This window comes from Sabethes cyaneus, chromosome 1, assembly GCF_943734655.1.
Source record: "Sabethes cyaneus chromosome 1, idSabCyanKW18_F2, whole genome shotgun sequence".
NCBI classification, from domain to species: Eukaryota; Metazoa; Arthropoda; class Insecta; order Diptera; family Culicidae; genus Sabethes; species Sabethes cyaneus.
In genome coordinates this window covers 23,926,506-24,214,863 of record NC_071353.1, presented here as the reverse complement: position 1 = coordinate 24,214,863, position 288,358 = coordinate 23,926,506, and the positions used below count along the sequence as shown (strand labels likewise).

General features: G+C 41.3%; 5 protein-coding genes across 5 annotated transcripts; 4 read left to right on the top strand and 1 right to left on the bottom strand.

Annotated features, from left to right (window-relative positions):
- Positions 1 to 9,818: 9,818 nt before the first annotated feature.
- Positions 9,819 to 35,654, top strand: LOC128745482 (neprilysin-3). The gene is made up of 10 exons (XM_053842556.1): positions 9,819 to 9,986; positions 22,553 to 23,075; positions 23,174 to 23,466; positions 23,539 to 23,706; positions 23,766 to 23,849; positions 23,930 to 24,205; positions 25,156 to 25,308; positions 25,425 to 25,531; positions 35,045 to 35,485; positions 35,555 to 35,654. The coding sequence occupies exons 1-10, from the start codon at positions 9,819 to 9,821 to the stop codon at positions 35,652 to 35,654; spliced, it is 2,313 nt and encodes a 770-aa protein (XP_053698531.1).
- Positions 35,655 to 77,358: 41,704 nt separating this feature from the next.
- Positions 77,359 to 278,004, top strand: LOC128745481 (uncharacterized). Its single transcript, XM_053842555.1, has 8 exons — positions 77,359 to 77,965; positions 174,974 to 175,249; positions 185,669 to 185,843; positions 185,994 to 187,378; positions 265,114 to 268,095; positions 268,303 to 268,493; positions 268,556 to 268,855; positions 276,658 to 278,004. Exons 2-8 carry the CDS (start codon positions 174,995 to 174,997, stop codon positions 276,809 to 276,811), a joined length of 5,442 nt encoding a protein of 1,813 aa, XP_053698530.1. The 5' UTR covers positions 77,359 to 77,965; positions 174,974 to 174,994; the 3' UTR covers positions 276,812 to 278,004.
- LOC128735021 (uncharacterized) lies at positions 96,276 to 168,520 on the top strand. Its single transcript, XM_053829481.1, has 2 exons — positions 96,276 to 96,716; positions 165,239 to 168,520. The coding sequence occupies exon 2, from the start codon at positions 165,246 to 165,248 to the stop codon at positions 166,419 to 166,421; it is 1,176 nt and encodes a 391-aa protein (XP_053685456.1). The 5' UTR covers positions 96,276 to 96,716; positions 165,239 to 165,245; the 3' UTR covers positions 166,422 to 168,520.
- Positions 278,005 to 283,617: 5,613 nt separating the features above from the next.
- LOC128743258 (tubulin--tyrosine ligase-like protein 12) lies at positions 283,618 to 285,618 on the top strand. The gene has a single exon (XM_053839806.1). It carries the CDS (start codon positions 283,685 to 283,687, stop codon positions 285,533 to 285,535), a length of 1,851 nt encoding a protein of 616 aa, XP_053695781.1. The 5' UTR covers positions 283,618 to 283,684; the 3' UTR covers positions 285,536 to 285,618.
- Positions 285,619 to 285,743: 125 nt separating this feature from the next.
- LOC128745102 (transmembrane protein 179) lies at positions 285,744 to 287,032 on the bottom strand. The gene is made up of 4 exons (XM_053842089.1): positions 286,839 to 287,032; positions 286,613 to 286,756; positions 286,394 to 286,555; positions 285,744 to 286,331 (listed from the first exon to the last, which is right to left on the bottom strand). The coding sequence occupies exons 1-4, from the start codon at positions 286,946 to 286,948 to the stop codon at positions 286,031 to 286,033; spliced, it is 717 nt and encodes a 238-aa protein (XP_053698064.1). The 5' UTR covers positions 286,949 to 287,032; the 3' UTR covers positions 285,744 to 286,030.
- Between the last annotated feature and the right edge of the window lie 1,326 nt (positions 287,033 to 288,358).

The window sequence follows — 288,358 nt, the reverse complement described above, 5'->3', positions numbered from 1 at the left end:
CGGCTCTATCCTACTACAAGAAGAAGTTGTAGATAAACCGTTGAACCACACGACTTTAGTAGCTTACTAGAGTACAGAACAATTACGGAGCTACTGACTTTAGCATCACCGCCCAGTCGAGATTCGAACGTACGGCAACTGGCTCCTTAGACCAGTATCGTACCTCGAGGCAAACTGGGCGGGCCTAACTGGTTGTTCAACGAGTCGCTATGCTGCCCTTTCTTCCCGCACTCGACACTCGATAGTGACTAAATCAAGTCGAGTTGCTCGATGGGACTTACAGAATAGGACCCGTAATATACAAAGCGTTGGATACCGGGCACTTTCTTCCTTTCCCTTGATTTCAAGGAGTTAAATAGAATTAGGATTTTTTTCTGGTTCCTTTCCGTTCCTTAGAATTTTCACTGCGGTACAAGCTGTTTGTACAAGTTGACCTGTCCGTTGTTGGCAAGAAAAATGATTGATTCATGTAATCGTCATTTTCCAAGATGCTTTCCAGAATTGGGCGTGTTAGTATGAGATTAGATGAGATTAGAAGACAGTTTCAGGTGCATTTTCGTTAGCCATTCTGTCCACATGTCCAGCTTACTGGAGCTTTTTACGTTGTATTTCCTTCACTATCTCAGCATGTTTGTATACTTGTCCTACTTCATAGTTGATCCCGATAGTATCGATGTCATTTACAAAACCAAAAAGCATCTGTGATTTCCTAATAACAGTACCGCTTCTTTGCACGTTTGCTCTTCGTACTGCACCTTTAAGGGTTTAAATAGTATTTTCGAGAGCGTTGGGGTTCCACTCGCTATTCGTACGCACGATTTGGTTTTGAATCAGCTTAATCAGTGTCGTCGGAGAACCATGTTCAAGCAATAGAGTAAGGAGGGGTAAAAGTGCGATGCGGGTAAAAGTGCGATTCAATGATTTATCAGTGCAGATTCCGAGTAAATTGACTACATTGGCATGGATGGGTGAATACTTTGACAGCTTGAATCTAACGTAAACATTGGTTGCTTACTAAGCATAGTTGCTGAGTTATGTGCAAATGTGATTTTAGGGTGGTTTTGATGTGATTTTTCGTTATACGGTAAATACGATATCGACAGGAGGATATTACTTGTTGAAAATTTGTAGCAGCGTTTTACATCACTTACATATCTGTTCTGAAAATACGGTGAAAATAATTTACCAAATATATTTCGGTTTTCCGTAATTTAATCTAACCCCGTCAAGCGCCTAGCGGGGTAAAAGTGCGATTCACGGACGGGGCAAAAGTGCGATTCATGGACGAGGCAATTGTGTAGCTAATTATATACAGCTGAAAAAAACTGTGTGCTCTACAGACGTGGGCCTAAGGAAAATAATGTTTTTCCGCTAATGAAACAAAAAATAAACGTTTGGAAAAGTTTCGATCTAACGGAGGCTGCAATACACCAGCGCAAAATAAGAAAAGTGCAAATTGAGAATATACCTTACCGAAACATAACGCAGATTAATTAATTTTTTTCGTTTTATTCGTCAAGCATTTGTAGACTACATACAATAATGTTATTACAATGATTACTTATATACTATACATTAATTCTATGGCTAAGTCGTAGTTTCATTTGGATTCTGGACATAGTGATGTCAATTCTTTCGCAATTTTGATTATAAAGGCGCATCATGTTATTGACTGGTCCATTTTTCGCATAATTGGTCTTATATGATTTTTCCAAAAATATTTTTCTAGTTCTAAGGTTACGACTCGGCGCATAAAAGTTTAATTGAGCAAGCAAATCTGCGGACTGGATGCGTTGAGAAATAATGTCATTGATAAAGTAAAGCATTGCTTGTTCGCGACGTTCTTTAAGTGTTTGTATATGGATGAGCATGCAGCGCGCTTCATAAGATGGTAATGGAAATACTGTCCAGTTAAGTTTTCGAAGCGCGTATAGTAGAAATTGTTTCTGAACAGATTCAATGCGTCCTTCGTGTAACGCAGTCTGTGGGTGCCATACAATATTGCAATATTCCAGAATAGGTCTTACATATGTAATGTATAAAAGTTTTATTGTGTATGGGTCTTTGAAATTATGACTGAAGCGTTTGATAAAGCCCAGCATTCTATTTGCTTTGTTAATAATGGTATTGTAATGTTCTGTAAATGTTAGTTTTGAGTCTAAGATTACTCCTAGATCCCTTACAATTTTACATTTTGGTACAATATTGTTTCCTAAGTATATGTCAATAGAGGGAGTTTGAATTTTCCTGCTAAATGCTATTGAGTTACATTTTTTTACATTGAGGTTTAGTAAAGATTTGTTGCACCAAGTGTTGAATACATTGACTTCATTCTGAAATACTGCGACGTCATGGGCATTTTTTATTTCCATATATATTTTCATGTCGTCTGCATATACAAGTACTTTTGAGTGGTTAAGTATGTAGGAAATGTCATTTACGTGCAAAATGAAAAGAAGTGGCCCTAAGTGGGAACCTTGGGGAACCCCAGAGGTGACTTGAATAGGGTCCGAGAGGGCATTTTGAAAGCGAACAATTTGTTTACGTTCCGTTAAATATGATTGAAGCCATTTCAAGAGCTTCGGTTCTATTCCAATTTTGCCTAATTTGAAGATTAATAATGGTATGTCTATTCTGTCAAATGCCTTACTAAAGTCCGTGTAAATAGCTTCTACGTGGTTGCCACTGTCCATTGCATTAAGAGTAAAAGTTACAAATTCCAGAAGATTTGAGGCAGTAGAGCGGCCTTTAAAAAAGCCGTGTTGCTGACTTGTAATTTTGTGTTTTACTTGTTGAAAATTTTTTTCATTTATAATTGATTCAAATAGTTTAGGAATGCAAGAGATAATGGCAATTCCACGGTAGTTTCGGATGTCTGATTTTGTTCCTGATTTGAAGATAGGGACTAAATACGAAGATTTCCATATTTCCGGGAATTTTCCATTTTTCAGAGACATGTTAAATAGGCGTTGTAGTGGTGTAGCAAGTTCTTCGGCCAGGTTTTTGAGAAATATGGGTGCTATTCCGTCAGGCCCCGGTCCTTTTGACGCATTCAAGCCTTTGAGTGCTTCAAATACGTCAATTTCTGATAGTTGAGAGACAGATATGTCGTTAGAAAATTCGGGGATAAATGAGAAATATTCCTGGTCGTGGTCTTCTTCGGTGAATGTTGTATATACTTCTTGAAAGAAATTTGCGAAAAGGTTGCAGATTTCATGAGCATTATTTCCAATAAGCCCGTCAAGTTTCATTTGGGATGGGAAATTACTGCTTTTCAATTTAGTATTTACATAGTTAAAGAAATTTTTTGGGCATGATTTGACTTCATTTTCGACTTTACTATTATATTCTTCATACGCGATTTTAGTGGCCGAGTTGAGTTCTTCGCAAATATTGAGATAATTATTCACAAATTATATAGATAATATGGTTTTGTTAGCTACTGTTGTGCTAATTTCATGGATTCGAGATTCGCACTTTTGCCCCGCGGTATTCGCACTTTTGCCCCGCTAGTGGGGTAAAAGTATGAATCGGCACTTGATCAGAAGAAAGAAGAATTTATTTTGCAAAACACTATTACCGCAGATGATTTATAGTTGAATGTGAAGACATTGAGTTACTGCATCACTATGAAATATATTATGTTGTTGTCCTTCTTTATATCTCACGAAAATTGGTGACAACTTCAAACATCACACTTATGCCCCGCCCTACTCTACTGCCACTCATTCCGTCAGAATCGTACGCCGTCTTGAAATCCACAAGTGATTTGAATGAGCTATCTCGCTCATATTAATATTTTATTTCATTGTCACAATCTGGGCAATCAAATAATTCATCACACGAAAGAGATTTCTATAGTACATTATTTGGGTAGTTACTTAAATCTCATAAAGCTAACAATCGTCAGCAGCAATAATCGAACCATAAAAAGTACCATTTGCAGTATTTGGACACGCTTAAAACTGCACTATATTCCGTTCGTTATGCTTGAAAAACAGCATATTGTGCTTTTTTCCAAACTACCCCAAAGGTTTTATCTCTCTCCGCCTTGAAAGCACACCGTAGAAAACCATGAATGAAAGCTTATCCGTCCTTGCCATGAGCGTATGTCGCGAACCAGCGCAAAAAGAGGAAACAAGCATAAACAGAGAACCTTCGAAGAGGCACGCACGCACACAAGCGCCCCGCTCGGAACCGCTTCGAAGCGGTACCGATCCAAACAGAGAGCCGTCTCCCCAACCCCAAAGGGAGCAACCATGGCAACACGCCGGCGCACGGTATTCCCCTCCTGTTTGCGGAGAGCAGCTCTAGTCAAAATGATGGCTTATTTCCATCCAGACCGATCTGGTTTCATGCAGCGAAAAGGCCATCTGGTAAAGGGATCGCTCTTTGCCATGCTGTAGCCCGTTAGTAACGAGAGAGACCCCATCCTAGACGCAAGTGCCCAGCCACGGCAGCGGAGTGTTCGCGCGTGAATCCCGACCAATGGCAGCAAATTTCTTCCTTCCATGGTGGCTGCAGGAGCAGCATCAGCAGCAGATTATTAAGTGGCCATAAGTCGCCCCATTTTCAGTGCCTGGTTTGGTGCATGTGTATAAGAAGAAAATTTTTAAAGTGTTTTGCTTTAACTTAACAGCCAGGTTGAACGGTTTAAGAAATAAAGGCAATTTTACGAAATCGAGATCTGTGATAGTGCGTACCCCGTCTGTTTCCATCTATTTTAAGTGACATAAATCAAATACCACTGCAACTAAGTGAAACAGGAAGTTCGAAAGCCTCTTCAGAAAGCTATCGTAAGTTTCCCTTCCAAGAGGCATCGCAAGTGCAGGAATTAAGGGATACAAAGAAGAAAAAAAAAACAGGAAATACACCCTTGACCAGAACAGCAGCATTTCGCATGGTGACATAATTCTGTGCAGTGTGCAGTGAGAGACTTTGTAGTGTATACTTCGACGGCAGGACTTGTTCGGGGAGACGGTAGCCCTCGGGAGAATGACAGGCGGATTTGATTTGCTGATCGATATTTCTTACTGCTGCTGCTGAAGCGCTCGGAGCGCTATAGCAAAAACATTCCATCAAGAAGACTGGCATCTCTTCGTCGCGCCCATACAAAAGACGAGCAACAGAAGGAACAGCGCAACCCGCCCGACAAAAGTTGAAGCTGTGTGTACATGTATTGGTGGGAAAATATGTATGCGAGCATGGCAATGCATTGCATACGTGTTTGTGTACATCCATATTGTAATATACACACACTAGTATGTGAAAGTTCAACTTTAACTCGGCAGATAGCATTGCTGTTACTGTTGCTCGACTTTTAGCAGAGTTGCCAGTCTTCTTGATGGGATGTTTTTGGCTATAGGCAGGCGTAACGGTAGCGAGCGGCGAGACAACAATTGTGCTGAAGACTTTCATCATTAGAAAGGGGTAGTTGAAATAATGAGTTCGAGGAAACTTTCTACGTTTCTATGTCACTTCCGGTGTCGATGTGCGATACTGTGCTAGGAAGCCAGTCATTGTGTATCGTCAAATAGAAGGTTGAGTCTTTTTGAGAGACTTTTGAGTAAATCTTTGTGGTGTTCCGTGAGTTTAAGAACAGAATCAAGTAGTATTGGGTTTCAAGACTACACCATTGTCGCATGGAATACCGTCTTCGATTTCACTTTCACGTACGATGGGAGTCAGGCCGAGCGGTTTTTTCTCCTAGACCATTCACAATGTTAAGCCTAGTAATCTTGGGCTGTGAGATTACTGGGCTTAACATGGTGAATACGCCTCAACTCAATTAATCGCACTGATGTAATTAATCAGTAGGATATATTCACTCCACTCAAATTTTCGGCATATTTTTTAAGAAAATATACAATGCAAATGGAATTCATTGGAAAAAACTGCATTTATCTTGTAATATATTGTGCCTCGCATCAATTTTACGAGTCCTACGCAAATTCACATTTTAATAATAATTATCCTGTACTTACTAAATAGTAAATACATTGAAAATATGCTTGCCAAGCAAGGAGGGGTGCAGTGGGGAGGCAATGATGATAAACTGATGGTTCAAATTGCTAAAATTCAAACGTGTGTGGGACACGCAAAAAATATTCACGCTAATAGTTTTCGCGTGGGAGCCTAAAAAGGGGAAATCTCCGCAATATAGTCTTAGAAAAAAGAATTGATCAAATCTCCAAAGTTTCCAGTTCGAAGATATCAAATGAAAAATGTTCAGCTGTTTCCAGCTTAAGTTTGATAGCATCTTTTTTTTCCTTATGTGGACTTCCTCACTGTGATCGGTACTGTTGATCTATAGTGATATCACTCAGGTGTTTGCCGTAACCCGCACTGCGTTTGTTTTTACTATAGTCGCTATTGAGTGTATATCATTCACTGTTATCAATTTCATGCGTGCTTATATGACCCTTCCCTCAAAGCTCGGTCTACTTTACCCACCTCGTGGTCTCTCCAATTATAGCCATCCCTGACGAGGATCCACTGCGTTCCTCTAACCAGTACATTTAACTATAACAGTAACTTTTGCACTGTCAAGAGGCTTTATCAGGGTAATATAGAATTTAGCATAATGGTAGTGTAATGGGGGAATAACCTATGCTAGATTCACTTGACATTGTATGGCCTGATTCTACTAAGTTTCGAACCCACGACCGCTTGTCAAAGTGTCCTATCATTTCCTTGTGTATTGTGCCGTGTACCCTTATAAAAAATTATTCAAATTGAAATAAAGTAAAACGTTTTCACGATTGAATTTCACTATTAATTTTATTTAATCTTCTTCTGAGTGTCAGTTTTATTAAATTGACACTTTCGAAATAGCATTTTTGCTCACAGTGTTTAAATTATTCTAAAACTAAAATAATGTTGATAAAACACAGTTGTTTAACGGTATTTTTAATGTGGTTCCAAAAGTCTAATTTCAATCATATATATCATCACGTTGAGGCACCGAATTTAACAGTGCTTCTTCATTGGGACTGTTCTATTGATTTTTGGAGAAAATTGCCTTAACTTGTCGTTGCAGTTGAAGGGTTACAACGCATGCAGAAATATTATACAAAATGCGTTCACGCGTGGAACAGCGTTCGCTCTGGCGTTCATGGTCTGCAAGCTCTTGCAATCGGAGAGAGTGACTTGTATAGCAATTAGTAACAAATTATACAGCAAAAGAAAAATAGCAACGCGGCCTTCAAAATTAAAGTACTGGAAGATCCGAGCCTTTCGAGAAATATAACCGAGATAATGTTTAATCCAATTATACACACTTAAAAAAAAGCACCGAATTCGGCAAAATATTGTCGAGATTTGGATAGCCAAGCGTTCGGTAAAATGTTAACATAATTTCATAATCGTATTTTCCTGTAAAGGATGTTTCATAATTATCTTTTTCCAATTCTCGATTGAAAGGCAGTAAACATGAAAATATAATATAAAAATAATATAAATATATATAAGTCATTGCTTTTCCATTCCAGCAAATCACCGAAACTTAGTTTGTGTTTGATAGTTTGAAAATTTGAACACCTGGCAGGTGTTGTGGGTTCAAATCCGGTTATAATCTCTGATTATAGCTTGGTTCGACCCATGCACCTTCCTGCATTGGACAAAAGATAGGAGTCACAACGACAACTTGTTAAGCATAGCTACCTATTGTGCACGTTGCCCCCCCCCCCCTGTTCCTGGTGCCGTAGGCAACGGCGATTGTCGGCCACTGCGAGAGGCACCCCCCCTCCCCCACCAGCAAACAAATCTGTTTAGGTCTATTCGTTTTCCTAGGTCTTCTTACCACTAGTCAGTTTTCCCTAGTCCTCGCATCGATTTAACTTTTGTAAAATATAAAGCGGTGAAGCCGCTTTTTGCAACTTTCAAACTGAATAGGCGGCGGTCTTTTGTTTCAGTATTTATAGGTTAGGTCAGAGCGGGGCTAGTTTTCAAATAAAGTTTACATAACAATTAATAACAGCAGCGAACGAGAAGTCAACGATGCCTACTCACACGCGAGAGAATATGAGAAACATAGTATTCAACGGTTACATCGCTCGCAGTCGCAGTCGTAAAACAAACAGCCGCCGTTGCTGTGTGCAGACATTCTGCTACCCACACACTTGCGCACGAACACCCTCACATTGTCTTCCTGTGTAGCTTATTCGCGAGGCAAGACTGATGAGCGATCAGCTGCCCGTGAAGCTAATGGATAAATGGGATACAAATTTTGCATTACTTTTCCTTTTCTTCGTCATCTTCGCTCTCGATTTTTATTAATGGGCAACGCAACACCGCAACACTGATCCGAAAGCAAAGCCGGAGTGTTACACTCCGTTTCAAAATTTAACCTGTTTTTATACAAAAGACTTCGCAGCTAGCCGATTCTGCAACCTTGCGGTTACGGAGCTCCTAATGTTACTTTCGGGCTTGTGTTACATTCGTGCTGGTATTACATTCGGGCTCGTGCTGCATTCGGGCTTGTGTTACATCGGAACATCGGAAATCATCTCTTTTGAAAGTTTGGAAGAAAATATCTGCAAAAGAATTTGTGGCCATTGTGAGATACTTTCCAATATAAAATTTTGTGCACTTGTTTATTTTTAGTAAATTTTAGACCTGTACTTTTTTATTCGATGATTAGGATGTCTGCTTCTAAGTTAGGGTGGTCCCAAATATTGTAATTTTTGCCAAATTTTCTATCTTTAAAATGTCAAAACTTTCGAACAACGAATTTTATTGATTTGACTATCAAATGAAAGATATTTGATGTGCTTTTTAGAACAAATATGCGCGTTTATTTGTATGATCAAATTACATCATACATTGACACACTTGTTGCTAACAGAACCCTTTCCAAAATAAATCTTTTCAAGTTAATTTCAAATTAGGTGGGGATGATTAAGACCTGTTATTATTTTAGAAAAGTGGTTAATTTAGTTATTACCAAAATAGTAACATTGGCAACACTGTGGTTTAAAAGTGTAGGTATAAATGATCACGTTTGTTATTTAGAAAACTGACTAAGAAAGTACAAAAAAGGGGTTAAAGAACATATCCGATTGCAACCCATATTGTTGCATATAATGTGCATAATCATAATATTGGCACAAAGCAGGAGAAAATTTCATCATTCCTGTAACTCTTGCCCCCGTTGACCGGACGGCTTTATTAAGCATTTTTCGCATTGTTCAGCACGTTGTTGGGAAAATATGAAGTGGCAGCCGAACGTACATGTGCTTACGTACTAGATAAAAAAAATAAATCTCCCGAGTAGTGTGAGCTTGGGTTGTGTTCCGTTCTATAACATTTCATAATGTGTGCGTGGGAGTAATCCTCCAGGTTATGAATAAGAACTGAGCGAACTAATGAGAGACGCCGTTAGCGCTGTGTGCACATGTGCACAACGATCCCGAGCACGTGTTCGGTAGCTGTTTTTGTTTATCGACATGGTGAACCGCCGGATGCTTGCATTCGGAGAGAGGATGAGGACTCCAAACACAGAAGTACTGTTATCCATATGATTAGTAGACTTGCATCTCCCACTGGGATAGTAAATAAATACAAATTCAGTTAAAGCAAACACTGGTGGAGTGAGAAAGAAATCAAAATAGAGAAACGGTGAACTGACTATAACAAAAAAAAAATGCTGACAGCTACATTCGTGCACCGTAATTCTGTTTAGTGCTAAAATACTGTAGAAGAGGCCTTCAGCCGAGGGTGTTATCGCTCGGGTGTCTATCGCTGTCCGGTTGGTTTGTGTATCCGAGCACCACCCCGTGTGTGCGTGTTTGTGTATGTGCAGGTGTGACGCCTAATCGATGACGGGCGAAGCGATGACGTCACGCGTATCAGCTGTCGGGGGAAATCCGGTCGCGCCCCACCTTCAGCCACCCAACGCCAACCACCCTGTGCAGGCGCTACGAACTGACGACATTGAGGTACAGGTCATCGAACAGGCTACCGAGCTGCACTCGAACGAGCGAAAGGTGAGTGAAGATGAAAGTATCCATTGCTTTTATTTGTAGCATCAAGAACGTCATGGCACTGAACGGATTTTATGGGCAAATGAACAGAAAGGGAGAGGGTTCTAATTCAAGCCAAGCATTTTTATTATTGCACTAATCTATAATTATTCATCGGTAGACTTGGTGAGTGGATAACAATGCTATACTCTTTCATTCTCCTCACCAGTCACCATTAAGGCACACCTTTTTTGATTTTCAGTATCATAACTGAAGCCTAATTATAGTGGATCTTACTCCAAGATGCATTTGGTGATATCGCCTAACAATATAAAAGTAACTGGAAGCCGGTTTTGTAAACATTCCCTGACCTGTAACTTAAATAACCAGAATGATTGGTAGAAAACCCAATATGCCCGAGCAGACCCGGTCGGGATTTTTAGGCATACTACTACTATATTCCATGCCGGTTCAAGCGGTGCCAACTATAGCTGCCAGTAAGTGCCTATTAACGAAAAAAGTTACTTGTCAAAATGACAAAATGTTTCCTTGAAATCAGTTTATAAATCAAATAAAACAACGTACGATATTTATATCTTCTACTTACTTACTTACTTAGGTGGCTTGCCGTCCTAAGACAAAGCCTGTTGAACAAAATTTCTCCATGTAACTCGGTTGAGGGCTACCGCTCTCCAATTCCTCGGACACCGAGTACTCTCCGTCAGATCTCGCTTCACCTGGTCTAACCATCTTGCTCGCTGCGCTCCTGGTCGTCTTGATCCTACCGGATTTGAGGCGAACACCATCTTTGCAGGGTAGTTGTCCGGCATTCTTGCAACATGCCCTGCCCATCGTATCCGTCCAGCTTTAGCCACCTTCTGGATACTGGGTTCGCCATAGAGCTGTGCGAGTTCATGGTTCATCCTACGCCTCCATACTCCGTTCTCCTGTACGCCACCGAAGATCGTTCTTAGCACTCGTCGTTCGAAAACTCCGAGCACTCGCAGGTCCTCCTCGAGCATTGTCCATGTTTCATGCCCGTAGAGAACAACCGGTCTAATAAGCGTCTTGTACAGGGTGCACTTTGTACGGGGACTTAGTCTGCTCGACCGCAATTGCTTGTGGAGCCCATAGTAAGCACGACTTCCGCTGATAATACGCCTCCGAATCTCACGGCTGGTATCATTGTCCGCCGTTACCAGTGAGCCAAGGTAGACAAATTCATCGACTACCTCAAACTCATCGCCGTCGATCAATATACTACTGCCCAAGCGGTGTCGTTCGGCCTCGGTTCCGCTGGCCAGCATGTACTTTGTTTTAGACGTATTTACCTTTAACCCACTCTTTTCTGCTTCGCGCTTTAGTCTGGTGTACTGTTCAGCCACCGCCACAGATGTTCTGCCGATAATATCCATGTCATCGGCAAAGCAGACGAATTGACTAGATTTGTTGAATATCGTGCCCCGCGTGTTGATATCCGCTCGGTTCATAACACCTTGTAGCGCTATGTTGAACAGCAGGCATGAAAGACCATCACCTTGACGAAGCCCTCTGTGTGATTCGAATGAACTTGACAATCCACCCGAAATCCGAACACAGCACTGCGTACCATCCATCGTAGATTTAATCAGTTTGATGAGCTTCCTGGGGAAGCTGTTTTCGTCCATGATTTTCCATAGCTCTTTCCGGTCGATGGTATCATATGCGGCTTTGAAGTCAACGAATAAATGATGCGTGGGAACTCTGTATTCACGGCCCTTTTGGAGGATTTGCCGCAGTGTAAATATTTGATCCGTTGTAGACCGACCTTCGACGAAGCCGGCTTGATAAGTTCCCACAAATCTATTCGCAATTGGTGATAGACGGCGGAAAATGATTTGGGACAGCACTTTATAAGCGGCATTGAGAACGGTGATCGCTCGATAGTTCTCACAGTCCAACTTGTCGCCCTTTTTGTAGATCGGGCAGATAACCCCATCTTTCCACTCCTCCGGTAGCTGTTCCGTATCCCAAATTCTAACAATTAGTCGGTGTAGACAAACGGCCAGCTTTTCTGGTCCCATTTTAATAAGCTCCGCTCCGATGCCATCTTTTCCAGCTGACTTGTTGTTCTTTAGCTGCATGATGGCCTCCTTAACTTCGCCTATCGTTGGGGCTGGCACCTCTTCCCCGTTTGCTGCACCGTCGAAATCGCTTTCCCCGCCGCCATGGTTTTCCGCCTGGGCGCCATTCAGGTGTTCGTCGAAGTGCTGCTTCCACCTATCCGTCACCTCACGATCGTCCGTCAGAATACTGCCAGTCTTATCCCGACACATTTCGGCTCGCGGCACAAAGCCTTTGCGGGATCCGTTCAGTTTCTGGTAGAACTTCCGCGTTTCCTGAGAACGATGCAGCCGCTCCAACTCCGCATATTCCTGCTCTTCCAGGTTGCGCTTTTTTTCCCGAAAGATTTGGTTTCGCTGCATCTTCTTCTGTTTGTGTCTTTCCACGTTCTGACGTGTGGCACTGCGCATCTTGGCCGCCCGCGCAGCGTTCTCCTCATCCATCACCCTCCTACATTCATCGTCAAACCAATCGTTCCGCTGATTCCGGGCCACATGCCCGATGGAGCTCTCCGGTACACTGCTGATGGCTGTTTTGATAGTGTTCCAACAGTCCTCGAGAGGGGCTTCGTCCAGCTCGTCCTCTTCCGGCAGTGCAGCTTCGAGTGAATGCGCGTAGTTTGCGGCGACGTCTGGCTGCTTCAGCCGCGCGAGATCTAACCGTGGCTGGCGTCGGTACCGAATGTTGTTCACAACGGAGAGTCTTGGGCGCATCTTAACCATCACTAGGTAGTGGTCCGAGTCAACGTTAGCGCTTCGATAGGATCTGACGTCGATAATGTCTGAGAAGTGCCGACTGTCGATCAAAACGTGGTCGATCTGTGATTCTGTCTGATTTGGTGACCTCCAGGTGTACTTATGGTGGATTCTGTGCTGGAAAAAGGTACTACGTACGGCCATATTCTTGGAGGCGGCAAAGTCGATAAGTCTTAGGCCCATTTCATTGGTTCGCTGGTGTGCACTGAACCTTCCAATCACCGGTTTGTATTCCTCCTCCTGGCCGACCTGAGCATTGAAATCCCCGATGACGATCTTGATATCATGTTTTGGGCAGCGGTCGTATTCACTCTCCAACTGCGCGTAGAATTCATCCTTGTCGTCATCGGTACTTCTGAGGTGAGGGCTGTGCACGTTGATGATGCTTATGTTGAAGAATCGGCCCTTGATTCTCAACCTGCACATTCGAGGATTGATTGGCCACCACCCAATCACCCGTTTCCGCATCTCGCCCATCACTATGAAAGCTGTACCCAGCTCGTGTGTGTTGCCGCAGCTCTGGTAGATGGTATGTCCATCTCTGAACGTACGTACCGTTGAGCTCTTCCAGCACACCTCCTGCAGCGCTACGACGTCGAACTTGCGGCTCTTCAATACGTCGGAGAGCACTCGAGTGCTCCCTTGGAAGTTGAGAGATCGGCAGTTCCACGTCCCGAGTTTCCAATCCATAGTCCTTTTTCGTCGCGTGGGTCTATTCCGATTGTTCCAGTAAGAATATATTTGTTCTTCGTTCCATGCTTTAATATTTTTCGTGGTGACGGCTTGCAAAGCCTGCTACACCAACCCCCTGTTTCGCCGGAGGGCCAACGAAGCTCGAAAGAGCCCTCCTTTCCTGTCAGCATACGACCCTGGCTTCCACCGGGGTTGGTTACCCGATCTCCACCAAAGTTGCTCGTATCCCGGCTGGTACCATGAGGCGGTAGGAATAGGAGTTGCTGAATAAGAGGCTATGAACCACTGTAGGGTCTATTTTATGCCTACACGTGCACAAGGCACCGACGGTACGCATTATTCAGCCGTTTACCAGCCATATCTTCTAGAAAGTTATGCATTTCGATGATATCAAAAAGCTGGTAGAACATGTCAAAGATTTTGTGTGCAAGAAGGCTAATAAACTGATTTTAAGGAGCCACAACAGAAAGCCAATTATATCTCACAACTCATACGACGTAAATACCTAGTATATTCGGGAAAGTTTGAAAAAATTTATAGTTCTAAAATTTTGCTTAACACATGAACTGGCTATCTAGTTCTAATAAAAAGTTAATTTTTTCAAGTGTGATATCCCCTTAATATCGAATTGTAAGAAGAAGAAAAAAGATGTAAAAGAGTATTTTAAGTAACTTTTCCGAAGACACCTAAGCTCAAAAACTAAGGAAAGGCGAGAAACTACTTTTGACCGTCTTTTTCCAAAATGGAAAAATGGCGCGCCGCTGGATATCCTCACAACAGAAGGAAATCGCGGTCACTAGCGATCCTAAATACATGAACTCTAACATCTAACACTTCTTGTTCGTCGCTGTTAACGGTTACTGTCCGTGGTTGGCGTGTGTTTGTCTTCGTGGAGTCTCTTCCTTATATGTATTTGGTCTTTGACGCATTTATTTTTCGGCCAATTCTCCTAGATTGCCTCCGCCGTCACCAAGCTCCTGGACTTGGGGGCCGTGCAATAATTACGTAAGGGCTTTTTCCTCATTTTTGAACCCCCCCTCCCCCCTATATAAGATTTTGTAAGATTTTGGCCAATCCCCCCTCCTCCCATAAAAAAATCTTAGTAAGATTTTTTGAAACATCAAAACTCAAGTTTTATTTAAAAAGTTAGACATTGAAAGAATATTGAAACAGTTAACAAAGTTTAAACAAGTTTATAAAAACCAAAGTTCAAAAAAATTAATAAAAAAAACAATATCTATTATCTGTTGTAAATCCCTTTATGGCCCACTCACGAACAGAACGTATTTCAGCATTGAGGTTGTCAATAAATGTTGTTGCATGCTCAAAAACTCACTAGCGTTCACTTAATTCGCATTGATCCACTCTAAACCGTCTAAACGCGTGTCCTCGTCAAGTAGCGTACAAAGAACTTCTTTGCCTCTTCTAGATGACACGCGACATGGTCTTATGTTGGAATTGGCACTCCGTTGCGTCTAATGTACAGATCTGTAATGATCACCCGCGGTTTTCTTTGAAGCAAAATACTGATCCCACTCTGGTCACATGCGGCATTCAAGATCTTTAGGAACAGAAGAACAATACATCCCAAGAAACATTTTTGTTGTATAGTAGCTTAGCACTAGTTTCATTGGTACAGCTATACATTAGTTGAATAAGCTACTTTTAAACAAAAATGTTTCTCGTGATAGCATAAGGGATTTTGCGGCTGCCTTGCGGGATTGAGATAAGCAATTTCAACGAAATATGTTGGAATAATTCAGCTTTCCACGAGCGATAATGGCGGCTGATGGGTAGTGGCTTCCATAGTAACCGCAGTAACCGCTCCTGCATTGAATGTCATAACCTAACTATGCCCTTCAGAAAGTTGTATCCATCAGCCACCCTCATCGCTCGTGGAAAGCTGGATAGCATAAACCGATGACATCAGATGGCTCAAGAACAAGTAGCCCAACTGTTATTTCCCTGAGTGGGCAAGGCTAAAATACTCAGCAGGTTGCTATGCCTTTCCTTGCAGTATGAAGGATTTCGACACTTCAAAACTTATCTATTTGAAATTTTTAGTAACAAGTAATATGGGTTGCTATTGAAAATGTGAATTTTTCATAATTTTTTCGAGTGTGAAAATCTTACGTAAGAAATGATTAAACCCCCCTCCCTCCCAAATAAGATTTTGTAAGATTTCGCGGAACACCCCCTCCCCCCATTATGCCTTACGTAATTAGTGCACGGCCCCTTGGGAGTGTCTCCGAAATGCGCACGAAACACATCATTCGACGCAATGTAGCTTTGATCAGTCGCGTTAGTTTGTTCGGGCAACCGTATTCGTGCATTATCTGTCATAATTGGTCTCGATCGACTGTATCGTATGCTGCTTTGAAATCAATAAAGATTTGATACGCGGGCACGGTGTACTTCCGGCATTTTTGCAGTGGTAAAAATGTGGTTTGTAGTTGTGCAAGTACTCACCCCGCGTTATAATTTTCTTTAGAAACCCTGTCTTATCGGTGATATCCGGCATAATAAATAGGATCTCGGAGAATAGCTTGTAGGCGGCGTTTACCAGCATTGTGCAACGATAGTTGCAGCAAGGGCCCGGCATCGTCGAAACAAACAAATGAAGCTGATTTTCTCTTCCCTTCGCTTCATACATGAAGCGACTTGTATCACAGAACGTTTCAAGCAAGCTTCAGTTGAAGTTAGTGGCTGTTTCAATCGACGACGGCTACTTAAAAGTTGGGCACGATTTGTCGATATTACTTACTTTACTTTAGTGGCAACGGTCCGTTACCGATCCTGCGCCGAACGAATTATAGTCCTCCAGTACCGTCGGTCCTGGGCTGCCGTTCTCCAATCCCCACGAACACCAGCTGAACGTGCATCGTCTTCGACAGCACACACCCACCGGGTGCGGGGTCTGCCTCGGAGTCTACGGCCTCTTCCTGGTTCTCTGCTGAAAATAGTTTTGGCTACTCTTTCATCGGGCATTCTGGCCACGTGTCCAGCCCACCGCAGCCTGCCACATTGCACTACCTTCACTATATCAGCATATTTGTATACTTGGTACAGCTCGTGATTCATGCGTCTGCGCCACACTCCATTTTCCATTTTGCCACCAAGTATAGATCGCAGAATTTTACGCTCAAAAACCCCAAGCACTCGCCGATCAGCTTCCTTTAGCGTCCATGATTCGTGTCCGTAAAGGGCCACCGGGAGGATTAGTGTTCTGTAGAGCGCCAGTTTTGTGCGAATTTGCAAACTACGGGACTTCAGCTGGCTACGTAATCCGTAGAAAGCCCGATTCGCGGCTGCAACTCGTCGTTTCACTTCGCGGCTTACATCGTTGTCACATGTCACGAGTGTACCAAGGTATATAAATTCCTCCACTACTTCATATCGTTCCCCATCTAACTCCACCTCGGCACCAACACCACTTGAGCTCCCACGTTCCCTACCAGCAACCATGTACTTCGTTTTGGCGGTATTAATGGTAAGTCCCAATCTCGCTGCTTCCCTTTTAAAGGGCCTAAAGGCCTCTTCTACTGCTCTACGGTTGACTCCGATGATATCGACGTCATCCGCAAAACCAAGAAGCATGTGAGATTTCGTGATGATAGTTCCATTCCTTTCCACGTTTGCTCTTCGTAAAGCACCTTCCAAGGCAATGTTGAATAGCAGGTTAGAGAGTGCGTCCCCTTGCTTCAGTCCATCCAACGTCACGAAAGCAGCTGAGGTCTCACCCGCTATTCTAACGCATGATTTGGATCCATCCAGCGTCGCACGAATCAGCGTAACTAGTTTCGTCGGAAAACCATGTTCTAGCATTATCTGCCACAGCTCATTTCGTTTAACTGAATCGTACGCCGCTTTAAAATCCACAAACAGATGGTGTGTCTGCAAGTTGTACTCCCGGAACTTGTCTAGCAACTGGCGCAGGGTAAACATCTGATCCGTCGTGGAGCGACCCTCACGAAAACCCGCTTGGTACTCGCCGACGAAGGACTCCGCTAACGGTCTCAGTCTGCAGAACAGGATACGGGAAAGCACCTTGTAGGCAGAATTGAGCAATGTAATTCCTCGATAGTTTTTACACTCCATTCGATGTCCCTTTTTGAAAATTGGGCAAATGAGGCCATCCAACCACTCCTCCGGCATTTGTTCTTCCTCCCAGATCCTGACAATGATCCGGTGGATTGCTTCGTACAGCCGCTCGCTCCCCGCTTTTAGAAGTTCAGCCGGGATACCGTCCTTCCCAGCAGCCTTACCGTTTTTCAGCTCACTGATTGCCTTCTTAACCTCTTCCTGTGTTGGTGGCTCCACAGCTTGACCATCGCTTACAATTTCTATCCTGTCCCTGCTGATCTCCTCATTTACCTCTCCATTCAATAGTGTCTGGAAGTGCTCCTTCCACCTGGCTGCTACCGCCGTTTTGTCGGTAAGCAGGTTGCCAGCACTATCATTGCACATCACAGGCATGGCAAAATTCCTGCTTCTCACCGTTTTATAGAAACTCCGTGTGTCGTTGCTGGCGTATCGCTCCTCTGCGCCGGCAAGCACGTGCTCCTCGTACTCGCGTTTCTTTAGACGATGAATTCTTTTTTCCGCAGCTCTAGTCTCTCTGTATCTCTCTCTGTTTTGACGCGTTGCCGCAGTGAGCATGCGACTCCTGGCCTGGTTCTTTTCGTCTGTCACTCTCTGGCATTCGGCATCAAACCAGCTGTTACGCTGTCTTCCACGCGTCGTGCCTACCACCTCTCTCGCTGTTGTTTGGATGGCACCATGGATGTTCCTCCACAGCCCATTTATATCTTCTTCTTCTACCTGCTGTTCTGCGATTCGCTGGTCAAGCTTCCTGGCGTACTCCACTGCAACGCCGTCTGCCGTTAACCGCTGGATGTTGAAACGCAGCGTCCTTTCAGTGCGAGCTTTCGCCGTGTTCGACAGCCTTGCGCGAATCTTACTCACTACGAGATAGTGGTCAGAGTCGATATTTGGTCCACGAAAAGACCGTACATCGATAACATCCGAAAAGTGTCGACCGTCAATCAAGACATGATCGATCTGAGAGCTAGAGTCTCCATTTGGATGCCTCCAGGTTTGTTTCCGAATATTCAAACGTGGAAAGTAGGTGCTACAGATGGCCATCCCTCTGGCCGCGGCAAAATTTATGAGCCTCAGACCGTTATCATTGGTCGACAGATGCAGGCTATGTCTTCCAATAACTGGACGGAAGAATTCCTCCCTCCCGATCTGCGCGTTTGCATCTCCGATGATGATTTTCACGTCGTGTTTTGGGCACTCTCCATAGGTCCTCTCAAGCTTGTCGTAAAACTCGTCTTTAGCATCATCGGATTTATCATTTGTCGGTGCGTATAAGTTGATTAGGCTATAGTTGAAGAATTTGCCCTTAATCCTCAACACGCATATACGGTCATCTACGGGCCTCCACCGGATAACTCGTTGCTTTTGTTTTCCCAACACTACGAAACCGACTCCATGTTCAGCTTTCTTACCGCCACTGTAGTAGATGTGGTACTTAAAAGAAGTGCCTGCAATAGGGTCTACTGCACGGAACTCCCTTTCTCCGGAATTTGGCCACCGAACTTCCTGAATAGCAGCGATCTCCACTCCGAGTTGATGCAGCTCTCGAGCAAGCAAGCCAGCCCGTGCCGGTTCATGGAGAGTTCGGACATTCCAGGTACCAAGTTTCCAATCGTTATCCCTTAATCGTTTCCTTGTCCCTTGCCGTGTCCTATACCGATTGTTCCGTCCTGAATTTCTTTGTTCGTTGTTCGTGGTAATTGAGTTTTCGGTATACTACCTCACCGGGGTCGCGATACCTACATCCCGCTGATGGGTCTGCCATCTTAGGTATAGCTTGCGGGATACAGCATTTCATATTCAGCCGCCCGTTACGAGACAGACGCTGTGTGAGCCGCCCCTCACCTGGAGAACAGGCGCTCTAGTTCGCACCTCCTAGCTTAGCTGCTTCAGTAAGTACATGAAGCATTTCCGGGTAAGGCCATCGACCGTCATCATTTGACTTAGATCTGCGTGGAGGCGCCAGGTGGGAGCTTGAGAGAGCCAGAGCTATGTTTGACGCTCCTTTCAGGTAACTCTCTCCATTTCATACCCGCGATTTGTCGATATTGCCTAGGTTAATTGTAATAAGCGATGCATTGTTGGAATTGTTACTCAAATTCAAATAAGGCCGTTACAAATATTTTTTAAAGTTTTTGTCCCTCGGATGCTTAGCAACTGAAGGGGGGGGGGCGAGATTTTTTTAATCATGCAAAAAAATTAAGATTTTTAGAAATTTTTACTTGAAGTTTAATCGTGAAACCCGAATCTATTGTTGCTTTTCTTATATACGTAATTATTTTCGATGCAAAAACCTTCTAAAATAGATTCAAAATCGAAAAAAAAAATTTTTTTGCCGATTTTTAGAAATTACATTATTTGTACTTCCTGTACAAATCCTGATGTATTTGTTTAGTGCTAGAAGCGTAAACACTCCGTAAACTCTTTTTTCGAATTCTTTAGGCTGTAAAACCCACAAATAATAGATTTATACTAAAAAAGTTTACTCAAGCTTAACAAATTTTTTTCGCCCCCCGATTTTTAGACCCAATTTTGAAGGGCAGGGGGCCAGGGGGACAACAACTTTAAAAATAATTTTCTATGGCCAAATTTGCATCCAAAGTTGCTGGCCTTCTACTGAATATTTAATAGAAAAGTACAAATGAAAAGTTAAACCATTCCTTCTATCCATTTCTCCGGTAGCTTCTTATCCTCCCACATCTTGGAAATAAGCCATATCCAGTGTTGTTCCGTTGCCAGCGTTTCTCGGCCACGTTTTGGGCTCTTCTGCTTCTATAAATTCGCGATGCACATTTGATTTCGACGTGTCAACCTTTTTTCCTGTACTGAAACCTCCTTCTTTTGCTCAGAACCAATTGAACCAATTCGTTGAGTTTAATAAGATTAATTAGCAGTGTGTTATTTTGTATTAATAATCACAAAAATAGCCAATTATTAATTTGATTCTGTTTCATGGTGGTCAAATTTGTCTAATTTTAATTTGTTCTAAACATTTGTCATGACAAATTATTAATTTCAGTTTTCAGTGATGCTAAGATGTTTAGGTTCAGAGTATCTTTTTATTCGGCGTCCAGCAGTTTTGCAAATATATTCTAAGGGGCTACCATATATGGCATAACGCCATTTGGCATAAATCCATTTATTATCCATAAATGCATTATGCCAAATGCCTTTATAGCCTTTATGTAGCCCCTTATTTAAGTGTGTAGTGTATTAGAATATGGGTGGCGCCCATTTGGCATAAAGTCATTTGGCATAATGCTATTTGGCATAACGCCAATTGGCATAACCCATTTGGCATAATCATAAGGAGCTATTTGGCATAATGCCATTTGGCCCCTTATGATTATGCCAAATGGGCGCCCCCCCCCTTAAATAAAAGCACCGAGCTCGGCAAAATTTTGCCGAAATCTCAACAGCTGACCGTTCGGTAAATTTTTTTATGTTGCCAAACGTTACTAAAGATCCGTAAACGTCGATATACACCATCGACATTTTTATCGAACGTTCGGCTGTTGAGATTTCGGCAAAATTTTGTCGAACTCGGTGCTATTTTTTAAGTGTGTAGAATCTTTTTTACATGGATATTCCCCAGCGCTTAAAAAACTGTCCAAAAAATCCGGGCAATAATTTAGAAATCGCCGTAAATAACCGCGTTAATTCGGAGAATGTTATTAAAAAAAACGCATTATTTCAAAAATCGTAAAAATAAACCGTGTCAAGAAAACTTGGTTTTCACAATTGGAGGTACCCGACCTAGTTTTCTCTTTTCGACGAAAAGACACTTTTTTGATGTGTTAATCTATATTCACTATAACGGAGATAAACGGAATGTATGACCAAAACGCCTAAATATACTTTTAATACTATGTAACTCTATGAGATGCAACTACATTTCTGATGCTTGCCTTGAACCGAAGATCGCTGTAAGAAGAAGACTGGCAGCTCTGACAATATTCGGGAGACTCTGATGGTAGCTCACTCTACCGGCCAAGGGGGTCGCTGGATGCATCGGTGTGACTGAGTGCTAATATTTATACCGCCATGCCAACATAGTCGAACAAACACCAATGAAATTCTGGAGAGCTTACTAACACTCATGTAAAATTTACCACTTTCGCTATAAGTAGCACCGCTGATGGTGACGCATGCAGTTTTTATGGAAAAATAACAGAGATGCCAGTCTTGATAATAATGGGGTCTTCGATTGAATTCGCAATTTAGCATAACTTGTTTGAGTCTCTACTTACATTTATACATTCAAGCCTTTCTTATAGAATTTGTTGATCCTCGGTTTTTTATGATGATTTTTGGATTAACGCGGAATTTTTTACACGTTTTTTACGCGCCACTGATGAGCTCCCGTATAAAAAGACTTGAGTGTATACTAACTTGCCACTGCCAACTATGGCGCCGTTTTAACCAAGGTATAGTACATCGCCAAGTACATCGCTGAATCACACATATTGATATGTTTTTCCAACAAATCCCGATTAACAAACATTTCTCGATGAATGAATTATCGTACAAACTCTATTTTTCTATAAATAATAACATTTATTTTTGACTGGCAAAATTAGAAAATATGGTTTTATATAAAAATTGTGCCACGGTTTTGCTTGTAACATCACAATAAAGGCACATCACTTTGATGTTTAACAAACACAGCACATATTTTCGAACATATTTTTCCTTTGATTGGTGCCGCAAAATTGAATTTTCTCCAATTTTCTACTAACGCTATTCATTGTGGCACATGCATGTAGGTAGATTCGTCGATTTAAATTTAAACTGCTCTTTCCATGACCCAGATACTGAAAATTGACATGTAAAAAAGCCATGGAATTCAACTTCGAACCATTCAACATCCATCGTCGATTGTCACTATGTTTCCAATTAGTAACGCTGTCTTTCCATTGTTCGTTATTTCCGTTGCAGAGTTCTACCGCCGGGCCACCCGTAGCCAGTGGCAAACAAAGTGCCTCCAGGACCGCACTGCTTCCCCCGTTGTCCGTAGGAGCACCAGCAGCCACTACTACCGCCACGGCGGCAAACGGCGGTCGGCCATCGCTGAAGAACCCGGTCGGTTGGGTTTGCTGTGCACCGTGCATATGGCTTAGGGGTTCATCGGCAGTTCACAAAATGGCAATTACGGCAGCCACCCTACTAGTTACAACTCTGCTCGTTGCATCGCCCATACTGTTCCTAATCTCGGCCGCACCGTCACATCTGCCGAAAGATTGCTACGTAACGGACGATCACGATTGCCATCCGACACCGGCTCCCCCACCGGAGTGTTCGGACTCCATCTGTCGGGCGGCAGCCATCAGCATACAGGCTCGGATGAACTGGGAGGTGGAACCCTGTCGGGAGTTTAAAAATTACAGTTGCTCTCCGCTGGAAGGCAATAGCTTAAGAGCAGTTAAAAGCCCACAAGAAACAGCCGACATTCAAATGCAGCGTAAGTTAACTGTTGACCATGCGTCTCCATAAAAACATTTTCAAAGGAGACGCTCGTTCAAAAGCATTACTCACTATTAAATTTTTGCACATTTTTAGAGCTGCTGTCACTCAATACGACCGCCGGTCTATTTCGAAAACTAGGCCGCCTGTATGGCAGTTGCTTGCGGCAGACATTAAATGATTCCACAATTAAAATACGGCTGGACAAACTGGGTGGCTATTTGCAAATTGGCTCGGTGGGACCACAAAGCATTTCACCTCTGATATCGAAAATTCAAAACATTGGTCCAATGCCGATCATCGGCATTTACTATGATTTGAGTTATGGTCGCAAACCACAAACGTTACTAATAATTGATGGCCCAGCAACATCGTCTCACATTTTAGAGGTAAGTTTTATGCACGAAACCGTCCTCTTGCAGTAGAGAAATAATAGCCACAAACACATTTCGTAACGATAGAACCCCGTTCGATGGCAAGGACCGAAGGCGGCACCAAACGACGTGAAGGAAGATATACCAGAACTCTTGGAACCGTTAATCAATTTATTTCTACCGCCGGGACTCAGCAGTGACCAGAGGCAGTCGGAGAAAAATGTATTATTTAGCTTTGTTCGTGGTTTGAATCAGGTTTGTTGAATACGATTATTTGCTGCATGTTGCATAATAAGTGATTAATCTGTTTTCAGATTCGAAGGGATTACGTACAGAAAGACTTCACGCACAGCTACGTGCTGAACAATGTTACGGCGCTTATCAACACGCACCCATTCGTAAGTTTGTTCGACCACACGCTTGCTTGCTTTTAGTAAATTGTTGTTCTCGTTAATTTCGATATTCCAACAAACTGTAGTTACTATGGCAAGATTTATTGCCTGCCAATTGGTCCGGACCGATCGTTATTCGAAGCCCAGCCTATTTGGAGCACCTGCGGAAACTGTTTCTAAGCTACCAGAATCGGGTGATTCACAATGCACTGCTGCTGTTATTTGCGCTGAACACGCTACCGCCGGGACGACCATCGCCGCTCGTCTGTGCCAAAGCGACCAACTGGGCTCTGCCGGAAGTAACGTCGGCGCTGTTTATCGGACAGTATAGCGAGCAGGTCATTGCACACGCCATCCATCGGGTGAGTCTGTTATTAGATTTCTGGGGCAAAGTTTTTTTTTCTTCATCGGAAACCTCCCAAATGACCCAAACGACGGATAAACTTCTTCGAAGAATGATGTATGTTTTATTTAAACGAATTACACTAAGCAACTCGATTGCCGCCAATAGCCTATCTCACCGGATCGGCTCGGAATCAAAGGAAGAAATAAATTGTTTCACGTGCTAAAAATAGCAGCAAGCAAGATTAATTATGCGTCATTTTTCAGAATGATTGATCCGTGTTTTACGGTGTCGGCTGATTATTTGTTTGGTGCCGCATTTCCGAGAGCAAAACGTTTGACTCAGTGTTACCTATATTGCTATTTTATATAAACGTTTCGGTTGCAATACAATTGCGTTCACGATCAACGGATTGTAGAAGGGGTAAAAAACATACATTGTCTGTTCTGATATAAATCATTCGGGTTTTCCGATGTGCAGTGAGCCACAATTTACGTTTATAGTTTTTTAACAATCTGGCGGCACGAGAGTGTAAAATGCAAAACAATGTCACGATGTGATATTACATTTATTATTCATTGGCTTAGCTGACACGTTCCCACTCTGATAGTTTTTGATTTACATTTCGTTCCTTTTAGTTAATCCCTTCACGGGAGGTTTTGTAATATTCAATTTAATTCCAATCGAGTGGTTTAATTCAAAACAAATTTTCAATTTAAAATTTTTAGATTGTTCCTTAAAACTAACGTATGCCAACATTTTGCTGCATGGCATAGGAAACCAACGTGACATCTAAATCAATGCTAGTTTCATGCAGTATAGCAATATTCTTCATTAAACAGAAGCATACCGCAGCAGAGGCAAAGTTACTCAACCGTCCCATATATTCACTGAATAATAAATCAATACTAATCGGCGTCTTTTACCTTCTATTCTCGGCTTGCTGACGTTTGACCGGACAACTCCCAGACGGAGGAAATGTTCGAAAACATGAAGCAGCACCTGAAGCGGGCCCCGTCGCTTCGGGGCGCTGCACTAGTACGGCTTTCGCAGCTCAAGGTACAGGCCAAGGTTTGGCCGACACTGTTCAATCGGACGGAGATCGCTTCCATTCTGGATCAGGTATGTTCTTGTCACGTTGTGATGGAGTCTGCTTATTATCACGTTTTTTTTCGAATCTTGAGTTTACAATTTCAAACCTGCATTGTACCCTATTTTAAACAATTTTTTAATTTCAGATCGAAATCAGCTCAGACAACTGGTTTGAAAATGTGCTCAAAATTTATCAACTGAACAATAACCGATCGTCCGTTTGGAATGTTTCTGGGGAGTCAACTCATACTGCGTAAGTAAACGGAAGTACGAATCAATACCATCCTAGGTAAATGTCATTTGCCGGCACCTTTTCTTAATTTACGAAAGAAAAGAAACGTCGGTTTGCTAAACGGAACGGACTGACAACTCTTGATTCAAATGCTCTATTCTAAAGTTTTTTTTTTTTTAATCTTGGTGTCGACAAGTGTAATATAATTTTAAATATTGTGTTATTCAACAGAATTATCATTATTCCAATGTATTACGACATCCTTTGTATGAAACTGAAAGCTTTTCTTTCTTCTGATCAAGTAGGGCAATACGTTCGTTTTTGCAATAAAGTTACATTAATTTTGTAATTTTCTGCTCATTCAGTTTACGATTTTCAGTTTCAATTAGACAACTTTGCATAGAAGTGTGAGCATCGAACATACAGATTAAATTTGTCATTAGGCTGTCAAAGCACAGTACTTGATTTCGTTCGATTTTCTATAATTTGACACGAAAATAGATCGAATGGTAAAGATGAAGACAGATATTTTTTGGTTGGAATTTTTGACAATGTGTAACAAAGAGCTTTCTGATGCGTTGGTATAAAGAAATTTGACAAACTTTTTTTGTATTAATATTCAAGTATCTAGCTCAACGTAGTTATTATTATTTACCATAGATTTGACCGTAGAAGGATTATTTTTAGGCGCAGCTCTAGCGTGAATACAACAACTGCCCAAGGTGTGATCGCCATTGTAGGCCTCAACGCTCAGCTTGGCCAGGAGGAGGAATTTAGAAGACCGACTAGCAAATCGACCACGATGCAGACTCTTCTCCGATATCATCAACGTTAGAACCTATCGTGGCGCCAGTCATCGAACCTAACCACTACCATTTGATGGTTAAAATGCACCAAAGACCTTCCGTTGTTACAAACTTTCGGTACGGTCAACCGTCATAGTACAATCTGGAACAACACAAGTTACCTGCAGTCGCTGCTGATTATGAGTATCCGCAACGCCTTGCGCCAGCGCTGCCGGTTGAGGAAGAACTAAACGAAGCCGCTCTCGAGGACTGGGATAGCGTTAAAGCAGCCATCAACAGCGAGGCGAAAGGTGCATTGGGCTCGCCGAAAGGGGTCAACGTAGTTCGATGAGCAATGCCAGAGGCTGTTAGATGAAATGAATGCAGCGGCAATGAGGGACCCGTCAAAACGTGGAACGATATACACAGAACCTAAGACAGCAAACCCAGTTCTCCTGAAAGAAGAAGCGTCGCTTGGAACAAATGGAATACGAGGATATGGAACAGCTATATCGTTCTCAGGAAACGCGTAAATTCTACAAGAAACTGAATACATCTCGCAAAGGCTTTGTGCCGTGAGTCACAACATGTCGGGATAAAGACGGAGGGGTCTTCTCGGATGAGAGATCGAAAAGTGGAAGCAGCACTGCAATGAGCACTTGAATGGCGTGGAGACGGAATAGCAAGACAGCAGGGCGAATGACTATTGACTACACGGTGGATGTGGTGATGTGCCGACTTCCACAATAGATAAAGCGATCGAAGCCCCTAGAACAACAAGGCAGCTGGTAAAGATGGCTTATGATAGTCAGGATCTGGTAAACAGCACAGCTATTGGAGGAGTAGAAAGAGGGAGTAATATGATCAATAGGCAAAGGGCGACAAGTTGGAATGTGCGAACTTTCGAGCGATCACCATTCTCAACGCGGCCTAAAAAGTGCTTTGCCAGATCATCTTTCGCCGCTAGTAAGTAGATTCATCGGATATTATCAAGCTGGTTTAGTGGATCGACAATGGACCAAATCTTTATGTTGGAACAGATCTGCGAAAGTATCGAGAATATCAGGCCCATGCGCACCACCTTCTCATAGATTTCAAGGCCGCGTACGACATTGTCGATCATGAAGAGCTGTGGAAAATTATGGACGAAAACGGCTTTCCCGGGAAGCTGACAAGGCTGACTAAGGCCCCGATGGGTGTTGTGCAGTGCTTTGTGAGAATATTAGGCGTGTTATCAAGCCCGTTTGAAACACGCAGGGGACTTCAACAAGGCGATGGCATTTCCTATCTCCCCTTGAACATTGCGCTAGGTGTTATGAAACGTGCGGCGGGTTTTGACATCCGAGCACGATCTTCAATTAATCTAGCCAATTTATCTGTTTCGCCGACGACGTAGGCATTGTCGAAAGACGGTTGCTGAGTAGTATACCAAGCTGAAACGTGAAGCAGTAAACGTTGGATTAGTGGCGAATACGTCTAAAACCAAGTACCTGTTAGCAGCAGGAACCAAGCACGATCGAGCTCGCTTAGGCAATATTGTAGTAGTCGACGGGGGAGTTTGGGGAAATCGTTGATGACGTTGGATAACAACTGCCGCACTAAAATAGGCGGACTTAATCGAGTTTACTTCGGACTCAACAAGACCCTATGGTCTGGTAAGCTTCTCCACTGTACCACATGTATCATGTACAAAACGCTAAAGCTGGAAGTTGTTGTGAGAATGATGGACAACAATCGCAATAATAGTATTCGTCTCGAATCCGGTTGGTACCAGACCTAGATGTGCGCTGCGTGCTACTTGGTTAGATCAAGTGGAGCAAGATCTGAAAAGAGCAGGACATTCGAGAAATTGCAGACAGACAGACATGGACCGACTTTGTTGGCAGAACATTATTATGCAGGTGAAATCCTGAAGGACGCACCAAGAATAAGATTTGACGGATCGCGCAGTCAACTTTGAGGTACAATACTAGTCTAGCATGTCAGTAGTCATTTGTACGAATCTCGGCTGGGCGGTGCTGCTAGCTAGAGTCAGTAGGATCATTGCACTAGCCACGTAATTAATAACATCTGCCGTTGATTCTTCTTGGTGAAAAAAATATTCTCTTTTCTTTTTCTGCGTAACGCTTCAGGGTAGTACGCTTCGCCTATTGTCATTGTCAGACGCATTTTTCTTTAATTACAGTGGACCCCCGTTCGTTTAAACGATTCATCATGCAAACTAACGGGGTTAGTTTTTAATTTGAACAACTAGTAACCCTAAATATACTGAAGTTTGTGTGAACTGGCTGCCCTGCTCTTTGTTATTGTTTTTGGTGGTTTGATTCAGTTGGCAGTTGCATACAGCGAATATTTCATTTTCCGATCGGATTTCTACCATAACCGTTGGGAAAACGCGGGAAAACGCAATGTAAAACAGATTAAACACGCTAGATCAGTACAAACAAATCGTGTTTATGTGCATTGTCGGCATTAGCAAATAATGTCATATTGAGAATGACATTTGAACCATTTTTAGTTTGCACGTCGTGCAAACCAACGGGGTTCAAATTAAAAAGTGTTCAGATTAAAAACGGTCAAACGAACGGGGGTCCACGGTATTTTCTTCCCACTGTCGCTGAGATCCACTCGCACGTTAATGAATGATCATCGCCTGTTTGTCTTGCATGAAAGGAAAAGAGTGGAAAATTTGGTTGGGGAGGGTCATTGAAGCAACACATAGGTTCGTAACTTGTCCCTTTTTACCAAGTTTGTGGATTGAACCAAGCCATATTGGGAATCAATTATATTGGGATTCAGTTCATAGGTCCTGAGAAAAAACAGAGTGTGTACAAGACACGACCGCATAGGTGACGCAGGCCTACGTAAGACTCTTTGTAGCGATAGTAGCATGTATCTCTGCATGTAATAATACTATTCTTCATGTCATGCAGCATATATACATACATGCAATATGCGTTGTATCTTAGAATATTAAAGAAACTAGGTATGTCAGTCTTTGATTTCCTCATGCATGAGTAAAAAGTATGCCATCAGCACTATCTACTGGCGGCAGGTTTTACTAGGTTTTACATAGGTGTTAGTGACAGATGACAGTCAAGTGTGTGCCTATGGGAGCGCTTTACGAATACCATGGCAGGTTAGTAAACCTTCTTGTCGTCAGGAGCCACTTTACCGACGACTAAATCTGCGAAGAGTGGCGTATCTATGTTTTTAATTATCTAAGGCTGCATATAACATTTATCAAAGTAGTAACATTATATACGATTCAATCCCCAATAGAATACAGAGTTATTTCTATGTGCATTTGGAAACAATTTAACAAAATCAAGAACACAGCGCACACGGGGTAGCGCACTTTTCCAACACAGATATGCAATTGGCTAGGTAAATGGCTAGGTAATGCGTACCATCGGTGCCTTGTGCACTGGGCATAAAATAGACCCCACAGTGGTTCACAGCCTCTTACCTAGCAACTCCTACCCCAACCTCCTCGTGGTACCAGCCGGGATACGAGCAACCTCGGGTGGAGATCGGGTAACCAACCCCGGTGGAAACCAAGGTCGTATGCTGACAGGGGGGGAGGGCTCCTTCGAGCTACGTTGGCCCTCCGGCGATACTGTGGGGTTGGTTGCGGGCTTTGCAAGCCTGAACCACTAAAAAAACCAAAGCAATGGACTCCGTAAGTAATAATAATAACTATAATCGGAACAATCGGCAAAGACCCAGGCGACGAAAACGGACTAACGATTGGAAATTAGGAACATGGAACTGTCGGTCTCTAAATTTCCTCGGAAGTACCCACGTGCTTTCTAAAGAAGTGAAGAGCCGCAAGTTCGACATCGTAGCGCTGCAGGAGGTATGCTGGAAAGGAACGATGGTACGTATGTATAGAGATGGTCATACCATCTACCAGAGCTGCGGCAATACACACGAGCTGGGCACAGCTTTTATAGTGATGGGCGAGATGCAGAAGCGGGTGATCGGGTGGTGGCCGATCAACCCCCGAATGTGCAGATTAAGAATCAAGGGCCGATTCTTCAATATAAGCATAATTAACGTGCACAGCCCTCACCTCGGAAGTACCGATGATGACAAAGACGAATTCTACGCGCAGTTGGAGCGTGAATACGACCGCTGCCCAAGACATGATGTCAAAATTATCATCGGGGACTGTAATGCTCAGGTTGGTCAGGAGGAGGAATTCAAACCGGTGATTGGACGGTTCAGCGCTCACCCGCAAACGAACGAAAACGGCCTAAGACTTGTCGACTTCGCCGCCTCCAAGAACATGGCCATACGTAGTACCTTCTTCCAGCATAACCTCTACCATCGGTACACCTGGAGATCACCCAACCAGACAGAATCGCAAATCGACCACGTTCTGATAGATGGTCGGCACTTTTCAGACATTATCGACGTCAGAACCTATCCGGGCGCTAACATTGATTCGGATCACTACCTAGTGATGGTAAGGATACGTCAAAAACTATCTGTTGTGAACAACATACGATACCGCCGCCCGCCACGGTATAATCTAGCGCGACTGAAGCAACCAGAGGTCGCCGAAAACTACGCGTTATTTCTCGAAACCGCGCTGCCGGAAGAGGGAGAGCTGGATGAAGCCCCTCTTGAAGACTGTTGGAATGCCGTGAAAACAGCCATTAACAGCGTAGCGGAGAACGTCCTAGGCAGTGTGGCACCGAATCGACGTAACGAATGGTTTGACGAGGAATGCCAGCAGATATTGGATGAGAAGAACGCAGCGCGGGTACAAATGCTGCGTAGAGCCACCCGTCAGAATGTGGAGCGATACAAACAGAAGCGGAGGCAGCAAACCCGACTCTTCAAGGAAAAGAAGCGCCACCAAGAGGAGAAGGAGTACGAAGAACTCGAACAGCTGTACCGCTTTCACGACACACGGAAGTTCTATCAGAAACTCAACGGATCTCGCAAAGGCTTCGTGCCGCGGGCCGAAATGTGCAGAGATAAAGATGGAGGTATCTTGACTGATGACCGTGCGGTGATCGAAAGGTGGAAGCAGCACTACGATGAACACCTGAATGGCGTGCAGGCGGAAGACCATGATAGCGAAGGAAGTGACCACATTGGTGCAGCAAGCGACGAAGATGTGCCCCCTCCCCCTATCGATAAGGGAAGTTAAAGAAGCCATCCAGCGGCTGAAGAACAACAAAGCAGCGGGAAAGGATGGCATTGGAGCGGAACTTATTAAAATGGGCCCGGACAAGTTGGCCGGCTGTCTGCATCAATTGATTGTCAAGATTTGGGATACGGAACGACTACCGGAGGAGTGGAAAGACGGGGTTATCTGCCCTATCTACAAGAAAGGTGATAAGCTGGATTGTGAGAACTACCGAGCCATCACTATCCTGAATGCCGCCTACAAAGTGCTGTCCCAAGTCCTCTTTCATCGACTATCGCCAATAGCCAATAGATTTGTGGGAAGTTACCAGGCCGGCTTCATGGAGGGTCGGTCTACAACAGACCAAATCTTCACCCTGCGGCAGATCCTCCAGAAGTGCCGCGAATTCCGAGTCCCCACGCACCACCTGTTCATCGATTTCAAAGCCGCATATGATAGCGTAAACCGACAAGAGCTATGGAAAATTTTGGACGAAAACGGCTTTCCGGGTAAGCTTACTAGACTTATCATGGCTACGATGGATGGGATCCAGTGCTGTGTGAGAATCTCGGGTGGATTGTCGGACCCATTCGAATCTCGCAGGGGACTTCGACAAGGAGATGGTCTTTCCTGTCTGCTATTCAACATTGCGCTTGAAGGTGTTATAAGGCGAGCGGCGATCGAAATGCGGGGCACGATTTTCAATAAATCCAGTCAATTTATCTGCTTTGCTGACGACGTGGATGCTGTCGGCAGAACATTTGAGGCGGTGGAAGATCAGTACACCAGACTGAAACGCGAAGCAGAGAAGATTGGATTGCAGATAAATACGTCTAAAACGAAGTATATGCTGGCGGGCGGGACCGAGCGCGACAGGGCTCGCTTGGGCAGCACCGTGGTAATCGACGGGGATGAGTTCGAGGTAGTCGACGAGTTCGTATACCTTGGCTCGCTGGCAACAGAGGACAACAATACCAGCCGTGAGATTAAAAGACGTATTATCAGCGGAAGTCGGGCCTACTACGGACTCCACAAACACTTGCGGTCGAACAATCTGAGCCCCCGTACAAAGTGCACACTGTACAAAACGCTAATTAGACCGGTTGTCCTCTACGGGCACGAAACGTGGACATTGCTAGAAGAGGACCTACGAGCACTCGGAGTTTTCGAACGGCGGGTGCTAAGAACCATCTTTGGCGGAGTGCAAGAGAACGGTGTATGGAGGCGAAGAATGAACCACGAGCTCGCGCGTCTCTACGGCGAACCAAGTATTCTGAAAGTGGTTAAAGCTGGACGGATACGTTGGGCAGGACATGTTGCTAGAATGCCGGACAACTTTCGCATCAAATCCGGTAGGAACAAGACGAAGAGGGGCACAGCCAGCGAGGTGGCAAGACCAGGTGGAGCGAGATCTGGCGAGCACTGGGTGCCCGCGGAACTGGAGATCAGTTGCCATGGACCGAAACAGATGGAGAAATTATACTGCGCAGGCCTTGTCATAAGACGTTAGGCCAATTAAGAAGAAGAAGAAGATGCAATTCGCCTAGGTTTAATCGTCTCGTCGTAAGAATTGGGACAATGGGGTTTTGTAATTTTTTCTGGAACACTTCCCTAACATAGACATCAAATTGGACTAGGTTTAATCGCGTTCGTGAAAAATTTTGTTGGAGCGAGGGGGCATTGTCACTCTTTCTGGCGTCCTTCCTTGCAAAGACATCAAAATGGTCCAGATTTATTCGCGGTTTTAAGAAATCTTCTTGAGACGAGGAGATTTTGTCATTTGTTCGGGTTTACTTCCCAAGCATGGATATCAAACTGGTCTGGGTTCAATCGTCGCAAAGAATCTTCGGCTTGTTGGGACGAAAAGATTTTGTCACTTTTTTACTAAAATTACGTTAAAATTATGATGACGTCTTTTGCAACCAATCATGAAGCGATGATTCCCAGGTAGACAAAGCTTCATTATTTTCAAATGTTCATTATTTTCATATTCTCGCTTTCAAACTGCGGAGTCCCGTTTAGCGGAAAGTGCAGTATAAAATAACATGTAAAGTGTAGCGTAACGAGGAGAAAAGTTTAATAACACTTCCAGGTGTACAAAAAAGTGATTTTAGAAACGCTTGTTGTATAATAAAATCATCCTTTTTCAATCAATATAATTTTCTTTTTGTTCTGTTACTTGAGGGTGTATGTAGGATATTCATGTACCATGCGCCTCCATTGAGTCATTTTCCCATACAAATTTCAAGTTAAGTTTTCTCAAAAAAGTTCCATAGGCTACACCTATACGAGCAATGCAGTGATGTTCTAGATCGACAGGGCTACACTATGGTGTATATGATTAAACTCTAAGTCTGTGACCGATAGTGATGTTTCCTTGTTAGCCGGAATCCCGTCCTATCAACATCCTTGTTTTATTACTTTCTTTTGCAATTTCCTTCGTCTCTGGGAAAGACTATCGTCATAAAAAATCATAAAAGACCATTTTTTCCATTACAGTATCAACAAGCACTTCCCACGGGAGGATAGAACAGCGGCCTGAAGTCCCTTTCATTTTTAGTGAAGTGCAATGGCCCTGTCGAGGTCGCAGTATTTTGACTGAAATTGTTTTATTTGCATTTTGTCGTTTAGAACTACAATGCAATGCATTAAACTACAACTAGCAATATTTCTTACTAATGTGCACATGAATTACAGTTTTGCATGTCTTTTCGTATCGAAGTGAAGAGAATCCTCTTGCTATTGTCGAAACGCTGTTACATGTTGATCTGGCATTGTTTGGTAAATTTTATGAGCTGTTATTCAATTTAAAAAGTTCTCACCAGCCATTACGTAACAGTTAATGATCGACTTTTTTGTGCCACAATTGAGTGCCATAAGTGTGGAGTAGCTGTGGTTCCAACAAGACGACGTAATATGTCACACTGTGTATGCAATAACTGAAACGTTCAGCAAATAGCAAAGTTGTCCTGCAAAATTATTCAAGAATTTCACTCGTTTGCGTTTTGATGTGTTTTTAAGCCTCTAGTTTATGCCGTTAAGCCACATACGATTGACGCCATTGAGTACAACAATCGCCACGTCATCAAAAACATACCACGGCCTCGATTGTTGTAAATTGTGCTCGAACATTGGACTTCCCTCGAGTCATATGTCATATTTCCATATGGAAATCATATTCAAATCAATTTTATTTTCCTTATAAGACTAAGTTCTACGGTTTGGTGTTTTTTTGAACATTCTTTATTTTAACTAGGACACTACTCACCTCAGCCAAGCTAAATTTGAATAAGTTATGTATGGGGCACTTACATAGCTTATAATTATCTACAAAATTGTTGGACTAAGTTTTGCTCTTTCTTTTATATTTTCGACGCACTGCCAGTTTACACTGAATGCTATATAAAGAGTGCTCTTTGTGCACCAAATGGTGTGAGTTGGAAGTGCGCCGTAAATATATAAGATAGAAAAATACTTAGTTCAGCAATGTTGTAGTCCTGGTGTCCTGCTTTTTGTGCATTGGTGGCGTACTGTGAATTTGGATTTAACACATCTTGTAGTCACTTTCGTCCTCTAGCTTTCTAAATCCTCTTTCCTACTTTTCAGATACGCCTACCCTCAAATCGCTCGCATTTTCTACGACACGCTAAGCCACTCGATAGTGGTACCCCTGTCTGCGATTCTGGTACCGTACTTCAATCCCGTACTGCCACCGTACCTGCATTATGCCACACTCGGAACGTCACTGGCCAAGGAAATCCTTCGATCGATAACGAAAGCATTCGAGAGCAAGATTATGCAGTGCGTGCCCAACTCGGTCGATGTGTTCTCCAACGCGAGCCGTATGGATTTACTGATCTACTCGGGTGGAATGCAGATCGCCTATCATACGTTACTGTCGCTGTCAGGACCAATCAAGGGCATGAACCGGCTGCCCGGTTTAAGTCTAACACCACCGCAAATCTTCTATTTGATGTCCGCGCAGGAGTTGTGCGCTGAAGCCGAGTATAATGGGATCGATGTTCAGTCGAATGATTTCGATGAAATGTAAGTACCTATTTGCCAATTGTGTCCTTTCTTTCGTCTTTCGGTCATATTATCATTTTATCATTGCAGACTAACGTGGCTGATCTCGCAGGGTGGAAGTGCCTCGGACGTGTTCCAGTGCCACTCAAGCACAATGCTCAGTTTTCAGAAGAACTGCGACATCTGGTAGATAGCGGCCATGCATGCAGAATTATAATCGAATTGTTAATATTTGTAATGGTTCAACGGTGAACCGGCGTTTTGTAATCAGCCTCGAGAAACGCGTTCTCGTTTCTTCGAAGAAGATGGGATTTGAAATCAATAACTTAAACTGTTGAATTAGGAAAGTCAGGAAACCAAGTTGGTGGGAAGGTTATACTGAGATATCAGAGCCCTGTTTTTGAGGCTGTGGATCGGAAGCGTTATATGGACAGTTATCGTTAATTTTTTGGAACACTATAATAGTAGTAAACGGAAAAGGTGCTAGATTTCAATCAATTGTGGAAAAGGTTTGTAACGTGCCAGTTTTGCTGGCTTTCAAACACTACCCACCGTTTTATCTTTTAATCTGCAGTTGTGGAACGTTTCTTTCGGTTGGAAGGTATGTATGTAGTATTAGTAGTAGAAACTGATCCGAATATTGAGATTTTGTTCCGTTCGAAAATACCTGCTCCGTAATTAAACGCACTGGATAATGTACATAAGAACTTTGGTGAATTGATGAATAATATGGTGAGTTTATTTATTGTTATTAATTGTGACTTGTTCCTTTACAACATAATTACCAAAAAATAAAATTGTGATAACACAGCCGTCTAGAATTTGCTAAAACAATGCTCAGTTTAAAAATTCAAGCGGTGAAATGTGATTAGCACCGTAATTTGGTTCAGGAATCAGCACAATTCAGTTTATACGTTCTCATTTCTTGTTTGAAGCAATCACATTCTACGTAATACAACATATAATAACTCACCGATCCTGATATTGGTAACGTTAACAAGTACTATCTGAAAATTTCCTCGCCGTTAATAGAGAAGTTCTCAATGAATCTAGGTCAATTGAAGCAATAGCATTCTAGGAAAGCTTCAGCGTTAGAATTTTATTTTCCGTTCAAACGTAGTATTCTCCCAGGCTATTAGGTAGCCTATTTTAGTAATTTTAACTGTGACAATATAGCGTTTTAAGTGTTAAATGATAGTGTAAAGTAAACGTTAATAGTCTCGAGTTATATTTATTGGAAAAAATTAACTATTTGTACAATGATGTACAGTTACAGTATTACCAACCACCCCACTGATGGTTAGCAATGTTAGTAGCTTATACCACCGTTCGCCATACCGGAAAGCGGTTGGCTTCGGAACTGAAAAGTAAGATTTAGAAAGAAAAATTGTCCCCCTGTAGCGTAGGCCCCAGACTGCACAGAGAACGGTAGTTAAAACTAATATTTTCAGCAGCAATCAACCGGGGCGATGTGATTGATCATATAAAACTAACATAGAATAGCTTAGTGAGTTCCCATTCAGTTGAACTATTATTGCAACACCTACAATTGGCTAGAATGTAATTTTTAGAATTACAACGTAAACGTAATTCGAAAAAAGTGCCCTTTATGTGATGAAACACAGAAGCATTTTCAAGCGGCGTGTGAAGAAATGGTACTGAAACAAAACAAGAGAACCAATTAGTGAATCAAACATTTAAAGTGTAAATTCTAGGCACCTAGAGGTAGAATAATCAGAGTCCACAAAAAAAATTAACACGACTTAAAACGAAAGAAAAGGAATTTACAAACAGCAAACAAACAAAAGGAAAAATTTACCCCAAGAACTAGACCATAAGTTCTAGTGATTATTTCACTTGTTAATTTTGCTGGTAGTGCCAAAATAATACACGGCAAACTGTGTGACAAGCGTAGACCGTTCAGAAAGAGTAAAATCTGTAGCAGAATAGTTATACTTTAGGAAAAATTGAAGCAAATTACGGTTTACCGACGATCGGAAACAATGAAACGCATAGAAAGAATCAAAACAAGTTGCATTTCCACTTTGTACAGTTGGGTGAAAACATCACGTCCTTACTTATTTAAGTAAAATGTTCTGTTGATGATTAGCTTGAAAATTTTAAGCTTTACTTTCTGTCTACTATACTACTATACTTCTATTGGGTGTTGGTGACAACGACACAGTGGTTTTCCAACTTGAGCTACCTAACGACCCCACTATCAGCCTGGACATGCCTTCCTGTTTCCGGAACGCAATAATACCAATTGGTAGCTATGGAAGCTCTAAGTCCCTTCGCAATGGCGTAGCTAGGAAATTTCTCTGGAAGGGGCCTAGAGGGTGCCTTCTAAAAAAAATTTTACGTCGTCGTAGTTGTCGTCAGCAGCATACAGGAGTGGATTGTGCTGTTTCAAGCAGTCGTCTCCATGCAACTCGATCTTGCGCCACTCATCGCCGATTTTCCAGTCGTCTTAGAAGTTGCAAATCACTTTTGACCTGATCGAAGCATTTTGCGCATTGAGCCTCCATGTTCCTGGTGTCTTTGGGGTTGTTGAAGAGAACTATTTTCGTCGCATTATCGTCCGGCATCCTTACGACGTATCCGGCCAACCGTAGCCCACTGACTTTTGCCAGATAATGGGAACCTCTTCAAGCAGTGCCCGTAGCTCGGGATTCAAAGGCCGCGCTAACAGCACTTTCCACTCGAACACGGTACGGGCACGCCTGTCCTCCATGAGCAGCATAACGTCTTTAAATCCATAACGAATTACTGGTCTAATAAGGGTTTTGCACATTGTCAGCTTCGTACGGAGGCGTCTGCTCTTGGATCCTAGCCTAGAGCCGATTTCGAACTTGAATGCACCGCTGAATCTCTTCACTAGTGTTTTTGTCCGCTGTCACCAGCGAACCCAAATACACAACGTCAACTACCACTTCTAGTTCGTCGCCGTCAATGGTTACCGTTCGTGGAACGCACGCCTTTGTTTCCTTAGAGTTTTTTCCTTTCATGTATTTGGTCTTCAACGCATTTATTTTTAGCCCAAACCTCCTAAACTCCGCTTTCCTTCCTTCCAGGTTCCTGGCTATGACATTAAAGTCATCTGCATAGTCTAGGTGTTAGCTACCCTTGGTGAAAATCGTGCCTCTCGTTTTGGTTGTCGAATCACCCCCTCAAGAGCGATGTTGAAAAGCCTGCAGAATAAGCCGTCACCCCATTGTCTCAACCATCGCCGCGACTCGAAGGAACTCGAGAGTGTACCTGAGAGCTGAGATGCGCACGAAACACATCACTCGATCCAATGTAGCTCTGATCAATTGCATCAGTTTATCCAGGAAACCGTGTTCGTGCTTTATCTGCCATAGCTGGTCTTGATCGCTTGTATCGTATGCTGTAAAGCTGTGATGCGGGAGCGCGTTGCACTTCGGACATTTCTGCAAGATCTTTCGGATGGTAAAAATATGGTCCGTAATTGCGCGAGCCCTCATGAAACATTCCTGGAAATTCCCTACGAAGCCATGTACTGCCGTGAATCGCATAACAGTCCCATTTATGCAGGAAACTCCACAGAAAATGGGACTTTTATGCGATTCACGGCAGTGTACTATCGGTGATAGCCGGCGCATCATGTTCTGTTATATTGCGATAGTTGCACCAGTCGAATGGATTACCTTTTTTGTAGATGGAACAAACCACTCCTTCAGTCCTTCCAACCATTCCTCCGGTAGCTTCTCCTCCTCCCAAATCTTGGAAATAACCCAGTGTAGCGTTTCGTAGGCTATCTTTATCAGTGGCTTTCTTGGTCTTCAGCAACCCGATTCTGCCCGTCAACTAGTTTCTTACTCATCGCTGTTTGACCAAATTCTCTCTACAACTCTCGCAACTACAAAGCTGTTCATATTCTTTTGGTTTTTGCACGAGAAAAATAAGCAGGGAACTATTTTTGGGAACAGATATACTGATTTTTTTCTGGTTTATAAATTCCAATGGTGAAAATTTCTGGCAGAGGCCTGCAGAATTCTGGAGGGAGCCTGGACCCCTAGGCACCCCCTCTAGCTACCCCAATCGCGTACTTCACGCCTTCGCTCAACAGTCGTCCTAGCTTTGTGTGTGGGGGAGGCATCTTCCATCGCTTTACCCAAAGCAAGTACGATCCAATCTCGAGCCATTTTTCTTTCTTGACCCAGACCAAAGCGGAAACCACTCTGGTCAAATTCATGGCTTCGTCGTTTGAAACGTAAGAGTTTTTATACCATAGATAGCAAACCAACAGACTACGAACTCCTTTCGAGTTTAACTAAGCGAAATTACGAAATGGTGAGATGGTGCAAAATGGAATTGAACTTAGATTTAGATTTGGATTTAGACTCGGACCTGGACTTGGATTTAGACTTCTACTTAGACTTGAATTTGGATTTGTACTTAGATGTGGATTTGTACTTAGACGTGGATTTGTACTTAGACTTGGACTCGTGCTTGAACTCGGACTCGGACTTGGATTTGGACTCGCACTCGGACTTGCACTTGAACTTGGACTTGGACCTGGACTTGGATTTGGACATGGAATTTGACTTGGACTTGAACTCGGATTTGGACTTGGATTTGAAGTTGGACTTCTTGGATGTTGATTTGGGCTTGGATTTGGACGTGGACTTGGACCTGGACCTAGACTTGGACTTGATCTTGGACTTGGATTTGGACTTGGAATTTGACTTGGACTTGGATTTGAAGTTGGACTTGGAGTTGGATTTTGATTTGGGCTTGAATTTGGACGTGGATTTGGACTTGAACTAGGATTTAGACTCGGACCTGGACTTGGATTTGGACTTGGACTTGTATTTTGATTTGGGCTTGGATTTGGACGTGGACTTGGACTTGGACTTGGACTTGGACTTGAACTTGGACTTGGATTTGTACTTGGATTTTGACTTGGATCTTGACTTGGATCTTGACTTAGACTTGTGCTCGGACTTGGACTTGGACTTGAACTTGGATTTGGATTGGATTTAGGCTCGGACCAGGATTTGGATTAAGAGTTATGCCTGGACTTGAACTTGGATTTGGATTTAGACTCGGACCTGGACTTGGATTTGGGCGTTGTACTTAGATTTGAACTTGGATTTGCACTTGGGCTTGAACTTGGATTTGTACTTAGACATGGATTTGGACTTAGACTTCGACTCGGACTTGGATTTGGACTCGGACTTGGACTTGAATTTGGACTTGCACGTGAACTTGGACTTGGACGTGGGCTTGCATTTGGACTTGTACTTGGACTTGGATTTGGACTTGGATTTTGACTTGGACTTGGACTGGAAGTTGGACTTGGACTTGAACTTGGATTTGAACTTGGTTTTGGATTTGGATTTAGACTTGGACCTGGACTTGGATTTGGACTTGTACCTGGACTTGAACTTAGACTTGGATTTTGATTTGGACTTGGATTTGGACTTTTTTGAAGGAATACATTGCTAATTATAATTGTTCGTTTCTATTCCCTTTTGACATCTTACTGATTTTTCATCTTACTTGCTAGTGTTTTTCTTAAGTTAAGGGTTACTTATCGCGCTGGTGTTACGGAAGGCTAATCTTTCACTGATCTGTCTACCACCGCCTACGCTCGCCGGCGTAATAATGGCTTCGATGACCTTTATGACCGATGACCACAGGTAATAATGGCTGATGTATTGTTGGCCGAAACAACAATTGGCATATTATTCGCCAGGACAAGAGCTGTCCTCAAGCGTGGTAATGGCAGCTGACAAAAGTTGCCCTCAAAAGAACGCCGCTACAAAACCGCCGAAAGAACCATCCGGTTGAAACATCGCCTTCGGTGGGATAGCTAGAGCCTAGGTCTCTCTAGGACCTGCTGAGGGATGTTAGCCCCTTTCCGTATTAATTTTTAGCCTAATTAATGTCAGCACCACAGTTCTGCACAGTTAATACAGTTATATATTGTACATAGAATACCTCTTTTATACATAAACTTTACCTCTTTCTTTCGCTTTTATTTATCTTGACACTATCATAAAACATAACATTTTCATTATCATAAGTTTCAACCGACTATTCAACTTCTACACTGCCCATAAATGCATAACAGTCCCATCTAACTTTTCACCACTTTTGAGATAAACCTGGGAATCATTTTTAAATTAACTGTTCTTTCAATATTTCAAACAAAAAAGTTATGTTTGTTCCCAAGATGTTGAAAAAAATATCAAACTATGACAGTCCCATATTAGAAATAAACGCATAACAGTCACAGTAGTAGAAATATATCAATAAGCATCTGTTTTTTGGAAATGCTTGCACCGATTCGGCTGCAGCAACTACCAAATGAAAGATTTTATGGCATAGAAGAACATTATTGGGGAGAATTTGGATCGGTTGTACGATTCCGAAGTTACAGTGGGAACAAGTTCCGGAATATATGGGACTTGAACATAGAAGCTCCTTGAATCACAACGAACCCATCAATGGACACCTATAAATACACGGATTTGCAAATCTAGACTATTGGTAGTCGTATAAAGTGTTCAAGACGTCATTGGCCACATCTTAACATGTCCGTGAATGTTCCAGATACCTCTACGGGGATCAGTTTCTGAATTTAACTAAAATACAACATGTGACATCTCTAAGTCGGTACTCGAAATTGCAAAACTAGTTTGAAACAGTTCATTTGTTGTCACATATAGTGTCCAGGATCATATTGGTCATACTCGGACACGTTCTGGGAGTGTTCCGGACACACAGGAAAGCGACCAGCTTCTGAGTCAAACAAACCCCATCATGCGACCCCACTATAAACTCAAGATAACAAATTACAAATAAAAGGAGAAAAGGTCAGGAAGAGATTTGAGTTAATAATGACATTTTGAACAATTGAATTGAACGAGCACGTGAATTATCAAAACAACAACGACACATGGTCTTCAAAATACTGTCGAGTCACCGACAACACAAGGATCAAGCCATGCTGTGACTGTTATGCGTTTATTCTTGCTTATTCAAGCACAAATTAACGCATATCAGTAACTTCTGCAGTTTTTCTAAGTTTTGGAACAAATGTTAGGTCACTTGTGAACAAGTTGCTTGTAAAAGTATTCTGTTATGTACATTCAAGTAATTTTATGACGATTTGGACGATTTGTTTCCAACATCGATTCAATATTAAAGAAAAATTGTCGAGGCTTCAACAGCGTTTTTCGTAGTTGCACGTTTTTGCAGATGTGACTGTCTTCCATTTATGGGCAGTACACAACTGACACAATAACTTTATTATACTTTATATGCCTCTTGGAATAGGGTAATTTGGGGGAATTTGGACACCCTAAGCAAATCACCTATTATCCCAAAATCTATGTATCAAAAATCAAAAAAGTTGAATCGTAAAGAAAATGACCAGAGAAATATTTCATTCAGTTTGTTCTCAAACACATCGAAACCCTATTATTAAAATCCCTGACTTTTGTTGCGAATGTTCCCTTTGGCGATAATACGTTATTGGCGGGATTGCAAATACTCTCAAATATTCAAAATCCGTTCTTGATTGCCTATTAATAGTCTTTTCGGTGGATTCTTGTTTTAACATAACACACACATTTTTTTTTTACTTTTACGGTATTTAGAATTAATGAGACCGAAGAAATAGTTTAAAATCAACTAGACCATTTCACCCCAGAAAAATTGTCCATTTCACCCAACACAGTATACAACAATATGACTTTAAAATATTTCATTTATTTTTATTCAATCTAGCTATAATTTTCTATCAAACAGTTTCTCTTATGTAGCCAAATGGAACTGCACTGCACAATAATTTGAAAAGTTTGTTAAATCACTGGAAAACCCTTAAAACCTAGAGTCCTAGAGCATCAAAATTACATTTGGTGTCGTTTTAGGCAGTTGTTTTGTTTACATTTACATTTGGCAACACATGTCACAGTTAAGCCCAATTTTTTTACGTTAATAATGGTGTAAAAAGATAAGGAAGAAGTTGAGAATAATGGAAACGCAGAGAAACTGCTACTTTCCGAGATAAAGCTCCTGTCCATTTTACCCCAGGTATCCAAATCACCCCAAACGATCCTACTACTTTCTTCACACACAAGACTTTTCTTCTCTATCCAGCGACAATACAATTTGCACCACTTTTTATTTTTATATTCGTACCAACTATTTACTTTTAACACGACCTGCTGTCGTTTGCTGTTTCGTCAGAATAAAATTTTCTAGACATAGGACGAAATTTTCCCGAACATCAACAATGCCCTATTGTAATGGCAACCCTTCATGATTTCGAACCGTGGCTTTGAATGCCAGAATCGTCTTTTCGCTTTGTATCTGTGGGCATACAAATATTGGTGACCACTCCCACCCTTATACTGTATTTCGAACCAGTCTTTATTTCGTTCGACTTGTTTCGAACGAGTTGTTTTGCCCATTTGATTTTGCTGGCGGAATGAAGAATAACATCCATTTTCGTTCGAAATACCAATACGTTCTAAATACAGAATACGGGTTTTTATTTTTGTGCAAAGCAAAGCCAGGGTGCTACATTCCGTTATCGAAACTTTACCTTCTGTTTTTTTATACGACAGACTTCGCAGCCAGTTGTTGGAGTACAGGACAATTGTTGCAGGGCCAGTTGCTACGATCCTATTGACTCTAACAGCCTCTCCCAGCCGGGATTCGAACATACGACGACTGGCCGATTAGGCCAGCATCATACCTCGAGGCCAACTGGGAGGTCGAACGACGAGTACTTAGAACGATCTTCGGCGGCATACAGGAGAACGGAATATGGGGGCGGAGAATGAATCATTCAATACGATCAACGGAATCAGGAACCGGACTGCGCCAACTCCTGTTATGTGCAACGACAAGGAGGGGAACCTGATTACCGAAATATCAGAGGTGGCCAGGCGTTGGAAACAACATTTCGATGCACTGTTGAATGGTGAACAAGATGGAGCTGTTAACAGAAATAGGATAACGATTGAGGATGATGAACAAGCTGTGGATCCACTAATTCTGGACGAGATTAGAAAAGCACTGAGAGAGCTAAAAAGCAGCTGGAAAGGACGGCATCCCCGCCGAACTTTCGAAAGTTGGTAGCGAACAGCTGTATTGTGCAATCCATCAAGTGAAGATATGGGCTGAGGAAGAACTACCTACGGACTGGTTGGAAGGTATTATATGCCCTATTTACAAAAATGGCCATCGACTCGAATGCAGCAATTATCGAGACTGAGGCTTTTGCAGGAAAGTTTTGTTGGCAAATACCAGTGCGGTTTTCGAGAGGGATGCTTCACGACGGACCAAATGTTTACCTTGCGATAAATCCTCGATAAATTCTGAGAATTTCACTTCCAAACTTCCAGCCTCCAGATTGTTTATAGATTTCAATGTGGCGTACGATTCAGTTAAACGAAATGAACCGTGGCAGATTATGCTTGAACATGGTTTTCTAACAACAACTCTTAATCATGCGTCAGGATAGCGGGTGAGACATCGGACTCGTTTGTGACGTTAGATGGTTTGAAGCAAGGTGACGGACTATCGAATTTGTTGTTCGACATTGCATTTGAAAGTGCTATTCGAAATCGGTCGACGAATTTGTTTGCCTTGGTACGTTAGTGATATGTGACAAAGATGTGAATCGTGAAGTAAAAAGGCAGATAGCGGCTGCCAACAGGTTCTTCTACGGATTACGTAGCCATTTGAGGTCCCGTAGCCTGCAACTCTGTACACAATCCGCGATATATAAGACACAAATTCTTCCGATGGTACTCTATGGCAACGATGCGTGGACGTTAAAAGAGAACGATCGACGAGCTCTTTGCGTTCTTGAGCGTATAATCCTGCGATCAATTCTTGGCGGGTTATAGACGAAGGAGTCTGACGTAGGCGCAGGAATCATAAAATATACCAAGTGTACAAAGATGCGGATATAGCGAAGTGACTAAAACACGGTAGGCTACAATGGGCTGGCCACGTAGCAAGGATACCGGATGAGAGACCAGCGAAAACAATATTTAGCAGAGAACCCAACGAAGGCCGACGGCTTCGAGGCAGACCTCCGTACTCGTTAGATAAGCGCTGTTAACATGGATGCTAGAGCAGCAGCCCAAGGCCGAGAAACGTGGGACGTCTCTTGAATTCGGCATAGGAATAAGGTAAGGATGAACCATAAACCAAAAGGTGGCCAAAACTGGCTCGATGCGATGGCTAGGGCATGTTGCAAGAATGCCGGATAACTACCCTGCAAAGATGGTGTTTGCCTCGAATCCGGTAGGAACAAGACGACCAGAAGCGCAGCGAGCAAGTTGGTTAGACCAGGTCAAGCGAGATCTGCTGGAAAGTACGTACTCGGTGTCCGAGGAATTGGAGAGCGGTAGCCCGCAACCGAGTTAACTGGAGAAACCTTGTTCAACAGGCTTTGTTTTAGGACGGCAAGCTACTTAAGTAATTAAGTAAGATAGATGCGAACATCACAGAGTAGCACACTTTGGCTTCGTTTTTCTCGAAATCAGAATTTTTTTACTTGGTTCGGTCTGACTTAATACCGACTAACTGGCATACAATAAAGTATCAGTAAAGTCCACGCTTCCATGGTAAATGGTAAAGGCCCAAACAAGCACAATGCACACGCAGACACGCCTTTGGCTATGTTCTGTAAATTTGGCATAAAAGGCATGGAAATACAAATTTCTGCAACGTATTCAAAACTGTATGCATTGTGTTGTGGCCTTAACAGAGCGACTATATCCGGCAATTCTAAAAATGTGTATTGAAGTCACTCGACCATCAGTAAATATCATCCTTGTTGTTATACCTAGTGGATTATTCAATGCATTGAAAAATAAAATTAAAATAGAATAGTCAACCAGCAACCTACCTACATGTACCAAAACGAACAACGATTGGTCCTTTCCCATGAATAAAACGCAATCATAGTAGCAGATGCATGCATTGAAAGTAAAAAAACACAGTGCAATTGACAGAAATATTCTTCCCTGATTTGAATAATATTGTTATACATATACGACGAAAACAGAAGCCTAGATACCGGGTAATTAATGCAGAAAATGTTTTAGCAAACATCGTTGGAGCCATGGGGGCATAGATGTATGTATAATCAGTGAAACAATTGAAGGATTCATTGGAAATACCCTGCGGAGTGAAATTCATTATGAGAGCCGATTACAACCCAGTGACAGTAATGAATTGATTGAATCATGTTTAAATTGTGATAATCCATCCAATGACGAGTTTAGTGGATTGCTAAATAAAAACCTTCCTATAATATCGGTTCTATTTTTTCAAAAAAGTTAATAACGTTGTTGTGAAAATTGAAAAAGTTCAGCCCCCCATGAAGCTATGCTTTGTTCTGTGCATTTCTCTATCACTATTACTCCCACTGCAAAAATCAACGCGTCTGCAAAAGAGACCTGTCTTGTGATACAATGAAGTCAATATCCCGTCATACCGGGATTGCAATATTCCTCGCCGTTATGCAGATGCTCTCGGTTGGACAACGCTCGACAGCATTTCAATCGTACAACGATTTCGAAGGCATCATCGACAAACCGCCAGCTGGGCCCAAGAAAGGATTCTATTCCAATGGCAGCGGCGGCGATGCCGATCCGGGCCAGCCCCGCTATTTTCGCTTCTCCCAGCATCGACATTTGCGGAACAATGTGCAAACGAATGAATTCTACCGAGTCAATATGAATGCGACGCTGGTGCCATGCGACAAAGACAGCCATCATCGTCGTTCATCATCAGATTCTGCCGAGGCTGCATCTCCTGCAGCGCCTTCAGTTATGGCTGATGATGCATTAGCAGACTGTCAGCATAGAATTATATCGGAAATTTATATCGAACCCTCATCCGACGCTGATGATAGTCGAAGCCAGGAGGAAATTGATGACTTTGGTGGACAACGGTTGGGCGACCAATATTGGGTATGAAGTGGCGGACGTGCGTAAAAAGGTCCTTGATGGCTGACCGTATAAATCTTGTTTTCCTCAGGCTCATAAGATAAACGATATGCATTTTCATTTCCTCTTGGATGAGGTGTTTTTGCCGGACCAAGGCATCTATGCGCAACTGAAAGAACCTTTCGTTATCAATGTGACGCTGGATACGGTCTACGGTGTGTACGCACTAGATGAAGTACAGGTAATATCGATCACCCATGACTGTCGTCCTTTGGGAGGCCAAACCTGCTGAAGTATTCTGTATTCATTTACCTTCATTAAAATGCTACGACTAGACTAACAAATTTCGAAATCATCTCAACAACATTCTCATCTCCCTCAGGCAATGAACTGTTACATCACCGCAGACGATATCAAGCTTCCAACTCAGACGATGTTCAATCGACAGGATTTTTCCGATTCATCACTAAAACCGAACGAGGTAGCTCGAAAAGAAACGGTGAAAGATAAATTTCTTTCTTTTCATATTGCTCGGAAACTTTTAGCTAGATAAGGCACCATGGCAATAATAAATTTTCCCATTTCAATCAGCAGCAACAGAATAGCAATGACTGGGATGCCCTGTTCAGTACACAAAACCTCCCGTCGCAGGATGGGCAGATTGATGACAAAGTCGACTATCAACAGGCTAAACTTAACAATCAATACGAGAATCTCCACTACAATCACGAAGCGGAGCAGGATTCGAACGACAGCGGGGGCGAAGATGGTTTATTACCACAGTTGGAAGTTTCTGCAGGCGCTGATGCGTGGAATGGCAATAATCTAGATGGTAAGTTTTTCCTTCGTGCCTGTTTGACTTTCAATCGGCAGGAAAAGTTATATTCGGCTCATTGAAATGCAGGTGAAAACGTTCGCCAACGTTCGTGGGTAAGGTGAATTAAGTTAGGCTTGTGAGCTGCAAATACTTATATGCAGCGCAGCGAAATGTACAACCTTCAATGAGCAGAGCAGAAAGTTTTAGATTATTATTTTATATAATAAGATGATGTGTGCGCGAATTAGAGCACCTTCGTCATTTTTTGTTTGATATATGTAAATGTTTCAGGCAGAATCAGGTTAATATTACAGACTACACAGACACACAGTTAGTATACCTAAGTATAAATATTTGGGACGGCTTTTCCTTATGGAGCTCATTAAAACTCATATATGATTTAGATCTTCGCCGTTCGCGTGTAGTCCATGGTTGTTCTCGTCTTCGTCGGTCAGTATAGAGCCGGGTAGCGCGTGCTATTTCAAGCCGTCTTCTCCTTTTCCCAGGCATCTCAGAAATCAACCTGGTCAAGTCATCTTGCACGTTCGGTCCCTCTGATCCTGGTGTCGATGGGGTTGTTGAAGAGAACCGTTTTTGTCGTACTTTTCCCCTTACGAGCTTACGACGTGTTCAGTTCACTGCCTATCGACTTTTGCGCCAGATGTACGATGGAAATCTTTCCAAGCAGTGCCTGTAGCTCCGCTTACTGTTTTTACACCACTACGTATCGTCCGCCGCACCTTCCGCTTGTACACGACAATGGCGCGTATGTCCTCCACAGTTTCACACCCATAAAGAACTACCGGGTTAATAAAGGTTTTGTATATTGTCAGCTACGTATGGCGATGCTTCTAGTTCCTCGCCGTCAACGCTTACCGTCCGTGGGAGGAGCGTTTGTGTCCTTCGAGCCTCTTTCATTTATGTTTCGCTCATCGGATCACCTCCTCTAAAGTGATATTGAAAAGTATACAAGATAAGCCGTTATGTTATCTCAACATTCACCACGTCTCGAAGGGTTCGAGTTACGTTACTTATTTTCCTCCCACGTGATTATTGGTTTAACTTTCAACTTGACATCGTCGGCTGTTCGTACGGAAATATGACAGAGAAGCTCATTTCGATTCTCGATCATATCAACTTGTGAAAAAAAAGATTTCGTTATTTTCCTATAGATGTCGGTATTACACTATTGTTATCGTTAGCTTTTTCTTACATTAATAATGCACGTATAATGCACGAATCATTTTTTAAAATACAATAGTTCGTACGAATATACATCTTTTTACGAGCCATAATGGCGGACGTGTTCGTATTATTTTAACAGCCTTTTTGATAATTCAGTAATACATCGCATGTTTTCTTTCTACAAGTTCCTTTGGTTTTAACGTGAACGTGCGGAAACAAAACGTGCGGTGTATTACTGAATTGTCAAAAAGGCTGTTAAAATAATACGAATACGTCCGCCATTATGGCTCGTAAAAAGCTGGATAGCTTTGTCTATATGTACGAAATATTCAGGAATGATTTTATGAATCTACTTCGTTGCGCAAAACAACGAAAGAATTCATAAAACAAACGTTCGTTTTCGTGTTTCATACTTAGTGTATATAAATATTGATAGACAACACACAACGCGTGGTTACTCTTGTTGAAAATCGTGCATCACGTTTCGATGTCCGCTCAGCAAATCCCGCTCTCAATTATGATGTCCGACAACATCCATCCATCTGCTTGACGTAACCCTTTGCGCGATTTGAAGCGACATGAGTACATATGTCCTCTAAACACGCACGAAGCGAAACTCTCGTTTTAGTACGAGTTAAGTTAGGAATGTTTTCCGTTTTCGTTTTAGGAATAGTTGATCAACCGCGTCATTTGATCCGGAAATCCATTCTCGACCTACCTGTCATAGCTTTTTGTGTTCGACTGTATTGTATACTGCTTTGAAATCGTCGAAAATATGATTTTTGATGACTCCCGACACTTCCTCAACATTTGTCGGAGTGCGAAAATTGGATCTGTAGTAGTAAGGACCCCCATAAAGTCCGTCAAGGATTGTTCTACCAACTCTCTTGGTAATGGCAATGAACGCCCAGATAACACAAAATCGTAATAGAAAGTTCACATTAAATCGTTTTCATGTCAATTTCATATTGGAGTTGTATAATGATTAGAGTATGTCAAATCGAAGTGAACAATAAGTTGTTTTGCAGTCGTGCGTGTCTTCATATACAATTCATGACTGTGAATTATAAAGCAGGATAGACAATTGCAATATTTGATTATATCTATATCATATATTCAGGAGTATTTAGTTGCTTGTTATAAAAACTGCGCAAAATAGAATTACAAATAGTTGTCAAAATTTTCGCACGTATATCGCCTCCACTTTGGTACATATATGCTCTTATATGGCGTGAAATATAACTTTTTCGTTCAGATATGATTTCGTATACCTCAGTTGCAATCGAGATATACAAACCAAATGGTTTACTGGGCGAAGGCTCTATTGGAATATATGACCAATTAAACGAAAAACCACAAAGTTTGTGAGTAACGAGACCCTCCCCCGTATATAACGTATATTCGTTATGAGTCAGGTAACACAGTAGTCGAGCAAAAATTAACTCTCACTCGGTTTGTTTCTTTGTTTGATAGGTTCTTTTTAAATGTTAGGCGAGAATTTTGTATTGGTACGCCCTACCTATAATCAGTTTATAAGAGATACTACTAGGGCTGTGACGGGATTGCCATCTTGGCTTTACTGTTCGTCAAAACACATTAATGGTTCGCCAACAACATCGATCCATGGATGTCCGTCATGCTCCTTTAGGTCTAACTTTCGAGCTGTTTCCAACCAAAATCGTTGCAATCCTCTATTGCGATGATTTGGTCTCTTTATAAATCATAAGTTAGCTAGGTTAGATATTAGGTTAAGATTTTATTTTTTTTTCCTTACATGGAGGTTTTAATCCCTACTGTTAAATAATCTTAATTGTCGTAACAAATCATAAGAAATCATAATAATAGTATACAAATGCAATTCTAATAGTGTTGAAAAGTCACCACTTGTGATTGAACACACAATATGATATAGGATAGTTACTCTTAAGTATTTTATGTAATCAAATATTTACCCTAATTGAAAAAAATCGAGCTGCGCACCTCTGCGTCTAGTAGGTACTAACCTGATTCAAAGCGAAAGCTATTTTTGCCGGTTGTTGTCCGGTATTCTCACAACATATCCCGCTAATTGTATCCTTTTAGCTTCAGCAACTTCTGGTTCGCCGAGGACCTTCTCCTCCATATACCGTTCTCACATACACCGCCAAAGATGGTCCTAAGCATACAATATTCTAAAACGGCCAATGCTTCCAAGTCCCCGTCGAGCATTGTCCACGTTTCGTTCCAGTAGAGGACTACCGGTCTTATGCGTCTTGAACATGGTACATTTGGCAAGGGTGTGATGCTTATCCGACCTTAGGGTCTTGTGGAGTCCGTAGTAAGCACAATTTTCGGAAAAAACAGGTCTGCGTATTTCTCTTCCACCACCAGGACCACCATCGTCTACCAAACTAATGCCTATGCGAGCTCGCGATCGCGCTCGGTTCCTCCTGCCAACAGGTACTTGGTTTTAGACGTATTCATCACTAAACCAACCTTTACTACTTCACGTTTCAGTTTAGTACACTGCTCAACAACCGCTTTGAACGCCCTTCGCACAATGTCTACGTCGTCAGCCAAACAGATAAATCGGCTAGATTTATTGAGGACCGTGCCCCACTTGTTAAAACCCGCACGTTATGACAAGTGTTAAGACTTTCTAGCGCGATGTTGAACAGGTAGCAGGAAACGGGCCATCCATTCTCCATCCATCGTAGCCTTAATCAACCTTGTCAGCTTCCCGGGAAAGCCGTTTTCGTCCATAATTGCCCACAGCTCTTCATGGTCGACAGTGTCGTACGCGGCCTTGAAATCTATGAGAAGGTGGTGCGCATGGGCCTGATATTCTCGATACTTTCGCAGATCTGTCCCAACATACAGATTTGGTCCATTGTCGATTCACTAAACCAGCTTGATAATATCCGACGAATCTACTTACTAGCGGCGATAGACGGCGAAAGATGATCTGGCAAAGCACTTTTTAGGCCGCGTTGAAAATGGTGATCGCTCGAAAGTTCGCACATTCCAACTTGTCGCCCTTTGTCTATTGAGCATATTACTCCCTCTTTCTACTCCTCCAATAGCTATTCTGTTTATCAGATCCTGACTGTCATAAGCCATCTTTACCAGCTGCCTTGTTGTTTTAAGGGCTTCGATCGCTTTATCTATTGTGGAAGTCGGCACATCACCACATCCACCGTGTAGTCATTCTCCCTGCTGTTTTGGTATTCCGTTTCTGCGCCATTCAGGTGCTCATTGTAGTGCTGCTTCCACCTTTTGATCACCTCACGTTCATCCGGCAAGATCCCTCCGTTTGCATCTCGATATGTTTCGCCTCGCGGCACAAAGCCTTTGCGGCATACGTTCAGTTTCTTGTAGAATTTACGCGTTTCCTGAGAACGATACAGCTGCTCCATGTCCTCGCACTCCACTTCCAAGCGACACTTCTTACCTCGGAAAAACTGGGTTTCCTGTCTTCGTTTCTGTCTATATCGTTCCACGTTTTGACGGAACCCCTGCGGCAGCATCTTAGCCCGCGCTGCATTCTTCTCATCTATAACATCCTCTAGGCATTCCTCGTCAAACCAGTCGTTACGCAGACTCTTCCCAGAGAACCCAATGGCACCTTCCGCTCGAGAGGGGCTTTGTTTAGCCCTCAACCAAACCGTGGTCGACTTGCGAGTCCGTCTGTGTTGGTGATCTCTAGGTGTACCGATACGGGAGTCTGTGCCGGAAATAAGTACTTCGTATGGCCATATTTTTGGAGGCGGCGAAGTCAATGAGTCGATGGCCGTTTTCGTTCGTAAACGAGTGTGCGTTGAACTTTTCAATAACCGATCTGAATTCCTCCTCCTAGTCAACCTGAGCCATCTGGTCTCCGATGACGATTTTGACGTCATGTCTTGGACAGATGTCTTATCGTCCCCGTCACTTCCTGGGTGTTTTTTTACGAGTAGGGAAATCTGTTCAGCACCTTAGAAAATACGGTACTACACTTGAAGAAATCATATTGTGAAGTTTCTTCTACATCCGCGCATTCGGGACACGCGAGGGACTCCGCATGTTCGAACTTGTGCAGATACTGTCTAAAACAACCATGCCCTGACAGAATCTGTGTCAGGTGGAAGTTGACTTCGCCGTGGCGCCTGTCGACCCACCCGGCTACCTCCGGGATAAGTCGATGTGTCCACCAGCCCTTTGTGGAATCAGACCATGCCCGCTGCCATGTGGTCATCGAGGCCGATCTTGTGGTACTCCGTGTGACTCTAATTTCACGTTGGTTGAAGCACTGATGATGATGCCAACAGGCATCATACCCGCTAAGACGCAGATTGCGTCAAATAGAACTGTGCGATACACACTCGCCACTCCCAAGCACATGAGACGATAGGTACTTTCTAGCTTGCCTAGGTAGCTTTCGGTTCCTAACGCCGATGACCACACCGGTCCGCCATATCTAAGTATGGACTGGACCCACTTCCTGGGTGTGGCACGATAAAAGCTGTACCCAGCTCGTGTGTACTGCCGCATCTCTGGTAAATGGTCCATCCATTTCAATACGAATGTACCGTAGACCCCTTCCAGCATAACTCCTGCAGCGCTACAGTGTCGAACTTGCGGGCCCTCAATAAGTCGGAAAGAATGCGGGTACTTTCCAGAAAATTGGGAAACTTGCAGTTCCATGTTCCAAGCTTCGAATCGTTAGTCCTTTTTCGTTACATTTATCTATGCCGATTGTTCCGGTACCTATTTACATTATTTGTTTCCTGTACTGGTATGTTTTACGGATGGCTTGTGAGGCCTGAACCAAGCCCTCGTGTCGCCTGAGGACCATCGTGACAATATTGTTTTGCGTCCCACATACAAGGACGATGATTTCCCCTTCCCTGTCAGTATACGACCTTAGTTTTCGTCGGGGTTACCACCGGCGTTCCACTAAGGCTGGTATTCCGGCTGGTACCACGAGGAGGTAGGGATAAGATTAGTTGGATAAGAGGCTGAGAACCACTATGGGGTTTATTATGCGCATTAGCCAGCCGTTTCCAAATAAGTCAAGTCTCAAAGGCTAAGGCTTATAACCTAAGGCTTTGCTGTCCAATATTTTTAACCATCTGTGCCTTTGAACAGTCAGCGAAGTCACAGCGAAGATGTAAAGGATAGTGGTGCATCAAATCGTCAAAGGTATGAATTACAAACAATACCTCGCGAATCACCCAGTACCGGTGATGATGCATCAATGTAAAATTTGGAATTGGATAAGTTTGGGTCGATTTTATTTCGTCGGAAAATTAAAAATAAAAACACACTAGAAGGCTAGCAGCACACAGTGAATGAACATAGATTATGGTCAAATCAAAGAATGTCCTGGATATTTTTGATGTTTATACATGTTTCCACTAAAACAAACTGAATTTTGCATATATCTATCTTCCATTCCTTGTCTTCCTTGGCTTTTTTGCTTTTTTCAAGCGATCGCTCGCTTGCAAGCAAGTGATCGCTTGCTTGCGAGTTCTTGTGCAATAAAAAAAATGGAATGCCAGTGTCATGCCAGTTCGTCAGTGATTTCCGTTGGTCAATATATTGCAAATATTTTCATAACTTTTGTGTGAGAGAGTGAAAGAGGAAAATGCCTCTATTGTTGATTGTTTATGCGTATTAAGTTAGTTTGAAATTTTTATTGTCTTCAGGCTATCAGCGCGAAGTTTTATTACAGAACGAGTCACGTGTGCAACCACTAACTTACTTTGTTGTTAAATTAATGTTAATACTACTAAATTTTGACACTCTTCATGAGGTTCAGACCAAGCAGGTAGCTTTAACTTCGAGGATTTATAATTTCTAATGTCTAATTTTCATTAGCGTAACAAAGGAGATTGTGATGTGAGACCGTTTTACATACACCATAGAAGCGTCCACATTGCAATTTTAAATTGAAGTAGATACTTATAAATTTGAGGTCCTAGTAACAAAGTTCCTTTTTTCCATTTCACGTTCATTCACATGATTTACCGGCGAGTGTTTGTGACATACTAATTTCTGTACGCATAAGATGAACACAATCCATCAAAATGAAAACACCATTTTAATGCATCATTCTACAAACTTTCAGACCAACCATTTCGTTCAAAAATCAATACATTCCAACAGCGGCACTTTGCTCGCATTAGCTCAAATTCGATGGCACCCGCCATAACTGCTGGTGCTCATCAACATTTTATGCCCCGATGGCGAAACCTATTACGAATTCTACGCACCGAACCGGGAATCCATCAACCGTACGGAGCACAGCATCCCAAAGCTTCGCGACAAGGCAGATCTGATGACTACTATTTTTACTACTATAACCACTACCCCGATTATGCCAGACGCCAAACGAATCCGAACGGTGACGGTATCGACGGCGGCTATGGGGATGACAATTTACGTTCCACAATTGATCAGAATCGTCGAGCGCTGTTGGCGCCACCGGTCAAGATCCATCGTCGCGTTCGCGTAGGGAAACCGCCACGTCCATTAGCGGTGGCAGCCATAAGCGGAAACAATGCGTATCGCCATTACCAGCAGCAACATTTTTTCGTTGGTCGCAACATTCCGGTTTTTTACGACCATCTGGAAAATTTTGGCAATTTTCCCGATACTGCTGCCGGAGACAATAATCAGCAGAATACGGATCAACAGAGTACAAATGGTGAAAACCAACCGCCTGTGTCATGCTGGAAGCCAAACTTAGCAGGAATTGACTTCAAGAAAAATGAAGAACAAACAATGGAAAAATTTAAGGAATTTTCGAATGACACTGTTGGTGCGATGCAGCTGAAGAAGTAAGCATAATTGAATTTAAAAAAAACCTTAAAAACAAATATTTCTTAGTAGGTGTATAGAGCTTGAGTAAAGTAGCGGGAAATGGGAACGGAAATGGAAACTGAATTTGATTCTGTCGACATGCAAAAGAAAGTGTTGCTCCTACAATTACTTACCTTCTTCGACCGTTGCCTTTGCAGGTACACTTTGTACAGAGTACGAGAGCCACTCATTGCGATGGAGTATCCTTCAACCATAAGCATCGTTAGGCAGCTGTCAGATGCAGCCCAGCGACACAATGGCGCGGTCATCGTCGGCTCAACGAGGTTTGTAATTTATGATTACACACTGAATGGTGGCAGATGTTGATTAATTTATCCTTTTCACGCTTCGGTCGTGCTCTTCGAGCTACAATTACTCACAATCTTTTTCTTTGTTTGGCTTATCAATTCGATGCAAATCAATTTTAATTAATTTTCATTGAGCGATATTTTAAGACAGATTAAACGCGATGAATGATAACAAGTAACAAAATACGTCTTTTATTCTACACGTTATTGTTCAATCAGTATTCTCATTAATGTCACTTTCTAAAAATTAAGCTTTACCATAACATTTTTAATACGCCTTAGACCTTTTGACAGCATAATTAGCAAATTCGATAGTCCAAGTAATATTTAATTTCCTTCAAGCAAGTCCTTCAACATTATCTAAATTATTAATTATGATGGCCCAAAAGCCGCTAAATCAGATAATGTAAACTGGTCCTTGGCCATTTTTTTCTTTCAGACTAACCAGTTCGTCCAGTACTTTAACGAACGAAGTCAGCTACATCCGGCTAGAAGCCACCGCAAAATCCTCTTCACATGGCCAGAATAGGCCACAATTTGCAAACGAAACCGCAAGCCGAAATTTCCCGATAGTCGAAGAGAACCCCAGTCATCATCGGTTTCGAAACTGCTCGTCAAACGACCGTTCGGAGGGATTAAATCGCGCCGAGTTAATGCTAATTGATCCAGATGGATCTTTAACAGAATTCCTTCCGGAACGGTCACGAGCTTTGCCGGAAGAACGCAATGCGGTAGAACAAAATGCGGCACGAAATTGGGTTAACTTTCATGAAAGAGAAAACCGAAGGATTGGAAAATTAGATAAGCTGCAACCGTTGCTAGCCCGGCAGCAGGCACTAACTACGCTGATAACAAACGATGCCGGTTTAGGTGATGAATTAGAGTTCGCCTCGAAACAGGACAGCAGCAGAAGCACCGGATCTGCCGCACTGTACGCGACGACCGGCGGCGGTGGTGCGGATGAACTTCATAAATCATTCAGCAATCAGAATCGTCATTTAATTTGTCCGGATTTGGGCAGCAGCGGCGGCAAAAGGCTTAGAGTGCAAAGCGTTAGCCAATTCTATGGCAGCCCGGTGGTCAGATTGACGGGATGCAAAGCCGGGATGTGTCTAGAGGCTCCGGTTGCTGTGAATGCAGGTGAGCGTTTATAAATCGGATCACATAGTGTATGCGGGAACTGTAACTAGCGGAATTGGTGGTTCCATTATTGCTTCGATTTGATCCGCAATCTGTTGATTTTAGCTATGAATATGTATGAAAATATTGATTGGGACTGGTAGTATCACAAATACATATTGCTCGATACTAGGGAATATAGTTTACTAATCGTTGATGATTTAACGGTCGATTGTAAATAATGAACCTATAATGATATCAGCAAGAAATTGATTTTATCCCGATAATCAAATATTTACTGCAGTTCACTGCAAAAGCTCAACGAATTGTATACAAATGTAACCTCATTTTTGAATATTAATCACATTTCAAGTATGTACACTTGTTTTTTTGCATGGGTAAAAGGGGTGTTACAATCAAAATTTGGTCAAACTGGAATGCGTGTAAATTAATTAAATTTTTATTAACAACGTCTTTTTCTTTCTTTCTTTTTGAATTTTATTTAGCACCTATGAAATAAAGTAAAAATATTCAGACCAAGTTCTGATTGATCGAATTCGAAATTTTGGGTCCTTGGTTAAACTGCTGCATCAGATTGTGCAAATCTGTGATTGTCTGACACGGCACAACCTGTGTTGCATCCGGACTAACGTTTTTCCAATCACTCGAGATATTAGTTGGAGCGATTGACCAAAACGAGGGTTGGCTTGGAATCGAATCTAACGCTTACGCAGGTTAATGACCTTGACCTAACCGACGACATTGTCTTGTTCACACAACACTGCATCGATATGCAGAGCAAGTTAGATGACCTCTCTTAGAGTTCCCAGGTGGTAGGTCCCACAGTCAATGTCGCAAATACTAAGTCTACGATAGCTAGTGATCTGCGACAGACAATCCTATCAACTTCACAGTAGCGGGACGAGAGGTTGAGCAAATGAAAGCCTTTCAGTATCTTGGTAGCTAGGCAACGTCCGATAGAGGTACCAAAACTGATACGGCCACATGGATCAGGAAGGCCAGGAATGCGTTTGTGTCCCTGCGAAATATACGGCGCTTACTCTACATACGAAAACACGACCTTTCAACTTAATCGTTAAATCCGTATTGCTGTACGTGCCTGGTGGCCTGACAACTGGATAACCAATGAGGAACTCCATCGAACGTAGGAACGTAGGTGAAAGTGGATCGGACACACCTTGAGAAAAGGAGCGAACGAGATCTGCAGAGATGCACTCGACTGGAATCCGCAAGGACAGCGTAGAGGAGGCAGACCCAGAGGCTCATGGCGACGCATGACGACATCCGGACTGTAAACGGGAACCTGTCCTGGCGACAGGAGAAATCTTTTTATTCTGCCGGACCAACGGACATGGACACCTAAGTAGGGAAAATTGGTTCACAAGACGCGGTACGAGAAGCTTCCATGAAACGATCAACAAAATCAGGAACCATACCGGACCCACTCCTGTCATGTAGTTCAACATCAGGAAAGGAAACCTTATTACCGAGAAATCGGAGTTGACCCGACGTTGGAAACATATCGATGTGCTGTTAAGCGGCGATGAATACGGAACAATTGATAAGGAGAGAAGAGAAGAAAGGACGGTATTCCTGCCGAATTTGATCATACTGTGGGTACGGACCGAGTTAGATAGAGAACTACCGGCGGACTGAATGAAAGATTGGTAGGTGCCCAATCTTCAAGAAGGGCCATCGATTCGACAGCAGCAATTATCAAGCTCTCCCGCATCTTGTTCCACATACTGAGGTCTTTACAGGGATCTTTTGTTAATAATAACCAATGAATTTTCGTAAGGATCACTACACGAATCAAACATTTACCTTGCAACAAATTGCGGGAATTCAACTTGCAGGTCTTTCATATGTTTATTGACTTCAAGGCAGCGTACGAATCAATAAAGCGGGTTATGGAAAATTATGCTTGAACATGGTCTTCCAATAAAACTTGTTAATACCATGATAGGTTCACGGTCAAGTCGTAAGGTCTGCTAAAACGCAGTATATAGGAACGTGATAGCCCCTCAGGTGTTGGTGCTGCGGCAGTGTTAGATGGAGATATATTTGATCCGATCGAAAAATTTGTTTTTGCTTGGTACGCTGTTGACTTATGAAGCAAAGAGCAGGATTGCGGCTGCAAACAGGGCATTTTGCGAGCTGCTTAACCAGCAAACTACCGCAGTTAGCAAGTTCACACAAAACTCAGTATTTGTAAGACAATCAATTACGTTAAGAGAACAAAATTAGATTAGGAGCTGAACTCCGGATCCTAAAACTTCGAAAGTGGTAGCTCAAACGGAATCCGAAGTTATTACCGAAAGACGCAGTAAAAATGGTAGAAACTTCGCAATCTTATGTCTAGATTTACTGAATTCAATGATGGCCCACGATGCACCTACGCGAACCTACTGAATACCATCCACCTCTTTCATGTAAAACGTTCGAAGTTCGAAGAATACAACACGCTCAGTGACAAATGCCCCAACCAAATGCCAAAACAAGCTCAGCCTAAAAACAAACCAGTGCGAACAACTCGCAAAACAAACTCCAGCCGAAGCAAATCACCATGTTGCATTCGGAATTCCCCCCGAATAACCAATACATTACGTTACAAAATATGTATCATATTTATTACCACAGATTTTGTCTCTAAAATCACACCGAAGGGTCAATTGTGCCAAAAGATCGCCAATGTGATATCCTGTGGTTCACCATCTGACACAAACTGAGCACTAATCTTATTTACGCGGGAAGTTGTTTACCGACTCCGACACTTTCTCTCTGTGCCAGTTACACGCTACCGGCAACTACCCAAATAATGTGTCATTAACACACTTTACACATTCCAGGCAAATCCTCTAATCTAAACCTAGAAAAATGGATTTCTGTCTGTCTGTCTGTCCGTATATTCCTTATAGAATCGAAAACTACTGAACCGATCGGCGTGAAAATTTGCATGTAGGGGATTTGGGACTAGGAAAGGTTCTCTCGATGGCAAAAGACCTCTCCCTCCACTAAGAGGGGGGGGCTCCCATACAAATCTATGCCTATATAAATGGATTTCTGTCTGCTCTGTGTTCCTTACAGAATCGAAAACAACTGAACCGATCGGCGTGAAAATTTGCATATAGGGATTTTTGGGGCAAGGAAAGGTTCTTATGATGGTTAGAGACCCCTCCCGCCACTAAGAGTGAGGGCTCCCATATAAATGAAACACAAATTTCTACATAACTCGAGAACTAATCAAGCAAATGGAACAAAATAGTGTAAATACATGTGGGTGTTTTTGGAGTCAAGAATTTTTTTTATGGTGAATTGAAACCTCTCCCCGCTTCAGGAGGGTGGGCTGCTATACAAATGAAATACAAATTTCCTCATAACTCGAGAAGTAATCAAGCAAATGGAACCAAATCTGGCATGTGGGGGGTTTTGGAGGCAAGCATTTTTTTAATGATGGTTGGAGACCCCTCACCCCTGTGGTAGGGGGATAAGGACTCTCATACAAATTTTGCGTAACTCAAAAACTTATCGAGCTCGAGAAATTTTAGACTCTTTCATAAAACATGAATCAATAACCAGACCGCAACCGGCAACCTGCCGTCGGAAGCGCAGGCCACTGTGGGGGCAGCCCCCCGTAGAGATCACCTCTATCTAGGTTTATTTATTTTCCTAGATCTACTGACCTCTATTACTTTCCTTCTGTTGGGTCACCCCTGCGAAATGGTACGTTCTACGAAAAGATTTTCCGTGAAATGGTACATCCCGCGTAAGGTTTTTCGCGAAATGGTATTCTGCGAAGCTCTATGTTCCACGTTATGGTCAACCGAGAATTGGTGTTTCGCAAAATGGTATTCGGCGAAATGATCAGTAGTGATTGGCGAATATTTAAATGCTATCCGCTTTATTTTATCAGGCTAAGCAATGGGGGGAGTTGTTTTCTACTTTACCGTGAGGAAAATTTGTATATTAAAACACCCATGAACTCCCCAGAAACTTGCAAAACTCAAGATTGTGACAAAGGTCATCCGAGATTCACGATTTATGTACAACACAGTTTAATTTGTGGCAAAACGAAGTTTGTCGGGTCAGCTAGTTTGCTATAAAACGAACTACAAACGACACGGTTTTGTACAGTGGAGAGATTGGGCTTATACACGAAGTGAAAAAAACATCGGCGGCCATCTTAGATTTGGCCGCCATGTTAGATTTTTTCAATAAATCGCCGTTTTCGTCATGATTCCCCCAATTGATTTTAGTTTCAAGACCACCATCGGAAAGCTGAGAAAAAATGCTATAAGGAACATTCATCAATTTACATATGTAGTGGCATTAAATAAACGAAACAATTAATTATCTGTATCAAGGTTTACAACGCTCATATAATGGAATATCTGGCTACAGAAAATTAATTGCTTTAGTTAGTTAATGCCATTGCACACTTAACCTGAAGAATGTTTTTTATAGCATTTTTTCCAGCTTTCCGATGGTGGTCTTGAAACTAAAATCGTTTGGGAGGATCATGGCGAAAAAAGCGATTTTTGATCAAATCCAACATGGCGGCCAAATCCAAGATGGCCGCCAATTTTTTTTTCATTTAGTTTATAAGCCCTATCTCTCCTCTTTACAAAACCGTGTCGTTTGTAGTTTGTTTCACAGCAAATTTTGGAAATATCACAATATTTTTATGAAAATTGTGAACCTTGCTACAAATAACTGATTATTTTATTCAGTTAATGCCATTGTACACTTAATTTTATGAATGTTTCTTTTTGCATTTTTTCTCAGTTCTCCAGTGGTGGCCTTAAAATGAAAATCGGTTGGGGGGCTCTTGGTGAAAACGGCCATTTTTTGATAAAATCCAATATGGCGATCAAATCCAAGATGGCCGCCGAAAATTTTTTTACTTCATTTGAAAGCCCTGTTCTTCTTCTTTACAAAACCGGGCCATTTGTTAGTTGTTTCATGGCAAATTTATGAAATATCACATGATATAGATATCAAGATTTGCTCAAAATTCAACTTTTTTTGAAACTGTTAGGCCCCTTGGCGAACGAGGGGTCCACTTTTTTAGACATTTTTGACCATTAGCTTACCCATTTAACCAACTAGCTGAAAAATGGGATGTACTGATACGTAATGAGATATATCTAACACAATCATATACGATACACAATACTAGCCTATCCGAAATAAGCAATAAGCATCACCAATGCTATTCAAAAGCAAGCCACCTTAAATGCGATTTTGGCAAAATATACGGCTACTTTACTGCCAATCTTCTTACAGTGCTTATAGCTAATTGCTGACACGAAGACTTTGAATAGAATTTTGGATGCCAAATTACAATGCCTATTCAGTCAAAAAGCTAATATACAATAACGTGCAGTATAAAATGCCAGATTTACCCATAAGCGGTTGATTTGATGCTTATATTAAAGTGAAATTAGTCATCATCGTTTCTGGCAGTTTTTTTGTTTATGAAAATATATTAGCTGTGTTCAGACAGGCAAGAAATGCAGTATTTACATTTTTATAAACAAAATCTCGCTTTTGGGCTCAAAAACTGCTTCCAAAATTGGACTTTCCGGCGAAAAGTTAATGACTGCTAGTTTCCCTTTAATGATTATTGATTACCTGGGACATGTACCGTTTTGGAGGCGATGTATAATAGTCAACGTTTTATTTATATAGGTATTTAGGGTAAGGAACGAGTTAAGCAGTGTCACCTATTTTAATCAGTTGAAAATAAATGAGCCGAAAATGCACTTTTTATTCATATTTTCAAAATCTTTTGATAGGATCATCTTCACAAATCACTTAACCATACATTTGATTCACACAAACACAATTTACTGGGTTTCCGACAAGAAATATGATGAATTAAAAATTGTTGTCCAAAAACGTAAATTTCTCAGCTGCTGAAGGCAATCGCCATCCCGCTACTAACGAATCCATCACATTTTTCAGCACTGATTACAACCACACTAAAAGTCAAGCACTCAATTGTCACATACCATATTATTCACTATCTTTTTTTCTATTATCTAAAGCTTTGTCATTAGCCGAAAGTTTTATTATTTTATAACAAAACTGAAAACAAATTCTGAATTGACGGAACCTGTTCACCAGTAGCAGCAGCTGCAGCATAACTGATGAACTATCGTGTTGCCAAGACACTATTTCGGTTCTGGAAATAAGAATTATAGGTTTGAAATTAACTGACACCTCCAATGGTGAAAACGTGGTTCAATACTTTCAAGAGAAATGTATGTTCATAATTAATTTTTTTTATTAAAAACTACAGAAAAGACAGCTTTTTCAATAATTTTCGAAGATTTTCTCAGCGATTTAATGAAGCAACGATGTGTTTCAATGTTATTTGCTTTGACAACACTGTTCTGAGTCGGACCGTGCGTACTGCTATGTTTACCTCTTTTGTTCTCCCACCATCCTTATGAACAGCGAGTGAGACGTCAAACTCGCAGTTTCCCATAAGAACACCAGAAAATAAAAGAGACGACGAATACCGTTTGCCGAACGGTGCGGTGAGTGTATGCCCCGATAAACAATTTCTACAGATGGCATTTCACGCATCTATGCCGATACGCTATGCCGATTATGCATCAGATGCCGATTAGTAGGTCGCGGATAGGAACGCGAACTTACTGAATAGGGGGAAAAGTTCGGGGGATTTCTTACGGGGACGTAAAAAAGTTCAGATTTCAGGATTGCTTAAAAAAGCACCTTGAGAGTGAAAATATGTTCGGTCTGATCAAAATTAGTTCCCCCGCTCCAACTTTTAAAGCGGAAAATCAAAAGTTTAGCACAACAATAGTGTCTTCCAATGGTAACAGCTTGAAGAACTAAAGATAGTAAGAAGATTGGTATGCTGATATCCCCCACTTAGTCAACCCATCGCTTGCAATAAGGTAAAACATCAGTGACCCGCTTAGACTGCTTAAAACCGGTTCTTTACCCTATATACGAGATATCCGTTTGGCTTTCTGCTGATATTCAATTCTGTGCCTAAAATCCTATGTCAGTCAGTTACTATCAATAAACGAGATTGAATATCAAAAGGTGCAAATTGTGTTATTGGGTTTTATTTACGATTTCGAATTTGTTAAAAGATATTTACGATAATTTTCGTACACTGATATATGATTTGCGGTTCCCGAGGAGTGGAATCCGGTTATTACTTTGGAGCTGAGGCTATTAATTTTCGGACATCGTAATACAGTAGTTAAATTATGTTCCATCCAAAATTCTATGTGTGAATCAAGTGGATTTATACAATGTCAATTTTGGATGACATTCAGTCTCTTTGGGGTCGAATACATCACTGATTCTTATCTACCGTACAATAATTCGACTCTATGTACTTAAGAAATTCATGTGAAAATTAAGTGAATATCAGTTATGATTTGGGTTGTTACAAATAGTAAAACAGTTGCTTAAATAATAATTGCCAATATGCAGTGTTGGGCACGGCTAATTCGCTAATTCACTTACCGACCAATCGAGAAACGCTTGTTATACTTTATAATTTATTCAAACTAGCCGAATTGTTGCTGGTCCATAATTCCAAATGAAGCGCCGCTGTTCATTTTAAAATTAATAAACTGTAAAGCATTTTATCCATTATAATAGATTTTGATCTTAGTTAAATTAAGAAAAGTCGTGTTATATATACAAATTAGTAATAATTTGTACAGTGATAGATTACAATACAAGTTCTTGCGAAATTTTCAAAAATAAACAGTGACTGTTAATTTGCAGTTTGCGATTAGTGATTAGCGAAATTTCCACGATTACCGAGCAAATTGTATCGGTTAGCGAATTAGTGAATTAGCGATGGCCAACACTACCAATATAAAACAACAAGCAAATTGCATGCGGTTCCAATCGTGTTTTACTGATATTTAAAATCTGCTCTATCACAACTTCATCAATCGAAGAAGTAATTAGAAGCTTCCACAGCTTGCAAATTAATCGATAACGTTATAATTAAGTTCAAAACCCATTTCCACTTTTCCAGTTTACAGGTACAGCATCCAGTTGGCATACTCCTTCAGTCAGATTGTGCTTCCAGATCCGGACAAACCGGCAGCCACCGGCGTTAGTGATAAAATCGTAAATGTCGTTTCCAGCTTCCAGGGACCATTGGTACAGCCGCGGAATGGTAACGATTCAACTTCGTTACAATCGTTCCCGCACGGTCATCCGGAGGTTCAACGTCGGCCACGCCGGAAGTCGGAAAACTTTCGGTGGCGAAAAGCTCACAACAAAATTGTTCTCGAGCTGGCACTGATGAACATGAACCCCAACAGACAGTCTCATAGCGAGTTAGTGCTAGTAAATATTGACGTAAACTGTTTGTCGCTACTGAGCTCGATCGTTGTCGGGGACCCCAAACGGTACGGATATGGACGCCGTATTTGGCTCCAACCACAGCAGCTTCAAACCGTCCGGATAAATTTTCCGATCGATGCCGGAGCGGTTTCGAAACATCAGAAGCAGCTCGAGTGTCAAGGTAGGTTCGCAGCTAGCGGCCGTAACCATGCAATCTGCTTCGGTAAACACGCTTTCCTGCGGGAAGCGCCACTGACAATTGCGATTGGGAAAGGTAAATTACGTGGTAAACACTCTCGCATTATTTCCCGAAAAGTAGCGCCCAGGACGATCGATTGGATGGAGGATAGAATAAAATCGGGGGTCTGTGGTTTTGTATGCAATTACTGTTTAATGAGTTCTCGGTTTCGTCGGTCCGTACGTGTGTACGTGGCATGACAAATATGATTTTAATTATAATTTTCGTCACTCCGGAATATTGCACTCTTTCAGGTGGGATTGTGATTGACAATTTTGCCATTCATTCTGGCAGATTCGCTGTAGCGAGTGGTAATTGAAAATTTTGACAATGTAGGCATTTCAGGGCTGTAGGGGTACATCTTTAGTGAAAAGTGTCTCATTTGAAAAATTTGAGCTATATGAGATCGAATCATAAGAATAAGCTTATAAGAAATCTGATGCATTTTTATTTGATAAAAGTGATTTGACAAACAAAGTTTTGATAATATGATAATTTTTAATTTTAAAAACATCCCAACAAGCACAAAAAAACACGAACTGACTGTTAAATTGGATGAAACAGTAGGCGGTATACGTCAAGTATAAAAGCGTTACCAACGTAAACAGTTTTCAACCAACGTGAAAAGCAAATTGGTGGAAAAAAAATTTCGAATGATTTTGACATTTTTCGAAATTACAACGACATTTCGCGCTCGTCCAATTTACCGACCTTGCTGTTTGCTTTCGCCCAAAGAGCAAAAAAAAAAACAAAACTTGTCTTTCCATCCACAGCGTTCGCCCGTCTGGGAAAGCAGCAGCGTAGTAAAATGAAAATTCAGGCATCAACAGACTCCAGCACGGTTCGAAAGTCGCAACAGGCTGTCCGGATCGAGCGGAAGTTTTTAATTAAACCGGGAGCACGTTGTGTGTGTTCGGATTTTTCCTGTAAGTGCGCTTGCATACTCGGACTGGCGGCAGTGACGGTGACAACCGCAGATTCATCAGCACCTGGAGCATCCAACGATGGAAATTGCAAAATAATCATCGCCACTGCTGATGATGCTGGCAACGATGCCGCTAACCACCGAGCACGGTTGGCAAGTCGGTTGGGTGCTTTTTTCGACGGAATTGGGATCTTAATTTTGCTGGTGATAGCTACGTTGCTGATCTTTGGTGAGTTTAGATTTTTAGCAATCATAATTTACATGGTAGGAAGTCATAACATGAGTAATTTTACAAATCGATTCTCTCTTTGATCACACTCAGGATGCATCAAAGCTGTTCTTGGCTGTTTCTACCCAAAGGTCGGTAAATGGCGATACGATTATTTGCAACCAACGGTACGATATCAGGATTCGTCTCGGTAAGCGATTTTACACTAAAGAAAAATTGAGTAGATTTAGATTTGTTTAAGTTTTCTATTTCGTGTTATTGGTTTTAATACCGTATGATTGTTGAGTTTTGGATTTTCAAAAAAAGACTGCTGGTTTTCGGCCTTCGAGTTTAGGATTTCGATTTTCAGTTTGCGGTTTTAGATGTACAGTTTTGATTCGGTTTTCAATATAGAGATTAAAAAATATTTTATTAATTTTTTATGATACAGAACATAGTTTCTCTGGATTTCTTAGAAAATTTGTTTATATTTTTTGTTCTGTTTTCTGTTGGCTGTTTTCTGCTTTCTGTTTTTTTCGGTTTTCTGTTTTCTGTTTTCTGTTTTCTGTTTTCTGTTTTCTGTTTTCTGTTTTCTGTTTTCTGTTTTCTGTTTTCTGTTTTCTGTTTTCTGTTTTCTGTTTTCTGTTTTCTGTTTTCTGTTTTCTGTTTTCTGTTTTCTGTTTTCTGTTTTCTGTTTTCTGTTTTCTGTTTTCTGTTTTCTGTTTTCTGTTTTTTGTTTCTGTTTCCAACGTCAACTTCTACTTTATGTTTAATTTCATTTCTGATTTCAGGTATAATTTCAAGTCTGGTTTCAAGTCTATTTAGAAACCAATTTATATCAATTTTTAAGTAAAATTTTAGGTTAATTGATGTAAAGTTACAGAGAAAATCCGAAAAATTAAAAACAGAGAAAATAACTGGAGAAAAAAAATAAAAATTGGCATGAAAAAACGAAAAAATGGAGGGAGAGAAAATGAAACTTAGAAAGAGAAAAAAAAAGAAAATGGAAGAGAAAACGAGTGAAAATGAAGCAATAAAGGAGGAGACAGAAAAAAATGAAGAGAACCCTTGAAAAAGGAGAAAAAATGAGGGTAAAATGTACAAAAAATGGTAAAACGGCAAAAAAGACGATAGAAAACGAGCAATCGAGAAGGAGAAACCACAGCGGCAGCAGAATGGAGAAACGAAACAGAAAAAGAGTAACGGGACAAAAAAACAATAAAATGGAAAGAAAAAATGAAAATGGAAGACAAAAGGACTAAAATGGAAAAACAGAACGGTACAGAAAAGAAGAAAAAGCCCTGTCAGGAAAAAGGAAAAAGTACATAATAAGAGGAAGAACGAAAAAATAACGAACGACGAAGGAATAAGAAACGGGTCATAAAAACAGTTGAAGAGCGAAAACCTAACAAAATGAAGAAATCGAAAAGGGGTAGAAAAAAACAAAAAACGAGACAGGAAAAGAGGAGACACGGCCTCAACAACAGAGGAGGAAACGGAAGAAGAAAGACGAAAAACGGAACAGAGGAAATTTAGGATTCAGGAAAAGGGCGAATAACGAAATAGGAAAGGAAGAGAAAGTGAAGCCAGCAGATAGAAACTGGGAAAACGAGACAAGTAAGGGAATATTGGTATTGGATGGGACTACAAAATCGGCGGCTACTCTCTTGGAAGAGTAAAAGTGATTAAAGATCTTGGAGTCTTGCTAGATTCGCAGTTTTCATTCAGAGATCATTACTCGAGCATCATTGCCAAAGCTAACAGGAACTTAGGTTTCATTAAAAGAGCCGCCAGTGGTTTCCGAGACCCCTACTGTCTGCGATCGCTATATTACGCACTCGTTCGTTCAATTTTGGAAACAGCATCAGTAGTATGGAGCCCTTATGCCAGCTGCTGGATAAATAGAATTGAGGCTATCCAATCTCGGTTCGTAAGATTTGGTTTAAGATTGCTTCCGTGGAATGACCCAACATGCCTGCCGCCGTATGAGGATCGATGTCGTTTATTCGGAATGGAGACCTTACAGCGTCGTCGCAACTCAGCCAGAGCTTTATTTGCGGCCAAACTATTGCTCGGAAACATTGATTCACCGCCACTTCTAGAGCAGATCAATCTGAACGTGCCAGTTGTATTCCTAAGATCCAGAGAGTTCTTGAGACTGAACTTCAGACGGACGGACTACGGTAGAAATGATCCTATTTATGCTATTTTTTTGTGAATTTAATAATGTGTAGCACTTGTTTGATTTTTCTCTATGTGCGTTAAGTTTTAAAAAAAACCTTGAAGAATTTTAACTTGTCCGTGTGATGTCAATAGTAGTAGTTCTAGTTTTAATTTTTATTTATGTAGACGAAACTTGTCCGATGGATCGATAAACAACAATAAAGAATAAACAATATGGAACAGAAAACAAAAAAACTAAAGGTAAGAGAAGAATGACGAGAGGGAAAATATAAAACAACGGGAAACGAGAAAAAAACATGTCATACGGGATTCAAAAAGAGAATAAGAAACGAAAAAACAGGACAGAAAAAGAAGAAAAGTGAAACAGGAAAACTGAAGAAAAATAGAAGATAAAAAAACCTGAAAAGAATCCGAAAAATGGAATAAAAAAACAGAAGACAAAAAACTGGGCATCAAAAAGAGGAAAATGGGACCGACGAAGGCGAAAAACGAGAACGAAAAGAGAGAGCTAGTACAACACGAAAGCTGCATATAAAATATGAGGAAAAAAGAAGAGAGAATGCTGAGAACGGGAAATAACAAAAAATGAAAGAAAAGCATAAGGAAAAACAAGACGGAAACGGACAAGGAGAAACGAAGACAAACGGAACAATGAAACAGGATATTGTCTGGAACAGAAAAAGAGAAAAACAAAAGAAAAGTGTGAAAACGGATTGGAAAGTGAGAGCAAAAACCAACAAAACGGTACAGGAAAGGGGAAAAAAGAAACAAAAAATGGAAAAACGGAATGGATAAAGAGAAAAAGCTGAACAGAGAAGAGGTAAACAACAGAATAAAAAGACAAAAGACAAAAAACTGGGCATCAAAAAGAGAAAAACAGAACAGACGAAGACGAAAGACGAGAACGAAAGGAGACAGAAAAATACGATAGCTGGAAATGAAAAAAGAAGCGAGAAGACTGAAAACGGGAAAGAAATCAAATTTCAAGTGTAATTCCAAGTCTAATCTCAAGTCCAAATTAAATCAAATTTTTTTTTGTTAGTTTATAGTCACTTTAACAGCTTATGTCATTCGTGACTTCTGCGGGGTTGGGATTTGAACCCAAGTCCCCGGCGAGAGACGCGTGAATGCTAACCACATTCCTACTAAATCAAATTTAAAAAAACTTCTAGTACTATTTCAATTACAATTTTAAGTTCAATTTTGATTTTAATTTCAAATTTAATTTTAAGTTAAATTTCAAATCCAATTTCAAGTCTAATTTAATTACAAATTCAAATAATGCCGTCAAATTCTGTCCGTTTTCATATCTAATTCCAAGTAACATCTCCAGTTTTACTTACTTCAAATTTAAATCTAATTTCAAATCCAATTTTAAGTCAAAATTCTTGTTCAATTTGATGTAAAATTCATAGCCCGAATTAGTCCAAATTCACGTCTAATTAAATGCCCTATATCAAGGATAATTTCAACTCCAATTTCTAGTTCAATTTCAACTTTGTTCTTTTGTTCACGTTATCTAGCTGGCCGCCTAATAGCGTATAAAACTCTATGCCGGGGCCTTTTGTGTTGTCATCATCAGAGTATCAGGGAAACCTCAAACGCCAGTTCTACCTAACAAAGCACAGGCAAGGTCGCCCACTAAAACACAGATAGAGCCCCAAGCCCCTGCGTAAAATGTAGTATAGTCAAGAATTGGATTATTCGTCAGCCCCGCCTCAGACCGGTTGTCCTCAACCGCGCACCCGCTATCATTTTTTCAACACAAACAACCACAAATGAGGACATACAATAGGAAGATAAATCTCGGACCATCAGTGATTTTCAACTTATCAGGGCTCGACCCATGGAACAAACTTCATCTTTCATCCCTCTGGTATTTATGCACTGTCCGATGATAGGTCTACAAAGTAAATTGAGCGAAGCACGACCAGGGCGTTCGCGGTAGTCGACAGAAGGTTTAAACCATAGAGTCGCACTCGCCTCCCGACTCTCGAAACCAAACAGCTAATGCGCGGTGTTTAATAACGGGAGTCTGTCGCTAATCCTCAAAAACTGACCGCCGTGCTGTCCCCGCAGCCTATTCGCAACTGCGTAATATGACCCAATTACCAACCATTACAACGTTATAACGTCGACACGTTTCTCTCCCTTCTGAATTTATAAAATTAACTAAAGTTTATAATATTTAGCTCTTACCTTTCTTCAGCGGTTCACTTTGTTCTCACCTTCTCTCTGGCTAGCTTTACCTGAATTTACTTGCTAATCGAGATGATTATACATACTAGAACTATCATTAGAATGAATTATAAATTTTTGCCTCACCAAATATTTGTATTTTAATTGTAAGATTTTTCATTGAAATTCAATCAGAAATCCAGAGATTTTGCTCATTATCGCTTAGAAATAATAAATTCCTACATTAAGGATATTCAAGTGTGCGATTAATTCAGAACTATTAGTTATCAGAGATCCCTGTGCTAGCCTTATTCTTATTCACAATGAAGGCACTTTCTGAACAACGCAACAATCACATTTAGTGTTTTTTACCCCGAATCCCACTTGAATTCCAAAAGTTTACCAATATATTACCTCTATTATGACTATTTAGCATTGGCGGAACATACCGCATTTTGCACTGTTAATCTGACACTAGAGTGCCTTTTAGTTTAATCAACTTATGAGTTTGACTCCTTTTTCCATTTTGCCCTTCTTTTTCACTTCATTTTCCTTGAACGAAATCGTATTCGAGATTCGACTGTGATAATCGTTTAAATAGAGGCAAATGTTGCAATATACTAATATCTATTTATATAATCTATCTTCTATCTAGTTATACAAGAGGCTCATGTCTGTACCGAAAACCAGGTCTCTGACAGCACGTCATAAGAGGCTTATCGGTAACTAAAAACAGGTCCCTGACAGAACGTCATGCTCCCGTAGCAATGGGTTGTATTCTCAGTCACCTCACTGGTCGACTGCTGGACTGCTCGATTGCTCAACTGGTTGACTAGACTGCTCGACTGGACTGGTCGATTAAACTGCTCGATTTGATTGCTCGATTGGACTGCTTAACTGAAGCTCGACTGAACTGTTCGATTCGTCTGCTCGACTCAACTGCTTGATTGGACAGATCGACTTAACTGCTTGGCTGAACAGCTCGATTTAACTGCTCGACTAGACTACTCGACTTAACTACTCGACTTAACTACTCGATTCCACTGCTTGACACATTTGCTTGACTTGCTACTCGACCCGACTGCTAGACTTAACTGCACGATTGAACTGTTCGACTGGACGGTTCGATTCGACTGCTCGACTGGACTGCTAAACTGTACAGCATGATTCAATTGATCGATTCGACGCTCGACTCAACTCCTCAATTCAACTGCTTGATTCCACTGCTCGACTGGACTACTCGACTCAACTGTTCGACTCTACTGCTCGAATGAACTGCTTGACTCAACCACTCGATTGGATTATTCGAATCGGCTGCACGACTCAACTGATCAACCCGATTGCTCGATTCAACTGCTCGACTAGACTACTTGATTTGATTGCTCGACTCAACTGACAGCTTGATTCAACAGCTCGACTAGACCGCTCGACTTAGTCACTCAACCCGACTGCTCGACTTAAGTGCTTGACTTAACTGTTTGATTCGACAGCTCGACTAGACCACTCGACTGATCTGTTCGAACAAACTGTTCGACTTAACTGCTCGACTTAACCGTTTGACCCGACTGCTCGACTAGTCTACTCGATTTAACTGCTCGACTGGACTACTCGACTTAGCTGCTCGATTAAACTGCTCGACCGGACTACTCGATTAAACTGCATGACTCGACTGCTCAACTCAACTGCTTGACTGAACAGCTTGATTCAACTGCTCGACTGGACTGCTCGATTTGACTGCTCGACTTGATGGTTCGACTCGACTGTTCGACCCAACTGCTTGCTTCGACTGCTCGACTCGCCTGCTCAACTCGATTGCTTGTCGCGATATCATATGGTCGGTGTTAAATCAGACCGGACGGAAGTCGCAAAATTTTAAAAAATTAGTTAATGATAGCAAACGATCAAGAACTTTCTAAGCAACATTTTACTCTAATCAGGTTACGTAAATGTTGCAAATAGCCAGAAGTTTTTATTCAGTTAAATAAAATTTAATACGACCATAAAAACTATTTGTTTCAATTTCCGGCTGACTCTCTTATGTACAACATCTTAGAGCTATATTATGCAATATAAGAACTCAAAGAACTAATACAAAGATTAAACATCTTCGCAAACACTGGCCAATGGAATGTATCCGAAGTTTTCCGAATTTTGAACCGACATTTAAATTCCGGATCGTAAGCTTCGGGCTCAACTAGTATAATATACTAGCTGTAGCCCCCGCGCGTCGCCTCGCGTCTGTTTGAGAGCAAATTGCTGGTACGCTATGTAACGCTAACGCTATGTAAAGGCCCAGACACAATGCACACGGATTTTACTACGCTGCGGCAATTTGACCGTTTTTCCATGGATTTTCTGTCAAATTTCCGCAACGTAGTAAAATCCGTATGCATTGTGTCTGGGTCTTAACTCTATGAGGTGCAACTACGTTACTTTTGCTCGTCTTGAATGTAATCTGGTATGATTGGTTTGTGTCTTTGCTTAATGTGGGAAATTATTACCACGAAAATACATACCGCGCCCCTCGTTTTGGCGACATACATAAGCCTCTTATATTTATGATGATGATTTGTTTAAAAGCCCTACACCACGACAATGTTCAGTTTAATTGTAGGGAATTCCTAGTCCAATTTCAACCTTAATATTAAATCCAGTTGCATCCGAAAGTCTGAAGCTTTCAATCTAATCGGCTGGTATTTTTGTGATAAGTAATAGGCAGTAGATTCGCCATCCTTCTTCGGGTGTTCCACTTTTTGTTTATGTCTGGGCACGCTAGTTCGATTATGCGGCAAAGACGTGTCAATTTCTATCTATAATAACAAAGTGATATAACATTTCTTCCTTAGGTGGATTAGCTCGGGTTTTTCGTAATTGTTTTTGGTATTTGCATTTTTACGTTGAAGTTGGATATTTATTTCAGAGTTTTCTAATCTTTTGTTACTGGTGTCATAAGTCGGACAAAGCTAGTAAAAACTCCGAAATTAATATTCTCCATCCAAAATTTTATTTTACATTTGCAAAATGAAAGTAATTTTGTATTGCAATGCTGCTTCGAATTCATCGTCAATCTTGCTTGCGATCTTATTTTCCAGAAACTTATAATCACGCTCCATTTCAGATGTCGAAGATTCCTCATGAATCTCATCTTTTTCCTGGTATACCCGTGTGCATTCTGTTGTCGGCGCTTCGACAGGAGTAATACGCTCCCGGACGATAGCGACGACAGGTTACTCCAGCAGCAAGGATTGCTGGTGGGAACGACGCTGGTACAGAAACGCATACAATACACAGCGAACGGCGATGATGACGAACGAGACCAGGACGATTTGGGCGATGGCTGGGAAATGGAAGGTAGCCGGGTTCGATCCGGTGATGCATTGGACAGTGAAACCAGAACAATCGTTACCAGTAGCGATGACGAGCTAGCTCGGCTGCTGCGGGAAGTTCGGTCGGATGAGGTCGGTGTAACTGGCAGCGACGTCTACAGCAACACCGAGGACGAGACAGAGGATACGAAATTTGTGCTCAAGGCTATGGACGAGAGTCGGAGGAGTTTGCAAACGTTAGTAGGTTGATTGTTGCTTGGTTTCTTCAGGTGGTTTGTTTTTAAATAACTTCGATATGGAACACATCAAACTTTAATTTTCAGACAGTTCTGTTCTATCAAACTGTATGACTTTGCACAATATAGCTACAAATTGCGAAATGGGCTTAACGGCATTAATGCTATTTAGAATGTGTGAACCAGAATTAGTTTAATAGTTTTTTTGGCGCAAAGCTAGCACTAATGAACTAATGAGCACTTTCTAGCGGGTTGGCTTTGTTGCGGAAATCCGTGCGATTTTTTACCATAATTTCCAACTTTGGAATCAATTCATCTGTGATTACATCAGAGATCAATCGAATTGAATTATTTTTTACGGCTGTTTTTTTGTTGCACTTACTCGGCCTAACAATATTTAAAATCGTGCATCATTTTACCCTTTTATCAATCGAACTGATGGGAACATAGAACACAATTTAGGAAAAACAATAAAAAAAAACTGTGCTATTCTTCGTGTTCGATTGTAAAATTCCGCTCGCTCGACATGCATGATCGGTTTGATGTTTCACGCGTTATTCCTATTTGTATCTGTTTTTTTTTCTGGCAGAATGAGATTGTATCCACCCGAGAGGAAAGCAATGTCGGCGAAACGGAACAGGATCACGAGGCGGCAGACTTGATGGTACGGAAATTGCTGGACGCCAAAATTGTGTACCGCCGCCTGACAGGGCCGTGTGGTCGAGCTCTGGTAAAGGACGAACAAATGTATTCGGTGCAGGGTTATTTCGTGGCAGTCAGCGATACCCGATATCAGTTTTTTACGCATGTCCTGACCAGACAGTTTTGGCAGTTGGAAAAAGACCAACAGGTAATACAATTGCTGTTTGTTTGATAGTATCATTTTAAAGCGGGATGTTTGCAGCAAACGGTATGTAAGCTGAAGATGTCACCTAGGGAGTTGATTGGAAGAAGTTTTACCAAAATTTATCGATCGAAATTAGAAGTATTGCGACAAGACGATTTGTCTGTCAAACCTTTGCCGGAAGCTCCATGCATTAACGTTGAATATGAGGTTTGATTCTGGGTTTTTCACAACGCCTTTAAAACAGTGGTTTTCTAGCATTTTTAATCATGAATTAATGAATTAATGAATTTTGTTATTATTTTCACTTAGAACAAGGATTAGTATGAATACATAACTGTATACATAACTGTATCATTCTTCTTACCTAATCGGGTTGGTAAGTCTATTTTTCTGCGCATGACACATTTTTGCCTCGTCTGTATGGATTAGAAACGTCATAACGAGGATGTAAACATTCCAGAGTGACAACCATTGCTAACCACTTCAACCACAAATCATTTCGCTCATTGATTCTAAATTAGTTCTCGGTCAGAAAACGGAATCACAACAAACGAGCTCGTAACGTACGCCTGCTTTTCACAGACCCGAGTTAACCGGAATCCCCCCGGTGCGCAACGCCAGTGAAACCGCGGATGATGCCCCGATCGGCCATCAATTTGTCTCTGAAAATTTTCACAACCCGCGCGTTTCACTCGTCTTTTTATGGACAACTCGGCCAAGCTAAGCTAGTGCAATCATCATGAGCCTACAGCAGCCGCAGCAAAAGCAGTGGAAAAATATATGCTCACACGATACTCTCGCTCGCTCGCTCGCGTTAATGTCTTTTTCCGTCGCCGTCAAACCGAACAAAACACACGCTGTTGGCCGTGTGGACTTCGAGAGTCCCACCGCCTCCTGCCCGCCCAGGAGGCATCGAGCAGACGAGCGAACGACGTCGGTTTTTATGCTAAGTCTAGTGCGCTCAGAGCCTTAGTAGTGTGCCGATCTCTCCGGGCGATCGATCGTTTTGGAATCTGTGTGTCGTCGTCTTGGTCGCCGTCGTCGTCTTCACGCCGTGTGTGTTTACGTACGTGTAGGTACTCGGTCGAACGGTCGTCGGTCGATGGCGTGTGCGAATCCGGTGTTTGTCGCCAATGGAACAATCCGCGATCGATTTGTTTATTTGTTCAGTTCAGTTCAGTTTGACCGCGAAGTTACGTGTTTTTTTTCCTAACCTAAACGGTGGGTGTGTCTTGACAAATACTAAAAATGATGCAATTACCCGCTGGATTATAATGAATCAACTCGCCCAGCCGAAATTGTGCAGCTTAGAATGGGATGCGCCGACGCGTGGGATGTGCTAAGCAGAAGAGCCGAATCGTGCACGTGGATGCGCGCGTGTGGGTAAAGGGGGATTAAAAATAACGCGGTTCAAAATGTTGGCTGGTGTCGTTTGTGCTCCGTCAAAACAGCAGTTCATCGAGATCGACTACCTCAGGCTGTGATGTTGAAGTTTCGCCTGTTTGCCTTTACTTTGTTTACAATTTACCAGTGAAAGTGAAAATAGTGCTCCAACGTCGAAGAAAAAGTGCTCTCCAATCAGAGGCTACCGCAATTGATTGAATCATTACTTTTTGCATCTATGTGGCAAAAGTTGTCCACGCGAGTGCTGAAGCAAAAATCATTTTGATGATTGTGGTGTGGAGTGGCCACAGCCACAGCCACAGCCTCATCGAGAAAACCTAATCGAAAGAAGCAACGGAAATTCATATTGTTTACCATCGAGGAAATGAAAGAGCATCGAAGAGGTAAACTCGAGTGGTGTGATAACCTGTCTGGCTGCGAAAAGCCCAGATGCGTGCCCTCGCACTCGCCATTCATTTGATCCATTTGGATGGGTGTTTCCTTGGAGATCTGGTTATTTATGTGGCTGTGATGTTGGTTCCCAATCGATGGAATGCTTTTATTTTATTCCACAACGATAGCTAGTTGTTACGTAGGTTACTCGCTTCAGTTGTTCCCTGTCAGAAGAGACGTGTAGTGTGTAGGGTTTGGATCTGTATGCATGAGGCACACAGCATCGCATGAGCGGGAAGCTCATGATAATATTGTGTAGCATGAAATCATGAACACACAGCCGTAGTGCATCGAACGAGCACTATCGTTTATCATGTCGGTTCCAGAACTCCATATCATCGATTGTGTTTTTAGAGTTTACATAGTGCAGAATATTGACTACGTCGGTCATTCTTCATCCAATTTGAAACTAGGCCATATCTGCTATCAAAACCAGCTAGTTATTCTGAATCTTATTTCACGCAATTTTTGTTTTCACTATTCTCTGCATTTAAATTAATATTTTAAAGAAAATTTTATTGCCCAGGGACACGAAAAGCTCAGTGAACCAAGTAAAAGCCAACATTTTTGGGGTCACTGACCCTGCCCTGGTCGACTGTCAGTTCCATTTTCCCTATTCGGCTGTAGCTTGCATAGCTTTCAGCATCATTTTTCCTAGTTTTTCCTGATTTTTCTTAATGAATCAAATTATGGACAATGAATTTGTTTTCACCAATTTTTGTCAACAAAACCTCAGCAAAAGTAAAACGCAAGCTTCAATTTCATGAAATTTCATAAGGCTTCAGTTATATTTTGCTTTATTTATACTTTTTTGGTGAAAAAGACGCTCGCTAGTTTGTATGCATGTTGTCTGATTACTTAAAAAAATTTTCATTTCCTGTTTTTGATTAAAAATAACATTTTTCATTAAACTTTATTATGCTTTATCATGTAAAATTGTAAAGCATATTTACTTTTGCTACACTGGGCCGTTATCCACCCAGGGCCAAACGAATTGTGGTTGTCATGCATCATCATGAATCATTAGCCTTCATTTTTAACCGATCCTTCGGCCGAGGAGAATTTTCTGTGAGCTGAAAGCTGTCATGCATCCTACCCGTGTATAGAAGTGGTGATCGTCGGGACGTAGAGAATTACCAGCCTTTCCGCCGCTTCGAAACTAACTGTTCGAGATTATCTTCAGCGAGCGAATCGAACAAGTCATGAAGTCTTATATCTCCTCCGACTAGCATGGTTTCGCTGTGCGGGTAGATCCGTTCCGTGACTACAAACTTGCTAGAACTCCTTACCACTTGTTCGACGGCTTTGGAAGGTAGAGCGCAAGATGATGCCATCTATACGGATAGCGGATGTGAAGGCTTGCTTCCGGTACTTCGAGCACGGGCCTAAGGCCTGGAACCTGAAGGGGCCAGATAGTAGTCAATTGTTCAGTAGATGTGGCAATGCTGGCCATAAAGCAAAGGACTGCGCGGTGCCGCCCAAGTGCTTGATCTGTACCGTTAAACGGGAGGCAAAGCACGTAACGCCCGGCTGGTGTGCCGGCGCCAAGCCAAGCCATAGTGCAAGTAACGCAACTCAACCTGAACCACCGCAGCACGGCTCAGCAACTGCTACACCAATCAGTTTCCGAGTCGGCAACGGACATTGCCATCATCTCGGACCCATATCGCGTCCCTGCCGGAAACGGCAACTGAGTCTCGGATAGATCCGGCACGGCGGCTATATGGACGACAATCAGGTTACCGGTTCAAAAGGCTGTGTCAACCGCCGACAAGGGATTTGCGATTGCCAAAGTGGGTGGAGTGTTCTACTGCAGCTGTTATGCTCCGCCGAGATAGTCTATCGATCAGTTTACGCGGAAGGTAGCCCGAGTATCAGTTGTGCTGACTGGTCTAAGGCCGGTGGTTATGGCGGGCAACTTTAACGGTTGGGCGGTAGAGTGGGGAAGTCGTCGCACGAACCATAGGGGTCGGATTCTACTTGAGGCTCTGGCAAAGCTCAACGTAGATTTGGCCAACGTAGGCATCACAAGTACCTTCAGTAGGAACGGTGCGGAGTCTATCATCGACGTGACATTCGGCAGTACTGGTTTGATAGAAGACTGGAGGGTAGACAATGGCTACACTCACAGTGCCCATCAGGCGGTCCGCTATGGTGTCGGTCAGATAACGAGGCGGCAGACGACGAGTAGAGCCGACACTCCAACCACCCGTGGATGGAAGTCATCATATTTCGATCCCGAAGTATTTGTGGAAGTGATCCGAAGAGAGTGCGGTGATCACGGTATGCCCGATCCGAACGCTGGTCATTTGGTTAAGGTACTGTCGAGAGCGTGTGACGCTACCATGCCTAGGAACGGCCATCCTCGGTGTGGAAGGTCACCGGCTTACTGGTGGACAGATGAAATTGCGGAACTCTGCGGAGCATGCCTTTGTGCGAGGAGAATTATGCAAAGAGCTCGTTCGGACGAAGGCAGGGCTGAACATCGAGTAGCACTTGTTGCTGCACGCGCAGCGCTTAAGAGTGGGATAACAGCTAGTAAACGAGCCTGCTTTGAAAGGTTATATGCTAGTGCCAATACGAACCCGTGGGGTGATGCCTACAGGGTCGTAATGGCAAAGACCAAGGGCTCACGCCCACAGAGCGATCACCAGAGATGCTGAAGCGGATCATCGAGGGTCTCTTTCTTCACCACGAGCCAAGGCCCTGGCCTCGGGTCGCTGAGTCGTCCCACGGCCGACGTGCCAGTATCTCAGACCATAGCGTAAGATGGTCGGCCTCCATGCCGAACATCCAAAGTAACGTGAACGACGGCGGCTTAGAGGTCGGGGAGGAAGCGACGGCTATGAACGAAGAACACATTGAGATCGCTAAATCCCTAAAGGTGAGCAAGGCACCGGGACCACACGGAAAGCCGAATTTGGCCATTAAAGTGACTATTTTGGAGGCTCCCGAATTATTGGGGGCAGTAATGAGTAGATGCCTGGAAAACGGCCACTTCCCGGACAGATGGAAGCGACAGAACTGTGTCCTATTGCCGAAGCCGGGAAAACGACCGGGTGTCCCCTCGTCATATATGCCGATCTGTCCGCTTGATACTGCCGGCAAGGTGCTGGAGAGGGCTATTGCGCAGTTGTCACGCTCGACGTGAAAAATACGTTTAATAACGCTAGTTGGGACTCCACAGCCAACTCGCGTCCAAGTGCCGGTGTCGCTGTACAGGATTCTGGGAAATTATTTCCAGAATCGTGTGCTATGCTACGACACGGAGGAGGGTCAGAAGTGCGTTCCAATCACCGCAAGGGTTCCGCAAGGTTCCATACTAGGCCCGGTGTTGTGGAACGTCATGTATGACGAGGTGCTGAAGATAAAGTTTCCGGTAGGGGTTGTGAGTGTCGGCTTTGCGGACGTCATCACCTTGGAAGTCTACGGTAAATCTATCAGAGAAGTTAAGTTGACGGCCGCCCACTCTATAAGCATTGTTGAAGATTGGATGCGCTCCAGGAAACTGGAGCTAGCGCATCACAAAACGGAGGTTATCGTGGTGAACAACCGCAAGTCGGTGCATCACGCAAAGATCAGCGTCGGGGACTGCACTATTTCGTCAACGCGGTCCTTAAAACTCCTGGGAGTCATGGTCGACGATAAGCTCAAGTTCGGGAGCCACGTCGACTATGCCTGCAAGAAGGCTTCCACAGCTATTTCGGCATTATCTCGTATGATGTGTAATAGCTCTGCGGTATATGGCAGCAAGCGAAGGCTATTAGCTAACGTGGTCCAGTCCATACTCAGGTATGGCGGGCCGGCGTGGTCATCGGCGTTAGGTACCAAAAGCTATCTAGCCAAGCTGGAAAGCACCTATCGTCTCATGTGCTTAAGAGTGGCGAGTGCGTATCGCACAGTTTCATATGACCCAATCTGCGTCTTAGCGGGTATGATGCCTATAGGCATCATCATCAGTGAGGACATAGAGTGCTTCAACCAACGTGGAACTAGAGGCATACGGAGTACCACAAGATCGGCTTCGATGACCACATGGCAGCAGGTATGGTCTGTTCCACAAAAGGTCGGTGGACACATCGACTTATCCCGGAACTATCCGGGTGGGTCAACAGGCGCCACGGCGAAGTTAACTTCCATCTGACACAGATTCTGTCAGGGCATGGTTGCTTTAGAGAGTATCTGCACAAGTTTGGGCATGAGGAGTCCCCCGCGTGCCCGAATGCGTGGATGTAGAGGAAACTGCAGAACATGCTTTCTTCATATGCCCTCATTTCGCGGGCGCTAGAAACAACATGATGGCTGTGAGCGAACAGGACACTACTCCGGATAACTTAGTCCAGCCAAAGGATGTGTTCCAGCTCGGACGTCTGGGTAGCGGTCAATGCGGCTGCTACCCAGATTGTACTTGAGCTACAAAACCGCTGGAGAGCCGATCAACGGCGAATAATCAGCCTAACAACCATAGTCCAGTAGTTATGTAAGAGAGTGCGTTAAGCACAACAACCCCTCCCTGAAGTAATACCGGTAAGTTGGTGCCAGGGGGAATTGAGGCTGAAGACTCGAGTAGGGTTCTAGTGGGTCTGGATCCTCACGCTCCATTAGGGGGGTCGGGATACCTAACCCGACTCCCTGAGTTGTTTTCTCAGGTGTCTGATAGTACTGTATCTTCTAAGGTGCGCAGCAGATTTCTCTACTCGTAAAAAAATACGGATCTAAAGGCGGTGTCGTGGTTTTCAACCTATCTAACAAGAAGAACGCTGTTTGTCCAGCACGGCACCGCACCGCGCACACTCCGCCAGATCTCGTTCTACCTGGTCTAAACTCCATCCTTTGCAGGGTCTGGCATTCTTGCAACATACGTTGCTTTGAATACTGGGTTCGCCCTAGAGCTGCGCGAGTTCATGGTTCATTCGCCGCCTCCATACTTCGTTCTCCTGTACGCCACCGAAGATCGTTCTTAGCATTCGTCTTTCGAAAACTTCAAGCACTCGCAGCTCCTCTTCAAGCATTGTTACCGACTAATAAGCGTCTTATGCAGCGTACTTTGTACGGAGGCTTATTCTGTTTGAGCCCAATTGCCAATGAAGTCCATAATAAGCACGACTTCCGCTGACGACTTCCGATCTCACGGCCGCCTGGTGTCATCGTCCACCGTTACATTCATCGACTACCTCAAACTCATCTCCATCGATTACTGCCCAAGCGGCGTTAGTCGACCGCGGTTCCACGTATTAGGTTTTAGACGTATTTACCTTTAACCCAATTTTCTCTGCTTCACACTTTAGTATGGTGTACTGTTCAGCCACCGCCACAGATGATCTGCCTATAATATCCATGTCATCGGCAACGAATTGACAGGATTTGTTGAAGTTTGTGTCCCGCGTGTTAATATCCGCTCGGCTCATAACAGTTTGTAGCGCTATTTCTTAAATTCTTTGTACCGTTTTAAAATCCGTCCTTCAAAATTTTTCATCGTCGGAACTAAAAATCACAACAATGTTTACGAAGCTAACGCGCATGTATTTGTGTAGGACGGCATGACAAATGTTATTCTGCATAATTTCTGCAGGTCAGGCAAATTTTCCTGGCTGTAGAATAACGACAATGCCTTATTGCGTGAGTTATTTTCATTTTTGAATGACGGAAATTAAAATCATTAGTCGACACTGTCTTCTTCGTCGCACGAAAAAACGGAGGAAATTTGGCTGCATTTAAATAGATCTCAGCTCACTTTGATTGATCGCATGTGATAGACAACAAACTAAAATATTAGGTAATAACTAGTTTTGCATTGTGTGTCATAAAAATACTGATATTTTAAATAATTTGTGTTGGATAGGACGGGAATAGGCAATTACGACGATGTAGCAACATACCCTATCTCCTGTAAATTTTTCTCTATTGCTATGGTTGCGAGACGACTCATTTAACAGTGATTAATTATACTTATAGCAGTTTCTCAAAACGTGAATGCTACGTGAAACGAGGCTTAAAAGTTGTGTTTAATAATCGTAAATCGAAGTCATTCCGAAAAATTATTTTCGAGCAATGAAGTGTATTCTCCATCATCAAAATTTCAACCTGCTGCATTTTGGTATGCCACTAGTAAGATGGAGTAAAATTTACAAAAAGAAAGTCTATGTTTACGCTATTGATTTTGATGACGTCGGCGCGAATAATGTCTACATAAATACTAAAGAGCGAGCAAGCCTTGTATATTTTAACCGTGACGCATTAATTCGAATTCTGTTTTAGTTCCCGCTGCATCGAAGCAAGCCTGTTTACGTTTTAAAAGCACAAAGCAACTTTGCTCCTGTTTCGCGACAGTTTTTTTCTTCAAACGTACAAACTGCTCAGGTGAAATAACATGTCAAGTATGGAAACCATCCATTCTCCAGATAGAATGGTTAAAGTGCGTAAAATTTGCGTGGATAGAAACCTTCCTGCTCCGGAGATCAAATGCGTTCGCTGTCCCAGACCAGGTAACGTTCTCGAATACGAATCTGAGTGTCGCGTCGGTGTTATTTCGCGCCGAGGAATCCATTCGACTGAAAGCGGCGCTAGGAAAGCGGCATGTCAAAGAATAATTGAAACATTGGAAGTGATCCAAGCAGTAAGTACCTATTTACGCAACGTGATCACTTTCATTTTGTACAACTTAACCAACCAACAGCCATCGGAAGCGGACCAGAAACTGCAAATACAGTCTTTGGACCAGGCTGCAGAAATATCGTCCACCGAAGCTGAACGCGTCTTCCGTGTCTACCGAAGATGTATAAAATCCGACATTCGTAGGACATCATGTGGCCTCGGCGACCGCCATCGGTACTTCCAAAATTTGAACCAGGGAAAACTAGCTGCCGCCAGAAGGATCGCGATGGACGATTTTTTGACACACCGGGAAAAGTGTACCTTAATTCCGAAAGCACTCGGGCTAACGTACGAGTTAAAACTGTCAAACAGCGGACTTCTCAGTGTAAAAGGCCCCAATTTGTGTTCTTTTGAACTGATTAATACGGAGTACGACTGTTTCATTTTCGGGAATGGCGATGAGTTTTTTGCCAGAGTTTACGAATACTTTTTAGCTATGCTGAACCTTGATTATTTACGCTGAACCTTCATCATTGATCCTAAAACTACATAATATTTACATATATATGTATATGTAACTTGTTTGAATAAACGATTACTTGCTAAATAAGTTTTTTTTCACAAACTCACCTGTGGTACGAGATCGCACCCTTTTTGCTCAGGAAAACCGAAAAATCGATAGCAATACTTTCATAATAGTATCGGGAACAATTACTGGATGGGGGATGTTTGCGAAAGCTTACTCTTGAATTAATTGTCTTACTTTCGTATCCATGAACACACATTATCGTATCATCTTCTACGTTTCAACATGTACGGCAGCATCAAAACATCATACCTAACCTCTTCAACTCGTTATATCCAACCCATTTTCATATTCTAGCCGTCTAGCTCTGAAGATTGAAACAACTTCGTGTGTAGATACACTGACTTAATATATACACACAATAATAGGTGCACATTCTGGCAGTCAACAGCAGCGCCACGTGATGATACGGAGTAGCCATTAAAGGCGGCTAAAAATAATCCATAAACTTACTTCAGGCGTAATTTAGAGCAGAAGCTGGAATCAGCAGCGCGTCGGGTGTTCACGCTGCTGCTTGCTATCCTCACTTATTCACTTACGTATACGGCTGCCTACCTCCTGGTTGGTATAATTTTGGATGAGATGTGAGTGTTGTTTTTTGTGTCTCTCAAAATTGGTGCGGTGCCTTTTAATGACCTCCAAAGTTGAACCATACGGACGCTGTAAACGCTGAACTTCCACAGTAATTCGCAGAGTTTGCCGCCAACTCTAGCTCCAGATCAGAAGAAGGAGCCGGAGAAGAAGAGATCTATTTCTAAACTTCTGAAACTTTTATAAGTAATTGATTTAATAGTTATTTTGTCGAGCAGAGCAAATTTTATCATTTACAAGTCTGTAACCCTGTAAAGAACCGAATATTTTAGCAGCGTTTTTTACAGCTGAACAATTCGCAATCATTTTGGTAAGTGTTTAGGTAATTGGTAAACAAACAACTTTTGCTTGATGCATGTTTACTAAACTTTCGTGCTTGCATCGAACAACATCGATATAAAAAAAATATTTTTAATATACATAAAAACAAGCATATACGGATATATGTTAATAAAAATAGAATACATATTTTTGCCAGAAAATAAAAAATTAATTATAAAAATCAAGAAAATTGGCACAGGCACTTTCAAACAATCACATTGCGTTTTTTTAAATTAGACTTGAAAAACTGAGCCATTCAGTTTGTGCAACATAGGGGAAAGTAGTCAAGAGTTAAACAGCTAGAACAGTAATAATAACCTGACCATGAAGCATTCAAGATTCTTGGTATTTTCCAGGAGAGAAATATTTGGAACTTACATCGTGTAATATAGCTTGAGAAAATTTTTCAAAATTTGTAATTCTTGATGCTGGCGGGGTTCTTGAAGAGAACGGATTTCACTGCACAGTCGTCCGGCATCCGTAGTCTCCCAGCTTTCGCCAGGTATACGATGGGAATCTCTCCGAGCAGTGCCTGTAGCTCGTGATTTATACGCCTCCGCCACTCGCCGCTTTCCGTTTGTACTCCGCCAAAAATAGTCCGCAACACCTTTCGTTCAAATACGGCAAGTGCACGTATGTCTTCCGTAAGCAAAGTTACTGTCTCATGACCGTAGAGGACTACTGGTCTGATTAGCGTTTTGTACATCGTCAGCTTTATGCGGCGGCGAATGCTCCACGATTGAAACGTCTTGCGGAGGAAAAGGTAGGCTCGACTTCCAGCTTGGATGGGTCGTTGCATCTCCTTACTCGTATTATTGTTGGCGGTGACTAGAGATCTCAAATATACGTACTCATCAACCACTTCCAGTTCATCCGCCGTCAATAGTCACTGTCCGTGGTAGGCAAACATTGTTTTCTCTGGTACCTTTTCATACCATATATTTGGTTTTCGAAGCATTAATTTGTTACCTAATCCTTTTAACCTCCGTTTTTAGTCTGGCGTAGATTGCCTCCGTCGTCCCAAGGTTTCTAGTAATGAAGGTCGTCTGCGAAAGCTAGGAGTTAGCTTCTTTTGCTGAAGATCGTACCTCTTGTTTCGATATCCCCCCCTGGGTCACACCTTCAATGGCGATGTTGAATAACATACAGGACGATTTATCTCCTAGCCGAAATCCTCTGCGCGATTCGAAAAGACTGCCCCCGACGAGAGTGTCCCCGAAACGCCACGTCATTTTGCCCGTAAAACCGAACTCGTGCATTATCTGCCATAGCTGTTCGCACTCAACTGTATCGTCCTGAAATCCACTGAGATCCACTGAAAATATAAAGCGTGTGCACGTTTTACTCCCGATATTTCTGAGAGATTAAGTAGGTTAGACCAGGTGGAGCGAGAGCTGGTGGAGAGTACTCGATGTCCCAGGAATTGGAGAGCGGTAGCCCACAACCGAGTTAATTGGAGAAACCTTGTTGGCTTCGTCTTAGATGGCAAGTGACCTAAGTAAGTAAGTAAGTCGGAGTACAAATTTGATCCGTAGTAGCACTGGCCCCCATAAAGCCCGCCTGACAATACTCTACGAATTCTCTTGCTGTTCGGGATAGACAATTTAACAAAATCTGGGAGGGCACCTTGTAGGCGGCGTTTATCAGAGTAATACCACGGTAATTACATCGATTACTCCTCTGTTAGTTTCTCTTCCTCCCAAATCCTTGAAATTATCCAGTGAGGCACCGTTGTTAGAGGTTCTTGGCAATTTTTATAGAGTTTTGCCGTGAGTCGGTGCTTTCCGGCGGCTCTGTTATTCTTCAGCTGATTGTCTTCTCGCCAGATCTCTTGGACACTCATAGGTTCACTTGCGTTGCGTCTCCTTCTGTTATACCGCCGTTCAGATCCTCATCGAAGATGCTTGCTTCCACCTGTTGACCACCTTGCGCTCGTTGATTAGATTTTCTCCCTCGTCCTTATGTCAGGTTTCGGTGTGCAGACCTTACGAGTTTGGTTTCTCAAGAAACATTTATGCGCTGATTAAACATTTTAGCAGCCATTATTATTCAGCCATAGCTAAATATGCATCGAATAAAATTTATGTAAACAACTCTACAATACTTATTCAGCCGAAATTGGAGAACTCATACAACCTATTTCATTTGAGGCAGAAAAAACACTTGTTAAGCAGTTATATCGCCCTTTATATAACCTCTGTGCGCCTTGTTTCCAGTTTTGCGCAAATTGGTTGTTTAAAAACGCACAAAAGCCTCTATTAAGCTACATTATAGCCTCAAAGCAGCTATTAATAAGCTCGAAGCTTACGTTAGATATCTAAGAGCTGAAAAACGGTTTTTTATTTCTAAAACTAAACCATAGTTTAGCCACAGGTTGAATAAATTCAGCTAAAAATGTTTGATCAGCTTGAAATTGTCACTTGGGTAGCTGCTTTCAAAGCTACAATGGAGCTTAATAGAGGCTTTTGCCTGATTTAAACAAACCAATATGCGCAATGCTGTTAATTCTGTTTTTAGAACGAGAAATAGTTTTGCAATGCTTTTTCAGTCGCATAACCAACGTCTCATCAACCTTTATGCAGCCAAAAAATAATGTATCAAATTGGTTATTTAAAACACGCAAAAGCCTCTGTTAATCGTTATGTGTTCGGCTGGGTACCCGGGTACCTTTCCAGACTTTATTTCCTAGAAAAACAAGGTTTACCTCAACTCAGCCAGCTAACACTCGTAGAATGCCCCTAACTAGTGGGAATAAACCATTTGCCATCACTAGACTGCCTGTAACAGCAGGGGGGTCGAATCGGGGGGGCTTCGAATTTTTTTACCCCATAAGTGTTCGGATGGGTACCCGGGTACCCACCGAAATGAAATACTTCTAACTTTATCAATTCTTAACCGATTTTGATCTTGAACCGTCAAAATATTGGAAAATTTGTCTATTTTTAGAGTACGAGACATTCAAGACCTGAAAATACGTCTAGTTGCCGTAAATCCGGATTTCCGGGACCATGTTCTAGACCCTAGACAAATTTGTACAATTGTCAATAAAACCACACAATATTGATATCAAAATTCATGAAATCGCTTCAGGAGTTAATGTTTAACCATTTTGAGTCCATTTAACGAGTAGTTTTCGGAATGGCCACTCCGGAGTGGGTTCCTGCGGGGCCCAATGAGGCCACTAACATGTTTGGATAGAAACCCTAGCAATATGTATATCAAAATTCATGAAATTCCTCCAGAAGTTGAGTTTTATCCATTTTGAGTCCAATTGATGGGTTGTCCCCGGAATGGCCACTTCGGGGCAGATTTCCGTGGGTCCCTATATGACCATAAACTTATTTGGGTAGAAATCGTAGCAATATGTACATCAAAATTCATGAAATCACTCCTGCAGTTGATGTTTATTCATTTTAAGTCGATTTGATGAGTTGTCTTCAGAATGGCCACTCTGGAGCAGATCTCCGTTGAGCCCTATGAGTAGTAGTAGAAGTAGTAGGGGAAAGCCACCATCATTTCAAGGACTTGCCAATGTATGTGGGTAGAATTACAGTAGATCCAAATTTGATTATCAAATGAATTTCACTAATGCTGTTACAGAAGGGTCAAAAGGGATTGGGCGGACCCACAAGCAGAGGCACTTGTGCGCATTCCGGGGTTATAAGAGTCGCCTTCCAGCATTAGGATCCTTCCATGTAATAATCAATTTCGCTGTACCAACTTTAACCCACGTGATGATTTGTTTGTTTTGAATTGAGAAGTGCCATATTTGCTTCAGACCTTAAGGATTCAGGTTGGCAATCCACTCCATCATCCAGCCTTCCACATTTATGATTTCAATAATAATACTGTTAATAATATGATATTAAGATGAAATGTGGTATATATATAGGTAAAACTAGAACAATCTCACCAGCAGTCCTTCGTATGGAATAGAGTAGCGTCCTTTAAGGTTCCATAAATGCTTCTAATAGTTAATTTAATTTTTCATTCTGGTATCCATGTGCAGTATTAAAACTCGTTTTGGCCAAAGTTTTTACTATATAGCAGTAGATGCTTCATAAGCTAAAACGAAAAAAATAATTAAAATAACTTATTAGGCTTACCAATTAGCTAGGCCGTCTGGCTCCGCCGTCTGCCCAAAACCTCGGTTTTGAAGTCAGGCAGCTGGAAACCACCCAGCATCGCACCTCCTAGCTTGGCTACTCAATAGAGCATTACCAGGTATGGCCACGTGGAGGCGCTAGGTAGGGGCTTGGGATGGCTAGAGCTATATTGGACGCTCCTCATTTGCCTTCCCCATTTCATACCCAGATCTCCGTTGAGCCCTATGAGGCCACTAACATGCTTGGATAGAAACCTCAGCAACATATATGCCAAAATTCATGAAATCCGCCCAGGAATTGATTATTATTCATTTTGAGTACATTTGATGGGTTGTCCAAGGAATGACCACTCTGGAGTAGATTCCCGTGAGCCCATATGAAGGCACTAACATGTTTGGATAGAAGCTCCAGCAAAATGTATGTCAAAATTTATGAAACCATTCCAGGAGTTGATTTTTATCCATTTTGAATCCAACTGACGAGTTGTCCCCTGAGTGGTCATTCCTAGGACAACCCATCAAATGTACTCAAAATGGATAAAAATCAACTCCTGGTGTGACTTCATGAACTTTGACATATATATTGCTAGGGTTTCCATCCAAATATGTTAGCGGCTTCACAGGGCCCTACAGGAACCTGCTCCGGAGTGGTCATTTCGCGAACAACCCAATGTACTCAAAACGGATAAAAATCTATTCCTGGATGGATTTCATGAGTTTTGGCATACATGTTGGTAGGATTTCTATACAAACATGTTAGTGGCCTCATAGGGCCCCACGGAGATCTGCTCCGGAGTGGTCATTCCGGAGACAACTCATCAAATCGACTTAAAATGGATAAAAATCAACTGCAGGAGTGATTTCATGAATTTTGATATACATATTGCAAGGGTTTCTACGCAAACAAGTTTGTGGTCATACAGGGACCCACGAGAATCTGCGCTGAAGTGGCCATTCTAGGGACAAATCATAAATTGGACTTAAAATGGATAAAACTCAACTCCTGGAGGAATTTCATGAATTTTGACATACATATTGCTAGGGTTTCTATCCAAACATGTTAGCGGCCTCATAGGGCCCCGCAGGAACTTGCTCCGAAGTGGCCATTCCGAAGACTACTCGTTAAATGGACTCAAAATAGATTAACATCAAATCCTGGAGTGATTTCATGAATTTTGATACCAATATTGTGTGGTTTTATTGACAATTGTATAAATTTATCTAGGGTTTGGAACATGGTCCCGGAGATCCGGAACTACGGGAATCATATAAAGACGTAAGGCCGTTTCGGTCCTACATGCTAAAAATAGACAAATTTTACAATCTTTTGAGGGTTCAAGATCCAAAATCGGTCAATAAATGAAAAAGTTAGAGGCATTTCATTTCGCTGGGTACCCAGGTACCCATCCGAACACTTATGGGTGTTAAATTTCCCGTACACGTAACGGTTAAGCTCTATTGTAGCTTTGAAAGCAGCTACCCAAGTAACAACTTCTGGCTGATCGAACGCTTTTATAGCTGAGTTTATTTTACCTGGGGCTGAACTATGGTTTAGTTTTAGAAATAAAAACCTTTTATTAGCTCTTAAACATGTAAATTTGGTGATTTTATCAAGCTTCGGGCTTGCTAATAGCTGCTTTCGAAGCTGCAATAAAATTTAATAGAGGCTTTTGTGCGTTTTTGAATAACCAATTTGCGCAAAGCTGAAAACAAGGCGCACAGAGGTTATATAAAGGGTGATATAATTGCTTAACAAGTGTTTTTTCTGCCTCAAACGAAATAGGTTGCGTAAGTTCTCCAATTTCGGCTGAATAAGTACTGTAAAGTATTGTAATTGTTTACATAAATTTTATTCGATGCATATTCAGCTACGGCTGAATAATAATGACTGCTAAAATATTTAATCAGCGCATAAATATTTCGTGGGAGGCTGTTTATTTAGATGAAAAATCGTTTATTCAGCTAGTATAGCATAATTATTGAGAATATTGACGGGTTGTGGAGAGTTTGAAGGTTGAAGATGCGCCTAATCTGCTTGTGACACTATTATGTGAAGCAGATGATTTACAGTGCATTCGTTAACTGGTTCAACACTTCTAGAATACAGAAGCCTTTGCTTAAATTTATTCAGCGTTTACCACCTGTATACAGAGTTAAATCAGTCGAAATCAAATCAGTAGCATTTTAATTCAGCTTCGGTGTTTGTTGGGTCATTGTCTCGTAAAACTTGCACGTGTTATTAGTCCAGAATAGTTGTTCTAGCTCTTCACGATCTCTGTCCTCCTTCTGGCGCTTTTTCCTACGCAGGATCGTTTTTTCTTCTCCATCGCTTGTTGGTACTGGAATTAACGACCGAGCGTATCCTACTCCATTCTTCGAGGGTCGAAGCATCTAGCTCCACAGAGGAAGGTAGAGGGCTTCATCCAGTACACGCGGGTTGTCTAATTTCCGAATATTTGACCGAGGAGGGTGGCTTTGTCGCGAGGTATAAACCGTCGAGAGTTTTGACCGCACCTGTACTGCTACAAGGTAATGATTCCATTCGATATTCATAGAGACCATACGGATACGTTGAAGTGATATTCAAAAAACCTGCCATTGTTGAGAATCATGGTCGATTTGGCTCAAAGTTCGTTGGTCAAGTGATCTCTAGGTGGGTTTTTGGATATCTTTGCGAAAAAAGAAAGTGTTTCTGATCACTAGGCCTCAGAAAGCTGCAAAGTTGATGCATCGCTGGCCGTTATCGTTCGTGTCGGTGTGTTGGCTACTGGGCCCGTTTACCGATTTATACATTGCTTCCCTGTCGACCAGGGCGTTCATATCCCCGATGACGACCTTGATGTCTCGTGGTATACAGTTGCCATACGTCGCCTCCAATTGCGCATAGAACGCTTCCTTCGCGTCATAGGGCCTACCTTCGTGTGGACAGTTCACGTTTATGATGATATAGTTGAAGAAACGGCCTTTTTTGTTCAACTTGCATATTTTCTCGTTGATCGTTTTCCAGTCCATTACGCGATCCTTCATTCTGCCCATCACTACGAAGCCCGTGCCCAGCTCGTTGGTCGCTCCACCGCTCTGATAAAATTGGAATTTGCTGCCACGAATTCTCCACACCTTCTCGCCTTTGCGACAGATCTCCTACAGTACCGCGATGCTGAACTTTCGGGGTTCTAACCCTGTCGCCCCTCACGAAAGTTAGCGATCTGCAGTTCCAACTACCAAGTCTTTATTCCATGTCCTTATTTCGTCGTCTTACTGTAGAAACGAAATCCGAAATAAAAATGTTTTTTTTTTAATTTTACTATGCTTGTGGTAAAACATAGTTTTTCCGACTTTGTTTTAGTTTTGCAAAAATTTTCAGGAAGCCTCAAATTTTCAAGTTAATGTTAAATAGTCTTACTATCAGGCTTGGCATACACTTTTCGCTTCGATTTTGCTCTTTTGCTTACTACACCTCAGCGAAGCAGAATTGAAAAAGAGGTGTATGGGGCATTTGTAGAGCTAGTAATTATCTATAATACAGTAATGACCCGATTTTGCGTCCCATGATGAATTTAGGGGTGACAAAAACGGGACAGTGACAAAATCGGGTATTTTTTCAATTTTTATTTTTTTGCAGATAACTTAGAACGAACTACATATATTTCATTCTGATCACTTTTAGGACATTTCGCACTTCCTTCTACCTCTCTGTGGACATTTGTTACCTGTTCACAGCGACAGCACATGTCCCACAGGTATGAAAACACGCGTTTTTTAATTGCGCCGAAATGGTTGATTATACAGGTTAACTATGTTCAAAGAAATTTCACAGCGTAAAAAACTCTTTCTTATGGTATGAACGATTCTTTGATTAACCCCCCTAAAAGTAAGATAGAGAATTTATTTTTCAAGCAGTAAGAGATAGAGCAAAACAATGTTCTACAAAATTTTTAAGAAGATTATTTTAAAGAACTTTGCCAAAGAAAGTGACCTTCTAGCTATTATAGTTGTGGAGATAAGAAACAACTTTTGTGGAAACTCCACGATAATCAACACAGTTCTTTTCACAGTGTTTCAACACATTTGACATGTTTGAAAATGATTTTCAAACTAAGCTTTCGATAAATCAAAAGCGTGACGAAATCGGGTAAAAAACGTGACAAAATCGGGGGTGACAAAATCAGGTCAAAAACGTGACAAAATCGGGGGTGACAAAATCGGGGAGTGACAAAATCGGGGAGTGACAAAATCGGGTTACCACTGTATTGCTGAAGAAAGTAAAGCTTTATCTTTAATATTTACCCGCTGTAGGGCTGCAATGCCATTGGTAGCAAAAAGAGTGCTCTTTTTGCTACCAAGAGGGTAGCAGCCTTATAGCGCCGTAAATACTAAAGATAAAGCTTTACTTTCTTCAGCAATATCATAGATAATTACAAGCTCTACAAATGCCCCATACATCACTTTTCAAATTCTGTTTCGCTGAGGTACAGTAATCAAAAGAGCAGAATCGAAGCGAAAAGTGTATGCCAAGCCTACTTACTATAATAAAAATACATTTTATTAATAATAAATAATTTTAAATTTTATTTTAAAAAATAAAAAAATTTAAAATTTAGTTTAGACTAATGTTAACATTGAAATTAAATGCTTGATTGAACGCAAAAGAATAAGAAAGACAATTACCGTGCCAGCACCATATTCATGACTAAGCCTAATTTTCAATAGTTGCAGAATTTTCATAAATATTAACGAGATTTTAACTATTCAAACCATTTTAATAATTTTAAATCTCGGACGTAATGATTAAATTGTTTAAAGCTAAAATTTAGTCAATATTTATGAAAAATCGGCAACTAAATTAGGCACTGTCTTGTATATGGTGCTGGCACGGTACATTCAATTTTGGTATGTCAAAATCGAAGCACAACTGTAGAAAAACGATAAAAACAAGTCCAATGGAAGCCCTTCGGAAAAAGCATGAACCAACATCGTATGTATTTCAGAAACAACCCACCACGGTAAGTGATGCAGCATGTTATCGTGAAGCAAAGCGATGAAGCCCTTCGCAGTCGAAGCGAGCGGTCGTACCTACCTACTTATGCTGCTCTGCTCGTAGACTTTCACGTGAACAAAGCCACCCTTACCGCTGCCAGGCTGCCACATCGCTTCAGCATAGTATGGCAACATACCTGCTATACATACAGGCATAGAAGCAGTCTCGGCTGACGAGGCCAACGGTTAGCAATTTGGTCGTGCAGTCAGTGGATAGAAGCTGGAAGAAGCAAAACGTAAAAGCAGCCGCCGAATACGCCAAAGCAAAATGACAAAAAAGCAGCAAAGCGGTAAACAGCACAACATGCACACCACATAAAACAGTCGGTTTTATGCTACCGTATATCAATGTGTTGGTGTGTTACTGCAGCCAACCCACCGCTGCCAGTGAGCCCAGATTATTGAATTGCAATATATTTTGACAATTCTTTTTCGCACGTAATTATTATACTTTTCTTTTTCATTCAGCAGGAACTTGTAAAATTAATTTCAATGCGTTGAAATTTGCACATATTGCAAAGAAGGGCCCATTAAATAACTTTTATATTGCATTTTGCATAAAACTATTTGATGCATTGTAACAACTTTAACCCTACTTAGCCGATTACGGACCCGTGAATTCGCTTTAGTTGAACTGAACTAAAGCGGTAGGCAACTTGTCATTCAGGCACACCAGCAGGCAGAGTCATCGTTGAATGAGTACACTTTAGTAATGACTGTGTTGGTATAGACACGTTCCATCTTCGAGTTGAGCTTGAGCATGTTGTACAGTTCAACTCTGTTGGCAGGCAGGGTTGGCAGTCATATAACGTACGACGCACGCACGCACACATGCAGGGTGCAGATGGTTTTTATATTTTGTTGGTATTGTTGCTTCGACTCCGATGTCCGTACCAGTGTGGCGGCATATAGCCACAAAATCGTATAGTTTGAAGCGAGCGACGTTACGCAGCCGTACACTCGGCAACACTTCACCATTCTGTCAGTTCATTCGTGTGTCCGTGGCCTGTGTTAAACTTAAAACTTGTTCGAATGCGAAAAAGAGGCTGATTTCCGCTCGTATGCTGCTTGTTTTATAACTTCGCGTTCCTAAGTCGAAGCGTTTCCGAGTTAAGATAAATGTAAAAAGTGCTATTCCTTTGCGACAATTCTGTGGTGTGGTTCTGGCATTGTACCGCAGTGTTTCCGTTTCCCATTATTGGATGTGAAAGTGTTGCTCGTTTCGAGGTGATTCAACAGCAAAAAAAATACAAAGGCAGAGCGAAGCCCAAGTGAAGTGTTGTGTCCGCCGTGAAACTCCGACATTTTACTCGCGCAGCGCCGTATGTAAGGTGCGTGAGTGATCGTGGGTTAGCAGTTTGGCATCGACGGAATTTTCCATACGGAAATCACCAGTGGACCGGATTATTTCATCCTGGCCAACCCCGGCCAGCCCAGAGCCAAGACCAACGACGCGCAACGTTCAATGGTAAGTGACCCTAATCTTTGTGTTGTTTGTTGTTCATGCAATTTTTGACAGTTCAAGCTCGCCTCGTAGCGCAGCATATTCACAGGAACGGGGATCAACAGCTGAATGATGATGATGATGATGATGATGATAAAGATGATGATGGTTTATACAGTAATGAATACGGTCCGATGAGGGTGACGACGATGGGTAAAAACGTCGCCTGTCTTGTTTTGGCCCGCACATGAATGTCCATAGATAATGATCAGGGTGGTTCTTTCATCACTTGAGTTGGGCGGGAACAAAACGAAGTATCGTATAACATTAAGGTGAAATTAGCAGTCATCGATTCTGTCAATTTCAAAAGCAGTTTTTTCGTTTGAAACAAAAATTCTGTTCACGAAAATATATTCGCTGTGTTCAGATAGGCAAGAAGAATGCAGTATTTACATTTGTACAAATAGAATCCCGCTTTTGGGCCCAAAAACTGCTTCCGAAATTGGGCTCTCCGACGAAAAGGTAATGACTGCTAATTTCCCGTTAACAGGAAACTAGCAAAACTTTTCATCGGAGAGCCCAAATACGGAAGCAGTTTTTGGACCCAAAAGCAGGGTTCTGTTTATAGAAATGTAAATGTATGTAAATTTTTATTGCACTTTTAGAGGGATTTATCAAAATTTCAGTTCCGCTAGACGATAAAACTTTTAATTTTACGAAAATCTTCCAAAGGATCCATAAACCTAAAACCAAGTTTTCCCGCTTAAAACTCTAATGCGCAGCAGAAAAGGTTCTATACCAATGTGCTGTGCCCGGTTGATTAGACTGCTTTGAGCTTTCGGTTGATCAAATGAGGGTTAAAATTTAATTTTTAGCAGAACTTGTATTTTGAAAATTTTGTCAGCCCAAAATTCAACATGGGGCTGACAAAATCGGAACATTATTGTATTATACATCTTCCTTTACGCTCAGAAACTCAACTCAGTTTTCATCCAGATTGGTGAGAATTATAGTAAAAAATTAGATACAGGTTTGAACATTAGATATACTGCCGCTACTAGCATAATAGCCCCGTTTATATAGGAAAATCCATAAAAAATGTGACCCGAGTGCGAAGAACGGCAGTATAGGGTATTGTCGTTATCGTCGGGCCACTGTTATGGTCGGGCCATCGCGATTTTACAGTTTTAGTAACTCATCATCTATGATGTATCTATGATACAACCACTGTAAAACTTCTTACTGTGATAGCTTACTTGTGACAATTCAATCGTTTCAATCGTGTATTCAAAACACCCGTACTGAATTCAGTGACTAAATCTTACAAAAAAAGTTTTCTAGGCGTAATGAACTTTTCTTCAAGAAATGATTCATGAAAAGTAATTATCGAGATAAATTTTGAAAATGCATGAAGTGTGTTTTGCTGCACACCAAGGCTATAGACAAATCCCCTCCAGTAAGGTGTTTGGGAAGGCTAAGGTGAAATACTAGAAAAGCACTATTTGTAAAGGTCGGGCCACTTGAGTAGTCATGGTTGGGCCACCATAATTTTAAGCGCAGCAACGCAATAATCGCTAGAGAATGTCAGTCACGTAAAATGTGATTAAATAAAGCAAAATTGATACGCTAAAAACCTAGATTTTTGTTGTTTTTTTTTCATTGTAGTTGTACGCTCCGGAAAAGGCGATTGTAGCAATATTGATTTTACAAGATCGCCAAAATTTCGCAAAAATGCAATTAAAAATAGGGTATTTGTACCTATATGAGCCGTTGTTCACGGAATTCATTCTTTTCATGTCTCTATATAGAATATTAATACATATATCTTAGATTTTCTGCGGTGGCCCAACCTGTACAACATGGCCCGACTATGACAACATTTTTTGTCTTCACGTAAATGTGAATAACTTTTTTATTTTTCAAGCTATCAGTTTTCGGAAACAATAACAACTACAGCTGAAATCCCGATCATGCCCGGGACCCCTCTTGTTGTCTAACCACTTGTACAGCTGTTTTCTTTCTAGAAATCCCGATAATGAAACACAAATAAAGCCTTCTTTCCTTATTTGCGGCGCCGCCCCCTTGTAGGAGAATGTGCTGGCTAAGCCGCAAGTACTGATACCCCCTTGCCAATAGCTTCCATTATCGGTCACCTTCTGTCTTCCAATGACGTGTACATCTCTTCTTAGTTTGTAAATTCGCATAATGCATGAAAAACAAAGGTTTTTGCTTATTTGGACCTAACTCTTGTCAAGGATATTCTGCCCTTTATCATCCCCTCTGCTGATTTCCTTATGTCAAGAATCATGTATTTCCAACTTAATGAACCATCAAGGCCTTCCGGAGATATGACGGTTCATGCAAACATACATTGACTTTTGTTTAGATTAGGATTCTTGCTACAAAGTTCGAAATTGGTTTCACTAATTTTTAATTATTGGGATTAACGTCTATTATGACAAATGAACTGCAAAAATAACATATCTAAATAAATAAAGGAGAAACATGGTTGATGTCATGTGTGATAGACCCATCCCCTATCTATCTCCCACTGTCTGGCAGTGATATTGAAGTGAAAAGGTAACTGCAGTGATGTTTCGTTTCTGAAGTCATCTTCGTTTAGGGCTGTAGAAGGTGTTGGATCTACTGACAGTCCAACGCGCAGTTCGGGGTCAAAATTAGGGTATTTTTATATAAAAAGTTCTACAATTCCTAAACAAGCAAGGATAGAGGTGTACTATATTCAGCAATGTTGTGTATTTTCACTATTTGTCCAACTTTGTAAAACATGAAAAAGTCATACAACTACAAAAACAGCCAAAATAGAAAAACTGATTTTAACGATTTTTCATATATGAGAAATAAGATTTTTCTATCTTTGCTAAAGAGATAGAAGGTTACTGTCTTTAGCAAAATTTCTTGTAATAATATGCTATAAAACTTTGCAGAACACATCAATGTGGTGTATTAAAACTAAAGAAAATAAATATTTGATTGCACTTTTAGGCGTATTAATCAAAATTTGAATTTCGCTAGAAAATAGAACCCTTAATTTTAAGAAACTAATCCAAAGGTTTCATAAACCTAAAACCAAGTTTTTCAAGTAAAACCGCTCAAAACTCTAAGCGCACCAAAAAAGGTTCTGGACCAGTGTGCTGTGCCCAGCTGATTATGATTGCGTTGAGCTTTCGGTTAATCAATTGAGGGTTAAAATCTGGCTTTAGTTTTCAAAAGGTCGCATAATCCATGTGAAAGGGTTGATTGTGCGACCTTTTTAAAACTAAATTACAGAAATGTAATTTTTAGTAGTAGTCTTCGATATTGCAAGGTCTTAAGTCTTGAATTTGGAAAAATGCAATGTGATGATTATCTATATCCTCATAAAAATCACCAGCATTTTGGAGTTGTTGCGCAATGGACAATGTTCTTAATTTAATTTTGTTCTAATAATTATTATTCTCAGTTTTCGGTAATGGTCCTGAGGCTAGGTTTTGAGTATTTTTTGCAAGGAATCAGGATCACTTGCTTTCGTGCCTCGTTCATTGCAACAATACCGCCCAGTTAGCTTCGAGGTACGATGCTGGTCTAACAACCTAGTCGTCGTATGTTCGAATCTCGGCTAGGCGGTGCTTGCTAGATAGAGTCAGTAGGATCATTACACTGGCCCCGTAATTTTCCTGTACTCTAACAGCCGGCTGCGAAGTCTGTCGATAAAGAAGGGTAATGTCCAATGACGGTTTAAGCCCACGGCTTTCATTGCAACAACTTTGACAACCAAATTTATCCGAAACCGTAACAATTACGCAGATTTAAATTCGAAGCTAGCAGTTTTAAATTATAGTTTTTATTGTAATTTACAACCCTACCGGTTGGTGCTCCTAGTGGGGTCAATCACCACCAACGATTCCCGTTCGACAATCTGGAGTCAAAGGATTTTCTCTGCCATAAACTGCGGATTCTTCCAGCCTGCTGAACGGGTTGCCAAATAAGAGAGAATTACACTTGTTTCCTAAATCAATCTCGGTGTACGGAAATATCTACAGTCGTATACGACACGGTGGTTTTTGCAGATCATCGTTTCCAATCAAGGAACGGTCAAGCAATTATCATATCACCTAGTTTCACTATCTTGGATTGCAGCAAATTCATAGATGTGCTGATGAAATTAACGAGAGAACACATTGGAAGTGCCGGTGAGATCGTTTTGAATTTAATTATTCATCATGAGTATGATTTTCTGCATGCTAAACGTAGCATCTTGAATTTTATAATTTAAAATCTAACTTACTTATTTCCATTTTAAATTTTTGTTAAATTGATTATTTCACATTTTATCTTTCACTAATTTAGTTTTGTATCAATTTTGAATAATTTTATTCAATTGTTACATACGCATATCAGAAATAATTCATATGCCTTGTTTATCAATCAAGGTTTACAATGAATGCATTCTCATCATTTCTTCATTTAAGTTAGTTTGTTAAGCAAATATTTTACTTCTTTTATGTTTTTATCCTAACACATCTTTGGTAGATCGTACTCTTTACTACATCTTTGGTAGTTTCATCTATTTGCAGAGAGCGAAATAAGGCGCTATAACCTTGGCCTATTGCAGCCGGACTTTTGGCCTAAATGCCATAAGTTCATTCTCGAAGGTCCGGAGTATTATTCAATCTTTACTAGCTAAATACTCCCAACGTAACAAAGCTGAATAATTTATCAGGAACGGTTGGTACGAGACGTCCCCGTTTCTTCTTTCCCTGCTGATTCAGAAATGTATGTATGTATGAAAAACTTATTCACACAAGATACATTTCACAGAATCGTCTTTGCGGCAATACTTCACAGTTGGCCTGGCCGATTTAACATTTGCGATGTATCTCGGATGTTTTCCAAATGTTAATACAGACAAGAAAATAATTTAAAATATTTCTATCACTAGAAATAATTAAAATTATTTCCAGGAATCCTTTATTGTGGCTGTGATGGTATTAATAAGAATAAGAAAAATAGTTTTTATTGTAATTTACAATAATACAAATACATTATTTGTATGATCTTTGTTATGAAACGATAAATTCCTGGACCAGTAAAGTTTACTGGTTCGTAAACGAATTAGAACGCGTGATTAATGACCACCACGACATCTTTATCTTAAAAGTGCGTGAAAATATCAAATCAAATCAAATCAAACATTCGTGATAAATCGTCAACCTTGTCTACAAGACGGATGCAATATTTTCCGTCCATACAGCGGATTCGCGCGGGCTTAGTTTATATTTTACTTACGTAAATAAATGTTCAAAGCATAATATTCATATTCTCCTAACGAATTCAGGCTCAAATACGTTGCACGCGCTTTTTAAATGGCAATCTGTAATATGTAGTGATCGCGGAAAGCTTTTGTAGTAGATGAAATGTAATCACTGACGTGCGCGTTGTTTCATTGAATCCTAACATCTACCAAGATGAACCCTGATCTGTAGCTTGCCCTGCTAACACAAATCCTATCCCGTGATACTTGTGGAGATGGAGATGCAGTGGTACCCGCGGTCTCTAGCAGCAACAAGTATCGGACTAATATTCCTTTTCCTTTTCCCATGCAGTGCAACCTTTTGGTCGTGACCGACGTCGTTATTGATCAATTTTCAAAGTATTGAATCAGTAGAAGTTGCACAAAGAGAATGCAATGCTACTCCCAAGCACCATTTAATTGGTTCTTTGTGCAATCTTACTGGTTCGGCCAATCACGGAGTGCAACTACGGGTAGTCTACCTAACCTAATCAAAATTCAACATTCGGTTTTGCTTCATACCATTTTTGATTTTGCAAGAGCAAGCGACATATTTCAGAAATTTCTGGAATAGTGCAACGATCCTACTGACTCTATAGCAGCACCTTCCAGCCGAGATTCGAGCAAACGACGACTGGCTTGTTAGGCCAGCATCGTACCTCGAAGCTAACTGGGCAGCACAAGAACCCAAGGCTTTGCTTTTTTTAGTTGCAGATTTCAATATGGCTTGACAATTTTGTTTTTAATTTTTTTACCAATATTTAGTGGTTAAATTGTGACTTCATAATCCAATTTTCGGTAATTTGCGGTTAAATGAGTATCATCACTACTCGAATAAAAATGGACAACCAAAAAAATGTATTTCACTGTTTCAAAAATTCGAAAACCACATTGAAATAGTGTACTTACATTGTTGCCAAATCACATACATTGAAAATTGAAAAAAGTGTACCATGAACTTACACCAAAAAGTGCTGTAGATAGTAAAATTTATAGTAATTTTAAAGATTTTATATTTTTGTTCGGTGTGAATTTCTATATAACGCATGATTTTAAGCTTACGAAATTTTTCTAGAGCATTTTTGATATTTAAGAATCCAGTTTGATATTAAGAAAAATATATGTTAATTGAAAAAAAAGAACCACCCTACGGGCAAATGCGACACGCTAGGTTAGAGTTTCCACCACGTTCATGTGGGATGCCGATTGAACTAAGTTCAGCTCGTATACAGTACAGCTCACGCTACACACAAAGTGCTGCCAAGACGACGGCAACGACGAGGACGATGAGGGCCATAAAACTGTGAGAAAGCCAGCAGCGAACAAAATGTTATTTACCAACCAAGCTGACTCGTTCGTTCGCTGGCTGATTCGTTTCAACAGCGAGCGCACAGTTATTAGCAGGGGTTTGTTTCTGTGTGATCTCTATTTACGCACGGTTGTGTTTGGCTCACTGTGCGATCCAAACTAGATGCCTCGCAGTGTGAGTGAAGCGTGTGCATATCATACACACTGTTAAACCTGAAACCTTTCTCGTTCTACGACTAGGGTAACATCGGTGATGATGAACGAGGTCTGCATTTGGCCGTCTAAACTTGGTTATTTGTATGAATCATCAGTACTTTATAATTTTTAGTTGTTTTGTGGAGTTTGCATTTCTTTTATTTAAAGTTTTGTAGTCATTAACCTGTATGTCACGCTGCTTGCTTTATTTCATAACAAAAATTAATGCGAATATTTTAAATCACTAGTCAATACTTAGTCACTGAAATTAGAATAAAATTAAAAAACCTCTACCATGGATTCGGCTTCAGTAGTACCGGTTCGTTCTTCGTTCAGCTATAAAACTAATAGCAATCCTTTATCTGGCTGCCTGCACTGCAGGTATATCGAAACCGATACTTGCAGTAAACTTGGGAAATTTTATGACAGCTTGCCTGCCGATCGGACGCGTAGCAGCGAGCCCGGAACGACCTCATCCGTTGGCTCTCAGGTTTCTGTGAAAACAAAAAAGAGCAATTGAAAATACGAAAGCATTCACATTGTGCCGGTTTGTTTAGTGGGCTGTGCTCGGGGAATACTTTGAGTATGAGATCGAACTGACTGACCCTACCCAGTGCGGTCTCAGTCCAGTGCCGGTGATGGTGATGGTTTTACGTTTCATGCAGCTGAAGTTGGTTGAAGTTGAATGTTGCATCGGTCGATTCCCTTTCTGGGTGGCAGTGGTGCTAGCAGAGCGGTGTCTGTGGCTGCAATTGTTCTGGAAATGTTTCAACAACGTTGAAATGTGTGAGCAAAAGCATTAATGTAAACAAGAATAACCTGAAAGTGCGTTTTTCTTCGCTCGTAAACACTGTGCAACGACATCAGCATGCATTTTTGTTGTGAGCACTTGGTCAACGAAGCGCAAATAAGTTTCCTTCATACTAATTTATACGTAGAACTACGTCATACTGGAAAGTAGGGCGTCATTCCAAGAAATCTAAAAATGCGAGCATAATAAAACGAACATGAATGCTAAGTCACTCATTTCGCAGCCAATTTGGAAGTAATTTATATCAATCATTCAGAAATTTTTCTACGAATTAGATAACATAAGCAAACAATTTTTTGTAGAAAATTCTCTATCGATAAATGAACAAACCTTAAGCATTGTCATAATTGAGGGATTGACCAATCAAATTTAAGTACATATAATTTTCCTTCACAAGCCTGTGATGACAACTGCATGCAGATGCGATTTCATTTATTTCCATATCAGGAAATAGGCCCCTCATATGATGACAATAATTTGATGTCCTGACAGTAGAATGCGTTTGTAAAGTGTGTCCGACAGTGCACATCGAGATTGTATTAGAATCTAATCAGCAGTAATTAACAATTATGGGTATTTTGCTTAGTCAATCTATATGTATTTTCGAAAACATAATTTAAAATAGTGAAAACTGAAAACAAACTGCAATATTTCATCCTTACGTTATGAAGTTCGGAAGTTAATCATTCGAATGCAACAAGCAATAAAACAATTGCGTTGCTGCACTGTTCTAATGCGATTCTTTCCCAAAGCACCACATTAATCACTGGCATTCGCCTGTGGCGAAAATTTCCTCCCAAGCCACCTGGTTTCATGGAAGAAAAATACGTTCTATACTCGTTAGTTTAATTACTTATTTTTTGCAGAAGCAGCGCGCAATTTCCGGCGCGATTGGCACAAATTACACACAATAGAGCGCAACATCAGATGCAACGCTTCCCCTCTGTACGAACAACCGGCTAACAAAGCATCCAGCATTGCTCGGAGCGAAACAGCTGCTCCGCTGCAGTAACGCGTTTTCCCAGCGGGAAAATCGTCTACTCGGCCGCGCTTGCCATTGCGACTTCTAGGAACCACAAAAGAGTTCATAATTTCAACCGGAAAACTTTTGCTCCGAAACATATCGGCAGCGGCAAAGTTTCGCCGGAGAAATACGATGGTATTTTCCTGTATGTTCCAATTTGGGAAAGCAATACCAACGAGGACGAAAGTGACAAGAAAGTTCTTCTACGATGCGATACGATACTCTTTTCCGGCGTATTTTCATATTCACCCAATACCGCACACCAAACACAGTCGTATCGTACATTTGCGGGAAGAAAATTCGCGAAAATTTAGTAGACTCGATTGTCCCCGTTTGGCTGTGTGAGTGCATGTATGTGTGTCACAACAAAACTTTCGTTCGCTCACAGTAGTTCCAAACAATGGAATATTTAAAGCAACGACCACAACTGATGGGGCGAATCCCAATCCGACTGTATAGAAGCGAGATGCGCATTTGCCATCGAACGGTTAGTTGTTTTGATACGCCCCTCGAAAATAGGATACTGAAAGCAGTGGAAAATTCTGGTGACTCAACCACTCAGGCAGTAAATTGCGGTAAACAGGTAATTGACTTAAACTGTTCCTTTCAATTAATGCTTGAAAGTTGAAAGCTACCGTGCTACCGACCGTACCGGACGGTTCGTAGCGGGCAAAAAGTGTCCTGCTGATCAGCCGGCTCGGTTTGCTTTTCGAGCACGGCCCGTAAGGTACCGTGCTTGTTTATGCTTCGAACATGCGATTGCAAATGCTGCCAATGGAATTGAAATATAGTCTAATTATACGTCACCGATACAGAAGGCATTGGAATGAACACTCTATTTCTAGCGAAAATTTTAACTATATTAGAATTTTGAGACTGTTCAAAATTTGTATCAGAACGGTACCTTTCGCATTTCTTTTTTTTTGTTAAATAAATTGTTTCTCCCTCGGAAGCTTAAGATCTTGCCGGGTAAACGAAAAAAAAAAAAAACAAACAGTAGGTGGTACAACTCAATTGAGATTTTATAAACAAAAATTAAATTCTGAAGAAATTGGCGGAAGACTTTGTAGAGAAAGTTTTTTCAGCTTAAATTAATTATTGGTTGCGAAGGTCAATAGAATTTAACGTAATTATCAGCTGTCAGATGAATCCCGGTTGGAATGGGAGGCTCTTTTAGAATTAGACAAAGAGCAACTTATTCAGCTTGATCTATTTATTTATTTGGCCGACATTCTTTATTCTCGAGTACATTCTTTAAAGCGTTTGTTTTATTTTTATATTATAGGTACGCACATACGAAACTTGAGAAGATTCTGCGTAAATTCCCTCGTTATTTTTCTCGTATTGAAATGTCAGTTTAGTTTTTTACTCCATTAGCGCGTAACGGTTGTCGGCACCAATCTGCAGATTTTATTTTATGTGGACTCCATAGCTGCGAGCAATATTCTGATCTTTTGTGATATTATTCAGGTATTTTGTGCCCCTTGTTTATTTTATTTTTGCAACATGTATAACTATTGAGTACGAGATCTTCTGTGTAAGTATCCTCGAATCCGAATAAGAATTACCCTGGAGATGTTAATGCTGTTAATGCAAAATTCAACAAAAACATCCTTCTGCTTGAATTTGATTGGTACCCTACGGGAAAACTGTCAAAATAACGCTGACGTGTGGTAATGAGTAAACATAGCCAGAACCTGAAAGCTAAATTAGTCTAGTTATTCCTATGTTCATTCTTTTTCATTATATCTTCAAGCTGCTGAAATAAGTTTTTCTTTAAATTGAAATTCAGTGTCTCGTAGAAGTTCATACGGCATGGGCTTAGAGAAGTTATCGGTACAATGAAAAATGCAGAGGAATTTATGCCAAGGAGCATGAGTGCGTGCTTGTCGTAGCAATGCAGGTATAACTGATCCCCTTAATGAAGTAATCTAGGATTTTAGAATGTATAGATATCCAGTTTATGAAAACCTAGTTCTAGTATTAAGGGGCTGAAAGGTGCAAGTCCGGAATCTGTTTTTACAAGATGAATAAATGACGAGCAAAAATGAACCGATTTTAATGGTCCTGGTATCAAATGAAGGCTCTCACGGCTCTAAAATTTTCTGAAAAGAAGCAAGTATACAAGTTTTTAGTTTAAAAACAGACAGACACTGACGAAGCCGTCAAGTCGTAGGCGAAATACGTATCTGTCGTGAATAAAATTGATAGTGAAATTTAAACGGAACAAGTTTTCTTTCTTTTATGTCAGAACTATCCGTTTGCGCTAACCTTATAGGTTTAACGTCGACTTGCATCCCGCACTTGGAGCAGAAGACCCAAATCGATGTAGTGTACACCGATTTGAAGGCAGCGTTTGACCGTATTGACCATCGACTACTTTTACGAAAATTTTCTCGGTTTGGTTTAACAAAGTTTTACTGAGTGATTAAGCTCCCTACTTCTTACTTAAGCAGGTAGAACACTACCTTTACAGCGAAATTCCTGTTTATCCACTCCTTTTTCAAACTAATCGGACGTACCACAAGGCAGCCTTATAGGCCCACTGCTTTTCTCGCTGTACTTCAGTGACATAGCTTTGCTTCTTGGTAACGGTTGTACAATGTGACACATATATATTCGAGTAAAAACAAAGTCATATATTTTTGTAATTAAAGGCTTCATTTCGAAGTTTTAGACGTTGTTTACCCATAGATACAAAACGCAACAAACAATCATTGCTCTATTGAATCGCCTTTTGCCTGGGTAACACGCTTTTCAAGTCGTTACATGCGGTACGCACTAATTCCATCAGAATGTCATCCAATATCTTGTTGGTAACTAATTCAAATTCATCTAAATTACGATATTTATAATCCTTGAGCTTCTGCTGCATGTACCCCCATATCAGGAGAATTTGGAGACCATTCCTTTTTCGATATGAAATCCGTCGTGATTGACTTTGCCCCACGTCTGCACAAGATTTGCAGTGTGGGCAGGAGTTCATTAATTTTCACACCCTTTTCAATAAATACAAGCGAAAGTTTCCCTTTCTTTGAAATGCCTCCCCACACCATGACCGCTGATGAATTCTGGTATCGTGGTACATTCCGTTTGTGCTTTGAAACGTCGATGATCGAAAACGACCACAACCGATCATTTTGCGCGGGGTTTGAAGAACAAACAACTTCTCATCAGAAAAGATCACTTCGGAACCCCGTGCCGACGGAGCAGTAGTTTGCATCTTTCCTGTCATTTTTGTTTTGCTGCTTCCGTTAATCCAAGGATTTCACGTTTTTGTAATGGTGTGAAAACATTACAGATCAGATCCATTTTCAAAATTCGACGAAGAGATTCTTTGTTGATATTCAGCTCAACTGCCATTTTCTGTGCGGACCGGTCGCAACTGCGACGAATTCGCTCGATCGACTTTTTTGATCTCTGCAGTTCTAAAGCTTCCTTTTTTGCCCGATTTTTTGACGGTTTTCGACAGATACCGTCTCGACAAATCTTTTTACTGTATAGTATGCAAATCCTCTTTTTATGCCGAGATGTTTGAGGTCACGATATTTGGCGGAGTACAAACTGAAAGCGGAGACTGGCGGAGGCGTATGAATCACGAGCTACAGGCACTGCTTGGGGAGACTCCCATCGTACATCTAGCGAAAGTTCGCAGGCTACGGTGGGCCGGACACGTCGTAAGGATGCCGGACGACAGTGCGACAAAAATAGTCCTCTTCAACAACCCCACCGGCACCAGGAACAGGGGGGCCCAACGTGCACGATGGCTCGACCAGGTCGAAAGCGATTTGCGACTTCTGAGACGACTAGGAAATTGGCGACGAGTGACCCAAGACCGAGTTGAATGGAGACGAGTGCTTAAAACAGCACGAGCCACCCCGGCTCTATGCTGCTGAAGAAAAAGAAGAAGAAGTTTGAGGTCACGAAAAATAGTGCTGCATGCAGCACCGTTTCGGAATTATTTATTATCAACGACCGTAACTCGAACATTGGTACGTGTACACCAAACGAGACACAATACGAAAATGTAAGAATTGTGTCATAATGACACACACGGTATTAGTTTGATTGTATTAATTGTATATGCCGTTGCAAGCATAAAATGATTTTTGTTCAAATATATATGTGTCACACTGTAAGTTAATATATGCAGACAATATGAAATTGTATCTAGTTGTACGGTCAGTCGGTCAGCCGCCCAGTTAGCCCGAGGTACGACGCTGATCTAACAAGCTAGTCGTCGTATGTTCGAATCTCGGCTAGGCGGTGCTTGCTAGTTAGAGTCAATAGGATCGTTGCACTGGCCCCGTAATTTTCCTGTACTCTAACAGCCGGCTACGAAGTCTGTCGATAAAGAAGGGTAATGTCTAAAGACGGTATAAACCCATGGCTTTGCTTTTTTGTACGGTCAATTGAAGACTGTCGTAATATACAAAAGCTGCAGGCTATTTTCGTCAATTGGTGTCGCAAGAACTGGCTGATCGTTAGTATTTGAAAGTGTCAAGTCATGACAATCCATTGCATAGCCCTGTTATTTTCGAATACAACATTGGTCTTTAAGCACTCAAGAGAAGAGGGTTGAAAATGTGTTGAAATTGGTGGTGTTGGTGAAATTTATTAATAAAATACAGCGCATTTTCCCTTTTCAGAACGGCTTATCGCTATTTTTCGGAAAATCGTTGCTGTGAAATAGCTACCCTAGCAGCAAATTAAGTTTTGTTATGTTCCTCTAGTGGTTTTCGTGACCAATTTTATGATACTGCTAATAAAACTAGAAGCTTCACTAGAACCTTATAACCTCTGACCAAATAACCCACTCTTCAGAAGGTTGGTATAACCTTCATACACCGTATTGTATTGCTACGCCCCACTAATAGGAAGTTTATAAGAGATGTGCCGCAGCCAACTAATTTTATCGTGGTAATATAAGCAACACCACAAAAAATTTGCTTTATTAATAGTTTTATGTTAGCTTTATAGCTAGCTACAAGTGTGTTTTGACTTGTATCATCTTTGTATTGCGCAATACTATAATAAAACCAGAGGTTTCAAGTTAAACCAAGTGGCTTTAGAATTGTTGCTTTGGTACTTTTTCTAGCACTTATTTAACTACTGGAATACAAAGTGTAACTTTTAGTCTAACGTTTCGCAATTTTTGCATTTTGTAGGTTATGTGAACGATTCCTAAATACATAGTCTTTTTGCCAAAAGCTTTCACCTACACAATTGTGTGGGCTAATGCTTAAAACGATATTGAATTACCTATAGCACAGTCAAAGTGCAATCTGTTAAATGAACTAGTTAAATACTCAATAAGAAGTTATCGCAAATCACCGCTGTTCAATTGCAGGCATTTCAGGCACAAGTTATCAAATATTGATGTAATTTATTTTTCTGCTGAGCTACCAATTTTACCGCTAAAGTTTTCGCAGAATTCAGATCAGATTTCATATTCTCTTCAGTCAGATAAAGTACTTGTAACCGACACTAGGGATGACGGTAATAAAAATCATCGAAAACGCGGAACATGATGACATTGCCGATAAAACCCATTTTCCCCCGATATCTTCATTTACTTCAATCGATGAGAATCATTGCCTGGGCTCTGTTTCGAGAAAAAAAATCAACTCACTTTGCAGGATGTACACGTGCTGCCGCTATGAACATCCGACAGTAAACTCTGGGAATAAACGTAAAAAGGATGAAAATAAAAAAAGGCGAAATATTACGGTGACTTGATTTTACGCTTTTTCCAGCCGCTGCTTTTACCTCGAGAGCCGATAACAGGGCACATAAACAAACAGCCAAGAAGTTCGCTATCCCCTGGGAAAATGAAATTTTCGAACCAGCCGGTTTGTTGTTGTTGTTGTTGAAATGATTGTTTTGATGGAACGAAACTGGTTCGAAATAGTGTTCAATAAATGCCGTCGTTGGTGCTGCGCAGGTTTTTATTATATGCTATTAATAATAATTTTAATCTCATGTTTTGTTGTATAAAAAAAACTTTGGTGCAGTGTTTTCATCTGAGGGGTGCGTAATGTTACGGCTCATAAGTACAAGAATTTTAATTTGAAATTTCATTCGTAAAGTTACTTTTCAAGTACCGAGGCATAGCGCTTTCCGCCGGCGGGGGTGTAATAGACCTTTTACGCATCGTGGAACGACATTAAGGCAGAGTACCAATAAACGGGACGCCTACGTGTATATTATTCTTCGATGACGTAACCAGAAAACAATGGCAGCTTGTTTCAAGTAAGGTGAACTTTCAATACAGCCGTAATCGTTATGGTTGTGCCGATATAATAACGATGATGATCCATAAAAAAATGTTGACGTGGGTCTTATAACGGGAAACAAAATCAGTGTCGTAAAAGGGATTTTTTCCTATGATGGTTCGACCTTTCACAGTCTGTATCCTATTCTTCCGGAGTACAATTAGGCAATTTTGCCTCAATTCTCAATTGTTTTTTTATGAATAATTTAATTGACCAATGCTTCTTATGTCCTTTAGTTAAGTTGATATTGACAGCAGTGCCTTCAAACATTATCCATTTTTTCCAATCCTTAAGACGCAAAAAACAGTCTTTCGGTATTCATAAAATTTGAAGTTCTTTCGATCTACCAAGTCATGGAATTAAACATTGCAATATACATCGATGGCAACAACTTATAAGTGTGTGCGTGCGTATGTCGAATGAAACTTATCCCACTGAATATACACAGTTCGATAAAATTCAACGAAAACCACAAAAAAAGAAGTTTGTTTTCGGCCAATAACGCCAGGTAACAGCCGCAGTTCAGGATCCACCACAGGACGCCCATCCCCAATGTTTTATAACCAACGCACCGGTTTCTTCGAATGCATTAATATTAATTCCCTGCTCTACATTTCGACTTACATTTTTCCCGTGAAAAAAAAAGTTTCAGCTTGCACACTGCCTCCGGGCCGGATAATCCGAGACATTTTCCAAGAGCATCTACAGCTCCATTCATAACAATAATCATATCTTACAACGCGAACCGGTCGGAGTTTTTTCTTTCTTTCTTTCTTTTCTCGCCGTATTCCTTCTGGTCGAAACATACACAACATCGGGATCCTTTCCTGCTGTGCTCGCTTTTACATACACTTTTTTCCTCAATTTTTTTATATTCACTAGTTTATGGTTATTGGAGTCTGTTTTCCGAAACGAATAAAAAATGTACGGTAATATTAAACGATTCTATGCTAGATCAGGTTGAGGAGAAAAAAAACCGGTTGAAGGTGAAGCACCGTACTAGGTACTAAGCGAATTAAATACATACTCTTATCCGCACCGATGCGCACTGAAAGTTACGTAATGCAGACCGGGGCCAGGAAGCTCTGCCTTCTTACTTCATTATTGTAAGTGATTAATTTGCATTTTCGAGTGCACATTCGAGGTGAAGGAGCGGGCTGTACGGATGCAAAACTTTGACTGGTGTGCTAGCTGAGACAATCCCGAGCAGAGCTTCCGAAGTGATTCTTACAAGATGCAAGTTTGCTATGTTTGCGATTCGAATTTGATTTTGTTTTTTTTTTTTGAATCAAGAGAAATAGGTTTATTTAATATAGTTTTCATATTGAATAGAATAAATTAGTTTTTAGATTTGCAGAAGGACATTCCAGTTTCAACTATTTTATACTGATTGCTGCTGGCAGAGCTGGAACTAAACAGATGATTTGTGCTCGACAATGGGCTAAAGCGGTATTGATTGCGATAGTTAGCTGGCAAAATTTATGGTTTCGCGTTACGCTTCGTTTCGCAGTGGCTGACTCGTGACGATATTTTCTTCTCTGTATAACATGACTGGTACTTACATAGGTAATTTGGCTTCTTACTATTCCACAACGTGGAACAAAATTGATTTTTTGGCTTTTGGGCAGATGCTGGAAGTAAAATTTGCGCTAATCCTGATACCGCAAATGTTTTTAAATCTGTTTGATTTGCAATTACGCAACCTAATTTTCATTTGGTGATTGGACATAATCGGTCTCTTCTAGTAAAATTTCTTGTTAATTAAATTTTTTTAACGAAGTTTCAAATATAGATCTCTTATTTCAGTTTACATAAACATACGAAAATAGTTAGTTTAAACATGTCTTAACCTGCCACACGTAGACCCCGTACTGAAAAATGTGAATAATGATAAATTTTTAAAAACAACCTTTGAATCTTTAAAATGCAGGTCAAACTTTCCAAGCAGCACTACGAGCATTTTATAGAACAGCTAACAACATTCAAAGAGTCTCCTGGGTAACCGCTATAAAACAGCTTTCGGCCTAGTGGTTGAAATTTTTCAAGCAGGTTTGAGATTAGTCAGAAAGCTGCCTCAATATTATCTATCTATATATATAAAAATGAAATGCTGTTCGTGTGTCCGGTATAGACTCGCAAACCACTCTACGGATTTTGATGAAACTTGGCATATACATTGCGTATGATGTGAGGAATGTTGTTAGCATAGTTTGAGACCCCTCCCCCCATTAGAAAGGGGGGCTCCCATAAAAATGAAACACAAATTTCTGCATAACTCGGAAACTAATAGAGCAAATGGAATTAAATTTGGCAAGTAAAGGTTTTTAGAGGCAGAATTTTTTTCTATGGTGGATTGAGACCCCTCTCCCCACTAGAATGGGGGTATCCATACCAATGAAACACAAATTTCTGCATAGCTCGGGAACTAATTATGCAAATGGAAACAAATTTGGCATGTGAAGGGCTTTGAAGGTTTTTGGAAATTTTTTCTATGGTGGATTGACACCCATCCTTCCTCTAAGAGGGGGGGGGGGCTCTCATGCAAATAAAACAAAAAGTTTCTCATAACTCGACTATTAGTCAAGCAAATGAAACCAAATTTGGCATGAGGGGGGTTACTGAAGGCAGATTTTTTTTCTATGGTAGTTCAAGAATCCCCCCCCCCCTCTTTCTAGAAAAGGTGGCTCCATACAAAAGAAGTACAAATTTCTGCATAACTTGGGAAATAATCAAGCAAATGGAACCAAATTTGGCATCCTAAGGTTTTTGCAGGCAGAAATTTTTTCTGTGGTGGATTGAGACCCATCCTTCCTCTAATAGGGGGGCTTCCTTACCAATAACCCAAAAATTTCCTTATAACTCGATTATTAATCAACCAAATTTGGCGTGTGGGGGTTTCTAGAGACAGGATTTTTTCAATGTTGGTTCAAGACCCCTTTTCTCTCTAGAAGGGGTGGCTCCTATACAAATGAATTACAAATTTCTGCATAATTCGGGAACTAATCAAGAAAATAGAACCAAATTTGGCAACCTCAGGTTTTTGGAGGCAATTTTTTTTCTATGGCGAATTGAGACACCTCTCCTCTCTGGAAGGGGGGCTCTCATACAAATGAAACTTAAATTTCTGCATAACTCGAGAAATCAAATGTGGCCTCCCACATGCCCATATATTTGGAGGAAAGTTTTTTTCTATGGTAATATGTGACCCCTTCCCTCTCTGGGGCGACAAAAAACATTAGATGAACCATTAGGCTTTACTAATACCACCAAAAACTGCTTATAGTAACACTAGATGATTCAGGGCGAGATGGCCGCAGGCCGCAAGTGTTGCCTTCCATGCTAAAATTAAATTTGGAACAAAACTGATTTCTCTAAGTCCATGGTTTCTTACCAGTTTTCAACTGATTTCAAACGAACTGCACTGATATTTTATTGCGATTTTGCCAACATTATCATTTTAGGGGTTGGTAAAAAAAACCCAAATTGTTACGTGGGATTAGAAATTTGCGGTATGAATTAGGAATATCTTGGTTCGTCAAAAAGAAAGCTCTTGGTTGCAAGATTACAATTAAGCAAATCTTCGGCATTATGCATTTAACCCCTTTTTGGAATGGCGTAGCAACGCGCGCCGGGTCCTCTAGTTCTCTATATTCACGAGGCTTGCGTGGTTCACGAATGACTGGATGCAAGACACATTACAGTTCCCACTTAGTGAACCTTTGCATTGCAGTTCCCGTATCCCTACCTTCTCGAGGTAGCTAACCGATCGCTGATCGCATGCTGAGGGAACAAGCGGGAATTTTTGGAAGGCAGTACTGAGTTGGTCTTCCCGCGAGAGAGATTGGTAGCTGACGGTATAAGAGCAACCTTAGTGCAGATCGGATAACCAACCCCGGTTGCAACTGAGGTTGTATACCGACAAGAAACGAGGCGCTCGTGTGAATACTGACAATAGTAATGAGTATCTGTTCCCATGTCAGTGGCGACTCTTGCCGGCTTGACGATTTCTCAACCAAGTGAGCGGTTGTACTTCAGATTAGGAGCGACTCACGACAGTGTGATCTAGAGCGGGTGGCTAAATTTAAAAGCGTGTTGTTTCGGCACTAAAGCTAAGATGGCATTTGAGGGGAAGAGAAACCACCGAATAAATGAATGAAACGTATGGTTTGTTCCATTTACAAAAAGGACCATCGGCCGGATTTCTATAATTACCGTGACATTACTCTGCGACGAATCCTCCAGAAATGACAGGAGTACAACGTACTCACGTTTGAGGCAGCATACGATACAGTCGAGCGCGAACAGCTATAGCGGATAATGCACGAGAGCGGTTTATCGGACAAACTGTCGCGGCTGATCTTTGGTCAAGGGGATTACCTACGAATGGCCGAAACACAAATGGCCGAATCACGAACGACCGAAACACAAAAGGCCGAAATTACAAATGGCATAATGTATCTAATGGCCGAATCACAAAAGGCCGAACGTCATATTTGGCCGAAAATATTCACATCCTTTAACCTTCAAAAACGTTGGGCACACGCTGTCCTTACTCGCTGTCGCTCGTTCGAACTCAACTGCGGGATAATTCCTACTAGCCTGTAAACCTAGGCAAATGCATGCACCTAAATAGAAGTGGTTTCTGCAGGAGGCTGTCCCCCCGCAGTGGCCGGCGCTTCCGACGGCGGGTCACCGGCGCACACTCGCGTCCTGATTCTCTGAATCATCTAGGAAACATTTGCTACTAACAAGGTAAATAGGTCTCGCACATTATAATGAACAGGGGTCAGTCCCGGTGTATTGGTTAGCATTCACGCCTCTCACGCCGAGGACCCGGGTTCAAATCCCAACCCCGCAGAAGTCACGAATGATCTAAAAATGTTAAAGTGACTATAATCTAAACAAAAAAATTATCATGAACGAAATTCATATGCACTTAGGGGAACAAAGAATTATCAATCATCTATACTCTATAGTAAATCGTTGTGTTGCTTATTTTGTTTTTTGTTTGATTAAAGTTATTTGTTAGCTACATGTCAATTCATGTTTTTATTGAATAGTTATTTAGGCATTTCGAAAAAATTCGGCTAGTCGTTATTCGGCCTTTCGTGATTCGGCCTTCTGTGACAGCTGTTGAAATTCTGCCATTTGGATTTCGCTAATGAGTTCATATATTTGTAATATTTGGTCATCGCATTCAAGTTATATATGCACGAAAAGTACAAACGGAACGTGGCGAGTGACGCAGTCGTATGAATCACGAACTGTAGTCACTACTTGGAGAGATTATCATCGTGCTCCTGGCGAAAGTCGGCCGCCTCTGTTGGGCTGGCTACGTCACAAAGATGTCGGACGATTGTGTAGTAAAATCTGTTCTCTTCAAGAACCTCACCGGCTCCAGGAATAGAGGAGCTTAAGAGGTTGGATGGCTTGGTCGGGTTGAAGCCAACGAATTGTTAACGAGTAGTCCAGAATCGAGTACCAATGTTGCCAATCGAGCGAGAAGCACACGATGACGATTCGAACGCGAGTGAATGTGAGAAACGCAAGCGTAAAACAAACAACCGCCGGTATTGCGTGCATACTTTCTGCTACTTACACACTTGCGAGCACACAGCCTCATAGCGTCGTTCTGCGCAGCTTGCTCACGAATTGTCTTGTGCTCTAACAGCTGGCTGTGAAGTCTGTCGTATAAAAACAGAAGGTCAAGTTTCGATAACGGAAGGTAGCACCTAGGCTTTGCTTTTATATTTAAAATTAATAGTTATAGTACACACGAGCTGAACACAGATTTTATTGTCAATATGACCGCTTCGTAAGAAAATTATCTGTTATAAACGAAAGAAGATACCAACGCCAGCCACGTTATAATAGAATGCGTCTGCAGCAACAAAATGTCGCCGAAAGCTACACGTTATCCCTCGAAGCCGCGCTACCCAAAGATTTCAAGCTGAAGGAAGCCCCTCTTGAGGAAAGTGGGAGAATCGCTGAAACAGACATTAACGGCGCTATAGAGAACGTCTTAGGCCGTGTGGAATCAAGTTGACGTAACGAATGATTGGACGAGCTGTTCCAGCAGATATAGGACGAGAAGAAGCCACTCGTCAGAATGCTTAAAAGAGTTTTGTGTCCATAGATGGAATGTGCAGAGATAGGAATGGAGGTATTCTGACAGACGACCGTGCGTTGATTGAATGGACATAGCAGTACTTCGATGAACACTTGTATGAAGTACAGACTGAAGACCGAGATGTCGAAGAGATTTCATTGCCGCAGAGTAAAGCGGCGGAGATGTGCCATCCTCAATAACGAACCAAAGAAAAACTGAAAAACAAACACGTAGCACAAAGACAATATTACCAAGTAACAATTCCAAGTTTGATTACGTTCGTATACTGGTTTTCATGACCAATTTCATAAAACCGCTAATAAAACTATAAGCTCCACCAGAACTTTCTGATGACCGCTATAAAACTGCTTTCTGACCAAGTGGCCCACTCCTCAGAATGTTTTCATAACCGCTATAAGAATCAGGTTATAAGCTCAAGTATCAAGTCGTATCACGCTCTGCTGAAAGCAGCAATAAAACCGGTTAAGCTTTCGTTGCTTGACAGCCATCGCCATAATTTAAAAAAGCTTTTCGCTTTTCTGGCAAAAGCTAAATAAGTTGTCAACTTGAAAATATATCCGGGATCAGAAAAGTTTAAATTTTACTGACAGACCATTCTGAACGATTTGGTTTATAGCGACCAGAATAAAATATCCCATAGACTATTTATTACATTTTAAGCAATTTCTTTGTTTTGCAGCATGTGCGCATTTAATTTCATCGTGCATATTGATATGATAGATCGATATAATCAGCGCACCACTGAAATTTTGCAATTTTCGAAAACTGGTTGATTTACCAAATTGAAAATATTCAGTTAGTCAATCTCAATTTCTAGCAAAATCATTTTAGTTGCTTCCTCTGACAGGAAAACCTAAAACAAAATACTACAATATGGCAATATGGCTTCGCATAAAAAATGATTTTGGTGTTGAACTTTGGTAACCTTCATACTAGCAGCAAAAAAACTGTTTGGTTAGGGTGTAACCGTTTCAATAGCTCTATAAAACTAACAGATTTATTGCGGTTTGACAAGTAACCGCGATAAGATCAATTTTGATTGGTACGCCATTTTGTATTGCCACGCCACACTTAGGGTAAGTTTATAAGAGACGTGGTGCAGTCAACAAGTTTTAACGTGGTAATATCAGCAACCACAATAAATTTGCTTTATTAGCAGTTTTATTATGGTTTTCTAGCTAGCTATAAGTGTGTTTGGACTCGTATCCTCTTGGTATTGCGCAATACCACAATAAACCCAGAGGTTATGATTAATACCGCAATGAAACCTTTATAAAATTCAAGTAAAACCAAGTGGCTTTAGAATTGTTACTTGGGATTGGATCGAAACTGATCAATATGGGCCCAGTCAAGCTGGCCTGGAGGAACTGACTACTAGAGGAACAGAAACATTGGGTTGTCTGCCCTAAGAAAGGCGACAAACTGAATTGTGAGAACTATCGGGCGATCACTATCCTAAAAGTCGCCTACAAAATCATTCCCAAATCACTTTTCATCAACTGTCGCCACTAGCCAATAGCTTCGTAGCAAGTTCTCAGGCCGACTTCATGGAATATCGGTCTACAATAGAGATGGTCGGGTAGCGGAAAATTTGCCCGAAACCCGCACCCGTACCCGTACCCGCCGGGTTCGGGTATTAAAAAAAAAAAATTTGCGGGTTCGGGTCGGGTACGTGTTCTTAATTTTTGTTTTTGAATCCGGGTACGGGTCGGGTCGGGTATCTCTATTGACCACATTTAACACTAAAGATGGTCGGGTACCCGGGCCCGTCCCGTACCCGACGGGTTTCGGCCGGGTTCGGGTATCAAAAATAATAAACTTGCGGGTTCGGGTCGGGTACGGGTTTTAAATTTTTTTTCTTAATCGGGTACGGGTCGGGTTCGGGTATTCAAATTTTCATATCCGACCATCTCTAGTCTACAATGGACCCCTATCTTTACCTTGTAGCAGATCTTCCAGAAGTAGCAGTGAATTCCGGATCTCCACGCATCACTATTCATCGATTTCGAAGCTGTGATAATGTAAACTGACAGGAGCTTCGAATCTCCCAGGGTACTATCTTTCCTGCATGCTCTTTAACATAACATTACGCTAGAAAGTGTTCTAAGGCGAGTGAAAATCACCTTGAGGCACACGATTTTCAATAAATCCGATATGCTGGCGGACGTGACCGAATGCTATAGGGACCGCTTAAATCTACTAAGAGCCTTGTCTGTAACCAAAAGCAAGCTCCTGATAGGACGCCAAATAATCACTTAACGGTGGAAGTACGTCTATGCGTTTGGTGCTGGTTTTCTCTGTTATAGTGAATATGGTTTATTACATCAAAAGAAGTGTTTTTCACCGAAATTATAGAAAATTCGGTTAGGAACCTATGATTCGCCCTCAGTTGAAAGCGAGGCGACGCTTTAGATTTGTTGGAGTTCTGGAACAACTCCCTACGCCAATAAACCCTGTTAATTGAGTTGAATTAGTTATACCTGCTACAATAAGTGACACATTCCACCGTAAAAAAAGCAAAGTCTTGGCGACACATTCTGACGGAATTTGGCTTTCTGGTTTTTAATTCGACAGACTTCACAGGAATCTATTATGAATCACAGTAGGTCTTTTATCAGTCTCTCCAGTCGAGGTTCGAACACTGGCTTGTGAGACCATTGTCGTATTGTGAGGACAACTGGGAGGAAAATTCCTTTGTGGTCCATCCCAAACAAGGCAGCTGCCGTTTCAGTTTTTTTGCTTAGGAAAAATTGACGTCTTGATAGTGCAGAATAACAGAGTACAGTGCTAGTTTTTCATTCTGTTTATGTATGGTTTAAAAAAAACTGATCAAACTCGTGTTTTTAGTCTTTTGACCTTGAAATGCGGTCAAGCATATATTAATATTTTTTGAAACGATGGTTCTACAATTGATGAAGGGACGGTAAGGTCTAAAAATAGCCCAACCCATGTCGCTACGGTTAATAAGGGGGTTTGTGCAGACTCCTTTTGTCCAGCGCCTCTGTGGTTCATAGGTACACGGGTACCAACGAGCCACATGCCCTGGCGGGTGTTGTGGGTTTAAATCCGGTTATAATCTCAGATTATAGCTTGGTTCGACCCATGCACCTTCCAGCATTGGAAAAAAAAGGAGAAAAAAAGTAGGAGTCACAAAGACAACTTGTTAAGCGTAGCTACCTATAACTCTCCCCCCTTCCTTTCCACTCTTTCTCCTCCATTCCCAAAATATCCTTCTTCATTACTTTCTCTTACCATCCCTTCATCAATTGTAGAACCATCGTTTCAAAAAATATTTAAAAAATACTGTTTTCGCAGGTTGTGACGAGTTCGATTAAAAAATGTTAGCAAACTATAATCATAGGTTCAACTCAATATTTCGCTACTTATGACGTATAAAAGCTTTTCCATCAACCTGCCACAGGTTCAGACAGACCAGACAGCATCGCATTGATGCATGCACTCGGTATGGGCGGGAGCATGTTGTTGTCCATCAGCAGCATACCGTAGTTGAATGTTGTTGCCTAAAGTGGGTATACGTAACGTAAGCACACGGTGGGTGACGCCGGGCGACAGCCAGCTTTTATAGCTTCCACAAATAAAGACAACTCTCGACGAGAGCTGTTATTGTTGGGGTTTAGCCTGCGGCGTAACCAATCCCAGTGCTCTACAAAATATACATTTTGTGCTACCTTGGCTTGTGTTGAAAAAGTAGAGGCATTCGCTGGTGGAAGCCCTCCGTTGCAAACTGAACATCCACGTCTTTCTCTATTTGGATTGGCGCCGACCGTCCGGCTGCTAGTTGTGTGGTTATATACCTCATAAAAGCTAACTGCTCATAATAATGGAGGAAAGTGCAATGGCAAAAAACAACAACATACTGGATAAAGAGTGAAAGTAATGGATAAGTGTCGCCACTTATCAACAAACTTAGCAACGTCTATGAGTTTTGCAGCGATTGACCTCCATTGTGGAAAAAAACCTTGCCACCTAAGCCGATCCCAATTTGCATTGCAAAAGTAATATCAACAGAGCTTAGGTACTAAGAAACTTTCGAAGTAAATTTCAATAAACCGATTCCAATTTCACCGTTTTTTCCAACTAACAACGGTCCACCAAGTCTTATCCGATATTTTTGGAATCCTTTGTCACATCACTGAGTAAGATAATATCTTCCCATTCGTCCTCTGCCCTTAGAAAGACCGGACAAAGACTTCCCGAAGCCTTGTCCCATCACGCGCAGGCACATCTCTACGACCGACAAGCCGCACTCCGACACTGCAGGACAGCTCCCGGTTCAAGCGGAGGTTCAGTGGAAAAGTTTGCCATAAATTTGTACTTATGCCTTGCCTTGCCTTGCTGCTATTATCGAAAATTTTCCTTGAAAACCGAGGAAGAGCAAGCGGACAGGGAACGACTGACACAAACACCGAGCTTTGTTTTCCCATTCCCCACACACAAACTTCTTGACATTCGGAGTTGGATTTTCTCACAATGATTTATTTACTATGCCCGGTCGCTTTGCCTCCGCCACTCGGTAGCGTTTCTTCCAGCGGCGCAGACAAGGTTACCAGCAGGCAGCGTCAACGTGGGTTTTCCAACGTTGGCGAGGACGCGACCAGCGAAGGGCGGAAAATTCATTTCGGACGCGCTACCGCTGCTGGCAGATTGGATAAAGCAGGCAAACTCGGCGGGCTGCGCTCGCTGTTTAAACGTATTTACCTTCAGCTTTGTGTCAATTTGGCACGATTTTAACTGAAAAGTTTACTTTCGACGAATTGCGACCCGGGGAGGGGCGGAGATTATTCGCCTTGTTTTGGCTTTCCCGCCGCCGAGCTAAGCTTGGGGTTTTGGGCGGAATCGATATTTTAATTTTCAAAATTGTGTACATTCCGTTTGATAGACTTTTAAGGACTTTTTTGATTACCTATTCGTTATCCTCGAATTTGTGCTGTATGAATTCCAGGGAATGGCTCAAAGTAATGGAATTGCTCTAAAAACCAGTTTTTTCATTGTTTCTTGGGCGGAAACAATAATTTCATTTAGTTTTGCATAACTAAAATCGATAAAATTAGAAATGTGCGTCCCCGAATGCAGCGCATGTCACACGATTTCTAAAATACAACTTCCGCTTTGCCATGCTGCAGTGAATCCATGTGTGTTGCACAATAATAAACGACATTCATCATGCTCACGTGACGATACAACCATCAATCAAACTTCGACGGAAACCTATTTAAATGAGATTATTCGCCATGGTTGAAAAGTGAACCATCTAATTTCTATACTGTGCACTAATTTGCAGTTAACTAATTGCGTTTTCCCTTTTCTCCTCTTACAGGTGAGTCCATCAGGTCGACATCAACTGCAGAGAGAACCCCACGTTGATTCTGTATTCTGCACCGATCGACATTTATTGCCGGGGAAGACCAACCGGTGGGTGGTGAGCCTAACGAGCATAATCATTGACACTGTAAGCACTGATTCCGGATGCCTCGTGCCCTTATCGGCAACAAATTGTGGGCCGCACACGTACACAACAGTCTGTGAATGGGCGATAATTTATTAAATCACGTTCACCACCGCAGACTTTGAACGCTTGGCTGCATTGCTATACAGATCAGACATTTTTATCTTCATCCTTTCAGCTGACATACATCGAGCGGTGCTGTAGCAGATCTTAATTTAATTAAGCACGGTTCAAAGCAACCCGCGATTCTCAATCCCATTTAGCAGGATGGACATTGCCAGGTTGCTTCTGATGCTATGTAAACATAGCTCTGACTTTCGACGGCGTGCAAGATCGAAAGTGCAAATCCAATTAGTGCTATGAATGCACATCCTGATGTTCTGTTCGTATAAGCGTTCACGGGATCGGACTGTCCATCGAGCATTAGCTTGTGTACAGGATGGCCAACTGTTAATGTGTGCTGAAGTGATGTATTAGCGCATGCACATACACACAAAAACTGCTCGCGTAAAACATAGTTTATTTACGTTTTCGATTTCAACGCTGAGCAAATCAAAATCCACCGTGTTCAGTGCCATTCGTCCTGCTGCCAGTTCGGCATCAATCGACGCGAAACGGCACTCGGTAAATATTTTGAGTGTATGCCAGTGACAAACAGAGCGAATCGTACGAATCGGTCGGCATGAGGCACAGCTTTTAGACATAAGGTTTAGAATGCTGAATGCTTCGAGGAGAGCTACCCATGGTGTTAACCTAGTTTTGCTGTCTTAAATGGTTTGCTGCAGTGGAATCGACCAAATTTGGCTATGTATTTCTTACCGCAATAGCAACCTCCAGTATTTTGCCTTGTGCTCACTTTCATGTCCTAGGTAGAGGACCCGCTTCTACGTTTTGCCGGTTGAGAGACAGTATCGCGAAACGGTACACATTTGAATGAAGCAACTCAGCATAGCAGCGACGATTTGCACTGTGCTAGCGTAACGTGTCACTTCGGTCTAGTTTGCCTCACGCACGGGCCACTCTTCTAGGCTAGTAGGTATGTGCTATTTGACGCCGTGATGTCGTCACCTTTGAGACAAAAAGCGTCCGAAATGTGGTTCTACCAGATAACTGAATACTTCACGTAGCATTCAGCAGACGGCTGTCACCGGACGAACTGCACCGGTTATAATGTGATCAAGTGCAACTGGTTTTTGTGCTGTCTCATGTCCCGAAAGAACACGCGTGCGGTTTAAATCCTGACCTCCGGCTGTGATATCTTATATTCACGGCGAGTGAAACGAAATTTGACACTTGTCAGATTTAATTTTTGTATGAGCTTTTGCACAATGTGATATGACAGTTACTCCTAGACGGTCGCAAAGGTTTTCGGTTCGTGCGATTGTACCTGACCGTGACCCTGTTTGACTAACATGCTGTTAGGTAGTCGTTTTCAAATCCAAGATTGCGATTCTCCTAACATTCTGTTGAGCATCAACTGAAGAACTGGAACTAACTTATCATTGCAGCAGAGCGAATATGATCACTCGCCACTTGTCATACTTAGCCATAGTTGATTACAGTCGTCGGCGGAAAGCGATTCTTACTCGCAGTTCAAATTGTTTTTCGACACTATTCGGGAAGTATCCAAACCTAACATTCAACTACCAGCGTCACTATTTCGAGATCTGACAAGCAGTCTCCTTACATAGTTGGACACTATCCTGCAGCGACACACACACAGTCGGTGGCATTGTAACGACTAAGAACTTCTTCGACGGGGGAAACTAGTAGCTATAACAAGTGCGCGAGGAACTTTCTCATCAGCAAACCCCACATACACACATACACACCTACATGCCGGGCAAAAGTGTTTTCCGCGACAGACTCCGAACAGGAGCTCCGAATGAACGAGATTTTTCTTTATGGTGAAAGCGTCTTTGGTGCTGTCGTAAAATTAAATTGAATTTTGTCATAATTTCTTCAACTTCCACTCGTTTCCGTAATTCTTCCGCTGCTACTTCACTCTCCGGTGAAAAGCTTGCGATGGTTTGGCTCCCCCGCTCCCTCCCGTTGGCTGGCGATGTGATCCGAAACGGTGCAATTTTTCGGTTCAAAACCAGCACTGAAAGGTGCCGTTGCGTTTGAGTGACTTTTTTTTCTGCTTTCACATCCGGACTTACGGGGCATGGCGACGATGGCATAACAGTTTATGAGCATGTTCCCGAAAGTTTTGCCCGGCTCTTTTACGTTTTTTGAGTGTTTTTACATCAACTTTGAACCGGAAATTGTTTGCTAACGAACAGTGTCAACTTGTCACAGCTTGTAAATCTGGATATCATGAAGCTAAAGAAATAAAATGTTATTTCATCTCCAATCTGAAGGCTGCGACAGAAATAAAAAAATCCAAAACAAAATTTTGGTTTGATGGAATCACGTTTCGCCGGTTGCGGGTTAAAACCTAACGGTCGCCTACATTTTGCATAACATCGTTTACTTCCCGAATATAACGCTGCAGTCCAGATGACATAGTTTAGTAACATACATACAGTATTCCAGCTGGCACGGCACGGTGAACGGAGAGGTCAGGTAGCTGTGGAGTGGCCCTCAATGTTGCATGATCAGCGCCACGTTGTCTCCACTCGCTGGCTATGCGGCCAGCAAGGTGCTACTGAACTCATGATGGTGGTGGCCCTGTTTGCTTGCGCTGCATGCCATGCACTACAACAGAGCAGTATCAAAATGAAAATAGAAATACACGCTATGATGCTTAGTTCCGCTGTAATCCCAGCGATGTGTCCCCGAAGTTGAATTTTGTCAAAAAAGTGTCACTTTGTTTGAGTGGTATGAGATATGCTTTTTGGTTTGTAGAATGTTTTTATTCTTCAGAATCTTGATATGTCAAACCTTTAGAACTGGCGGTGGTTTATATGTAAACTAACTGCACGTCGTATGAAGGCTGTACAGTTTTGAGCATATTTTGTTTTATCGGTTTTATCTAAAACATTGTCAGTAACATTTTGTACAGGTTTTGTATAGAACTATTTAGCAGCTTTTTACCTGGTGGGACAAATTTACTGTTTCTCTTTCCTTTTTCTGATATTTGTTATAAGTTGAATAAAAATAGTTATTACCATTTATAGTTCATTACCATTTTACATTCGCTGGTATGTTGATTGAGTTCTGTTGTTGTTTAGTGCTCAGTTTGTTTAGTGAATCTGCAGAATGTACGAGCTAAATAAAAGCAAATGGTTTTACGATTTTGCTTGAGCCTTAATCGCGAACCGTTTTACTCTAACCTTGGTTATATCTACTCGATTTAACATAATAGAATGTAGTTTGTTCATACAATTATTGTTATTCAATTGATACTTTCAAAATCGGTTCTACCTTTCAATTAGAGCTCAATTAGTCAATTTTGCAAATTTAATACAGCTCTATGTCTAATTCGTTGAAGACCAGTCTCCAACCCCCTCTTTGCTCTTTTTGCTACCAACGACATTGTAGCTATATAGCGCCCTAATTATAAAAGTTAAAACTACTTTCTTCAACAATATTGTAGATAATAATTAATTCTACAATTGCTCTGTACACCACTTTTTCGAATTCTGTTTCACTAAGGCACTGTTGTTAAACGTGAACAAACGGAGCAAAACCAGCAAATTCGCTGTTGCTGTACTATTAGAACGTGCGAGGACTTCGATTATTTTCTATCGATATGATAGACTTTAACTACGCTGTAATGCCTATTACGGGCATCTAGCCTAACAAAACGATGAACTCACAACAGCTGTCCGGAAACGGCATGATCGATTGTTCGAATGCATGCTTGCTAACATTCCATTCTTATCACCGAGCACAATTTTTGCAATCTTTCTATGATAAATATAGTGCAGTTGATCAATTTTGGGTTTCTTCAAATCGTTTAATCGTCTATAGTATCCCCACAGGACACTCAGTTAGCCACAAAATAACATCTCACCGAAAAATCTGGCGATTACCAAGCTTAGAACTATTTATTCCTGTATAAAAAGGCATAATCTATTATTGTAAACAAGCCATCGCCGGAATTCGAGCATTTTGTAATCTTTATTCGAGGTTGTAGGGCAGTATTAGGCGGGATTTACGGAGGCCCGTGCTACTGCGGATCAAATTTTTACTCTCCGACAAATCCTTCAGAAATATCGGGAGTACAACGTGGCCACGCATCATACTTTCATGGATTTCAGGGCAGCGTACGGTACAGTCGAGCGCTAACAGCTAAGGCAGATAATGCACAAGTACGGTTTTTCCTACAGACTGACGCGGCTGATCTAACTCAAGCAACAATTTGGATTTTGTTATACTATTATGATGGCTTTTATGACCAAAGCGCCCATGGGAAGCTGCCATGGAGCGCCTTTTCAGGGCATTCTCGAGTCCTTTCGAATCGCGCAGAGGGTTGCGGCAGGGGGATGGAGTGTCCTGTATGTTATTCAATATCGCTATTGAAGGCGTGATCCGGCGAGCGGGCATCGAAACGAGAAGACCGATCTTCAGCAAGAGTAACCAACTCCTAGCCTTCATAGACGACCTCGATATCATTACTAGAAACCTTGGGACGGCGGAGACTACTAGACTACACTAGACTAAAAGCGGAGGCTAGGAGGATTGGATTACAAATTAATGCGTCGAAAACCAAATATATGGTAGGAAGAGGCTCCAGGCAAAACAACGTTTGCCTCCCACGGATAGAATAGTGACTATTGCCGGCGATGAATTAGAAGTGGTTGATGAGTTCGTATATTTGGGATCTCTGGTTACCGTCGACAATAATACGAGTAAGGAGATTCAACGGTGCATTCAAGCTGGAAGTCGAGCCCTCTTCCTGTGCAAGACGCTTCGATCAAAGAGCATACGCCGCCGCACAAAGCTGCAAAGCAAAACCGTCGGCTTAAACCGTCATTAGACATTACCTTGCTTTATCGACAGACTTCACAGCCGGCTGTTAGAGTACAGGAAAATAATGGGGCCAGTGTAACGATCCCACTGACTCTATCTAGCAAGCACCGCCTAGCCGAGATTCGAACATACGACGACTGGCTTATTAGACCAGCATCGTACCTCGAAGCTAACTGGGCCACACAAAGTTGACGATGTACAAAACGCTAATCAGACCGGTAGTCCTCTACGGACTTGAGACGGTAATTCTGCTTGCGGAAGACATACGTGCACTTGCCATATTTGAAAGGAAGGTGTGGTGAACTATTTTTGGCGGAGTACAAACGGATAGCGAAGAGTGGTGTAGACGTATGAACTACGAGTTGCAGGCACTACTTGGAGAGATTCCCATCGTACATCTGGCGTAAGTTGAGAAACTACGGTGGGGTGGCCACGTGAAATGCATTCTTTTCAAAAAATGATAATTACACTTTTTGTACCCCGGAACAGTTCGTCCCCTCGTTCGGTAAGGGGCCCAACAGTTTAAAAAATGAAGTTTTAGCAAATCTTGAGATCTATATCATGCGACATTTCCTAAGTATGCAATGAAACAGGAACAAATGATATGCTTGTGCAAAGAAGAAGAAAACAGGGGTTTGAAATGAAGTAAAAATTTGTTTGGTGGCCATCTTTGATTCGGTCGCCATAATGGATTTTATTAGAAAATCGCCGTCTTTGCCGGGAGCCGGGGGGGGCCCACTTATTTTCATTTTAAGACCACCATTCTTAACCAGCTGAGAAAAAATGCTATGAAATACACTTATCAAACTAGGTGTGCATGAAGATTGACTAAATGAAACAATCAATTATCTGTAGCAAGAATGCAAGATTCACAATTTTCATATAATTATTGTGATATTTCCGAAATTTATTATGAAACAAACAACAAACGCAACGGTCTTGCAAACAGGAGGCATAGGGCTTTCAAATAAAGTGAAAAAAATTGACGGCCATCTTCAATTCGGCCGCCATATTGCATTCCATCAGAAAATCGCCTTTTATGCCATGAGCGTGCCAGCCGATTTTAAAGTGAAGCTCGCCTTTGAAAAGCTGAGAAAAAACATTTAAGGAATGTTGCTGCTTCGTCGTAATTGCCTATTTCCGTCCTACCCAACGCATTATAAAAAATATCAGCGTTTTTTATGACACACAATGCAAAATTAGTAATTCCATAATATTTTAGTTTGTTGACTATCATACGCGATCAATCAAAGTGAGCTGAGATCCATTTAAATGCTTTTTTTAAATTAAGAATTCCTAACAGCCGAATTTCCTACTTGTTTTCGTGCGACGAAGAAGAAAATATCGACTAAGCGGTTCAATTTTCGTCATTCATTAAATCTCGGGAAATTTTTCAAATGGCCCTTATCAAACATTTGCATCGAACTGAGAAAATCAACAGTGAAACTATTTACTCATCATTTTAAATCCTATTTAAAAATCTGACAATTTTTATTTTAATGGATACTGCCTAACGGTACTTTTTACTACGGTTTTGCATTATTGTAGTAACGATTCTAAGTATGTTTAAAAATAATTGAGTTTTGAGCAAAAATAAAGTATACAACGCTTTGTTTCAGTAAAAAAAATACACCCGTTTCATAAGACTTAATGACAGATTCTTTCTTGCTTGGCGTAACGCACGCTATAAACTGGTGCGTTATCTTACGTCAAGATGTTGTGTCAGATTGAAAACCATTATGTTGTATTCGTCAAAATCGTTAATATGTTTACGTCGTTCTATGCAGTCAAATTTAACTTACGTCGAATTAAACATAACCACATTATGCTGTATTATAGGCTTTAGCGTACACAGTGTTGTGTTTTGGTTCGTCGTTCGTATCATTGTGAGTTAGAAAAACTCGAGGAAAAACTAAAATGAAGCTATCCGAATGCAAAACCACAAGTTCACACAAAATGACGAAAGTGACAGTGGTGCATTTCTTTTTTCTTTGGTTACTTCCGCTGATTTTATAAGAGCGTATGTCAAATGACAATTCGTTTCATACATTCGTCCCGAAATGGTGCAAATAAAAAATATAACTGTAGGGATGTTCGATCATATTGTCAAAATTGTTTAAACTTATTGAAGAGTCGATTTTCGTTAACATTTGTTGACATTTTGCGACTTACGTCCCTTTGAAAATTTTTCCAAGAAATGAAAATAACTCACGTAACGCATTGTCGTTATTCTGCAGCTGGGAAAACTGGCATGACCAGTAGAAATTTTTGCAGAATAACGTTTGTTATGCCGTCCTACACAAATACATGCGCGCTAATTTCGTAAACATTGTTGTTCGGACGATGAAAATTTTGATGGACGGATTTTAAAACGGTACGACGAATTTAAGAAAAAAAGTCAGTTGCGTAATTTCAATGTGCACGGATCGGAAGGTAAGTGTAGTGATGTCGAAATTTTCAATTATTCGATTACCGATTAATCGGTGAGCCTTGTCTGCACTAATCGATTAATTCAACTATTCGTGCTAGAGAGCTTTCTGACAGCTCAAGCACCCACACTAGCGAACACGAAATACTCGTGTATTATATACATGATGTTTACCTCATTTTGGGGAACAGCTGATGCTGGAGGAACAAACCGAAAAATAGCGATTACTAGTTGTGTTTCTCCGTTTGCCACACTGCAGAGCACATATTTCGGTCAAATTTTTCATCCTGTTCCAAATTCAAGCACATATTTTGAAAATTTGCTGGTATTTAAGCCAGCGGAAGACGAAACTCATTCTGTACCTTGGTGACAAAGGAATGCATCTCTTTTGTTTACTGTTGTTGTTTGCCTCATTTTCAATCACCAATACACACATAACTGGAAAGGTCTAGTGTTCTTCGATTAGAAATATTCGCATATTTCTTTGCATAATTCGATTAATCGAACGATTATGAACGATTACCGAGCATTATTCGGGGATTATACGTACTGATTGAACTATTCGATTAATTCAACTACTCGTGCTGGCATTATTCGATTAAAAATTATTCGAATATTCCTTGTGTTATTCGATTAGTTGAATTAATCGAACGATTAACGGACATCACTAGGTAAGTGTGTTTCAATCCAATCAGCACAAGAACTTTTGGATTATTCGTTGCATCCATCCAAGAAATGATGAAAATTGAAGTGGCTTTCCTTACTACGACGAGAATTAGAAATAAACCCTAAATAATAAATATCGGAAAATATTTGCTGGTTGTAAATTTTTTTCGAAAATGTTAATTTCATTTGATAACGCGCAGTTAAAAATCAACAGTTTGCTTTATTGGAGTCGATGTATAGCAGATTTTCGGATCGTTTGGTGCGAAAAGATTGGAAATCGATTGAGAAAACGCTGAATTAATAGTGTTCAAAACTTTATCACCTTTCACGACGCGTAGATATAAGTCTTCGTAAAGACAATCTAATGTAATTTAATGACATTCTCGTTCTACCTCAAAATTTTCAAATTCAAATCTGAATCGAATGACAAGATAAGACAAAAAGATAGTAACAATAGACAGCGGAAGAGCGAAATATAAATAACATTTTACTTTGTTCAGTTATATCTTTCAAATGGATGGCACAGACCGAAACAGTCGAACACGAGAACCTTACTCTTTCGAGCCGTGTAACAGATCAGTTTACCTTGCATCCAACATCCTGTATGCAAGATTCGGAAGTACAGACCACCCGATGTGAAGTCTAATTTGATAAAAGCAAGCAGAGTAATTTAATCCTGTAATGTAAGAGCATTTCCCATGATACTCGTAAATCGACAAACAATCTTGTTACTGAATGGTTTCCGGAATAAGACATAAAATAAAATTCTTTTATTCATTATGACTGAAAATATTTCCAAAGGCTCTATAGAGACTCAATTTTTTTATTAGTCAAGAGCGAGACAATCTTTTGTATTGATGGATGTTCTACATTCAATTTTGACGAAATCATTTCGTTTGATTATTAATAAAAGCTATCAATACGGAGAGATCCGATACAAATTCCGATTCCTCCGCTTAACCAGTCACGTCCTCATTAGTTAGTAATATTAGCACTGCATTAACCGGAGACTTATATGTGGTTTCCCGTAAGAGGACTATCTGGTAACAATCTTCGGCTGTAAACATTAGTCTCACCACTCTCACATATTGGTGGTTTGCTGACAGCTACTGACGTAGTTCCACAACAACGTACTGGCCTCGATCGAGTGTGTGGTTTGATTTAACCTCAACCGCAAGTGTTACACTATGTAATTAAGGATGGTGGGTCTATTCGAACAATGAAAAGCGACAGCAATTACCAACTGCAATGAACATATTAAATTAATTTGCACTTCCAACTTCAAACGTTGCTTTGTAATTCTCTAGTGAAAACTAGAAAAGACAACTGGCATTCGGCTTTTAGTGCTTTGTCATGCAAAACCCGAATTAATCCACCTAGCGGCGTGACCTAGCCTTTCTACTGCACAATAACCATTATTTAGTTTTTCAGGAGCATCTATAATTAACTTGACTCTATTTTTAAAATTCTGTATTCCTCAAAATCCTTATTTGCCAGTAAAATTCACAACGTCCAATACGTAGAATAATTATATTTTCTTTCCTTGGGTGCGTAAATAGTTGCAAGCGTCATTTATGTTACTTGGTGAACACCTTATTTAGTTTTATAATTTTTACGTGATTTATAAAAAAATATAATTTTTGCAGACTTGAATGAATATATATAGAAAATTAGAAATTAACCCTCTAACGGGTCTACAGACGGCCTTAACTTTCGGGCTTCAGAGCCACATACGAAACATGTTACGAATTGACAATATGAAATATGTGTTCTTACCAGATTTTTTGATATTTTGATATTAATACCATGCGTTCAAAAGTTAGCATCTTTGAAAAACAAAAGTTCAGAAAAATTATCATTATACTTCGCTTTTGAAGAAAAAGGATATCTACAACAAAATGATTCATCTCAAAATTTTACTATTAGTTTGCTTGGCTTCAATTTTGCAATATAGGTATCTGAATTAGAAAAAAATAACTGAATAGAGCATTAGATATGAAAAGAGAAATTGAAATTTTTCTTAGCTGGCGCTCTTTCAAATAATTATTTTTGCATGAAAATCAAAACTTAAGCTTCTTTTGAATGTACTTTCATGAAAAGATAGTCATTAGCTTGGTCGCATCGTTTTTACAATGTATCCCATAAGAGGACAGGAAAACAAGATGAGATAAAAAAATAGTGCAAAAGCTGCGCCATAAACATGCTTGAGAATGGGAAATATGATCGATATGATTTCAAGTGCTTGTCATTTTTTATTTATTTATTAAAACATGATACATGACATAAGACATCTATCCTTGAAAATGTCACTAACGAAAACAAATCTTATAAAACTATTACCGTGCAAGGTTTACTTCCTATTTTTCATATAACCTGCCTAAGCTCTAGTATCTATTGATAGAAAACAGCTTCTATTGATGCGCAAAATTTGTTTGAAATTTGTATAATTTTGTTTGGAAAAATCAACTCACTAGTATTTTTAATCCTATATACCACTAGACCTACATGTTTAAATTAACTGCTTTTCTTCGCTTTTTGCTTTTCTTGTACAATTGTGAGTAACATCAAGTGAAGAAAATGACAATTGAATTCTGAAAGCAAAGAAAAGTAAAAACTTTTCTATTCAATCCCGCTACTTAATATTTATTTGCAACAGATACGTAGTTCGCCTACGACGCGCAGGCTTCATCACTGTCTTATTTCTATATTAAATAGTGGAATTTAGTCGGTAAAAGTTTTTTCTTTTCTTTAATTTCAGAGTTCATATTCCACTAAGAGACTTCAAAAACTTCAAACAATTGCCCTGTTTCTCACTTTTCTTGAATTTCAATGCAAATTTAAAAATTGCAAATAGTAATCACTTACACAGATACATACACACATACATACATACATACATACATACATACATACATACATTCAATCATACATTCATACATACATACATACATACATACATACATACATACATACATACATACATACATACATACATACATACATACATACATACATACATACATACATACATACATACATACATACATACACACAAACATACATCACGCACATTGAATACAACCAACATTTGATTGATATGATTTGATTTCACACGTTTTAATTAACGGTTCAATATACGGTGCTTAAGTGTTAAAGTTTGAATAACTTTTGAATGAACCGTCCGATTTTAAATAACTCGGTTTCGTTTGATAGATCTCAGCAGTAATTTTCAAACAATAATAAAATGTGTGATGTTTTTCATTGAATTAATGCTTATATGTTACAAAAATATGTTTTAAATACTATTTTTTCACATTTCTCTATGTAACTTTCCAACTACAAGTCCAATCGTCATGAAATTTGGAAGTTAAGGGTTTGCAAGGCTCTTCTTTCATATGCAATCAATTTTGTTCAAATCGGTTAAGGGACCTATGAGATAATGAAGTCCCATATTTTTCGTATTTTTATACATAACTTTTGAACTAAAAGTCCGATCAGTATGAAATTCAATAGCGATCAATGGGACATCTAGACCTTTCATTTGACACTAAGAACATTAAAATCGGTCCAGCCATCTCCGAGAAAAGTGAGTGAGATTAAAAGCGTCACATACACACACACACACACACACACACACACACACACACACACACACACACACACACACACACACACACACACACACACACACATACATACACACACACAGAAAATGCTCAGTTTTCGAAACTGAGTCGAATGGTATATGACATTCGGCCCACAGGACCTTCTTTCCATTTCCGGTTTTCCGAGTGATTTCTACACCTTTATACTATATATTTATATAGTAGAAAGGCAAAAAGTAGAAGTGCATCAACTGATTGACGGTTTCATCCCAGGAAAATTTTACCGAAACTGTCTAAACTGTCTGTCTAAAGAGTATTTGGGTTATTTACAGTTTTTGGTCATCTGCAAAAATTATTAATAAGCAATTCGTCAAACACAACTATTTTGCCTATCCAACAATGTTTCTACTATGTTATGAAATAGGAATATCAAAATACCTTAAAATTTAATCGACTGATTTGCTACTATGGGACAGAGAGGATTAAGAAACGCGAAACTTTTGCTTTTAAAGCAAACTATTTACTACATAATGTAAATAATTCTTGTGTCGAATATTCCAATCCCAAAATGGTTTGAGCATCAATCCTCAACCACGCTTTGGATTTTGACATTACAATTCAACCAGCACGAGTTGTTCGCTTGGATAAAAGGCATGCCTTTGCAGTCCTTACCATCCGCTATACACGCAGTTGGCTCTAGGCACGTTTCTCAAGTGCAAACTTTTAGCTACTGCAACCGGAGACCCAGCCCCTGCGCTGCCGGCGGCGGCTGGGGTCCTCGGCCACTGCCACTGGAAGCCATTGTCTCTTCACTCCTCGATGTGGTACTGGATGGACGTATGTTTGCATGTTTGTTTGTGTACGTACCGACACTTCGTACATAGCAGCATAGCTTTTGCAGTAATACCGGTTATTGAAGGTGAACCACGTACGATTTCCACCCCGTTTCGTCAGCATCCCATGTCTTTATTATATTGTTGCTATCCAGACCGGTACTGTCCGTCTGCCGGACTTGACCAACTTTTCTTTTGTTGGCATAAAACGAATGGATTGTTATGTAATCGCCTTGCTATTTTGCATATACTGTACAAAGCTGCATTCGCTGAAGTGCGTTCGTTGTTTTCTAGTTGATTGAATATCGATTTCTCGATAGCGAGTGTTGCAGAAAAAAGGGCGTTCATTTTCAATCTTCCTCGATTTATCGTGAAGTTTTCCTGTTGAATCGGCTCTCGTTTTTCATTCTGATTCCCTAGCAGGTCACGAACAAGCCCAGCTTAACTACTTGCAAGCATCTTATCGATGTTTAACAAAGAAACTTCAATAGTGCCACTCGAAAAAAGAACTTGAATGCGTCAGTTTTTGTAACGTTTCAATATTGTTTCATCCCTAATACTTATTTTTGTTTAATGAAAAATTACTTGAATTTACCCAAAGTAGCAAATCGCTTACCGAATATACATACAAACATGACCGGCTCTCCGTGCACACCGCTGACCCTATCACGAACGGTGCGGGGTGGGAAAAGCCCAGCTCCAACCGACCGGCTAAGCTCTCGAAGCTACCCAGAATTGTAATACACTACATTGCACACGCTAACTTTTCAATTTCTTCTGCGAAGGTCTTCCACTGTGCGGAATACCGCCGTTCCCTTCGGAATACGGAGAGAAAAGTCTCCGACGAATCGTGGATAAAGTTGGCCGTGTGCTTTGCACGTCGCAATGATAGATGCCCGGAAAGCGGGAGGAAAATGTACAGCTCGGTACCCAGAATTAATTCCACTTGCCAATGTTGATGTTGATGTTGACGGGCGCTGTGCGCCATGCTATCGGCATGTCTATCGCAGCCATGTATGGTACTACTCTGCCTTACAAGTTTTATTCGCTGTTTATACTGGTACTTCTACACATTACTAGCATCGGATCTTTTGAAACACGTCCGCTCGCTATCTACTGCATTGAGGTAGACGTTCCTGCACAAACAGACGACACAAACATCTGGAAGGCGAATGTGTGATGGCTTCTCTGATCCGATTATTGAAATAAGCTATCTTGTTGCAGTTGCGGCTTGGCCAAACCCTACTCGAAACTTGCAGCAAGTCAGAATTAATCGAAGTAAATATGCTGTAAAGTTTTAAAAATATTATCCTCCCAATTTGTTATCTTAATACTTCGTACCTAAATGAGAGTAATCTATGTCGCAAAAATTATTTACTGTTGTAAATCCTTGGGGGGAACTTGGGCTGGCTGGTGATGGTTGCAGTGACACGCCTTTATTTCATGCATGGCAGAATGTCAAACCTCTTTAAATTTGTTTTTTAGAACTTTACTAAAACTGGAAAAAAGTAATCGCAGTAAACGTCAAAAGCGATTACCCTGAATTTAAAAGAGACCAAAGCAGACCTCAAAGTGGCAATATTGTTTGACCCTCAGGTATTTTGCAATGGTTTGTTACAAGGTTACGCTCGTTTTTATGCGGTAGAATTTTACAACAGAAACTTGTCCCATAGTTCACGAATAAATCTGGTGCACCGCAAGGCAGTTAACTGGAGTTTGTGTTGTTCGTTTTATTCGTTAACGGCGCTGCCATTTGGATACTATGTGAATTCACGTTGCAACGCTAACTATTTGACCATTAGCGGCTTTCAATGCGAAGTGATGACATTCCATTGAATCTAATTGCCTATTATGCTACGGCATAGACGAACAAGCGTTGAAAAGAGTTGATCATGTGAATGGTCTGTAAATCTGCGAATGAGTCTGTGGTTATCGACATTACGACTAGCCGCTTCCACCGCACAAAATTTGACTGAAGATTTTAAAAAGCTTAAACAAATCTTAACAAAAGTGATTTTTTTATTGATTATTTTATTGATCCGCCTATAGATCTGGTTACGCTGGAAGATTCCAAGAATCACGCTACGGAAGATTCATAAGAGCTAGCCGCATGAATCTTTTTTATACGCGCACGATCCTGAAGTTCCACGTTACGTCGTTCGGTGATCATATTAAGGTAGCGTTTTCAAGGATCAGTTTAACAAAGCAACATTATAACGCCTTCAGGCAATGCGGATCCGTAAAGTCCTTGGCGTTGTTGGAGATGAAGCCAATTTGTCGGTTTGCCTTGGAAATAATCGACATGTAGTGCGCATGGATGATAAGCTTAGAGGATCCAGTAGAATACGAAGATCCTGTTACATGGTCCACTCGGTTGAGAATAGTACCGTCGATATGATCAAAAATAATCGGATCCGTGGAATAATAAAGGTCAAAACGTTGCATTGTGCGAGACTGATAACGAGTTTGTTCAACCGATACCAATTGGCGAACACGTTTAGCAACATTTGCAAATGAAGCCAGTCCTCGATACAACGTACCACTGCGTAGATTTTCAAATCATCGGTATAAATTAGTTTGCATCTATAACTAAGCGAGAAAGCAACATCGTTGAAGAAAATCACGAACAAAAGTGGTCCCAAATTGCTCCCTTGCGGAACGCCAGGCATATTAACAAATGGTGAAGATACTCAATTAGCAGTGTTCTTTCAGGTAGATCAGTAATGTAAATATCTGTTGTTGAATGACAACAAACGAATGATAAAAAAATAGACCCAATGTCATTATTAAACTATAAATCGTGTGAATTGTATTCAACCGTTGAAAATTATTCGCTTACGGCAAAGAAAAGATGAAACTACCCTTATTGGAAAGCAATTTAAACAATCCTTTCAACTGCAAACTGCTTACTCAGGTTTCGCTCATACTTCATTCTGTTACCCAGGAGAGGTGAAAACCCGAAATCCTCCACAAAGTTCCAAGTAATCAATCACCACCAAAAAAAAAACGATTCCGCTCCACCCACAGCCGCATGCCGCCCGAACACTATGCACTATGCCAGGCAGGGAGCAGTGCAGCGAGCGCGCTGCCTGTGTTAATTGAAAACTTTTCACCTCTTTCATTCTGCTAACCATTTTTGCTATTCATTCGACGCTCAATCTATCCGTCTATCTATCTACCTATCTATCCACTAAATCTCAAGGGTTATTGCACGACGTCCCCGTCTTACCGTGGCCACCGTCTGGCCAACCCTAAGTAGCCAGCTAGTAGAAAAAGGATTCTCCGCCCGTACCTCGTCGAAATAAAGTTTCGAATGGTAGCGCTCCCAGCCAGCCAGATGTCAAAGTGTGCACGTATCCTTCTTTCGGTGTAGGACAGAATTAATATTGAAGATACCCACTACATCCTTTTTGTTCGTGCACAGTATCCGAGCAGATGTAAAACTTGATCTTTTATTTCCATCCCTACTATTTTTCGGAACGGCAACAGTAGTGCACCGAAGGTAGTGCTTTAATAGCGCTGTAAAATTGATGTGATGTACTCGGTCGTACTCTTCCAGCAGAGCTCCCTGTCGTGCCTTCCGTCGACTAATGCCGTAAGGATCACGAGAGATTTGCTCGTTGGGAGGAATGGCCCGGTCACCTACCAGGCACGGAGCAGTTGTTGACTTTCGCCGTTGTTCAGCTGTTCAGTCCGTCTGGAACCGTTCGAAAAAGGGTCCGCTCAGCTAGTCGGCAGACTACGTTTTGCAGCAAGTAACGTTCGCAAACAGATTATAAACTACACACCATGCTACATGGCAGTATAATCTCGCCACTCTTGATAGTTGTTATGGTCTATCAAAGTGAATCTTTGATAGCTGGCGCTTACAACAGCGCTGGCGTCGCATAACGAATTGAGCATCATGTTTTTTTCCCATGTTGCTGCTTGACGGGGGCGCATCCTGGTTCTCACTCTCGAAACGTGCTACGCCAGCTTTTCGACATTTATTGTTTGGGTTCAAAAAGATGCCAATCCACTGCACTGTTGAGGTACATTCCCATGTCCTGATTCTAAACTTCACGTAAGCTTCTTACTGTGAGCTTAAATTGCCTCAATGCTAAAGCTTGTTCAGCATTGGTGATTTAATGATTTTTCTTTCTTCCTATCCGTCGGTAGCAAAGCGCTGCGCGCAACAGTATACTGTTGTTAATGTAGGAAATAATTTTAAATATGTTGGAAGTTTGAATCCGTGGTAGTTTGTCTCTTCTGGCAGTTGGTACAGTTTGATCCCGATTGCCGGTCAAAGACAAATATAAAATAAAAGTTGCACAGTGGCTAGTTCTCTGGGTTGGTCCACAATCACCAAAAGCCCTGGCTCTGCCTAGCGAGCAGTTGACCCGACTGCATTCGAAGCATCCTCATCGTTCGAAACTGTGATCATCGGTACCGGTACCGGTACCGAGCGGGCGTAATGGTTCATTAGTTTCAATTAAAAAAGTGGCTCCACTGTCAATCGATTCGGAATTATGCTAATCGCTTAGTACATGCACGTTCGACAGCGCATCGTTGTATCGTCTCCGTTTTGGAAGTGGTTTTTGCTCCAAGGAACAGAAATGGGATTTACCGGTCGAATTAAGATGTATGTTTATTGGATTTGTTCTACAACTTTCTAACCGGATCGAAGCGTAGAAGATATGGTATTTTTTCCGGTTGAAAGGTAGATTCATGTTTTAGCTTTTAGTTTTACTAAGCTATTTGCATTTTTTAAGTACTCTAGGTATTCTACACAAAATTTTCTGACAGCAATTATTTCAGAGACGTTTCGAAAAAAACCGGCAAAAAAATCTTCGTTACGTTCTTCGAGTATGTTGGTTTTGGTTGTTTCTTCTTCTTCGTTGGCCGTAATACTCCCACCGAGCGCAGTCAAATTTCTTACAACTTGTGCTTTTACGACCCGCAGAGTGGGCGCACTCGGCTTGAAGTTACGGCAGACATAAGGGCGTCAACAGCCAGCCATCAGACGACATTCCGTCGAGAGATATTTTGAATTGCTGCTACTTTAGATGACTGAGATGATATCCAGTGTGTCAAAGGCCTTTCGATCGAAGTAACATATACCGGAGCGGAGAAGGAAAATTTGATACTGAAAGGCAAATGGGTGGTAGAAAAGTTTGACTGAAAATATTAGTTATATTGATGTTAATAATAAACGTTTCATGTCCAAATTTTGCTCACTTTTAATTCTCAATTTTGTACTATTTAGTGGACACAGAAAGCAACCAAAGGTTACGATATTTAAAATTTGAGACTCAGTGACAATAAAAATGAATTTTTGTTTATTTATTTTAAAGAAAGGGAAGGGGTAACATTTTGCCTGTAAAATTCTACTAGTTATTTTATTCTGACAGACACTCGTTTCACCTATGATTTGCAGGCTTTATCAGTGCGTATTTTATTTATTTATTTATTTATTTATTTATTTATTTATTTATTTATTTACTAGCTGACCCGGCAAACTTCGTATTGCCACAAATTAAACTGTGTTGTACATAAATCGTGAATCTCCGATGACCTTTGTCACAATCTCGAGTTTTGCAAGAGGAGCTCAACCTTAGATGATTTATTTTGGCAGTTACGTAACTATGAAAGGCAAAATAAAGCGGATAGCACTTGAATATTCGCCGTGATTGTTATACCGAATACCATTTCGCGAATAAACCTTACGACGGTATGTACGATTTCACGGAAAACTTTTTGGTGGAAAGTACCGTTTCGCGGGGGTGACCCTCTCTTTACTCGCTGTTGCTCGTCCGGACCCAACTAAAGGAAAGTAATAGAGGCCTAAAAAAATAAATAAACAAAGGGGTGATCTCTGGGGGGGAGGTTTGCTGCGATTAGTTTTTGAGTTACGCAAAAATTTCTGTTCATAAAATAAATTCATGCCTCCAAAATCCCCCACATGCCATACCATTTGCTTGATTAGTTTTCGAGTTAAGAGGAAATTTGTGTTTCATTTGTATGGGAGCCCCCCCCCCCGTCTTAAAAGAAGGGGGTCATAATTCACCATAAAAAAATTCTTGCCTCCGAAAACTCCCACATGTCAAATTTGGTTCCATTTACTTGATTATTTCCCGAAATAAGAAGAAATTTATATTCCATTTGTATGGGAGCCCCCCCCCCCCCCCCCTCTTAAAGGGGGAGGGGTCAAAATTCCCCTTGTAAGGAGGGGAGGAGTCTCAATGCATCATAGAAAAGAATCCTGCCTCCAAAAACACCCACATGTCAAATTTGGTTCTATTTGATTGATTAGTTCTCTAATTGTGCAGAAATTTGTGTTCCATTTGTATTGGAGCCCTCCCCCCCTCTCAGGGTTGTCTCTTAGAGTTGTCTCTAACTATCATAAGAACGTTCCCTGGCCCTAAAAATCTCTGTATGCAAATTTTCACGCCGATCGGTTCAGTAGTTTCCGAGTCTATAAGGAACACACGGACAGACAGACAGACAGAAATCCATTTTTATAGGTATACACTCAAAATAATTTTCACGTCGAAATTACGTGAAAAGTTATGTGATTATTTTCCATCTAACTTTTCCCGTACTATTTACGTGGAAATCAGATAGATGTTATTGTATTTTCCAATCATGTTCAACTGAAAGTCACGTAACTCCCTGTAGAGAAATTTTCGTGATTTTTCACGTGGAAAGAACGTGTGGATTATTTTGCGTGTAGATTTATCGATATAAATTATATCCATCTGACTAAAGCCTATTGAAAGATCTAGCGCAAGTCAACAAATTAATATTATATTACAGTCAGTTCTCTTCAATTTTTGCACAATTTTCCGGTAGATTCTCCAAACTCGAACAGTCCTTCAGCCTGCGTGAATGTATCTTGATGTCGGTGTGGCGGATACTGGTGAGCTTGGCATGAAACCAAGGTATTTGTACGATTCGCCACAAACCATATCTCTAATCATCTCCCCATTGAAGACCTCACAGCCATCAAAAGGTGTGGGTCACATTTGCAATAGCACCGTGCTGAGTAAATGTCTTTGCGATGCAAGAAAGTTTAGTTTTGTCAGTAAGGTCGGTGAATCAATGTCATGGTTAAGTATTTTTGCCACTGGCGTTGCCTGTTGAACTATGCGGCGCCGTTCCAAAGTGTCTAAGCCTAGCAGGTAACAACCTTCTTGATACGGGGGAAGATTATCAGGATCTCTTCAAGGTAAATCTCTTAGGGCCATACGGATGAATCTTCTGAATGCGTTAGATTCTTAAAATCCAGATGAGCTGATAGGGCTGCCAAATCATAAATGCATTTTCAAGCACAGGGCGGGCTAACGCATAGTATAACGATTTTAAGCAGTGAGGACTCTTGAAATCTCTCCCAATTTTGGCAATAAACCCAAGCTGTTAAGATGCTTTCGAAATAATAGCAGAATTGTTAAGGTGGAACGTAAGTTTGGAGTCGAGTACGATGCCGAGGTCGCTAATGTGTCCCACCTTCCGGAGAGTATTCTCGTCTATTTTGTAGTCGAAGATAATTTGGCTGTGGATGCCGAAGATAATTTGGCTGCTGGATGTAATTACCTCACATTTTGCTATGCTCACAGTCAAGTAGTCAACTTGCGAAGACGACTAGTAATTCTTGCTGCCGGTGACAATCGTCGATTGAACGCACGACAAGAAACAATTTGAAGTCGTCAGCGTAGATAAGTGCGCATCCGGCTCCAAGCAGTGTAGCCACGTCGTTGAAAAATAGTATGAAGAGCAAAGGTCCCATATTGTTTCCTTGAGGAACACCAGATTTATTGGTAAACACAGACGAAACGGCAGATTCTAATTTGACTTGCAAAACTCTGTCGCATAGATATGAACCAGCCCACGACAATAGCCGTTGTGAGGCCCCAAGTCGCTGAAGTTTTCGTAGAAGGATGCGGTGGTCGATACGGTCAAATGCAGCTTTTAAGCCAGTATAGATTGCGTGAAATCGGGTAGGTTAGTTGAGACCGATCACCCGGGAATAAACCCGTGCTGGTAGATAGTTATATAGTTCTTCGAACGATTGAGAATTTCGCTGTTTACGATAATTTCGAAATGCTTGAAGGCAGCAGACAATAGCTTGTGATACCTCTGTAGTTCCGAACACTTCGGCGATCACCATTCTTATGGACGAGGAACATGGAGGATTGACCTCCAAGTCTTTGGCAAAATGCGTATATGTCTTAACAATAGAACTAGAGGGGGAGTTGAATTTTATCGTTAAAAAACTTTTATCTTCTCTTTGCTCATTGTCAAATTCTTTCAAGATGCTCAACAAATGGAGAGGGTTGTTCCTATTTTCAAATCAGTGGACACGTGTGATCCAAGCAATTATCGTCCAATCGACGTTGTCAATTTTCAATAATATTTAAAAAAAAAGTTCGTTGAAGCCAATTGGAGTGGATCGTGTTCGTGTACCTCAAGGGAGCAACATAGACCCGTTATTGTGTCTCTCCAGTTGAACGGTATTCCATGCTTATTTGCATATAATACTGCTCTTTTCTATCCGCGAACTGTTGGTGAGCTTATAGTCCGTAATATAAACAATGGTTTAAAAATTCTTTCAAAATACTTCGCAGTTAACCTTCTTTCCTTGAACGCTCCTGAAACTAAAAGCATATTTTTTCATTCTCCTAGAATGTCCTCCTAGAAGCCTAGAAGAAGAATTCTCCTAGAAGCCATTTAAATACTTAGATTCGATTCAACGCGTTATTCGTTTGACTATATTAAGTAGGTTGCAAAAAAAGCTTCATCACTTTGCGCAATAGACGCAGGGATAGAAACAGTAAATACCTAACGGGAAATAGCGAAATCTCTTTTGTCTCCGAATAAAAGCTGACAACGGGAATTGAAGCGGAGCTCGTCTATCGCTACCGTTAGAATAGCCAACAACGCCGCAAATTACAATACCGCGACGACTCATAGCCAACAGACATTTTTAATATTTTTTTGAAACGATGGTTCTACAATTGATGGAAGGACGGTAGGGGAAAGTAATGAAAATTTTTGAGAATGGTGGGGAAAGAGTGGAAAGGAAGGGGGGGATAATTGATAACTACGTCAAACAAGTTATCTTTGTGACTCCTACCTTTTGACCAATGCTGGGCATGGGTCGAACCAAGCTATAATCAGAGATTATAACCGGATTTGAACCCACAACACCCAAAAGGGCAAAAAAAAACATTTTTGTTGAATAGTAGCTTATTCAAACGTTGTATAGCTAATTACCGGGTAATAGACGCTTTATAAGCTGTTATACAACAAAAATGTTTGTTGGGTGTTAAGCAAGTCGCAATTGCACAAGGATAGGTTCTCTTTTGTTGAATCTTTGTAGTCCGTTTTCATCCATAACCATGTCAGCCTATAACCGTGCATCAAATATGTTGAACCCCGAAATAGCTATCGAAGGTCCCGCGGACCTAAAGAAATTCTTTTTGTCGAGTAATAAAATACGCGTGTGTCTCGATCGGTAATCTTTTTACTATAGACTTGTTACAAAGTGTTGGTATAAAAGTGAGTGGTATAAAAAGCTCTTTTGCAGTGACATCACAAGGTATAATTACTAGAATAGAAATACAGTCAGTTTCGGGTTGTGCGGGGTGTTTGCGCAACATAGGTTCTGGTGCAAAATGTGCTACGACTGTTTTACCGTACTGAATACGAAAAATTCGTAATAACAACTTTGGCGGTAAAAAAATAGGCCTACGAATGTTTTAAATGGTGTGAATAATTCTTATCAGCTGAGAATATCGTTTTACAAATATTTTTTCTACAAAAAAACGGAATTGTTAGTGTAAGTACATGCGATACTAAGTAAAGTATATTTAATTTAGCGAAGAACGCTCCTACAGTATGTCTATTCTTTAGGATTATCTTACCCACATCAAGTCTGTTCGTTGGCAGTCAGTCAGCCCTCCCCGGTTGAACTGCCGGCATCGGCATGTTAGCTCACAAAACCGCATCCTGCAAACAACCGGCACCTTCTCCATATTCCGTCACTCAGCAGCCCATCAGCGACTGGATCGTAGGACCGGTATTTCGCCCATTGCCGTGCGTCAGGCACCAGAAGTTAGCTGCGTTCACTCGTTATTCAGTCTTGTCCTTCTCGATTATCGGTGTACTGTGGGTAACATGTTTTCGAAAAAGGATTTGTCTACACTCAAAATATTCTGCACATAGCTAATGGTAAATTTCCATATGATTATCATGTGCCACATGTAAACACAATCCACCCAGAAGTACACGTAAAAATTATACGCTTATGAATAGTATATACAAATATTAATGATAACTGTTAAAACACATAAATGATAACTGTTTGGCACATACAGTTCATTTACTGGGCACATTGCAAAAATCTATGTGTGGGACTCATAGAAACTATACGAAAAGTTTTCTCAGTGTAAGATTTTCCTTGGTAGTTGTAGTTGTTTACTTTTCGCAATTATCTGTATACCTCCAGTAGAAAAAAAAAATATCAAAACATTAATCTAATTAAAATAAATTCTTTTTGAAGCGAATTCTGACGGAAGCAAAGCATTCGTTAAACCATATTTTGGCCATCACCCAGTTATATATACCATTAAAACAAGAAAATTTTAATCTCATCTGGTGGTTTCAAGTGTGGCGAATACCGCAGGCGTGGGAGAATGTTTCAACTAAAATACTTTTTATAGTATCATATCCCTAGGAAATGTGTTTATTCGCAGATGTTAAACTGCGGTCATGAATGGTCTGAGTGAAATTTCATTTTGTGCATAATTATTAGGTCTGCTAAAGGTAGTTCCATTTTAAGAAAATCTATACAATTGAATTTTACATATATTGAACCTTTCCACTAGTACGTTTTCTGAAAAACCCGGATTTTATGGAAGCATAACCCAAGTTTCTACAACCAACACACGGATTGAATTGTTTTTGTTTTCGTTTATACGGCCTGTTTCTCACGAATGCGGTTAGCCTGCCAAGCTTAACCGTCGTCCTACCAACAGGTCGCAAAAAAAGAAACTAAAACAAATTCCTACAAGGATTCCGGCTCCGTCCGATTCGGCCGGCCCTTCTGGCGCTGCCGGACGACGGGACGGTTATCACGATTTCAACGTTCCGTCGTCGTTTCAGCATCGACAGCAGCGCATTGGTCTGGTCGTCGCTTTCCCGGTAAGGTTTCCCCCCAGAAACGACACAACAAAAAACCGCCGACTCATGGCACAGATTCACAAGTACACGCTTTGCTGGATTGCTGCATTATCGTTATCGCTCTTAGCCGCAACTTAAGAATTCACCACCCATCCTGCTAGGGTGGTTCCATTTTGGCCCAATTTCTCTTTCCCCAATCTAGATGAACTAAAACAAACAAAGAAACAAAAGAATTTTACGTTATGAATTCGTTTTTTGATCCTTCCCAAATGACCGGTGAGTGCGGGTCTGTTCGTAAATGCATTTGCTTTGAACATAATAACGATTTTTATCCTGCTTCGGTGAGTTGCAGATGCTGTGTATGTACTACGTTGGACTGCTACCAGGTGGATGCTATTGTTTTTATAGGCAATTATTGTACGAGAGTGCTAGAACAGCGTACGAGATTTCTACAATGCATATCACAAGGACGCTGTACGTAAACAGTTCTCTGTTCTGCTCGGCCATGGATGCACGAGCCTTGAGAGCCTTTCTTGTGAGGTTGTGTGCCTGGATTTTTTTTGCTTCGCAGCATGTGTTGCGACGTGGTTTCTTACGCAACAGGAACCTATTGCCTTGAGAATTTTTAATTGAAAGATTTCTTGCAACTGGAATTAATTTCATTGAGTCCTCTTGTTTGGGTGAAGGATCAAGGCATATTTGCTTGTGAAACGGAACTTGCGTTAAGGTACGCCACAGTTCAAAGGCCAGGACAATCATTGCAGATGTAAGAACGCATAAATAAACAGTTCTGGCACTACCATGAAAATGGTAAAGTTCGAAATAAAATTGCCCATATATGGTTGTTAGATCTTGAACGGGGTTTTTGAAGTGTCAATTTAAAATCAACATCAGTCATATTCTGCGACTAAATAAACTTTTTCGATTGATAGATCTGCGAAATTCGAGATAGGATGCTGGTTTAACAAGCCAGTTGTATGTTCGAATCCCGACGAGATAGATAGCATAGATAGAGTCAGTAGGATTGTTGCACTAGCCCCTTAACTGTCCTGTATTGTAACAGTCGGCCGCGAAATCTGTCGATAAAGAAGGGTCAAGTCTTAGAAAAACGTTTAAGTCCAAAGCTTTTCTCTTTAAGGATTGCTAGTATGTCATTGTATTGGTTATTGGCTTATTGGCTGTTGAGGTAATAAGGTAATTCGGTCGGCTCACACTTGCTTACTTATTTCCACTGTGCGAACAGCGTTTCTGTCCAAGCCACAACAAAAGCATTCATTGAATTCACAGCAAATTCCCCCTCCGAGCAAGCAGTATTTGTATCTGTTTTTCTCGTTCGTAATTTTTTTGCCAACTTTTGATGCTCCATTGGCAATTGTATTTTATTCCCTTCCACCCCTGAAAACAAAGAGAAACCAATGAAGCGAGCTGTGAGGTTTTTCCCGAGCATTTTCTTTCTGCTATGTGAGCAGCACACGAGAGCGCCGACACAGTGACTTCCATCGGACCGCAGCCGGTGTATTAACGGATGATACGTTAACTGAAACCGAATCGCTCTGGTGCTACATGATTCGCGAAATTCAGCGCAAAACCCAGAACCCGCACCAGCAGCCTTCTGGGTGATTTGCTTCGACTCAAATCGTTTAGAACAATATCTGCGTGCGAGCTTTTTGCGAGAATTGGCAACGCTGGAACGACTCCTTCAGCCGGTTGTGGAGGTGAATGCGAAATAGCGAAATAATAAAAGCCGGAATCGTATCATAAACAAATCCGACAGGATCCTGATCCCAGACAAAATTCCGTTGTGTCATTGAGCCGGCTCTTGGGGCAAATGTTTGGTAGCTTCCGTCACACAGGTGAGAAACCAGGCATTGAACAAGCATTGCCCCTAAAGAGGGAAGGCGTACGCTCCGATAGGTATGAATTATGGTAATCGCAGGTGACAGGTTTATTTACCTTTGATTTACGGGCGACAGCTTTTACGTTTATGTGACTGGCGAAAGGATTTATTTATGGATGCGCCCGGTACGTGCACCGTTGTTGGCCAGTTTCTGCTTATCGGAAAAGAAACGCATCTCTTCGGTAGAACTGCTCTTTAAGCCACGGGAAGCTTTCGTTCTCTTTAGTCAGGGTTCTTTCTCCTTAGTATTGTGGCACACATCATCGTTAGGGTGGCTTGAAATCACTCAAGAATGAAATAGATATTTGAATCACATTTTTTCGCTATTCCATTTGGAGGAGTCACACTAAATTTTCCAAGCTGACAGCAGATGAGCTCATGTTGCTGTGCTTGGTTGGAAAAGACGTTTTTTTTTGTTATTGTGTTTCACACAAGAAGTGTCGGTCGGTGCCTACACGTCTGCGATTGTGATGATGATACATTTGGTTAATTGCATTTCAGCGTTGGTTTAGTGTTGTGGGAGTCTATGCTGGAGCCAGCTGATGGTTGCGCTGTTTCTATTTTTAGATCGCCGCTCGCCCTGCCTACGGCAGCTGTGGTTAGCTAACTCGCACTGGAAGAAGGTTGCCTTTCACGTAACAGCAGCTCGCTTTCCGAGGGGATGTCTCTTTGTTGTACGATCCTCATATGATTTTTTTCTGGCATACTCCAAGTGATAGCAGAGCATTCAAGAAGTATTCAAGTATTTAGGGGAAAAAGTTGAGTGTTTATAGTAATTCATGTAGACAAAACTCGAATAATTCAAATGGGGATCAATTCACTTCTGTATAAAACTACGATTTATACGACAGCTTGCCTTAAAAACCATTTCAAAGTAGAGATTTATAATTTTCGTGCTGTAATGAATAGCTGCATCTGAAATTGAAGTAAGAATCAGAATCAGAAGTGCCATCTTATGCATAGTTTGCAGAATATAACATTTCATATTGAGCCGCTCGCTCCGAGACACACGCTGTCTGAACCGCCCCTCATCTGAAAAACAGACACTCGAATTCGCCTACCAGTTGGCCTCACAGTACGTCCCTGTGCTATCAAGTCAGCCGTCATATGTTCGAATCTCGATCGAGAGAGCCTGTTAGAGTCTAGAATCGTAGCACTAACACCGCAATTTGTCGAACAAAAAATTCCGTCGTTGTTGACTTTAAGGCGGCGTACAATTCAGTCAAACGAAATAAGCTGTGGCAGATAATAATAGAATATGTTTTTCCGACTAAACTAGTAAAGCTGGTTCATACGACGCTGGACGGGGACGGGATCGTGGGCCAGAATAGCGGGCGAAACCGCGAGCTTGGATGCACTCAAGCAAGGGGATGCACTCTTCAATGTACCATGGAAGGTATAGTACGAAGAACAAACGGGAAATGGAATGAAACAGGACTATCATCACAAGTTCTCACGTGTTTGCTGGTTGGCGACGTCTTTCCGTGTCCACAGTCCCTATTAGAACTAACCCATATTGTGCCTCGTCCCTGTCGATTATAGTCACGCCTTGTTCCACCCTAAAGATACTATAAAACAACTGTGGTTTCTATACTTTCTTTTACCATTCCCTCCGTCTATTAGAAAGCCGTTACCGTTACAAAAAAAAAGTAAAATATAGTTATATAAAACGTTTTAGTTTAACCAATAAGAGAAAACGCCATTCCTTCATTTCAAAAACCACATTCGGTCAAAACTAGCACAAATCCTGCAATCATTTAGCAAATATTTCAATTTTCAAGTATTCCCGATCGGAAGGCGAAAGACTAGCAATTACGCACACCGCCCGCTAATCCATGCTGCGCATAGTACGGCTTACTGATTGTTGTTTTCAGCCATTATCATGGATGAATTATACCATTTTAATTAAACATGCTCCGTGTCCTATGTATGACTGCAGTATTTATTCGTTTCGTGGAAACGTCTGCTTTCCATCATTACACTTGCTCGCCTGTCGTAAAGCTTTGTTCCGCGAGGTTCGCGGAGCCCATTGTGTCCTGTTACATTTCGAATGTGGCGGTGATTTTCAACCGATAAGCATGCAACCGGAAATTGAAGTTTTTAATCGGATTGCAAATAAAATTCGCTGGAAACTCATTGCAATATTTACAATCCATCTCCCGGCCGTAACAGTGTTTGCTTGTATTGTATGTACATGAAATTCGGTCGAAACACTTGTGTGTGAAAACCTTGCCTACCGGGAGAGCAGCATTCGATAGTTAGAAGTGCAGTGAAGCATGATACTTCGTACGCATAAACGGTTTCCAACCACTGCAGCTTCAGGTCCAAATCGCCCGGGACCGGAAGGTCTCACGCAAAAGTTATTCGAGCGAAACTGAGGAATGTTCCACGCTATAACCAACCCGTTCTGTCCTCTGCTGCCATTTCGGACGACGTCGATGGTGCTGCCTGCCTCCGTCGTCCGGCTCAAACAAAACATTGAGGGGGGAAGAGAGGACCATAATTCATTACTCTCCGCCGAGTTGGCTCTGTGGCTCTGTGCGGATGCACAACTGCACATGCTGCCAACTGCAATGGTGGCTGGTTCGGCTGGTGGAGCGCAGAGGGCGGTAATACGATAGCCTCGAAAGCGACAATGTCATGCACAGTTCTGGGGTCGCCCTCTGTAATCACTATACGTATTTCTTCCCGAGTGTGCGTTTATGGCAAACCAGGTGATGTGCACGGTGAAATTGGAACGTTCGAGCAAATTGTCAGTTTTTTATGTTTCGCTCTTCTCAGAGATAAATCCCACATTTATCTGCTGAGGTGCGATCTTTCAGCCACGCGACTATCCGATGATAAATTATGTGAAGTGTTTTAATGACATTACGTAGCAAACGTATCCTTTCATATTTTGTATGTTTGTTTTTTTTCGTGTACAGCCTTTCGATATTTGAAACAACAGCAAATCGAATGGTAATTGCTCAAAATGAACTAGTAAATCACACCATCCGGATTAATCGCGCGGTATATTGGATCAGCGCATTCTGGTTCAGTGCATTACTGCATTGAAACTCGAGCTTTTTTGTGTATCCAGGGATATATTATAAATAACGAGTGATAATGAGCAACAGTAGTGGTTACAAAAAACCGCGAACCTTGTTTATTAAAATCTGAATCGATTACATTGCTGAGCAGATTCATAATAAGTAGAATATTATAATATAAAAATAACCTGAATCAATCCTCCTGGCCTTTCTACTGCAATATTAATAGTAATTTCGCAAAATCGTCTATAATTATGTTAACTATATTTTCAATCTATACCTATAAAGAAGGATTTCTGTCTGTCTGTCTGTCTATCTGTCTGTATGTTCCTTATAGAATCGAAAACTACTGAACCTATCGGCATGAAAATATGCATGTAGAGGTTTTTTGGGGCCAGGAAAGGTTTTAGTGATGGTTAGAAACCCCTCCCCCCACTAAGAGGGGGGGGCTCCCATACAAATGAAACACAAATTTCTGCATAACTCGACAACTAATCAAGCAAATAGAACAAAATTTGGCATGTGGGTATTTTCGGTGACAAGAATTTATTCTGTGGTAAATTGAGACCCCTCCCCTCTTTATATGGGGAATTATAACTCCTCTCCTTTTTAAAAGGGGGGGCTTCCATACAAATTTCCTCATAACTCGAGAACTAATCAAGCAAATGGAACCAAATTTGGCATGTGGGTGTTTTTGGAGACAAAAATTTTTTCTATGATGAATTGGGACCCCTCCCCATTTTAGGAGGGGGGGATCCTATACACATGAAATACAAATTTCCTCATAACTCTAGAACTAATCAAGCAAATGGAACCATATTTGGCATGTGGGTGTTTTTGGAGGCAACCATTTTTTCTATGATGAATTAGGACCCCTTACCTTTTTAAGAGGGGGGGCTCTCATACAAACGAAATACAAATTTTCTCATAACTCTAGAACTAATCAAGCAAATGGAACCAAATTTATCATTTGGGTGTTTTTGTAGGCAAGAATATTTTCTATGGTATATTTTCTATGGATTTCCCCAATTTAAGAGGGGGGGGCTCCTATACAAATGAAAAACAAATTTCCTCATAACTCGAGAACTAATCTAGCAAATGGAACCAAATTTGACATGTAAGTGGTTTTGGACGCAAGATTTTTTTCTATGGTGAATTGAGACCCCTCTCTTCTTTAGAAAGCGAGTTATGGCCCATCTCCCCTTTAAGAGGGTGGGCTTCCATACAAATGAAATGCAAATTTCCTCTTATCTCGAGAACTAATCAATCAAATGGAACCAAATTTGGCATGTGGGAGTTTTAGATGGCAGAAATTTTTTCTATGGTGAATTACGACCCCTTCCCCTTTTAAGAGGGGAGCTCCCAAACAAATGAAATTCAAATTTCCTTATAACTTGAGAACTAATCAAGCAAATGGAACCAAATTTGGCAAGTGGGAGATTTTGGAGTCTTGAATTTATTTTACGATAGTTAGAGACCTCTCACCCCTGTGGTAGGGGGATGGACTCTCATACAAATAAAACAGAAATTTTTGCGAAACTCAAAAACTAATCGAACTCGAGAAATTCGAGACTCTTCCATAAAACATTAGTCAATACAAGACCACAAAAACTATCTATAGTAACACTAGATCATTCAGGACGAGACGGTCGCGAGTGTTGCCGGTGACCCGCCGTCGGAAGCGCCGTTCACTGGGGGGCTTGCAAAACTCGAGATTGTGACAAAGATCATCCGAGATTCATGATTTATGTACAACACAGGTTAATTTGTGGCAATACGAAGTTTGTCGGGTCAGCTAGTGACCTATAAAAATTGAATAGTGCTGCTACAGCGTTGAAACTAGCTGACATAAAGCGTATGAAGTCATGTTGCCCGTGTGACACGATTCGCTGAGGTAGGACCAGGAGATTTCTCAACGGTCCTTCTGGTGCATACAGATTGGGCTGCTGCAAGATGCTCGAAGCATCCATTTCATTAGACAAAACTTTCGCTACAAACCTTGCTTGCGCTTCGAACCGTCTACGCTCCAGAGTCTGCAACACGGTATAGTTGAATCTAGTTATATTCTATGGGCTTTCTATGAAATTAAATGGCAGAACACTAACGGTTAGCCGATTACTGGAACACCACTGCATGGAAATGTCTACTAAGCTCTGGAGTTCTAAGGAGTCTGCTGTACTCCTGACAAACTTATCGTCTGCAAACTGCATGTGACAATCATCCGGAAGCAAATAGCGTTATGTTGTTAAAAAAATTTGCTATTCGATAACATGAAGAATAATGGTCCTAGATTGCTGCCCTGTGGAATACTGGAGAGATTCGAGAAATATTCAGGTTGCTGATGACCTATCTTCACATAGAGCATACGATTCAACAGGTAGGATCGAAACCATCCCCGTTGCAATTCCCGCTCCCATATCCGTTCCAGTCATCGTTCCAATGCTCGTTCCAATCTTCGTTACAGTACCCGTACCAATCCCCGTGTCAATCTCCGCTCAAATTCCCGTTCCAATTCCCGCATCAATCCTCGTTCCAACCCCCGTGTCCATTCTCGTCCCAATCTCCGTTTTAATCCCCGTTGCAATTCCCGTTCGAATCTCCGTTCGAATCCCCAGTCTAATTCCCGTTCCGGTCCCCGCTCCAAACCCTGTTCCAGTTCCCGGTCGAATCTCCGTTTCAATTCCCGCTCCCTTATCCGTTCCAGTCATCGTACCAATCTTCGTTACAGTACCCGTGTCAATCCCCACTCAAATCCCAGTTGCAATTCCCGCACCAATCCTAGTTCCAACCCCCGTGTCCATTCCCGTTCCAATCTCCGTTTCAATCCCTGTTCGAATCTCCGTTCAAATCCCCAGCCTAATTCCCGTTCCGTTCACCGCTCTAAACCCTGTTCCCGTTCCCGTTCGACTCCCCGTTTCCATTTCCGTTGAATATCCGTTCCAATCTCCGTTTTAATCTACACTCCAAACTCCGTTCCAGTTCCCATACCATTCCCCTTTCCAATCTCCATGTCAATCTTCGTCCCAATCGCCGTTCCAATCTCTGCTCTAATCCCCGTTCCAATCTCCGTTCCAATCTCTGTTCCATTTTCCGTTTCAATTTCCATTCTCATCCCCGTGTATATTCCCGTTACTTTATCCGTTCCAATCTCCGTTTCAATCCCCGCTCCAATTCCCGCTCCAATCCCCATTCAAATCTCCGTTTCAAATCCCATTCCAGTCCCCGTGGCAATCTTTGTTCCAATCTCCGTTCCAGTCCCCGTGGCAATCTCCGTTCCAATCTCCGTTTCAGTTCTCATGCCATTCCTCGTGTCAATCTCCGTTCGAATTGCCGTTTCAATCTACGCTCCAAACCCCGTTCCAGCTCCCATGTCATTCACCTTAATCCCCATGTCAATCTCCGTCTTAATCGCCGTTCCAATCTCTACTCCAATCCCCGTTCCAATCTCCGTTCCAATCCCCGTTTCAATCTACGCTCCAAACTCCGTCCCAGTTTCCATACCATTACCCTTTCCAATCCCCATGTCAATCTCCGTCCCAATCGCCGTTCCTATCTCTGCTCCAATCCCCGTTCCAGCTCCCAAGTCATTCACTTTAATCCCCATGTCAATCTCCGTCTTAATCACCGTTCTAATCTCTACTCCAATTCCCGTTCCAATCTCCGTTCCAATCCCTGTTTCAATCTACGCTCCAAACTCCGTCCTAGTTCCCATACCATTACCATTTCCAATCCCCATGTCAATCGCCATCCCAATCGCCGTTCCTATCTCTGCTCCAATTCCCGTTTCAATCTGTTCCAATCCCAGCTCCAAACCCCGTTCCAGTTTCCATGCCGTTCCCCGCCCCAATCCCCGTGTCAATCTCCGTTCAAATCCCGGTTCCAATCGCCGTTCCAATCCCCGCTCCAAACCCCGTTCCAGTTCCTATGCCATTCCCCTTTCCAATCACCGTTACATTTCCCGATTCAATCCCCGTTCTCATCCGCGTTTCTATACCCGTTACAATCTCCGTTCCAATGTCCGTTTCAATTGCTATTCCAATCTTCGCTCTCATCCCCGTCTCTATCCCCGTTCCAAACTTTGTTCCTATTTCCGCTCCAATCCCCGTTTCAATCCTCGCTCCAATCTCCGTTCCAATCCCCGTTCAATTTCCCATTCCAATCCCCGTTCTCATCCCCGTTCCAACCCCCACTCCGAACCCTTTTCCAATGCCCGTTCCAATCGCTGTTCAACTAACCGTTTTTTAGTTCCCGTTCCAATCCCCGCTAAAAACTCCTTTTCATTTCGTGTTAACATCCCCGTTCTTACGCCGTGTCTATTCCCGTTTCAATCCCTGTTCCAATCCCCCCTCCAAACCTCATTCCAATCCGTTTCAATCCCCGTGCCAATTTCCGTTCTAATCCCCGTTCCAATCCCTGTGGCAATCTCGGTTCCAACCCTTATTCGTATCTCCGTTCAAATCTTCAGTTTAATCCCCGTTTCATTCTCCATTCCAATTCACGCTCTAATCCCCGTTTGAATATCCGCACCAAAACCCGTTTCAACCTCCGTTCCAATACCCATTCCAATCTGCGTTCACATCCGTTCCAATCCCCGTTCCAGTTCGTTCGAAGCACAATTCCAATCTCCGTTTTAATCGCCGATCCAAACTCTGTTCCAGTTTCCGTTCCAATCCCCGTTCCAGTTCCCGTTCCAAAGCCCACTTCAATCGGCGTTCCAATCCCCGCTCTAATCCCCGTTCCAATCGCCGTTTCAATCCCTGCTCCAGTCCCGCTCCAATTCCCGTTCCAAATTCCGCACCAATCCCCGTTCCTATCTCTGCTCTAATCCCCGTTTCAATCTCTGTTCCAATCCCCGGTCAAATCCCCGTTCCAATCCCCGCTCCAAACCCCGTTCCAGTTCCCATGCCATTCCCCGCCCCACTCCCCGTGTCAATCTCCGTTCAAATCCTCGTTCCAATCGCCGTTCCAATCCCCATGCCAATCCCCGTTCCAGTTCCTGTTCCTATGACATTCCCCTTTCCAATCCCCGTTCCATTTCCCGATTCAATTCCCATTCTCATCCGCGTGTCTATACCCGTTACAATCTCCGTTCCAATGTCCGTTTCAATTGCTATTCTAATCTTCGCTCTCATCCCCGTTCCAATCTTTGTTCCAATTCCCGCTCCAATCCCCGTTTCAATCCCCGCTCCAATCTCCTTTCCAATCCCCGTTCAATTTCCCATTCCAATCCCCGTTCTCATCCCCGTTCCAACCCCCACTCCGAACCCTTTTCCAATGCCCGTTCCAATCGCTGTTCAACTAACCGTTTTTTAGTTCCCGCTCCAATCCCCGCTAAAAACTCCTTTCCATTTCCCGTTAACATCCCCGTTCTTACGCCATGTCTATCCCCGTTTCAATCCCTGTTCCAATCCCCGCTCCAAACCTCATTCCAATCCGTTTCAATCCCTGTGCCAATCCCCGTTTCATTCTCCATTCCAATTCACGCTCTAATCCCCGTTTGAATATCCGCACCAAAACCCGTTTCAACCTCCGTTCCAATACCCATTCCAATCTGCGTTCACATCCGTTCCAATCCCCGTTCCAGTCCGTTCGAAGCACAATTCCAATCTCCGTTTTAATCGCCGATCCAAACTCTGTTCCAGTTTCCGTTCCAATCCCCGTTCCAGTTTCCGTTCCAAAGCCCACTTCAATCGGCGTTCCAATCCCCGCTCTAATCCCCGTTCCAATCGCCGTTTCAATCCCTGCTCCAGTCCCGCTCCAATTTCCGTTCCAAATCCCGCACCAATCCCCGTTTCAAGCCTTGCTCCTCAAAGAGAAATAACGTTAACCCACCAAACTCAAAGCCAGGGTTGCCAACAGGTTCTCCAGAAAAGCTGGTGAACACGAATAAAAGTGTCTGGCAAAAATCTGGTATTCTATTAGCTCGATGGAGAGGTGTTTTTTTTTTTGGAAAAGTCTTGTTCGTTTTGCTCACCGCGGATGCGAGATTTTATCCAAAATTAGAAGTGATAACCCTTCTGCACGGCAGAGGACCGAAAATCTGGCAAAAATCTGGCACATTGCCAAATATCTGGAACTTTTTGAGCTTTGTCTGTTTGTTTGACGCGCAATCAAAAATCTGGCAAATCCAGACTTATCTGGCATACTGGCAACCGTGCTCAAAGCTCACATTTCGGTCCCTTGATACTTATTCTATCACTTGATAGTAGGTATTTGTCGACCAACATTAGAAAAGGACCAATAAGCCAAACGTCAAACAAACCGAGTGAGAGTTACTTTTTGCTGGAGCAGCATAGGAAAATGAACTCTCACTCGCTCTGTTTGACATTTGGATTATTGGCCCTTTTTCAATGGTGATCGACATTTCTTCAGCAACAATTTAGTTTTTACTCGTATAATTGTGTTTTGTACTTTTTTAGTACGAATCAATATGTGTGCTATAAAACGATGGTTGAAACTATTGTAATAGGCTGAAAACACGGCAAATATTCTGTAGATAAAGATTGGTGGTAAATTTAGGCAAACGTTTAATTTTACAACTTTTAGACTACAATCAGGTATATTGACTTAGGAATAAAATCATTGTCGGAATTATTTCAATATGTAAAAGAGTGCAAAATCGAAAGTTGACTCGGCAAGTTGGTTCGGCATCATTCGTTTCCACTTGCAATTAATAAGAAGTTCGAATCAGAATTGGGTCAAGTTTTGAGCAATTCAAATTCTATATGCTTACGGTTTGATTATTTTGGTGGAGTATCAGCCATTTCCAACAGAACGATGATGGTGGGCTACCCGTTTCCGGTTTCAGCAAATGCTTACATAACCTTGCATCACTACCATCCTCGCGTCTCCAAATATTGTTATTAGAGAATACTTTCCAGATCTTGAATTGCTTTCCCGGATCGGACCTCCTATCTGCCACTGACGGTCTGAGTCACTGCACCTGAAAACACCCGCCACTGTTGGTGCACCAAATGCTGCTGTGCTTGAGTCGATTGTGTGCATAACGACTCTCTTCTGTGTGGTGTGTGTTTGTGTGGAAACTACATTAAGTATAAAGCTTATTTAAGCGACTGCAGATGATACGTTGGTCCTTGCAGGTTTAATTTTTTCTTACATCTCAAAAACCTTTCCTTTGTGCCAAAAAATTTCAATCGATATCATCACTCACACCCACTGAAGGTTAACGAAAATCCTGATCCGTACCATTTCCAAGCGTATAGTCAAAAAGTGTTGACCGCATGTGTTTCACTCGAGAGCACGGCAGAACCGCACAAAAGGAACGCCAGTCGTGAAACCGTCATCGGCAGCCGTGGCCCTAGAATCACGAATTCAAACTGTGCAGCTGAATAAATTATATCACGATCGCATAATGAAGAGCGAATAAGTTGGTAAGCGGTTCACCTGTGCAAGGCAGTCGTCGTTGGTGTGTTTAAGCAGCGTCGCAGAATCCAACTTGTAAACAAACAGCAGGAGGAGGAGGAGAAATTTTGCATAAGTAATTAGAAGCGTTTATGGATGCAAAGACTCACGTATTTTGTTTCCGTTGTGGTGGTTCCGAACGGGTGGATTAAGTTGCTCCGAACGGGACAGATTCCCAGTTGTACTCTTGTGGCTTACAGTAATTGATCCCTAAACGTGCTGATGGCACTTGTTTGTCTACATGCCGGCGCCAGTAAGTGTGCATCAAAATGCACCAAAGAGTGACTGACAAAATGCTTCGTTTGTCACGGACGAATGATGGCTCCAGTGTAGTCACAGCGCAACGGAATGGCCACTCGTCATTCCGGTTGCCACGGAAGAGTCTGCCGCTGCCGCTGTCACCTATGCCGATGGGTCCATCATCGTTAACCGTTGTGACACCTTAGGTACCGGTGCTATCGCTCCTTCAGGACGTTCAGCTACGATTGTCGTATGATGGTTGAATTGAGAACGGTGTAGCCTTTACTTTGATGGCCTTCTTGAGTGAAAGTGAACAGTCGTTGTAGCGACGAGTTAAGTACTTGTTTAATTAATTGAAACTTGGCTGGTAGTTTCTGGTGAAACCAGACGGTAAGAGATATTTTATTTGATTTTGTACAAAACTATGCGATGGCTTTTATGACACAGTAGGCTTGTAACTGGCAAAAATTACTTATAAATGAATGAATCTATCGGAAGATTGAATTGAGTGAATTGACTTTTGACTAAAGTGCCTTTGCCAAACGAAATTCGAAAACTGGTGTATAGGACAATCGTAGAGTTGATTATTTGTATTTGTATTTTGGTCGATTCGTTTGACAATTTTGATATTATCTACACGAATATGAAACCTCAATCTAAAACAAAACTATTGCAGCATCCTAGACCTTGTCAGTTTTCTACTAAAGGCAAGTTAAGAAAGGTTTCTAAAGTCAAATAATTCTTCGACCAGCATGACGGTGCGGATGCATGACGCCAGAGGTTCATAAAACCCGATGGAATCTGGTTATCAGTAAATTCGATGAGCGAAACTGTCTACGTGAAGCTCAAAAATCAATACGGGACAGCAAAGCCGGGGCATCTATTTCATTGTTAAGCAGCTTGGTCACAAAAGTTACTTGTTGAATCCTTCGACGACTCTCTTGTGTCTCCAAATGCAAAAGCTGGCATCGGTCTACGTAGTGGGGAAGATTGTTAGGTAGACGCCAGGGAGACGTCTCAGGGCGATACGAGCAAATCTTCGTTGAACACATTCTATTCTGGCTTTCCAACACAGGTTATGAGGATTCCAAGTATTGGACGTACCAGTGCGCAATACCATGCCTTCAAGCAATGGGGATCTGTGAAGTCTCGGGAAATTTTTGTGATGAACCCAAATTGTTACGAAGCTCTAGAGATGACAGAAGTATAATGTTGGTTGAATATAAGCTTGTTATCCAATAAAACTCCAAGATCGCTGATCTGATCGACGCGTCCGAGAATAGCTCCGTTTATCCGGTAATCAAATGAGATGGGCGTATTACATCATCGGTGGAATGTTATAACCACACGTTACGCAATACTTATTGTAAGCTTGTTTCTATTACACCAATCAGCAAAGGTGTCCAACAGCGCTTGCAATCGGTAGCACTCTGCAATAGATTTCACAACGAGATAGATTTTTAGATCGTCGGCACATAGCAGTGCGCATCCAGAACCAAGCAGAATGGCAATGTTTAAAGTACAACGCGAATAGCAAAAACCCCAGGTTACTGCCTTGTGGAACACCAGAAATATTACTGAATGGAAACTGTGTGGAATCCAGCTTGACACGTAAAGTACGGTCTGTAAGATATGAGCTCAACTATCAAGTCAATCTATCAGATACACCGAGTTTAGAGAGCTTGTGCAAGAGTATTCGATGATCTACTGCGTCGAAAGCGGACCTAATATCTGTGTACATAGCGTCAATTTGAGTTCCAGCTTCTATCTCTGAGATGCTGGTACTAGTGAAATCCATCCAGTTTATTCGCCACAGAACGACCTGGCATAAAACCATACTGGTCAACTGATATATAGTTTTTGGTGCTGTTCAGAAATATACCACTTACGATGATTTCAAAGAGCATTGATCCAGCAGAAAGACTGGTAATGCCTCTGTAGTTCCTTACATCTCGCTTTTCTCCTTTTTTAAATACGGGAAACATATGGGACTGTTTCCACAGCGTTGAAAACTTTCGTTCCTCAAACGATTTGGTGAAAATTCGACTGAGAGGCACGGCAAGAGCGGTAGCGCAGCGATAGAAAATAATAGCCGGAACACCATCGGGTCCAGGTGAGTAGGAGCTCTTCAATTTCTTTGCACCAGAAATGACCATCAACAGCACCATCGGGGACACCTGACGCAGCTATTTCAGCATCAGACTGCGTGGTACATCCACTGGCGAACACAGAAGAAAAATGATCAGCAAACAATTTGCAAGATTCAGTAACAGTTGATGATTCCGTTCCGCCCAAGAGCACACTAGAAGGAATAGAAGATCCTTTCCTCTTAGAGTTTACGAATGTCCAAAAGCTTTTTGGATTAGTTCGCAATATGAATTACGTCCGCAGTACGTGTGATTTGTAAAGAGAACTATTTAGCCTACGGCCTATGCATCGCTGGCAAATTTGAAAGCACGTTTATTCTGCGGTGTTCGTTGCTTACGAAGTAGTCTCTGCTTTGCGTTTCGATGCCGGTGCAATCTGTGCGACTCACTATTACTCCAGACAGGTTTTGAAGGAGGTCTAATTCTGGGAATAGCCTCCCAGTTGGCCTCGAGGTAAGACGCTGGTCTAATAAGCCAGTCGTCGTATGTTCGAATCTCGGCTGGGAGAGGCTGTTAGAGTCAATAGGATCATAGCACTGACCCCGCACTGTCCTGTATTCAAACAGCTGGTTGCGAAATCTGTCGTATAAAAACAGAAGGTCAAATTTCGATAACGGAATTAGCACCCAGGCTTTGCTTTGCTAATTCTGGGAAGATTCTATTTCAGCCAAGTGCAAATAGCATCGCAAAACCGCAATGTCATATCATCTACATCGATCTCGTTCAATAAAGTAGCCCAATCCAGAGACAAAATGTGGTCTACAAGAACATCAAAGTAAATACGACGATAGTTCAGAGGCGCAGGCGCAGTGAACTAACTTGTTTCAAGTTCAGAAATTCAAATCCATCGACCACAGCAGCGCTAGCAGCAGGAAGCGGGAGAGAATTGTTGTACTGTACTCCATCCTCTCCTTTAAACCAAGAAATTTGCGGTTGGTTATAATCACCACAAATGAGAATTCTTTCTTCTGAAGACCCCTTGTCACGTAATTCACGGATTGAGACAATATGCTCATCGATAAACTTAACAACTTTACTTCTGTCAGGTGGGATGTAGACTGCAGCAAGCAAAAACGTCATTCCTTTGATGACAGCAGAAACACAGACTTGTTCGAGATAATTTCCATGTCCTAAGTTGAGCAGCGAACTAGGAAACTGTTGAGCAACGGCAATCAATACGCCACCAAAACTACTTTCTGTCATTATTCTTCGAGCTACGATCACAACGATACACGTTGAAGGCGGATCCAAACAGCTGAAGCGAATCGATGCAGCCGTTCAAACCGGTTTCTGTTAACATGATTACATCGTAGTTGCAGTCATTAGATGCAAGGAATAGGTCGTTCACTTTAGTCCTTAAACCTCGCACATTCTGATAGTATGCACAAATACCATCCAAGTCATTGGCGTTTGTAGATAGCTCCGAAACAAAACACCCTACACGTGAAGATTCCAAGCTGGAAGCGGGAAATACATCAGCGGAAGGAATGTCCGGATTACAATTGCAATTGCCTGCATAACTGGGTTGGAAGACTCTGTCACCACACCAGCACACAGGGCAGGGACGACTGCTGGTCGCTGGCGGAAATTGCACGACTGTGGCTAAGGGATCGAGGGCTTCCATAATACCAGCTGGAGACCAACTGGAACCAATCGATGGATCAGGAGAAGTCAAGTTCAAAACAGCATCATACTTGCTCGAGAGTGATTGTCGGGAGATCCCGTCACCAACCACGACCGACGGGTCAGGACGACTTTGTTGGCAGGAACTATCGGAAGATTGTCGAATACGTAGAAATGAACTATCAGCAAGCACGACTTGGTCGGGTTGCTCAGGGACTCCCTTAGTACCGTAGGCGATGCCTCCTGACGGTGTAGATAATCCCACGTTGTCGTCAGTGATTGGGAGTATGAATATCGTTGGAGCGGCGGGAGGTTTCCGGTCTTCTGCTGGATTAGTGACTGCGTCGAATTGTCCTGATAAAGTAAATGGTCCATCGTACTCGTCGTACTGAGCCACCGGTCCAGAGTTGGCATCAATCCACGGTTGTTTGAACTGATTGCTATGCAGCTTTTGATACAGTGGGATTTTGTACTCCAGCATGCATGATTTACTTCTAGCTGCTCAGCGAGCGATAGTTTTTGCTGTTCGTTTAGAGAGACGCAATTAGTGCATTTTTCGGTGTTTGCTTCACATTGGTCGACAGGATGTGCTTCAGCACACTTAGGACAGCACACCGTGTTGTTGTAATTAATTGCTTTGTGCCCATACTGGGAGCACTGGAAGCATCTCATTACATCGACATATTCAAAAACCTTAAACCGCTGCCAATATTGCTGAAGAAAAAATACTTTTATCTTTAGTATTAAGGGCATTTCCCAAATGGAGATTCGCAAACCCCCAGCATAATCCGTTAGAGGGCTCGTGAACCTAAAAAAGGAAAAAATTTCTCTCATACAATACAAGTTTTAATGCATACACACTTTAAAAAAGCACCGAAACCGGCAAAATTTTGCCGAGTTTAGGACAGCCGAGCATTTGGTAAAATTTTTAATAATACGAAACGATAGTAAGGATCCATAAACGTCGATATGCCGAAATTTTCACCGAATGCTCGGCTGTTCAAATCTCGGCAAATTTTGCCAAGTTTTTTAAGTGTGTAGATATACAACTAAAATCAAGTGATAAATTCCAGTTCATCTAGTTTTCTGTCTAGCGCTGATATGGATCATTTTCTTAGTTATTTGTAACCTTCTGCAACCCGTTCATAAAACCTTTTTCTCTTAAAAATAATGAAGAAATTGGAAACCTACGAATAAATTTATATTTTCCTATCACATTAGACGCTACAAAACGCAAAAAAGTAAAAACAGAGCGTTGATTTGCATTCTAAATTTGAGAAAAACAAAAATAAACGTTATTACCATTTCGTAGTGTGCCTAGTTGCAAAAATCATTTAACAATACACGCTTCAATATTTCTACCTAACCTATACCTATACTCATACATAGGTTCAAACGATTTAAAATGCTCTCAGAGCGCACAAACGGGAACTTTAAGTAATTCCTGTCAAAAAATCAGCATAAATTGGCAGCAGATTTCAAGACAGGTAAACAATAATAAAAATAGAAACAACGCTAGTACTCAGTATCTGAGTTTGTACCTTCTGAGAGAATTCTGAGTAATTTCAACTCTTCCCATTGCTGCTACCTGTAATTGGTGTTGTAGTTTTCTTAAAGGTGATTTGCTTATCTGGCGTCGTGTGCGTTGCCTTTATTACTCTTTCTCCGTTCACCTTTCAGAATTTGTGGATATGTTGCAGGTAATTGTAAAAACGAACACGAATAAAAAGGGTAAAAATACAGTGAAGAGGAAGCTTACCTTCCATCTGTTTCGAAAATTATTCACGTTAGGTCGCTTTCCTGAGCTGCACCAGTATCCTTAAATTTAAGCAGTATTTTGTCATATTAATTTACATTCAGCATCGAAGTGCGAGCAGTTCACACCACTTAAATGTTAAATAAATAGGAAATCTACTGTCGGTTTGCTAGCTAGCAAATAGCGCGTATCACCAATTTAAATCAAATTTGTGAGGATATATTGTTAGATTGACAAAATAAAAATAATAATATTGATTTTGAATTATGCAACAACCACTAACAGTCACTTCTTTTTTTCTCTCTCTCTACTTACAGATATAAAATGTCCTCAATTTCCAACAGTACAACGTTCTTCCAGAACGGCAACGCCGCCCAGTTCGAGTACGTGCTCGGGCTCTACCCGCAGGTGCTGAAGCTAAAGGCGGACAACCGCGGCGTTGGCAAGAAAGCCGAAAAGCTGATGCGTCTGGACGACTGGTACCAGAACACGCTGCCGAAGTTGATCCAAAAGCGCGGCAAGGATGCCCACCTGCAGCACGAGGAGTTGGTACAGACGATGGAATGGAAACAGGCGCGAGGGAAATTCTACCCCCAGCTGACCCATCTAATCAAGATCAACACACCGCGTGCGGTTATGATGGAAACGAAGAAAGCCTTCCGCAAGCTGCCGAATCTGGAGCAGGCACTGAATGCGCTCTCCAACCTGAAGGGCGTGGGTATTACGATGGCGTCGGCCCTGCTGGCGGCTGCTTTACCGGAAACGGCTCCCTTCATGGCGGACGAGTGCCTGATGGCGTTGCCCGATTTTGAAAGCATCGACTACACCGCCAAGGAATATTTGAAGTTTGTAACGCACATTCAAACTAAGGTGGATCGCTTGAACAAGGAAGTCCATGGCTCCTCAGAAGAGGAAACCAACGGTGAGGTGAAACCGAAGAAGTGGTCAGCACATGCCGTGGAACTAACAATGTGGTCCTACGCTGTCGCATTTGACTTGCAACCGGAGCTGCTTGCAGGTATGCCGGAAAGCAACGGCATTGTTCCAGCATCAAACGGAACAGCAGCCAGTGTAGCCGTAACTCACGATGAGAACTCGCGCAATGGTGACCGTTCTGACGACAGTAATCTTGACAGCGAGAGTACATCAAAGGATGCGATTACCACCAATGGAAATGCCAACGCAGATAGCTTAGACGGTTCAGAAAACGGGATCTCCAACCAGAGCGATGCTATAGTTGCTAGCGCTAACGACACAAACGGAGATGTCCCTGCAGATAGCTTAGACGATTGCACCAAGTCAGGTGACAGTTTAGATGCACCTCCATCGGCAACTGTAGAGGAAACTGCTGCTGCCGTGGCCACTCTCTGCACTGGCAATGGTGAGCAAACTGCGGACAGCGATTCGCAAAGCAGCAACAGCCAGAAACGTCCGCTATTTTGCGACGAAAACTCCGAAGATCAACCAGAATTGAGCGCTCCAAAGCTGCTTAAATTGTAGAAGGGATTGGATAGCACGAAACCGATTTTTCTTCTAAACCCCTTCCCTAAGATGGTTTTGCGTTAGTGTGTGAGCGGTAACGAGCGCATGAGCGAGGACATGAAGTCGGCTGTTTGAACGTAGAATCACGGCATGTGTTGTTTCTTCATCCCCACAACCCATCAAACCACGCCACGTATTTATAACGCCTCTATTAGGTTAGCAACCGGAAACATTCACAACTAGGCTGCACACGATTTTATCAACTGTTCAATAGTTCATCCCAATAATTCCCCACCCTAGCGTATATAGAACTACTCGTTGCTGATGCCGAACATTTAGTATAATGTATTTTATTCATAATTATTTTATTTACAATCCAGCATTAACAGAAGACTAGCGGTAGACATTACAATACGCGAGTTGGTTTTTTTTTAATTAAATTGAACAAAGCTTTCAATCGATGCACACAAAAAGTATACAATAAACAGCAAACAGTGTTTATATTGTCAGCCCTAGTTCATTGAACGATTTGAGAATGGCACAACATGAATGGAACGCAAGCTGCAAAAAAGTTACATACTAGAGTATTCATCAAGTTCTTTTCACCACACACCGAGTTAAATTCGCTTTTCGTTTGAACCATCTCCCTCCTGCAATAGTACGAGCCTCGCCTCTATGATGGGGCGGTCGGGTTGATTGCTGCCGCAACGAGCTTTTATTTTATGAAAATTGCCTTTTGCCAGAATAATAGCTTTGGAAAAGACATGAAAAACATACACCGTAAGGTGTCCTGCTTCCGTATGGCTTGTTAGCCGGTCAAAATAGTCTTGAATGTAAACGTCTTAGATCTGACCCTTCTTTATCGACAGCCTCCGCAGGCGACTGTTAGAATGCATGGCAACGACACTAATCTGATTCTGGCAGCAGCACCCAGCCTACTGGGATTTCTTTTAATAGCAAGATGATCGAATAACAACTTTGTGGCTCACGCATAGAATAAATTAATTAAAATTATTCTTTTAATTTAATCATATATTTTTAATGCGCAAAATTAGAAACTAGGTTGTCTTACATATTTGCAAAAGAATATTGACCGTCATATATTTTTGTGGAGATACATATATCAAATTTGTTACCAATCAACAATAAGTACACCAAAAAGAGCAAACTAGCATCTTTACGACTTTAAAAATGTGATTTTTTCACTTCTCGAAATTCAGGCACCTTACGGTAAAAAGCAATTGATTTTTTCTGTTTAGCTGCCGTTTGAAAGATCGATAACTTGGGCAAAGTTTCAAATTATAGACTGCCAATCAAACTCAAAGTGTCGTTTCCAGTTTTAATTGTTAAAATAACCAAAAAAATATTAATAAAAATTTGTAGTATTTTTTTCCACATCAGCTCCACTGATAGAGATTTAGCTCGTCCTTTCCCGACTCGTACCTATTCAGCAGCATCGGCACTAATCTAAAAGATCATCTTTCTCACGCCCCCAAAATCAAAAGAACTGAAAACCCACTTGCTTCGATTCATTAGCATTTTCTGCTACACACGGCACTCTTCCTTGGTTTAAAAGAATCGTGCTGTCCGTCCCATTCTTCAGGGTCCTCCAGTACACAGCACCTCGTAATAAGCAGCAAGCAAGTTCAACTGATAGAATGTGACTTATTAGACACTAAGGCAAAAACATTCACCCTCTATAGTATGAACATTCACCGGCTCGATACCTTTAATGCTGCAAATAGAAGTAAGCAAGATTCTCACAATGTGAGATGAAGACAAAAAAAAACAGTGGAAAATACAACAAAGCAGGATGAATATATATTTTTGATAGTATATTTATACTTAACTATTGAGCTGATTTTTTTTTCTTTTGAATGACACAAAATGCAGTACAGCGCCACATACGAGTTATTAAGAATATCCTTTACTTAATCGGGACGAGTTCGCCACAAACCTGAATTCAGACGAAAAAAATGGCGCCAGCTCTAGTATAAGAAGTAACAAAACTACTCGTAAGATGATAATCAGTTGTATCGTGAAGATCTTCTTTTCTAAACACATTATAGGTTACAAGAAATAGTGGTATAGCAAATAAAAATACAATCATCCAAAAAATAGGCAAAAATAAAACACATGTTCTTATTTCATCCGATCTGACTACCGGCAATAGTTTGAGTTAAAACTAGACATTGTCCTTTCTACATTGCCTGTGGGATGCTAGCTTTTTCCGATTCAGTCTACCATAGCTCTACCGAATATCCGAAAGCATAAATAGTTTACTGAAATAGCATCCTAATTATGTCGCTCTACAGTATTCTAACGCACTAAAGGTGGAATGTAAATTTTACGAAATTAAAAATCTTATTGTAGCTGTCGACTGAGTATCTTTCCAGAAATGCATTTTTCGGCTTTGCAGTCCAATTGCTGATGAAAACGACGCATTTTTTCTACTTCCGACGTTTCGAAAAATAAAATTCTGAAATTAAAAATCTTCACAGTAGGTTGCTTTTAAACTATATTTAGATTGCTTTTTCTTTTATTCACCATTTTACACAGCTTATTGTTACAGGTCATCATAGTTAATTGTATTTCTCAAAACAAAGTATTGTAGTGCGATTGAGACATAAAACTGTAGTAAGTTGGGTATTTTAGATAATTTTAGGCTAAATTTTCTTCTTCTTTCAAGCACTCGTCTCCATTCAACTCGGTCTTGAGCCACTCGTCGCCAATTTCCTAGTCGTCTCAGAAGTCGCAAATCGCTTTCGACCTGGTCGAGCCATCGTGCACGTTGAGTTCCCCTGTTCCTGGTGCCGGTGGGGTTGTTGAAGAGGACTATTTTCGTCGCACTGTCGTCCGGCATCCTTAGGACGTGTCCGGCCCACCGTAGCCTGCTAAATTTCGCTAGATATACGATGGGAGTCTCCCCAAACAGTGCCTGTAGCTCATGATTCATACGCCTCCGCCACTCTCCGCTTTCAGTTTGTACTCCGCCAAATATCGTCCGCAGCACTTTCCGCTCAAACAAGGCAAGGGCGCGTATGTCCTCCGTAAGCAGCGTCACGGCTTCAAGTCCATAAAGAACTACCGGTCTAATAAGGGTTTTGTACATTGTTAGCTTCGTACGGCGGCGTATGCTTTCTGGTCGTAGCGTTTAACGAAGGGCAAACTAGGCCCGATTTCCCGCTTGGATGCGCCGCTGGATCTCCTTACTAGTGTTGTTGTCCGCGGTCACCAGCGATCCCAAATACACGAACTCCTCTACCACTTCTAGTTCGTCGCCGTCAACGGTTACCGTCCGTGGAAGACGCGCGTTTGTTTCCATTGAGCCTCTTCCTTTCATGTATTTGGTCTTCGACGCATTTATTTTTAGCCCAATTTTCCTAGACTCCGCTTTCAGTCTGGCGTAGATTGCCTCCGCCGTCGCAAAGTTCCTGGCAATGATATCGAAGTCATCTACAAAGCATAGAAGTTGGCTACTCTTGGTAAAAATCGTGCCTCTCATTTCGATGCCCGCTCGTCGGATCACCCTCTCAAGAGCGATGTTGAACAATATGCAGGATAAACCGTTACCTTGTCTCAACCGTCGCCGCGCTCGAAGGGACTCGAGAGTGTCCCAGAGATGCGTTCGAAACACATCACTCGATCCAATGTAGCTCTGAATAGTCGCGTCAGTTTGTCCGGAAAACCGTGTATGAGCATTATCTGCCATAGCTAGTCTCGATCGACTGTATCATATGCTGCTTTGAAATCATTAAAGATGTGATGCGTGGACACGTTGTACTCCCGATATTTCTGTAAGATCTGTCGGATAGTAAAAATTTGGTCCGTAGCTGCGCGAGCCCCCATGAAACCCGCCTGATAATTCCCTACGAAACCTTGTGCTATCGGTGACAGTCGGCGTAATAGGATCTGGGAGAGTACCTTGTAGGCGACGTTTACCAGCGTAATATCACGATAGTTGCAGCAGTTTAGCCGATCACCCTTTTTGTAGATGGGACAAACCACTCCTTCCATCCATTCCTCCGGTAGCTTTTCCTCCTCCCAAATCTTCGAAATAACCCAGTGTAGAGCCTTTGCTAGCGTTTCTCCGCCATGTTTATAAAGCTCTGCCGGTAGGCGGTCCTTCACAGCGGCTTTATTGGTCTTCAGCAGCCTCGTTTGATTTCACTAGGACATCACTATCTTCCATGGGCGCTCCTAGGTTAATTTCCGTTCCGCTTCCTTCTGCGACTTCGCCATTGAGGTGTTCATCGAAGAACTGCTTCCACCTGTCGACCACCTCGCGCTCGTTTGTAATTACCGTATGGTCGCCATCCACCGCTCATTTAAAAACGATTCTAAGTTAGTTTGTCCATAGCAAATCTAAATTGAGGTCCATCGAAACCCAATTTGCGTCATAAGATAGAGAAAACAATTGTGTTTACAAGAAAAACTTACTTGGTTTCTAAATATTTAATAATAGTGACTTTTTTTAAAAAAAGTAATGCAATCTCATGACCCCTTTTACCGCTTACTTGAAATATGGTGATCCATTCACCGCCCATTTGAGTGCCATTTACCGCTCATATTTTTTTATTGTTACCAAATAAATAAAACCCGCGTTTTAACCCTTGTTTTGGGTTTGGCATTTATAGCAGAATAGAACGCTAACATTAATACTGTTGGCTTACTTCACGTTATTTAATAGAATAGTTTCTAAATAACCAAAGAAACAAGTTCGCTTGAGCTAATAATTAATTTAGTCATTTGCACTCGGTCTTAATAAAGACGCGATCAAAATGTCGTTTTTCGCTCCTCACTATAAAGCTTATTTATTTTGGAAATGAACTTTTATGAATGCAGTGGAAATTTATGTTTAATACGTATCATTAAACATACAAAATTATTTTTTGTCAACAGTCTTTACAATGATGAACTATATTAAAAAGATATAAGCATTTTTTGTTTGAAATGAGCGGTAAATGGAGCTGAGCGGTGAATGGCGACCTTATGGTAGATTCCCTCCCTCGTCCCTACACATGTCAGGTTTCGGTGTGTAGCCCTTCCGAGTTTGGTTCACCTTCTCATAAAACTTGCGCGTGTCATTAGCTCGGAATAGTTGTTCTAATTCTTCACGATCTCTGTCGTCCTTTTGGCGCTTTTTCCTCCTCATGATCGTGGTTCACTGGTTCCTAGCTCGTCGGTGTTTGGCCAGGTTCTCTCTAGTGGCAATACTTAGATAATTTTTCCAAGCAATTTTTTCCCCTCCACCGCTTGTTGCCATTCCCCATCAAACCAATCATTTTGTGTACTCCGAGGCTTAATACCTAGTGCCTAGAGCGTATTCTGCCCCAACCGTCTTCGAGGTTTGAAGCACCTAACTCCTCGGAAGAAGGCAGTGCCTCATTCAGTATTCGCATGTAGTTCTCGGCAGCTTGTGGGTTATCTAGCTGCCTGATGTTCAGCTGAGGAGGGCGGCTTTGACGTGTCCGGTATACGGTGGACAGCTTTGAGCGCACATGTACTGCTACTAGGTAATGGTTGGAATCAATATCCGCCGCAATATCAACCCCGTCGGAAGCGTACGTTCGTGAAGTTCGAGAAAAACCGGCCCTCTATGAGAACGTGGTCAATTTGGTTCATTGCACGTTGGTCAGGTGATCTCCAGGTGGCTTTGTGGATGTCCTTGCGCGGTGCTTCGGATTACCAGGCCTCGGGAAGCTGCAAAGTATACATCGTTGGCCGTTATCGCTTGTGTCGGTGTGCAGGCTATGGGGTCCTACCACCGGTTTATACATCTCTTCCCTACCGACCTGGGCGTCCATATCCCCGATGACGATCTTAATGTCCCGTGACGAGCAGCTATCGTACATTGCCTCTAGCCTCGCGTAAAACGCTTCTTTCTCATCGTCGGGTCTACCTTCGTGCGGGAAGTGCACGTTAATGATGCTATAATTGAAGAAACGGCCCTTTATCCTCAATACACACATTCTCTCGTTGATCGCCTTCCAATCTATCACGCGATCCTGCATTCCGCCCAGCACTACTAAGCCCGTTCCCAGCTCGTTGGTAGTGCCACCGCTCTGGTAAAACATGGGCCTTTCCGCCACGGATCTTCCATTCCTTCTCTCCTTTGCGACAGATTTCCTGCAGAGCTACGATGCCGAGTTTGCGGGGTTCAAGCTGTTCAATCAGCACCCGCTCGCAACCTGCGAAATTTAGCGATCTGCAGTTCCAAGTACCGAGTCTCCATTCGTCGTCCTTGTTTCGTCGCCCAGGTCGATGCCGAATATTTCGCTCCGAATTTGCTTGAACTTTGTAAGTGTGATTTAATTTAGATATGTAGCTGTACTGGGGCAACACTACCGAGTCTCGCGATGGCGCTGCCATGTTATAGTGCCGAGACTCACTATATCACCTTCCCGGTTAGTATACGACCTTAGTTTCCACCGGGGTTGGTTACCCGATCTCCGCTAAGGTTGCTGGTATTTCGCCTGGTACCACGAGGAGGTCGGGATCGGTGTTGCTGGAAAAGAGGCTAACGACAACTATGGGGTCTATATTCCGCATTATCCAGCCATTTACCAACCAAACCACACCTTCAATAGCGATATTGAATAACATACAGAACAACCCTCTGCTCGATTCGAAAGGACTCGAGAGTGTCTCCGAAACGCACGCGTACACTGAGAATATAATTTCGTATCGTTTTTGAAAGAACATTCGTAAAACTATATTCGTAGCTGATACAAATAATTTCATACTACCGTGTACCCCCGTTGGTATGACCTTCTTTAATCTGAACATTTTTAATCTGTACCCCGGTGGTATGAATGCGTTCACATTAAAAACCGACCAAGCGTCACACACAATTGACGTTAAAGTTGACCGGTAAATTAAAAAAAAGCAAAAAATCTTAATGCGTTTCCTCTTGCTCCGGAGCTTTGGCAATACAGCTCATATGCAACCTACCTCTCTCCAGAACTCAAAATAGACCATTTTAGTCGAAACTCCTGAGTCAATTTCGTCTTCTACAAACCGAACCTTTAGAATTCGCGCATGTTTGAAATGTTTTCAAAACGTTTGTTTTCGTCAAATCAAAACAATAAGTTCATAGGGTGCGCGTCTTGCGCGTATGTGAAAATGAATAGAGTTACCAAATATTCAGATTAAAAATGAACTCGCCAAATCTGATCGAGCTGTTTTTCATATTAGCGGGGGTTGAGTGTATTTAAAAACTTTCGTAGGCTTATTGTCTACCGCAAATGTTGTTATTACGAATGGTTCGTATTTTTTACTAGAGCACATTCGTAGCTGTCTTGCATCAAGACCCATTTGATGCACGGTTGTTGTCTGGCATCATTATCGACGAAAACGGGATGCGAAGATTGTAGGAAGAGAAAATAGACTTGTGCAATTATGGCCTTCTTGGTATGCAGTAGCTGTGGTTCTGTGGTATGCGGCGTCGTCGGCTGTTCGTAGAGAAGTATGACAAACGGGCGTTCGATTCCCGATAAAATCAGCCTTTTTTCAGAGATAATAAAGATTTCACTATTTTTCGATAGGTGTCGATAATGTAGCATACTGACACCTATCGGAAAATAGTGAAATCTAGTAATATTTTTATCGACCCGACCGCCTTTTCATGCATTCGTAAAATCTACGAACCGTTTTGTAAAATGCAATAATTCGTACGAATATAGCTTTGTTACTATGTACAAAACATTCAGGATTGATTTTACGAATCTACTTCGTGGTAGAAAACAACGAAAGAATTCGTAAAACAAACGCTCGTTTTCGTACTATAAACCAAGTTTTATTATCAGTGTAGCACATCACTCGCTCCAGAGTAACTTTGATCAGCCGCGTCAGTTTGTCCGGAAAACCGTACTCGTGCATTATCTGCCATAGCTGTTCTCGTTCAACTGTATCGTATACTGCCCTGAAATCCACGAAAATATGATGCGTGGGCACGTTGTACATTCTGGATTTCTCTTGTCATTTCTGAAGGATTTGTCGGAGAATAAAAATTTGATCCGTAGTAGAACGGACTCCCATCAAACCCGCCTGATACTGCCCTACGAATTCTCTTGCTATTGGAGATAGACGACGCAACAAAATCAGGGAGAGCACCTTGTAGGCGGCGTTGATCAACGTGTTGCCGCGCTAATTACAGCAATCTAGCCGGTCGCTCTCTTTGTAGATGGGACGGACTACGCCCTCCATCCACTCCTCCGGTAGTTTCTCCTCCTCCCAAATCCTAGAAATTATGCAATGAAGTGCCGTTGCTAGCGGTTCTTGGTCATTTTTGTAGAGCTCTGCCGGGAGTCGGTCCTTTTCGGTGACTCTATTATTCTTCAGATGACGAACCTCTTTTGTATGAAACATTTTATGTGAAAATGTATTTATATTTTTGTTTTTGTTTTGTTGTTTGATTACCGATAATCGTAACAGGATTGCCAATTTGATTTGAAAATACCTATTCTTATAGCATTGAAACGACAGCATCACAGCGAATAACCAGTTCTCGAAAGAAAAATTCTTTAAGTCACAGTTCAACACCATGCTAATCCCTTTCATTTCAACAGCAAGTATGCCGTGGTAACGCCATGTCCGCTCTGCGTAAATCGGCCTCGTTCCGGTCTCGGATACCGGTGCGAAGAACCCGCACGTCCAGCCGACGTTGCGTGAGCCCGCAGCCGTCGGTTTCGACGGTAACCAGCACCGGGTCCATCTACTGTGCAAGCGAGTACAGCACTCCGGGCGACATTGTCGGAACCGACCGGCACTGGTACCAGCGGCGGTATTCCTCATCCAGCTACTCCAGCAGCGACGAGAGCCACGAATCGGAAGTTCCGTTGAAGGTAATTTGATTGATGCGTTTCAAAACGAAGTATATTAGTAACAAATAGGTAGTAAATATCAATCCTAGCAAAGCTTTCAATAGCAACTAAGTTAAATCCGGCTACATCTATTAAGTTTACATTCTTCTGTGTGAAATAAATCGAAATAGTCGCTACAATTCAGGCCAAAGTTAAACAAGTAGAAAAGCATGGATTTACCGCACAGCAAGAAGGAAAGAGCAATGGAAAAGTCCCTGCCGTTCAGCAGCTTCATCCAATGCTATTTCACGGTTCGCAGAACAGACAGAGCCTTATAGCCCCCCCGAAAATATATAGAAGTATATACATAGGGACAATCCCCGGATAGATATTCCCGCTTGTGATTTATACCAAGTCAATAATTTAGCATGTTGACAGCAGATGGTTCGTGCCTGTGCCGCGGTCTCAGGATGAAAATATACGGGCTCATGGTTGAGCAGGGGCTTTCCGATGCGTGTTTCGAGGATTTTCCGTATGACATACAAGCAGGGTATGGTAGCAAACAATAGCACTTCCAGGTTGCAACTCCACTGGCCAGACGACAATCGGTAGCGTTACGTTAGTGTACGCCCGTCGTCCTATACGTGGCTCTATAATACATTGGCCTTTTAGCCTCACTTGGTAGATTCGTCGGAAGTAACGATTTTTCAACCCAGAACACCCGGTAGCAGCGAACTGCCGGAATGGGTGGACGCGTTTCGCAGCGAAGCAGCATCATTCCCTGACCTAATCAGTATTCCGGAATCAATTTATCTTAGCTTAATTGCATTTAGCTTTCATTCGGGAATACTATACGAAACGGGGAGACATGAAAAGATGCGGCTAAAGCATCTTAAAGTTTGCCTATGATTGTGTTGTCTTGTTTTATCCTGATAGGAAAATGTCGGAATGCTGCTGTGAGATTATGTTGATATTAGTGCTATGCAGTTCGAACCATGCGGGCGCTGCTGGCTGAGCATGAAAAAAGCTTCGATGAAAAATGCTATCGTAATTCTTAACGACCAAAACCAAAACTTTACCACCCCTAAATGATGTAGCCTGAAATGGAAAGGGGCCACAACTGTCCGAAGCTATTCATTTGGGTGTACATTGTGGACTTTCAAATCACAAAGAACGGGCAGACTTGTTTACGGAAATGACACCGTTTTTGCTTTCATCGTTCACATGCTGACGACAACAGCATCGGTTTCGCCATTCCAACTGGAAAAGGAAAATCCGATAAAGCGAACAACTGGAAAACTTCCAATTGTAGAGCGTGTAATAAAATAAATAATCATCCAGATAGGAATTTCGTTAATTCTTTCGCTGTAATGATAAAAGAAAATAAGTTTGGCTGTCATCTTTTGAAAAGAGTGCTCAGCGTTTGACATATTTAGTGGCTATTCCCAGTTGACGCATTTCAAATATTCTGCAAACTATTCGAAGCTTTTGGCTCGTGGTGACCCATAACGCAGAGTGGAAGTTATCGACCGAGATTTTCCTGTAAATTGAACAAAGGTAAAGTGGATAACCCATATTCGGTCGTAGATGATAAAAGTTTTTCAATTGAGGCTGCTAAAGCAACCGGAAAAGAAAGAAAAAATTCCTCGGCGACTCGCTGGCGTGCCTAGGGTGACTTTTTTATACTAGAAACTTACGATTTTTGGTTTGTTTTCCTCTTGGAAAAGACTTTTGAATATGGAAGATTTAGTACGACATCGATGATTTCCACGTTATGCTGAAAGCGTAATACTCAATTTGTCTATTGTTCGTTCTTTCCTGGACTCCGAACCTGACTGGAGGTGGATAACGACGTGCAAGGAGTTCATATGCGCTTGGACGCAAAATTTTAACAGAAAAAATTCCACCAGATGGAGCAAAACATAGGTGTATACCTGATTGCAGTGCAGAAATTTCGAAATGCACAGCAAACACCCAGAAAATCCCATTGTTGCGATCTAAATACAGTATCACTCCATTAATCCACAAAATTAGCAACCGTCAATCATTAGTCATTGTGGTTTTGACATTTCGTCTTGTTTCGTCATATCAGTATCGGACGTTTTTTTTAACATTATTTATTTATTTACATTGTCAACAGGCTAATGATATTTAAATTGATTAGAATTGCCTCAAAGTTACGCTTGATTACTTCTCTGGACAAATTCAAGTCAAAACCTTCTGCAACTCTATTAAATAACCGAAGAAGCCCAACGGTACTACCGTACTTGCCGTGGTTCGTCCACCATGCGGGAAGTTTTAGAAATCCATGACTTCACAGAGTTCTTGGTTGTACCTGTACTAGCCAAATACTGTAGAGCAATGCTGGGCTAGGTTAGTCAAGAAAGGATTTCTGATGTTTAAATTTGTTTATCACCCCCGCTGGGTTACCCTTGACGATCAACGACTTTGTCAACAAACAAAGTGTAGGAAGACACTCCATTTTTTTCACCATTCACATTCACTCTCACATTCACTTGAAACAGTTGAATTGCGATTTTCTTAACGTTCTTCTTTGGAGAGAATCCATTTTACTGCCCTTTTACCGTACAAAACTTTGCAACGTTCGCGACTGAAATTTTTTCGGACCGGAACATTTTCAAAGGGGAAACTGTTGAATGTGTATAAACAACGTCGTTGGTTGCTAACCAATCGCTCCGCGCACTGCTGTGCTACAAACTGTGAAAACTAGATCACCTATTTTAACTCACCTTGGTCAGGACGTCAGAGACGATAATAGCACGGGCAATATTGCGATGAACAACTATTAACTATCCAAATTTATTAGTTGGTAACGATTTTCGTAGCAGGGTAGACGGAATGGATCCCTCCATGGAAGGCGTCGAAGAGCAAAGCGCAAAAATCTCCGCTGTACAGCCTCGATACAATCAACTCCATTTTGGTAATGTGAATTGCAAATTTGACAGCAATACTTGAGAGATGAACGCACCAGCGAGCAGTATAAAGACTTTAGACAATAGATGTTACTGAAATCCTTAGCGATCCGGAAAGTCAAACCTAGATTTCTAGAGGCCTTCTAGATTACATGTGAAATATGCTACTGGAACGATAGCTTGCTATCTAGTTTCTTCAATATTACCATTATCAATGAGCATAGGCCACATTAGGGAAGTGGCGAGGACGATAAGCACACTTTTTACATGCAGCTTGAGCGATGTCAAAATAGTCATTGGAGAGCTCAACGCTCACGTTGACCAGGAGGGGGAAATTAGACCGGTTATTGGAAAGTTCAGCGAACACGCGAAAACTTTCGGTACCGTCGCCCCCTGCTGTACAATCTGCAATGACTCAAGTTACCTGAAGTCGCCATTGAGTACGTGCAAAGCCTCGAGGCAACGCTGCTGGGTAAGAGAGAACTGATCGAAATCCCTCTAGATGACAGCTGAGATAGTGTTAAAGCAGCCATCAACAGCGCAGTGAAAGGTGCCGTTGGATTCGTTGAAGGAGTCGACGTAACGATTGGTTCGACAAGGAATGCCAGACGATATTAGACGTGGAAGGAGCGGGTAATATACAAGAAGGGCGATAAGTTGGAATGTGCGATCTCCGTTCTTAACGCCGCCTATAAAGTGCTTTCTCAGATAATCTTCCGCCGTCTGTACCCGCCAACAAGTAGATTTATTGGAAATTATTTGTTCACAACGGACTACAACTACATCTACAACGGACCGAGGGGCAAGACACTGTTGAAAATAGATTACTTTTCTCTACGGAAATATTTTTTCAACCCTAATATATTAATACGGCTGTTGATAGTATTCTTTTTCTTCGAGCTTGGCTCATTTGTGTTCAATTAACTCGTGCGATTTGTACAATCCTTGTGCAATTACCTCTCTAATATATTAATATTCACTCAAGTCTTTTTTTTACATGGGGGATACGTGCCGTATAAAAATAAACCGTTTAAAAAAACCGCGTTAATTCAAAAATTGTCATAAAATAAACCGTGTTAAGGGGGCATAGTACTTTTTCAATTCTAAAAAATCGAAATTTTTTTTATTGTTTATATCAAAAGATTAACATTTTTAGCATATGCGTTTGAAGCCGCTTGGATGAATTCCAAAAATTGACAAAGTTACAGCTATTTATACCGCGCATGTCTGGAGCGATTACACAGCGAATAAAAACTTCAACGCCCTTTTTCTCGAAACCAGGTTTTGAAAGTCGGTACCATAAATATCTCAAGAACGGCTCAAGCAATTCTCATGATTCTTTTTTTTGTTTCAAAGCCAAAAAAATTATCTAGTGTTTGACCCATCCTTTTTTTGATATTGTAATTTTTGTATTTTTTGGAATTGTTTAAAGTGAATTTTTTCGAAAAACCGCGTTAATTCGAAAAATGATTTAAAAAAAACTGCGTTAATTCAAAAATCGTCATAAAAAAACCGAGTTAATTTTAAAATCGTCATAAAAAAACTGCGTTTATTCAAAAATCGTAAAAATAAACCGTGTAAAAAAAGACTGGAGTGTATGATAATATTATGAAGTGTCTTACACCTCGCAACGGACCAATCTTTCTGTTGCGGCAAATCCTCCAAAAGTGTTACGAATACCAAGTCACTACGTACCACCTGTTTCCATAGATTTCCAGGCCGCAAATGATACTATCGACCGTGAAGAGCTATAGCTATATAGCTAAATGATAGACGATAGCGGCTATCGGGCTAGCGGGTATGAAATGGGGAGAGTTACCTAGAAGGAGCGTCAAATATTGCTCTGACTCTCTCAAACCCCTACTTGGCGCCTCCTCGAAGATCGAAGTCAAACGATGACGATCGATGGTCATACCAGGAATTGCTTCATGCGCATACGGGAGCAGTTAAGCTGGGAGGTGTGTACCTGAGGACCTGTTTCTCATGTGAGGGATGACTGCGTCTGTGTCGGAGCGATCGGCTAAATATTCTGCATTCCCCAAGCTATATCTAAGAGGGCAAACCCTTCAGCGGGATGCATGTTGCGCGACCCCGGTATGGTAGTATACCGAAACTCTCAATTTACCACGAAAAACGAAAAGAACAATAAGGAAACGATTAATGGCTAACGATCGGAAACTTGGTACCTGGAATATCCGAACTTTCCATGAAGCGGCACGAGCTGGCTTGCGGAGAACGGAAGCTACGTGTAATAGACCCTATTCAAGGCACTTCTTTCTGTGTGTTGAAAACTCAGGGCAAATTCTTCAACTACCTAATCAACTAACTAATCAGCATATAAGCACCAACCAGTGATAAATTCGATGATGCTAAGAACCAGTTTTACGACAGACCCGAGAGGACGTAAGAAGGGTGTCCTAAGCATGGTGACCATGTTGGTCCATCTAAAAAGAAGACAAGGGAAAAAAGCAACCACGCAGTATGAAGCCGGAGTGGTCCGTGCTATCAAGAACTTGTCTACATTGTACTCGTCCTAGGCTGCTTGTCACTAATTCGTTCAGCACCTCGACACTCGCAAGTCAGCTTCGATCTGGTAGAGCAGGTTGAAGTTGGCGTAGATTTCCTCCGCCGTCCCTATAGGTTTCTAGTAATGATGTCAGGGTCGTCCTCTTGGAGTTGGCTGCTTTTGCTGAAGATCGTTCCTCTTGTTTTGACGCCGGCTCACACCTTCGATCAAAATAGCATACGGAACTGTCCATCAAACGTTTTGATAGAACTCGAGAGTGCTACAGAAACGCGGGCGTAAAACATCACTCACTTCAGGGTAGCTATGATCAGCCGTGTTAGTTTGTCCGGATAACCGTCCTTGTGCACTAACTGTCATAGCTCTTCGTGCTCAACTATATCGTATGCTGCCTTGAAATTCACGCAAATTTGATACATGGGTATATTGTACCCCCGACATATTAGAAGGAATGGTTTGAGTGTGGAAATTTGACCCGTAGTAGCACGGGTTCCCATTAAGCCCGTCTGATACTGCCTCACGAAATCTCTTGCTCTTGCTTGCCACGTAATGCCATGGTAATTACGGCAATCGAGCCGATCGTTCTTTTTGTGGACGGGACAAACCATACCTTTCATCTACTCCTCTAGCTGATCAACTTCCTCCCGAATCTTGGAAATTATTCAATGAAGAGCCATTGCTGGTAGTTTCTTATAATCGGAATCGTTCCTTTCTGGGTACTCCCAAGTTAACTTCCATTTTGCTTGCCTCACTTATATCACCACTGAGCTGCTTAATGACTGCTTCCACCTGCCGACCACCTCGTTTGGGATGAGGTTCCCTCCTCGTCCACACTCCTGTCAGGTTTTGGCATGTAAATATCCTTTACAAGATTGGTTTACTTTCTCATAGAACTTTCGCGTCTCGTTAGCTCGAATAGTTATTCTAGTTCTTCATTTCCCCTGTTCTACTCCAGACGCTTTTCTCTTCTAAGCATCATGGTCAACTCACTCCGCGCCCGTCGATACTTGCCCTAATTCACCCTAGTACCGTGGACCCCCGTTCGTTTGACTGTTTTTGATCTAAACACTTTTTAATTTGAACCCGACTGGTTTGCACGACGTGCAAATTAAAAATGGTTTAAATGTCATAATCAACATAACACCATTTGCTTATGAAGACAATACACATAAACTTTATTTCTTTGTACTAATCTAGCCTGTTTCATCTGTTTTAGATTCCGTTTTCCCAACGATTTTGATAGAAATTCGATTGGAGAATGAAATATGCGCTGCTTGCAACTGCCAACTAAATCAAACCAGCGAAACAACAATAGTGGCCAGCTCATACGACTTTCAGCATATTTAGGGATGCCAATAGTTCAAATTAAAAACGAACGCCGTTTGTTTGCATGAGAAATCGTTCAAATTAGCGGGGGTCCACTGTACGATCACTGCACTTTATCAATGTGAATCCCGATCCTAGCTAAGATCTTTTTTCTTCTCCATCCCATGCTGGAATTCCTTGTCAAACCAGTCATTTCGTGCACTTTAGGTTTCTTCCCCTAGTACCGCACTTATGGCTTAATCGACGGTTAACCGTATCCCGCCCTATCCATCTTCGAGTGTCGAATCGCCTAGCTCCATAGAGGAAGGTAGAGCCTCGTCCAGCAGGCGCACACTACTGTCGGGTTGTCTAACTGTAATCAAGAAGGACCGTCAGTAGTTTTGAGCGCAGATGAAGCGCAGACCAGGAGTTACATACTCATTGCCGCTTTACGTTAGAACAGAGAAAGATATAGGCAAAGCCGTAGCGTGACTTTGAGCTGCCCTCAAGTTGGTGTTCGTCGGTACAACATTTAACTTCAGCTGGTTCATCTCACCAAGTGATCTCTTGACATGATGGGCCAAGGCTAGGTCCAGCCGTACTCTGAACGATTTCCTGCTACTCAGAGACAGCCAACCTCGACTGACGCTTCTTGGCCGTTTAGCCGGCTCCGGTTCCGACATCTCAAGGCAAGGAACGAAGAGACCACCTTGCTCCCGGTCTTTAACTTCAGCTTTTGCTGTACGTTACGCTCGCGCAGCAGTGGCGGGTGGCCGGAACTAGGCCTTCATTCAACGCTTTCGCATTTCTTGCGGGAGAGGATGTTGCAAATTCCAGTTTATCTCTATTCAGCAGATACGAAGAGCTTCACCATTTCCAACTTTTTCGCTACGGTGAGAAGTTGGCAGTACGAACAAAGCTTCGAGCGTAGTTCTTTGACTGTTTTCCCTTTGGCTGCTGCATGCAAATCAATTGATAACGTGGCATGAAAAATAGCTCAAACCAGTTCATTTTTCAGTGCTTGTGTTATTGTAATACTTTACTGAAACGCAGGCCCTCTTTGGCGCCCCCAAGAGCTAGCGCCCTTGGCGTGGGCCAGTTTGACCAACTGCACGCTACGGCACTGGGTATATGGAGAATAGAGGTGCGGGAAAAAGAACCCTCCGTCTGAAAAAACACAAGTACGAGGCGCACGTTCTCGCCGGCGCAGAGGAGAGATGCCACGTCAGCAACGTCACACGGAATTTCTACAAAACGGTGAGGTGCAGGAGTTTTGCAATACCTGTAATGTGTAATTATAGTTCAGGCAAACTGCTTACTGACGAAACGGCGGTAGCAGCCAGCTGGAAGGACCACTTCCAGATATTGAGAAGTTAACACGGAAATCAGCAGAAACAGGATAAGGTTTGTGCACACATGATCTAGCTGTTAAGCCACCAACACAGAAAGAGGTTAAGAAGGAAAACAGTGAGATGAAAAACGGTAGGGCTGCTGGAAAAGATGGTATCACGGCTGAACTTCTAAAAGCAAGGAGCGGGGAGCTGCATGAAGCAATCCACGGGATCACTGTCAGGATCTGAAAGAAAAAAACAAATGCCGGGGAAATGGTTGGATGGCCTCATTTGCCTTATTTTCGAAAAAGACGTCGACTCGAGTGTAATAGCTATCGAGGCATTACAATGCTCAATTCTGCCTATACGGTGCTTTCCCGCGTTTTGCTTGTTCTGTAGGCTGGGACCATTAGCGGAGTCCTTCGTCGGTGAGTACCAAGCTGGTTATCGTGAGGGTCCTCCACGACGGATCAGATGTTTACCCTGCGTCAGTTGCTAGACAAGTTCCGAGAGTAGAACTTGCAGACTCATCATCTATTTTGTGGGCTTTAAGGCGGCGAACGATTCTGTCAAATGAAATGAACTGCGGCAGATAATGCTAAACATAGTTTTCCAACTAAACTAATTATGCTGATTCGTGCGACGCTGGATGGGTCCAAAATCATGCATCATAATAACGGGTGTGACATCAGCCGCTTTCATGCCGTTGGATGGACTGAAGCAAAGGTATGCACTCGCTTGCCTACTCATCAACATTGCCTAGGAAGGTGCAGTACGAAGGGCAAACTCGAAAAGGAACGGGATTATTATAACGAAATCTAGCATGTTTTTTACTTTTGCGGATGACGTCTATGATATCGATGAATCGGAATCAACCGTAGAGCAGTGGAAGAGGTCTTTAGGACTTTTAAACGGAAAGCAGTGACCCATTAACGTGGGGCTCCAAATGATGTTGGTGCCGAGGTGGAGCTGGATGGGGAACGATATGAAGTAGTGGAGGAATTCATATACATTAGTACGCTCGTGACTTGTGATATGTGACATAAGTTGCGAAGTGAAACGTCGAATTGCAGCCACGAATCGGGATTTCTACGGACTACGTAACCAGCCAAAGTTCCATAGTTTTCAAATTCGCACAAAACTGGCACTCTAAAGAATAATCTAATCCTAATCTTTCTGGTGGCCCTGTACGGATATGAATCATGGACGCTAAAGAAAGCTGATCGACTAGTGATGGAGATTTTTGAGTGCCAAAACTATTTTCAATCGCGAACTAGGAAGAGGCCGTTGACTTTGGGAAAGACCCCGCACCCGATGGATGTGCGCTGTCGAGGTCACCGCACGGTCAGCTGGTATTCGAGGGTATTGGACAACGGCAGCACAGGGTCAACAGTACTGATTTGTGTGGGTTTCAACATGCGTTGAAACTGTTTCGCTGACTACGTGGACATTGTCGGATGGACGTTCCAGATGCTTGCTGAACAGTATACCAAGCTGAAACGTGTAGCAGAGAATGTTGGATTAGTGGTGAATACGTCTAAAACCAAATATCTGTTCGCTGGAGGATCAGAGCGCGATCGAGCACGGATAGGTAATAGTGTCGACGGTGACGAGTTCGAGATGGTGGACGAATTTATATACCTCGGGTGGTTGATGACGTCAACTTATAACTGCAGTCCACGAAACGTGGACAATGCTCGACGGAGTCTTGAAATCACTGGCCGATTTCGAATGTCGTGTGCTTAGGACCATCTTTGGCGAGGTATGTGAGAACGGTATTTGGAGGAGAAGGATGAACTACGAGCTGGCGCAGTTTTTCAATGAACCTATTGTACGGAAAGAGGCGGACCATGTCAAAATGTTGGATAACAACCTCGCGAAGTTCTTCCATAACTTCGTAGAGTTGATTGCAATATTTTTTGTTTTGTTTTACCATCATTTTACGGCCTGACTCTAAGTAAAACATCTCCTTTGTGAAAATTGTGATAAGCCTGTAAATATCTACAATTAATAAACCCTTCCCAGATTTTATCATTGCAAAGATGTAATCTTTACACTTAATAACCATATTTAACTGCCATGCATACGATTAAGCTTTCGACAGCAATTGTCGGGGAAAAGGGATTACCTATGAGGGATGCAAGTGACCCACATTCATGTCTCGTTAATTCCGAACCGTTGCTCGCTGACACATAATCAAGCGCTTACGTTTGCATATGGTACCTACTAATTGACTTTTTCCAATTAAATAAAAGCAAATATTAAATCTTGTTAATTTACGTATCAGAGCTGATTGTATTAATTTCCTTCGGTGTCGTTTTTCATTTCTTTTTTCTGTCAATATTCGTACACGTAAATGATTGGACAGCGGTTGCTCCAGCATCCTGTCCCGACCGGCGACGAGCGTGACAAGAGCAGACAGCAACAGATTGCCAACTTGAGCGTGTCCACCGATGCCATCAGCCTGGATGGTTTGCTGGATTGTGTCAGCAGTGGAAGCTTTTCCAGTCCTCCGTCACCGAAAGGCTCGAAAGCACAGCCAGGTAAGTGTTGCCCATGACAGACTAAGCCTATTTTTAGGACCTAACTGACAGGCCGTTTGATAATCCTCGTGTATTGTTTCCTTGCTGCTACAATGCTAACGCTACATTCACAGTGTGAGGTGCTTTCTAAGAACAACTTCAATATTGCAGGTTCTTTCATCTATCAAAATGATTCACGACAACGACAAGCAATGGAACATCCCAATGGCGAAAAGCATACGAAATTAATATCCAGCCAGAACTCGCTGGAGAATCTAAACTATGCGCTGGAAACACTGAAGATAACGGATAATTTCGAAGCCGACAAGCGGGCCGTTAATCAGCATTATGAAAATCTTATCGACGATAAAGGTGCCGTTGACGAGCAAGCGGAAGCCGATAAGCAAAAACAGCAGAATCTAAGCGATTGGTACTATATCAAAACCAGCCCGCAGCACAAGAAGAACAAAGCTCCCGAGAGTCCGTGCGTCGAGCGTCGGAAGCGACGGTTAATTCTAGCGAAAGACCAACTGCCGCCATCGGTGTCAAGTCCCGGCGTTGCGGAACGGCTCGTGCCACCCACACCTTCGACAACAGCGAACGATATTACACGCCAAGGGCAAGTGCTGCTAACAAAAGTTTTAATTGCTAGTAAATATTCCTCCGAAGTAAACCGAGAAGAAAACTCTGCGAAACAAGCGGAGGAAAATGATGTCGACTATCCACGGCAGGCACCCAATTCAAACTTGCCAAATAACGATAAATTGTCATCTCCGGTCCAGGGTGCCAGATTTTCATCCGCTAGCATTGATTGCGGAAACGGTGGTAGCATCCGGGAACCTTCACAGCCGGTAGCCGCACCGCGGCTGGGCCGTCTCAAACCACACTCACCGTCCACCGCAATGGCAATAAATGACAGAGAACTGTCGCCCCCAGTTACGAACAAATGTTTCAACATTATTAAGCGCACTGCGCGCCCAGGACTGCAACGGTCATGGGACCTGGAGAAATGTAGACTCACCCAGACGGCTGCCACAGCTGCAGCAGTGCCGGTTGGTGAAAATCGACCATTCGATATTACCAGAACCAGTAGCAGTTTCGAGCTCATACCAAATTATATCAGCCAAAACCGATCGGATCGGTTTTCCCCGTACTGTCAACGCAAACAAATGAAGCAGCAGCACCAACTCCACGGGACGACGGCCAAATCAAGGCAGAATATTTATGAAAATTTTCCAACAAATCAAACATATTTACCGCCATCGGCAGCCGCACCGGCTGATGTAGGTCAGCAACGGGCTGGCGATGGTCAACGTTTCGCGCAGCTGCGTCGTGACGCCGAGGATGCAGAGGTGGTCCGGTTGAAAAATGCATTGAAACGGCCATTGGCGAGAACGAGAGATCCTGCGCCACTTCCGGCGCTGAGGGCTGCGGTGGATCTGCTCCCGTCGCCACTGATGGCTTCGCCGCCGCCTCCACCACCGCAGCAGCAGCCACCTGTGGCGACCATCGAGTACTGCGAGGAAGATGACCAGAAAAAGAGCTCGTTGAGCAGGGTAAGTAGGCAACTGGAATTTAGTAAATTTGTGCGATAAGTATGAATGCATTTTACGTTCGCTGAAACGACTGATAAGAGGTTAGGTTTATTGATAGAATTCCATTTTCAATTTGATTGCTTTACTATGCCATAAAAGTGAGTAGATCTGAATAGATTAGAGATTTTCCGGTTGCGAATTTTTCATAAGTTTGTTTGGGAATCTGAAATTTTACGTCTAAAATAAATTATGTCTATCTCATTTTGCGAGTAACTGCTATAAAAGACACAGCAAATTTAGGACATTTAGTTTGTAAATTAATTGACTCACACAATCTTGGTTCCAACTGTTGAATTGCTTAATTCTTTTTTTATTGTGCAGTTTTATTAAAATTACCGCAAAACTTTACTGGTCTCAAATGCGCTGAATTTTCCAGTGTTCAACATTTGACCCATGCAGTGACTTGCAGGCGGAGAGCTGCAATAAAATGCTAACACACCGAGCTCGGTAGTAAACCATTGTACAGATGAGTTTCGCTTTTAAATGTTGTTTTAATTAAATACCTTCTGGTGCGAGTTGCTTTGTTCACTCCACCGAACGCTGTAAGCTCCAGCTGGTATGAAGTCATTTCCTTCACTTTTCGAAAGACGGCACACAATCATTCCAACGTCTCAGAAACCTTCGGCAGATGGAACGACCGTGCCCGTGCGGCATCCAGCGGGCGAGATGAGGAGTACGCGATAGACGTAAAATTAAAACAATGTTTCCATTTGCTTCGACGAACTTTGATTTCGCTAGCCGGGTTCATTCGTTTACTGTCCTCTCGGAAAGGAAAGGCAACGAGTAGAGACAGCGAGACGATTTCAATATAAATTTAGATAATTAAAATAGATAGTAAATTGCTGATTTAGCACATTTTTCTTCGTCCATTCCCTGCTCAGTGCAAAACTTTTAATTTTCCGGACGTGTGAAAAGGAAGGGAAATAATTGTTGCTATGATGAAGTTAGATGGGGAAATGGATTCTAGCATCCTTCCCGATGAGTCCCGATGAGATTGTATTGTGTAGGCTGCCTTCATTCCGAAAGGATTTCCGCCACTGGAATTATGCTTTGTAGAGGAACCGGTAAGATTACTAATTTCGACTAGATTACTAATTGTATGACAGTAAACGTTGTCGCTACAATCGTTTGCTGTTCATAAATCCACTGGTAGTTTTTTATTTTATACTAGCTGACCCGACAAACTTCGTATTGCCACAAATTAAACTGTGTTGTACATAAATCGTGAATCTCGGATGACCTTTGTCACAATCTTGAGTTTTGCAAGTTTCTGGGGAGTTCATGGTTTTTTTAATATATAAATTTTCCTCACAGTAAAGTAGAAAACAACTCCCCCATTGCTTGGCCTGATAAAATAAAGCGGATAGCATTTAAATATTCGCCATCATTACAAACCATTTTTCCGAATACCATTTTGGGGAACACCAATTCTCGGTTGAACATAAAGCGGAATATAGAGTTTCGCGAAAAACCTTACGCGGGATGTACCATTTCACGGAAAATCTTTTTGTAGAAAGTACCATTTCACAGGGGTGACCCAACTGAAGGAAAGTAATAGAGGTCAGTAGATCTACGAAAATAAATAAACCTAGAACTAGATAGAGGTGATCTCTACGGCGGGCTGCCCCAGGCAGTGGCCGGCGCTTCCGACGGCAGATCGCCGGTAACACTCGCGGCCTGTGGCCGTCTCGCGCTGAATCATCTAATGTTACTATTGATAGTTTTTGGTTCTCTTGTTATTGATTAATGTTTTATGAAAGAGTGAAATTTCTCGAGTTCGATTAGTTTTTGAGTTACGCAAAAATTTCTGTTTTATTTGTATGAGAGTTCTTATGCCCCTACCACAGGGGTGAGGGGTCTCAAACCATCTATAACTGGTACCTTGGTGTGTCTCTACTGTCTGTACCGGTAAAGCTCAGTAGCAAGAGACCCTGTGACTATGGTCCCAGGATCGGCTTACTACTGGGTAATCAGAGGGGCTTCGCGAACAAACGTGCAGTCGACTTTCACCTTGCTTGGCTTGGGCTATTGTGATAATTTGGTTTGGAGGATTTGAAAGAAAGGAACTATTGAACTATTTTTTTTATTGATTTTTCTATTGTGGGTGTGTATGTATGTGTGGGTGTGGGTGATGGGTGAAAAACCGGTACGTACCGCTGTCGCTACTGCTGCTGGTCGAGTTTTCCGCTGCTTTCTGCTACTGACTCACTGTTCGGGGGAGGCTGGGGAACGCTCTGCGCGCTTCTCGCTGCTGCCTTCGCAGATACTTTTGACGACGCCGCTTGGCTTAAGGCGACGCTGGCCGGTGCTAGTCCGCTCGTTCTGGTCTTCCCTCTTTGACGGAGATCGACAGGCCCAGGACGATACCGGAATGACCGTGCCGAGAGGGGAATGTCCTCCTTAATAATTATGGCCCAAGGCCAGAGGACTGCCGCTGGTCCTTTACGGGTTAGACGTAGCGAGCATCCAGGGCTCGCTAGGCCGATCGTGTGCTGACCTTTCCTCGAACCGTCTCAACGGTTGTACGAATAAAAACGTGGATTAAAAGGTCCTGTGAGGGTGACAATGGATGATAATTATCCACTTGTATTACGGACAGACAATTCCGTTTTCAGGGTTTAATTGTTACCTGAATAAATTTAATTCCACCACTCACTACTAGCACTTGTTCTTACTTAAAATATATTAAGTCTTTTGCACACGACAACCAGATACTATCTGAGCAATGGTGGTCCTTTTAGCCACCACGAAACCTTTTCGCGGTATTTTTCCCCGCATATGGCCGCATATTTCGCGCAGTTTTTACCTTGTCATTCGGCGTATAACAGTTTTCCCCACGCGTTAGCTTTTCTGTCATACTTATCGGTGGCTGTCGTTGCACCACCCACTTGTACCCACTGTGTTACGTGTTTAATGTATAGTGTGTTGACAATATTTTAATTATTTATTTATTTATTAATTTTACTAACCTAACTAACCTATTTTGACAATTTTTAACATTTAACTAACCCTACTAACAATAACCCTAGAAACGTGAAAGTAAACAAACATCATGCACAAATTAAAAAAACAGAAGATCCTGTAACGCACGGTTACACATCATTAAAAAAATTCCTGGCTCCAAAACCCCCCACATGCCAAATTTGGTTCCATTTGCTTGATTACTTTTCGAGTTATGAGGAAATTTGTATTTCATTTTTATAGGAGCCCCCCCTCCTCTTACAGTAGGGAGAGGTTTCAATTCACCATAGAAAAAATTCTTGTCTCCAAAAACACCCACATGTTAACTTTTGTTCCATTTGCTTGATTAGTTCTCGAGTTATGCAGAAATTTGTGTTTCATTTGTATGGGAGCCCCCCCCCAACCCTCTTAGTGGGGGGAGGGGTTTCTAACCATCATAAGAACCTTCCCTGGCCCAAAACCCCTATATGCAAATTTTCACACCGATCGATTCAGTAGTTTTCGATTCTATAAGGAACATTCGGGCAGACAGACAGAAATAGTTATAGATTTGTATGGAAGCCTCCCCTCTTGGTGGCGGGAGGGATCTCTAACCATCATAAGAACCTTCCCTGGCACCAAAAACCCCTACATGCAAATTTTCACTCCGATCGGTTCAGTAGTTTTCGATTCTATAAGGAACATAGGGACAGACAGACAGACAGAAATCCTTTTTTATAGGTATAGACTAGCTGACCCGACATACTTCGTATTGCCACAAATTAACCTGTGTTGTACATAAATCATGAATCTCGGATGAGCTTTGTCACAATCTCGAGTTTTGCAAGCCCCCCAGTGGGCGGCGCTTCCGACGACGGGTCACCAGCAACACTCGCGACCGTCTCGTCCTGAATGATCTAGTGTTACTATAGATAGTTTTTTTGGTCTTGTTATTGACTAATGTTTTATGGAAGAGTCTCGAATTTCTCGAGTTCGATTAGTTTTTGAGTTTCGCAAAAATTTCTGTTTTATTTGTATGAGAGTCCATATCCCCCTACCACAGGGGTGAGAGGTCTTTAACTATCATAAACTAAATCCAAGACTCCAATATCTCCCACATGCCCAATTTGGTTCCATTTGCTTGATTAGTTCTCGAGATAAGTGGAAATTTGCATTTCATTTGTATGGAACCTCACCCTCTTAAAGGGGAGATGGGCCATAACTCGCTTTCTAAAGAGGAGAGGGGTCTCAATTCACCACAGAAAAAAATCTTGCCTCCAAAACCACTTACATGTCAAATTTGGTTCCATTTGCTTGATTAGTTCAAGAGTTATGAGGAAATTTGTATTTCGTTTGTATGAGAGCCCCCCCCCCCCTCCTAAAAAGGTAAGGGGTCCTAATTCATCATAGAAAAAATTGTTGCCTCCAAAAACACCCACATGCCAAATATGGTTCCATTTGCTTGATTGGTTCTCGAATTATGAGGAAATTTGTATTTCATTTGTATGGAAGCCCCCCCTCTTAAAGGGGAGAGGAGTCATAATTCCCCTTCTAATAATGCCAAATTTTGTTCTATTTGCTTGATTAGTTCTCGAGTTATGCAGAAATTTGTGTTTCATTTGTATGGGAGCCCCCTCTCTTAGTGGGGGGAGGGGTTTCTAACCATCACTAAAACCTTTCCTGGCCCCAAAAACCTCTACATGCAAATTTTCACGCCGAGTGGTTCAGTAGTTTTTGATTCTATAAGGAACATCCCGACAGACAGACAGACAGACAGAAATCCATTTTTATATATGTAATATATATGTAGAAGATAAAGGGTACATGAAATGTTGTCGACATAAAATGTCTGAAAAATTAGGAATTTTGATTGTATGCAGACTGATTACGCAGACTTTTCTTCTTATTATTTAGGCTCGTTTTTGGTAATTGACAAAATCAACCTCATTGATTGCAGGACCTGAAAAATAACACTGCACCTGCCACTGCCTTTTTTAGGGGGAAGAAATTCCTGCAGACTCAATGAGGAATCGTTAGTATCCTAGGGGCTGACATTGGGGCCAAACTTTAAAAACGCAATGATTTACTATAGCTTAAAAACACGTAATTTTTCGAGGATGGTATCTTTGGAGAATTAGAAATATGGTGCATCTATTTACACTATTAGGGCGATACAAATTTTTGATCTCTTGGTGCGTCCAACAAATATAGCGACTTCAGCAAAGTTGTAGAACATATTAAACCAAACAACTTTACTGAATATAGTTACCATTTATCTCTTGCTGGTTCAAAATATAATAACTTGTTTGGAAAAAGAACTTATAAACTAATTGTTCACAATCATCCTTGTTCTGCGAGTCACGTGACTCAATATGACGAGTCGAATAGGGTAATGTCACCTAGGTGACAATCGTGTCACCCGAGTCACCTAGGTGACAATTGACACTTCATTCGCGGTGACTACAAAATAGTCACGTCACTTGCCTCGCAGAATAAGGGTGAATATCTTTGCATTAGACTTTTTATTGCTTTCAAATGGTCTACTAAGTTATTTGGTATGTTTAAATACACGATCTCGCACATCACTCCGATACATAAAAAAGGGCCTAAAGTTCATGTGGAAAATTACCGAGGAGTTGCTATTCAATCGGCTATTCCGAAGCTTTTTGAGTCGTTAGTTTACAGTCGCCTTTACGGTAATGTGAATAGCCGTATCTCTCCTACGCAACACGGATTCCTGAAGAAAAAATCTGTCATTACAAACCTTTGTGAATTCAGTTCTTCAGTTACGGATTACATTTCAAAAAATTTTCAAGTGGATTGTATTTATACAGATAGGAGCAAAACATTTGACGCTGTCGACATTAATAGTATCTTGGAGGCGGTTAAAGATTTCGGCATTCGTTGCTCGCTGTACAACTGGGTAAAATCTTACCGCAAATATAGAGTACAATTTGTAAAAATGCGTGGCTACAAATCTCGTTTACTGTGCTCTCAGGAGTACCGCAAGGCAGTCACTTAGAACCGTTGCTATTCGTGCTTTTCTGATGAACAAATTGCCTGATGCTATCTTCTATGCAACTCTACTGATTTACGCAGATGATGTGAAAATCTTTTTTCCCATCAAATCCATTGGTGATTGCATGAAATTTCAGCTTGATTTAGGTCATGTGGGAAGGTACTGCGAAATCCGTGGATTAAAAGTAAATACCAACAAGAGTTCAGTTATGACCTTTACCAGAAAAACCAACCCTGTTGTCTTTTATTATGCATACCGGGGGAATGTGGTGCCGCGAGTTGAATATGTTCGTGACCTGGTGATAACATTCGATCGCTTGCTTTCCTTTAGTAGGTACATTGACAATGTGATCAAAGAGAGTCTGAGACTTTATGCACTTGTCAGAAGATTTGGCCGTGATCTCGACGACCCTTACGCAGTACTTTCGATCTACAAAGGCCTTGTCAGAAGTAAACTCGATTTTGCAAACGTTATTTGGCGTCCTCAGTATATAAAGCACATCCAGTGCATCGAAGGGATACAGAAAAAGTTTGTAAGATTCGCTCTCAGGAATCTTAGATGAAACGTAGAACAGCTACCACCGTATAACGATCTGTGTTCTCTGGTGGATATTGATACGGTCCATTCGAGACATAAAAAACCCGACATCGTATTTTTTTTAACATCCTCTCAGAATGAACAAACAGCCAACCTCTGAGCAGTCGGTTAATATTGAACGATAGTGCAGTCACACTCCGACAATGCAGGATCTTTGAGCCGCTTTCTAGGTCCAGAAATTATTCGCAGCACGAACCTACTTCTCGCTTCATGAATGCCTTCAATGCATTGCAGCATATTATAACCATTGGTATGAGTTCGGATATGATTAGACATAGACTTAGTTTATACTTCAGAGGACAATTGTGTTAACTCTAATACTATTTATTTTATGACTTGTAATTTTTGTAACTTTTGTAACTTTCGTAACCTGTAGAATTATATTTATTGTCATTATTACTTGTATAGATTTAAGAATACATTCAATTCAATTCAATACGCAAATACATCGTAACTGTACTTACTTATTCAGCGGAGAGCGGGGGTGGCTCTTGCCGTATTAGGAATTCCTCTCCATTATACTTGGTCCTAGGCCACTCCTCGCAAATTCGTTGCGCGTCTAGACACATGCAAGTCGACTTCAACCTGGTCGAGCTATCTAGCACGTTGAGCCCCTCTATTCCTGATGCCGGTGGGGTTCTTGAAGAGAACGAATTTCACTACACAGTCGTCCGGCACCCTGGCGACCTGGCCGGCCCAGCGAAGTCTCTCAACTTTCGCCAGGTGTTCGATGAGAATCTCTCCAAGCAGTGCCTGTAGCTCGTGATTCATACGTCTCCGCCACTCTCCGCTTTCCGTTTGTACTCCGCCAAAAATAGTCCGCAACACCTTTCGTTCAAAAACGGCAAGCGCACGTATGTCTTCCGTAAGCAAAGTTACTGTCTCAAGTCCGTAGAGGACTATCGGTCTTATTAGCGTTTTGTACATCGTCAGCTTTGTGCAGCGGCGTATGCTCCTAGATCAAAACGTCTTGCGGAGGGAAAAGTTGGCTCGATTTCCGGCTTGAATGCGTCGTTGGATCTCCTTACTCGTATTATTGTCGGTGGTGACCAGAGATCCCAAATATACGAAATCATCAACCACTTCCAGTTCATCACCGTCAATAGTCACTGTCCATGGGAGGCAAAAGTTACTTTTCCAGGAGCCTCTTCCTACCATATATTTGGTTTTCGACGCATTAATTTGTAACCCTATCCTCCTAGCCTACGTTTTTAGTCTGGCGTAGATTGCCTCCGCCGTCCTACGGTTTCTAGTAATGATGTCGAGGCCGTCTGCCAAGGCTAGGAGTTGGCTACTCTCGCTAAAGATTATTCTTCTCGTTTAAATGCCCGCTCGCCGGGTCACACCTTCAATAGCGATATTAATTAACATACAGGACAGTCCATCCCCTTGCCGTAACCCTCGGCGCGATTCGAAAGGACTTGAGAGTGTCCCCGAAACGCACACGTAGCACATCGCTCGTTCCAGAGTAGCTTTGATCAGCCGCGTCAGTTTGTCCGGAAAACCGTACTAGTGCCTTATCTGCCATAGCTGTTCGCGTTCAACGGTATCGTATGCTGCTCTGAAATCCACGAAAATATGATGCGTGGGCACGTTGTACTGCGACATTTCTGGAGGATTTGTCGGAGAGTAAAAATTTGATCCGTAGTAGCACGGGTCCCCATAAAGCCCGCCTGATACTGCCCTACGAATTCTCTTGCTATTGGGGATAGACGACGCAACAAAATCTGGGAGAGCACCTTGTAGGCGGCGTTGACCAACGTAATGCCGCGGTAGTTACAGCAATCTAGCCGGTCGCCCTTTTTGTAGATGGGACAGACTACGCCTTCCATCTACTCCTCCGGTAGCTTCTCTACTTCCCATATCTTTGAAATCAGCCAGGGAAGTGCTGTAGCTAGCGGTTCTTGTACAATTTTGTAGAGTTTTGCCGGGAGTCGGTCCTCACCGGCGGCTCTATTATTCTTCAGCAGACCGATTTCTCGCCGGATCTCTTCGAGATCGGGAACCGGTACGCTGTTGTCGTTTATAGGTACTCCAAGGTTAACTTCCATTTCGTCTCCTGCTGCTATATCGCCGTTGAGGTGCTCATCGAAGAACTGCTTCCACCTGTCGGCCACCTCGCGCTCGTTTGTGATTAGATCCCGTCCCTCGTCTCTACACATGTCAGGTTTTGGTGTGTGGACTCACCTTCTCGTAAAACTTGCGGGTGTCATTAGCGCGGAATAGTTGTTCTAACTCCTCGCGATCTCTGTCCTTCTTCTGGCGCTTTTTCCTCCTCAGGATCCTGATTAACTCATTCCTCGCTCGTCGATACTTTGCCAAATTCTCTCTCGTGGATATGCTCAGATAGCTTTCCCAAACTCTTTTTTTCCTCTCTATCGCTTCTTGGCATTCCCTGTCAAACCAATCATTTCGTGCACTCGAGGTTTCTACTCCTAGCACCGCGGTTGCGGCCTCGTTGACGGCCGAGCGTATCCTACTCCATTCGTTTTCAAGGGTCGAAGCATCTAGCTCCACAGAGGAAGGCAGAGCTTCATCCAGCACGCGCGCCTAGTTTTCGGCAGTTCGCGGGTTGTCTAGTTGCCGAATGTTTAGCCGAGGAGAGCGACTTTGTCGCGAGGTATAAACCGTCGATAGTTTTGAGCGCACATGTACTGCTAGTAGGTAGTGGTCCGAGTCAATATCCGCACTCCGCAGGGAGCGTACGTTGGCGATGTTCGAGAAAAACCGGCCCTCGATGACAAAATGGTCGATTTGGTTCGAAGTTCGTTTGTCAGGCGATCTCCAAGTGATCTTGTGGATATCTTTGTGGGGAAAGAAGGTGCTTTTGATCACCAAGCCTCGGGAAGCCGCAAAGTTAATGCATCGCTGGCCGTTATCGTTCGTGTCGGTGTGCAGGATATGGGACCCGATCACCGGTCTATACATTGCTTCTCTGCCGATTTGGGCGTTCATATCCCCTATGGCGATTGTGGTTCCCCTTTGATGTCCCGTGGTGAGCAGCTATCGTACGTTGCCTCCAGCTGCGTATAGAACGCTTCCTTCTCGTCGTCGGGTCTACCTTCGCGTGGACAATGCACGTTTATGATGGTGTAGCTGCAGAAACGGCCTTTTATCCTCAACACGCACATCCTCTCGTTGATCGCTTTCCATTCCATTACGCGATCCTGCATTTTGCCCAACACTACGAAGCCCGTTCCCAGCTCGTTGGTCGCTCCACCACTTTGGAAAAATTGGGCTTTGCCGCCACGGATCCTCCACACCTTCTCGCTTTTGCGACAGATCTCCTGCAGTGCCACGATGTCAAACTTTCGGGGTTCTAGCTGATCGAGCACCCTGTCGCCACCAACGAAATTAAGCGAACTGCAGTTCCAGGTACCAAGTCTCCATTCCATGTCCTTATTTCGTCGCCTTGGTCCATGCCGAATGTTCCGCGTAGATATTTCTTGATTCTTGTTGTTAGTTTTTTGGGTTTAGATAGGAAGCCGTACTAGGGCTTACGCTACCGAGTCTCGGGATGGGGCTGCTATCTGTCAGTGTCGAGACAACACTGTGCCTCCTGACCTGTTAGTATACGACCTTAGTTTCCACCGGGTTTGGTTACCCGATCTCCGCTAAGGTTGCTCGTATTCCGACCGGTACCACGTGGAGGTAGGAGTAGGAGCTGCTGGATAAGAGGCTAGGGACCACAATGGGGTCTGTTTTACGCATTATCCAACCATTTACCAACCGTAACTGTCCTGTACTCTAATAGCCGGCAGTGAAGTCTGTCGTTTAAGCCCCAGGTTATGCTTTTTTAGATAATTTGAAGGATTTGAGTGAAGCTACCGGAACTACCGGAGAAATGGATGGAAAGTGCGGCTTGTTCCAGCTACAAAAAGGACGATTGGTTCGATCACAAAGTGTCCTGTTATGTCATGTATACCTAAAATCAAAAGATTTTGTAAGGGCAGTACCAGGCGGGCTTTATGGAAGTCTGTGCTACTATGAATCAAATTTTCACATTCCAACAAATTCTCCAGAAATCTAGAGACGTGTCCACATATCACATATGCGTGAATTTCAAGGCAGCATACGCAACAGTTGAGCGCGAACGGCTATGACAGATAATGCACGAGAACGGTTTTACGGACACACTGACGCGGCTAGTCAGAGTTTCTCTGAAATGAATAATGGACTACATACGTGTTTCAGGGCCACTAACGAGTCCTTTCGAATCACGCAGAAGGTTGCCGCAAGAACTGTCTTGTTGATATTTTACATCACTATTGAAGGAGTGATCTATCGAGAAGTCATAGACACGAGAGGAGCGATTTTGGGCAAAAGTATCCAACTTCTAGCCTTCGCAGACAACTTTGATATCATTATTTGGAACCTTGGAGCGGCGGAGGTAATCTACGCCAGACTAAAAAGGGAGGTTAGAAAAACTAAGTTACACATCAATGTGTAAAAACCCAAATATATGGTAAGAAGAGGTTCCAGAGAAACATATTGACAGCGATGAACTAGAAGCGTTTGTTGGGTTCATATATTTAGGATATAAGGAGATTCAATGACACATTCAAGCTGGAAATCGCGCCTACCTTTCCCTCCATAAGATGCTTCGCCCAAGGGGTATATGCCGCCCGCCGCACAAACCTGGCGATGCATAAAACGCTAAAGCTTGCTTCATTTAGAATTGAAACAAACTTTTGCTCATACTGTGGCGCTCTTGGTGGACGAATTCTGAAGTTCTTGGCGCTCACGTGTCGGAAATTTTGTTAGCTTCACCTATGTATTTTTGACATTCCGAAAAACAACTGTATTTTGTAAACAAACAACATAGAAGCCGAAACAAGGGAAAAAATTGTTCACAATTTTTGGAAAATCCATTGTGATCTGCATCTAGGTTAGCTAAATAGCTGAAATTGTCCAGAAATACCGTATGGCGCGTTATCAAACGGTATGAGGAAACATTGACGACAATTCGGAATCCTCAAGCTAGTCATTGGAGTGGAACTGTCGACCGGAAACTGCGTGGTAAGATTTTGAAGACCATCAAGAGGAATCCCAATCTGTTGGACCGTGATTTGGCCAGAAAATTCGGTGCTGCTCATAGTACCGTGAGGAGAATTCGACTCCGGGAAGAAATCAAGTCGTACCGAGGTAGCAAACAGCCAAACCGTACCATAAAACAGAATAGTGTGGCCAAAATCCGTGCTCGAAGGCTGTACGACCGGGTGCTAACCAAGTTCGACGGGTGTCTTCTGATGGACGAATATACCGGGCCAGTTCAAAAATTTTACTTGGCAACGGCTCGGGGGGATGTTCCAAGCAAATTTAAATTTGTTTTTGCCGCCAAATTTGCACGAAAATTTATAATTTGATAGGGCATTTGCAGCTGTGGTAGAAAAACAAAAATTTTCGTAACAAATAAGACAATGACGTCGGAACTGTACCAAAAGGAGTGTCTCCAAAAACGAATTTTGCCGTTCATTCGATCCTTCCACCATCCCGTGATGCTTTGGCCAGATTTGGCAAGCTGTCATTATAGCAAAGTCGTTCAAGAATGCACCATGGTCGAAAAAGCAAAAATTCAAGACAAAAATCAATATCTTGGAAACTATTTACTCTTCAGATTTCATGTATTCGGAAGATTTTCTATACAAGAAAAGTCTTTCGGTATAATTAGTCACTAGGGTGGTCCACTTTTGCTCGCTTTAAAAATTTTAGCTTTTTATTCTTGTGATATAGAGCAATACAAAGTTGTAGATAATTTAGATAAGAAACTTTGCTGAAGAAACAAAAATTTTATCTCGTCTGTGTATCGCTATATAACGATCTTTCTAGATTGTGTCAGGGCGGGTCTTAAAAATTCAGTTTTTTGCTCTAACATTTTTATTTGAAACCCAATTTGGAAACTGTGTTAGGATGACTTTTCGAGCGTAAAATTATATATTTTTTGATGCTATTAGGTAGTTGCTGTCTATTTCCTGAAAGAAGTTACAGTAGTTTTTGTTCCAAAATATGACAGTTTTCCACGACATCTCACACTTCCGTTGGCACATATTTTCAAAATCAGAATGCGTAGTTTAAAAGTACCTACCTGAATCTACAAAATCCATGTAATGCCATTTTTTCACACTTCTCCTATTCCGTATAAAACGACTAAATTTTATTGAAAATCTGCAGGTTTTATTTTCTTACGCACAATTTAAAACACCAGCCTGTCGAAAATGTTTCCAACTAGGTATTTATGGGTATATGTTCGGTGCCGCCGAAAAACGGTCCTTTTTTCGGTCCCAAACGGCGGATGGTGTAGTTTTAAATTAAGGAAAAGTCTTACGGGACCGTTCGCTTATTGGGTCATATATCAGGGTAGTTTATGATACTTTGCTGAGACTTGCTGTTTGCAGATAAGTGTGCCTACATATGTTCATGCGTCGTCTGATCATCGTTTGGGAACATCAGGATTGCCAACGTTTTAGCAATACCATCGAACATCGAAACTTGTTAATTTTTTAATATTCAAAAATAATAATTGTTTTTTTATACTCATATATTTCGACTAATTCTGAATTGATTCTTCAGATGTTTTAGGATGTTGTTGGGCTTATCCAGTCGAGTTTAGTGGCAATATTTCATCCAATCATAGCTGGCAACGATGCTGGTTTGCTCAGCCAACAAGCAGTCGGCTTGTGATGCCTTTTGAGCCTCGGCAACGACTGAATAATTCGAAATTGAACCTTATCTCTTGCGGTTTTTAGAGCAAAGTGGCATTGCGTTTTTTTTTCGTTCCCTGTCATTGCTTGCCCAACCATCTGATCTAAGGCAGCAATTGCTCCTTTGAGGAAATTTTAAAAGAACACCAGAAAGGCTGATGTTCCAGAGGTGGAGCACGCAATATTTCTTCCAAAATTTATGGCCTTCCTCCTTTAGCAAGGGAAGATTTGTAAGCTTACGAACTTGACTAGTATTATGTGATAAAGGATATTCAATTTACTATAGAATAGTGAAAAAAATATTATTCATAAAGTATTTTCATAACCAACACAAAGCTCTGGCGAATGATGATGAAGCCGAAATAAATCTCATTACCATTAATTAATCACAGAAACGATAAAAACTTTTGCACGATATACAAATTAATCTCCCAGTTTGTGCCACTTGCTGATGGCTCGGAAAGCAATAATTTTGATTCACGGTTTGCCGAATGTTCCCGGCAGGCTAAATTCAGCCTTTTACTGCTTTTTAATTGCAGTTTTTCGGTACGATCGACCTCATGTTGCCTACTGCAAACCTAGAGAGTGTAAGTTTAATGGTCTGTAACGGATGGTACTCCAAAGGCTTCATCGCTGTTTTGAATGCGTGGTAAAAGCTATAAATGTATAGCTTGGGGGCAAAGGACAAATTGCAATAAATGAGGGAAATAGTAAAACAATAGGAAGTCAGTTGACATGTCATATGCAAGTGGGACACAACTGGTTCGACCTGTAACTCAGAAGACTTTTTAATTTTTTTATGGAAAACGTGATAACCCAAATTCAATAACTTAGCAGCAATTTTATTCATTCCGTTTGTGCCTTAGCTCTGGTTGCTCAAAAATACTAACGAATAATAACAGTGCGCCTCCATCAGTTCTCATCGAAATGGTACTTGTTTAGTTTTCTTTCTTATGGGCGATAAGCACGAAAGTTTTTCGCCAATTTTTTCTATCAAAACAAAATTCTCTCGTAATTAAACAAAGTGCCTACGGTTGAAACAAAATTGTTCTGTCTGTTAAACCTCATAGCTCAAATTACCGCTTTCTGAGGTACTATAAAATTGTTTACCGGATACAATGGATTCAAATACTCCGTATAGCATTTAGCAAGCATGGAATTAGATTCTCAACAAAATATAGAGCAAGCTCACTCGGCAGAAACTAACATTTTTCATTTCGCGATGAAATCTGTTGCAATTTTAATGCTAATTGCCCTCGCCCAGTCTGTCTCAGCTTTCGCGATAATGGCCCTAGAATCAGTTTATGGGACGCTCCCGGTGCACATGAATGTTTCAAACAGTCATTAGCACTTTATACTCCAGGCTCGCGGATCGCAATGAGCATACATCTTTCGAATGAATTTAATTTAATTCTGTCACCGACTGTGTCTCTATGCATGTATATGTATGCCGTTCGGGCTTGTTTCATGGCACAAAAACGTGATGCTTTTAAATATCCTGACTAACCTTGCGCGCGGTAGACCCGCTAAAACAAAGGACATAGGAGTTACCACCAACGGAGCTCCGGAACAAGAACATATTTTCGGTGTGAAATAACAGTAAAATATCTAGTCTAATGTCGCTGTATGCTGGCAAGTTCTATTCTGTGGCGACCGGCATCAGCAACATGACGGAGGACGTCCTTCCGGCTACGACACATACATTTCTTCCCGTCCGCCCTGGAATGCTCGTCGGATAGCTGACCTACGCTGCTGAACTCAACTACTTTTCACCGACCTACAATCCGCACCCGTTTCCAAACCCCACTCGATTTCATTACCTCATTCAGTGTATTTTTCCTTTCTTTCCTTCTTGGGTTGCCCACTTTTCCATTTTTATTGCTTCGATATGCATTGTTGTGAATTCTCTATTCTGTTCGAGCACAAAATATTGCCCTACTCCTCCTGAGTTTGCGGAGCTTTCCGATCAGGTCCAGTTGGTCTTTGCTCTTTGTTTACTGCTAATATGGGCTTGTGTTATTCATTGGTTTTCGGCTGAATAGGCTCCGATATTTCTTTGTGTGAGACTTTCCCCCCTGGCAGAGGTTTTTATTTTTACTGCTCAACAACAGCTGCGAATTTGTTCGTTCCCCTTTTTTCCGGTATTTATGATATATTGATCGGTTCCTGGTGAAATTCGCTTCGTATCGTAAAACAATTTTAAGGGGGTTTAGGCAAAATAAGGATTTTTTTTTGAATTTTTCGCAACAGTTGGTTCAATTTTTTTTAACATTTTGAACAGCTACATTTATAATGCCAAATTTAATCATTGGTTCTTCGCATTCAATTATGCCTTCTTTGTATAAAATACGACAGCCAAATGTTGGTCGGCGGCAATAAATTTGCCCTCATCTCCGAAGCCGGCAGGGTACCATATGTAGCGTATTATTTGTATTTTTTCCGAGAATGTCATTAAAACCGTAAATATCGTTGAAAGAGGCGTAAGACCTGGTGCCAAAAACGGATGTGGGAAGGTGCTGCAGTTGTATTGCTTTCAGAAAAACCAATCGATAAATTTAATCAATATCAAGGGAAAATAGCAATTTCATTAAGAGAATCTTTTAATACCAAAAAAATCCGTAATTACTATTTTGAAATCAGCTACTAGAGTGTTAATTAACGGAAAATTTTCATTAATGTTAAAGATAGCTCCTGTAGAATTAACCTGTTGTACTAATCAAAATGACTAAATCAGTTCTACTACCAGCAGTAGCCAGTTATTCGTGCTATAAATAAAAAGTAGAGGAAAAAAACTCCACTCCATACGCAAATGGTCCTTAGCGGCAAAATGTTTAATTAAAAGTTTTATTTTTTCCACCCAGGGAGAATTGTGCAAAAAGCAAAAAGCGCTTTGCTCCGGTTGAGCATTTCAAAGCGGTTTACTGTTTTACTGCAGCTAAAATAGAATTGTTCATGTTGTTGACTCTGGAATTGGTTAAAATAACAATCGTGCTCACCTGGTTCTCATATAATTCCATAAACCTAAATATAATACATAATGTTTAAGTTTCATCCAAAAGCAGCTTTAGAGAGCAATTGGTTGTCGAAACATTTTAAAAACGTCAAAACAAAAATATATCAGATTTCAATGCTGTAATCATTGCTGGTTATTTTGATTTTAATATTCTAACAATCCGACCAGGCAAATTAAATGCAAAAACTCATGCGGCCAAAAATCTAAACACAATTCAGACATTTACGTATGCGTTTGCGATCCGGTTGCGAAACAGTTTTTCTATACAATCTATAGATCTGTCAAATATTTAGAATGCAAACGTATCAATGGGTCAATGGGTTTACAGGAATATGGTTTTCCATCAGTTTTGTTTAAATGAAAAGCCTTTTACTCTATTTTCCTCTATATAGTGACGTAAAACAAAATACCTCTCTGAATTTCGCTTAAATAATAAGGATCATAGAAAGCTATTTGCTTAGTTATGGAATCTGACTGATGAAAGTGGTTCGCGGAATAAACTCGAACCAAATAGACTCCTGCAAAAGTATATTTTACGAACTACATGTACCTTTTTTCGGAAAATAAACAACATATTGAAACATTTTGGTTTATTTGGTTGATAATATTTGAAGAGTTTTGCAATGACAACACAATAAAAGAGAAAAAAGTTTTTTTTACTGAGCAGCAAGCTTCTAATTATTACCGTACCCCTCAAAGTATGCCAAATACACAGTAGGCCCAAAATAGAAGTAGACTGAAAAACTATAGTGCCGCACCCTAATAAACAACGTCTGATGATATTGCATTTGCATGATGAACAAAATTTCTCCATTTTACTCGATTGTGGACTGGCGCTCTCCCATTCCTTGGACTCCGTGTACTCGCCGCCTAATTTTGCACTACGTGGCTCTTTACGGACAATAATATCAATTGCCGCTTTGAAATCGATGAACGGATGGACTCTCTATTTATGATCCTTTTTGGAAAAACTGCCCCAACATAATGATTTAGGCCATTGTTGTCGGTTTTTCAAGGGAAAGGTAAGAGTGGGCGGAAGATGATTTGGGAAAGCACTTTGTGGGTGACACTCTGCGAGCATGGCCGTTGATCTATTGGGATATCGCTCGGGTATTTACTATATAACCTGCACTGCATTTCTTTTTGCATAATCGCTACTGAGTAACTATTGAGCAAGTGTACTGGGAGTTACCATTCCATCGAAGCTGTGCACGTGGTTGATGATGAAGAACCTTAATTCTCAACCCTTATATTCGAGGACTGATTGACTTCCACCCAATCGCCTGTTTCAACGCCACGCTACGACAGCGCTATGACGTCGGACTTGTGGCTATTTCCTACGTCGGAGAACATTCGAGTGCTCATTTGGAAATTTAGAGTTCGACAGTTCCACATCCCGGATTTCCATAGTCCGTTTTCGTCGCGTTGGTCTATTCCGATTGCTCCGATCCGAATTTCTTTATTCTTCGTATTGATATTTAAGTATTGAGTTTGTGTGGTGGTAGATTGCAGGGACTGCTTACAGAAGACCAAGTTTCCACCGTGCTTGGTTACTCGATTTTCTCTTGATTATTCGTATCGGAGTTGGTACTGCTAGAAACTAGTGCACAGTGGTGGGGATTTTTTGATAAAACTGCTTTAACTCTAACGGGTGGCAACTAAAATTTTGGAATTTTTTTGCGGGGCTTATGCTGAACAACAAACGAGCTTAGAGAGAAATGAGAGTATGTATGTGTTAGCTCTCTCTCTCTCTCCTCTTTTTGTTAATATTTTTTGTTTTGTTTATACTTGCTCAGCTTTGCTAAAAATGGCGTCGAAACAAGAAGCATTTCGGGAGCGCGTTGTACACTTCTACGAACTGCCACAGAAATGTCGGCAAAAAGTATGCGGTACAACATTTAAAAAGAAAATATGTTGCGGCTTCGACTGTTTACCATATCCTAAAATGTCCAACAATTCGCAAGCAAGGTTGTGGAAGATCAGCCAAAGTTATAGGCGCAGAAAGACATCGTTCTCATTCTCGTTTCTTCAACAACAAGCCCTCTGGTGTGGCTATCAATTAAGATGCACCAGACGAATGTTTGAAGAAAATTTCGATTCCGTTTCTACAAAAACATCATGCAGATGGACAACACGTGTTTTGGTCGGATAGAGCTTCATTCGCATTACGCCAAAAACACACAATCGTTCCTGAATACCCGTTCGATCCCATTTTTACCCAAAAACTACGAACCGAAAAATCTGTCTCAGTGCGCCCAGTCGAAGACTTCTTCGGATTTTTGAGTTCCTTGGTGTACAAAAATAACTGGAGAGCCACGAATTGCAAAGAGTTGATTAGTAGAATCAAGAGATGCACTCGCAAAGTTGACATGACGGTCGTACAACGCTCCTGTTTCGACGTCTAACGAAAGCTTCGCCGAACAGCCGATTACAGACCGTTTTCAAATGTACACTAATTTTTTTTTCAACAATGGATAATGTATCTTTAATTTCGGTAAATCAGATTTTCTTCATGTATCTTTGTCTTTCTTTGACAGCTTGAGAAAAAAATTCCAAAATTTTAGTTGCCACCCGTTATATCTCAAACTCCGTTCAGTTAACTTTGAAGTCCGATGTTGATCTAACGAGGCCTCTTTACTATATTCTAATAATCAAGTCTTAAAAAGACGTTTAAACCCGACCACCCGGCACGTCACTATCTTTCTGTGACTGAATCTGAAGCGTCAAAAATACTGGGCGGGAAATCACTTCAAAGAAAATCAATGCGATGGCCGTTGTTGTTTGGGCTACAATATCAAGGGGCCCATCTTAATCGGGATACTTTTAAACTCTGTAAACCAAGATAGAGATGTCGAGGAGGTGCTCTAACCTCTAATCTATACCTATAAAAATGGATTTCTGTCTATCTGCCCGAATGTTCCTTATAGAATCGAAAACTACTGAACCGATCGGCGTGAAAATTTGCATATAGGGGTTTTTGGGGCCAGGGATGGTTAAAGACCCCTCCCCCCACTAAGAGGGGGAGGGGCTCCCATACAAATGAAACACAAATTTCTGCATAGCTCGAGAACTAATCAAGCAAATGGAACAAAATTTGACTTGTGGGTGTTTTTGGAGACAAGAATTTTTTCTATGGTGAATTGAAACCCCTCCCCACTTTAGGAGGGGGGGCTCCTATACAAATGAAATACAAATATCCTCATAACTCGAGAACTAATTAATCAAATGGAACCATATTTGGCATGTGGGTGTTTTTGGAGGCATGAATTTTTTCTATGATCAATTAGGACCCCTCTCCCTTTTTAGGAGGTGGGGCTCCCATACAAATGAAATACAAATTTCCTCATAATTCAAGAAGTAATCAAGCAAATGGAACCAAATTTGGCATATGGAGGGTTTTGGAGGTAGGATTTTTTTAAGGATGGTTTGAGACCCCTCACCCCTGTGATAGGGGGATAAGGACTCTCATATAAGTAAAACAGAAATTTTTGCTTAACTCAAAAACTAATCGAACTGTTGGGGTCAGTCCCGGCATAGTGGTTAGCACTCACGCCTCTCACGCCGAAGACCCGGGTTCAAATCCCAACCCCACAAAAGTCACGAATGTCACCAAAACCTGTCAATAGTAACATTAGATAATTCAGCGCGAGACGGCCGCGAGTGTTGCCGGCAACCTACCGTCGCAAGCGCCGGCCACTGCGGGGGGCAGCCCCCCGTAGAGATCGCCTCTATCTAGGTTTATTTATTTTCCTAGATCTAGTGACCTCTATTACTTTCCTTCAGTTGGATCACCGCTGCGAAATGGTACTTTCTACGAAAAGATTTTCCGTGAAATGTTACATCCTGCGTAAGGCTTTTCTCGAAATGGTATTCTGCGAAACTCTATATTCCGCGTTATGGTCAACCGAAAATTGGTGTTCTGCAAAATGGTATTCGGCGAAACGGTTTGTAATGATGGCGAATATTTAAATGCTTTCCGCTTTATTTTATCAGGCTAAGCAATGGGGGAAGTTGTTTTCTACTTTATTGCGAGGAAAATTTGTATATTAACACACCCATGAGCTCCCCAGAAACTTGCAAAACTCGAGATTGTGACAAAGGACATCCGAGATTCACGATTTATGTACAACACAGTTTAATTTGTGGCAATACGAAGTTTGTCGGGTCAGCTAGTTTTTTATAAGTTTGGATAAACTTCGACATTACTTAAATTTGCTGGATAGGTCTAATTAAACGTCAGATCAAACTTTGAATTGAACTAGATAATTATTCAGCCTAAAAGTAATTTCGTCTTTATGTTTTCTTACAGGTATGTACAGCTTTTATTCTCTATATGGATATTGGTAAGCTTTTTACTGTTAACTTTCTAGGCTACTTTCTCCTATTTTTGTATCAATTTTATTAGTCAAGGTATTTTCTACATCTAATGGTTGGAGTAAAGAAATATTCTTGTGAAGAACGAAAATTGAATGAACTGGAAAAAGTGACATGTCAACGGTGAAAAACTGGACTTGAACCTACAGTCTCCAGTCGAGTGCGTTCCCAATTACACCACCGGCCAGTTCATCATCAGGGAGATTTCTTTTTCTTCTTCACAAAAATAAATTTACTCCTCCCATACGCAACTTTCTAGATAAGCACGATTAGTTTTGGAACAATTTAACTCACGGTCTCATGGAATAGTTTAATATTTTTTGTGTTTTCGACACATTTAGTTAATATATTCCATTTGAACTGCTACATCATTTGTCTGTGAATACTATTTTCCAAAGCTCACCCGTTGGTAGGATAGCCTGCATTACGCAATATTTGTAAGATGCAACCACTACCAAACACACATTTTACTGAAACGCAAAGAGTGAACGGTAAAGACAAATACAGTTTCTTTTTCTCTTAGCAGTGAAACTTGTTCACTGCACGCTACTCCTTTACAGGCGCCTTCCGACAATCTCACCATCCTCTTTTCCTATTTTTTTAACTAACTGAGAGCAAGCTGATCTCCTTTCATTACTGCGGTAGTTTGGCGAGAAAAATGTACTACCGCAACAACAACACCGCCAATAAATATAGAAAACTAAGACAGGGACCGCTTGATCCAGCCAAACCACCGACGGCGGAAAGGACATTCGCTAAGCGAGCAACGGTCCTTGCCCTACTGCACTCGCATCACACCATCCATTTCTGCTACCGCGACCTACGGCTCATCGTTTTCCGTTTGGGAAAAGTTGATTTTCCACCTTTCGCACTTAGGCATTCGCCCTTCAGACTTTGGTTCGCCTGTATTCCCGGTTCCAGCTGCAACCGTTTATTGACGGTCCCATTCTGATGCTGTCCTAGGTCTGTGACATTCGGGTGTGCCCCATTCGTTCAGTGGTCGACCTGTTAGTCCTTACCCCTCTTCGGGAAAATGAGACTGCCAGATCGCTCTGAGAGAATCCGATGCCGACCGACCGACCGGCCGAACAATCGTGCCGGAGAGTGGCTCTCGTAGTCACGAAATTGCTGCTGCCTGTTGGATGCTGCGACTGCGACTCCGCGCTTATCAGTCAGTGCCGTGAGCAATTTTGAGAGTAAATATTTCTGATAAAAAGTGGTAAGGAGTACTTTGTACGACAACGTTGCGTGTCACTGCGATGGTTTCCCTGGTGGTGGCAGTGTTGTAGTTGTTGAGTTTTTACGATGACTTTACACGAAACGCGTTTTCATGATTTTTTTTCCTGTCTATACCTATCCGAAATTTCCTATAACTGAGTAGTGGAGTTTCCATTTAAAATTTGCCAATAAAAATATTTATAGTTTGAATTTTCGATACAAAGGGCATATTCAGTTTTGTCAAACTCAAATACCTTTTTAGACATCACTTTCTATGAACAACATTGTTGCGTGACCATGAATCAGCCACATTCGGTTACCGCATGACTTTAAACAATGTCTTGTAGGATGGCATAATTATGAATCAATAATGATTGCGTACTTTAAATTCCGATTGGTGAATTGAAATGACCAGTTGTCACTTCAGACGCTTCTACGACTGTCAGGTGTAAAATTTTCCTTTCCCAGCATGAATAGTTGATAATTTATAGTAACATACTTTGATGAACCAAATGAGCAGTTTTCAACAGACTCTAAATTCAAGTGCCAATCTCGACGTTCAACTGTCCTTTCATCAGCAGCTGTCACGTCCTCGATGATTTGCTACACCTTCCAAAGAACGATTCGTCGTTGTTATCATTTTAATATCGGCCACGATTGTCTCTTCGGTCCATTGTATCTGAAGTCGTTGAGAAGAAAGCAGAACACCGAAAAACAATGTCCCGATTGAAAGAAGTTGTCAAGTACGCAAGGCAAAGAATCGCTGCCATTGACGATGGGAAGGATTATTTTCGTCCCATGAAATTTTGTCTCATATTTGGAGGTCTGTATGGCAAAAAATACGAAATTAAATATTTCCATTTTGATTACAATTATTGAACAGGAATCCAGTTACTGTCGAAAAATCCTCATTACCAAAGAATTTTTAAAGTATATCGTTTGGTTTTTTTGCTAATGTTACTCATTCGTCTGGATTGTGTCTATTCCTTGTGGAATAACAAAATGGAGCTAATTTGTGCAATTGGAGTCGTTATCAGCGCTAGTATAATGCTTGCCAGGGTAGGAATAATACGGTTTTATCTGCAAGAGCTGAAAGAAGTTCGCTGCTATCTGCAAAATTTACTCAACCAGCAACTGGCGGACGATCGTCGCAATCAATCCTACCGGAATCTCACTCGAATCAGTTTGGCTTTGCAGATCATTTTGGTTGCTGAGTTAACCTTGTTAAGTGCATTTAGCTATCGGAAGAGTGTAATTTTTGCAACTCCGGAGAATGTCTCGTTTTGGATTTTTGACTGCTTGAATGTTCTTTACCCCTTTCTATATGCCTCGTTGAATGTTATATCTTTCACTATAGTGAACACCTACCTTATGGGATTTCGCGTCATTCTGACAAGTATCGCAAACGAGTTTCGAGATATTTTCGACCGTGTTGATCGAATGGTGGCCACGGTTGTTGACAGGGACGAGAAACTACGAACAAATTCAGACTTACGGAAGTTTGTGATTGATTTTCAATTTCTACTCCTTTTACGTTGCGAATTAAAAAGAATGGCAGTGAAGCACACCGAGCTGCTGAACCAATGGCAGCGTTTCAAATATTTTTTGGATGTTTACTTCGTGCTGATATTCTACTCGAACATCGCTGCCTTGGGTGGAACAATCCTCCACTTAAATTCTGTACCAATGGGTCTAGTTTCAATGGTTTTGATAAGTTACCTATTTGGTACCCTGATCGAATGCTACTGGTATTGTCAGCTTGTGGAGAAAATAATGGAAACGGTGAGTAAACATGTCGTATGCACAGTGAGAAATAGACATTCAGCAATCAATATTTGTCTGCAGAATCAGGAAATTGGAGACATGATTTACAACATCGGGACGAGCGATAAGCTATGCTGTATTCAAGGTGCGAGAAACAATTACCGCGAGATTCGCTCTATGTTGCTTATTATTATGATGAACTCACAGAGAAATCTTAACGTCAGCAACGCAACATGGCTTGTCATGTCAACTGAAACCGTCGGTGAGTTGGTAAACCTTACATATAATTTTGCGATGTTTCTTTACAACTTTAAATAAACAAAATTGATCAGATACACTTGTATGTTAACATGTAATTATGCAAAATCGATGTTCGTGAATAAATGTTTAAATGTTGTTCTCAATCACTAACTGATGATTCAGCAAATGTATCCTTTCCGAGAAAGATCCCATTCGACCAAGGATTGATCCCTGCAGTGCATCGACCAACAAAAAGACAGAGCCCATTATCGCTCGAGCGACGCACGGAGAGAAGTGCATACCATACGCTGGCTGGTTGCCTGGCTGGCTAACTGGATGGAATCTCATGCGATCCTTCCGCTCCCACCGCACCCGAGTTTTTCTCTCACCGCATAGAAGCAAAAAGCGTACGCTTGGTGGTCCATCGTTCGGTGGATGCTGGCTGAGCCCATCTATCTCACCGTATCCTCCCGATCGGCAGTCTCTTGTCAGCATTCGTCGCGAACTGTTAGGAACGCGAGCTCCTTCCGACAACTGTCACCAAGTTTACCAATCAGTCTCCTCAAACTCTGGCTACTTCAATTTTCTTTGTTGCTGCTTCATTTCCGGTACCGCCCGTTCGTAATTTTTCTTTATTTAATCTCATACCCTCCACTTGCCTGTTCGGTGTTTATCAACCTGCATCCGACAGGGGGTGGTGGAAATCGACGCTACCCGTCGTCCGTGGCATCTTTTCGCTCTACGCTGGCAGGATATTGCTACTATCGACACATCGTCATCAGCGTTGATGTCGTAGTTGAGTGTAGTAAAACGCAACAGTAAATAGTGTACTATCAAACCGCTTTTCTTTCGGGAAAAGAAAACCATATTGTTCGGCAGCAGACGACGTAACAAGGCCAGTTGGATTGTGCTTTAACAGTCTCCAGTGTGAAATGATTCGTAATCGAAAATAGGCGATAATCATAAAAGAATTGGTGCAATTGGTTTGGTTCTCCCGGAGTGCAGAAACTGTGTTCAGTGAGTGTAATAACCGTTGCGGATTTTGTGCGTTTGCCAATCAGCTTTCGAACAGTCGGAAACAAGAAGTGATAACCAGAGCCACCAACGATTCGTTCGTTCGTTCGTTCGTTCGACATGATTGGATAACACGCCTGGAAAACCTCGATTCGTGAAGATTTGTGTAGTGTTGAAGCAGAAAAAAACATATTTTTTCCCTACCCAACCGTTCTACTCTCGATTCAACGACGAATCCTCTGGGAAGGATACTGCTGATAGCAAGTTCGATCGTGGATGAGAAGATGTAATCAGTGGCATTTCATCGACTGCTAGTTGAGACGCGAGAATAGCACCAAGGCGAACGAATTTTTTTTCGTTTTGTTTTTAGACAAAGCTGGATCCTTTATGCAGTACAACAGTACCTACTGCTCATCCGGTAGCTCGAAGATAAACTCAATTATCGATGAATATGCCACTCGGGAAGAAAAAATATCATCAGTAAAAGAAATCAAGTGTTTTGTTTCGTTCGTTCTAGATGGTATCATAGGTAGAAAGTTCGTTTGTTTTTTGTTTTATTACATATGGTCTAGGACTATTGCTGTCAATTCAATTTTTTCCATTCTTCGGTTAGTGTTTTTAACCGAACACCACTCAGAATACAAAAAACACATAGAAATTGAATATACCCATTATAATAACGAAACTTTAAACATCGGAAGTTTGACATCAACATTCTGTTCATTTATAAAATATTATATTCTTTAACCAGATGGTAATTCTACTGAGGTCGGTGAAATAATTCTTGGGCTATAGTTAACGGAAGCTAAAAAAAAGTGTGGCGTCAAGAAAAATGCATTTGATTTATATTACGCCTATAAAATGATGAAACAAAAATGCGAGGATTGTGACTAAAATAAAATATTCAATTTGAAACTACTTAAATTTAAATTCTTCAGCATATCAATTGAAGCAAAATTTTTACAAGAAACTTTTCCCGTTAACTTTTGGTTAACGAAGTTTCTACTAATTTAGGTTAATTTCTAATAATTTACTGGCTCGTTCGTTTGTATGTACTTTCGTTATTCCATCGGATTGAGCAACTTTAATTAGCTAAACTACGAAGCGATAAAAGGTCTATGAGCTAATTCAGCATTTAACTAGCCGTTTTTAATGAGTCATATGACTTCACGATCGACCGGTGTTCAACTTATCACCGGTGTCAAAATTTCACCTGCTACATATCCCATGCACACTTGTCGATTCATTTGGAACCTTCTATGGGCGTTTTGTTATGGATGAAAAAACGAAGTGAACTTTTAATCCCCATTCTACGTCGCATATGGGTGACGTGTGGGAACGTATGGTGTGTAGTGTAAAGGAAACCATGCGTGCCCTTGATGACGGCAGAAAGTTGACTGATGAAATATACTGCTAACGGTTCTAGCGGATGCTAAGTGGTTTACTAACTCGTGGTCTCTTACTTATATGCCTCTATAAGTGACCAAAGAAGAAGTTGCCTATATATCCGGAACACATGTGCCTCCTGTGGATCTTACGATTGTTTTACAGAACAGTTATAACAGAACGTAGTCAGTATTCGTCGAATTCTCTATGGAGAAAATGGTTGGAAGAATACTTTCCAACTCTCAATCGAAGCTTTAAATGGTTCATATATGTACTAGAAATCAATGTGGGGGATCCAGCTTATATACCAGAGGGCAAGCCAAGCGCAGATGTTAGATCACAGCATGATGCACCGATGTTAAGTGTTAACAAAAAATAAATGTTAAATTGAACTTGATTCTGCTTTCAAAAACTCCCACATGCCAAATTTGATACCATTTGTTTAATTAGTTTTCGAGTTAAGCAGAAATTTGTTTTTCATTTATATGAGAGCCCGCCCTTCCAGAGGGGGAGGGTCTCGAACCTCCACAGAGACATTTCTTACCTTCAAAAACCTCCACATGCTAAATTTGGCTGCATTTGCTTGATAAGTTCTCGATTTACGCAGAAATTTGTGTTTTACTTGTATGGGAGCCCCCCTTCTAGAGAGGGGGGGGGGGTCTCAAAGCCCAATAGAAAAAAATCCTGCCTCCAAACTCCCCCCCCCATGCCAAATTTGATTCCATTTGCTTAATTGGTTCTCGAGTTATGCAGATATTTATGTTTCATTTGTCTGGGAGCCCCCCCATCCTATAGAGGGAAGGGGTCTCAAAGCACCATAGAGAAAAAATCTGCCTCCAAAAACCCCCACATGCCAACTTTTATTCCATTTGTTCAACTAGTTCTCGAGTTACAGAAATTTGTGTTTTATTTGAATGCCCCCCCCCCCCTTCTAGAGAGGGAAGGGGTCTCAAAGTACAATAGAAAATAATCCTACCTCCTAAAACCCCGCCATGCCTAATTTGGTTCCATTTGCATGATTAGTTCTTGAGTTATGCATAAATTTGCGTTTTATTTGTATTGAAGCCCCCCTTCTTGAGAGGGAAAGGGTCTCAAAGCACTATAGAAAAAATTCTTGCCTTTCCTAGGACCCCCACATGCAAAATTTGGTTCCATTTGCTTGATTAGTTCTCGAGTTATAAGGAAATTTGAATTTTATTTGTATAGGAGTCCCCCTTTTAGAGTACAGAGGGCTCCCAGTAAACCATAGAAAAAAGTACTGCCTCTAAAAACTTCGACATGTCAAATTTGGTTCCGTTTACTTGATTAGTTCTCGAGATATGAGGAAATATGTATTTCATTAATATGGGAGTCCCCCCTTTCCCCAACCTCATAAAGGGAGGAGGAGTCACAATTCGCCATAGAAAAAAATTCTGCCTCCTAAAACCCCCTCATGCCACATTTGGTTCCATTTGGTTGATTTGTTGTCGAGTTAAGCAGAAATTTGTACTTCATTTGTTTGGGAGCCCCCCCAAGCATAAGAACCTTTCGCGACCCCTAAAACCCCTGCATGTAAATTTTTACGCGGATCGGTTCATTAGTTTCCGAGTCTATAAGGAACATACAGACAGACATACAGAAATTCATTTATATATATATATATATATATATATATATATATATATATATATATATATATTTAGATACCATATAATTGCTGGTCATTTTATCTATCCAACGACATATAATATAAATTGTTCAGTTTCGTTCAGTAGTTTAGTAGTTATTAGCATTTGAAATATTTCATTCAAACGTTACACTTCTATTTTCATTGTGCTACTCAGTATGGTAAACAAAGACGTAGTCCCACGTCAAAATAGTTGTTCGTGTTCATGTGTGTTCAAAAAAGTGTTCAGCTTAAAGGTTTTAGGCAATCTGAAGCACTTAAAACAAAATTGTGGTAATATTTCATTTAGGGCATGCTTAATTGAAGTTCAAAATGTGTAATATTTATTCAGTACGAAGTATTATTATTGCCAAACTTGAATGTACTCTGAAACAAAAACCATGGTATCTCGCACAATTTTGCAGAAAACGCATGCTTTTTGTAAGTACCATGAAAAAGCTATTCAAATTTACCATGATTCTTGTGCAAATAATATGTTCTCAGACAATTTTACCACCTTTCATGGCCATGTCTAGTAATTTTGATTACTATTCTGTTATTTTTGTTATGTATTGGGGTAACGCATAGTAATTTTGAGCAGAACACTGCTTAAGCTAAAAAGAAATCTTTTCTGCAAAAATTCACTGGTGTGTCCTCTTAATTTTACCCTCTAATATGGTAACAATTACCATAATTTTTGTTTCAGTGTAGTGTCCATAATAGGGCTTTCTGACAGCTCAAGCACTCAAAATAGCAATCATGAAATATGCCTTTATTTATGAAAATGATTAGCTCTAGCCCGCCTCACAACTTACTGAGAACAAATCGGGGATAATCTGGTTTTGGGTAGATTTACTATAACCTTAGATTATTAAAGAACAAAGATACGCCGCCCTTCGCAAGTTCAGTCGTCAGTAACGTGGCTTCTGACGATAAAAAGGTTTACTAACCTGTAGTAGTGTTCCTAAAGCGTTCTCATAGGCACACATTTGATTATATCATCTGTCACTAACGCTTGTGTCGAATGAGAAGGCGATACAAATTTTACGATAGTCCAGTAAACCTAAAGCCTAAATGTTCTTTTCACGCTAAGAAAATTTATGAGATGCAACTACGCTGTTACTGATGTTTGTCTTGATTGCAATCTAGATACAGTAACGCTGGTATAATTTGGTCGAGTCTTCGCTACATTAATAGATAAACTTGCCCAGGGACGTAAAATGTACTGGTGATTGGTGACCAAAATCTGAAGACATTTGACATTATTTCTTGCGACCGGTCATGCGGCAGATTTCTAGCACACACGCACCGAGAAGAAATACCAGAATAACGATACATCGCTTGCTCGTCGTGTCGCACACACTTCGGAGCGGCAAAGACACGCTTCAACATTCTAGCACCATGCATGACAAAAGGTGTACAGTGTACCCCGGCTGGAATGACCTTCCTTAATCTGAACATTTTGAATCTGAACCCCGTGGGTATGAATGCGTTCACATTAAAAACTGATCAAGCGTCATACACAATTGACGGTTAAGTTGACCGGGCAAATTGAAAAAACAAAAAAACAAAAAAACTTAATACGTTTCCTATTGCTCAGCAGCTTTGGCAAAATAGCTCATACGCTACTTATTTCTCTCCAGCACTCAAGATAGACTATTTTAATTGATACTGCCGAGCCAATTTCCATTTCTACAACCTGGATGTTCAGAATTCGAGCATTGAGTTTGTTTTCGTCAAATCAAAACAGCAAGGTCATAGGGTGCGCGCCTTGCGCGTATGTGAAAGTGAATAGAGTTACCAAATGTTCAGAATAAAAATGAATTCGCCTGATCTGAACGAGGTGTTTTTCATATTTTTGAGGGTTGAGTGTAGTGGTTTTTGTTATTCTCGTTTACCTCAACTATTCTTACAAGATCTTTAACGTAGTGATCAACCACAAAACCAAGAAAAAAATCAACAATTTTCATTACATAAATTTCAGGTGAAAAACGCATCAATAATTCTTTATCGCTTGTCCATACTATTCCAGCTAGAACTGTAAGCAGAAAGCGGCGAATGCCTGCTACTTCTATACTGTGACATTTTTTTCGACTGGTCATAGTGAAATAAGAATGTTTGCTTATTATCATGTACGTATTCTAGTTAGTTTCAACACACCAACAGATAGGCTCTCTCGATACAGAAACGGTACTGGCTGAGACTATGACATGGCAGTGCATACTGGCAAATGTATAGAAAATGTAACCGTTTCGGTCTCTGAACTTGTCACAACGGCGCTGAGGTTTTGGCCAGGATACTGACACCTATATATTATTAACTTATGTTTGTTTGTAACCTAAATTTTGGACCCCTTCTACTTCGGGCCCACAACAAATCCTGCGTCGGATGAGAGAGTGTTCGTGAGATGCTCGCACCACCTCTAGTTTAGGTGCCCATTCAATTTTGCGTGAAGCGAGCTGCGGTGCTAGCCATGATGAATAGAATAGGCTATATTCACCATGGTTCTAGCCATTAAAACATGGCGCCCTGTTAGTGGTTTGGTTTTGGTTACAGACCAAACAAGGCTCTTATATAGTCTCATTTATATAGTAAACTAGAAGACCCGGCGAACTTCGTACTGCCACAAATTGGGCTAAATATACGGTATGTAAACTTCAGATGAACTCCTGTTGCGTTTTAGAAAAAGGGATATTTTCTAGGTATAAGTCAAGTTTGGTTTATTAAACGCTGGGATTTCAGAGAATGTCTAAATTTAACAACTGTATTAAGTCATTAGTAAGAAATGCATATCGGTGTAAAAGTTGGTTTGCCAATCCCCGCAATATCAACAGTCGTGTTTGTGGTAGTTGCATTGAGTCTTGTTTTATAAACTCTTTTAATTTTTTTTTTTTTTTTTTTGATTCATAAACCTATTGATAAGAATTACCCAAAGGAATTGCATCGCTGAATCTCGATAACTGTTATTCTCAATTCTCAAAACAAACTAAATTTTATTATTCCAAAAAATCAATTGATCGCTGTATTGTTCCTTTGGTAATTCACGCACTAAAACAATTTAACATAAAAGCGTTATTTTATAAACCTTTTTACACTTCTAAAGAGTCTAATACGAAATGAAATCGACTGAAAGTTAAATACGATTGTTTTTTGTTTTGATTATAGTCACTTTAACCAGCTTGGGTCATTCGTGACTTCTGCGGGGTTGGGATTTGAACCCGGGTCCTCGGCGTGAAAGCTAACCACTACGCCGGGACTGATCCCTTAAATACGATGTATAATAGTTGCTTCGTTCACTATTTTTTTTTTAAATTCTAAATCATATGCTCTTACTGTTGATTTATTAGCTTGATATTCAGTTGCATAACCGAATATGCTCATAATCCGTTAACATATGAAAAATGTATTCTTCATTTGACGATTGGGAAGCGGCAATTTAGTGATTTTAGTTAGTGCTTAAACCTTTTGTTAACCTGCATCTTCTGGCTACGCATCCGATGTAAAAAGGAATAAAAATGATTCGTGTTTGTTTCATAAATTTGATATGAATGAACGAATGAATGAAATTAACGAATTTTATTGCTGACACTTTAGGCTTGAGTTTAGGTTGATTAATAAGTTGGACCTATTGATTGGTTATTTTCTGAAATTGTAAACCTCCAAAATGTTTAATAGCATTGTTAGATGTAGCGATTCCAACCACGTGTTTGTTTGAATACGACAACGGTGCTGCAAAAAATCGTACGATGATCATAGTAGCCAACGACATGGCGCATACAATGCGTTGCGGGTTTTATATGGAAAACTAATTTTTCGAGTTTTCCTATCTTCCGAGTAAATTTTTCAACTTTTCTCGCCGTAAAAACATAGCGGTGGTGGAAACGAACACAATAAAGAAAAGACGGCTCAAATCGGACGCTCCGTTCTCAAGTGATGCGCGGTCGAACTTTTTCACTTCCATTTTTATATATAAGATAGAAAAATGAGCGCAGTTTTGTCCCACTGCGTGTATTTTTCTTTGGAACATGTTATCAAATTATATATAAAACTAGCTAACTGCCCGATCTTACTCAGGGCCCTTTTGTGCCTCAACCCCTTTCATACGTAATACAAGAATTCATTTTCTTCATTTTCTTCTCATTCTTGTCAATGGCCACTCTATTCCCCGCTTTCAAAACTTCCTTCTTGTCGTCCAGTAACTTGTATAACTGCTATTGTTCCAAATGCTAGAGAAACGTACCCCTTTACCCGTTTGAACCTTCGTCCCCCTTCTAAGAGACCGCCTCTCCCTTTTGTCACCCCCTTACGCTAATTCTTTTATGTTAAAAAAAAAGTATAAAGGTCTGTGCCTAGGGCAGCAATACAATCGAAAGTATGTCAACAATTGCATGCAACTAATTGTTAAGCAACGAATTAAACACCCAAACCCTATTCCCGGATCAAACAGACAGTCGCTAATTCTTCCTCACTTCCAAAATTACTGCATCACGTCACATGAATGAATATTCCGTCAACCTCTTTTTCATATATGAGACATCAGTTTTGATTAAATTCTAACAGTATGTAAATACCATCGGGCAATGCGTTCAAAATTTGAGAAATAACCATTCAGACGTTTTAAAGTTATGGCTGAACATACGTTCATACTCTCGTTCCTCATCCCCCTGTTAATTCCCTCCCAGTCAACTCACTCTCTACTGTCACGTAGCCTGTTTGCTCTTTTGAAATCCCTGTAAAAGAAACGAAGCATTTTTTGTATATCACTCCTCGTGGCTCCCCCTATCTAGGCTTCTCTCCCTCGTAACCAATTTGTTACCTCGTAACGTAACCAATCGCAACTTGAACTGCAAATATCCAAAATATTATACGCGAAACACACTGTCCGAAATAGTTGCATCACCCTATAACTACTGACTCTTCTGATTAGCTGAGAGGCACAGTAACAGTGGCAACTGAATTGCACGAGCAATGGCGGTTTGCTGGTGGTTTGAAGCACTGAAAACTGCATTAACAAGGTCGTCAGAATCCATTTATGGCAGTCAGTATGGCACCGAATATCACAATTCCCATCCTAATTGTACCAACATGCTCCCATAGACTCGGGAAACCATCACAGAAAAATAAAATTGGTTCCACTAACCTGCTAGCCGTAATAAGATATTGCAACTCGAAGCACTAAACATTGCATTCTATAGGTTCGTTTACTTTTTGGAGCATAAATTACACTAAATACTGAGATTTCTGCCCAATTAAAATTCATCACTATATTCTCACTTTTCCGGCGTCGATTTTTCATTAATTTTTTTCGGCCGTTCCAGTCGTCACATCACTCGCGAAACTTAACTGGAGACACAACAAACTTTCATTTACCACTCGAACAGTTATTTGGTAAGATATTAAAATGATTTCGCCCAAACTGTTCACTTGAATTGATATGAAAAACTTTACTTCGTTTCGATTGCAACTCCGAATCCGCGACCGTCGTTGTTGTACGTTACCAAGGAAACGGGTGCCTATATGTGGAGTGATGCCATATTTACGCTGAGCATGAAATTGAGCAATAATTTTCGCTAATAAATTAACGGTCGTAAAGTGTCGAAAGTATACTTATAAAATTCACTGATAATAAAATTCACCGCAAACATCTTTTTATGTGATAGAATTACTGTCGGATCTCGTTCAACAGCAAAAATAGATACGCGATTCTACGTTTCATAATTGTTCATAACAGATTATTGCCTACTACTAGCAACTCAGTTGTCGTCGTGAAAGTACTGAAATCAATAAAAAATGCAACTGGACTCTGACGACCTTCACCTTAAGTAAGCCCTAAAATGGCATTTGAAGAAATTTTGTTTAAGCTACTTTAAATCTTTCAAATCAGCATTCTCTCAAAAGATTTTAACAAGCCTGAAGCTTAATAAAACCACCAGATCTATCTGTTTACGTGCTGTATAAAGATTTTGTTTTTCTAATAATAGAACATTTATCCAGAGGTGTGCGATCAAGCGAATTAAGATGGAGAATTTGGTTCCGCTGCCGCACGTGTCAAAACTATTGTGCCTTGCAGCAATTTTACGAGTCCTATTATATTGCAAATATGCTTGTCAATCAATAATGGGTGCAGTGGGAAGGCAATAATGAGACACTGATGGTTCAAATTGCTAAATTGCACATCTGTGGGACACACAGAAAATAACGACGCTAATAACTTTCGTGAGGAAGTCTAAATAGAATAGGTGGAATCTCCGCAATAATAATCCTTGGCCTTTCTTGCGACCGTGAAACTAGCTGAAAGCACTGCCTAGCACTGTTATTGATCTATTTCAAATGAAAACTGCCTGAATGGTGCACATTAAGTATGGCACACTCATTATCCGCTATGGTCGAGCAAATAAAACTTCATGCAACTGTATGAGCGAGCCCCTGTCAATCCCAAGGATGTGCGCAAGGCATGTTAAAACTAGTTCCAGCATTGTAAACCTACATGAATTTAAAAATACGACCTCAAAGAACAAGCTCATAATAGACCAATTACGAAAAAATGCGTGTGAGATCTGAGATGGAAGGAATGAAAGATGCACAATTTTAAATTCACCGACAAAATTAATTTCATTAAAATTCTCAACATTCTTTATGACTGAAAATTGTACAAATTCACTTTCTCGATGCGATACGTTCCAAGCTATTCTCAATTATCAGCTAAACTAGGCGACAGCCTCGTGACACTAGACGGTATAGGAAAACGGAACTGCTTCACACTAGGAAACAGCGCTCGGATGAGCGCATTCCAGGCAAATAGTGAAAAACCACTCGAAACGGTTCGTTAAATCTTTTCTCATGTGTGTACACGAAATTCAAATTAATAGACAGTCATTTCCCAGTAGCTACGGTGTCGATGTCACTTGACTGCTATCTTCGGTTCGACACCGTCCGTAGACTGCTACAGTTGATTTCAATGTGGGGGATGCATGTGGTGCTAGTTTTTCTCTTGATATACCGGCCCATTCCAGGAACAGTGGCGGGCGCGGTATCGTTGCCACGATTTTTTGTCAATTATCAGGATACTCGTGTTAACCCAAGCAAAAGTTTATCGTTCCGTTAGAGTATGAAGCAGAAACTAGGTAACAAAAAAGTGAAAATGTAATTATCGATACGGGGTGTCACCGCATAAAAAATATTTTGTTATATCTTTCATCAGCGCTGTCCTGACGCAGACAGAAAAGGTATGAGAAAGCATTATTTTGCACAGGTATTCGGAGAATAATTACCAGATCGACCCACCAGTAGAACGCTACCCCTGTTTTGTTTGCTCATTGGTCTCATTTAATCAAAGTTGCCTTGCTCTTTCCTTCTTTCAAGTAGGGAGGTGTAGGCTTTCATATGCCAACGTAGGAAGTTACCATCTAGGTACGTGTAGCGCATTCTTATCGAAAGTGACCTTTTCTTTGCGGACTGTTTTTCCTTTAGCGCTCCAAATTTTGCTGCTACTGGCCCACTTCATGTTGTACGCAATTCTTCATATTGAAATATGGCAGTTGCCTCAATTACAGTATCTTAGCAAAGAGAAAGGAAAAAAGAACACTGGATATGACAGCAACATAACGACGGCAATATTTTGGTCCATTTTTAGGCGTCTATAAAAGTGCCAACCGTGTTAATTTAAAGGCCGTCGGGAAAGTCCTCATCTAAAAGTGGATCTGCGATTTTTATTGCTGGTAACTTGTTCTCTCTTTTACGCAAAATGTATCGTACACGCAGAGTAAACCGCAAACGGGTAGTGAAAGGTTTATGTCCTTCCCAGGGTAAAAAGCTGAGGAGATAAAACCCAACCAACTGGAAGTAATAACAGTTATAAAACAACCACATGTAATTTATTATCGTCCTTCCGCAACCTTCGGCTACAGGGCAGTGTGTAAGGAGTTTGTTTGTGCGCACTCATCGAGAAATAATTGCATCGTTTGAGGGACTTTTTCTGCGACAGTAAGCCAACCGATCCATTGAGTCGTGTATAGCTGCTACTTGAAGGAAGCCCCGGCAGTAAGCTGAATCAATCAATCTGCAGCGAACAAATAACAGTTAAGGGTAAGCGGGGCAAGACCGCCCGCCTAAGCAAAACCACCTGTATAAAAAAAAGTTGTAGCTCAATTTCTAATTTATCTGCTTTAAATGAACAATTGATCTATTACCTACATATAAAAAATAAAACCATAAATATCTGCAATGATTTTCTATTTTTTATTGCGATTTGGAAACACGTCCAAAAAATAGAGTATTTTTTCCATGCGGGGTGAAACACGCCCACTAACGGGGTAAAACCGCCATAGCATATAACTTTAACAATATTCAACCGATTTGAATGAAACTGGTGGCATTGGATTCATGAATTTATCTAATTTAAACAAATTGAATCAGTTTGCTATCAAACAATACATAGTTCCCCGAGATTCGCAAGTTCGAAAGAGTGTCCGGCAACCACTCGTATTGGAAGAATATCAGTAATATAGGTACCGACAGTCTTGAAATTGATACCGTGTAGTTTCCTTAGACAACAAGATGGATCGGGTTAGGCATCCTGGAGTCAATCTTTAAGGACTAGAGAATCTCTAAGATAAAATATAACAATATGGGTATTAAAGTTCCTGCAATTGATCCGGTAGGTCATTTTTTGACATTTTAAATTGTTCTGATTGATAAAGCAGATACATATTACTTTTCCATTGCTAAGATAATTTGCTATATTTTCATAAAAAATATGTTTATTCTATATTATTTGTCCCAAGAGGGAGGAATTATTAAAAAAAGCTATATCCGAGAAAACAAGAAAATGTCCATAGCGCCCGCAGGGAAAATTGGCGATTTAGATTTTTCCAAATAGTCCACCAGCTATAAACTAAGCACATTTATATTGTTTTATGTAAATCTGAGATCCTTTGGTCCAAACTATGCAATTATTTTAAAAATCTCCTTATCGCACTAGCATTATACACGACGGTCTTGCGCCGTTCGTTGTGGGCGGTTTTACCCCCAAATGACCGATTTACACATTTCACTATTTATTTCAACAAAACTGCATGAACAGTTACCTAATTTAGGTACTGTCGGATGAAGACAGGATCAGAGAAGCGATGTGGGTTGGATTTACTGAATTTTTCTACGTTTTGAATAAAATAAACCCTAAGTTCTGCGGGAACAAAGTTATAAAAAACGAAACGATTATAACGAAAAATCTATTTTTATTTATTTCTCCGATAGTTTATACGATATTGCTGTACAAGGTATTGTAAAATATTGCGTACGCATTCAGTAATATGACTGTCATCAACATTTAACACCAATTTGAGCAAGGCCCTGTAAAACCATGGTGGGCGGTTTTACCCCGGCGGGCGTTGTTACCCCGTTTACCCTTAGGTCAATTAGGACGAAACACTCGTTCGGTGCAAACGCAAAAGAAAGCTTATGACTTTATTTCTTTCTTTTTGCTACTGGTACTGCTACTGTCGATTAAATCGGTTCTAATCTCGGAAAGAGCCACCACTGCAGTATTGGCTATCGCATTACAATCGTGGTCGTGAAGAATGGTGGCTATCAAAACGAATCCGGACACATTTCGTTTAGCCACAATTAAAGTAGACAATTCAAAAGTCCATATAGCAACAGAGCGTAAAATGAACGCAAACTTTAATGAAAGTAAATAGCGGTCGAATAACGTCGAGTTATACATATTTTTATTTAAAAAATGGTTGAAAACTTGGTCACAAAAGCACACATCAATACCGCAAATGCGAATCTATTTTCAATTTCACTCGTTTTTGCTTTTTTGTTCACTAGAGTAATTATTCCGTTTTGCTTTACACATAGGAAACTTTATTTAACGGGGAACGATAAATTGTAGGAATTCTAGAAAATAAATCTTCCAGCTAATGGTTTGAGGGAAAAGTACTATGCACAAATGTGGTTTCATTCTGTTTTTTTTATTGCACAAAACTAATGAAAATGTTTTGATTTTTTTTTGTTCATTAAACATTATTGTAAAGAAGCACTTTTTCCATAAATGTTATTCAAAACAATTAAAGTTTTTACCGAAAACGCAATGGAGGCAAAGAAAGCATCGCCATAATGCGATAAAAGTTAATGGAGGCGCATGGTTATTTATATTATTGTTAAATTTTCTTATTAAAAATTTGACATTTTTTTGCAAACAACGATGTTTTTTCCCTTTGTATCATACGGTGCCCTCCAGTTAATAACATCAAATCGTCTCACCGAAGATTGAACCTGCACTTCGACAAAATGTCTATTGGAATCAGCCTACACGTCGAAGCACTGACATTCAGTTTGAGCAACTAAGCTCAGTATCCTAGCAAGACGTGACATTTCTGAAAAATAAAACATAATTACGGACGCATTGCGTATTGAATTGCAAAGTGGGCGTAAACGCGCCCGCTGGCTGACTGAAAATGGCTCAATTTCAGAATGGGCGATACCACTGTAAACGATTATCCGGTCAGTGGGCATCAAGAGGAAAATTTTATGCATTCGTGGCAACCTGTACTAAAACTTCCCAGAGGTCCTTACGGTTTGGAACGTGTAGGAAGTTGTAATTTTGTTTTTTTGTTCAGCAATGTTGTCTTACAAACAATAATTTTCCACGATTGCATCTAGTTCAATAAAACTAACGACAAACGGGCATGATAAACCAGAGCAGACGCTTGGTAGCGTACTAATTTTTATTATATTTTCTCTGTCACAGGCGTCTGGTCCAGACATAGTCATATGGTCTGCAAGAAAATTTGCATTTATTGTGCAAATCGAGTTTATCATTCGTTCTGTCCACTTACATAGCTAATATGGGTATGAGTTCCCATACTCGTACCGGTTGGTACATTATGCAAAACTGATTTTAACGATTGCACGTTTCAGTGTGGTTCAATAAAATCTACCAGAAACGATTTAGTATGCGATAGAAAATACTAAAGAATTGGCTTTGTATTATTCATAACTCTAAACTCAACAGAGCCTCTTATGCATATTTGTCAAACAGGTTGTTCGTATACACCCATTGCATAGCACAAGTCAAACTGTGATTGTTACTTTGTTCATTACTCATAACATAGGTCGAAAAGGTTTATTATAAGCTAATCACTGCACCTTTCATCGTTTCAAAGCTTTCGACAGCAGGTAATCGGCTTCCAACGATAATGATTGATTGCCAATTGATTGCCTGTAATTATTTCCTCTTTCAACCGGAGCCGTGAGAAATATTTTCGCCCGAAGCGCGATAACAGGCTGCCGCTTTATTCCCGATAAAGTGATGCTTTTTTGTAGCACCTTACCCCCAATTTGCCGGAAGTGTTTGGACTATAATCTGATCGTCTCCGTCGTAACGGTGTCGTTGAATGTATATTTTATGGTTGCATTTTTTATGAGATAGTAAGAGATGTTTTGTCTTGAATTAAAATGTGGCTGTAATTCTTGAAATTTTCTCAACTGACTAAAATATAGAAAAACTCATTTCTTCAACTGGTCAACCGACGTTTCGATATTTATGAAATCTACTTTTTTAAAGTTTAGAGTGGATTTATCAGTGAAGCGAGATAAATCTGAAGAGAAAATTCAATACCCTTCGTGGTCTTTTCCACCACAGAACACTCAGCAACTGCTTCTGTTGATGATTGGGACCCATCATATATTATTCTTTAGATAGATGCGTTGCGCTGCAGCAGCCTCCGGGTTCCAGGACATCTGCCCCCGAAGCGCAAATAATAATACATTAACTCAAACTGCAAGCCTACAGTAGATCCAGCGACGGAGTACAACGTTGATGAACAGAGTGAATCGAGTGAATGGGAAGTTGCCAGCCAACGTTCCCGTACTAAAAGCTCGACAGACAGAGACAGAGAGAGAAAGCATAAATTGAATATAAAATGTGTATGCAAATATTTGGATTGGCATGGCATCATGCTGACGACGAGCGGAGCGTGTCCTGCTGCCTTCTGCCAAGCCGGCCGACTTGCATGTTTCACTGTGTAGGTCGTATTAGTACCGTGATGAACCACCATCGGCATGTGCCGTGTACAGGACGGTAAGGCATTCCAGTTCATCGGATATGCAGTTGCCGGAAACTTTAGTCGAACACGAACACGGGGAAAACACATAATCACGCAATGAAGTTTGGTGCGTTAATGGTGGCGTGATAGCGTGCAAGCAACGGGATGGATGATGCTGATGATGATCATCATCATGACGACGAGGACGACGACGTCGACGAGGACGACGACGACGACGTTGGTTGTACCGGAAAACTTTGGTCAAGCTGCCGGCTAAATGCTTGTATGGAGTAGAAGATGACTAGCGTGTTTAGGACTATTAATTATGCTGTTCACATGGGATTAATTGCCGGCAAAAATTGAGCTGTCAGAGTAGTTGACGATGGCTGCCGACAATTTATTTGCGAAATTTATTTGTTATACTTAAATGGGGTAGGATATATTTCTGGATTTTGTTGGCCATTTGTATTTAAATAAATTAGACAGGTGCACGCAATCGATTCACTTGGGAAAGCCATGCCATGAATGGCATGTTTGCACCATGCTAAAAGCTGCATAAGCCATAAGCCAAGCAGAATTTCATAGAATTATGATCAACCAAAGAGTTATGTATGGGTCGTGCATAGAGTTAAGGCTTAGATTATTAAAGAACATAGATACGCCACTCTTCGCAGATTCAATCGTCAGTAAAATGGCTCCTGACGGCAACAGGGTTTACTAACCCGTCATATTGTTCGTAAAGCGTTTTCATAGGTTAAAATTTGTTACTGCAACGCCTCCAGTTGTCATTGGCGTAGCTAGAGGGGGTGCCTAGGGGACCAGGCCCTCTCTAGAGCTCTGCAGGCCCGCTCCAGAAATGTTCACCATTGGAATTTGAAAACCGGAAAAAAATTCAGTGTGTATGTTCTCAAAAAAGATTCCCTCCTAATGGTGAAGTTGCAAAAGAAGCCTGAAGGTTAACCTGGGAGTGCCCATGGAAGATACTAATGTCCTAGCACCTGATCTCCAATTAAATCAAACGAGATTTCGGGATACTGAATACCGATAAAGCCGCTTGTAAGGACCGTCTACCGGCAGAGATTTATAAATATGACCGATAAACGCTGGAAACAGCACTACACTGGGTTATTTCCAAGATTTAGGAAGAAGATAAACTACCGTAGAAATTGATGGAAGGAGAGACATAACGCTGATAAAGCCGCCTACAAAGTACACTCCCATATCTTTTAACACCAGCTATTACTGAAGGTTTCGTAGGGAATTACCAGGCAGGTTTCATGAGGGCTCGGGCAACTTCGGGCCATATTCTTACCATCCGACAGACGTTTCAGAAATGTCGGGAGTACAACGTGCCCACAAACCACATCTTTATTGTTTTTAAAGCAGCATACGATACAGTCGATCGAGATCACCTATATGGCAGATAATGCAAGGGTTTGCATGGTAATGCATGGTTTTCCGCATAAACTGACGGGACTGATCAGAATTATATTGGATCGAGTTTGTATTTCGTGCGCATCTCGAAAACATTCTCGAGTTCCTTCGAGACGCAGCGAGTATTGAGACAAAGTGACGGCTTATCCAGCATGCTGTTCAACATTACTCTTGAGGGGCGTTCCGAAGAGCGGGTATCGAAACGAGAGGCACAATTTTTACCAATGGTAGCCAACTACTAGCCAGCAACTTTGCGACGCAAACGCTACGATGAAGAACCTATGATCACCGCCGTACGAAGCTGATAATGTACAAAACCATTATAGGATCGGTAGTTCTTTACGGAGTTGAAGACGGGACGCTGCTCACGGAGGACATACATGCCATTGCTGTGTTCGAGCTCGAGAAAGAGTTCATGAAAGTGTGGCAGACAATATTTGGTGGAGTACAAACTGAAAGCGGAGAGTAGTGAAGGCGTATGAGTCACAACAATGCGATAAAAAAGAGTTTTCTTCAGCAACCCCACCACCTCCAGGAACAAGGAGGCTCCACCTGCAGCATGGCTTGATCAAGTCGAAAGTGATTTATAGCATCTGAGACGATTGGGAAGTTTTATACAAAGTGAATGTTTTTTTTTAAAGGCACCCCCTAGGCCCCTCTCAGAGAAATTTCGTAGCTACGCCAATGCTAGTTGTCGCGCAAAGAAACTGTTGACAGCGCTTTGATATAGAAGGATTGTTAACTTATTAGTAGAGGAGTTAAGTAATTAATAAATAATTGATTAACGGCCCAGTTAGCTTCGAGGTACGATACAGGTCTAATAAGCCAGTCGCTGTATGTTCGACTCTCGGCTAGGCGGTGCTGCTAGATAGAGTCAGTTGGAATGTGGCACTAGCCCCGTACATGTCCCGTACTATACACGCGAAATAATCCACACGTCCTGTCCACGTGAAAAATCACGTAAATTTCTCTATTAGGAGTTACGTGACTTTCAGTTGAACATTATTGGAAAATACAATAACATCTATCTGATTTCTACGTAAATGCACATACTAATGCAAACTACGTGAAATTCACGTAAATAGTACGGGAAAACTGTCCCCATAATTTCGATGTGAAAATTATTTTAAGTGTAACAGACGGCTGCGAAGTCTGACGATAAAGAAGGGTCAAGTTTTAAAAAGACGTTTTTGCCCAAGGCTTTGTTTTTGATGCACGCGTTGAAAAGTTATCGAAAATGAAACGCGAGAGGCGTGAAAAAAATCTGCATTCTCACGTTGAAAACCCAACCTGCACTAAGAACAAAGCGTGATTTATCGTATGTAAATGAACGTTTGTTTTACGAATTCTTTTGTTGATTTCTACCACGAAGTAGATTCGTAAAATCAGTCCTGAATAATGTTTCGTACATATAAACAAAGCTATATTCGTGCGATTTATTGTATTTTAAAAAATGATGCGTGCATTTTACGGATGTACGTAAAAGCATACAATAAAAACAGTATAAAACCGACACCTAGGAAAATAGCGAAATCTCTTTTATACAAAATACTAACCATTCATTATAACAACCTTTTCGTCAGAGAATAAGCCTACGAATGTTTTTTATGGTATGAAATAATTTTTATCAGCTACAAATATAGTTTTACGAATATTTTTTCTATAAAAAATACGAAACTATCTCCTCAGTTGTGGCATCTTGTTATTTATACTATATCGTTTCGCCTGAAGTGTGTAAAGGTATGTTTGACACGATGCTTGAGAAATATGCGGTAGCGTGTAACTAGTCGGTTGACAGGGTGTGGTCGAGTGTGCGCAAAGGCAGTTAAGTGAGTGGTTAGTAGTGGATATTTGGCCAGATGTTACATCAGTGTGGTTAGGAGACTAAGGCTCTTAAATTACCTTAACCCCTCTAAGGTCTACATCATTTTTAGCGCCGCAAAATTCACTAAAATGGCCATAACTTTTAAATTTTTCAATATTTTTTCACCAAATTTGGGAATTTTGCCGAAAATATTTTCTATTTTCATAATATCTATAGATAATGGCCATATGCCATATGGTCCCGGAGTTATTCCGGAGTTCCTTGGGGGACCGAGATAAGGCTTTTTTAGATAAAGTTGCCTAATATCTAAAATTTGAAATCTGTTGATTTTTGTAAACATATCATCGACTGTGGACATATCAGTTACTTTGCCGCAGTTATGAGCCATGGTGCGCGCCATCCGGATCCGGGGGGACACTATGAATCCGTAACCGGTTCCTGTAACGGGACATTTCAGCATCAGTAAAGCTTGTCGAGCCGCATATCAAAAAACATCAGCATTCGATAAAATAGCGATTGGCGATCATCTTATGTCTTTCAGAGGTCATATGGCCGATTCTAGGTCCCGGACAAGTCCCTCCGAAATCCGTTCCGTGCTTGAATTACAAAAGAAACCCTCCCCGGACCCGGAACCGGTCATACGGCCTCTGAGAGACATGAGATGATCACCAATCGCTTCGAATCGAATGCTGATATTTTTTGATATGCGACACGACATGCTTTACTGATGCTAAAATGACCCGTTACGGGAACCGGTTCCGGATTCATGTGTCCCCCCGGATCCGGATGGCGCGCACCATGGCTCATAACTGCGGCAAAGTAACTGATATGTCCACAGTCGATGATATGTTTACAAAAATCAACAGATTTCAAACAAATTTTAGATATTAGGCAACTTTATCTAAAAAAGCCATATCTCGGTCCCCCAAGGAACTCCGGAATAACTCCGGGACCATATGACATATGGCCATTATCTATAGATATTATGAAAATAGAAAATATTTTCGGCAAAATTCCCAAATTTGGTGAAAATATATTAAAAGATAAAAAAGCTATGGCCATTTTAGTGAATTTTGCGGTGCTAAAAATGATGTAGACCTTAGAGGGGTTAATTGACTCAGTCAATTTGACTGTAAATACCGTGCTCAATTGTTACAGGGAAACATTGACGTTTGATCGCATAAAACAAACCCAAACGAAGAAGTAAAACATATTACCGGAAACTACTTCCGGAACCGGAATTCTGGGATCTCCAGATCTCCGAACGTGATTTGGTGAAAAGGTTCACTTTGGCGCATAGTACAGTTTGGCGAATCAATATGCGAGAAGGATTCCGGTCGTACCATGCTAGCAAACATCCCCCCCTTCTTCTTTATCTCCTAACAGCATAAAGCCAGGGTGACACTTGCCGTATCAAAATTTCTCTCCACTGCACTCGGTCCTGGGCTACCCGAGGCCAATTCGTTGAGCGTCACGACACATGCAAGTTGGTTTCAACCTGGCCGAACCATCATGCTAGATGAACCATCATGTTGTGCTCCTTTATTCTTGGTGCTGGTGAGAGAAAGAATTTTACTGCACAGTCGTCCGGTATTCTTGCGACGTGGCCAGCCCACCGTAGTTTTCCAACTTTCCGCAGGTGTAGTTGGGCTTTCGACGCGTTGTTTTGTAACTCAACGCTCCCAGCCTCCATTGTAGTCTGGTATAGGCTTCCTTCACCCAGTTAGCTTCGGGGTACGATGCTGGCCTAACAAACCGGTCGTCGTATATTCGAATCTCAGGTGGGAGGTGCTGCTATAGAGTCAGTAGGATCGTTGCACTAGCCCCGTAATTGTCCTGTACTCTAATAGCCGGCTGCGAAGTCTGTCGTTAAAGAAGGGTCAAGTTCTCAACAGGACGTTTATATCTATGGCTTAGCTTTTTCTTTACGGTTTGCTTCGCCGCCCTAAGATTTCCAGTAATGATGTTGAGGTCGTCTGCAAAGACTAGGAGTTGGCTTCTTTTGTCAAAGATCGTCCCTTTCTTTTGTATGCCTCGCGTCGGATTACAACTTAAATAGCGATGTTGAATAATATACCAGGGTTTTCCCAACCCAATTATTATACCAGGGTTTTCGCAACCCTCTGCGCGCTTCGAAAAGGTTCGAGAGTGCACCCGAAACACGCACGTAGCACCATCTGCCTTAGGGTACCGCTAGAGAAACGCGACTGCGACGCGACACGACTTCGCTCACATTGACTTAAATACGTGTGGCGAATAATTGAAAACAACGTTTATACGTTCGCTTCTGGAAGGCCAATAATAATCTACAATTATTGTCATCCTTATATTAACGTCTCCACTAAGCTATGTCTACTGTTTCTCCTACAGCTCGGCCATCCTAACAGCTGTAGGAGAAACAGTAGACATAGCTTAGTAGAGACGTTAATCCAAGGATGACAATAATTGTAAAATAGATTATTATTGGCCTTCCAGAAGCGAACGTATAAACCTTGTTTTCAATTATACATCGTCCTCGATGCACAATATTTTATTAGTTGCTGCACCAACAGCTTTTGTCTCGCTTTTGACTGCTGCAACAGTCACTCCAGCAGTCGCACCGACGGCCCTGGTTTTATCATAAAAATAGTCCCCGTAGTTCCTTTAGCAACGGATTTAACTGCTCCTACAGTTGTGGTGATTTCACTAGTTGCTCCACCTACAGCGCTAGTTTCACTTTTGATAGCTCCAACAATCAAACGAGCAGTCGCATCTAGATTTTCATAAAACTGGTGATTTTGTTCCGAATTCAGATCGTCCTCGTTTGTCGATCGTTTTAAAGAATTTTCATTTGCAAATAAACCATCGTTTCACGAAAATTTTTGTTACAACGTTGATCGTATATATGGCACTCGAACGGGCACGTAGAATGATCCCACTTCTGATATTTGTAGCCAATTATTAAGAACAACGTTTATTCGTGAACTTCTCGAATGCCACTAATCATTTTACAGTGAATGTCATTCTTAAATATACTTCTACTCTACGCCATGCCTACAAACACAGCTCTTTTTCGCCGAAAAACAATGTGAGCGAAGTCGCATCGCGTCGCGGTCGCTTTTGCTCTGTATGGGCCCTTAGCTGTATGCGCTCAACTGTATCGTACGATGCCCTGACATCCAAAAATATATAATGCGTGGGCACCTTGAACTCCTGACATTTTTGGGGGATTTGTCGGAGAGTAATAGTAGTGAAACAGAACCTGGTTGCGATAAACTATGCAAGGAAACTGTACGACCATGTTCTGACCAAGTACACGTACGGATGTAGGGTATGGTAACCTATAATGGACCCTCGGGAACAATATTGGCGTTATTAGGCGATGAAACATATCTAAAAATGGACTTTGGACAAATCGCGGGTCAAAAATATTACCTTGCTAAACGTAAGGGGGTTTTCGGGGGAAGTTCAAATGTATCTTTGTAGATAAATTCGCTTCCAAATTGCTGATTTGGTAAGCCATTTGTAGTTCTGCTAGCTTTTCAACACTGATTAATGGATTTATGGACAACATTACAAGGAATTGAATAAGATCTCTGGAAATTGTGGCCCGACTTAAGGGCCAAACAGAATGCTACGTCAACGCGTCCGTCAGCGTTATTCTGACAGTTTTTTCATGGGTTCAATGTCAAATTGACGCTGACGGATACGTTAAAGCAGTATTCTGTTTGGCTCTTTACCCAGCTGCCATTACAGCCGGGATGTCGTAAAATGGCATAAGTCGCATTTTTCCTTAAAATTTAATCAAAAAAACCTAAAAAAGAATATTTTTACAAATGTAGACTTTATTTCCTCACCTCCTTTGAATCTTGGTATGATGCTAGATGTGGCCAGAAGACTGTAAGGCATTCGTGTTTTGTCAACAGAAGAAGTAGACGCTTCTATAGACACTCCTTGAGGTAACCCTGCCTGTTTACAACCTCGGTAGTCACGATCAGTGCGTTCCGTTTGCCAGATCAGCAGATCGCTTGCCTAATCATGTATGTATTTCCAAACCTTGAAAGTTTCTGCTTCCTTACTTCCTCTGGAACATCTAACTTGTGCTGGGCGGGGAAGAACAGTAGTCCCGGAAGCTGCCGGAAGTCTGCCTTGACGTAAGTCTCATCATCTATGATGAGACAATGAGACTTCGTCAGCATCTGGGTGTGCAGTCTCCGGGCCCGTAACTTTCTGACCGTTTCTCATTAATAGAACATCCATTCTGACCGCATTTCTCCTTCCGTTCGATGCTCAGAGTTTCATAGTAATGTTTAATCACTCGAGTCACAGTTGAGTGCACGATTCCAAGTTGTTTTCCGATGTCCCGATAGTTGAGGATTTTCCAGGTGCTTGCGCAAAATCAATTCGCGACGTTCGCGACGACATTACACTCCAAAAGTCTTCTACCCAAATTTTCAAGAGAAAATACCCAATGGGTAATTTTCTACAGCGTTTTTTCCGTGGTGCAATTCGATGTGGGACACCTTTTGCGTAACGCTAACGCTATGTAACTCAATGAGATACAACTACGTTACTTTTCCTTGGCTTAGATGGCCTAATTGTGGGCGACTCTTACCACGAAAATATGGCGCCTTATCGGGGACCTGGTTTTGGTTGCAGACAAGGCTCATATATATAGAGATAGAAGATAAATGGAGGAAGTGGAAATTTTGTGCGGAACAGGCTTTAGTTATAATCTACAATATTGCTGTGTACCTATTGCTGTTATAAATATGCACCTATTACTGTATGTAAAGCAATGATTAGTACAGCAATATTGCAGATTATAACTGTTTTTGGCAATACGCAATAGCTCACCTACTCGAAACAAGCTAAAATGTCAATCATGTTTAACATATGTGCACTCAATGACACTAAAATTAATGATTTTATGATAAGCACGAACAAAAGATGACAGATTAGATCAAGATCAGAATTACACTATATTCAAGCGATTTTGTCTCCTTTTATGCTGTTTTGGCTATGCATATTATTCAAGATTTTAACATAGAAACTACCCTAACGTAATCTTACATTAACTATGCGGTTGTGGTTTGAACAAAAGCCTTCTGATTTTTTATATCAAATACTGTGGTAAAAAAATCAACCTAACTTAGAAGTCAAAATATGCCATAGAACGACCGCTTCGGTGGTGTCAGCTGTGATATCAAATCTATCCACGGGCTTTTCCCACTGTATTGTAATCGAATGAATGTTCGAGTGTGTACAATCTGTCTCTGACAGCAACGATTAATTATGGCATGTTAGTGGGATTTCTCAATCGTTTCATGGTCACAATGCAATGGAGAGGAGCATAGAAACACGCAACATGGCTGCACAGCCGATTGAGGTCAGCAGCGCAGTTTAACGAACGATTGGCAGCTACACAATCAGCATAATAGGAACTGCAATTTAAATTTTGAATACTGCGTTAAGCGTCGTGACAGGTTTGAAGTTTGTCGTAAATGGACGTTTGTTATCAGAAATAGCGCTGATTCTGGATACCGGCACGGCATGGAGCGGCCGTTGGAGTCATTTTGCAATGAAAAAAAAAACACACAACGGAAACTGAAAGCAGAAAGCTTGTTTCACCTAACTCTGGCAGAAAGGACCTGAACAGATATCAAAACACGCCTTCATCTGGCTGCAGCAGCTGACAAGGTACGGTAAATTCCGTTCAAGCCAACAAAGCACACTTCATCACTTGACAAACGTTTTGCTTTGCCATCACCACCGTTTATTTACAGGCGTCACGAAAAACATGCTCCGAAACACACCAGGATAAAAAGAAAATACTCTGTTCTCTACATTCTTTGTGGGATTATTTCAACAGGGATCCTACTTCCATCACTACGGGCGCCCCCTAGGGGTGAATCTGCATGCGTCCGGATCAGAGCACGAACATCAGCCGTGTTCCATCGTCATTAATCATATTTATTGAAATATTTTGCCCCAATTTATGTGGCCTCTTGACTTCAGGAAACTAGTAGCGCTATTTGTGATACTTGCGGTTCCTTTTCGCTTTTGACCTGAGCTGACGATCCAGCAGATACGACTACACCAGAGACGGTTTAATAAAAATCTTTGGCTTGTAAGTGTTAAAGCCATTATTAACCGACGATAAGCATCCGAGCGGTCTTATCCGGGGCGATTAGCCGGAATGGAGTGCTTCCAACTCGTTCTAATTCAGATCCATTACGTACAAAATTAGAAGCTCGGATAGCGGAATGTGTTTACTTTGGAGATGGCAAAATGGTCACTCGATTCTATCGAGCTCAATTGACCATTATTCTGAATAAAAAATCTAATTACTATTTCGTTGTGGTGGAGAAGAAGAGCGGTTTTATGGTTCAAGGGTTCATTTTCTGATTCACCGAGGGCTAATTCTGATAAGTACAAAAATTAGATATCCGTCTCAGTGAGCACAAACGCAATTTATCGCAATTGTTGAAATTAACTTTCGCCATTTACCGCACAGAACCGCAGGACTGAAATTGACTGTTCCCAAACCGATAGCAATTTTTCATGCGGTTTATGGAATGGACCAAGCGAATGTATAGCTTGGTGGTCTGGCAACGGCCGCCGGCGCGCAGCGAGAAGCACTCGGTCTGATCTGGTGGGTTTCGCTGTGATCGGTTATTTTCATAAACGGTCCGGGCTTATGCCCACCACCGCCATCGTGTAGGGTGAGTCGACGTGCAGAAGGATTTACACGGCGTTGCGTTCTAGAGTTATTTTGTATCCCGCTTTACGGTTGCTTCCTCATTTCATACTTCATTTTAATGATTAACATCCTCGCGCAGAATTGAATCTTTACTCTTTTCCATTGACATTGGCAATAAAATTTGCAGACGCAGGTAGGAAATCTATTTTATGAGTTATAAAAAGCTTTTCTAGATTTAGATTCTGTGTAAACATGTATCGAAAAGCAGTTTAACACATTACTTTGTGGTCACACTAGTACTAATTGGCGTAGAGGGTGTTCGAATCAAAATTTGGTCAAAGAAGATTGCGTGTAAATGAATTAAATTCTCTATTTAAAAAAATCAAATTATTGTTCTTTGAGAATTTCAGTTAATATGAAATATAAAAAAAAAATCTGCCAAATTTTCGGTTAACCCAATTTGAAATGTCCGGCCTTTAACTCCTGACATCAGATACTGAGCAGCGACCTCGTCCACTTTGGTTGCCACAGAACACAATTTTGTCTTAAACTGCTTCCTGCTTCCAAAATTTTTTTTGCTTTAACCTGTTGGAAGGGTTGTTGTCCTTGGGTACAATCTGGACTTTGTTAGTAGCACACCACACCATGGCCTTTGTTCCGTAATGGCAAAATGTCAAATTAAGCCAAAAGAACACGTAGCAACCGTGTTGTTTCAGAAAAGGCAGCGAACTTCAACAGTTTCATATGCTTGAAAATATCTGCCTCTTTCCCCTTCCGGTTTCTAAGAAAGCTGCTTGAAGTGTACCTTGATGTAGGTTTCGTCGTCCATCACCATCACCACACAATCGAACTCCGTTAGCATTGATAGTGTACAACTTTCGGGATTGTATTTTGGCCATTTTGTTTTGTTTATCGTCGCGATCCACCGTCTCATAAGTTAATATTCCAGCTCGTTTTCTAGCTCGATGCAAGGTTGTAGCGGACACTCCCTGCTTGTTTGCGGCATTCCGGACAGAGGGGTTTGGGTTCCGCTCGAAAGCGCTGACCACTCTTCTTGTCGTCACTGTGTAGCTTCCGGCTTTCGTTTTACCCTCGTTTCAGGCTTCCTGACTGTCGACTAACGTTCCTCGCGAATAGTTTTATTACGTTGGTGATAGTCGATTTAGGCTCTATTAGCAATCTCGACAACTCGATGTGCAAGTAGTTTGGATTTACGCTATGTGAGACCAAAATTTTGCTGCGTTGTGTTATACTCGTTTACTCTCTTGTAATTATTCCACAGGGATGTTGATATTTGGGTAAAACGCACCGCTTAAGCATAGCATCATTTTGCAGAGCAACGGTGTGCTTGTTCCACGTTTTTCAACTTTGACTTTGGGATCTTTTTCACTCATACTCCTGATGAAATTTCCTTACCGATATTTTTTGTTATTTCTGGTAAAAACCGGTATTTTTTGTTATTTTTGACGATTTTTAGCAAGAATCAAAATCATTACGTGGGGCAAAACGCCAAAACTAGTGGACAAATCGCACCAAATTTTGACAACCAGGCGTTAAACGCAACCAGTTGAAAGTAGGCAACTCGTATTATATAAATTCCTGAAACTAGGCTTAAAAATGGCGGAAGCGTTTGTTATATTGCGTTTGTTTGCTGGGATATAATTTATTCAATGCAATAAAATTTATTTATTTATTTCTCTCCAACTGATGTGTGATGTACAATATATTGTATGATATTGTAAGTTAAACAATGTACAATTCGGCTTAAGGCAAATTCTAAGTCCTATACAATACATAATATTGCTACATTTTTAATAAATAATCTGAAACAAAAGATGTACTACAAATTTAAAATATTTTATAACAGTTCGATCCCGCTGCCGCTGTGGGGCATTCTACCCCTTTTTGTATTTTGAAATTTTTAACCCATTCTATTGACGTTAAAATTGTGATTTTGGCAAGTAAACGGTAATTTTTCCTTCATTATTCAATACGGGCTCGCAAAAAAACAGGGTCGACCTTGACCGACGCGATCTCAATTAATTTCGGTGGTCAATATATTACTAATCATCTATACAAAATTTGATTTGCTGCTTTTGAGCAGTTTTTACGTTATTGACATTTAAAAAATGCATATTTTTTTTTAGAAAAAATGTCTATAACTACAGAACCGAAGGAGTTAGTGACTTGATTCCTTCAAACAAAATGTGCGTTTTCATTGGATGTGACAGTGCTCAGAAGGCAAGATTTGTGATTTCACTTCTTCAGCAAAGTAATTCAAAATTTAATGTTCTTCAACTTTGCTGAACATTTTATTAAGCTAACTTAAGCCATAAAAAAGTTTATGTTTTGCACTTGCTTACTATGATGGCCACCCTAATATCATATACTCCAAAAAATACGGAAGTTGAAATAAAAAATTTTCTTTTATCCACCTTTTACTTTTATCCACCTAGATTTGGGTTTCATCCCACGGTGCGACGCGTACTCATTCTAACGCATACGCCGGCATAAGCATCCCTTTAAATCTCTCGCTCTTATTTCTTCATGTACTGCAACGAATTTTTACGAATGTGTGTTTAGTTAATAACTACAGTCGTTGCTCGTCGTTCGCCGTTGCAGCCCGATCTCCCAAGCAACAATTCTAAAGCCACTTGGTTTTACTTGAATTTTATATGGGTTTTATTGCGGTATTAGTCATTACCTCCGGTTTTATTGTGGATTGCGCAATACCAAGAGGATACGAGTCCAAACACACTTATAGCTAGCTAGAAAACCATAATAAAACTGTTAATAAAGCAAATTTATTGTGGTTGCTTATATTACCACGTTAAAACTTGTCGGCTGCACCACGTCTCCTATAAACTTACCATAAGTGTGGCGTAGCAATAAAAAATGGCGCATCAATCATAATTGATCTTATCGCTATTGCTTGTCAGACCGCCAGAAATCTATTAGTTTTATGGAGCTATTAAAACGGTAACACCCTGACCAAACAGTTTTTTGCTGCTATTATGAATACTAAAGTTCAACACCAAAATCATCTTTTTATGCGAAGCCATATTGCCATATTCTAGTACTTCTGTTTCAGCTCGCGAATAAAAAATCATCAAAGCAAAGTGTTTTGCAGAAAGAAAGTTATTATCGATTAGTTCTCCTATCACAGGAAGTAACTAAAATGATTTTGCTAGAAATTGAGATTGAATATTGATTGAATAACTGAATATTTTTATTTTGTTGAAGTAACCAGTTTTCGAAAATTGCAAAATTTCAGTGGCGCGTTGATTTTATCCACCTATCATATCAATATGCACGATTAAATAAAGTGCGCACATGCTGCAAACCTACGAATTGCTTAAAATTTATTAAATATTCTATGGGATATTTCGTTATGGTTGCTATAAGCCAAATCGATCAGAATACTCTGGCAGTAAAACTTTAACTTTAACTCCTGCTCACGCATGTATTTTCAAGTTGATAAAGCTGGCGAACTTATTTAGCTTTTGCCAGAGCGAAAAGCGTAAAGCTTTTTTTAAATTATGGCGATGACTGTCAAGCAGCGAAAGCTTAACCGGTTTTATTGCTGCTTTCAGCAGAGCGTGATACGACTACTTGAACTTATAACCTGATTCTTATAGCGGTTATGAAAACATTCTGAGGAGTAGGCCACTTGATCAGAAAGCAGTTTTATAGCGGTCATCAGAAAGTTCTGGTGGAGCTCATAGTTTTTTTTAGCGGTTTTATGACATTGTTCATGAAAACCACTATTCGAACGTAATAAAACTTGGAATTGTTTCTTGAGCTGCTGATACCGATTACTCACGACGGCTCGTACTTTCGCCCGTGAGTAGAATCAAGGGCGAAGATGAAGAAGATTCTAGCGGTGCGGTACTAGCCTCACGGGTAGCTGATTCGCCGCGAGTTTTTTTATTCGGGAATAAGCTATGCAGGAGGACGATGTGAAGATGTCCTTGCGCGAGTGTGTGGATAGCAGAATGTCTACACACAGCATCGGCGGTTGTTTCTTTTACGCCTGCGTGTGCGACGTAAGCATTGAATGCTATGTTTCTCATACTCTCTCTCTCTCGCGCGCGCCTCTGTGTGTGTGTGTGTGTGTGTGTGTGTGTGTGTGTGTGTGTGTGTGTGTGTGTGTGTGTGTGTGTGTGTGTGTGTGTGTGTGTGTGTGTGTGTGTGTGTGTGTGTGTGTGTGTGTGTGTGTGTGTGTGTGTGTGTGTGTGTGTGTGTGTGTGTGTGTGTGTGTGTGTGTGTGTGTGTGTGTATAGGCATGGTTGACTTCTCGCTCAATTCGCAACATTGGTTTATTACATTGTCAGATTCGTACGGCGGTGTATGTTTCTTGATCGTAACGTTTGCGAAGGGCAAAGTAGGTTCGATTTCCCGCTTGAATGCGCCGCTGAGTCTTCTTACTAGTGTTGTGACCCACGGTCACCAGCGATCATAAATACACGAGGCAAACGTTTGTTTCCTTCGGGCTTCTTCGTATGTATATGGTTTTCGACCCATTTATTTTTAGCTCAATCCTCCTATATTATACTTTTAGTCTAGCTAACATTGCCTTCACCATCGCAATGTTCCTCGCCACGATATCAAAGTCATTTGCAAAACCTTGGTGAAAATCGTGCCTCTCTTTTTGACGCTCACTCGTCGGATGACCCGCTCAAGAGCGATGATGAATAGAAGGCAAGATGAGCCATCAGGTTGTCTCAACCGTCACCACGCCACATCTCGAAGGGATTCGACAGTGTCCGCGCCATGCGAACGAAACACATCACTCGATCCAATGTAGCTCTGATCAGACGCGTCAGTTTATCCGAAACCCCATGTTTGAGCAGTATCTGCCATAGTTGGTTTCGATCGACTGCATCGTATGATGCTTTGAAATCAATAAAGATGTGATGTGTGGGCACAAGTGCTCCTGATATTTCTACATAATCTGTCGGATGGTAAAATTTTGGTCCGCAGTTGCGCTGGGGGCTTCTGGTAATTCCCTACGAAACCTTGTACTATCGGTGACAGCCGGCGTAACAGTATCTGGGAGAGTACCTTGTAGGCGGCGTTTACCAGCGTTATGCCGCGATAGTTGCAGCAGTCGAGCCGATCACCCGTTTTGCAGATGTAACAAACCACTCCTTCCATACATTCCTCCGGGAGCGTGTCCTCCTCCCAAATCTTGGAAATAACCCAGTCTAGAGCTAGCGTTACTTACCAGTGGCTTTGTTGGTCTTCAGCAACCTGATCTGGAACCCGGACTTCTTGCTGGGACATTGCTATCTTCTATGGGCACTCGTAGGTTAATTTCCGTTCCAACCAACTCGCGGTCGTTTGTCAATATCCGCATCCCGTCGGGTACCGTATATTCGTAATGTTAGGGAAGAACTGGCCAACTATGAGAACGTGTTCCATCTGGTTCATTGGACGTTGATCAGGTGATCTTCAGGAGGCTTTGTAGATATCTTTAGGTGGGAAGAAGGTGTTTTTCATCACCAGGCCTCGCGAAGCTGCGAAGTTTATACATCGTACGCCGTTATCGTTCGTGTCGGTGTGAAAGCTATGAGATCCTATCACCGGTCTATACAATTCTTTCCTACTGACCTGGGCGGTCATAACTCCAATGACGATCTTGATGTCCCGTGGCGAGCAGTTGTTGTACATTGCCTCCAGTCTCGCGTTGAACGCATAGACGTTCAAAACCTAACCACGTTTCCACTTTTAGATTTTGATGTTACGCTGTTACCCCACTGTAGGGCACAATTCTACGCTAAAAAAGTTTTTCTTGACAGCAAGGTGACTCTAAATATCTTGGATAATTCATAACAGAAACGTAAAATTATTACGTAAAATGTACCTACTGTTTTGGGACCATCTACAGTTAAGCATCTGGCTGCATCTAGCTCGGTTCGTTGTAATTGCTCCATGGTTTGGTCTGTGTCAAAACAAAAGCAACCGCTGGAGATGTGCTGTAATCAAACTAAAACAGAAAGCGCAGGCATTCGAGTAATAAGTCCAAAGCCTGTCTTTGAAAGCGCTGGAGGCGATTCAATCAAATTACGCTGTATCGCAAACAGCTGTGCTATTGCTAGTTGAGCTGTTAAAATAATGGCAGGATGTTGGCTTATCTTGGTAACAATTGAAATCAAATGCTAGGTATAACTCACAATAGTTTAAACAGAATCGATTGAAAACCAAGAGAAATGAAAAACTTTTTTATAGGTACTTTCTAGACGTATATTGGTAAGAAGTCTATAAACGATTCATAAATTAAATTTGGCGAGTTAAAGCTTTTTGCTAATTTGTTACAGGCTCGAGTTGATTTGTTTTCCAACAAAAGTTCCCTAAGCTCACTGAGCCTGTGGAATTCATTCAACACCTTCAAAAATTTCACTTCTTTCAATTTTCAATTAAATTCTTTTACAATTGTTATACAGGTTGTTAGTTTTTATGCAATTTCAACCACCCCCTTTATTCAAGCAATTGATTCCAGCTTGCATTTTGGAATAATTTAACCATTCAACCGATTCATGGTGTTTAATTTCACTATGTCGCCGGGAGACAGTACCAACCGCTGATTGACATCTTTCAATAAAGTCAGCCGCCCTCTAGCACTAAATCCTGAAAGTGCCTGAAATTTGCATACTAAACTGACATCGATGGATGCGTGTTCGAAACAGACTATCACACATACGCACCCAAAGACACCTTTATCGTAGTCATTGGCTATTCAGTAATTCGATAAATCCCGTCGGATCACCACTGTCTGTCACACACACACACCCGAAACAACTGTTGATTCCCATCGTCATGCTAAGTACAGCCAAAAGCCAGAATTCGCTGTTTATAAGACGAGTCCATTAGCATGATTATTACACGTGTAGCAGAAAAACACCCACCGAAGACCCCATACTCCGGAAGGGTGTATCTGTGTGGAAAATTTAATATTCAGACGGGTGCACCGTTCCTCCGTTCGGAACCCATTTGAGCTAGTGGGGCGACGTCAACAATACGTTAGAGCATTATGTAGTTGCGGAGGCTATGGGTTTTCTACCCAGCCAGAGCAAAAATCTGGTTAATACTCATTTTCATAGCCATACATGGAAAAGCTTTTCACATTTTTCGCACGTATGCACGACTTCACCCAGCCCCCCTGGTATACCAACCTATACGTGAGTTGGACCAGCCAGCGTAGCGACGTTGGAGGGTAAAGTAGCACAGACTGGGGAATGCGAGAGTATTCGAACTTTTATTTTATGCAAATTATGGACTGTCGGTGAACTGACAGCGCGAGGTGCCTGTGATCAACGGGATTTGAATGGAAAATGTTAACACCCCGGCAGAGGAAAGCTATCGGAATGCAATTATAACTGGTCAAATCGGTGTCTGTGCATACCATTGGAACGTGACCGCGCACCATTTACCACCACACAGGTTGGTGGTCATGTCGTTTGACAAAAGCTTGAAGAGGCTTCAATCGCAAAACTAAAAATTGAAGGTACACGATTTTCTTTTAATGTTGATGCAAAATAAAAAAAAAATGTTGCTTCGTTATGCTTCTTAGGAAACTCCACCATAAGCAATGTGGATAAGAAAAAGTTGGACTGTAAACAAAAAACTTTTCTAAGGTTGAAATAGAAGAAAACACTTTGTGGGAACCTTCATAGGTGGCAACTCTCAAGAGAACAGTTCAATTCGTATGATCGCAATTCCTTTTTTGTTATTTGCGATAAATTTTAGTTCTTGTCTAACTTTCTATGTTCGTATGTAGATCAATTTTGTTTCTGTGCAGCTTAAAATTTTAAACTAGAGACACAATGATAAAAAAGTGCTAAATCGAAATTTAATAACGAAAACTCTACATGCGGCTGAAGTATCCGTGAAAATGAGTGCAAATCGATCTTCGTCTGAACGAAAGTGGGGCGACACACGGCAAACAATTGGCCGCAGTAATGGCAGCCCATAGATAACCGATCAGTGTCATTAGGACGGAAAATTTACCACCAGAAGCCCGACGCTGTGTCTCTATAAACTGTCCGTGTTCTGGTTGCTGAAACTCTTCAACATAGGTTGTCCACAGTCGGTGTTGTGGTGCCCGCGTGGGGAACCATCGACTCCACGACCGCCTAAACCGCCCCTTTGGCCACCGGAGCCGGAACTGCCGCTGGAGTCGCAATGGGCAGACGCCGGCGAGACCTATTGGGCTAACCAACAAGGAAACAATCCCTGGGTAAGTAGCTTTCGATAAATGTGATATCTACTGTCACTTATTAGCTGGGTGGAATGCCAATAGAGACTTCTAAATTAGTTCCAGGTCCAACATTCGACAAATCTTATGCAAGAGCAATTCCAAAGTTTGCTCATTAAAACCTAACGAATAATCTATACTATGCTGCTATACTAAGTTCAACATGCACTCATCTAGAGCGCCGCTAGAGATAATAGAGAATTATATTTCGAACGTATCCCTTCCGAAATTGAATCGTTCTCGCTCATAATCCAAAAACAGATGCTATGAAAACATTCAGAAATGCAAACATGCAAATTTTCTACCTCTCCAAAGTGGGTCGCAACTTCACATCACATGGCATTAAAGCTGATTTAGAATAATCATAAATTGTATGCTCAAACAATGCACCACATTAGTGCATCGTTGGCAAATATTTTCATTGCTATAAAATAAACTATGAATGCAGTAATAGTCCAGAACAAATGATGACTTCCGTTCGGCTGTACAAATACCGCATCCAGCCTTTAATGGAGACGCATTCTCCGCAAAACGGCCGGTCCGTATCGTCCGATACGAACTAGCTAGCACAAAACGTTAGCTCTAATGGTCCCCGAAGCGCACCGACACAGGGACACACGGGAACGTTGCGGCATCCGAGACAGTAATCTATTTTACGATCCCGGTATCGATGTCCGATTCCAGTCACGTGCGTCCATCTCGAATCAAGCGACCGGGTTCCGCCGGTCAACTAATGGCGAATTTGGGCAAAGTACGTCGTCCGCTGGTTACACATCGTCGGTCTCGCCACGGTCCACGGTCGGACAAGGACCATTTCGATGCGCACCGAAAAAGAGACATTAACAACAATTGTGTGGCCATGGGGGTGTCGGATTAAGGGAGATGAAAATTGATTCATGTTTAACGTCAGACTACGCACCGAGGTGAAGTCACAAAATTGAAAGCTATGTTGCACCGCTTTTAATTGGAATTGCTTTCAACTATTTTTTTTACTCTGATCTTGCGTGCACGATAAATTTTCAGGTGGGATTTATGTAGCGTGCCACGCTACACCACCTATAACAAAATTAACTTGCAAAAATGAAATTGGCAACATTTCTTTGCTCATCAGATGGATTGCTCGTTGGATATTTTTGTTTTGTGTTACCGGATATCAATTTAATTGCATTATTGTCACGAAAAATAATATTGGTAACCTAATAAATTTGCATTGTTTGATACTAGCGTTACGTTACGTCTTGATACAAATTTTAAGTAAAATATTCACATATAGTTCCAGTGTAAATGGAAACCCAAGCAACCAAAAGTTCGGATTTCACTTAAGGAACGAACTCGGAAGTTCACATTTGGTTCAAATTTAGTTCCGCAGGACTTTCTTGCTGAACAACATGATTTTACATTTTCAAACCGAACTTGATTCCTAATAAAGTACCATTAATATTTGTAGCAACTTGAAGGTTCATCACGCGACCTGAAAGCTTAACATGCGACTTAAAGGTTCAACATGCTACTTGAAAGTTCAATATGCGACTTGAAAGTTTAACGTGCGATTTGAAAGTTTGAAATTGGAGCGAAACTTCGACGCAGACACTGAAACGGCGTTTTGATTGAATAGTGAAATTTATACTTCTGTATTAAAACAAAAACTTGATTTTTCTAAAACAATAAAAAGAAATGGTTTGTTCTATGCCTGCGGTAAAGCGAGTGGTGGTTGCATTGGTATGGGTTGTGGCTGCAATGGTGCGGCGGTTGGTCGTAGTGGAGCGACTGGTGGTTCCAGCTTTGCAATTAATGGAGGTAGAGGCAGACCTGTACTATCCAGCACCAGCATGTTTTGAAAGCTCACAGGATTCTGGTTAACCTTTTTCTCGCGTTGGGTGTTGGCTCACATAAGCCCATCGCCTCATCGTAGGACTGGATGCAATTCCGCTTGATCGTACATTTATATTTTAGCCATGCTTTTTTAGGGGTGATGTTGGCATCCCGAAACATTTTTTTTCACATCTTGAACTCGCTTTGAATTGGGCCACAGCATAATGTTTCCGGATTTGGAGCTTCGGATCCATTTTTCTGGCACCGTCGAAAGCTCATTGAGGCCCCTTGCGTTCATAGTCTCGACTACGGCAAACGGCATATCTGTAATTAATTTTGCGTCAGTCAATATTGTTTGCATTATATATAATTATTAACCTGGATTTTGCGAAAAATGTTGCTGCAGAAAAAATTACCGCTTGCTGCTGCTGAAACATTCAAAACAAACTGGTGAACTGTCATACGCAAGTTCACATAAAGCTTCGCGCGAATTTTTTTTTTCGAACCATTAAGTTAAAAAAATGTTTCGCGCGTACTTTTTCTGAACTGTCACGTTCGGATGAAGTTTCGCGCGTACTACTTCAAAACTTTTACGTTCAGATGAAGTTTGGCGCGTACTATTTCTGAAACCTGGTCGGCGCGCCTCACTTTCTGCGGCGCCTCAAAATATCTGGCAACTCAGTCGAAGCAAACGTCAATATCGGTCGAGTATCGGAAAGTACCGCCCAGCTAGCTTCGAGGTACGATGCTGGTCTAACAAAGCCAGTCGTCGTATGTTCGAATCTCGGCTAGGCGGTGCTTGCTAGTTAGAGTCAGTAGGATTGTTGCACTGGCCCCGTAATTTTCCTGTACTCTAACAGCCGGCTGCGAAGTCTGTCGATAAAGAAGGGTAATGTCTAAAGACGGTATAAACCCATGGCTTTGTTTTGTATCGGAAAGTAAACAATGAAATCAGAAGGTAAAAGAGTGAGAATTTGATTACACGCGATGCGATGAATTCTACTTACAATTAAATAAAACTTTATGGCTAAATGCTGGATCTAAAATACTTATATACTAGAACTTAAAATTACTTAGTGACTAAACTACATACTAGTGATTAAATGCTAGGTAATTATACTAAAATATGATGAAAACTAAAGCTAACTTGTTAAAATATCACTCTCTAGGTTACGTTCTATGGTAGGGTTCTATGCTATGATTACTCTACGCTAATGCTAATGATTAATTTGATTGTACAAGTTGAACCGGTGTGACATTTAAACGTGACATGCAAAATTAAAATCAACAGATTAAAATTATTAATTTAGAATGCAAGATAGAGGAAGACGTGAGCAGTAGTGAAAAGATTGCAGCAAACAGGAACGAGAGAAGCTAGAAGAGGAAGAATTACCGCAAAGAAGAAATAGATTGAAACACTAAACGTAAGTGTAAAAACATAAACTAAATTAAAAATATTCCTATATACTATTTATGTACATTCGTATTTAAAATAGTTTTTATCGTTGTCGTCGTTATCAACAATACCTATACAATAAAAAACTTGAAAATCTGTTTTATTCGTTGATTTTACATCAACAGTTCCATTTTTACAGGAAACTCCATAGAAAATGGGACTGTTATGTGAGTAGCGGAAGTATACGTAATGGACAAAAAAGGTAGTCATTTTCAAATCTATTATTTTAAAGTGCACTAAATTTTCAACATATCTCGCATAAAGCGTATAAAGTTAGATAAAGAAATCAGACACGACCGCATAGGGGACGTAAAACTACGAATAGTAAGTCTCATTGTAGTGATAGTAGTATGTGCATGTAATCAGGGATGGTTCGATCACTTTTGACTCAAATTTGATTCATTTACCAGTACCGTCTCAGCCGAGCAAAATTTGACTAAGTCATCGGACATAATGAATCAAAATTAAGTCAAAGTGATTGAACCATCCCTGCATGTAATAAAGCGATTTTTCATGTATACATGCTACATACAATATACAACGATGTTACAAATTATCAAAGCGGAAAGCAGTAACAACGTTCTATCTTCAATTGGCGATTAAAGCGATTAAAAAGATTTTGTAGGTTGCTCGCACTTACAGAAAATCCCATGTCGAACCGTCAACGCGTGAGTGATGACAAAAGCAACAATACTTCCCACTCTTTTTTCTCACACAAAATCCTGAACAATATCAACAACGCTGACATCGTCAATAGACTTCAGAGTTATTTCTATGGGCAATTTGACAAAATCAAAAACACAAACAATTGCGTTCCTGTTACCTTACAGAAATTAAAGATTATTTTTATTATCAATCGTTCCCCACGTTGAAGGAATTTGACCAACTCGTTCCCATTTTATCAGCAGCACATCTTTCCACTACACTTCTAATGAACCGGCAAACATGCGCATCCATATAGAGTCCGAACACTACACTGTAGCGCACTTTTCCAACACAGATATCAAATTCGTAAAGAATTTGCGATCTATTGAGACAAGGAGCTTTAGTCATTTTTCGGTACATTTCCTTAACACAGACATCAAATTGGTCTAGGTTTAACCCTCTAGCACAGGTGCTCCATGACTTCCGAGACTAAAATTGGCCGATAAAATTTTTAAAGCATTTAAGTATGGATATTTTGATTTTATAACGTAGTAAATACATTATTTTACAATCTGTATAGTTGCGTTTGACGAATTGCTTATTAATAGCTTTTTCGCATGATCAAAAACTGTAAACCTCCAAAACACCCCTGGGGCAGAGAGGGTTAATCACGGTCATAAGAAGTTTGGTTGGGACGAGGAGACTCACTCTCTCTGGCGTACTTCCCAAGCAAAGACATCAAATTGGACTACGTTTAATCGTGGTCATAAAAAATCTTGTTCAGACGAGGAGACTTCGTCACGTCATTTGTTCTGGCTTACTTCCCAAGCACAGATATCAAATTGGTCTAGGTTCAATCGTCGCAAAGAATCTTCCATCTATTGGGACGGGGCGAATTTGTCACTTTTTTCAAAAAACACTACGCATCTTTCATCACTCGCGCAATGCAAAACCAGCTTCAAGTCGACGCAATCAGAGACTTGAATTATGTGGAAATATCCTGAACTGGTTTAAATCATACGTTACCGGTAGGACTGGTATACCCATCTGTTATACCTCAAGGCAGCCATCTAGGCCCATGTATTTTTCTGCTGTACCTCAATGATATTCATTCTACTGTTAAATGCATGAAATTATCGTATGCCGACAGTTTCAAGCTCTTCTCCGCGTTTAAGAATACGTCGAACTCCTAGTTTTTACAATCACAGCTGAGTAGTTTTGCAGGAAATTGGAAATTTCGTGCGGCCAATTTCTATGTAGAACAAACTTTGAATATCTCAAGAATGAAATAAACGATTCACTTACTTCTTTTTTCTCTTAGAGCTTATAGAATTGTCAAGTGTTTGACCAATGCTTTTTCCAATATTACCATTGTTGTATATTTTAGAGTCGGTTAGGAGTTCCTCAAGGAAGCAACTTGGACCCCTTGCTTTTCACACTATATTCATTAACGAGCTGTCTATATTGGTACCAGTTGAATGTCGTCTGTTTTACGCGGACGCTGTCAAGATATACCTGTCCATAAAAACCGCACTTGGCAGTTTGAGATTGCAGCAGTTGATGGACCTATTTGAGGCGTGGTGTACGAAGAAATATTTATTGAAATTCTATTTAGAACCTTGAAAAGAATAAATTCTGTAAAAAACGGCACTTGTAAGTACAAATGCTTTACTCTACTCTGACTACACATGCGACCCAACCTCCACAATAAGTGCATTTGCAGCATTTCACATTACCTTACCCAAACATCTTACAGGACGGGATTTTTCTTTTGTCTTCGTATGAAGCACAACGTGCCTAATACATTTTCAATATTTATCTCGATTTATCTGAAGTGCATTTCGTGAATTATTTCGTCAATAAAAAGTTCACTACGCCTAGAAAACTTTTTTTTGTAAAGTTTAGTCACTGAATTCAGTATGCTGTACACACGATTGAAACTCACAATATTGTGAAAAGTTTGCTCTCACGGTACGGTAAGAAGATTTATAGTGGTTGTACATAGAAAGTACAAGTTACTAAAACTATAGAATCGTAGGACCCCAACCCAACAGCAACCCGACTGTATTTTTAACAAAACCCGCAAGTGTTTAGTTAGAGCTGCTCCAATTTAGTAGAAGACGATTTTTCAAAATTATCTTGCAAAATAGGACGAAGTGTTCAGGAAGTTCAGGAAGTAAGTAAGTAAGTAGAAGGTAAATAGAAGTTTTTCTCATTTACTTTAAACTCATTTGACTTTTGACATTCGACTCATTTGACTTGGAACCATTATTTTCAAAATCAGTGGTGGTTATTCTCTCTCAAAAACTATTGCACCATTTCTTACAAAAATTTGTACATTTGTTTGAAACATAAAACACCAAGTTCCAAATTAATTTTCTAACCAATCGTCTTATCAAATCAACTAATTTGTTTTATTTTCCCCTCTTAAAGCATATTAAGAAGAGCAAAGATTTTGTAATAAATTTTGTTCATTGTAAATCGAGCCAATGTTATATTCTGTTATGATGTTGAATTCCGAAAATTCATCCCAAAGTGATAGAAAATCAACTGTCATATTTCATCAAGTTTAGCATCGACTTTGAAAGAATGAAATCGATACTGTAATAAGTAGAGAAATACTTTTTTATACTCAACTCCGTAGCTGTATTGTATAAAAACTTATAAAATCAAAAGTTAAGGCAATGTTTCTCAGAAACAAGCGAGAATTAAGCTAAAGATTAAACTTTGTTAATTCAACCAGAGTTGGAACTATTTTCTGTCTCACGTATTTATAGGATATCCATTGCAAATCCATAGAACTTTCAAAACTTGTTCTAAGTTTTGAAATCTCTTCATTAAGTTAATTTTGAATCAAGAGTTTCTTAACCAAATCCCACGCATTAGTTAGTAATGTTCATTTGTCAACAAAAAAAGTTCTTTGAAAGAACTCTCCACTGGAAAATACTCTAAAACAACTTTTTGCACCACGTTTGCTATGGTTTAGACCTTTATTTCCCGGAAACTGTCGGCATCCATGTCATACTACCGTTTTTCGTGTCACCATGGCGGAGCAATCCTAATCCTATGAGTCATGAACTATGGCATCCTTTCCGTTGTAATATTGTATGAATAGCGCCGTGACAAACTTTGTGGCGCGCTAAGCCAACGAGCATTTCCGTTCTAATCATCGCAAAGTTAATACACTCGTTCGCCAGTTCCTGCACCAGCTGACAGTTCCACAAATGCGCTAATGTCACCGGTGCGGTGGCGTAAATGATGTGCTTCCTGTATTAAAATAGAAAGGGAAGAACGCATACTGCCGGTGTATGTTACGTTCCGTTCCTGCCTAGCACCCAAATGGGATGACAAATTCTGGAGCAGACACAAATTTCCCTTCACAGGATGTGCGAGTGTAGCAGCACAGTGTACCATCGCTACCGCATACTATTTATGTGTGAAGTCACGAAATCTCTGAACTGTGGAAATGATGTTCGACCTGATCGTTTATTTTCCCTACTAGGCGCGCACGTCTTCGAGCAACAACGTGGCAGTTTACAACCACGCGTCTCCTTTGAAATTTGCTAGCAAGTTACATGGAAGATGGACCCGACATGATTCTGTTTTATTTGTTATTTATTGTGTTCTAATTTACAGCATGGGAAGAATCTGGGCAGTATGGATGAATAAGTTGGCACGGGAGAAGGAAACTTTGTAGCATTAAGCATAAAAACAACCAATGCGTATATACTGGTATTTTCATTTCGTATGCAAATCCTTCTGCCAGCCAAAGTCTGTTGTTTGGTCTTTTCACATCCGAGCATCCGCACAAAGAGCCACACACTGGCACTGAGAAATGAATCAAAAAGCTTATATCTTGGCTCTTTTCCCCCAGTGACAACACAAGCAAATAGCCCATGGATGCACAGGTCCTTTCACTTGCTGGAATTGTGAGGAATTACCCGGGGCTTTTTGGCACCATTTTCCTGCTAGTTGGGCGCTTTGCTTTGTATCGAATATGTATAGGAGGAACAATCAGGTCAAGCTAAGAGATAAAGAATATAAACACTCTGGCTTCGGTACTGATGAACACAGCTGAGGACAGGTTGAAACTTCAACTTAGCACATAATGTGCAAAAAGCTGGAATTGTTTTGATGGACTGAGGAAAAATTCAGCTTTGGATCATTTAGCAGGTAGTTGACTTCTTCATCCCTGCAACCAGTTTCAGTGCGTGTTGAATCCTTGTCAGGTCAGCTGGCTCGGGCAAGAGGTGGGAAGGATTTATTTTTGAAAGCATCTCTGATTGCACCGAGCAAATCCATGTTCTGAATTTTCTCAGGATTTTTATCCTTTTTGGCACTGTTACAAAGTTAGTTTGGAGTGATTCGAGGTACGTGTTAGCTATTTTAAACTACTCTGAAGTGCTGCAATATTTTGTTGCGATGGCACAACGACCGACTTCTCGAGGATAGTTAATATTCACATTATAAAGCGGAAATGCATTTCAGTGCCACTTATCGTAGCACATCCGCTGTAAGGATAGTTGCACTTTTGAACTTTGAGTAACCTCATTAGACCGTGGCTTGTGCTTTCAGTGGCCCTGGGTCTAGATACTCCTATTTCACTACGCAGCCAGTGGTTGTCGGTAGCTCCTTGCGAACAGTTCTGCTTTGCTTTGGGGTTGAAGTTGGCAAGCAGCTGGAGAGAAGAAAGATTCCACTATGCTTCTTTAGAGTAGTTAACGTTGCTTTCATGCCTACAAGTTAAGCTGAGAGTGGACTACGCTATTTTTTGCCATTACAGCAAAAGATCCGACCGGTGGAATGATAAATGTATAGATGTAAATCTGTGTGTCGATTCGCATGAGAAAAAGCACTGTAAAGGATGTCCCAGAAAGCCGACACTGTACCCTGAATGGCATGCGTTTCATGATAAAAGGAAATGCGAGCTGGTACTGCCTTGCATGATCTTCGGCCCGGAAAGATGACAATATGACATATGTGAGGGGACTATTTTTCATTGAGGTTTTTGCGCTATGAGCTTTATATTTGATTTTGCAACATTACTACATCAAACACCGTGAATGTGTTTCTTACTGAAAGTTTCTCAAATAGATAAGCCGGCAATCCATTAGTGTTGTTCATTAACTTGGTTAGAATTAACTCATCGTGTCCTAAGTTATAATAAAAGCAAAGATTCATGAAAATGTAGAATAGTAGTAATTAGGTAATCTATCATAGTTAGTAGGTAATTCGAGTTCGACATTTGTTTAACTCCTTTTTACTCAACGCGATATTATTATTGTAAAAAATTGAATTCATCAGAAAAATCAGCAAACATTTTGGTCAAAATGATAAAAATAATTAGTTACATTTTCAAACTAAGTTTGAATTTGTTTCACTGCGTTTCACTGTTATATATATTCTGCGTGAACTATTCGCGTTGACGGCATTAATCGATCTCTTGCACACGCATAGAAATTCCCATATGTGAGTGCGGGTGAAAATCTGCCAAAATGCTGCAATCTCTAGTCCTCTTTAACAAATTCCTATTCTGCTTCACCCCTACAGTAAACTTTTGGAAGTGGCAGAAGCTTACGTTCGTCGTAGCGTTACGTTACGTTCGGTTTGTTTTTTACGCGACTATTTTCACGCGAGCTTCAACATTTTTGCGATTTTTACGTAAATTTCGAAATTTACGCGGTTTTTTACGCGAATTTCGGAATTTACGTGGTTTTGATGTACGCAGGACGTATCCTTCGCGACTTGAGTGTAATTAAAACCTTTAAACAAAAATTTTCCTGAGACTTGCTACCAGTTAATCAAATTATGATCAATTTGATGGTGATGGAAAAAATGCTAATTGTACGGAATCGAGACAACATTGGAAATGCTTATTGGTTACCTGGGTTATTTGTCAAGCAGAATATAACGAAAACAGCAGCTTAACCTCCATGTTAAAAAAAACTGAAGTGGCATTTAAATATAAAAATTGTACCTACTCGAAAAAACGCGAACCATTGATTATTTTGTAATTATTTAGCGTGTGGGTAAAAATTGAAGAAATTTTGACTGAAACTAGCTATGAGTGTAATATTTACGTTGGCAGAATTTCGCGAAGCTGCTACAAAGTTGCTGATTTTTTGTTTGATTTTTGTGCAAAAGAAAGGAGGAAGAAGTATTTTTGCTTTTGTTTTCACGCAAGTTTTGACAATTCGGCATGAGATTTCGTGTAAGTGTGAACAGGCTCAAAAAATCTCTTTTAGTTTCGTAGTCGCAAATCTGTAAAGTTGTTATCGAGATGACAAGTGAGACCCGCTAAAAAATCATTCGCGCCGTCATGGAAAATTCGTCTGCGTCCCGTAGATGGATCGAGAAACACCTAGGAGATCATTCAGGGAGATCCCAACAAACCGGCGACGGTAAGGCAGCTGCCAAAAACTGTAGACAGCTGGCCTGGCGTAGGTCGGGAAGGTGCTGAGTCTGTGCAAGTGTCGAACGAAACTTTCGATTCGCGATGCAGCAAAAAGGAAGCGGATGTTTCCATCGGGCTTGTCCAAAAAATAATGGAACGTGATGGCCTCCAAGTCTTAAAAATTTAAAAATTCGTAAGGCACCAACCCGGAACGACAAACAAAACGTAGTGCAAAACCTGAATTTGGTCGAAATATAGAGAGTGGCTGACGAAACCGAGGTGCGTCGTGATGAAGGACAAGACTTACATACATCAAAGCGAATGCAAGCACTTGTTCTACGGGAATTAGCTGTACAATAGTTTAATCAGCTATTACACAACAAAAATGTGACTTGGGAGGTGCCGGGATAGGAGTTTTATGTTACTATATTATGGTTGGTCATGCCTGAAAAGTTAACGACTAAAATGGTGAACCAATTCGCCACAAAATTCTTGGTTTGGCAAGTCATCTGTGCGTACGGCGAGGTACCATTTACTTAGACGGCTTGCCGTCTTAAGACATAGCCTGATGAGTAAAGTTTCCGCAATTTACTCGGTTGTGAGCAAGCTTGACATGCTCTTTTCGCTCCGATTGTGGTTGTGGTCTACCGCTCTCCAATTCCTTGGGCACCGTCATTGGTGTAGCTAGAGGGGATGCCTAGGGGACCAGGCCAATGCCAGAATTCTGCAGGTACCCTCCAGTAGTTTTTACCATTGGAATTTGAAACCGGAAAAAATTTAGTGTATATGTACCCAAAAATAATTCCCTCCTTATTTTTCTCGTGAAAAAACCAAGCGAATATCAACAGCTTTGTAGTTACGATATTACACACCGAAACCTGCCATGTGAAAGGGACGAGGGAGGGAATCTAATCACAAACGAACGCGAAATGCTTTTCAGGCGGAAGCAGTTCTTCGATGAACACCTCAATAGTGAAGTTGCAAAAGAAGGCCTATGGCCCAGGAGGTTAACCTGGGAGTGCCCATGGAAGATAGTAATGTACCACCACCTGAGAAGTCAAATGTGAAATCGGGTTACTGAAGGCCAATAAAGCCGCTGGTGAGGACCGTCTACCGGCAGATCTTTATAAATATAACCGAGAAACGCTGGCAACGGTTCTACACTGGGTTATATCCAAGATTTGGGAGGAGAAAAAGCTACCGAACAAATGGATGGAAGGAGAAGCCTAACGCTGGTGAAGCCGCCTACAAAGTACTCCCCCAGATCTAGCTACACCGGCTGTTACCGACAGCATGTAGTTTCGTAGGGAATTACCAGGCACACACTTAAAAAATCCGGCAAAATTTACCGAAATTTCAACAGCCGGACGTTCGGCCGAATTTCGTTGGTGCATATCGATATTTATGGATCTTTAGTAACGTTTGGTAACATAAAAAATTTTGCCAGACGGTCGGCTTTTGAGATTTCGGCAAAATTTTACAGAATTCGGTGCTTGTTTTAGTGTGCAGGCTTCTTGGGGGCTCGGGAAACTACTGACCATATTTTTACCATCCGACAGATCTTGCAGAAATGGTTTAGAATAAAGTCCCGAAACGCAACGAGGTTGAGACAAGGTGACGGCATATACTGCACGCTGTTCAGCATCGCTCTTGAGGTAGTGATCCGACGAGTGGTTATCGAAACGAGAGGCATAATTTTTATCTAGGGTAGCCAACTCCTAGCTAGGAACTTTGCGACACAAAACACTAGAGCTACGATCGCCGCCGTACGAAGCTGACAACCTACAAAACCATTTTTAGATCGGTAGTTCTTTACGGAGTTGAAGCCGGGACGCTACTTACGAAGAGCATACGCGCCATTGTCATGTTCCAGCGGAAGGTACTGTAAACGATATTTGGCGGAGTACAGACTGAAAGTGGAGAGCGGTGGAGGCGTCTGAATCACGAGCTACAGGCACTGCTTGGAGAGACTCTCATCGTACATCTGGTGAAAGTCGATAGGCTACGGTGCTCCAGAGAGGTCGTAAGGATGCAAAACAACAATGCGACGAAAATAGTTCTCTTCAACAACCCCACCGGCACCAGGAACAAGGGAGCTCCACGTGCAGAATGGCTCGACCAGGTTGAAAGTAATTTGCGACTTCTGAGACGACTGGGAAATTGGCGACGAGTGGTCCAAAATAGAGATGCCAATACCGAGGGGGTATTTCGAAAACCGGTTTTTCGGTATTGATAAATTCAATACCGGTAAAACCGGTAAAAACCGGTAAAAGCCAATACTAGAAAAATAAATTAAAAAATTGTAAAATTTGTAGAAAATGTTTCCATTAATCAATGGTACTCAATTTTTTGGAACAGCTAATTGACTAGCTCTCTTAAAAAGTAATAAGTACGGAAAAAGTGTTTATCGTGTCAACTATAAAACGAGACAGGCTTTACTGGGAAACTGCATACAATTTGAGTAATACCAAAATATATGGTCTTGTGGTCCAAATTGACAGCTTATTTTCCTACTAATTTTATTAAAGCCCTGTTCTTGCGGAAACATCTGTGATACGTGGTGCCAGGTAATTGAAATATTTACAGGTTTTTCGAATTATTTTGAGTGACATAGAGCATTAGTGAATTTTGAGACACGCATTTTAAGGCGCAGGATAAATAATTGATCAGGAACTGAACATGGTCGAAAAAAACTGCATTACATAGCTCGTTTCACGCGGCTCGCAGTATGAATGGTTCTTACAAGTCAGTTTACGCTCACAGCGATGCAATCTTTGATAGTGGTTTCAGAAAACAGTCATACTGTCTATCCGTTGAGGATTACCAACAACGAGTCAATAACCGAACTCCTCTTCCGTGATACAAGGATACCTCGATATAAGACAATTTATAATTTCAAAAAGTTGTCTTATATCGAAATTGTCTTATATCGAAACATGATTTTTTCACAAAAAATTGGCATTCGCAGTCACCAATTTTGCTCTGTGTTGTGTGTTTATGTTTTTAAACTATTTAATATTGTTTGAGCTATTAGTTGTTTACAATTTTTAGGATTATTTCGAAATAATGAACAAATTTATGGCGCCGCTTTTGGAATGGAAAATGTGCTCTGGTGTCGTTACCAACTATGTCAAAGGGATTTGTCTTATATCGAGGTAAAAATTGTCTTATATCGAATTGTCTTATATCGAGGCTGTTTTATAACGAGGTTGTCTTATATCGAGGTATCCCTGTATGCTATAGGGTCATTCCACGGGAAATTTACAGTCAAAATTTTTTTTCTCTTCGGAATATTTTTTTACGTTCTTTGTTCAAAAAAAATCGACACGTATTTTTGTATTTCGATGTCACTGTTGGAATTCGCAAGATATGATTTTTTAAAGTATTGTAATCTGGAAAAATCACTATTTTTTAAATACTGATTGTAAACATAGTTTGTAATATCAAAAAATGACTTTCTACCAGATGTGTTCACTATTCCACAAGCTTTCAAAATTGGTATACCATACCTCCTCTCGATTGTTTTTCAATAGTTAAATAGTGCATTTTTATAAACAATTGCAATTTTTTCAAAGTTGGAACTTTTTTTTCTCGATTTTTTTTATTTAAAAATATTTGTCCATCTTTCTCGAAGAAGCATGCAAAATTTGGAAATGGAGAAATGAAAACTCTGGAAGTTATGAGTTTTTATGTCTCAGCGCGTGTGTCAATGTGAAGCGAGCGGTTATGCTCAATCGATGTTCTAACCCACGGGCAGCTTCATAACGAGGCCGCCTTTGATGCTGTTAAGGGGAAACCGAAAGTGGCTCAAAGATGGCTGGATAAATGGCTACCATTCGAAGCATGTATTGTTTTGCGCCTTAAAAATGCATCTGTATTGGCAGAGCACGCTTTCGCCACGTAATCAGTGCTTCCAGCGCTGTTATAATGTCCTAAAACTTGTAATTCAATTTATCGATCTGCTGTGTATCAATAAACGCTCAGCAAAACATAATTGCTAATGGAAAATAAATTTAACTGAACATATCGATCATTACGTGTTCATAAAAGCGACCAATGTATAATTTGGAATTAGTTAATAGATATTTGGTTACGCACATATTTCGTTGAACTAGCGATTTCGGAAAAAGCGGCAACACAGTATCAAACTTTCGTCACATCAATGAGCTTTTAAAGAGCTTTCAACTTTCGCCGCATCGATGAGCTTAGAGTGAAATAAACAAACAAAACGCAAACGCAGGAATCAAAAACGCAATCCGATGCAAGCGGATTAATTAAACATCCTAGTGATCCTACGCATTATTCAGTTGCTGCTGTTAATTTTGATTGAATCGGAATGCCTTGATAAAGAAAACAAACCCTTTTTCGGGATGTTTGTAGTCAGTGCGGTTGGCTGCGGATCAGCTGTTTATGTTTGCAAGCTCCGCTATTTGACATATATTACCAATACTAATGCAATATTCAAATAAACGTTTAGGTTTTTAACGAACACATGAGATGTACAGTACAGTGTTTGTCGCACTAACACAATAACGTTAGCCACTTTCGGTTCCGCCTTAAGTGTAACGTGTCGTTGAAGCACGCGTGTTCGTCCTCTCGTTTGCATTAACGTGCGCGCTTCGATATAAAAATTCATAACTTCTAGAGTTTTCATTTCTCCATTTCCAAATTTTGCATGCTTTTTCGAGAAAGATGAACAAATATTTTAAAGTAAAAAAAATCGAGAAAAAAAAGTTTTAACTTTGAAAAAACTGCAATTGTTTATAAAAATGCACTATTTAACTATTGAAAAACAATCGAGAGGAGGTATGGTATACCAATTTTGAAAGCTTGTGGAATAGTGAACACATCTGGTAGAAAGTCATTTTTTGATATTACAAACAATGTTTACAATCAGTATTTAAAAAATAGTGATTTTTCCAGATTCCAAACCTTAAAAAAATCATATCTTGCGAATTCCAACAGTGACATCGAAATACAAAAATACGTGTCGATTTTTTTTGAACAAAGAACGTAAAAAAATATTCCGAAGAGAAAAAAAATTTTGACTGTAAATTTCCCGTGGAATGACCCTATAACATTTTTTAAAGTACTCCGTAATTTTTCACTGAAGATGTTCTGAAGAGCTACAATGTGTATTGCACATTTTCACTGTTGCGCAATATTCTTAATTGTATTCTTAATTCTTAAAGTCACTATCTTTAGATTTAGATAAATATTTTCCGTTTGTTAAAATTATATAATTGAGCTGTTATTTTCAGAACCTCGAATCTTTGAATTGAATTCGCCCTATACGTTAACAAATCTGAACGGTAATGGAAGCTTCTTGAGTTATTTTTTCATTAAATTTACCATGTAAAAAAGTACCGAAAATCCCGGTTTTTGATCACGTAAAAACCGCTATTTCGGTATTGAAAAATAACACGGTAATACCGGTAAAACCGGTAAAGCATCCCTAATTATGACTATATCATCTGCGAAGCCAATTATCTCAAAAATCTAGCGCTGTCAACTTTTGAAGAAGATCATCAACTACTAAAGATCACAATAAAGGTGATATTACGCCTCCTTGTGGGCACCCTTTTACTGCTTCAATGCTTATAGATGAGCTTCCAAGGTTTGCTGATATCTCCCTTTTTGATAACATTTCGCTAATCCAGTGGATCCAATGGATATAAAACCAAGTTTCGTCATAGCCGTAATCATTGAATTATGAGATGAATTATCAAATGCGCCTTCTATGTCTAGGAAGGCAGCTAGTGAAATTTCTTTCGCTTCAAAAGACTTAATTTTTTTTACAACAGTTTGTCTCCGCATGTATTAATGATTCAAAAGGGAAAATGTGTTCTCATCATTAATTCTAATGTTTCCTTAGTTGAATTAGTAAAAGAGCCGTCCTCAAGTACGTCTTTCCACCGATAGTTGGTTCGCTCCAAACGAATCGACGATGTTCAATCAATTCAGTAAGCGTAATTCATAAAAATGGAAAAAATTTAAGTATAAGACAAATCAAACCTAGTTAGGGTAGACGCACCATTAGTGGTGGTAGTACCAGTAGTGGTGGAAACTCGAATTATTCCATTATTTTTGCAGATTTTGGTACAAGTTTGATACTTATCAAATAATACTGTTACTGGCAGTTCGATACTTATCAAACTTGTACCAAAATTTGCAAAAATAATGGAATAATTCTAGTTTCCACCACTACTGGTACTACCACTACTACTGGTGCGTCTACCCTATTAAAACATAAATTGAATAATATTGGGAGAAATCTGAGTTGCAGCAATCAATGAAGATAAAATTAGTAGAGAAATAGAGGCAAAAGTGATGTTATAGAACCTAATTTACCAAGTATACCAGGTATACCAAGTGATTAAACACTGACGAACTGACATGACACATAGAAGAAAATCCTTTCAAAACCATCGCCCTACACATTTTGCTTGCATACTAGCACCATCTGTTATGCATGTTGCGGAGTAGCTTGCATTTGCAGGGCTTCATGCTGTAGAGTTTTTACATTTGTATGGTTTTAAACAGAAAACTCGAAGCAACACTCGCGCGCCGCGGTGTGGTCATGTTGCAAAATATGCTTTTTTGAAAAATGAATAGTTTTTGATTGGACGATGGAAATAACGCGAGTGTCCCGTCTGTCTGTCCCAAACGAAAGCGGTAAATGGAGGAATCCAAAAGTAAATTGATTGCCATTGTGAATATTTAAATTGTTGGTAGTAAGCACTTTAGTAGTCGAAATTGATAAAATTTTCTACTCGAAATTTGAGTTGGTACACTTCAATGGCATTCTGAGTAGTTTTAACCAAATTATAGCTGAATTCAACCAATTTGTAGGTAAACCTGCGATATTTTGGCCTTGAAACCATTCCAAATGACGATTTTGAGTTTCCCGACACATACGAGCCATAATATAATGGATTACACAGTCTCACTTCAGTTGGTCCAAATTTAGATAGACCCGGGTCATAATGGGTTAAATGTATTACTGATATGTGCTAAAATGAGAACTGATAAATATTTTAACTTGACAGGACACTAAATTTTCGGTGTAGTGTCCTTTCTCGTTAGAAAAAATCTTTAAAACTTTTATCCCAATTAAATGTACTGCAAATGTTAGTTATCATAGAATTGACAACAAAATCAATTCGTTTGAATGGTTAGATTTTTAGCTTTGCATAAATAACATCAATTTATTAACAACATTTCGCTTTGCTGTTGTCTGGTCCATCACAGTACGTATGAATATTTATTTATTTATTTATTTATTCATTCATTTATTCAGCAATCACATATTCTTGAATACATTATATTCTTATTTGAATAAGAATAGTTGCATCAGAGTCGCATCCGGTTTCCGTTATGTGATTCATATATACTAGCATAAAAAAAGTGCAATAATGGACTTCCATAAAATAAAAACCTATTTTCCTCTCAATACCTTGCCATATACGTGCCAATTTTTCACCGACTGCATGGCAAACATTTTCGATTCTGCTTGATCTTTTGTACAAACAATCCACGTATTGTTCCAACCGACAAACCGGCAGCCACTGAGTCCAGGAATGTACTTCAAGGCACGAATTCAACGCATCAAAAGACCCGAACCATTGTGCCGAGTCTTCGTTTTCCATCTTTTCGCATACCGGAACAATCGCAGTTAAACTGCAGATCCTTATCCGGCTCTTCGCTTATCCGGTACTGATTATGATAAAGCTTTCCCACCGCTCGCTAGCATCACGGCTTCTGTTGTCGACGACAGAGAGTGGTTCAGCTTTTCCGTGTTCTTCCATATACAGTAAGAGTTATAAATGCGCCGGATCGCACAAAGCATCGCTAGCTTGGGGGGCTTTCATCCTGTTACGCAAAAACAGATTTAAAAATACTTCGCCAAATTGCAAGCAGGTTCGGAGGGAACGTACAGTTTTAGTGCGGTTCAGTTGTGCTCTTTATACTTCTCTACCAAAACGTTTGTACTTTAATGTTTTAAGAGAAAATCAATTTCCAGGCAGGGCACACAGAAAACAAAGAAAAGTCAATATTATCTTTTTGCTGAATCAACGCAACATGTAAGCACTACACAGCTCACCGGAAGCTGCAGACTGAAACCGATGGAAGCTAAAGATCAGACTTTTATAATAGAATGCTCACTGACATTCTGCTCTTTTTTTATTTTTTGACTAACTTCTGCAATACCAAAATGCCGGTGAATAACATTTACCGGTGATGGTGAAAAGAAGTGGGAATCACATTTATTATGAAAGTTGGTATTTCTAATAAAATTTCACTCCTGTGCTGTATGTATAGAATTGGAAGATCCGTGTCGGGGATACGAAAATAGATGCAATTATCCCCCAAGTCCAGGAAGCGACTGCTGAACTGTCGTACGGTATGCCGCTGGAATTGAACGCCTGGGGCGTTATAAACATTTGCATATTTTCCTCGCTTCCATTACGCTAACCTCTCACGGGTATCTAATAAAATGGTAACTTGTATGAAACTAGTAATACTCCGTGAAGGCGAACGGAATTTAAAACACATATTTAAATTTCCGGTGTCAGGAAGCAAGCGATACATGAATAGAGCATCCGATTAAGCCGAAGGGCTCTGCAAAGCAACTCTCAGCAGCACACATTTGAGTCTTGAGTCAAGCGTGGTTGAAAGTTTCTAACCAGAGGACTTTTTTTGAAGTAATAAATCAAACTAAAACTGGAAAAAACTTACTCTGCAAGCCTTCCGGTGGCTTTACTATTCATTGATTCATTGGCAATTATTTTATCCCAAACTCTGTTTCATTGCCTTGGATCTGCTGTTTTTTTTTTCGATTTTAAAGTCCTCCATTAGCCCGAAAGCAAAAAAGGAAAAACTTCTCACACGCCGTGCGCATAATCTATGCAGTTCCGAAAGCACCAACACATCACCAAAGCTGTTCATTGCGGAAAAGAATGTCGAACTTACATCAAAGTTCATTCAAAATTGAAAAACTTTCAACCAAAAGTAAACGGGTGGCTGTCGGGTCGTTAGAAATGCATCAAAACTTTCTACGCTGGTTACAAGCGACAGGCCATCAACAATGTTTTCAATAGGTCCAGGTTCGGACAAGAAAGTTCCGTTCCGTTCTTCGTCCTGGAAATCCTCTGTTTTTTTTATTCTATGTTTTAAACTAATGTAACTATCTAATAGTAATTTAATTCCTTTTTCTCCTCTCCTTGCAGTGTTACCCAACAAAATCCAGCCACCATCAGCAGCAGCACCGGATTACTACGCCAACCTCCTACCGGGCCGAATACGAACTATCCGGTTCGTACGTATCTCTTGAATGTCCATCTCCACCAGGACCGCCAGCATGTCTAACGTCGGACACCCGACGAGACCCACAGGCTCGGCTGGCTCGTTATCTGAAAACCTTGTACACCGAGCTGGCTCTGAAGGAACCCGTCCTGCCGACCTGGGTTCAACCGGTGGCTCCCGGTGTTCTTTGTCCGGCGAGACTCGAACCCGAACTAAGACTGCACATCCATTCGCACGGTCTGAACGAATGCATCGCGGTCGATCAGGTTCTTGCAGCCGTTCAAACGAAGGATGGACCATTCCTGGAAGCGCCACGCCGGGTGCTCATCGAGTGTCCTCCGTGGGTTACGCGTAGTGCACTGGCACTCCGGTTATTGTACGCCTGGAGTCGAGATGCACCATGGCCTCCACGAGGTCAACCTGTAGCATTAGCACTTTTTATACCACTAAACGAACTGAAAGGATCATTAGCGCATTACATAGGCAAGGAACTGCTACCTCGTGGTTCGCCAAGTCCTTTCGCGTCCGGTTTTGGTGGTTTTAGCGCTGCCTGGAATTCACTTGAATCGCTCAAAAGTAAGCTTCTCATTGTACTGGATGGTTACGATGTTCAGAATAAATCTCGGAAAAACAAAACGGTGCAGAAGGATGTCACCGACCTTCTGGAAGGCAGATTGTTCCCAGAAGCAAGAGTCGTTTTAATTAGTGTAACCTCTTCGTGTGCTGAGCTGCTGCCTCTCATGCAACGTCACGTAACCTTCGAAGGAATTGCCTGGGGTCGGTCGGTTTCCCTGCTTGGCGGTGGACAGTGGGGTGCCCCCACCCGTCTTATTGACTGCGTGCAGAACTGTCGACATCTAAGGAACATCGCAAGGACTTCGCTGGGTTGCCTATCCATCGCGGCTATCTACAATTCCAACGGAGGTGATTTGCTGACCGATGAAGTCGACGTTGTAGCATCTGTGTTCAACTGTGTAGCGGCCAACTCTTCACATACACAGGTGACGGAACTTGGAAGACTAGCGTTATTTTGTTTGAAAACCAAGCGTTCGACAGTCAGTTCGACTGAATTGAAAATGTACTGCTCATCGCCTGAGACAAATATAATAGGATGTTTAGATAGGGCTCCAGTATTCGGTAGAACTGCCAAGAAGAAGTCTGATTTCCAATATACAACAATCTGTCCGGGAATTGCTGAGTTCTTAGCTGCCAACTATCTGGTCTCGCTCGCTAGCCGACCTGGGCTTCTCGCAGCAGAAGTTGCAGGTCTCGCCATTGGCGATGAGGTTGAACCTGAAATCCTTAAAGTATTAACATATGCGATGTCCCTATTAGGACCCCGAGCTCACCTGCTTCTATCGAAGCTTACGCCGCTTTGGTTAAGCCCGCAAACGATATTCTCTCTGGCACTGGCCGGTGGTGAGACGGAAGCTAATCTCACTGCGCTCTGCGAAATTTTAGGAATCTCAAAGTCACCACCAATTCCTCCACTGGAAGCTAAACCAATCTGGGTGCAAATCAAATCATCTCCCTCAGAATTGCAAGGTTGGGGACTAGCCGTCAAAAGCCCAACCTGTACGCTTAAAAACCTAGAGTTGGTGTATCAGATTGAAAAGAACATGCTTCTGGAATCGCGAAACGTGATGGACATATTCCTAGATGCGCTATCAAAAAATGAAAGTGTCACGACGCTTCGGATCACTTCACTGATCGAGAATGATGTTCGTGATTCCGATATTAATTTTCTGGCTACTTGCATATCGAAAGCTGTACTGAAACCTAGATTGGAAAGCTTTGAACTGATACTTACCTTGCTGGAAGAAGACCCACCAATTCTGAAACTGCAATCAGTAGTGACCGGTCTGTGCAGGTCCATCCCCCGCCAACCGAAGCTTAGTAATCTTATATTGGATCTCGGACTTTGTACGTCGCAGTTAGTTCAGATCTGCTCCATGTTGGAGAAATGCCCGCACGTCACCCGCTTATCATTTCCCCATCTTCGCTGCGAACGAGGAGCTGTTGGTGCACTCGCTAGTTTGCTCATGGCACGTCCTCTTTCATATTTAGCATTGGCATCAAGCTGGGGAGCACGAGACGATCCACCGTCCTCCAGTGGTGTCAGCATGGGATCAGGTTCCGGTAGCAGCTCCGGAAATTCTGGTCTTATCAAGCAATCCTCATTAACAGGAGCCCCATCACCACGATCGTATCCTCCCGGAATATTCTCATCACTGCCCCGTGGTGTCCTCAATTCCACTTCCAACATGGGTCGCTCGGCTACACTGCCCCGTCAACCGATGGAAGGTCCGCCAGATAAACGCAGTACGGATTCCGTAATCTCTCGAACTTGGTATCCAACACCAGCTTGCGATGGAGGTCCCCATAATTCTGGAACACTTCACGAATTACTACTTGCGGCACGCGACTCGTTCTCTCGCCTCCATGGACTTGATCTTAGCAAAGCGCAACTATCTCTTGAGGACTCCATGTGTCTAGGGGAAACCGTTCGGGTTTCCACCACACTTCACTCGATTAAACTGGAGGGCGCTTCTCGACTGAGCGAAATCCTGCCAACGGTCCTAGGCGCTAGCGAGTCTCCTAGTTTACAAATGTTAAGCCTGGGATCCCCCAGAATCGCACTGGAGGATGCCGCCGTAGGAATGTCTGCACGTGCCTTGGGTAGTTGCATTACACTAAGACTGCTTAGTTTAGATGGCTGGAGTTTCAGGATAGAAAACGTTGCCACATTGGCCTCCGTACGCGGCTTTCTATCACTCACTTCGATTCGTGAGCTGGGTCTCAACAACTGTCGATTGAATGTACCGATGTTCAAGAGTGACCTCATCATGACGACATCCGCGTACGAGTGCCGCTCGGTGGTGAATCTCAAAATGGGAAATGCTCAGGTAAGTTGAAACCACAGACAAACAGACACCACTCTTTGTCAATCAAGTGTTTTATAAGTGGCCTTCGTCTCCTTTCGTTAAAAAGCAACACTTTGGCTAATACGGAGACATTCCCAAATAACACTAAATGGTACAGTGAGTGTCTGTTTGTCCCTGTTGAAACTATATTGTTTCAATTTCCGCAACTAACAGTTCGTGGATTTTCAGATCATTTTTGCCGATCATGTTTCAATGAAAGGACCCCATGTATTACCGTACCTAATCGGATTCGTGAACCTCAGAGAGCTCGATCTGTCCGGTCCAGCACGCAGTGGTCTAGGCAGCAATTCTTCAACACCGCTGATTCTCTCCGATAAAGATATAACTAATTTCTTCTCTACTCTCAATTCAAACTTCAGGTGCGTGGTCTGCTTAGGTCTCGGTTTAAAAATCAGTTAATTAAGTAATTCTTTCCAAACAGCTCACTAAACACTTTGAAAATTTGCAACTGGATCATTCATCTGGATGACGCTCAACGTACGCTCAAGAGTGTCGCGAAGCTGTTCCGACTGAGCCCGATAAGTCATATCAAACTGGATGGTATCCTCGTGCTAGATCGGCCGAAAAAACTGCGAATAGAATCGCTGTTTATGCACGCGATGCTTGGCTCACTTCCGTTGCTACGCTGGATGGGACTTACCGTTACCGGACTGAGCGAGGAGCAGATCACGGCCATCGGCAGCTATTGTGCCGATATACGAGGAATGGAGATTGACATCAGGTGAGTTAGGTTCTAAATCTCACCAAATCTCACAATAAAGAGTCAGTTCGATAGAATGTTAACTAATGTCAAAAAAATCTATCAAGAAGACTGACAATTCTGCCAAAAGTTGCGAAACTCTAACAACAATGCTATCTGCCGACGGAAAACTTTCCGTCTGACATATGCCAGTTGAACAACAATACCGACGTCGGCAACGTCCAAATGCGGGTCCGGGGGGAATGGGAAGGAATGTTAGTTCAATACTTGTTGCTACGAAAGTTCAGGGATTACTAAAGACCTCTGCATCTTCACAAGCATTTCAGGAAAGGTATTATTGTTAGTAGAAGGGGGAATAGATCAGGATTCCTCCTAATGGACGATGAGATCTGTTAACGGAATCTACGCGAGGATTCGGTGTGATTTCATCGAACTTACTTACTTCTACCACCAGAGAGCTGAGGTGGATCTTGCCGTATCAAGAATTGCTCTCCAAGGTACTCGGTTTTGGGCGGCCCAACGCCAATTCGTTGGGCGTCTCAACACACGCGAGCCGGCATCAACCTGGTCGAGCCATCTAACATGTTGGGCCCCTCTATTCCTAGTTCCGAAGGGGCTCTTGAAGAAACCGATTTTACTACACAGTCATCCGGCATGCTTGCGACGTGGACGACCCACCATAATCTCCTAACTTTTGCCAAGTGTACGACGGGAACCTCTCCAAGTGGGCCTGTCGTGGTTCATAGGCCTACGCCACTCTCCGCTTTCCGTCTGAATCTGCCAAAATCAGTCTGCAACACCTTTCGTTCAAATACGGCACGTGCACGTATGTCTTCCGTAAACAAAGTTGCTGTCTTAAGTCTGTAGAAGACTACCGGTCTGATTAGCGTTTTGTACCAAGTCAGCTTTGTGTGGCAACGTATGCTTCTTCATCGAAGCATCTTGCGGAGGGAACAGTAGGCTTGGTTTCTAGGCTGAATGCGTCGTTGAGCCTTCTTACTCGTATTGTTATCGGCGATGACCAGAGATCCCAAATATATGAACTCATTAACCACTTCCAATTCGTCGCCGTCAAGTCACTATTCATGGGAGATGAACGTTTTCTCTGGAGATTCTTCCTATCAAAATATACGATTCACTACGTTACGGACTATAAAAATACTTTATTAACACAACACAACTATAAAAATACTTTATTAACACAACACGTTAACCCTCCGTTACTCGCACTGTTGTATTTTGTACAACGCCTGTGAACCGTTAACTTCATCTCGGTATATATCGGGATTCCAGCAATGAAGAAAATTAATGTTTTCAGCAAAGTTGATCCGCAGACCAAGATCTTTCAAACGGTGGAACAAATTTCATAAGTTTTTCACCAAGTGGCATTAGTACTCGAGTTAATTCTGTTAGATTTTAGCATGCCCATAAGTTCGAAGTTGGCGCGAGTAACGAAAGGTTAAAACGTGGTGCTCGCTCATTGTCGGGAATCGAAAGAGAACAAACGGTCCGACTGACACGACCGCTTCATGAATACTCTTGACAACTTGAGCAATGACACAAGTGACATAGATCCGAATGACAGTTACCTGTCGACGATGTGGTAACTTCTGGGTTAGGGTTGCCAGTGTTCCCAACATCTCCCTCCTTAATACCTGCGGTACGCCTGGAACCATTGGAGCGATCTTCGGTTACAAGAAGAGCGTCTAGGTAGCTGGACCACAAGAGATGAGTGGATTAGAGATTCTGTAGATGTAGATGATGATGTTAAGCTTTGACTACTGGATGCTGTTAAGGCCAAGGGCTGACCTACTAGTGACCTTGGTGATTCGGGTGGTTGCGACGTAAGTGCCAACACAGGTGATGAAAGGTGTGATAGCTTCCACTCATTTAGCAGAATGTTCATTGGTAACTGCTTCGATGACTGTTTTGTCTGCTCAATGTCTGGTTCTGACGGAATTCGGACCAGAAGCTGGTTTATGTGGGACCGAATCATCCTCTTGCTGTTCAACAGATGTTGTACATGACTTTGCCGACTTTCTCTGCCACATTTCCAGGCGCCCAAGTCCACTTGTTGTGTGCGTAGACTTTGGCGTACACAGCTGCCTTCGGTGCGAACTTTCTCTGTTGGTTGGTTCGAGCTTGACCTGCGGTGTCTTGAACCTGTTGCTGAGTTGCTCGCAGAAGATCCATGGATGTTCGCAATGGTCTACCGTACATTGCTTCAGCCGGCAGTTTCCCATCTGGAACGCTCGGATTGGATGTAGTCCGATACGAGAGTATAAAAATGTCCAGTGCTAGCCTGATCTTTCGTTCTCCCTCCAGAATTCTGCGGACTACTCGTTCTTTCAATTCTTTCTCACAATTCTTTCGCCCTGGCCGTTAGATTGTGGATGGAAGGGTCCCGTGGTGGTATGTTGCATTTCCGGATGGCTCTTGTGCAGTTGAGTCAAGTACCTTTTCCGGTAGATGGCGGAATCACGAGCCTATCCCCGAACATAATGCAATCCTGGACGATGAATAGTCCTTGTTGACGATCGTAGAATCGTCGCAGCAGCACGCTGTCTTGCGTGTCGAGTTTGGATGTTAGCCAGCCGTCTTGAACGAAGCTGTAAACCTTTCGAAAAACTGTATCGGACTTTGTAGTTTGTTTGAATCCCCCTGTTGCAGCCTCTACTCCGGGTGGCAACCTATTGTATTGTTACAGGCCCCGGTGAGTATTAATGGTGATCATGGTGCAAAAAATTTCATCGACTTCAATGTGCAGAAACGCGTCAGGCAAGTCGAATGTACTGAACACGGTGCAGTCACACAGCTTGCAGAAAATGGCCTCGTAAGGTACACTGGTTCTCAGGACCAAACTGGAACTCCTTAGTAATACCATCTAGTGAATCCAAAATGGCTTCGACTAGTGAATTGAAAATGCCTTCTAGATTTTATGCAACAAAGGCGCTAATGGTTGATGACACCGCGTGCATCGCGGAAAAGGGCTTCCGGCAAGTGCGGAAAACTCTGCTGCTTGCGGGCAGATCCGCGCAGTTGCTGGAGAAACGGCTGTAAAAATTGAACGATGTCGTTGATTGATGACATCGCGAAAGAGCACTTCCGGCTGTCGCAAAAAACTCTGCTGCTTGATTTTTGTACGAGTTTAATATATAGATGCCCATATTGTGCATTAAAGGATTGTGTTCTTACATGTGAGAAATTCATAATTTCAACTCTTCAGCTAATTTAAATGATAGACCTGAAAAGGTCCGTTTGTTAATCGCAGATTGTTAATCAGATAGGTTATTGGTGTGTGGATTAATGGTGGGAATACTATTTACCGGACAAACGCTACTGGTAGGATCTGTAATCAAGATAGACTTGTATGTGTACGATGTTATGTTATGATGATGTTATGTGTCGCAAGCTAGCTGCTTGCCGATGTGTCGCCATCGAAAGCCGCTGACCGACTGACGATGCGCACCGTAAAGCAAGCAATGTTTCAAATACAACCTTTAAAATTATGTAACGGATGTGACTCGAAAGCTGCCGTCCCCATGTGCGCAAGCTAGCTGTTTACCGATGTGTCGCAAGCTAGCTGCATGCCGATGTGTCGCCAACGAAAGCCGCTGACCGAATGACGATGCGCAGCAAAAGGTATAGCAGCCAAAACCATCGTTCGCTGGCGGATGAGTCGATGGATACTTCGGTTTGTTGGCGTCTCGCTAGAGTAATTTGGATGTCTTCGTTGCCTTATCCGGGGAAGCAGCAACAGCTAAAGCTCAACAATTTTCGATCGGATTCTAAAGGGCGTAAATTAAATAAGGAAGCTTAACCCATAGCTTATCTCGTATATATTTCTGTCATCCGTGCTAGGGAAGCATTGACGTGGAAGGTAAAAAAATGAAAATAATGAAATAATGAATATTCGTCTAATATTTTCTCAATTTTATTAAACGTCTGTTAGGGAAACATGCAATCTACTGTGTTGTAATGGGTTTTTTTGGAAAATTTCCAATCGATTGATACCAATATCTCTAGAATCTATTGACGGATGAGTGAGTTATAAGCGTGCAAACTATAACCACTTTTCGTTACATGTTCCCTTTTCGGTTTTTTGAAGTGCGCCCCCATATAGATAGAATAGAAATCAAAGACGTAGTCCTGAGTCAAAAAGCGGACCTAATGTCCGCCTAATGTTGCAGAACATACTAAAATAAGCAACTTTGCTGAATATAGTAACTATCTATCTCTTCCCGATCAGGCAAACGTAACAAAATTATAACAAATCATGATATTCTGTTACGACGGTTTTTCTAACATGATTTGTTATAATTTTGGTCTCGTTAGTAGTTAAAATATCAAAAATTCTATCAGAACTTATATGCAGCCGTAGCAAAAATGTAACAAAATTTGTTATGTTTAGAACAAAATTATATCAAAATTTGTTGTAATATATCTAACAGGTTTTGTTATAATTTTGTTAAAATATAGCAAAAACTTCTTTGGCTTTATCTGCTATATCGACATTTTATTTCGACGAAATTGTCAAAAATAGACAACTACTTTCGACCACATTCACAAATAGCACAGAAAAAAACTTTGATACATTTTCAAAAATTGCTCATCATTCAGCCGGGACTGAACTCACGACATATCGCATAGAATGCAGCCGTCTTATCCCCTATACCAGAACTACTCTTGAAGGAAAGAAGATTAAAGGCTTATATGATTTGGCCGATAGCTTATTCGGAGTTGTCAGTTTTTGATTCAAGCTGGCTATAAATAGATAAAAAGCGTTCGGTGTTCGGTCCAAAACCGTGATCAAGAAGAAGAAATCGAATCCGTTCAAGGGGGCATAGTACTTTTTCAATACCAAAAAATCGAATTTTTTTTATCAATTAATTCGAAAGATTAACCCATTATGACCCAGCGTATGATATATCATACCTCGTCTTCAAAACCTGTTTACTGCTGAATTTCAACAGTTAGCATTGTTAATATATCACTACAAGAGAGATAAGACATCAATCTGATGTGTGTGTGATATAATTTGTCAGTTTTTGTCATTTCATCTGTATTTTCAACAGTGCAAATTTGTGACAAATGGCGGAAAAAAAGTTGAAAAAATGGCGAAAAAATTTTTGTCTCCAAAACGCATGAAAAAGTCTACATTTAGTGACGAAACATTACCTGACATGTAAATTAGTATTTATATGTAAAGTCTATCATAAAATTCGATAAGAAATCTGTAAAAAACTTTGTAATTTGTTGGTTTGAAACTGAGCCTATAAAATATTTAACCTCGGATATTTTGGCCTTGAAAGCATATGTGGTTGAAGTCGTTTGAATGAATTTCGAAAATTGACAAAGTTTTAGCTATTTGTACTGCGCATGTCTGGAACGATTGCACAGCGAATAAAAACTTCAATGTCGAATCGAATCGTCTAGCGCGGTATCGACAAAAAAATATTTGAAATGAGGCAAAAAATATGGTGCAAAAGGTATTACGCCCCTTTAATCCGTGTTGCACCTTTTTAAGAATGTTGTACAATGTGCCATCAAATACATAAGAAAATAAGGCCGTAAAGTTTTTTTTTGCAATGAGCCTTACGCGTATATTTCAGCTTTCGTGTCTATAGACTTTTCTGCTCATTTTGGCAGGACCCGACCACAGAAAAGATTAAAAACAACTACGAACTTAATTATTCAAATGATGCATAAAAGAAACTATTTCTCAGTAACTATGTGACTTTGTACTATGACTTTGTTATTATGTAACTTTGTAAACAAAACATAAACCGAGAATATTAGTGTTAAAATTCCATTTTAGATTTCAGTTCCAAGCATCTAGCAACAAAATAAAAGTTTGAATAAACGAAAGATTCTCCATAAAGTACATGCCATAGTTGTAGCATTGACTAAAAAAATTGGTTCTCTCATACATGAAATTCTACAACGACGTTCGAAAATAACTCTTTAGGTTATTTAACCAAAGACTTCTGTCAATACGTTCTGTAATTTTTGATTATAAAGTGTATGAGGTTCCCAAAACGTGACTTCACAGGAGCGGTGCGTTACTGCATCGAGTATGTTTTAGATTAGACAATTTTTTAGCGACATGATTATTACGTTCTGACTTGAAATGAAAAACCTGACAATATTTGGTTCAAATCCGTGAAGATCGAAACATCTCGGATACTTCGCGCAGAGTTATCCTAATACGTATTATTTAGACTTTACATTTGCAATAAGTTGAGAACGACATAAGAAAAAAGTTTATGTGACATAATTTGTTCCAAATTATGCGAAGAGATCTCCAAAAGAATCTGAGAGAAAATCAATTGAAAAATGCGTTATTTTTGGATAAATTTTTTTATCGCTCGTTAAGGGAAAGAGATAGAGAGTTACTGTATTTAACAAGTTATTACAATAGTTTGCTATAACGTACAAATGCGTAGTTTTTGAGGCATAGTGTTTTTGGAGAAGTTTAATAATAAAATATAGTGCATCTTTCTGCAATCTTAGAGTGACCGTGAATTCACCTATTAGGGTGATACAAACTTTTGTTCAAAAACAACAAATTTTCTCCAAAAAGTTACAGAACATACTAAAATAAGCAACTTTTCTGAACATAGTAACTATCTATCTCTCACCCGTTGTGAAATATAGTGATGTGTTAAAAAAGAGCACTTAAAAATCAATTATGCTCAATAACTTTGCACACTATTTATTTATTGCATTTAAATGTTCCACAAAGTTATTTAGTATGCTAAAATACACATTTTCTGTGAAGACTGTTTTTCACTAAGATGCATATTTAATGAGCATAATGAAAAAATCGTGTGCAAAATTATTGAGCATAATCGGTTTTTAAGTGCTCTTTTTTGACACACCATTATATTTCGCAACCGATAAGAGATAGATGGTTACTATATTCAGCAAAGTTGCTTATTCTAGTATGTTCTGCAACTTTTTGGAGAAAAAAAAATTTTGAAATTTAAAAAAAAACAAAAGTTTGTATCACCCTAATAGGCGAATTCGCGGTCACCCTTAACGTCCAAACACAATGCATACGGATTTTACTACGTTGCGGCAATTTGACAGTTTTTCCATGGGGTTTCTGTCAAATATCCGCAACGTAATAAAATCCGTATGCATTGTGTCTGGGCCTTTACAGTGCAGAAAAATGCGCTATATTTCGGAATATTTCTTTGCGTTACACATGTTTGTTAAACCTCAATTCCATTAGGCGAGTTTGCGGCTTGTTAGCGAGTTGATTCTAAAACCCGCCCAGTGTCATGGTATCAACTAGCTAGCTATCTAGGGTTTATTTCTAATTCCCGTCGTAGTAAGTAAAGCCATTCTAATTTTCATCATTTGTTGGATGAATTTAATGAATACTCCAAAAGTTCTTGTGCTGATTTGACTAAAACACACTTACCTTCCGATTCGTAAACTTTGAAATCACTGAAAAGCGATTAATAAAGCATATTATTGAAATTACGCAACTGACTTTATTTCTAAAATTCGTCGTACTGTTTTAAAATCCGTCCATCCAAATTTTTCGTATAAAATTGCTATTATCGTCGCTGAACTATGACAGTCGACAAACAACAGTCAATTTAATAACTTATTGGTGTGCATTAACACACAATCTATTGATAATCTCGGTAAAAAGTTCAATACATACTGACAGAAGATATGCACTCGTCACAGCCCAACCAACCACTGCTGGCATCTTTTCACTTCTGTCATTTCCGAAAGTGAAAGAATCCCATTTTTCATATCCAACAGATTAATTTTTACATTTCATTCTCGCTCTTTTCTCCACATAGACTGTGCGATTCAACGATCGAAAATGCAAGATTAATGACTCACTCGCTTGGATTGGACGGAAAATTCGACATACGGGTGTCAACGTTCGGCACGTCCAACAGCATCCTGATCCACATAGAGAAAACCTCCACGAAAAGCCTCTCTCGCAAATAAGGAATGGAAACGTAGAAACCTTGCTAAGACCCAACTGCTAAGAGCGACGAAAGAAGTCAAACTGATTGGCGATGTTCATCGAAAAAGAAAGTCAAACCAAAATCCTAGATAATTGAATCAGAGTGACAATAGTGTCACGCACCAGTAAAGACACTATCTTTTATAAATTCCTACAACTTTTACGATTGTCACTAGTCCACAAAAGCGAACAAAATAAATTGCGCTATCAAAAGTGTATTAAAAGAAATGAAAACATTGGTGGAACAAGGGGGGTGGTTTACGACAAGAAAAATCGACTCAGTTTCCTAAACTTTGAGGAAAAAAAACTATGATTTGATAACTATTGGTAATAAAAACTTGAGTCTAAACCTCCCTAGAAATGAACGCCAATTCCCCCAATGAATGAAATCTAATGTTTTTAGGTATCACAGCGTTATTTTTTAACGTTCAGTATCAAAATTTTGCCTAATATAAAATTAAAAATCAATAGAAATTTTGTCTTGGTGGCCAAATTCTTGTTGATTGGTGAAAAAAGACTTTTCTGGGCGAAACTACTACCCCCTGGACGCATTTGGAGTTAGGAGAGGTTTCATGTTTTTCCGATAGTCTTGAAATAGCAAATATCTCTTAAAAACGATCATTCAAAGTACGTGCAAAACCGACTAAGCTTGTAATTCAATGTCATACCTTCTTTCTAATATCGTGTAATTTTCGTTCCATCGTACTCTGTTCCTGCTCCTCTGTCTCTCTGAAATATACTTTCCTTAGTATTGGAAAACGCTTTGACCTACAGTCAAATAACAAAAACTTGAATAAAGACAATAGAAAATTTTTCAAAATAAAAGTTAATGTCGAACCAAAAACAGTATAGAAGAAAATTAAATTCTAAAATGTCAAACCCCGCGTGCAGCCCAATTTGGCTGACTCCATTTGTCCTTAACACAACGCAGACACGAGGCCATTTTGAGAAACCATTACATAAGCGTACAATCGAGTTCTATTGATCGATGAACGGCAGACAAAACCAATATTCGAAGTGCATAAACAAACCTATTACTGCTAATTTAGCACATACAGACGTTGCATTCATATTATGCTCAATTGCATTTAAAATAAACAAAACAAAATTTTTCCTTAACGATAAAAGGTAGAGTTTTTATGTAAAACATAAAACATATATTTTAAAACATATAACGTCTATTTTGAACACTTTTATATTGAATAATATATTTTTAGATTTAAATACTCGGAGTTTTATGATCAGACTAAAATTTCATTTACAACAAGCAGAAACTGTTTGCGATAAAAAAAAATTAGAATTTGAAATTCTTACCCTAAGCTAGATAGCAAATGGTTCAAAACTACCCAAAGTTTATGGGCTTCTGTTATTCGCAGGATTTTTATAGGTTAACCGAGTTTCGAATCCGTTAGCAAGCCGAGCGGTCAGTTCACATTTTAGCGAGAGATTCATATAAAGGTCGAGTTATTTAAGAATTGAATGTTCTAGCCCTTAGCGTACGCGTAGCGCACGAGTGCAATTTTTTGCATAACTCATAAATCTAAATTATTTAGGCCATTTGCGCTAATTTGTTAAGAAAAAAAAAATGTATTTATTGGAAACTAGGTAAAGTTGTAAGGTAAAGAGTGCAACCCCATTGTTGAAAATCCAAACCAATATAATCAGTGTAGTGTGTTTATAACTGAAAGTACATGTAAGTAAACTGCATTCAAGTCGATTGAAAGTGTATTACATTCATTTTCAAATTGATAGAACACCTTCGTGGTGCAACGTATTACTGTTAATATTGTATGACTATATGCCTAACAATGATGTCACTCAGTATAGTTATCGTGTTGAAAATGAATCCAAGCTGTTGAAACATACTAGCTGAAAACAAAGTTAGAATCTAAACACTATTATACACGTCTTTTAGCTGAATTTGATAACAATATTTGACGGAAAAAAAACAAGCCAAAAGAGATCGTCTTATTCTGGAGAAAAAAAGAACAACTGTCTTTGAAGACGAAGAAAAGAACATTGCATTTCTCGACTGCTACTAAGAGTAAGTATTATTCTCTGTGTTGATTGATTAATAAGAAACATGTGGAATTAAACAGCAAATAAATGTTTAAACTATGCCCCAAACCAAAACGAGAATAAGGTTGCACAGAATATTCTGTCACAGTAATAAGACGCAAACATCATAAATTTTCTTCCGGTTAGACGGTGAAAGTAGCGCACAGCCCGTCCTAATGATGGACTACCGCACCTACCGCACTTTGAAATAAAAGTTGACGGAAAATTAGCTGACCTGCCAGTGACATGAATGACAGTGAAAGAAAACTCCCGTGGAAAACTTCCATTTCAGATATCTACGCCACGGTCGAACGAAGTCTCAAAGTAACTCAATTTAGATTAGACTGTGAACCATTTGGCCCAATTTTTTGGGTTAAAATTTTGCAGTTCAGTAGTTACTTACTTAGGTGGCTTGCCGTCCTAAGACAAAGCCTGTTGAACAAAGCTCCTGCTCGTCTTGTTCCTACTGGATTTAAGGCGAACACCATCTTTGCAGGGTAGTTGTCCGACATTCTTACGACATGCCCTGCCAATCGTATCCATCCAGCTTTAGCCACCTTTTGGATACTGGGTTCGCCATAGAGCTGTGCGAGTTCATGGTTCATCCTCCGCCTCCATACTCCGTTTTCCTGTACGCCGCCGAAGATCGTTCTTAGCACTCGTCGTTCGAAAACTCCGAGTACTCACAGGTCCTTCTCGAGTATTGCCCATATTTCATGACCCTAGAGAACAACCGGTTTACTAAGCGTCTTGTACAGGGTGCACTTTTTACGGGGACTCAGTCTGCTCGGCCGCAATTGCTTGTGAAGCCCATAGTAAGCACGACTTCCGCTGATAATACATCTCCGAATCTCACGGCTGGTATCATTGTCCGCTGTTACCAGTGAGCTAAGGTAGACAAATTCGTCGACTATCTCAGACTCATGGCCGTCGTTCAATATACTACTGCCCAAGCGGCGTCGGTCAGCCTCGGTTCCGTAGGCCAGCATGTACTTTGTTTTAAACGTATTTACCTTTAACCCAATCTTTTTTGCCTCGCGCTTTAGTCTGATGTACTGTTCAGCCACCGCCACGTTGAACAGCAGGCGTAAAAGACCATCACTTTGACGAAGCCCTCTGTGTGATTCGAATGAACTTGTCAATCCACCCGAAATCCGAACACAGCACTGTGTACCGTCCATCGTAAATTTAATCAGATTGATGAGCTTCCTGGGGAATCTGTAGTAGATCGATCTTCGACGAAGCCGGCTTGATAAGTTCCCACAAATCTGTTCGCAACTGGTGATAGTCGACGGAAAATGATTTGGGACATCACTTTATAGGCGGCATTGAGAACAGTAATCGCACGATAGTTCTTACAGTACAACTTGTCGCCCTTTTTATAGATCGGGCAGATAACCCCATCTTTCCACTCCTCCGGTAGCTGTTCCGTATCCCATATTCTAGCAATTAGTAGGTGCATACAAACGGCCAGCTTTTCTGGTCTCATTTTATTGAGCTCCACTCCGATGCCATCTTTCCCAGCTGACTTGTTGTTCTTTAGCTGCATGATGGCCTCCATAACTTCGCCTATCGTTGGGGCTGGCACCTCTTCCCCGTTTATTGCACCGTCGAAATCGCTTTCCCCGCCGCCATGGTTCTCCGCCTGGGCGCCATTCAGGTGTTTGTTGAAGTGCTGCTTCCACCTATCGGTCACCTCACGATCGTCCGTCAGAATACTGTCATTCTTTTCCCGGCACATTTCGGCTCGCGCCACAAAGCCAAGTTTCGCTGCATCTTCTTCTGTTTGTGTCTTACACGTTCTGACGTGTGGCACTGCGCATCGTGGCCGCCCGCGCAGCGTTCTCCTCATCCATCATTCTACAACATTCATCGTCAAACCAATCGTTCCACTGATTCCGGGGCACATGCCCGATGGAGCTCTCCGCTACACTACTGATGGCTGTTTTTATGGTGTTCCAAAAGTCCTCGAGAGGGGCTTCGTCCAGCACGTCCGCTTCCGACAGCACAGCTTTGAGTGAATGCGCGTAGTTTGCCGCGCGAGATCTAACCGAGGCTGGCGTCGGTATCGAATGTTGTTCACAACGGAGAGTTTTGGGCGCGTCGTAACCATCGCTAGGGAGTGGTCAACGTTAGCGCTTCGATAGGATCTGATGTCGATGTCTGAGAAGTGCCGACCGTCGATCAAAACGTGGTCGATCTGTGATTCTGTCTGATTTGGTGACCTCCAGGTGTACTTGTGATGGATTCTGTGCTGGAAAAAGGTACTACGTACGGCCATATTCTTGGAGGCGGCAAAGTCGATAAGTCTTAGGCCCATTTCATTGGTCCGCTGGTGTGCACTGAACCTTCCAAACCCCGGTTTGTATTCCTCCTCCTGGCCGACCTGAGCATTGAAATCCCCGATGACGAACTTGATATCATGTTTTGGGCAGCGGTCGTTTTCACTTTCCAACTGCGCGTAGAATTCATCCTTGTCGTCATAGCTACTTCTGAGGTGAGGGCTGCGCACGTTGATGATGCTTATATTGAAGAATCGGCCCTTGATTCTCAACCTGCATATTGGAGGATTGATTGGCCACCACCCAATCACCCGTTTCCGCATCTCGCGCGTCGCTATGAAAGCTGTATCCAGCTCGTGTGTGTTGCCGCAGCTCTGGTAGATGGTATGTCCATCTCTGAACGTACATACAGTTGAGCTCTTCTAGCACACCTCCTGCAGCGCTACAATGTCGAACTTGTGCTCCCTTGGCCGTTCTCGAGTGCTTCCTTGGCCGTTCCACGTCCCGAGTTTCCAATCCATAGTCCTTATACGTCGCGTGGATCTATTTCGATTGTTCCAGTAAGAATTTCCTTGTTCTTCGTTCTTCGTTCCGTGCTTTAGTATATTTCGTAGTGACGGCTTGCAAAGCCTGTTACACCAACCACTGTTTCCACGGAGGGCCGACGAAGCTCGAAAGAGCCCTCCTTTCCTGTCGGCATACGATCTTGACTTCCACCGGGGTTGCTTACCCGATCTCCACTAAGGTTGCTCGTATCCCGGCTACTAGTACCACGAGAAGGTAGGAATAGAAGTTGCTGAATTAGAGGCTATGAACCACTGTAGGACTGTAGGGACTGTAGGGATTGCTATGCGATTGGCAGCGAGCGTTCTGCTTATATTGCTGTTATTCGCTTCTACGCGAAAACCTTCCCAAAGAAAAAGAAAAACAAAAAAGTTTCTGTTACCAGTTTTGATCGCCGAATCGTTCGGACTTCCACTTCTGTTCTGTGGAGTATTGGTAACTCATATAAGTTTTCGGCAAGTAGTTCTTTAGGAAAACACAAATAAGAAATTGAATTGGTCTTATTTTTTTCGTTGTAAATTAGCTGCTAACTAAAAAAAACGTTTGAGAATATTTTACGCTAAGCATGCTTTCGAATTTCTCACAAAAGTACTTATAACGTGTCATTTTACATGCAATAAACTATGCGCTTCCGATTTATCGCATGTTGCATATAGTATTTTTGCTAAAGCTGATGTCCCATAGACCAACTAGCCCCAAAAAATGTCACTGCAAGACATGCACTTTTCACGCCCAATACCTTGAGTAAGAGTTACTTAAAATAGTGTGTAAAAAATACGCATGTTTTGAGCTGTTCCACTTTTGAAAGCGGGCCAAATTTTTTAAGCGTTCGGGCTCAAAATTTGACAGCGGGCCCAAATCAGACCCCCTAATGCACAAGCACAATGAAGTAATTTGCGGTTTCGTCACTAACGAGAATGACATTAGCTGAGGGTCGATTATGTAGGAGTGAGAGGGGAGCAAAGAGTGGAGGAGAAGATCCGGGAGTTTGGAATTTGATGTTGTTGATATTATTCCTACTGCAAACAGCTTCAGCGAGGTCCACAGCTAATGTCAAAAAATTTTTATATGTGTGCGGGGTGGAATACTTCATATCCAGCTTTTTACGAGCCATAATGGCGGACGTGTTCGTAATATTTGGACAGCATTTTTGACATTTCCCTAATACATCGCACGTTTTCTTTCTGTACGTTCCTTTAGTTTTACCGTGAACGCGCGGAAAGAAAACGTTCGATGTATTAGGGAAATGTCAAAAATGCTGTCCAAATATTACGAACACGTCCGCCATTATGGCTCGTAAAAAGCTGGATAGACTTCGGCCCATATTAAAATGTTAGTTGCCAAATACAGTGAACCCCCGTTCGTTTGAATTTCTCAATTCGATTCCTCATGTAAACTAACGGGGTTAGTTTTTAATTTGAACAACTGGCAGCCATAAATATGTGTATGAACTGGCCGCCCTGCTCTTTGTTATTGTTTTGGTGGTTTGATTCAGTTGGCAATTGCAAGCAGCAAATATTTCATGTTCCGCTCGGATTTCTATCATATAATCGTTGGGAAAACGCAATGTAAAACGGATTAATCACGCTAGATCAGTACAAACAAATCCTGTTTATGTGCATTGTCTGCATAAGCAAATGATGTCATTTTTAAAATGACATTTGAAGCATTTTTTAATTTGCACGTCGTGCAAACCAGAGCAGCGGGGTGCATATTAAAAAGTGTTCATATTCAGTCGAACGGGGGTCCACGGTATTGAAGCTCGACTAGAGCTCTACAAAGGAATACCTCCTTTGTAGAGCTTTGCATTATAACAACATCGCATCCTCGCTCACTCGCTGTCACTCCGCATATACAAAAAAAAACTTTAAGTTAACGTGTACGTGAGGTTATCTGGTGCCACCGTACTTGAGTAATTCATTCTAGTTTAAATTCAATATTTTTCCTGTGATGGATGGCCTTAATGAATACGAAACGTTTTTGGATGTTCACAAGCCCCAGCTGCTAGCATCCGGAGTGCCGGATCACCTTTGGCCAGAGCTGTTCCGTAAGCTCAAACATCAGGCCTTCGATGCCGGCGATTGTTTTTCTCTGCTGTTCGTAGATTATGAAGACGGTGAACGTTCTGAGGAGGATCCAATCTGGACGGTGACCGTAACGAAGGAGGGAGGCATTCGTGCGAACGATCCAACCGAGATATACTTGGTAGACCATGCGTGGACTTTTCGAACGGACAATGCACGTCAATTACTGAACGAGCATCCACCGCTGGTAAACCGGCTAGCAATAATGATGGGAATTGATCAGCAAGACGTGCCAAGTACTGTAGTTATTACTAAAATACTGAACGATGTTTGGAAATGGTGCTGTATGTATTCATTGAATGCTGAAGGTTTGTCGGTAGAAAGTAGAATGCCCATTTGGTATGTCATGGACGAGCTGGGAAGCGGAATTTTACACAGAGATACACCTAACTGTAGAGTCGTGCCTTTCATCCACGTGCCGGAACAAATGACTTACAGTTTACTATTTCCAATCGAAGATCTTCAAGAAGGAGACCAGCTCTACCGAGATTTTGTGGAAGGGACACCCAGCGAAAGCAAAGAACGTGACGCGCTTCTACTACCCTGGCGTTACACTTCACTAACAGAGGAAAGCTTTGCCCAAAAAGAAGCTTCCAAAGATTATTTCCTCGCTGGTCACGTAGAAGAATCCTTACCTAGTAGTGATGTAGCGCCGCCACTGTTCGATGGAAATGGTCCTCTTAAAGTCTATTCCCAGTATGATATGGTTAATCAATACCTTACTGATCCTGCCTACGAACTTGTCGACAACCCAGAAGATGCGGATATCCTTTGGTTAACAACACATTTTAAACAATATCTCGAATTCAGTGCATCAACACCGAATAAGTTCATCAACCAATTTCCGTTCGAGAATGTAATCACTATCAAGGACCTTCTTAGTATCGTGTGTCGACGAATGGCCAAAAAGATAGATGGAATGGAACCACTGGCGCCAAATCCTGAATGGTTACCGGTAACATATAATCTTAAAACTGAGTTGATTGAATTTGTAAGTTATTATCAAAACCGTGCCCGAAGGGGACTTGATAACCACTACATTATTAAACCGTGGAATCTCGCCCGCGGGTTGGACACTTACATTACCAAGAACCTAGCTCAAATCATGCGCTTACAGCAAACTGGCCCAAAAATTGTTCAGAAGTATATCGACAAGCCAGTTCTTTTCCGAAGACCGGAAGTGGAAGGACGGGTAAAATTTGATATTCGTTATGTGCTGCTGCTAAAGAGTGTTGATGAACTTTCAGCTTACATTTATAATCAGTTCTTTTTGCGTTTTGCGAATAAACCCTTTGAGCTAAATGATTTTGATGATTACGAAAAACATTTCACCGTTATGAATTATTCGCAGTACCAACTCAGACACATGAAGTGCGAAGAGTTTCTGGAGCAGTGGAAACTGCAATATCCAAAACATGAGTGGTCGACGGTCGAGGAGGACATTTGTCATATGCTGAAGGAGATGCTGCAGGGAGCAACTCGTCTACCACCACCATGCGGCATCAGTCCTAATGCACAGTCGCGTGCCCTTTATGCAGTTGATTTGATGCTAGAGTGGTCCGACAACGGAAGTCGCATTCAGCCCAAAATCCTTGAGGTTAATTTCACACCGGATTGCAAGCGAGCCTGTGAGTACTACTCCGACTTCTATAACGACGTCTTCAATTTACTGTTCCTTGATCAGGATAATCCGGATGCATTCCGTAGGATCGTTTGAGATAAACTTGCTAGGAAAGCTTTATGTAGCTATAATCTGTACTCATTATCACTGCAAGCACATAGCGATAGTAATAAATCGTTCAAAGACGCTTCTATTGTTTTTTTACACCCACTTTAAAGAACAGGATTGATAAAACCTAGTGAAACATATTTCTTCATAATAAAAACGGCGTAACTTTGTAATCAATAAGCCCGGTTTTACACAAAATCAAATTTATTGATTGAATATCATAAGTTACAAAATAACTATACGAAGCATAATATGCCAATTGGAAAAAGATAAGATATAATTTTGTACAACAAAACTTTTCGCGCGACACGTTATCAATGTCAAATAGTTGACATGACAATAATTTCAACGCTAACAGATAATACCTATTTAATTGATCGTTTGAATGTTACATTCGAGCCAAGCTTGTTTGGAATACCTTCCAAATCCAAATCTTTTGGAATATTAAGAATTTCTTGAATTTTAAAGTTTGGCCTAGTATTCTTACTGGTTGTCGTTCGTAGACTCTGCAATCGAGTCGCCCGATCCAGCCGGTATCTCCGAAGTTGTGCCCCTGTAGACATCTTCGTTTACGAGCCGCTGACGCTCGATGTACATGGAGACCTTCATATTTCTCAGCTGGTGGTTGTTTATTAGTTTCAATAGAGCAAAGACCGACAGACCTACCCAGGTTGCAAACGAAGCCCAAGCTCCAAATTGTACAGTTCCCAATTCGATGTAGAACCCAGACGTTTGAACGTTCAGCTCAGGATTCGTGATGTTCTGGCCGTCAGCAATCGCGCATCTGAAACAGCACTAAATCATACACCCATTCCATAGTACTACGCTTAACTATCCGATACTCACGAAGGAAAACGTTCCGTCATTTCGCCACACCAAGCAATAAATCCAAGTGTGATCATAATAGCCGAAATAATTGTCATAATGCACAGGCTAACGCTGAATACGACATCGAAGAACAAAGCTAAGAAAGAACTCTCCAGTTCCCGGTACACCAGATAGGCAAATCTGTAGTATCGTACAAACTTGAACAAATTATGAAACCATTTTTGAAGAATTGTTTACCGATAGATTTGTATTCCAGAAATGAAAAAGAGTATTACTCCCACCGTGCCCGGATAATTGCAGTAGGCTTCCGAAGCCCATTTAACATCAAAAAGCCCGTTCGTCTCCTGCCATTGGCCGGTAGCAAAAAGCAAACAATGGCCGCTATAAGTTTTAGACGAGAAAAAATATCGAACATCATGAATCATCAATGATAAATACGGATAGTATGCAAATTACGACTTACTTGAAGGAATGCATATGAAGCGAAAGCGGGATGAAAATGCATATTGATAAGATTAAGGCAATTACATGCCCTGCCACTTGACTCAGAATAAGCACGTTGGACAGCGCCATCGGGCTGATCAAGGCTCCTAGAGATTTAACACCAGTTTGCGAAAATTCCTATATAGATTTATAAATCCGTTATGTTTATATTTTCCTATCGGGAACGAGACAAGAATGACGCAACGAAAAAACTCCAAAACAAGGACTCTACTGTATATGGTAAGTTCACTACTGCAGTGTTGCTAGCATATACAGTAGCACCCCGCAAATCCGACAAATTCATGTCCGGAGTACCGAGTTTTGACTCGATAATAGACCAAATCAAGGTGACGTCATCTGGCAGATACTGGCGCCCTTGTTTACAAACAGACCACAGAGTCCAACAAAGTTTCAGCTGTTTAAACGCCAAGTTGTTGTTTAAACTGCATTTGGACTAAATTCAAAAAGCCATGATGCCTGTAAAATGTTAAAACACACGCTACATTCGCCATAAACGAAAAGGAAAATTTTCCAAAATGTAAACAAGGGCGCCACCCAGGTAACCAATAAGCATTTCCAATGCAATTTAAAAGCAAGCCGATAAGCATTTAAGTTGCCTTAAATGCTTCTTAAATGCTATTTGGGCAAAATATGCGGCTACTTTACTGCTAGCCCTCTTATAGTGCTGACTAAGCTTATTTGCAGCTAGTTACCAACAAGAAGAATTTAAATAGAATTGTGGATGCCAATTTACAACAGTTATGCAGTCAAAAAGCTGATAAACAACAACCTGCAGTATAAAACGCCAGGGATGCTAATAAACGACTGATTTACTGCTTATTTTAATGCTTATTGGTTACCTGGGCAGTATCTGTATATTGACGGTATGGTTTTTTTTATTGGCTGCAACAGTGGATGCAAAGTAGTATTTGTAGTAGATGATTTGCAGTGAATATATTTAATATAAATCTAGTAAGACTAGCGGCAATCAAATTTCTAGCTAGGTTACGGGAGGGTATTTTCAGCAGGTTTCTAAATTTAGCCAATTTGTCTTTCCTTTCGCCAATAAAAATACTTTGTCAACATACAATTTTAATATGTTATGACTATTTTCTCAAGACAGTAAAGGCCCGCGCAGAATTAGTACTTTAAGGTAGCGTTTGCGTAGATCTGACAGATAATCTGTCAAATTGTATGAGAGAACGTCAAGTTAACGCAAACGCAACCGTAAAGTACCAATTATGCGCGGGCCTTAGGTACCCAGGTAACCAATTAGCATTTCTAATGCAATTTAAATGCAAGCCAATAAGCATTAAAGTTGCCTTAAATGCTACTTAAATACTATTTTGGCAAAATATGCGGCTACTTTACTGCTAGCCCTCTTATAGTGCTGACAACAAGACTGACAATGCTTATTTGCAACAAGTTACCGACAAGAAGAATTTAAATAGAATTGTGGATGCCAATTTACAACAGGTATGCTGTCAAAAGGCTGATAAA

What these genes read in the sequence shown, in the direction of transcription:
- LOC128745482 (XM_053842556.1), top strand. Translation starts at nt 9,819, where the DNA reads ATGACGGGCGAAGCGATGACGTCACGCGTATCAGCTGTCGGGGGAAAT. An exon ending in AGCCGACATTCAAATGCAGC is followed by an intron (nt 23,076 to 23,173) that starts GTAAGTTAACTG and finishes GCACATTTTTAG; the next exon opens with AGCTGCTGTCACTCAATACG. An exon ending in TCGAATGATTTCGATGAAAT is followed by an intron (nt 35,486 to 35,554) that starts GTAAGTACCTAT and finishes TTATCATTGCAG; the next exon opens with ACTAACGTGGCTGATCTCGC.
- LOC128735021 (XM_053829481.1), top strand. Translation starts at nt 165,246, where the DNA reads ATGTCCTCAATTTCCAACAGTACAACGTTCTTCCAGAACGGCAACGCC.
- LOC128745481 (XM_053842555.1), top strand. Translation starts at nt 174,995, where the DNA reads ATGTCCGCTCTGCGTAAATCGGCCTCGTTCCGGTCTCGGATACCGGTG. An exon ending in TCAAAATGGGAAATGCTCAG is followed by an intron (nt 268,096 to 268,302) that starts GTAAGTTGAAAC and finishes GTGGATTTTCAG; the next exon opens with ATCATTTTTGCCGATCATGT. An exon ending in ACTCTCAATTCAAACTTCAG is followed by an intron (nt 268,494 to 268,555) that starts GTGCGTGGTCTG and finishes CTTTCCAAACAG; the next exon opens with CTCACTAAACACTTTGAAAA.
- LOC128743258 (XM_053839806.1), top strand. Translation starts at nt 283,685, where the DNA reads ATGGATGGCCTTAATGAATACGAAACGTTTTTGGATGTTCACAAGCCC.
- LOC128745102 (XM_053842089.1), bottom strand. Translation starts at nt 286,948, where the DNA reads ATGGCGCTGTCCAACGTGCTTATTCTGAGTCAAGTGGCAGGGCATGTA. An exon ending in TCTGGAATACAAATCTATCG is followed by an intron (nt 286,556 to 286,612) that starts GTAAACAATTCT and finishes ACGATACTACAG; the next exon opens with ATTTGCCTATCTGGTGTACC. An exon ending in ATGACGGAACGTTTTCCTTC is followed by an intron (nt 286,332 to 286,393) that starts GTGAGTATCGGA and finishes GTGCTGTTTCAG; the next exon opens with ATGCGCGATTGCTGACGGCC.